A 286,466-nucleotide genomic window follows, 5' to 3' on the forward strand; every position below is an offset into this window, starting at 1 on the left:
GCATATTAGGCCACACCCCTAGCACCAAGCCAGCCAGAACTGTGTTCCTGCTCAAAAAAAGCCCTATTATGTATTTGTTGAAAATATCAATTCCTCCTCTCCTGGAGAAATTGGCTGCATGGCATTGCATTGTACTAGGCATAAACACCGGAAACAAGTTCCAGTTAGGGTTGCCAACCACCAGGTGAGGCCTGGGGATCTCCTGGAATTTACAGCTGGTCTCCAAAGTATATTGATCCGTTCCTTTGCAGGAAATGGCTGCTTCAGGAAAAGAAGACTGCAGATTTATACCCCGCCCTTGTCTCTGAATCAGAGACTCAGAGCGGCTTACAATCTCCTATGTCTTCTCCCCCCACAAGAGACACCCTGTGAGGTGGGTGGGGCTGAGAGGGCTCTCACAGCGGCTGCCCTTTCAAGGACAACTCCTGCCAGAGCTATGGCTGACCCAAGGGCATTCCAGCAGCTGCAAGTGGAGGAGTGGGGAATCAAACCCGATTCTCCCAGATAAGAGTCTGCACACTTAACCAGTACACCAAACAGAGGGGGGACCGCCTTCCCCTAACCAGACTCCTCTGGGCCCAGGCATCTTCTCCAAATCTCCAGTCACCACCTGCAGGTTGGCAACTCAACCAACAGAGGGAAAGCCGCTGTTTCTAATCTCAGCAGAGTCGCTTCCAACTGGTATTTGCTGTCCCACCCTCCCCCCCCCACCCCAACCACTTTGCTTTTCTCGGTCAGGTTTAACATCTTTATGACATTTCCTCCCGTCCAGTTAATCTGAGAGGGATCTGGTTACCAGCATTGTGTGTGTGAGTGTGTAGAGCCGAATATATCACTGGCCTTGTTGTGGTGCGGTCTGGCGTGCTGCGTTTTGTGGCGCACGAGAGGATTAGAGCAGGCACTCCGCCGACTGCCCGAGCTTGAAATCTGTTACTTTCAGGAATTATGAGCAGCGATTTTTATCGCTGCTGCAGGCGATGGGGGCGAGCGGTACATTTTTGACAATCAGAGAATACCTTGTTCTCTTCAAACACGCGCGCCCCCTCTGTCTTTTCCCGCCCGTCTTCTGATGTTTCAGCAAACAGGCCAGGCCTGAAAACTCTCCCTTTGAATTATCCCCAGTTGTGTCTTTTCCCTTCCGCAAGTGTTTTCTTTTTTCTCCAGGCTAAACTACCTGCCACTCTTCCCGCCAAAAACCAAGTAAGGGGAGTTGCAGCAGGTGAAAAGGCCTTCGGGTTTTTATGGAAAAGGCGGGAGGGGGGTGGGAAAGCAACTTTCTGCATGTCGATGTTTTCCAGACAAGGCTTGAATGCAGAATTTTCTTGTTAATGGCAAGGGTCATCTTTGCATTTCAGAACAGAGGGATGTCGTTTTATTTTTTGGATGTGTTTAACATGGAGATCTCTCAAGTCTTTCATGTTCAGCCTCAGATTGACTAACACCAGGGCTAACAACAGCAGGAACTCCTTTGCATATTAGGTCATACACCCCTGATGTAGCCAGTCCTCCTGGAGCTGACAGTAGGCCCTCTAATAAAAACCCTGTAAGCTCTTGGCGGATTGGCTATTTCAGGGGGGGGGCATCGTCTAATATGCAAAGGAGCTCCTGCTACAAAAAAAGCTCTGGCTAAGACTGCCAACCAGGGGGTGGAGACTGGAGACATGGGGGCGGGTGATAATTAGGATTGCCAAATCTGTGTTGGAAAATACCTGGAGAGTTTGAGGGTGGATCTGGGAGAGGGTGGGGTTTGAGGAGGGAGGGGCCTCAGCATGGTACAGTGCCCTAGAATCCACCCTCCAAAGTAGCCATTTTCTCCAGGGGAGCTGATCGCTGCCAGGTGTCAAAGTGGGTGGTCTCCAGGCCCCACCTGAAGGCTGGGTGATCTAGGTTGGGAAATACCTGGAGTTTTTGGGTGGGGAGGTAGAGCCTGTGGAAGTTGGGGTTTGGGGAAGGACCTCAGCAACATAGAATGGCACAGAGGCTACCTTCCAAGGCAGCTGTTTTCTTAGTCCAATTCAAGAAATATCTGGGGACTTTGGGGATGGAGTCAGGAGCAAGATTGTGAGAAGCATAACTGAACTCCAAAAGGAGTTCTGACCATCACATTTAAAGAGACCACACACTTTTAAAATGCCTTCCTGCCATTGGAAATAATGAAGGATAGGGGCACCTTCTTTTGGGGCTCATAGAACTGGACCCCCTGGTCCAATATTTTTGAAACACGGAAGGTATTTTCGGGAGAGGCACTGAATGCTATGCTGCAAATGTGGTGCCTCTATTTCAAAATATGGTGCCTCCCCAGAGCCCCAGATACCCACAGATTAGGGTTGCCAAATCCAATTCAAGAAATATCTGGGGACTTTGGGGGTAGAGCCAGAGCACGGGTGTGACAAGCATCATTGAACTCCAAGGGAGTTCTGGCCATCACGTTTAAAGGGACAGCACACCTTTTTAAATGTTTTCCTTCCATAGGAAATAATGAAGGATAGTGGCACTTTCTTTTGGGACTCATAGAATTGGACCCCCTGGTCCAATCTTTTTGAAACTTGGTGGGGTACTTTGGGGAGAGGCACTAGATACTATACTGAAATTTTGGTGTCTCCACCTCAGAAAACAGCTCACCCAGAGCCCCCGAAACCTCCAGATTAATTCCTCATTATACCCTATGAGAATTGATTTCCACATAAGTGCTCAGCAGACATTTCCCTCCCTCTCTCCCCCCCGCCCCATTTCTGGCGACTGAAGCGAGGGATTGGCCTCTCTACTCACGAGTTGCTGCCAACTTCTTCAAAGTAACACAGACACCCCATCCCAAGAGGAAGCCTTTCAATCGGAGACTGAAGCCTCCGGAGCTGGAAACGCCAATGGCGCTCTGGGGGCGGGAAGTAGCCTGGGAAAGCAGAAGAACCCCCGCTGGGACCTGGGGATTGGCAAGCTTACCACAGATCAATTCTCAATTATACCTGGGAAACGATCCCCATAGGGAATAATGGAGTCCCCAGCAGACATTCCCCCCCCCCCCCCCGCTTTCTGATAATCCTGAAGCAGAGGGGAGGGTCTCCAAACTGGGGAGTCCCCTGCCCCCACCTGGGGATTGGCAGCCCTATCTTTTCTCCCAGGAAAATGATCTCTGTGGTCTAGAGACCAGCTATAATTCTAGGAGATCTCCCTCCACAAAGTTGCCAACCTCCAGGCTGGCTGGCAAAACACAAAACTCCAGCGTAACGGCTGAGCAACCACAAAGTAACCCGCTGTAAGTACATGCTGAAATAAGCGTGTGTAACTGTATTTACACGCTCATGCACTCAATAATAATCACCTACACGTACCAAAGCCATACTATACACATTCAATTACATTCAACAATATTTCTGGTCGATTTCCAAAACTTAGATAGATTTGCAGCCATGTTCTTGCTTAAGCTTGACTTCAACAGGCAACGGCTCAGGAGGGGATGACACGCCTCTCGGACACTGACGTGTTTCAAGAGGCTCCCCCTTCTTCAAGTCACCCTCAATGACTTCAGACCCCCTGCTCAGAAGATCATTTCTCCAAGGCATTAGTCCACCCAGTAATACAGGCAGTGTAGCGTCTCTGGAAATTGACCAGAGTCTTGTATATGGACTTCTATATGGTGAAGGTAATTGTAAGTGTGTATTGTGGCTTTGTAAAGGAGCCCCGTGGCGCAGAGTGGAAAAGCTGCAGTACGGCAGTCCTAAGCTCTGCTCACGACCTGAGTTCGATCCCGGCAGAAGCTGGGTTCAGGTAGCCGGCTCAAGGTTGACGCAGCCTTCCATCCTTCCGAGGTCGGTCAAATGAGGACCCAGCTTGCTGGGGGGAAAGCGTAGATGACCGGGGAAGGCAATGGCAAACCACCCCATAAAAAGTCTGCCGTGAAAACGTTGGGAAAGCAACGTCACCCCAGAGTTGGAAACGACTGGTGCTTGCACAGGGGACTACTTTTACCTTTTGATTATAGCTTTGGTAAAGGCATGTGGTCATGACTGAGTGTATGAGCGTGTAAATACAGTCACACCTGCTTATTTAAGCAACTACTTACAGTGTGTGACTTTGTGGTTGCTCAAGCTCCAGGCTGCAGGGCCCTCAGCCAATGGAGCCAATGGAGAAAATAGAGGCTTTGCTCTGTATCTCCTGTGCAATTGAGCAAGCCTTACAAAACAAGCTGTTATGCAGAAGAGGAAGCAAGATATAGGGAGAAGGAAGCAGAGGACAGCCAGTTGCTTGGGGGCCTGATAGGAGCCCTCCGGGAACCTGATTCGGCTCCCAGGCCGCATGTTTGACACCTCTGTTTTAGAGGTTCTGGTAGGGCTGTAAAGCCCCTGGGCCAGGCGGGGGTTCTCCCGCCCTGGAGGTTCCCAGCCCGCCGGTTCACATTGGGCTGGCAGGGGGAACCTCCCCCAACGTTGCCGGCGCAATGACGTCACCTGGAAGTGACCTCATCACACCGGCCGTGGCGTGTGCCGGCCGCTCTAGCCGTTTCCGGGAAAACACTATGGTTTTTCCAGATGCTCTAGCAATTTGGGAGGGAAACTCTATGGTACAAAAAGTCCCCCACCGGAGACTTGGCAACCCTAGGTTCTGGTGCTCCACTCCTGTGAGCTCCTGCTCAAAATGAGGCTTGCTTGTACTCTGTTGTCCTCCTTAGGCATCGCTCTTATCTCCAAGAATTCCTTGCGGCTTTAATAGTAAGTCGATCCCCACGGCTGCAGCTAACTCCTTTTCATGACAATGCGTGATGCTGCACAGGGTGCCCCCAGCCCTGCAGCCAGAAATTTCTGGGGGGTGGGGGGAAGCCCAGGATATAAAATTTTGGGTGGGGGGCCATGGAGGCTTGGCTGCTTCTTCCAGCAGCCAGCCGCCAGGCCCCAGCTCTCTCTCTCACACACACGCTCTTGGGGGTGGGAAGAGCCTGGGGAGAGCAGCTGTGGCGAAAACGGGGCTGCAGGGAGAGCTTGGGAGGCAAGGAAGAGCCCAGGGAGAGCAGTGGCAGCGAAAGCAGGGCTGAGGGCAGTGCCGGGAGAGCCGGAGAGGCAGGGAAGAGCCCGGGGAGAGCGGCAATGGCGAAAACAGGGCTGTGGGGGAGGCAGGGGAGAGCCTGGGGAGAGCGGTGGCGGCGAAAGTGGGGCTGTGAGGGAAACAGGGGAGTAGGGTTGCCACATCCAATTCAAGAAATATCTGTGGACTTTGGGGGTGGAGCCAGGAGACTTTGGGGGTGGAGTCAGGAGACATTAGGGGTGGAGCAAAGATCAAGGCTGTGACAAGCATAACTGAACTCCAAAGGAAGTTCTGGCCATCACATTTAAAGGGACGGCGCACCTTTTCAATGCCTTCCTTCCATAGGAAATAATGAAGGATAGGGGCACCTTCTTTCGGGGCTCATAGAATTGGACTCCGTAGTCCAATCTTTTTGAAACTTGGGGGTTATTTTGGGGATAGGCACTAGATGCTATACTGAAAATGTGGTGCCTCTACCCAAAAAACAGCCCCCCTAGAGCCCCAGTTACCTGCGGATCAATTCTCCATGATTTTCTATGGGAATAAATCTCCATAGGGAATAATAGAGTTCCCAGCAGACATTTCCCTCCCCCCCCCCCCCGCTTTCTAATGACCCTGAAGTGGGGGGAGGGCCTCCAAGCCGGGGGATCCCCTGCCCCCACCTGGGGATTGGCAACCCTACCTCAGGGGAGAGCGGCGGCGGCAAAAACAGGGCTGTGGGGAAGGCAGGGAAGTGGCCGGGGAGAGTGGTGGCGGCGAAAGTGGGTGAGTCAGGGAAGAGCCCGGAGAGAGCGGTGGCGGTGAAAACAGGGCTGCAGGGAGACTGGGAGAGGCAGGAACAGGGTGGGAAGAGCCCAGGGAGAGTGGAGACAGTGGCGAAAATGGGGCCGCAGGGAGAGCAGCAGGGAAAGGAGGGGCCACACAGGTGGAGGGGGGTTGGGTGGAGGGGCCGTGCTCCCCCTGGGCCCCACCGTGGCGGCGGGCCTGCGTGCCCCCAATCAAGGGCTAATGGCACTGTGGGAAGTCTGAGGTCAGGAGGGCCGTGAGATTTGCTTCCTGCTGGGAGGGCGGCCTTATCCTGTCTCTCTGCTGCCTCGCAAGAGGCTGGCATTTCCCAGGTCAAGTTTGTCGCCTAGCTGTTCTCCCTGGGCCATTACAGATTCCCAGGCCCGACGGAGAACGGCCGCCTCTGGCGGGGAGATGCAAACTCCTTTCAGCTTTCCAGCGGAGTTCATCAAAGGCCCAGACAGCATTTCCCCAAACAGTAAAAGTGTCAGGCCGAGGGGCGTGTTGGGAAACGTTTCATGGCCGCCAAGCCCTTGATTAGAGTTAATGCGAAGTTTATGGCACCAGCCCATTTCCTCCTCTCCCCTCTTTTCTGGGAAGGGTGTGAAAATGGGGGCAGCCAGCTCTTCTGCAGGGTGACCCCCAGTGCCCTCTGGCTGAGGCTGAGCTATGGGGCGGAGCTGGGCTGGGATTGTTTCCCACTGGTTGCATGAAGCTGGAGCTGGGTTTCCAACCTCCTGGTGGGGCCTGGGGATCTCCTGGAATTACAGCTTAGGCTTGCCGATCCCGAGTTGGGGGCAAGAGATCCCCTGGTTTGGAGCTTCTCCCCTCACTTCAGAGTTATCAGAAGGGAGGGGTTGACTGTCCACTGGGAATTCCATGATACTCGATGGAGACTGGTCCCCATAGGGTATAATGGAGAATTGATCCATGGGTCTCTGTGGCTCAGTTGGAGATAGAGGCGCCAAATTTTCAGCAGAGCATCTGGTGCATCACCTCAACCCCTCCCCCCAAGTTTCAAAAAGATTGGACGTGGGGGGTCCAGCTCTATGGGCCCAAAAGAAGGTGCCCCCGTCCTTCATTATTTCCAATGGAGGAAGGCATTTAAAAGGAGCGTGGTCCCTTTAAATGTGATGGCCAGAACTTCCTTTGGAGTTTGATTATGCTTGTCACAATTTTGCTCCTGGCTCCACCCCCAAAATCCCCTGGCTCCACCCCCAAAGCCCCCAGATATTTCCAGGGTTGGACCTGGCAACCCTACAGCAGATCTCCGGACAACAGAGATCAGTTCCCCTGAAGAAAAAGGCTGGTTTGGAGGATGAACTCTATGGCATCCCCTCCCCTCCCCAAACCTGCCCTCCTCAGACTCCACTTACAAATCTCCAGGAATTCCCAAGACAGGAGCTGGCAACTTCTCCAAGACAGTACATAGCTCAAGGGGATTGAGAGCAGTCCGTAAGATGCATTGCTTCTCATTGTGGCCTACAGTCAAAGATTTTTCTGTAGGACTCCCAAACTCCAGAAGGGCAAGGGTTGCGGCTTGGTGGTAAAGCATCTGCTTGGCATGCAGAAGGTCCCAGGTTCAATCCCCAGCATCTCCAGTTCAAAGGACCGGGCAGCAGGTGATATGAAAGACTTCTAGTAGAGACCCTGGAGAGCCACTGCCGGTCAGAGTAGACAGGAGTGACTTCGATGGGCCAAGTTTCTGATTCAGTATGCTGGGCTTTTTTTTTTTTTTGTAGCAGGAACTCCTTTGCATATTAGGCCACACTCCCTGATGTAGCCAATCCTCCAAGAGCTGAGAGATCTCTTCTTACAGGGCCTACTGTAAGCTCCAGGAGGACTGGCTACATCAGGGGGTGTGGCCTAATATGCAAAGGAGTCCTTGCTACCAAAAAAAAAAAAAAGCCCTGGGTATAAGGCAGTTTTACACATTCTCAGGTGTGGTAGCTGGAATTCTCCTAGAGGTAGAACTGATCTCCAAAACACAGAGATCAATTCATCTGGAGAAAGCAGCTTTGAAGGGTGGACTTTGAAGGGTGATCTCCCTCCCATCCCTAAATTATGCCTTCCCAAGGTAAATCTCTTGGAATTTCCCAACCTGGAATTGGCAACCCTATTTTCAACTTTTTTGAAACAGGACCAAAAATAAATGTGACAAGCAATGTCCCCTCTAAGCTGTGGAGTCTCGTGAGCGAAAATTCTACTTTGTGAGCTACAGGTATTAAAGTTGTGAGCTCCTGGCATTAAAGTTGTGAACTACTGCATCAATTCGTTTTCTGTAGGGCCATTTTTCCTGAGCTGAGACAAAAATGTGTGAGCTGGAGGCTAGAAAATTGTGAGCTAGCTCACACCAAGTCAGCTTAGAGAGAACACCAGTGACAAACAATGTTCCCTCTAATCTGCAGAGTCTTGTGAGCAACAATTCGACGGTGAGCTACTGGCATTCAAGTGGTGAGCTACTGCATAAATTATTGTGCTCTGGGGCAATTTTTCCTGAGCTAAGACAAAAATGTGTGAGCTGGAGGCTAAAAATCTGTGAGCTAGCTCACACTAACTCAGCTTAGAGAGAACACTGGAGACAACTCATCAGTAGGGATCTATGTTTCACACGGCTTTCGACCCTGGGAAATTAACATCTTTCCTGTCAGATAGAAGGTGTTTTTTTTAAAAAAAATTAAAACAGTTTGAAAGATAGTGTATATCATGGTAAATAATTTTTGCTCTGTTTATGTGCACATGTACATGGAAGCATGTGTAATTAGTAGAGTTGCCCTTCTCCAGGTGGTAGCTGGAGATCTGGGATTACAACCCTCTAAACTGTGGAATCTTGGGAGCAAAAATTCTGCTTTGTGAACTACTGGCATTAAAGTTGTGTGAGCTACTGAATAAATTAGTTTGTTCCGGGGCCATCTTTCCTGAGCTAAGACAAAAATGTGTGAGCTGGAAGCTAAAAAACTGTGAGCTAGCTCACACTCACTCAGCTTAGAGGGAACACTGATTACAACTCCTGATCTTGTCCAGGTGGGATCTTCTGATGCTCTTACACGTTTGAAATCACATTAAATCCCACCCCCGACTTTCAGTAAAATTTCAGCTTCATCTTGAAACTTGCACAGTTTCTCAGCACACATCCATCTTGAGCAGTTAAACTGCTTGTGAACATTCCAAATGCAGCAGCCATCCAGCTGTTGTCTTGGGGGAGAGCTTGCAAGAAATGGGTGCTAGATCGGCGTCACCTATTGGACAGACAAGACGGGACTCAGGCTTCTGTTCAGTGAATCTGGCAGTGGGTTTTCTCTTTTTTGGCCTGAAAAACACAAACGAAACCAGTTCTGACCATCTTTTTTAGACCTGCAAGCGCAGAAAGCGGCCAGAAGTACGGCTTTCGTTGGAGGCTGGGCCAAAGCTGGTTTACTGCAGCCAGGGAATACCCAGGCAATTCCTGTTTGGACTGTAGACGTTTGCCCTCCCTCTGCTTCCAGGGGACACGGTGCCTGCTGAACAAGCGGTTCTCTCCCCACCTGGTTGCCTTGCTGTGCTAGGCCGGAGCTGGTCTCAGGTTTCCTACTCCATCGCGCTCCCCTGTCCCCGTCCCCTCCTCCACCAGCTCTGCCGGGCTAGAACCAGGAAACTATAAAACTTTACAGAGTGCGGCTGGAGAGAAACAGAAATCGCTGGGGCAGATGCCAGAGGGGGCCGAGGCTGAATTCACAAGTTTTCCCTTGGTTGGGGCTCGCCAGGAAGGGATTTATCCATCTTGGAGGAGCCATAAAAACTAAAATTAAATTCTTCATCTTGGAATAATAATAATATATATTTTGTAAAATGCCTACTTCATGCCAGGTCCCTACGCATGGGAGGGATCTAAGAGGAATACACCTGCTAAGGAACCTTAGGTGGGGGGGGGAGTGGCGAAGGGGAATCAACGCGCTACTGAAGGATCTTTGTGCTGGGGGGGGGGGGATGTTGCCAAAACAACATGTACAAAAAATCTGCGTAGTCAATCAAATCCCCAGTGGCCAATCAGAAAAAGGCCCATCTGGCTCCACCCACTATCTAAAAACATTCGGCAAGCATCAGGAAAGGTGTTAGTGGGTGCTACGCAAGGCTTTTGGCGGGAGAAAAAGCCCAGAATGAACTCGTTTGCATATTAGGCCACACCCCTGATGTCACAATTGTTCCGCACAGGGCTTTTTTGTATAAAAAGCCCAGGAAGAACTTATTTGCATATTAGGCCGCACCCCCTGACATCACCATTGTTTCACGCAAGGTTTATTTTGTAGGAAAAGTCCAGCGGGAACTCATATGCATATTAGGCCACACACCCCTGACATCACCATTGTGCCTCACAGGGTTTTTTGTTGAAAAAGCCAGCAGGAGCTCATTTGCCTATTAGGCCACACCCCTGACATCACCATTATTTTGCACAGGGCTTTTTTTGTATAAAAAGCCCAGGAGGAACTTATCTGCGTATTAGGCCACACACCCCTGATATCAAATTTTGTGCACAGGGTTTTTTTGTTGAAAAATCCAGCAGGAGCTCATTTGCATATTAGGCCACAACCCTGACATCACCATTATTCTGCACAGGGCTTTTTTGTATAAAAAGCCCAGGAGGAACTTATCTGCATATTAGGCCGCACCCCCTGACATCACCATTGTTCCACAAAGGGCTTTTTTTTTAGAAAAAGTCCAGCGGGAACTCATATGCATATTAGGCCACACCCCCTGACATCACCATTGTGCCCCACAGGGTTTTTTGTTGGAAAAGCCAGCAGAGCTCATTTGCCTATTAGGCCACACCCCTGACATCACCATTATTTCGCACAGGGCTTTTTTTGTATAAAAAGCCCAGGAGGAACTTATCTGCATATTAGGCCGCACCCCCTGACATTACCATTGTTCCACAAACGGCTTTTTTGTAGGAAAAAGTCCAGCGGGAACTCATTTGCATATTAGGCCACACCCCTGACTCCAAGCCAACCAGAACTGTGTCCTGTGTGTTTCTGTTAGGGGGGGGGGGGGAGCCCTGCTGCTATGGAACTCGAGGGCACCACGTTGGTGATCCCTGCCCAACCTGACTCTCCTCTTCCCAATTTGTCTTCCAACGACCCAGCAAGCCTGAGAGAGAGAGCGACTGGCCCAAAATCACCCAGCAAGCCTCATGTATGAACAAAGATTTGAACTCTGGTCTCCCAGGCCCAAGTCCAGCTCCCTAACCACTGCACCGCACTGGCGGTCGATGCCTGGCTGCGACAGCTTGCTTAAATTGCTTTTCTGAAAAGAAAAAAGAGGACAAGATAGATGAGAACAGGCCTATCGAAAGCTATTAGCCACAAAAGCAGAGCGGAACCTCCATGGACAGAGGCAGGATAGCTTTGGTAATTAGCGAGGTACCCAGGGCCAGCTCTGCCATGAGGCAAACCAGGCAATTGCCTAGGGCGCCAGCCTTCTGGGGCGCTGAATTGGGTACCCCCATGCGTCTTGGTGACATTATCAGAGCAGAGGGGGGTGCCAGAAGGCAGCCTTGCCTAGGGCTCCAGAAAGTCTACGGCCGGCCCTGGAGGCACCCAGAAGCGTCGTCAGCACTGATAGGTAGACCATGTTGGGGGCTGTGTGGACCTTTGGTTTGCTTCAGAAACCGAGTCCCTGTGCCAGCTTCGCTGCTCTTTTCTTGGTCTGTTTTCTGAAATAATATTTTCTTAAGGCAAGCGTTCCAATATCAGAGCTGGCGAGATCAAAACAAACCATTTGCAAGGCAGCTTCTCAGCCAGTGGCTTAAAATAAGCCCAGAGCAAGAGCTCAGTTCCTTTTGCAAAAGAAAGCTGAACTCTGTTCACCTTGAGGTACCAGAAAGCCTCGATGAAAGATCACCCTGGCTCTCCCAGCAATCTATGCAGCATGCCCGGACATCAATAACAACCCTGCCGCTTAGTCTTGGCGCACGAGAAACCACATTCTGACCTTCAGCAGGAATTTTAAAAACATGATTGGGTATCACGCCATCATTTCTAATGAGTTCCTTGGTTTCCACGGCTGTACCTTCCCTGGCAACCCAGTTAAGAACATAAGAGAAGCCATCTTGGATCAGGCCAATGGCCCAGCCAGTCCAACACTCTGTGTCACATAAGAACATAAGAGAAGCCATGTTGGATCAGGCCAGTGACCCATCCAGTCCAACACTCTGTGTCACATAAGAACATAAGAGAAGCCATCTTGGATCAGGCCAATGGCCCAGCCAGTCCAACACTCTGTGTAACATAAGAACATAAGAGAAGCCATCTTGGATCAGGCCAGTGGCCCAGCCAGTCCAACACTCTGTGTCACATAAGAACATAAGAGAAGCCATGTTGGATCAAGCCAGTGGCCCATCTAGTCCAACACTCTGTGTAACATAAGAACATAAGAGAAGCCATGTTGGATCAGGCCAGTGACCCATCCAGTCCAACACTCTGTGTCACATAAGAACATAAGAGAAGCCATGTTGGATCAGGCCAATGGCCCATCCAGTCCAACACTCTGTGTCACACAGTGGCCAAGCAAACAAGGTGCCATCAGAAGTTCCACTACTGGGGCCAGGACACTAGAAGCCCTCACACTATTGCTCCCCCCCCCAGCACCAAGAATACAGGACATCACTGCCCCACACAGAGAGCACCATCTGTACCTTGTGACTAATAGCCACTCATGGATCTGTGCTCCATATAAGAACATAAGAGAAGCCATCTTGGATAAGGCAATGGCCAATCCAGTCCAACACTCTGTCATACAGTGGCCAAAAAACCAAGGTGCCATCTGGAGGTCCACTACAGGGGCCAGGACACTAGAAGTCCTCCCACTGTTGCCCCCCCCCAGCACCAAGAATATCACTGCCCCAGACAGAGAGTTCCATCAATATGCTGCAGCTAATAGCAACTGATGGACCTCTGCAACAGATGTTGATCCAATCCCCTCTTGAAGCTATCTATCCTTGTAGCCGCCACCACCTCCTGTGGGAGTGAATTCCACATGTTAATCACCCTTTGGGTGAAGAAGGACTTCTTTTTATCCATTCCAACCCGACTACTCAGCAGTTTCATGGACTGTCCACGAGTTCTTGTATTGTGAGTTGTGATGAGCTTGCCAGTCTATGGATTCCAGCCCCCAGACGGGACCTGAGGATGCTCTGGAATTACAGCTCCTCTCTGGACCACTACAGAGATCAGTTCCCCTGGAGACAATGGCTGCTTTGGAGGGTAGAAGAAGATGAAGATATTGGATTTATATCCCGCCCTCCACTCCGAAGAGTCTCAAAGCGGCTCACAATCTCCTTTACCTTCCTCCGCCACAACAGACACCCTGTGAGGTGTGTGGGGCTGGAGAGGGCTCTCACAGCAGCTGCCCTTTCAAGGACAACCTCTGCCAGAGCTATGGCGGACCCAAAGCCATGCCAGCAGATGCAAGTGGAGGAGTGGGGAATCAAACCCGGTTCTCCCAGATAAGAGTCCGCACAGTTAACCACTACACCAAACTGGCTCTCCACTCTAGGGTGGACTCTAGGGCACTCTATCCCACTGAGGTCCCTGTCCTCCCCAGGCCCCATCCCCAAATCTTCAGGAGTTTCCAAAACTGGATCTGGCAACTCTACCCCCCACCCCCTCATCTCCCATCAGTGGCTAGAAGGGGCCTGCCAACCTCCAGGCCTTGAGCTGTTTCAGAGCAGATGCCTATTTAAAGTCTTGTGGAGACTATATGTCCCTGGATAAAATGTTGTGAAATTACTTTAGGGTGAGGTCAGACGTTCATTATATCCCATTAGGGGCCCATTGTGTGGAAGAGGATGCTGAGGTTGATTCATTTTGAAACTGTGTGAATGATGGTTCATTGATTCTCTTCTTTGAAGAAAAATGAAGTAGAGCTTTCCATTGCTTGAAGGTTCATCGAAACAGGAGCAACAAGTCAACTCCCTACGCTTTGGCGCGCTACGTTCTTCCATTTTACACTCCACTGAGAGTTATCTTTTCTATGTATCCAGCTTGCTGAACCGTGGTCTAAGCTTGGTCTTAGCAACATCGGTGGTTGCCAGCCTGCTTGGAACTGCAGTCTTCTTGTATGCTCAGTTTGGCCAAAATGCACCACAAACCTGTTTGGCAACCTGCATTTATGTACGGTTCCTCTCATAAGAACATAAGAGAAGCCATGTTGGATCAGGCCAATGGCACATCCAGTCCAACACTCTGTGTCACACAGTGGCAAAAAAACCCAAGTGCCATCAAGAGATCCACCAGTGGGGCTAGAAGCCTTTCCACTGTGCCCCCCTCTCAGCACAAGAATACAGAGCATCACTGCCCCAGACAGAGTTCCAACAATAAGCTGTGGCTAATAGCCACTGATAGACCTCTGTTCCATATGCTTATCCATTCCCCTCTTGAAGCTGTCTATGCTTGTAGCCGCCACCACCTCCTGTGGCAGTGAATTCCACATGTTAATCATCCTTTGGGTGAAGAAGGACTTCCTTTTATCAGTTCTAACCTGACTGCTCAGCAATTTCATTGAATGCCCACAAGTTCTTGTATTGTGAGAAAGGGAGAAAAGTACTTCTTTCTCTACCTTCTCTATCCCATGAATAATCTTGTAAACCTCTCCGAACATAACATAACGTAAGAGAAGCCATGTTGGATCAGACCAATGGCCCATCCAGTCCAACACTCTGTGTCACACAGTGGCCAAAAACCCTGGTGCCATCAGGAGGTCCATCAGTGGGGCCAGGACACTAGAAGCCCTCCCACTGTTGCCCCCCTCAAGCACCACGAATACAGAGCATCACTGCCCCAGACAGAGTTCCATCAATATGCTGTGGTTAAGAGCCACCGATGGACCTCTGCTCAGACAGGCCCCGTGATCAGCTCTTGTCTGGTCGCCACAAACCTAGAAAGTCGGAATCCTTGACGTCTCGTGAGCTGAATTTCTCTTTCACGGAGAATGAGGGAAGCAAATTGGACTTTGGCATCTTGCCCTCTGCCTGGGGTGGAAAGTGTTTATGGTGAGCTTTCCTGTCGCTCAAGGTCACGCTCCAATTGAGCAAGGGCAAGCCTGAGAATTAACCCATCCCAGGGCCTTCCCTTGTCTGGGTTTTTCTTCCAGCAACGAAGCTGTCGAGATTTCCTTTCGAAAAACTCCAACCGGTTCATCTCCTGGTTCCTTATTGATTTTGGTTCTCTCTCTGTGTGTCTGTCTCTGCGTGAACGTTGTGCTTGCCTGTGGTTATTGTGGAAGTGGGGAGAGGTGCAGGGAATAATGGCGACTGCAGGAATGGAGCCTGCGTTCGTTGGGGAAGGCCAGCGTTTCACCCATAAGCGCTTGAGGCTGTTTGCAAAATCACCTCCGGTGCTCTGGGCATCCTCCTCGTTTGTGATGGAGAGCTGGCCCTCACCCAGGTGCTAGGAACCCACATCCGAGGCTGCCCCGAGGAAGATGGCACACGGGGAGGTGTGGCTGGAATGCTCGGGTTCCAAGGATGGCACCTCATTAGAGCAGAAAACCACCATATTGCTATAGATCTGTTTCCTGTCTCTGTACTTGTTGTCGAGCTGTGATAGCTTCAGGGGGGAAAGAGGGCAGAGGAAGTCCCACCTCTACAAGACTTCCTCTTTCGCTTCTGTTTTCTGTTTTTTTTTTTTTTTTAAAGATTCTAGAATAGAGTTGCCAGATCCAGCTCAAGAAATATCTGGGCACTTGGGGGGCGGAGCCAGGAGCAAGGGTGTGACAAGCATGACTGAACTCCAAACGGAGTTCTGGCAGTCACATTTATAGGGATCACGTTCCTTTTAAATCCCTTCCCTCCATTTGGAATAATGAAGGATAGGGGCACCTTATTTGGGGGCTCATAGAATTGGACTCCCCAGGCCAATCTTTTTGAAACTTGGTGGTTTTTTTGAGGAGAGGCACCAGATGCTATGCTGCAAATTTGCTGCCTCTACCTCGAAAAACAGCCCCCCTAGAGCCCCAGATATCCATGGGTCGATTTTCCATTATACCCTATGGGAATTGGTCTCCATAAGGAATAATGGAGTGCCCAATAGACATTCCCCTCCCCCACTTTTTGATGATCCTGAAGAGGGGGAAGGGTCTCCAAACCTGGAGATCCCCTGCCCCTACCTGGGGATTGGCAGCCCTATTCTAGAAAGATAGATTTGACAACTGTGTGTTATAGGGTTGCCAATCCCCAGGTGGGGGCAGGGGATCCCCCGGTTTGGAGACCCTCCCCCAGCTTCAGGGTAAACAGAAAGAGGGCGGGGGGGGGAAGGGAAATGTCTGCTGGGAACTCATGATTCCCTATGGAGGCTTATTCCCATAGAAAATAATGGAGAATTGATCCGTGGGTATCTAGGGCTCTGGGGGCCCTATTTTTTTAGGTAGAGGCACCAGATTTCCAGTATAGCATCCAGTGGCCCTCCCCAATGTACTCCCTATGTTTCAAAAAGATTGGACCAGGGAGTCCAATTCTATGAGCCCCCAAAGAAGGTGCCCCTATCCATTATTTCCTATGGAAGGAAGGTATTTAAAAGGTGTGCGGTTCCTTGAAATGTGACAGCCAGGACTCCCTTTGGAGTTCAATTATGCTTGTCACACCCTTGCTCCTGGCTCCGCCCCCATGTCTCCTGGCTCCACCCCCAAAGTCCCCAGATATTTCATGAATTGGACTTGGCAACCCTAGTGTGTTAGGAAACTTGTAGATATTTGGAGGGTGGGGAAGGGGGTGGTTTGCAGAGGGAAAGGACCTCAATGGGGTACAATGCCACAAAGTCCACCGTCCAAAGGTGCCATTTCATCTATAGGAACAGATCTCTGCCATCTGGAGATGAGTTGTAATTCCAGGAGATCTCTAGGTTCCACCTGGAGGTTGGCAACCCAGTTCCAATCAGTGCAATAAGGCTGCAAACCTCCAGGTGGTACCTGGAGGTCTCCCAGGATCACAACTTGTCTCCATACTACAGAGATCTAGTCCTATAAAGGACTGACAGCTTTGGAGACCGGGCTCCATGCTATACCATAGAGACTAGGAGAAACAGAAATCATAGAGGGGCATAACATCCTTGAGGAGCTCCCCACACTCGCCCTCCCAGGCATCACCCCCAAATCTCCAGGAATTTTCCTCAAGCTGGAGTTGGCAACCTTAGGCTACACTTGTGGGTTAGGGCTATCAACTCCATTTTTTTTTAAATTATATTTCTCCTCCTTTGTGGACCTGGGTTGGAGGGGAGATCCAAAGCCAGAAAAAAGGAAGGCCCTGGTGAGCTTATTATGTACCCAGAGCCAGTTTGGTGTCGTGGTTAAGTGTGCGGACTCTTATCTGGAAGAACCAGGTTTGATTCCCCACTCCTCCACTTGCACCTGCTGGAATGGCCTTGGGTCAGCCATAGCTCTGGCAGAGCCAGTTTGGTATCGTGGTTAAGTGTGCGGACTCTTATCTGGAAGAACCGGGTTTGATTCCCCACTCCTCCACTTGCACCTGCTGGAATGGCCTTGGGTCAGCCATAGCTCTGGCAGAGCCAGTTTGGTGTCGTGGTTAAGTGCGCGGACTCTTATCTGGGAGAACCGGGTTTGATTCCCCACTCCTCCACTTGTACCTGCTAGCATGGCCTTGGGTCAGCCAGAGCTCTGGCAGAGGTTGTCCTTGAAAGGGCAGCTGCTGTGAGAGCCCTCTCCAGCCCCTCCCACCTCACAGGGTGTCTGTTGTGGGGGAGGAAGGTAAAGGAGATTGTGAGCCGCTTTGAGACACTGAGATTTGGAGTGGAGGGTGGGATATAAATCCAATATCATCATCATCACCCCCTGGAGAGCTTACGGTCCATGGATCAACATCTGTTACAGTTGCCAAGTAGGCTTCCCAACCCTCCCGCCCTGGCGGGGGACCCCAGGATTTCCACCCTCTTCCCCCGCTCCCCAAAAAAATGGAAGCGGGGGGAGGGGGAAACGGCGCCGGGGAGCATGGCGAGCCGCCCCATCCCGGAGCGGGTGAGGCCGCCGCGCCGCCCCCTCCCTGCCCACCGCAGCTGCTCCTCCGAGATGGGCCCAAGCTGAGCCCATCTCGGAGGAGCAGCCAAGAGGCGGCAGCAGTGCAGGCAAAACCAGGGGAAGGCGGAGGCAGGCCAAGAGCATGGCGAGCTGCGAATCCGGGCCCTTCTAGGACCCAGACTCGCGGCTCGCCACGCCCCCGGCCCGCCTCCACCCCCCCTCCGATTCCACCCCAGAGGCGGAGCGGGCAAGGCCGCCGCGCCGCTGCTGCCTCTTCTCCGCTTGCCGTGGCTGCTCCTCCGAGATGGGCTCAGGCTGAGCAGCCACGGTGAGCAGAGAAGAGGCGGCAGCTGCGCAGCGGCGTCGCCCGCTCCGAGACGGGGCGGCTGGCCATGCTCCCCGGCGCCGTTTCCCCCCTCCCCCCTAGCTCCACCCCAGTGTCTCCTGGCTCCACCCCCAAAGTCTCCTGGCTCCACCCCCAAAGTCCCCAGATATTTCTGGGGTTGGACTTGGCAACCCTATTGCCAAGTCTAACTCAAAACACGTCTGGAGACTTTTGGGGGTGGAGCCAGGAGACTTTCACATTCCCTAGAATAAAGAAATAAAAAATACAGCAGTGCTAGGGTTGCCAATTCCCAGGTGGGGGCAGGGGATCCCCCAGTTTGGAGGCCCTCCCCCGCTTCAGGGTCATCAGAAAGCGGGGGGAGGGGAGGGAAATGTCTGCTGGCTGCGAACTCTTATTATTCCCTATGGAGATTTATTCCCATAGAAAATCATGGAGAATTCATCTGCGGGTATCCGGGGCTCTGGGGGGGGCTGTTTTTTGGGGTAGAGGCACAAAATTTTCAGTACAGCATCTAGTGCCTCTCCCCAAAATACCCCCCAAGTTTAAAAAAGATTGAACCAGGGGGTCCAATTCTATGAGCCCCGAAAGAAGGTGCCCCTATCCTTCATGATTTCCTATGGAAGGAAGGCATTGAAAAGGTGTGCCGTCCCTTTAAATGTGATGGCCAGAACTCCTTTTGGAATTCAATTATGCTTGTCACAGCCTTGATCTTGGCTCCACCCCCAATGTCTCCTGGCTCCACCCCCAAAGTCTCCTGGTTCCTCCCCCAATGTCCCCAGATATTTCTTGAATTGGACTTGGCAACCCTAAGCAGTGCAGTTCCCCTGAATAGTCTTCATTCCCACATTTTCCAGCAGCTGCAGGTTCTAGTTTACTCTCTGTTTTACCATGCAAACAGCTTCTGAAAGAAATGTAACAAGCCCTCAGTTTGTTGTGCTGGTTTCCCTTCCTTTCTAGCAGTTCACTGGGAGCAGCCATGTTGTTCTGCTGGCTCACCCCAGCTCCATTCAGCCTGGCTCCTACAGATTTAAAGGCACACACACCTTCCAAAAAGCAAGCCATTCCCAAGCAGCCTCCGAAGCAGTCATTTTCTCCAGGGGAACCAATCTTTGCAGTCTGGAAATCAGTTGTAATTCTGGGCCAATACCAGGGCCCTGCCTGGAGGCTGGCAGCAATATGACTCCATCCCTGACTCTCCCAAACCCACCCCCTGTTTTCTTGCTCATCTGCTGGTTTTTAAAATCACATGTGAGGAAGCCTGTGGTTCCATATGTACATCCTTTTATGTTCATGATTAAAGGAGGAGTCCGAATAGATCCCTCCATGTCCGAATAGTTACCACAGTCCCTTTGTTTCCCGCACAGCAGTTTCAGGTTTGAAGATGCTCTTGGAGGGCAGAGAGTTAAGCTGGCTCAGATCGGCACGGACAATTTCCCCATAATGTGCATTGTGATTGTACGGATGGCAATTCGGAAACAGGCAAAGTCCATCAAATCAGGACCTGTTGGCAATCTGACATCAGGAGCCTAGGGGGAGGAGCTGTGGCTCAGTGGCAGAGCATGTGCGCTGCATGCCGAAAACCCCCAGTTCAATCCCTGGCATCTCCAGGGTTGTTGTTTTTTAAAAAATCAGGTATTAGGTTGCTGGAAAGTCTTTGACCTAAAATCACAGAGAACTATAAACCATACTGTAACCAAAACCAACTTTAGTAAGTAGCCGTGTTCAGGGCTTTTTTTGTAGAATAAGCCTGGCAGGAACTCATTGGCCTATTAGGCCGCACCCCCCGACATCACCATTGTTTCACACGGGGCTTTTTTTGTAGAAAAAGCCCAGCAGGAACTAATTTGCCTATTAGGCCACACCCCCTGACATCACCATTGTTTCACACGGAGCTTTTTTTGTAGAAAAAGCCCAGCAGGAAGTCATTTGCCTATTAGGCCACACCCCCTGACATCACCATTGTTTCACACAGGGCTTTTTGTAGAAAAAGTCCAGCAGGAACTCATTTGCCTATTAGGCCACACCCCCTGACATCACCATTATTTAACACGGGGCTTTTTTGTAGAAAAAGTCCAGTGGGAATCCATTTGCCTATTAGGCCACACCCCCTAACATCACCATTGTTTCACACAGGCTTTTTTGTAGAAAAAGCCCAGCAGGAACTCATTTGCCTTTTAGACCACATCCCCTGACAACATTGTTTTACACAGTTTTGTAGAAAAAGCCTAGCAGGAACTCATTTGCCTACTAGGCCGCACCCCCTGACACCAAGCCAGCTAGAACTGCGTTCCTGTGCAAAAACAACAACAAAAAGTCCTGGATGTGTTGCTCTGAAGCAGTGGAACAAAGTTCAAGACCGGCAATGTTTTATTCAAGGTGCGAGCTTTCATGCGTAGGCACACTTCCTCAGATACATCAAAATGGAAGTTGACAGTTCATATATAGAGACAGATGCCTCAACATAGATGAACAGCAAATTAGCATACAACTTAATGGAGATGTTTTGACACATGCAAAGGCTGAACCGCAATAACAAGCTAGGTTTATAAGGTCATGAGGTCACCATTTGTTTGGATTTAATTTGGGGGGGGGAGGAGTAGCAATAAATATGTCAAAGTGGAAGACAGGTGTATAAAGGTATCCACACAAAAGGTTGGTGACTGTACAAACCTAGCTTGCTATTGCTGTTTGGCCTTTGCATATGTCAAAACATCTTTAAGTCGTATGCTGATTTGCTGTTCATCTATGCAGAGGCATCTGTATATATGAACAGTTAACGTCCACTGCAAAGTATCTGAGGAAGTGTGTGTGTACACGAAAGCTCATATCTTGAATAAAACATTATTGGTCTTAAAGGTGCCCCTGGGCTCGAACTTTGCTCCAATGGTCTTAAAAGCAGCTTTGTGTGTTCATGTGACCTGCATAGTTGGGATAGCATGAGCCTACCTTACAGGTAGGACTGCCAAGCTCCCACCAGGGGCAGGGAATCCCCTGGCCTGGAAGACCCCAACCCGCTGGCAGGTAGCAGGCCACCGGGGGAATCACCCCTGAAGAGCCCCATGGCCACGTGCCATCCCCAGCATGATGACATCACCCGGAAGTGAAGTTGTCACACCAGGGATACTCTAGGAGTCATGGTGAAACTCTATGGTACCATAGAGTTTATTGCAAATCCTAGAGCAAATCCTCCAAATCTTGGAGATCCCATGCCCCCACCTGGGGATTGGCAACCCTATTTCCTGTTCAGGTTTTGTATCCTTCCATTTAACCTCTGCTGGGCATGACTGGTCACTCTCTGTGCAGAATCTGAGCCAAATTACTGTTCCGAGCTTGCTCAGGAGACCTGTTTAGAACAGTGACTCATGCAGAATCACAGAAAGTGGGCACACTCTAAAACTAAACTTTATGGGGAGTCATGTATGTCTCCCAGTTCCAGGCAGTGTCTCATCTAAACGGAGTTAGTGTGAGCTAGCTCACAGTTTCTTAGCCTCCGGCTCACACGTTTTTGTTTCAGCTGAAGAAAAATGGCCCCAGAGCAAACTAATTGATGCAGTAGCTCACAATTTTAATGCCAGTAGCTCATGAAGTAGAATTTTTGCTCCCCGGTCTCCACAGCTTAGCGGGAGTATTGGTTCCAGGTAAAAGCATACTTCGCCTACTTCAGAAGTAGGGAGAGAGTTAATGGAGGCGAAATACTTTGCCCACATAGAAAATGTACAGCACATAATGTATATTTTTACTAGGCCGCATTGGAAGACCGCGCCATGTTAACCCTTTCTGTAGCTTAAACAAATCGCTATCAGCTGATGTGTTAAGGCTGAGGAATCAATATGACACCCCGCCTCCAGCCAGGACAGGAAAAGGAAGTTATCTTGAAAGGGCCACAACTGAAGAGTTGAAAGGGGACTGGAAAGTCTTGTTTGTCAGGCAGAAGTGACAGGTGAACAACCGTGTCGGTGGCGTTTCCCAGGCACTCCTGGAGGCGTTGTCGGTGGTGCCTGTTGTGTTCCTCTGTTGGCCTGGCTTCATTTCAAGACGTGAGGAGACGTCTCTCGCTCCTTCCTCTCGCCGTGTGCGGCCTGGAGTCTCTCTCACGCTGCCCAGCCTCTGTCCCCTCAGCCAGCATGCCCCAGTCAGTCGCCATCGTTATCTCCTCAGAGTGGCACAGAATATCAAAGATGACAGGCGCCAACAGTGACAGGCTCAGAAGGGGGACAAGAACATCTGACAGAGGAGGGAAGTTGGTTTCCCAGCCCAGAAATGTGTGTGTGTGTGGCTTCTCAGATATTCACATTGCCCTCAAATGTCACAGAAACAATGAGCGGCCAGTAGTGCAGCTTTGCATGGAGGTCTTCCTTTCAACTTCTGATGTCTTCCACTAAGAAACAGAATCACAGAATTGGGAGGGACCATACAGGCCATCTAGTCCAACCTCCTGGTCAATGCAGGATCAACCTAGAGCAGGGGTGGCCAAATTGTGGCTCTTCTTACAGGGCCTACTGTAAGCTCTTGGAGGATTGGCTACATCAGGAGGGTGTGGCCTAATATGCAAAGAAGCTCCTGCTACAAAAAAAGCCCTGCAAGATCAAAATGGAGGAGAGAAACAATGACGCTGTTGTGGGCCTCCATTCAGGAGAAAGAAAGGTTCTTAATGAAGTAAATAGACGAATTCTAGGATAAGGTAGAAGGCCCAGTCCATCAGGTGCTGCCCCCAGTTCAGGATTTTAAGTCTTTGGGCCCAGACACAGGGTTGCCAGCTCTGGGACATGTTGGGGGTGGGGCCTGAGGAGGGCGGGGTTTGGTTGTGGTGCCAGGTCCTCCTTGGCCATTAGCAGGAGATGGGAGCACAGTTGCCAGATCCACAAGAACACATGAAGTTGCCTTATACCAAATCAGACTAGGGTTGCCAAGTCCTTTTCTAGTCCCGGAAGTGATGTCATCAAAATGGCAGCACACACACACACACACACACACATGAGCCGCTCTAGGCATTTCTGGGGAAACTCTATGGTTTCCCCCGGACATGCTAGCCATTTGGGAGGTTAAAACTCTATGCTATGTATTGTACCATAGAGTTTTACCTCCAAAATGGCTACAGCATCTGGGGAAAACATAGAGTTTGCCCAGAAATGCCTAGAGCAGCTCCATGTGTGCGCCGCCATTTTGATAATGTCACCCCCAGGTGTCATCATTGCGCCAGTGACGCACGGGGAGGTTCCCCCCTCCGGCCCAATGTGGACCCCCAGGTTGGGAACCTCCCAGGTGGGGGATTCCCTGCCTGAACCAGGGGCTTGGCAGCCCTAAATCAGACCTTTGGTCCATCAAGGAGAGTATCGTCTACTCAAATTGGTAGTATGTTGCATATGTGGACTCATGATATATTGTTATACTAGCGATCCTGCCTGGCTCATTGGAGCCTCTCGGACTGAGCTTGGGGACTCAGGAACAATGGATATCTATATCCAAATCCCTGCCGCCCTGGCCCAATCAGAGGCCCCCTGCTGGTTCAAGTGATCCAATAGTGCTCTGGCGCGGGAACCTTGAACTGTATATAGTTGGCTCCATTGGCCCTTGTCTTCAGTCTTCTAGTTTACCCGTTGCCGTGTTGTAACTACTAATAAAGACAGCTATGATCACTGCAACCACGTCTTCGCTCTGCATTTGAACCCACTATATTATACAGTGGCTCTCTGGAGTCTCAGGCAGAGGTCTCTCACATCGCTACTACCTGGTCCTTTCAACTGGAGATGCCGGGGATTGAACCTGGGACCTTCTGCGTGCCAAGCAGAGGCTTTTCCACTGAGCCACAGTCCCTTCCCAAATACATGACCTTGGTCCATCAAGGTCAGTATTATCTTCTCAGGCTGATGGCATCTCTCCAGGATCTCAGGCAGGAGTCTTTCACATCACTTACTACATGGTCCTTTTAACTGGAGATGCCGGGCATTGAACTTGGGACCTTCTGCATGCCAAGCAGGAGCTCAGCCAGAGTTACTACCCCTTCCCACTCGAAGATCGGGGGACGGAACCTCGAGAGGGACCACAGCAGGGTATAACGCCATAGATACCAACCTCTAAAGTATCCATTTTCTCCAGGGGAACGGATCTCAGTAGTCTGGAGGGGAGGAAGAGGAGAAGGAAATTGGGTTTGTACGCCACCCTACACTTGGAGAGTGGCTTACCATCTCCTTTCCCTTACCCTCCCCTCCCTATGAAGCAGCGGAGCTCAGGGAGCTCTTTCAAGGGCTGCTCTTGAGAGAGCAGCTATTTTCAAGAAGAAGAAAAAGAAGAAGAATTGCAGATTTATACCTTGCCCTTCTCTCTGAATCAGAGACTCAGAGCGGCTTACAATCTCCTATATCTTCTCCCCCCACAACAGACACCCTGTGAGGTGGGTTGGGCTGAGAGGGCTCTCACAGCAGCTGCCCTTTCAAGGACAACTCCTACCCAAGGCCGTTCCAGCAGCTACAAGTGGAGGGAGGAGTGGGGAATCAAATCCATTTTTCCCAGATAAGAGTCCACGCACTTAACCACCACACCAAACTGGCTGACACAGGTTCACACCAGCAGATACATGTGGAGGAGTGGGGAATCAAACCCGGTTCTCCCAGATTAGTCTCTGCACGTTTAAGCACTACATCAAACTGGCTCTGAAGGTTCCCAAGGCCCCACCTAGAGTCTGGCATTCCCTGGGGAGGGAAGGGAGCTAAGCAGGGGTGGAATTCTAGCAGGAGCTCATTTGCATATTAGGCCACACTCCCTGACGTAGCCAATCCTCCAAAAGCTTACAAGGCTCTATTTTGTAAACTCTTGGAGGACTGGTTACATCAGGGGGTGTGTGGCCTAATATGCAAATGAGCTCCTGCTAGAATTCCACCCCTGAACCTAAGGAAGGCATAATACCATACAGTCCACCCTCAAAAGCATCCATTTTAATAACATAAGAGAAGCCTTGTTGGATCAGGCCAATGGCCCATCCAGTCCAACACTCTGTGTCACAGAAGAACATAAGAGAAGCCCTGTTGGATCAGGCCAATGGCCCATCCAGTTCAACACTCTGTGTCACAGAAGAACATAAGAGAAGCCATGATGGATCAGGCCAATGGCCCATCCAGTCCAACACTCTGTGTCACAGAAGAACATAAGAGAAGCCATGTTGGATCAGGCCAGTGGCCCATCCAGTCCAACACTCTGTGTCACAGAAGAACATAAGAGAAGCCATGTTGGGTCAGGCCAATGGCTCATCCAGTCCAACACTCTGTGTCACATAAGAACATAAGAGAAGCCATGTTGGATCAGGCCAATGGCCCATCCAGTCCAACACTCTGTGTCACACAGTGGCCAAAAATTTATATATATGTGTGTGTGTGTGTGTGTGTGTGTAACCGATGTTGATCAACTGGTGGTCAACTGCAATAGTGGGAGAATGCAGTTCCAAAGCATGTGACATAAGGAGGGCACACACACAAACACACACACAAACACACAGAGCGCCACTCTCATGTCCTAAGCAATTCCTTCCCTTTCTGATTGAATAAAACCTGTGCAGGTTGTCAGACTGATGAAGGATCACTGAACTGAGCTGAATTCGCTCCCTTGACAGCTCCCCCCCTGCCGCCTTCCCACCCCCTCGGGGGCTTTCGCTTTGCTCTTTGAAAACTGATCCAGCCAGAAATAAATAAAAAATGTCACAACAGTGGGGCTGGCTACGAAAAGTTTTTTTGGAGGGGCTATGACAGGAGGAAAAAAAAACACTGAGCAAGTGGCGGGCATTTGATCCGCGTGTATTGACATATCGCACAGCCAAACGGCATTGCCTCGAGTATCAAATACATCTTTCAAGGTATTTGGAATGCCAAAGCCTCTGAAAATCAGAGGGGAAAGGCTGAAAGGACAGCTTTTAAAAACACACTTTAAAAAAATCTATTTATTTAACATGCTTCTTCATTTCATCCTCCCTCTAAGGAGCTCAGAGCCAGACACATGGTTCTCCCATCTTCTACCTAAGGGGTGTCAAATGTGTGGCCGAAAGGCCAGATCAGGCCACCGGATGACTCCTATTGGGCCCACGAGCAACTCATTGTCATCTGCTTCCTTCTCTCTCTCTTGGTTTTCTTCTGCATCACAGCTTGCTTTGCTAGACTTGCTCAACTTCACAGGAGCTACAGAGCAAATCCTCTTGTTTTCCCCATTGGCTGACCAGCACATGAAGCAACTTATGTACAAAAGCTTGCAATGCCCAGCCATTTCATATTTTCCCCAGGGTCTTAGGCTCAAAGCATTGACCGTGTCATGAGTGTCAATAAATCAAAAAGCAGGTTTGCAACTTACAGACCCATGCCTGAACAACGCCTGAACAGCCTACTCAAGATTGCTACAGCACAGACACTGTCTCCAGATTTTGATGCAATCATTCAGAGCAAGAGGCGTCAGTTATCAGACACAGTTAAAAAAAATATTGCAAGAGTGCTGTACTTTTAAGCATATTTTTAAGTACTTTGAAAAATCTTGAATTGTCTTTGTGCTCTATAAAGTTTATATCTCCACTACCTGGCATTACATTTTATGACACGCATGGCCCGGCCCGACAAGGTCTCCTTTATGTCAGATCCGGCCCTCACAACAAATGAGTTCGACACCCCTGTTCTACATGGTTCTCATCATAACATAGGGTTGCCAAGTCCAATTCAAGAAATATCTGGGGACTTTGGGGGTGGAGCCAGGAGACTTTGGGGGTGGAGCCAGGATACATTGGGGCGGAGCCAAGAGCAAGGGTGCGACAAGCATAATTGAACTCCAAGGGAGTTCTGGCCATCACATTTAAAGGGACTGCACATCTTTTTAAATGCCTTCATTCCATAGGAAATAATGAAGGATAGGGGCACCTTCTTTTGGGGCTCATAGAATTGGACCCCTGGTCCAATCTTTTTGAAACTTGGGAGGTATTTTGGGGAGAGGCACTAGATGCTATACTGAAAATTTTGTGCCTCTATCTCAAAAAACAGCCCCCCCCCAGAGCCCCCGATACCCGCGGTTCAATTCCCCATCATTCCCTATGGGAATCGTTCATGGTGGTGCATGATGGCTGTGGGGGTGGGGCTTCCCCCGCCGGCCAGCTGGCTGGGGGAGGGGGGAAGCCTGTAAAACCGGGGGATCCCCCGCTGGGACCTGGGGATTGGGAAGCCTATCATAACAGCCCTGTGAGGCAGGCTAAAACAGAGAAAGCAATGGGCCCCTAACAGTCTGTAGGGTTGCCAAATCAGGGCTGTGGAGAAATTCCTGGAGATTTGGGGGTGGTGCCTGGGGAGACAGGATTTGGGCAAGGGAGCAGGGTACATACAGCCCACCCTCCAAAGAGCCATTCCTCCCCCCACCCAGGAGAACTGCCCCCTGTCATCCGGAGATCAGTTGTAATTCCAGGTAATCTCCAGGACCCACCTGGAGGTTGGCAACCTTATCTCCGAGCTTCATAAGCAGCTGGAGGTTCGAGCCCAGGCCTCCTTGATTCTAGCCCAGCAGGCTAGCCACTGCGCCGTACTGGACATCAGTAAAACAAAGGGAAAGAAGAAAGCATCTTTTTAACCATGAAGTCTAAAAGCGTGAAACTGGACTTTCTTCCACAACAGCAGGGCTTTTTTTTTTGTAGCAATAACTCCTTTGCATATTAGGCCATGCCCCCTGATGTAGCCAATCCTCCTGGAGCTGACAGTAGGCCCTGTACTGAGAACCCTGGAAACTCTTGAAGGATTGGCTACATCAGGGAGGTGTGGCCTAATATGCAAAGGAGTTCCTGCTACAAAAAAAAAGCCCTGCACAAGAGGCATAGAGGAGCCCTGAGTTGGAGAGCCCATGCCAGCCTGATCTCGTCAGAACTCAGAAGCTAAGCAGGGTCAGCCCCAGTTGGTACTTGGATGGGAGACCACCGAGAAATACCAGGGTCGGGAGGCAGAGGCAGGCGATAGCAAAACCACCTCTGAATGTCTTTTGCCTTGAAAGCCCTGCTCTAAGTCTAAGGGGTTGGCATAAGTCAGCTGTGACCACACACTCACACACACAAAAGAAGGCGGAGGTGGAGGAATGGAGAAATGGTCCCACGTTTGTAGCTGCCGTTCTATTTCCCTTTTGCAAGATCTGTCTGTGCAGCAAGGAAGCAGGAAGTACTCCACCATTGTCTTCATTGCACTGATGGAAAAGGAGGAACGCAACCCAACCTTGCCATCGATTCAGACTGTGCTGAAACTCTGCGCTCACGCCCAGGGGTTGTTTTGTAGGAAAAGAGGTGCCGGAGCTCATTGGCACAACTCGTTTGCATACGCCACCCACCCCTGACATCATCGGAAGGTGGACTAAATCATATCTGCTCAGCATCCAGCTCCAAATGCTTCTTGAATTAGAATTGTCAGCACCGACAATATCACTGAACTAATATAATGGAGATCAGAAGCTGGCCATCTTGGATTTTTAATATGGATGGAAATGTTTTTTATATATATTTAATTTTAATATGTTTGTAAATTGCTAAGGCTTTAAACTGTTGTTAGCCGCCCTGAGCCTGTCGGGGGAGGGCAGGAGATAAACCTGATAAATAAATAAAATAAAATAATAAAACCTTACCCCATCAGACTGTTTAAATGACTTTCTTCTATGTGGCCACAGCGCTATGAGGAAGACCTAGGGATGCCAACCTCCGGGTAGGACCTGGACTTCCTCATGTAATCACAGCTCCTCTCCAGATTACAGAGATCAGCTTTGGAGCAGGGGTAGACAAACTGCAGCTTGTGAGCCACACGTGGCTCTTTCACACATATTGTGCGGCTCTCAAAGCCCCCACTGCCCTGTCAGCATTTCTCTCTCTGAATCACTTCTTCAAGGCAAGCCAGCCAGTGGTTTGGAGAGTGCATTTAAAGATAAAGTTGCTTCCTTTCCACCTCTCTCTTCTTCCTCCCCTCCAGCTATTTTCCTTCCTTCCTTCCTTCCTTCCTTCCTTCCTTCCTTCCTTCCTTCCTTCCTTCCTTCCTTCCTTCCTTCCTTCCTTCCTCCCTCCCTCCTTTCCTTTCCTTTCCTTCCTTTCCTCCCTCCTTTCCTTTCCTTCCTCCCTCCCTCCCTACTTTCCTTCCTTCCTTTCTCCCTCCCTCCATTCCTTCTTTTTCTTCCTCCCTCCCTCCTTCCCTCCCTCCTTTCCTTCCTGCCTCCCTTCCTTTCCTTTCCTTTCTCCCTCCCTCCTTCCTTCCTTCCTTCCTTCCTTCCTTCCTCCCTCCCTCCCTCCCTCCCTTCCTCCCTCCCTCCCTCCTTTCCTTCCTCCCTCCCTCCCTCCTTTCCTTCCTTCCTCCCTCCCTCCCTCCTTTCCTTCCTTTCTCCCTCCCTCTCTCAAGCATCTGACGTTCATGTCTTACGGCTCTCAAACATCTGACATTTATTGTGTTCCTCTTGCATTAAGCAAGTTTCCCGCCCCCCCCCTCTCTTTGGAGGGCAGACTCTGTGGCATTTTACCCCATGGAGGTCCCTTAGGGTTGCCAGGGCTGGCCTTAGAGTGTCTGGCACCCTAGGGAAGGCTAACTTCTGGCATGCACCTCCCCGCCCCGCAGGATAACATCATCAAGTCGCATGATAGGGTACCCAATTCGGCGCCCCCAGAAGGCCAGCACCCTAGGCAATCATCCAGTTTGCCTAAAGGCAGGGCCAGCCCTGCTGCTTGGAGATGCTGAACAGGCAGAAACGCAGACCAGCAAAGTCTGGCTCTCTGCAATTCAAGACTATAATATAGGGGGTTCAATGCATGGAAGAGGCGAGGGGGTAGTGAACGTCAGCTCTTTATTATGTACAGCATTAGGTAGGCTGCACTTCAAGACTGAGGAACTGGGCCAATGAGGCCAACTACGTATATACAACTCGAGGTTCCCACGCAAGCATATTATTGGATCATTCAAACCAGCAGGGGGCCCGTGATTGGTGCAGGGCGGCAAGGATTTGGATCCTGCTGCCCATTGTTCCCCAGTCCCCAAGCTCTGTTCATATGGCTCCAATGAGCCAGGCAGGAACACCTGGAGAGGCAGGAGAGAGCCAGTTTGGTGTAGTGGTGAAGTGTGCGGACTCTTATCCGGGAGAACCGGGTTTGATTCCCCACTCCTCCACTTGCACCTGCTGGAATGGCCTTGGGTCAGCCATAGCTCTGGCAGAGGTTGTCCTTGAAAGGGCAGCTGCTGGGAGAGCCCTCTCCAGCCCCACCCACCTCACAGGGTGTCTGTTGTGGGGGAGGAAGGGAAAGGAGATTGTGAGCCGCTCTGAGACTCTTTGGAGTGGAGGGCGGGATATAAATCCAATATCTTCATCTACCTCACAGGGTGTCTGTTGTGGGGGAGGAAGGTAAAGGAGATTGTGAGCCGCTCTGAGACTCTTCGGAGTGGAGGGCGGGATATAAATCCAATATCTTCATCTACCTCACAGGGTGTCTGTTGTGGGGGAGGAAGGTAAAGGAGATTGTGAGCCGCTCTGAGACTCTTCGGAGTGGAGGGCGGGATATAAATCCAATATCTTCATCTACCTCACAGGGTGTCTGTTGTGGGGGAGGAAGATAAAGGAGATTGTGAGCCGCTCTGAGACTCTTCGGAGTGGAGGGTGGGATATAAATCCACTATCTTCATCTACCTCACAGGGTGTCTGTTGTGGGGGAGGAAGGTAAAGGAGATTGTGAGCCGCTCTGAGACTCTTCAGAGTGGAGGGTGGGATATAAATCCAATATCTTCATCTACCTCACAGGGTGTCTGTTGTGGAGGAGGAAGGTAAAGGAGATTGTGAGCCACTCTGAGATTCGGAGTGGAGGGCGGGATATAAATCCAATGTCTTCTTCTTCTTCTACCTTCAGTTGAGTCCGCATACACAACAAAGACCATCCTGCACCTTCTATATGCCCAGCACTTTGCACACATGGAACCAGTTCTTCCCACAAGCATGCCGCGGGAGGCTGTATCAGGAAGCAGGAAGTCCTGGATTCAAATCTTATCTATTGACTCGTGAGGTGGCCTTGGATAAGCTACCTGACCTCACCTTTCCGCCCCTCCTGCCGTGATCGGTCTGTCGTTATACTGGCCCGCTCTACAGGATTGTTGTTAAGGGCTGCAACCAGAGATGAAGTAAATGAGAGAAAAAGTAGGCTTTGAAACTGGTAAACACACACAGGGCCTTTGGGGGGGAGGGGTAGAAAAAGCCCAGCAGGAGCTCATTTGCATATTAGGCCACACCCCCGGCCACCAAGCCAATTGGAGCTGCGTTCCTGCTCAAAAAAAGCCCTGGACATGCATAAAACCCATGTTCAATCACCTGTCTGTTTTTCAGGGAACACCCAGCCGCTTTGGACCAGGGACAGACATTTTTATGCCTTCACATCAAGCACATGAATCCCCAGTGAAAGCACTATCGCTCTGTGTTCACCATATGCATTAGCCTGACACAACAGTCCCTGGAATGAATTACCTTAAATCTGCCATTTCTCTCCTACTTCTTGATAGGGTTGTCAATCTCCAGGTGGGCCACAACGAAAAGAAAAAAGAAATAGAAAAAAAATCTCCAGGTGGGGACAGGGGATCCCTCGGTTTGGAGGCCCTCTCCCCGCTTCAGGGTCATCGGAAAGCGGGGGTGTGGGAGGAAATATCTGCTGGGCGCTCCATTATTCCCTTTGGAGACCGATTCCCATACGGAATAATGGAGAATTGATCTATGAGTCTCTGGAACTCTGGGGAGGGGCTGTTTTTTTGGGATAGAGGCAGCAAATTTTCAGCATAGCATCTGGAGCCTCTCCTCAAAACACCTCCCAAGTTTCAAAAAGATTGGACCAGGGGGTCCAATTCTGTGAGCCCCAAAAGAAGGTGTCCCTATCCTTCATTATTTCCAAATGGAGGGAAGGCATTTAAAAGGAGTGCGGTCCCTTGAAACGCGATGGCCAGAACTCCCTTTGGAGCTCAGTTACGCTTGTCACTCCCTTGCTCCTGGCTCCACCCCCAAGGTCTCCTGGCTCCACCCCCAAAGTCCCCAGATATTTCTTGAGTTGAACTCGGCAACTCTACTCCTTGACCGGTTCCAGTTTATTCTCCGTAGCTTCACTGCTGGCGGGACCATAACGAGCAGACGACATTCAAGGACACCATCTCCAGCAGAGAGCAAACTGGCCCTCGAGAAAGAGAAGCAGAGGAAAGGGCCTCTTACAAAGGCACTCCATCTGCCTCACCGTGCGGTACAGGCTCAACCCACACAGAAGACTATTAGAACGCCGCCCGGCTTTAAGAAAAGTCCTTGGTGTATTAAGGCTGCGAATGTACAGAATAAAGACGGCCACGTAGGAGGGGCAGAGGAGAGTTCTCCCCGAGGCTGAGTCCAACTTCCTCCCGCCTTCACAATGTAAATGACAGATATATTTAGTATTGTGACGAACGCATGTCCCCCACGCTGGAGAAGAAACTGCTGGTGTTGTTGCAAGGATACCTGCCAAACCCCAGAACTGTGGGCATTGGATTCAGGACAGACTGACAGATCCCGGACGGCTCGGGAAATACTTCTTTACACAGGGCATGATTAACATGTGGGATTCGCTGCCAGAGGATGTAGTGATGGCTACAGGCATAGACAGCTTGCAAAGGGGATTAGACAGACGGATGGAGGATAAGTCTATCAGCGGCTACTAGACACAGTGACTAAAAGGGACCTGCATAGTTCGGGGCAGTCAGCCACTGAGGGAGTCCTTCTCCCCTTCCTCAGACTGAACATTCCTGACTCCCTCAGGCTCTCCTTGCAGGGCTTGGTCTCCGGGCTCCTGATCATCCTTGCTCTCTTCTGAGCCCACTCCATTCTGTCCACATCAGGGCTTTTTTTGGTAGCAAAAGCCCAGCAGGAACTCATTTGCTTATTAGGCCACACCCCTGACATCACCATTGTTTCATGCAGGGCTTTTTTGTAGAAAAAGCCAAACAGGGACTCATTTGCCTATTAGGGCACACCCCTGACATCACCATTGTTTCATGCAGGGCCTTTTTGGTAGAAAAGGCTCAGCAGGAACTCATTTACATATCAGGCCACACTCCCTGACACCAAGTCAGCCAACTGCATTCCTGCTAAAAAAAAAAGCCCTAGTCAACATCCTTTTTGAGGTGAGGCTTTCATAAGGTTTCCAATCCCCAGGTGGGGGCAGGGGATCTCCTGGTTTGGAGGCCTTTCCCTGCTTCAGGGTCATCAGAAAGTGGGAGGGGGGGAGGGAAATGTCTGCTGGGCACCCTGCTATTCCCCATGGAGACCCATTTCCATAGGATATAATTGTGAACTGATCTGTGTATATCTGGGGCTCTGGGGGGCTGCTTTTTGAGGTAGAGGCACCAAATTTGCAGTATAGCATCTTGTATCTCTCCCCAAAATACCCTCCAAGTTTCAAAAGGATTGAACCAGGGGGTCCTATTCTATAAGCCCCCAAAGAAGGTGCCCCTATCCTTCACTTCCAGCAGAGGGAAGGCATTTAAAAGGTGCGCATCCGGAACTCCCTTTGGAGTTCAATCACGCTTGTCACAACCTTGCTCCTGGCTGCACCCCCAAGGTCTCCTGGCTCCACTGCAATGTCTCTTGGCTCCACCCCTCAAAGTCTCCTGGCTCCACTGCAATGTCTCCTGGCTCCATCCCCAAAGTCTCCTGGCTCCACTGCATGTCTCCTGGCTCCACCCCCAAAGTCTCCTGGCTCCATCCCCCAAAGTCCCCAGATATTTCTTGAATTGGACTTGGCAAGCCTAGTCTTTCAGGAACGCACACAATACTCCAGGTTAGGGTTCCGTCCCTGACTTTTCTTGGCATTGCCCAGTTCCTCACACTGCACTGAAGGCCGCCTCTAGCCAAGAACAGGATCGTGCCCTGGGATTGCACCAAATTTGGGCTGAATCATCTTCTAAAACTTGGATAGCTTTTTTTCCCCCCCAGACAGCTTTGCTGTCCGCCGCCTGCCCCCCCCCCCCCAAGTAAAGGTGGTGTTCTTTTTTTTTCAATTAAGGCAAGAATAGTAGGAACCGCCAGGATTTATTTCAGCTCGAAGGCTTCCCTGATTATGTTGCCACTTCTTAAATTGTATTGGATTTCTCCTGCAGTCACAAGAGTTTGCATTTGAATAGCTGGGGAGGGGCCCCTTTATCCTGGCTAATTGCAGATGGAAGCCGAGCTCCGGCTAGGCGCTCTGCATGAGACACCTCCTTCCAATGATACCCGGTTTTGTCCGCTTTACGTTCTTGCTGCTGCGAGAAGGGGTTTTTGCGTGGCATCAAAATTACCTTCCTCTCTCCTGCTTATTTTATTTCTGTCAGAATACGGGGGATGGCTGTCAAACAGGGAAGGACTGGCCCTTCAACTCCCCAGGAAAATCCGTGGTGTGGTGCTGTGAGTCCAGGGTCGGCCCTGCCTCTAGGTGATTGCCTAGGGCGCCGGCCTTCTAGGAGTGCCAAATAGGGCGCCCCCCCCCCATGTGATTCGGTAATGTTATCGGTGCAGAGATGTGTGTGCTAAAAGTTAGCCTTGCCTAGGGTGCCGGACAGTTTAGGGGCTGGCCTTGTGTGAGCCTATATACCTAGGGTTGCCAAGTCCAATTTAAGAAATATCTGGGGACTTTAGGGGTGGAGCCAGGAGGCATTGGGGGCGGAGCCAAGATCAAGGGTGTGACAAGCATAATTGAACTTCAAGGGAGTTCTGACCATCACATTTAAAGGGACTGCACAAATTTTTAAATACCTTCCATAGGAAATAATGAAGGATAGGTCTTTTGGGGCTCATAGAATTGGACCACCTGGTCCAATCGTTTTGAAATTTGGGAGGTATTTGGGGGAGAGGTACTAGATGCTATACTGAAAATTTGGTACCCTTATCTCAAAAAACAGCCCCCCCAGAGCCCCTGATACCCACGGATCAATTCCCCATCCTTCCCTATGGGAATTGTTCATGGAGGTGCATGATGGCTCTGGGGGCGGGGCTTCCCCCTCTGGCCAGCTGGCTGGGGGGGGGAGGAAGCCTGTAAAACCGGGGGATCCCCCTCTGGGACCTGGGGATTGGGAAGCCTATATATACCAGGGGTGGCCAACAGTAGCTCTCCAGATGTTTTTTGCCTACAACTCCCATTGGCCATGCTGGCTGGGGCTAATTGGAGTTGTAGGCAAAAAAAAAAAATCTGGAGAGCTACCGTTGGCCACCCCTGGTATATACAATACATCCAGGCAGTGGTCATTTTGTAGAAAAATAGGTGGTGGAGCTCATCCAGGGATTGTTATGCTGCTGCACATGCTATTCAATGTACAAGGAGTTGGAACTCTCAGAAGGAGGAGGCGGAACTCTAAGAAAGGTGCAGGAGCTGTGCTCCTGTGAGCTCCCACTGAATGTGAGGCCTGCATCCAGGGGTGGAATTCTAGCAGGAACTACTTTGCATATTAGGCCACACCTCATGATGTAGCCAATCCTCCAAGAGCTTACAAGGCTCTTTTTTTGTAAATGCTTGGAGGATTGGCTACATCAGGCAAAGGAGCTCCTGCAAGAATCCCAACCCTGAATACATCCATTGTCAAGTGGGCCCTGCAGTAGGGTTGCCAAACTCCAGGTGGGGTCTGGAGATATCTCAGAATTGCAAGTGGTCTCCAGACTACAGAGATCAGTTCCCCTGGAGGAAAAGGGCTGCTTTGGAGGGTGGACTCGATGGCATTAAACCCTTGCTAAACTCCCTCTCCTCTCCAAACCAACTTTCCCCAGGCTACGCCCCCAAATCTCCCAACCCAGAGTTGGCAACCTTGTGCCAGTCCTCCTTTGGCTCCGCTTCCTTCATGGCTCATTGAACGATATTAATATAATATTGATATTACAATTCTCCAGGTGGGGCTTGGAGAATTCCTGCTTTTGTGATTGACCTGCAGAGATCAGCTCCCCTGGAGAAAACGGCTGCTTTGGAGGGTGGGCTGCATGTCATTGGACCCTGAGACGGTCCATCCCCTCTACAAACCCTGCATTCTCCAGGCTCCATCCCCCCCAATCTCCAGGTATTTCCCCACCCAGAGCAAGTAACCCCACAACTCACCCTTGCTGGCAGAAAAGACAGAGATACGGGTTGCCACCCGTTGTGGCACCCATGAAGGAACCACCTCTTGTTGCAATCTGCTTTTATATAAACCGCAAACCCAGGGGCTTTTTTGAAGCAGGAACTCCTTTGCCTATTAGGCCACACACCCCTGATGTAGCCAATCCTCCCGGAGCTTACAGTAGGCCCTGGATGAATAGCCCTGTAAGCTCTTGGAGGATTGGCTACATTGGGGGGCGGGGTGGCCTAATAGGCAAAGGAGCTCCTGCTAGAATCCCCCCCCCCCCTGAATAAAGATATGGACAATATGATCTCTGTCCATAGAGATAAAAAGAAATCAACAAGGTGACTAGTTGGATTCAAATCCTGTAGCCCCTTAGAGATGAGCAAGATTCCAGGGCCCAGACTTTTGAGTGAAAGCTCCCTTCTTCAGACTTTTCCTTGGAAATGTTCCAGACAAGTTGTGACAGATATCAAGCTGATAGGATTTCATTTGGGGATATACTGATCCAGGGCTTTTTTCTAGCAGGAACTCCTTTGCCTATTAGGCCACACACCCCTGATGTAGCCAGTCCTCCCGGAGCTTACAGTAGGCCCTGTAAGCTCTTGGAGGATTGGCTACATCAGGGGTGTGTGGCCTAACATGCAAAGGAGTTCCTGCTACAAAAAAAGCCCTGAGCCAATCATTTTTTTTTCTTTAGCAGGTATCAACCCCTCCGTTCAATAGCTGGCACAACATTCTCCAAAACTACAAGCACTGAGTCTTCATGAAGGAAAATACTTGTATGATTTTTATATAAAGAGCACACCGTTCATTTTAAAGAAGGAAGAAAGCCTTTTCTTCTATTGCTGGCAAAACAACAACAACAACTCTGGGTGGTTCCTTTGTGAAGTCTCAGTGCTTGTTCCTTCAAAAAGTGTTCAGCCAGTTTGGTGTAGTGGTTAAGTGTGCGGACTCTTATCTGGAAGAACCGGGTTTGATTCCCCACTCCTCCACTTGCACCTGCTGGAATGGCCTTGGGTCAGCCATAGCTCTGGCAGAGGTTGTCCTTGAAAGGGCAGCTGCTGTGAGAGCCCTCTCCAGCCCCACCCACCTCACAGGGTGTCTGTTGTGGGGGAGAAAGGTAAAGGAGATTGTGAGCTGCTCTGAGACTCTTCGGAGTGGCGGGCGGCATATAAATCCAATATCTTCATCTACCTCACAGGATGGATGTCTGTTGTGGGGGAGGAAGATAAAGGAGATTGTGAGCCACTCTGAGACTCTTCGGAGTGGAGGGAGGGATATAAATGCAATATCATCATCATCATTATCAATGAAACAGAATCCTGTGGATTTAGGGGAAGGTATTTGTGAATGTCCTGCATTGTGCAGGGGGTTGGACTAGATGACCCTGGAAGTCCTTTCCAACTCTACAATTCTCTGATTCTAAGAAGGTTTGGTGCTTACTAATTAAAACATTCCGGCTTGCTCCTTATCACAGCCTAACAAGAGGCAGATGTGTAAGACTTCTGATGAAGTTGCAACACAAAACCAGTTTACAACACCTTACTTGTCCCGTGTGATAACACAAGAATGAGCTCTGTTGAAATCGGTTATATAACATCATTTTGATGCTTGCTATAGTTAGTTGAGAGAGCACAGAGTGGTACAGCTGGAGTACTGCAGTCTGAGCTCTTTGCTCACAACCTGAGTTCGATCCCGGCGGAAGCTGGGTTCAGATAGCGAGCTCCAGGTTGACTCAGCCTTCCATCCTTCCGAAGTTGGTAAAATGAGTCCCCAGCTTGCTGGGGGGGGGGGGAGTGTAAATGACTGGGGAAGGCAATGGCAAACCATCCCATTAAAAGTCTGCCATGAAAACGTGATGTGACGTCACCCCAGAGTTGGAGACTGGTGCTTGCACAAGGGATTGCCTTTACCATTTTTATTGTTAGTTCTCCATGCGAATGAGGTTTGTGAAAAGCACCTGGAGATTGGCAACCCGAACCGCGAACTCCTGCATTCGTTGTCTCCTCCTTTGGCTTGTCCCGAATTGAACACTGACGAAATTCATGGGCTGACTTCTCCTCCCAGGAGGAGAAGGCCGGCAGTTCATTGCATCATCCTCGACAAAGGAGCCTTTCAGCTCCGGTTTTCCTTCTAAGCGAAACAAACAAAACAAACACTTTAGATTTTTTTCTCGTAGCAACAGAGTTCTCACCACTTCTTCATTAAAAAATAATAATAATAATAATCCAGAGAGGGGATGTGTCACTGCCAGTTAAAATGGAGCCTCCATAGTCAAGGGCAGGAGGCGCAATCTGGGTTTGCCAGCCTCCAGTTTGAGAGAGCCAGTTTGGTGTAGTGGTTGAGCGTGCGGACTCTTATCTGGGAGAACCCGGTTTGATTCCCCACTCCTCCACTTGCACCTGCTGGAATGGCCTTGGGTCAGCAATAGCTCTAATAGAGAGCCAGTTGGGTGTAGTGGTTAAGTGCATGGACTCTTATCTGGGAGAACCGGGCTTGATTCCCCACTCCTCCATTTGCAGCTGCTGGAACGGCCTTGAGTTAGCCATAGTTATCGCAGGAGTTGTCCTTGAAAGGCAGCTGCTGTGAGAGCCCTCTCAGCCCCACCCACCTCACAGGGTGTCTGTTGCAGGGGAAGAAGATAAAGGAGATTGTAAGCCGCTCTGAGTCTGAATCAGGGACAAGGGTGGGGTATAAATCTGCAATTCTTCTTCTTCTTCCAGGCACATCCTGGGGATCTTCCACTATTACAGTTGAGCTCCGGACAACCTATATAGCAGGGGTGGCCAAACTGTGGCTTGGGAGCCACGTGTGGCTCTTTCACACATGTCGCGTGGCTCTCAAAGCCTCCACCACTCCATCAACCAGCTCGGAGAAGGCATTTCTCTCTTTAAATCACTTCTCCAAGCCAAGCCAGTCGGCAGCTTGGAGAAAGCATTTGAAGTTGAAGTTGCTTTCTTTCCACCACTCCTCTCTTTCTTGTGGGTCTTGTGTATCTGGAGTTCATGTCTTGTGGCTCTCAAACATCTGACATTTATTCTGTGTGGCTGTTACATTAAGCAAGTTTGGCCACCCCTGCTATATAGGTTCCCCCAGAGGGGGGGGGGGATGGCTGCTTTTGGAGGGTGGAGCCTATGGCATCATAGCCTGCTAGGTCCCTCCCCTTCTCAAGCCCTGCCCTCCCCAGGCTCCGCCCCCCCAAATCCAGTTATTTCCCAACCCGGAGCTGGTAGTTCTGACACAGCCCCAAAGTAGTTTGGTTGAAGGGGGTTCAATCTTTTCCTGCTCCTTCAGTGCTCTCCTCTCACCCTCCTCGGTCGCTTGTTGATTGGAAGGACAAAGGATAGGTGCCCACCTAGGGCTGCCAACATCTGGATGGGAAAAACAAAGAGGGGGAAAGACACGGAAGGTAGAAGACTAAGAGAAAACCGTGCCTATATCATTCCGGATATCACTAATTACTTGTGTTCAAATATTATTAAATATAGAATTGTAACGTAGACTCAAGCAATTTACTAATACTTCTTTATGGACATACATTAGATGACTAAACAAGTTATGCAGAAGTCATGTTTGGTGTAGTGGTTAAGTGTGCGGACTCTTATCTGGGAGAATCAGGTTTGATTCCCCACTCCTCCACTTGCAGCTGCTGGTATGGCCTTGGGTCAGCCATAGCACTGGCAGAGGTTGTCCTTGAAAGGGCAGCTGCTAGGAGAGCCCTCTCCAGCCCCACCCACCTCACAGGGTGTCTGTTGTGGGGGAGGAAGGTAAAGGAGATTGTGAGCCGCTCTGAGACTCTTCAGAGTGGAGGGCGGGATATAAATCCAGTATCATCATCATGTACATAACAACAAGAACCGATAGTGCCGTTTTTGAGTAACTGACTAGCAACGTGGTGTATAGTTTATGGAGCACTGGTTCCAGGTGTAATAATTATCAGACCGTGGCACATGGCCGCTTAAGGAAATATTTGTCTTGAAAATTGACAGGCGTATAGAACGAATTGAGTTGCGGTTCCAGAAAAATTAATTTTGTCGGACGAAGAATTGCCATCGAAACGCGCCTGTGACCGGAAGCGTGTCACAATGTGGCATTTTTCTGGATCAAATGAACTCTGGCACCTTTGAAAAAATTGGACTTTCGCCAATCTATGTGTCAGTGGACTTTTGAGTTGGCTATTGTACTTGTTATGTACATGACTTCTGAATAACTTGTTTAGTCATCTAATGTATGTTCATAAAGAAGTTCTAGTACGTTGCTTGAGTCTATGTTACAATTGTATATTTAATAATGGAGTTCCATTATTAAACACCATCGTCATCATCTAGATCTACTGCGGCTCTTTGAAGCATCATGCTAAAGAAGATCGTAAAGAGAGGAAAAGTCAGGGGAAAAGGGGAAAAGTCAGACTGCTCCAACTACCGGGGGATAACCCTGCTCTCCATCGCAGGCAAAATCCTTGCCAGAATACTCCTGAACAGACTGGTGCCCGCCATTACAGAAGAACTCCTCCCAGAGAGCCAGTGCGGCTTCAGAGCTAACAGGAGCACCACTGACATGGTATTTGTTCTCAGGCAGCTCCAAGAGAAATGCAGGGAACAGAACAAGGCTCTGTATGTGACTTTTGTCGACCTTACCAAAGCTTTCGATACCGTTAGCAGGAAAGGCCTGTGGCAAATCTTGGAACGTTTAGGATGTCCCCCAAGGTTCCTCAGCATGATCATCCAGCTACACGAAGACCAGCGAGGCCAAGTCAGACACTGCAATGACCTCTCGGAGACCTTCCCAATAGGCACAGGTGTAAAGCAAGGCTGCGTTCTCGCGCCAACTCTCTTTACGATCTTCTTTAGCATGATGCTTCAAAGAGCCGCAGTAGATCTAGATGATGACGATGGTGTCTACATCCGCTATCGCACCGATGGCAGCCTGTTCAACCTGAGGCGACTAAAGGCCCACTCCAAGACAATGGAAAAACTCATCCGAGAGCTACTGTTTGCTGATGATGCTGCACTCGTCTCCCACTCGGTATCAGCTCTGCAGCATATGACGTCCTGCTTTGCAGAGGCTGCCAAGCTATTCGGCCTAGAAGTTAGTCTGAAGAAGACAGAAGTTCTCCACCAGCCTGCACCCCAGGAAGATTATCACCCTCCCTGCATCACTGTGGGTGAATCAATTCTGAAGACAGTCCAGCAGTTCAGCTACCTGGGGTGCATCATCTCCTCAGATGCCAAGATCGACAAGGAGATTGACAACAGGCTGGCAAAGGCAAACCGTGCCTTTGGCCGACTGCACAAAAGAGTGTGGAGCAACAAGCATCTGAAAAAAGGCACAAAGATCAATGTTTACAAAGCGGTTGTGATGACAACCCTCATCTACGGCTCCGAATCGTGGGTTTTATACCGTCATCACCTGCGACTCCTTGAGCGCTTTCATCAGCGCTGCCTTCGCACCATCCTCAACATCCACTGGAGTGACTTTGTGACCAACACTGAAGTTCTCAAGCGGGCGGAGGTTACAAGCATCGAGGCACTGCTGTTGAAGACGCAGCTGCGCTGGGCAGGGCATATTTCTAGGATGGAAAACCACCGCCTTCCCAAGATTGCCCTGTATGGCGAACTCTCCACCGGCCATCGAAATAGAGGGGCACCAAAGAAGAGGTACAAGGACTCCTTGAAGAAATCCCTTGGCACCTGTCGCATCAACCATCACCAGTGGTCTGACCTAGCCTCAGATCGCAAAGCATGGAGGCACACCATCCACCAGGCTGTTTCTTCTTTTGAGAACACACACATAGCTGGTCTTGAGGACAAAAGGAGATTGAGGAAGAATCGCACTGCTACAGCATCAACCCTAAATCAGACTTTTCCCTGCAGCCACTGTGGCCGGACCTGCCTGTCCCGCATTGGTCTTGTCAGCCACCAGCGAGCCTGCAGCAGACGTGGACTATTGCACCCTTCTTAAATCTTTGTTCGCGAAGCCAAGCCGAGAGAGAGAGAGATATTTAATAATATTTGAACATAAGTAATTAGTGATATCTTGAATGATATAAGCATGGTTTTCTCTTAACATCTGGATGGGGGCTGGAAAACTTCAGGCATCACAGCTAAATCTCCAGATTACAGAGACCATTTCCACTGGAGAAAAAGGTTGCTTTCGAAGAAGGGCTCTATAGCATATTAGAGTTGCACGTTAGGTTTAGGGGGAGGCATTTGTGAATTTCCTGCATTGTGCAGGGGATTAGACTAGATGACCCTAGGGGGTCCCTTCCAACTCTATGATTCTATGAATCTATGCCTCTTCTCAAAATACCTCCAGGTTTCAAAAAGATTGGGCAAGGGGGTCCAATGCTTTGCACCCAAAAAGAAGGTGCCCCTTTCCTTCATTCTTTGCAATGGAGGGAAGGCATTTAAAAGGTGTGCGGTCCCTTTAAACGTGGTGGCCAGATGGCATTCAGTTATGCTTGTCACAGCCTTGCTCCTGGCTCCACCCCCAAAATCCCCAGATATTTCTTGAATTGGACTTGGCAACCTTAGAGCCAGTTTGGTGTAGTGGTTAAGTGTGTGGACTCTTATCTGGAAGAACCGGGTTTGATTCCCCACTCCTCCACTTGCACCTGCTAGCATGGCCTTGGGTCAGCCATAGCTCTGGCAGAGCCAGTCTGGTGTAGTGGTTAAGTGTGCGGACTCTTATCTGGGAGAACCGGGTTTGATTCCCCACTCCTCCACTTGCAGCTGCTGGAATGGCCTTGGGTCAGCCATAGCTCTGGAAGAGGTTCTCCTTGAAAGGGCAGCTGCTGTGGAAGCCCTCTCAGCCCCACCCACCCCGCAGGGTGTCTGTTGTGGGGGAAGAAGATAAAGGAGATTGTGAGCTGCTCTGAGTCTCTGATTCAGAGAGAAGGGCAGGGTATAAATCTGCAATTCTTCTTCTTCTTACCTGCTCACCGAAGTCCCTCCACAGCTTTCTCCTCTGCCGGGGGAGGGACATAATTAAAACCTTAAGCAGGGGGCCTCTCCTTCCGAAGGCCCTTGACACCTGTGAGCCGGAGGGGAAGGAAGTGTCAAGCGTTTCCTTCCAGGCTCCCTCGGCACCCGGCCCTCAAGCCTCATCTTGGGCACTGGGCAGATGGATGAGGGAGGCAGGAGCTGGTCGGGTTTCCTTTGCCCTTGACAAGGGAGAGCTCCCAGCTGCTTTCCAGTCTGCTGGCAGGGCCGAGCAGGGGGCAAGCCCTCCGAGAAGGACAGCCCGGGATCCCCTTTCCCTTGCGTCACGCCAGGCTCACAATGCCGCTTTCAGTGTTGGGGGCCACGTCTCGAGCAAGCCAGATATACTGGAGACTCTCTGTGCTTCATTTGTAGAAGAGCAGTGGAGAAGAAATGCATGCTTGTTGGGGGGAAACTAGGGCGATGGCCTTCCGCTCGATAAGAATTTGGGGTTGGTTGAGACTTGCGTTGATTTCCATTTGACTTGACATCATCGGACGGTGTGGCGAAGGCTTGCAAAAGGGAGAGGGGTTTTTTTGTTTGTCGCCTTAACAAACGTACATCAAACATTGCACTGTCCCGATTTCGTTTGTTTGTTTGTTTCTTAACGCTGGAAAGACGCTATTAGGAACGACCAAATTCAAAATAAGTCATGCCACAGTATTCCCTGTCGCTATGGATGGGTGTGATAGCTGGACAATGCAGAAAGCGGAGAGAAAGAAAGCGGATTCGTTTGAAATAGGCTGCTGGAGGAAAGTTTTACAGATGCTGTAGATCAGGGGTGGCCAACGGTAGCTCTCCAGATGTTTTTTGCCTACAACTCCCATCAGCCCCAGCCATTGGCCATGCTGGCTGGGACTGATGGGAGTTGTAGGCAAAAACATCTGGAGAGCTACCGTTGGCCACCCCTGATATAGATCAAGGCCTTTTTTGTAGAAAAATGCCAGCAGGAACTCATTTGCATATTAGGCCACACCCCTGGCATCACTATTGTTTCACACATGGCTTTTTTTGTAGGGAAAAAACCTGTAAGGTACACATTTGCATATTAGGCTACACCCCCTGGCATCACCACTGTTTTCCACACCGCTTTTTTGTAGGGAAAAAACAGCAGGAACTCATTTGCATATTAGGCCACACCCCTGACATCAGCATTGTTTTGCTCAGGGCTTTTTTTGGTAGGAAAAGGCCAGGAGATATTCATTTGCATATTAGATAGTGGCAGGCCTGTTTGTTTGTAGCACTAAATAAGAGCAAGAGTCCAGTATCATCTGAACAAATGGGTTGAAATTAAATCAAAAGAGTTTCCGACTCAACATTAGGAAGAACTTCCTGACCGTTAGAGCAGTTCCTCAGTGGAACAGGCTTCCTCGGGAGGTGGTGGGCTCTCCTTCCTTGGAGGTTTTTCAACAGAGGCTAGATGGCCATCTGACAGCAATGAAGGTCCTGTGAATTTAGGGGGAGGTGTTTGTGAGTTTCCTGCATTGTGCAGGGGGCTGGACTAGACGACCCTAGAGGTCCCTTCCAACTCTATGATTCTATGAAAGACTAACAAAATTGGTGGCATGGTAGGAACTTTTGTGAGTCAGCGATGACTCACGAAAGCTACTCCCCTGCCACAAATGTTGTTAGTCTTTCAGGTGATACTGGGGCTCTTGCCCCTTTCTACTGCTTCTGATGAAACATGACATGCTTTCCCCTGCATTCTGTTGATTGCCATCTCTGCATCCATAGTTCTCTTCTGGCTTCTATATTAATCTGTTTCCTGATCCAGGCCCAGCGCGTGAGGTTCTGTCATCCGAGGCAGAACCCCAACATGCACCTCTCCCCCAAGTAGATTTCTCTCTTGCACGGCATGATGACATCACCAAGATGTGACATCATCATACCAGGCGCTCAGCGAGTCCCCTCCGCAGTGCTTGGCAGGTGCTGGAGAGGCTCCTCCGACCCCTTAAAGCCAAGAAAAAAACCTGGTCAGTTTCCCCCCACAGCACTCCCCGAGTTCGGTGGGCACCGCAGAGGAAAAGCCCCATTTTTTCTTGGTTTTAAGGGGACCCCTTAAAGCCAAGTAAAAAACCTGGTCGGTTTCCCTCTGCAGCGTTTGCCAAGTTTGGCGGGGACTGCAGAGGCTCGGGGACTCGAGGACGGCGTGAGCGGGGAGGGGGTGCCCGCCCTTGCTGGGAGCTGACGCCCTAGGTATTTGCCTAGTTTGCCTACTGCCACTGTCCTGATCATTGGGGCTTCTAGATCCGCTGGTTCTAAGACATTAGAAGAATTGCAGCTTTATTCAGAGACTCAGAGCGGCTTACAATCTCCTATAATAAATAATAATAATAAATTTATTTTTATATCCCGCCCTCCCCGCCAAAGGCAGGCTCAGGGCGGTTATATCTTCTCCCCTCCACAACAGACACCCTGTGAGGGGGTGGGGCTCAGAGAGCTCTCCCAGAAGCTGCCCTTTCAAGGACAACTCCTGCAAGAGCTAAGGCTGACCCAAGGCCATTCCAGCAGCTGCAAGCGGAGGCGTGGGGAATCAAACCTCGTTCTCCCAGATAAGAGTCCGCACACTTAACCACTACACCAAACTGGCTTATTGTTGCTATGAGATCATATTCTTTCTCTGTCGCTGTTTTCCAGTTGTCCAAAAGCTGTTGCTCTTTCGTGTATTCCGCTGGTGGTTTTGACGCACAGTTTTCGGTGTTTGCTGCGGTTGGATTTCCCCCACCTGCAAATCACCCAGAGAACCAATTTGGTGGAGAGTTGCAGGATACAAATGCTTAAATTATCCTAAATACCTAAATAAATATTGGCTCCAGCTGCGCGGAGTTGTTTGACACATTCATCTATGTTCCGTTACAAACAATCTACAGGATTTACTTGCTTGCAAAAATAGGGTCATAATTGCTTGGTGGGGGGGAAAAAATCCCCTGTCCCTTTAACAGAGGCTTAATAGGATGTTATTTACCAGGTGGTGTTACTTTATCTCCATGCTGTGAAAAAACTTTACCTCCCCATTTTCACAGATTATTAAGCCTTTATTAAAAGGCAGGAATTTAAGAAGAGCCCTGCTGAAATCAGAACAGTCCCTCTAGTCCAGCATCCTGTCTCACACAGTGGTCAGCCTTCTGGATGGTCAACAACAAGGCATGGAGACCAAGACCTTCATAATCACCAGAAGAGCCCTGCTGGATCAGACCAGTGGTCCATCTAGTCCAGCATCTTATCTCACACAGTGGACAGCCAGTCCCTCTGAAGGGCCAATAACAGGGCAGAGAGGCTGAGGCCTTCATAAGAACATCAGAAGAGCCCTGCTGGACCAGGCCAGTGGTCAATCCAGTCCAGTGTCCTGTCTCACACAGTGGCCAACCAGTTCCTCTGGAGGGCCAACAACAGGGTATAGAGGACGAGGCCTTTATAAGCCCATCAGAAGAGCCCTGCTGGATCAGACCAATGGTCCATCTTGTCCAGAATCTCATCTCACACAGTGGCCAACCAGTTCCTCTGGAGGGCCAACAACAACTCATGGAGACTGAGACCTTCAGAGGATGAGTGCATTAAGTCTCATCATGTTGCTTCCTATGAATTAATGACCCCCCCTCTCCCCTTGAAGGTCCTCTCATTAACAGCCTTGTTCAGATCTTGCAAACTAATCGCTGTGGCTTCCTTGACTGAGTCTGTCCAGCCTATGTTGGGTCTTCCGCTTTCCCTGCTGCCTTCAACGTTTCCTAACACCATTATCTTTTTTGGTGACTTTTGTCTTCTCATCGTGTAACCAAAGTACGAGAGCCTCAGTTTAGTCCTTTTAGTTTCTAGGGAGAGTTCAGGCTCCATTAGATCTAGAACCCACCGGTTTGTCTTTTTGATGATCTAAAGGTAAAGGCAGTGCCCTGTGCAAGCACCAGTCATTTCCAACTCTGGGGTGACGTTGCATCATGACATTTTCTTGGCAGACTTTTTTACGGGGTGGTTTGCCATTGCCTTCCCCATTCATCTGCACTTCCCCCCCGGCAAGGTGGGTACTCATTTTACCGACCTTGGAAGGACGGAAGGCTGAGTCAACCTCAAACTGGCTACCTGAACCCAGCTTCCACCGGGATTGAACGCAAGTCGTGAGCAGAGAGCTCAGACTGCAGTACCACTCTGTGCCACGGGGCTACAGCAGGGGGGTTTTTTTGAGCAGGAACGCACTGGTTTGGTGCCAGGAGGTGTGGCCTAATATGCAAATGAGTTCCTGCTGGGCTTCTCCTGCAAACAATGGCCATGCCAGGGTGTGTGGCCTAATATGTAAATGATTCCTGCTGGGCTTTTTCTATGAAAACAGCCCTGCCCATATCATTTCCCCTGTCTCTGCCCATTCATGCAAGCTGTTTCTAAACTGTGACTCACCTGGGGCAATCACTTGGGGGTTTTTTGCACAAGCAACCACACATAGATGATGGCCACGCATGTACAAATTGGCCCCGGCTCACAGAAATACTTTGGTACAAAAGAGCCACAGGGAAATATCATGTACCTGCAGGCCTTTTTTTCACAGAATCATAGAGCTGGAAGGGACCTCCAGGGTCATCTAGTCCAACCCCCTGCACAATGCAGGAAACTCACAAACACCTCCCCCTTAATTCACAGGATCTTCATTGCTGTCAGATGGTCATCTAGCCTCTGTTTAAAAACCTCCAAGGAAGGAGAGTCCACCCCCGGTTCCACTGAGGAATCACTCTAATGGTCAGGAAGTTCTTCCTGATGTTGAGTCGGAATCTCTTTTGATTTAATTTCAACCCATTGGTTCTGGTCCTACCTTCCGGGGCCACAGAAAACAATTCCACACCATCCTCTATATGACAGCCCTTCAAGTACTTGAAGATGGTGATCATATCACCTCTCAGCCGCCTCCTCTCCAGGCTAAACATCCCCAGCTCCTTCAACCTTTCCTCATAGGACTTGGTCTCCAGACCCCTCACCATCTTTATCGTCCTCCTCTGAACCCTTCCAGCTTGTCTATATCCTTCTTAAAATGTCGTGGCCAAAACTGAACACAGTACTCCAGGTGAGGTCTTACCAGAGCAGAGTAAAGCGATACCATCACATCACGTGATCTGGACACTATACTTCTGTCGATACAGCCCAAAATTGCATTCGGCTTTTTAGCCACCGCATCACACTGTTGACTCATGTTCAGTATATGACTCATGTTCAGCGTATTTGGAGCAGGAATGCACAGGCGCATAGTTCCGGCTGGCTTGATGGCAGGGGATGTGGCCTAATATGCAAATGAGTGCCTGCTGGGCTTTTTCAACAAAGAAAGCCCTGTGTACCTGTATCCGTAGTCATCCTGTCAGGATAGAATGCTTCAGATCCAAGCAAGGATTCAGCACAAGCAGAATTCAGCCACGCAATCTGTAGCCAAAGCATCACTCCAAGAGCATCGAAAGAGAAGGTGTTAAAATGGGCGACTGGTGGACCTCCTGATGGCACCTGGTTTGTTTTGGCCACTGTGTGACGCAGTGTTGGACTGAATGGGCCATTGGCCTGAACCAACATAGCTTCTCTTATGTTCTTACGGCCCCACTGGTGAACCTCCTGATGGCACCTGGTTTTTGGCCACAGTATGACACAGTGTGTTGGATTGGATGGGCCATTGGCCTGATCCAACATGGCTTCTCTTATGTTCTTATGATCAAGCCAGGGGATTAACTCATGGTGGGACTGAGGCCTGGGAATGCAAGAATGACCGAGGAGATGCGTATATAGAATCCTAGAATTGGAAGGGACCACCAGGGTCATCTCATCCAACCCCCTGCACGAATTTCACAAATACCTTTCCCCCCTACACCCCTCAGAGACCTTTGCCCAGATGATGGCAAAAAGCTCGAGGATCCCTGGCCAAACTGCCCTGGAGAAAAACTGCTTCCTGACCCCAACGTGGTGTCAGCATTTCCCTCGGCAGGAAGGAAGAGGCCATAAAGAATCTCCATTTTAAAGTTCTATAACTATAAGGAAAAGATAAAAAAGAAGAGAAATAGTAAAAAATAAAAATAAAGGTAAAGGTAAAGTCTGTAAATCCATCTTTACCTTTTCTCCTTACACCTTTAGTTCTGAAAATTTCTTCTTTTTTTAAAAAAAAAAATTTAGGTCCATTATTCCATCACAGTTCAGATATTATAAAAAATCACTAAATGTCCCTTTACCTTTCAATGTTTTTCAACATATTTTTGGAATTTCTCCCATTCCTTTCTGAATTTCTCCATATCATAGTCTTTTAAAATTTTTGTAAGTTTATCCATTTCACTCCAAGAAATAGTTTTTAAAATCCAATCCCATTTTTCTGGTATTTTATCTTGCTTCCATAACCGCGCATATAATGTCCTTGCTGCTGAAAGCAGATACCACACCAACGTTCTATCTTATTTCGGAAAACTTTCCATTTGTAATCCCAACAAAAAAGAGTCTGGATACCTCTTAATATCATAGCCTAAAATTTTTGACATTTCTTGCTGGATCATTTGCCAAAATTGCTTCGCCTTTTCACAAGTCCACCACATATGGTAGAAAGATCCCTCATGTTTTTTACATTTCCAACACCTATCTGACACCTGATTGTTCATTTTTGCCAGTTTTTTAGGCGTCATATACCATCTATATAGCATTTTGAAACTTTTTTTTAATATTATAGCACGTCGATATTTTCATAGAGTTCTTCCACAAGTACTCCCATGATTCCATTTGTATTTCTTTGTTAAAGTTAATTGCCCATTTAATCATTTGAGATTTAACTACTTCATCTTCTGTAGACCACTTCAATAATAATTTATAAATTCTTGAAATCAATTTTTCATTATCTCCCAACAGCATTTTTTCCAATTCTGTTTGTTCTTGTTTAATATCTTCATTTTTAATGTCTTGTTCCACCAAACTCTTAATTTGTTGCAATTGAAACCAATTATATTTATACTGTAATTCTTCAATTGATTTGAGTTCCACCTTTCCTCCCTGTATCTTCAATAGTTGATTGTACGTTAACCACATCCTTGCATCAGTTTTTGAAGATAATTTTATTACTTCCGTTGGCACAATCCATAACTGCTTTCTCTCATCACCATACTTTTTATATTTTACCCAAATACTTAGCAAGTTTTTTCTTATATAATGATGTGAGAAAAAGCCATCCATCTTGTTTTTCCCATAAAACATATATGCATGCCAACCAAAAATATTTCCATGACCTTCTAAAACCAGCAGTTTCTTAAATAACGTCACCCAGTCTTTAATCCATACCAAACATACTGCATCATGATACAATTTTAAATCCGGCAATTGGAAACCTCTTTCTTTTGCATCGGTTAAAATTTTCATTTTAATTCTTGGTTTCTTTCCCGCACATACAAATTTTGAGACTTTTCTTTGCCATTTACTGAATTGTTTATTATCCTTCACAATTGGAATTGTTTGAAATAGAAACATAATTCTTGGTAGAACATTCATTTTAATTGCAGCAATTCTCCCCAGCATAGACAATTTCATTTATTCCATTTTATCAAATCTTCATCAATTTTCTGCCATTTCATAATTATTTTTATACAAATCTATGTTTTTCATAGTAATTTCCACATCTAAATATCTTACTTTTGAAGCAACTTCACACTCTGTTAGCCTTTGCAATTCTTCCTGTTGACTCTTTGTCATATTTTTACACAAAATTTTCGATTTTTCTTTATTTATATAAAAGCCTGCCAATTCTCCATACTCTTGAATTTTATGAAGCAGCAACGGTGTCACAAATAAGGGATTTTCATTGATAAACATTACATAAGCAGCAAACACTCTGTATTTGTAAAAAAAAACCTTTCAGTTTCAGCCCCTCTGTTTCTTTATCTTCTTGTATTTGCATAAGCAAATCTCTAGCGTCATTATGAATATCAATGAAGATATTGCTTGTTGCTCAGTATATATCGCCTTAACCATTCGTATAAAAGCTTCTCCAAGTCCTACCCATCACTGCAAACATAAAGTCCCAATTCACATTGCCAAAGGCCTTCTCTGCATCTGCAAAGAATAATGCCACCTCTTTTTCACGATGCTTCTCATAATATTCAACAATATCTATGACAGTTCTAATATTATCAATTTGCTTCCGATTTCTGATGACCCTATGAACTGATGTCCTCCAAAATGATCTGTCATTGACAGGCTTGCTCAGGTGTTGCAAATGGAGGAGGACCCTGGCTTCCTTTTTTGAGTCCTCCATCTCCTCTTGGGTATGGTGAGTGTGACCCATGAGAGGTCACCATAAATCAGCTGCAACTTCATGCAGGGCTTTTTTTGTAGCAGGGACTTCTTTGCCTATTAGGCCACACCCCTCTGATGTAGAAATCCTCCTGGAGCTGACAGTAGGCCCTGTACTGAGAGCCCTGGAAGCTCTTGGAGGACTGGGTGCATCAGGGGTGTGTGGCCTAATAGGCAAAGGCGTTCCTGCTACAAAAAAAGCCCTGATTTCATGATGCTTTCCACCCCACGTTCATGCTGCTTCCCAAATGAGTAGCCATGATGCCTCCCAGGTGGGAGGGAGGGAGGGAGGGAGGAAGGCAAGAAGGAAGGAAGGGAGGGAGGGAGGGAGGGAGGAAGGAAGGAAGGAAGGAAGGGAGGGAGGGAGGGAGGGAGGGAGGAAGGAAGGAAGGAAGGAAGGAAGGGAGGGAGGGAGGGAGGGAGGGAGGGAGGGAGGAAGGAAGGAAGGAAGGAAGGAAGGAAGGAAGGAAGGAAGGAAGGAAGGAAGGAAGGAAGGAAGGAAGGAAGGAAGGAAGGAAGGAAGGAAGGAAGGGAGGGAGGGAGGGAGGGAGGGAGGGAGTAGGGTTGCCAAGTCCAATTCAAGAAATATCTGGGGACTTTGGGGGTGGAGCCAGGAGACTTTGGGGGTGGAGCCAAGAGCAAGGGTGTGACAAGCATAATTGAACTCCAAGGGAGTTCTGGCCATCACATTTAAAGGGACTGCACATCTTTTTAAATGCCTTCCTTCCATAGGAAATACTGGATAGGGGCACCTTATTTTGGGGCTCATAGAATTGGAACCCCTGATCCAATCTTTTTGAAACTTGGGAGGTACTTTGGGGAGAGGCACTAGATGCTATAATGAAAATTTGGTGCCTCTATCTCAAAAAACAGCCCCCCCCAGAGCCCCCGAATCCCGCGGATCAATTCCCTATCATTCCCTATGGGAATCGTTCATGGAGGTGCATAATGGCTGTGGGGGCGGGGCTTCCCCCGCCGGCCAGCTGGCTGGGGGAGGGGGGAAGCCTGTAAAACCAGGGGATCCCCCTCTGGGACCTGGGGATTGGGAAGCCTAGGAGGGAGGGAGGGAGAAAGGAAGGGAGGATGGAAGGGAAGAAGAAAGGAAGGGAGGAAGGAAGGAAGGAAGGAAGGAAGGAAGGAAGGAAGGAAGGAAGGAAGGAAGTCAGGAAGTCAGGGAGGATGGGATGGAGGAAGGAAGAGAGGAAGGGAGGGAGGGAAAAAGAAAGGAAGGAAGTCAGGGAGGATGGGAGGGAGGAAGGAAGGGAGGGAGGAAGGAAGGGAGGGAGAGAGGAAGGAAGGAAGGAAGGAAGGAAGGAAGGAAGGAAGGAAGGAAGGAAGGAAGGAAGGAAAGGAAGGAAGGGAGGGAGGAAGGAAGGGAAGAAGAAAGAAAGGGAGGGAGGAAGGAAGGAAGGAAGGAAGGAAGGAAGGAAGGAAGGAAGGAAGGAAGGAAGGAAGGAAGGAAGGGAGGATGGGAGGGAGGAAGGAAGGAAGGAAGGGAGGGAGGAAGGAAGGGAAGAAGGAAGGGAGGGAGGAAGGGAGGGAGGAAGGAAGGGAAGAAGGAAGGGAGGAAGGAAGGAAGGGAGGGAGGGAGGAAGGAAGGAAGGAAGGAAGGAAGGGAAGAAGGAAGGGAGGGAGGAAGGAAGGGAAGAAGGAAGGAAGGAAGGAAGGGAGGGAGGAAGGAAGGAAGAGAAGAAGGAAGGGAGGGAGGGAGGGAAGAAGAAAGGAAGGAAGTCAGGGAGGATGGGAGGGAGGAAGGAAGGGAGAGAGGGAGGAAGGAAGGAAGGGAAGAAGGAAGGGAGGGAGGGAGGAAGGAAGGAAGGGAAGAAGAAAGGAAGGGAGGAAGGAAGGAAGTAAGTCAGGGAGGATGGGAGGGAGGAAGGAAGGGAGGGAGGAAGGAAGGGAGGGAGGGAAGAAGAAAGGAAGGGAGGAAGGAAGGAAGTCAGGGAGGATGGGAGGGAGGGAGGAAGGGAGGAAGGAAGGATGGGAGAGAGGAAGGAAGGGAGGGAGGAAGGAAGGGAAGAAGGAAGGGAGGGAGGAAGGCAGGGAGGGAGGAAGGAAGGAAGGGAGGATGGGAGGGAGGAAGGGAGGGAGGAAGGGAGGCAGGAAGGAAGGAAGGAAGGAAAGAAGGAAGGAAGGGAGGGAGGAAGGGAGGGAGGGAGGAAGGAAGGAAGGAAGGAAGGAAGGAAGGAAGGAAGGTAGGAAGGAAGGGAGGGAGGGAGGGAGGGAGGAAGGGAGGCAGGAAGGGAGGCAGGAAGGGAAGGAGAGAGGGAGGAAAATACATGAGGAGGGAAAAGGTGGAAAGAAAAAACTTTAAATTTAAATGCATTATCCAAGCTGCCAGCTGGCTTGACTTGGAGAAGTGATTTAAAGAGACAAATCCCTTCTCCAAGCCAGCTGACATAGCGGTGGGGGCTTGGAGAGCCACACAACATGAATGAGCCACATGTGGCTCCTGAACCACAGTTTGGCCACTCCTGGTATAGTGCCACACCCTCCACTCTCCAAAGCAGCCATTTTCTCCAGGGGAACTCATCCCGGTTGCCTAGAGATCAATTGTAACAGTGGGAGTCCTCCAGAAGTCACCTACAGGTTGGCAATCCTACTCCCAGGCTATACACCAGCCATCCTTTGTAGGGATGCTTTATGCTGCCAATGCAGCTGCTTGTCTTCCCGGGCAGAAGCGTGTGAAGCAACAGCAGTTACCAGTAGCAGGTGCTGTTCGCTTGCTTTCCTTCCCCGTCTGCATCGTGCTGGGAGGGGCCCCCTCAAGGAGCATCTTGACAAGGGCCTCCCAAACCCAGAAGCAGCCCAGATGAGTCACGGCCTGCCTTAGAACAATGGCTCTTGGATGCATCAAGCTGGTGTCCCTTGGAAACAGGCCAGCCTGGCTTAACTTAGTGTTTACATTTTGCTTGCTTTCCACATCAGAAACTCAAAATGGGTTGCAATAATAACAAATGAAACACAAATACCCGACACACATGCCCAGAGTCAGCAGACATGAGCCGCATCCAAGGAAGGCCGTCTTTGTTCTGGTTTTCTTTTAGGGTTTGGCGTTGGATGTTTAGAAACTGCTGACAAACAAAGGCACGGTTCTTCCCTCGAGCTAAAAATTAGGGGGCAAATGTATTCTTACATCCAACCCTCCCCCCACCCCCCTCCCAAAAAAAACTGAGTGAGAACTTCCAGAGGAGCGGACTCCTTGAGACTCTGCACGAGTCCCTGTTCTAAACAGGATCAAAAAGAGTTCACGACCTCGAGCGGTAATTCCAGCAGAGATGCAACAGGAACCCTCCCCCCCCCTCTTCTGCATCCTGATCATTCTGCTGGAATGGAGGTTATCGGATCAGCCAATCGCAGCTGAAACAGAGACACAACAGGATTACCCTTTTCCCCGCCAGGGACTGACAGAAGGAGGTGACGCCAGCGTGATGACGCGTGCCTAAGAGGGTGTGTGCCGCCCCACAGAGGGGAACGTTAGTAGTTGAGTTTCTTTCTTTCTCCGAACACACAAGATGGGGATTATAGGCCTATCGAGTTCTAAGCCTGCACCATGCCTGCGTGGGGTGGGACCCTTTTTACCGGCCACAAAAATCTCCATTTTTGTTTTTGACCAAGCCTCACCCCAGCTTTGCTCTTGACTTTCCCAAGCCGGTGGGTGGAGCTCTTCCCATGTGTTTGTAAACAGAAGAAACCCCAAAGAAGCCAGGAAGTTTCTGGGGGTGTCTTTCTCATCCCCTGTGATTCATGCAGGATTTGCAGCTGTTTTCAGGCGCCTGAGATGGAGGGGTGGTGGTGGGTGGAACAAGACTGGAAGCCACCTGACGCTCAGAAACCCAACAGCCTTGACTGAATCAGAGAGACGGAGCTGTTTATCTTGCTGAGGTGCAGAGAGTCGGCCTCCAAATCCAACGGGTTCACACCGGCGGGACGAGTTCCACAGGTATTGCCAAAGATGCCAGAGAGGAGCGGATCTTTCCAGTATCTGTCGAACTGGCAGGTGGAGCCAAAAAAGGGAGCCAGATTGCATCTGAGAACGGAGTTTCATTTCCTCTCTCCGCCACGCCGTAATCCTGGCCCAACGGCAGGTTGCATCCAGGCATGGTGGTGATCCCAGGGCTTCCCTCGCACCTGACTCCCTCCCTGTGGGGCTCCGATCGTTGGCAGTGTTAAGTCTCAGTCCCAAGATATGGGGAATACTAAAACCAGGTGCCTCTGAGCGTGCCCAGAGTGCCTTTCCTTCACCAGGGCAGAATGAGAGTCTAGTTTCATTTGGCCAAATCTGGATGGCCCAGGTTAGGCCAATCACACCAGGTCATGGAAATTACGCAGGTTGTCCTTGGATGGAGACCAGCAAGGCTTTTTTGCAGCAGGAACTCCTTTGCATATTAGGCCACCCCCCCTGATGTAGCCGATCCTCCAAGAGCTTCCAGGGCTCTCCTTACAGAACCCTGTAAGCTCCAGGAGGATCGGCTACATCAGGGGGGTGGCCTAATATGCAAAGGAGTCCCTGCTACAAAGAGAGCCTTGATGTAGCCAATCCTCCTAGAGCTTATGGGAGGCCCTGTACTAAGAGCCCTGGAAGCTCTTGGTGATTGGCCAAATCAGGGGGGAGCGGCCTAACATGCAAAGGAATTCCTGCTACAAAAAAAAAGCTCCGGTACCGGCTAAAGAAAAAAACAATTGGCTCGCTCCTTATATAAAAGCGGATTGCAACAAGGGGTGGTTGCCCTGGAAGCTCTTGGAGGATTGGCTGCATCGAGGGGTGTGTGGCCTAATATGCAAAGGAGTTCCTGCTACTGAAAAAGCCCTGGGGACCACCAGGGAAGTCCAAGGATGCTATGCAGAGACGGACAGCAGCAAACCACCTCTGTTTGTCTCTTGCCTTGAAAACCCGACTGGGGTGCTGTGACTTCGTGGCCCTTTCTGTCCATCCGTTGTGTGGGATTCAACAAGGTGAGGGGAGGAAATACGTCTGATCTCAAGTTTATAGAGATCAGTTTCCCTGGAGAAAAGGGCTGGTTCGGAAGGTGAGCCGTATGGCCTTATACCCTGCTGAGGTCCTCTTTTCCACAAGCCAAGCTCTCCCCAGATCCCTCCCCCTAAACCTCCAGGCGTTTCCCAACCCACAGCGGGCAACCTTAAATCTTCATCCTGCCGCAAGCGCTGGTGGCAGCGCTTCTGCGCAAGCCAGGTTGGTGGAGTGGTTAAGAGCGTGGACTCTAGTCTGGGAGAGCTGGGTTGGGTTCCCCACTCCTCCACATGCAATCCGCTGAGTGACCTTGGGTCAGGCACGAGTTCTGTCAGAGCTGTTCTTTCAAGAGCAGTTCTCTCACTCAGCCCCACCTGCCTCATAGGGGGGTCTGTTGTGGGGAGAGAGGGGAGGAGGTTGTAAGCCCCTCTGAGACTCCGAGTTAAGGGAGGAGTATAACTCTAATCTCCTCCTCCTCTTCTTCTTCTCCTCTTCCTCTTCCTCTTCTAGGACAACCTCTGCCAGAGCTATGGCTACCCAAGGCCATTCCAGCAGCTGCATGTGGAGGAGGGGGGGGGGGTCAAAGCCTGTTCTCCCAGGTAAGAGTCCGCACACTTAACCACTATGACAACCTCAAAATGTCAGAGGGGGGTGAGATTATGCCTGACTCTGATATCAGCTCCTCAGTGCTTCGGGCAAAAGTTCTCATTCATTGGATGAACATATTGCTTTAAAAACAATTTCATGCATACACAGTGGTTGCGCAGTGAAGATCCTCATGTTGTGGCGGCAGCAAGTTTTAAAAGGCCTACAGTGGACAATTGCCCAGCTGGGCAAATAGTCCCATCTTGCCTGCCCACTTTCTCAAAGCACGTGGTGGCAACGCTGGCCCTAGGCTGTCTGGCGCCACCCCCTCCACTGATAACATCACTGAGTCACATGCTGGGGTGCCCAGTTTGGCACCCCCCAGGAGGCCAGTGCCCTAGGCAGTTGCCTAGTTTGCCTATTGGCAGAGCCGGCCCTGCTTAGCAGGCACCAAGTAAGGTGTCCCAGAGGATCACAGTGCCTTCGAGCACCAGTTTGGGGACCCCTGAGCTAGATGGTACGCGAAGAACTGTCACATGCTAAGGGGTCTGATTTGGAAGCCACAGAGAATCCACCCAACTTCATGTCAGAAGGTATCATTTTTCCAGATAAGAGTTCTCCCAGATAAGAGTCTGCACACTTAACCACTACACCAAAGTGGCTCTCTATACCCCCACCAAACTTTCTTTCTTTCTTTCTTTCTTTCTTTCTTTCTTTCTTTCTTTCTTTCTTTCTTTCTTTCTTTCTTTCTTTCTTTCTTTCTTTCTTTCTTTCTTTCTTTCTTTCTTTCTTTCTTTCTTTCTTTCTTTCTTTCTTTCCCTCCCTCCCTCCCTCCCTCCCTCCCTCCCTCCCTGCCTATGTTCATGTATCACAGCTCTCTAATATCTGACATTTATTCTTATGTTATGCAAGTTCAGCCACCCATCCCAGAAAGTCTCATTTGGGCCAATTTTCACCTGCTGTGATTTCCTCTCTCCCCAAGAAAAGGGAACCTCCTGATTGATTTTTAATGCAGCTCGCGGGAAGTGACTTCCCTGGACTTCCTCATACTTGGGATGTTACGTCCCCCCCCCACACCGCAGTCTATTTCCCTGTCTCATTTGTCATGCATTTGTCAAGCTCTGATTTGTGGTCACCCCCTCGAAATCCAGGTGGGTGGAGCTTTTTTGAGGGTTCCCTTTGGTAATACGCTCATTCCTCTGGTCGGAATCATCGCCAGCACAGCCCAGGAGAAGTCAGAGTTTCAGGTGGAATGTGTGATTCCTCCATCCAGGTTGTGAAAACCCCTGGGGAGGTTTGGCCCTTCTTCAAGGCAGCCAAAAAGAGGGGGTGGGGGAAAAGCATGACACTCCCCCGCCCCCATTTTGAGCCAATTTGGTGTAGTGGTTAAGTGTGCAGACTCTTATCTGGGAGAACCGGGTTTGATTCCCCACTCCTCCACTTGCAGCTGCTGGAATGGCCTGGGGTCAGCCATAACTCTCTCAGAGGTTGTCCCTGAAAGGGCAGCTGCTGTGAGAGTCCTATCAGCCTCACAGGGTGTCTGTTGTGGGCAGGCCCTGCGCTAGGGGTTCAGGCGCCCCTAGCCCGAGGCCTGTTCCCCTGCCCCCCATCTGTCTTCTTGTGCGTGCTTTGCGTGTGTGGCTTGATGACGTCACCAGAAATGACGTCATCAGGCTGTGCACACTTTGCACGAGTGCTCTGTCCGGCCTTCCCAGCTGGTTCCCTTTGAAGCAGGGGAGGGCTGGGCTGAGCACTTGTGCAAAGCGCACGCAGCCTGATGACATCAGTTCCAGTGACGTCATCAAGCCAGCCTGAGCGCTTGGGGGAAGGCCAGCCTGAGCGCTAGCGGGAAGTGTCATTGGTCGCTTGTGCTTCGGGCATGGGGAGGCGGGTGCCGGGACTGGGAGACGGAGGGCAGCATGTGTGGGGAGATGGAGGGCAGCAGACGCGGGGGAGGGGGGGCTTCTCATGGCGCCCCTAGGCCAAGTGGCACTCGAGGTGGCAGCCAGCTTGGTCTACTCCCACACGCCAGCCCTGGTCGTGGGGGGAGAAGATAGAGGAGATTGTAAGCTGCTCGGAGTCTCTGATTCAGAGAGAAGGGCGGGATATAAATCTGCAGTCGTCTCCTTCATTTCAAACTGGTCATTGGCTTTATTTTTCAGTATTTAGGGAGATTCATCACCTGCCTTTCAAGAGAACCATTCTTGTGATGGGAAGCAATAATTAACATTCAAAACTGGTCAGCTGGGAGCAGTGTTCCCTCTAAGCCAGGGGTGGCCAACAGTGGCTCTCTAGATGTTTTTTTTTGCCTACAGCTCCCATCAGCCCCAGCTAGCATGGCCAATGGCTGGGGCTGATGGGAGTTGTAGGCAAAAAAAAAACATCTGGCGAGCCACTGTTCCCTACCCCTCCTCTAAGCTGAGTGTGAGCTACCTTGAAGTTTTTTAGCCTCCACCTCACACATTTTTTTTTCTCAGCTCAGGAAAGATGGCCCCAGAGCAGTGTTCCCTCTAAGCTGAGTTAGTGTGAACTGGCTCACAGTTTTTTAGCCTCTGGCTCACACATTTTTGTCTTAGCTCAGGAAAAATGGTCCCAGAGCAAACTAATTATGCAGTCGCTCAGAACTTGAGTGCCAGCAGCTCACAAAAGTCGAATTTTTGCTCCCAAGACTCGGCAGCTTAGAGGGAACATTGCCCCAGAGCAAGCTAATTTATGCAGGAGCCAAATTGCTCGCTAACAACTTTAATGCCAATAGGTCAGGGAGTAGAATCTTTGCTCACGAGACTCCACAGCTTAGAGGGAGCATTGGTTGGGATAGCATTTAGGACTAAGCGGACCCGGGTTCATATCTCCATTCTGGCATGAAGGACACTGGGTAATCCAGGCCTTGTCATTCGATCTCCGGCTATCCCGCTTCACAGGACTGTCGTGAGAATTACAACGGAGGAGGCGGGAACCGTCTAAGCCGCCGTGAGTGCTTCAAAGGAAGGGAGGGGAAAAAACATGGCCCACAAATAGCTGCGGCAAAACAAGGATGAGCAAAAGCTAACTGTGGCCCATCGCCGAAAGCCAGTGTGCTGCTGCGATTCAGAGTGCAGGACTACTATCGGGGAGAGCCGAGTTCAAATCCCCACTTATGCCATGGAAATCCAATTTGGCATTCCCAGAAGGCCGGTGCCCAAGGTGATCACCTAGTTTCCTAGTGGTAGAGCTGGCGCTGGCTGGACAGACGCCCCTCCCCACTCCTGAAGCGGCAAAGGTTGTTGGAATCTGGGGAGGGGGATTTGCCTGGTTGACACTTCGGCTTCTAGCCAGCTCCACAAGCTTGAGATAAAGATACCCGGGGGGGAAGCTGCCCCGAGACAGTTACGTGCAACAGTAGTAGTAATAATAATAATAATAATAATAATAATAATAAAATTTATTTATATCCCGCCCTCCCCGCCTAGGCAGGCTCAGGCCAGCTAACAACATACTCATACAATAGTTATACAAAAACTTTAAAACCAACATTCTCTTAAAACCATTCTAATTCACATTTAACGTAATTTAACATAATTTAACAGTGACAGTGGTATTCCTGGTGCTATTCTGTCAGCATAATGGCGAAGATCACTGAGGCAGAAGTCACTTAGGCGGATCCATCAGTTCAGCGATCCTTAATCAGCGGTCCGCAAAGGCCAACCTAAAAAGGATGGTCTTGCAGGCCCTGCGGAATTGGTCGAGACTTCGCAGGGCCCGCACCTCTTCCGGGAGCTGGTTCCATAGGCATGGAGCTGCAATGGAGAAGGCCCGTGTGTGGGTGCTCTGCAATTTCGCCTCCTTTGGCCCGGGGATAGTCAGCTTGTTCTTCCCTGCTGACCTCAGTGCTCTCTGGGGCTCGTATGGGGAAGGACGGTCCCTCAGGTAGGCAGGTCCTTGACCATATAGTTACATCTGCTCACAGATTGAGTGCAATTTATGACACACGGGCTGACCTCCACAGGAGGCTGAGAGAGGCCAGCTACCAGAGATATGATTGACACTTCAGGTGAGGTCAGTCCTTGCTTGCTGGTCAGAAGAGCACCTTCGATAGCGGGCGGAGGTTACCAGCATCGAGGCACTGCTGTTGAAGACGCAGCTGCGCTGGGCAGGACATATTTCTAGGATGGAAAACCACCGCCTTCCCAAGATTGCCCTGTATGGCGAACTCTCCACCGGCCATCGAAATAGAGGGGCACCAAAGAAGAGGTACAAGGACTCCTTGAAGAAATCCCTTGGCACCTGTCGCATCAACCATCACCAGTGGTCTGACCTAGCCTCAGATCGCAAAGCATGGAGGCACACCATCCACCAGGCTGTCTCTTCTTTTGAGAACGCACGCATAGCTGGTCTTGAGGACAAAAGGAGATTGAGGAAGAATCGCACTGCTACAGCACCAACCCTAAATCAGACTTTTCCCTGCAGCCACTGTGGCCGGACCTGCCTGTCCCGCATTGGTCTTGTCAGCCACCAGCGAGCCTGCAGCAGACGTGGACTATTGCACCCTTCTTAAATCTTCGTTCGCGAAGCCAAGCCGAGAGAGAGTTGGACACTCTTCACCACTACCCTGGAGATGCCAGGAATTGAACCTGGGACCTTCTGCATGCCAAGCAGATACTCTCTCACACTGAGCCACGGCCCTTTTCCTTGCTTAGATTCTTTGCTCGTCCGGACTTTGCTAGGGCTCGAAAGCACGCTGCTCCCTTGGTTCTAAAAGGGGCTCTTTGCTCTTCGGGGTGCTGGGTGAAATACCCCCCCCCCCAATGTTTCAGTGCACGCAGGGCTGGCCTGCCAATTAGAAAATTAGGCAAACTAGACAATTGTCTAGGGCGCCAGACTTCTGGGGGTGCCAAAATGGGTGACTCGGTGATGTTGTCAGTGGGAGGCAGGGCGCGGCACCAAAAGTTAGCCTTGCCTAGGGTGCCAGACGGTCTAGGACCGGCCCTGGGTGCGTGCAGCACTCGTGCACGCGCATTCCAGCTCTCCGAGCACCGTCCACATCACCCTGCAAGAGATGATCGTCGCGGGGAAGCGCTCGGGCTGCGAACACGCGAGCTTCCGTTCCTCCAGCTACGCGACCCCCTCCCCCCAAAAGGATGACCCACGACCAGACCCCTCCCCTCCGCCCCTTTTATGAATGAGGCCGAGAGGGTTGTAAACCCCCACCCCTTTAAAGGCGGGTAATTCCACTCACGGCCACTAGGTGGCGCGCTCTCCTTTCCGTCCTCCCGCTCAGCCAATGGGGGTGGGTGAGAACCGAGGAGCCGGCGACAGCACCTGGCGGGGGGGAGAGAATCGGCGCCCAGCCCCCGCCCCTTTTAATTCATCTTTCTCTTAAGCCCCTCCCCTTTCCCGGGAACTCCGCCCACCGCGGCCGAAGGGAACCCGCCACCCAATAGGCGGGAGGCTCGGCGTCGCTAGGGGCGTGCGCTCGGGCGGGCGGGGGCTGCGAGTGGGAGCCAGGTCGCCAGGGGCGGGCGTCGGAGGGTGATTGGCAGGCGGGCCCCGCCCCCCGGGTCTGAGCCGCGGCGCCCGAGCCGGAGCCCCCAGAGCTAGAGCGTGAGCGGCTGCGAGAGGAGTCCGGAGTCCGGGCTTGGGGCCGGCGAAGTCCGGGCTCGGAGGGAGGCAGGCAGGCAGGCAGGCAGGCGGCGACGGGCAGCCTCTTTGCACCGAGCTGCGAAGCGGGGAAGGGTACCCCCGATTGGAATAGCCCCCGGGGCCACCACGCACAAGGCTCCGCCAAGGATTCCCCCAAGGCAAGTGGCGGAGATCTGGCAGGGACCCAGCCCGGGGACCGCTCCGCCGAAGGCTCTCTGCAGGGACCCAGCCCGGGGCGCCGCCAAGTTCTCAGCTCTCCGGGGCTGAGCTGGAGATCAAGCCGCCGGGCCGGATCGGTGCCCGCTACTCAGCCTCGGACGGACCCCGGCATTGGAGAAGGACCGAGGAGCTCCGATCCTTGTAAAAGCCGCCCGGGAGGGCTGGGCGCCGTCGAGGGAGCGCTTGGCCGGGAGGAGAGAGACTCGGAGCCCGTCTGCGGGGCTCGCTCGTCCGGCCGCTTTGGAAGGGGAGGGCGGGGAGGGGGGGTGTTCTGATCTTTCCCCGGCTCCCTCCTGCCTTCGCCGGACGCCTCGCCTCCGATCTCCCCGGATCTAGAAGCAGAGGCGAGAGTCGAATCGGGGTTGTTTTGCCAGCCCGCCCGAGGGCCTCGATCCGTCCGCTCCGACCGCCGAGCCTGCCCGGGGATCGATCGCGGAGCCGCCCCGTCGGGCTCCGGGGGCCCCCCCCGCCATGGCCGCAGCCCGCCCGGGGGCGCTCCCGCTGCTGCTGCTGCTGTTTTTCGGGCTGCCGGGCGGCTGCCGCGCTTTGGAAGGTGAGACTGGCCGGCGGCCGCGGGGAAGGGAGAGAGGAGCCGCCCAGGACCCCGCGAGGGCGCCCGGGCTGGGTTGGGGAGGGAAGCCGGGGCGGTGGGGCGCCGCGCTCCGGAGAGGCGCAGGTACTTGCGGATTTCCTTTGGAAGTAAGTCCTTCTCCTGAGTAGACAGAGGCACCATCGGGGAGACTTACTTCCGAGTAAACAGAGGCACCGTCGGGGGACTTACTTCCGAGTAGACAGGCACCGTTGGGGGGGCTTACGTCCGAGTAGACAGAGGCACCGTCCGGGGGGGGGCTTACTTCCGAGTAGACAGGCACCGTCGGGGGGACTTACGTCCGAGTAGACAGAGGCACCACCAACTGTCGCTCCGCCCCCCCCCCCCATCTCTTCACCACCCCTAGATCTCTTTCTCTGTTTCTCTCCCATCACTATCCTGGGACTAAAGACCCCCTCCAAAGGTATCCCCCCCTCCGGGACCCGCATGCCTACCGTAGAAGCTCCCTACGACTTCCATTGTCTGGGAGAATCTGTTGTCCCCATCTTTTGGAGAGGGATGCCGTCCCCCTCCAGCCCCCACCCATCCATGCCTCCTATCGGAGCATTTCCCCCCCCCCCCTGCTCTTTTGAACTTGGGGGCCTGGTAACTTCAGGGCCAGCCTTAGGCTGTCTGGCACACCAGGCAAGGCTAACTTCTGCCCCCCCCCTGCACTGATAACATCACCAAGTCACACGGGGGGGGGCACCCAATTTGGTACCCCCTGAACGCTGCCACCCTAGTCAGTCACCTAGTTGACCTAGTGGCAAAACTGGCCCTGGGTAACTTACCTTGCCGCCCCCTTCCTAGGACTCTAGAGCTCCCAATCAAATGCCCCCCCCCCCCCTTGGCCTTTTGGCTTTCCCTGGGGAATTCCCACTGGTTGTTCCCGGGCTTCCCCATCCCTCCTCCTCTCTGCAGAATGACTTTTGTGTTGGGCTCTCAGCCCTAGATAATGTCCCCCTTGGGGGAAACTCCGGAATAATTTGGTCGGCTCGGGCAAGGGGACGGGGCGTTCCGTGTGGCAGGTGAAAGGTGCGGTCCCTGAGGCCCCTGTAAGTCACCTCTGGCAAAAGTGGAACTTGAGTTGAGACCTCTGTCGCGAGACGTGGGGCTGCTTGGTTTGTTAAGCAGCTAGTCGGCTTTGCAAAAAGGCACGGAGATTGAGGCCCTGTAACTCCGGTGTGCGTTAGCTAAGTCAGGTGGTGGTGAAATTGTAGCTTTTGGACTTCAAAATCAACTTTGTTAGGATGCGGAGCAGATGCTGTCTTGAAGGGTACGATGGGCACCGATGCTCCTGGGAAGATGATACAGGAGATTGGAGTGATCCTAAGAAAATCTATTCTTTGGTGGAGCTTACTTCCAGGAAAGAGTCTTTAGACTAGTGCTGGAAATCACCTTCTTCGTGAAGGGATGCTGGTCGGAGCATAGGGCACGACAAACCCTTTTGCACGGTGGAAGTTCAGGTTTTGTCAGTGCGGCGTGAGGACTGCCTGAGTGTTGTGGCTCAGCATCTTGTGCGCATCCAGGCACAAAACAATGCACCTCTGTTGAAGTCTCCCTTTCTCAGCCCCGGAAGGTGTAGCCGAATCTCTCTCGGTGCGGCCAGGCCTCAGTTTCTTTTCCCCGTCCTTAATTTTGAAAGCCAGCAATTATTTTCTCCCGTTTTCCCTGCAAATGTCAGTACAGTAGGCAGCAATCTGTTGTCAAGGTTTGGGTGGACAGCTCTGGGAACCTTCTGATTCACAGGCCGACAAGGACAGAGCTTGTAAGTAGCAGTGCTGCACGGAACGATTCCAGAAACAACAGGAGCGCAATACCTTTCTTTCGGGGCCAACCAAAATATCGCAGGCCTAAAGGAAAGAGTAACGGAGAGGGTGCGGGTCTATTTGAAATGTTGGGAGACGTTTTCCCTGCATGTTTCCCTCTTTCTCGGCTCGCAGAAACCTTGAAAGCGGGACTGAATATTCAGAAAAGAGATCCGTTTCGGCTTCCAGCAACTGGGCCTGTTTTGCAACCCGGATCTTAAAACCTTCAGACAAGGGAGAACAGAACTCAAAGGCATGTTTTCAAGGGGGTTGAGAAGTTGGAACGCTTGAGTGTATCTTCGGCGAAGGACATTTTGATGCATTTTAGGAAGTACTCTTTCTGCTGTTTTATTAAAGATATAACCTGGGCATTTTGGAACTGGCGGCGGGAGGCAGGGCTAGCAAATAGAAGAACAGAAAGGCAAAGGATCAGAGAATTCCCTAAAACGCGTCGCTGAAAATAGTGGTAACTGATGTTCCGTTCTAAGCTGCGGAGTCTTGTGAGCAAAAATTTGACTTTGTGAGCCGCTGGCGTTAAAGTTGCAACGAGCTGCTGCATAAATTAGTGTAGTCTGGGCTCATCGTTCCTGAGCTAAGACAAAAATGTGTGAGCCGGAGACTACAAATCTGTGAGCTAACTCAGCTTAAAGGGAACGCTGGTCGTAACGTCAGCCAACATCTACATCCTTGCTCTAAGGTCGGTTGAAACCATGCCTTTGGATTTTTCCCTCGTTTTTTGATGCTGGCTTTGAGATTTCCTTGTCACACTCAGTTTTTTTGTAGGGGTGGTGGAGGTGTTTGACTTTCAGGGTAAAGAGAGGAGGAGGAGGGAGGAGGAAACCCCAGGCTCACTTCCACGGAGTTGTTTTGTAAGTTTAACTCATGTTTCCAGGGAAAGGCCTCCTTCCAAATTACTTTGGCTCCCTTACCGAAGTTTTCCTTCCTTTGAAGGAAGCCATCCTTCTCTGCTGCGTTGTGCATTGGGGCTGACACCCCCTCCCCATTGAAAGTCTAGCCAGGAATCCCTCCCCCTCAAATATGTGGCGGCCTGGAGAACATTTCCACTCAAGGGCTTTCGAGTATCTGTCCTGCCGATTCCTGGCGAGGGACAATTGTTTTTCCTCCCCCTCCGTCGATACAGCTGCAGTCAATCCAGGTGCATGTGTGAGGAGAGCCGTTGTCCTGTCCTGGCGATAAAAGGAATCCAAAGCTGCCCGGGAACACGGAGGAGGGCCCAGAATTTGGCCAAACCCCCCAAAGTTTATTGATTCTCTCTGACCCAGAACTTGGCTAAGCTCACAAAAGTTTATTGATAACACAAGAGATCAAATGGGCCGCGCGTGCGGTTTTACGAGCTGCTTCTGCCGTCCTCTGGCTCTCATCGATGGCTTCCTTGATGTGCTTTGCGGGTCGTAAAATCACAGAGTTGGAAGGGAACCCCCAGGGTCATCTAGTCCAGCCCCCGTGTTCCGTAGCTTGAGGATTCCCCCCTTCCCCTTCATGTCCTGAGTTTCAGGAAATGGTAATTGTAAACCCTGGATGCTTACATCTGATCTTGCTGTTCTGTAACAGTGGTGACACATTGCCTGCGTGAGATCAATCGAGATGGGTAGTCCTGTTAGTCTGTCTGCAGCACTAGAAAAGAGCAAACGTCCAGGAGCACCTTAAAGACGGGCAAAATTTGTGGCTGGGCATGAGCGTTCGTGAGTCATTCCGCACTTCTTTGACTCCTCATTTCTTTGGATTCAGCTAGAACACGAGTCCATCTGTCGGTTTGTGAGTCCGTCACGAAAGCTCCTGCCCTGTCGCAAATGTTGTTAGTCTTTAAGGTGCCACTGGACTCTTGCTGCTTTCTCTGGTTAGGTTAGAGCAGGGGGGGCCAAACCGTGGCTCAGGAGCCACATGTGGCTCTTTCACATGCATTGTGTGGCTCTTGAAGCCACCACCGCCCCGTTGGCTGGCTTGAAGACAATTGTCTCTTTAAATCACTTCTCCAAACCAAGCCAACTGGCGGCTTGGAGAATGCATTGGAGGTTGCTTTCTTTCCACCTCTCCCTCCCTTTCTTTCCCCATCTTCCTTCTTTTCTTCCTTCCCTAACATCTGACGTCCATGTCTTGTGGCTCTCAAACACCTGATGTTTATTCTCTGTGGCTCTTACATTAAGCAAGTTTGACCACCCCTGGGTTAGAGACTTGTGAGATGTGGTTCTTAACCCAGGGGATCGAGGCCTAAAGAGCCTGTGGGACAATATGGGCAGGGTTTTTTTTTTACAGGAACGGAAACACTTGCTGTTTTCCCTGTGTATACAAGTGTGAGGACGAGGACGGGGTCAGGGAGCACACAGGCTCTGTAAGGAACAGGTCACATCTCAGTTGTAGATCACCTCTTCACCAGGGCTCCCACTGTGACGTGCAGGTTGGAGGTCTGGGACTCTGTGTGGAGGGCAGGAGATCCGGCAGCCAGGTCTGTTGTCTAGTTCCAGCTGGAATCCATGTACGTGGCTGGTAATGTCCGAGAAGCTGATTGATAGCGCACACTGCATATGCTGTGATTTGATGCTGTGAGTCTGGGTTCCTTCGACCCTCAATCAGCGGGAATTGGCTTCTCGGTGGAGTTTCTCCCCCCCCCCCTTCTTTTCTCAAAGAGAGATACGGACTTTATTATGATTTCTTCTCAAGCGACTTGCTTCCCGACGCAGGCGTGGAATGGAACCTTCGAGGAGTCCCTGTAAATCTGGCGTAGTGCTAATAATAAATCCGGAACGGCCATAAATCTGTGCCTGCGTGCTCTCTGGAAACCGCAGCTGCTCCTCACCAGGGACCCTGCCACCTCTTCCTGCCCCCGCCAGGTCAGAAGGCCTGAACTCTGTAACTCCCGGCGAGTTTTGTTACCTTCGTGCTCCAACCAGAGAGGTGGGGAGCTTGCAGGTCACTTGTGCATGAGCGTATAGCTTTGTCTGGCATCCTCTTTCTTAAAACTTGCAACAGGACTCCATTGTATAGTGCACCTTTCCCCCCTTGGTTTGACCCAAGAGGGAGTGTGGAGAGTCCAGTTTCTTTTCCGGGAGTTCAAGGCAGCGGGTGTGGGAAGGGGGAGATAGCAAGGGGCTGAGAGGAGAGCTGCATTCAGTAGAAACTCAGTAAGGGCTTTGTACGGCTGGGAAGAAAATGGTTTCTCTCCCCCCCCCCCCCGAAATCTGTGTAAGCGTGCTGGGCCTGTTTGAAGTTACAATGTGTTTTTCTTCTCCGGTCGAGCAGTGCCTTGGCCTGCCGGAGAAGGAATGCTCTGGCCCAGAAGCGACTTTGGTGGCTTTCTCTGGCAGAGGGTTTTGCGTAGGACGCGGGGTGGGGGGTGAGCTTGGCTGGGGAGTGGAGGGGCCCCCCGGGAATGCACTTCCCAGCTTGGCCCAAGAGCTCCGACTGAACGGGGGCTCGCTCTCGGTTTCCGTCTGGCCCAGACGCGAGCCTCTGTTTGTTTGCTGGCACAGTCTTTGGAAGGCAAAGCTTGAGAGAGAGAGGGGTAATGATACAGTATTCATTTGTAAACACATTTTTCTGTTGCTTTTTGGGTTCTTACGCAGCTTCCGCTTGCCCCTTTGTCTGGGGCTGAGGATTTGGGAAGGAATTAATGTTGAGGAGCAAAGGCACAGCTAACCCACTTGCGGCTCTGGGGAGAGGCCGTGGCTTAGCTGTGAGGCCTCCGCTTTGCACGAGGAAGGTCCAGGTTCAATCCCCGGCATCTGCAGTAATGGAGACCAGGTAGGGAGTGATGGGAAAGACCTCAGCCTGAGACCCAGGAGAGCTGCTGCCAGTCTGAGTAGACAATACTAACTTTTTGAGGGAACAAAGGTCTGATTCAGTAAAAGGCAGCTCCGGGTCTCCATAGGCTGAGTTTTGTGGTGCACAGGGGAATTGGGGTGCATGTCAAAAGATGCACAAGCTCTGGGAAGGAACAGGCAAGGAAGGTCCGTTTTTGCGTTTGATACCGGGAGGTGTATGTGTTCCTTTGTCCAAGTTCACCTGCTGGGCTGGGTCTCAGAGCTCTTGGGCCAGGTGAAACACTTCCGATAGCATTTAGCCCTCTTTTCTGAGCAGAGAGGTGTTCTCTGTTCCCACGGGCGAGTTAATCAATAACTTTCTTTGCTGGGTGTCGGGAGGAGGAGATTCAGAAAGCTTGGATGATAGGAGTTTTGGTCTGGGGCCCAACCTGGGAGGAGGCATGGGTGGGGAGGGCATGATATAAATCGAATAAAATGAAATGAAATTAAAGTGGCCACACAGAGCCTAAAACCCAGGGCTTTTTTTTTTTTTTGTAGCAGGAACTCCTTTGCATATTAGGCCATAACACCCCTGATGTAGCCAGTCTTCCTGGAGTTTACAGTAGGCCCTGTAAGAAGAGCTCTGTAAGCTCTTGGAGGACTGGCTACATCAGAGGTGTGTGGCCTAATGTGCAGAGGAGTTCCTGCTACAAAAAAAAAGCCCTGCTTAAACCCTCTTTAACGGAATTAAAGCAACACATTCACCGCTAAACCATGACGCTGTTTGATGACTGAATGTTCCTTTACGACCGTTCAGTTTTTGTGGGGCACAGGCCTTCTAAGGAAGATACTGAGGTTTATTTATCTGTGGGTTCCAGCTTCCAGGTGAAATTCTGTATTTAGCAGCCAAGAAAAGGGCTACTTTATTCATTAAAACTTTCATTAAAAAAAAAAAAGATTTGATCTTTCTGCTCTTCAGGAGCACACAGGAGGAAAAATTACCCAATACTCACAGCCAGTTTCGGTGACGTGTGATTAAATAGGTGAACCCACCCCTGGTTTCCAGATACATATTTGTGGGTGATAGAGGATTCTAATCTGTGAAGTTTTCCTGTCGGTACAGAACGGCGGTGAAAAGTGGGATTGTTCCGGATTAATCTAAAGTAACGTTGTGCGGGTTCGTGCTTCAGAGAGTCATTTTACCGCTCTCAAGTTCTGCTGGGACTTGAAAGAGGGGTGGGTACATGAAGGAAGCTGGGCGCTGTTCTAATGCTACATTTGAGCTCTCGGAAAGACGGGTGGAATTGTAGAACAGGTTAATATCTGTAATATTAAACTCCCTCAGTGTCCAGCTCGTGTCTCTCTCTCTCTCTGTGTTTGTATGGATATTTATAGCACATTTGATACTGTGTAATATACATGACATGGCTCGTCGGATATAGCCCTTCCTCTCCCCCACCCCGCATTTCATCTCTGCTGTCAGGTATTTTCCTGACAGAGAGATTTGCTTTCTTTTTAATTACAGTTCAGTGAACTGTCTCCTCTCTCCACGGGGATCTTCGGCCTGCTGTTCTGTTGATGCTTTAGGAGAAGGCCGAGAGAAATCTGGTCACAGAACTCTGGGAGCCATGGCCAGGCTCATTAAATCTCCCGTTCCTCGCAAGCCGGCTGATCCGTGCGGGCGAAAAAGGAAGGCTGCTCCTTTGTGCCCAGAAAAGCGGTTGGCTAATTGGCGGTGAGGGCAAAAACTTGGAAGTCGGCTTTGCATGAGCTTTGGAGATTCCTCCCCCCCCCCCTCCTTCCAGTGGTATCTCTGTATTTTCTCCCTCTCATCTTTTTTATTCCCCTCCAGTGCCTAACAGAGCTTTATCTTAAGTTAACACATGCAAACTCTGTGCTCTCGGGAACACTGGCTTGGATCCTTTTTTGTAGAGCCAACGCTTCCTCGTAGATCCTGTGTTTCTCCTTGTGCCTTGAAAGAAGGACTTTGGTTTGTTCTTCCTCGGCGGTTCTTGCCTGTTCTATTTCTCTTTTTCCCCATTGTTTTTTTGGGTTATAAACCAAAGTATGACACATTGGGTGAAATATTTGGGGCAACCAGTCGGCTGCATTTTTCTTTCCATGGGCCGGTTTTGGTTGTTGCCATTGCTGGCGGCTGGGTCCTCAGGAGTTTTTAATTAAACCTCCCGAGGAATCTGAATCACAGACTCTGGTGCTGTTTGGTGTGTGTTTTCTTTCCTTGCTACCCCCCCCCCCCGCCCCGCGCTTCTGAATTACGACTGTGCCTGTTATGCTGACTCAAACTGGTTGGTCTGGATTAAGTGTCTCCTCCTTTTGGTTCCAAGCATGTGAGGAGCGAGAAGCAGGTGTTTTATACGCATGTGCAGGCAGCCGGCCTCTCTGCTGTTGGGAGCATGGGGGATAGAATGTTCTAGAACCAGTTCACATCTCCCTCTTCGCTGTTCTGAGTTTGGGGCTCTCGTCAGCTTTGTCAAATAGGCCAGTAGTAGGCTCAACAGCACACGTTTTCACATGAAGGCTCTGAGCCAAGCTGTTCTTTCAACAAAATGGAGGTTGTGATTCTTAACCAGAACTCCTTGTGTTTTCCTTATGTGACGTTTGAATTCTCCAGACCATCTAGGTGAGTGAATGAGACTTCATCTCGGGTGGAAGTGGTCAGGGCTTTCTTTCTTTTTATAGTAGGAGTTCCTTTGCATGTTAGGCCAAACACCCCTGGTGTAGCCAATCCTCCTGGAGCTTACAGTAGGCCCTGTATGAAGAGCTCTGTCAGGAATTCTAGCAGGACCTCCTTTGCATATTAGGCCACACACCCCTGATGTAGCCAATCCTCCTGGAGCTTACAGTAGGCCCTGTATGAAGAGCCCTATAAGGAATTCTAGCAGGACCTCCTTTGCATATTAGGCCACACACCCCTGCTGTAGCCAATCCTCCTGGAGCTTACAGTAGGCCCTGTATGAAGAGCTCTGTCAGGAATTCTAGCAGGACCTCCTTTGCATATTAGGCCACACACCCCTGATGTAGCCAATCCTCCTGGAGCTTACAGTAGGCCCTGTATGAAGAGCCCTATAAGCTCTTAGAGGATTGGCTACATCAGGGGTGTGTGGTCTAATATGCAAAGGAGTTCTTGCTTTAAAAAAAAAGCCCTGGAAGTGGTTATCTCTCATTAGCACTTTGTGTTTAATGGTGAAGCTGTTGTGAGGAGAAGTAGCATTTGGGAGTTGTTTGCCCTTCCACAAGGGCTTTCTGAGCCTGGACCAGACATTGACTATCATTCTAACCTACCTCACAGTGTTGTTGTGAAACTGACATGAAGAATGGAGAACGGCATGCTTGAGTACCTTAGAGGAAGGGCAGGGCAAAAATGTACCAGATAGACGGATGTAATCTGTTTCCTCATTAAAGTTGCATCTTGGGAACAGCCACTGAGTCCATTTGGCATCTTTAGACACTGTAGATCAGGGGTCTCCAACCCCTGGACTGTGGACTGGTACCAGTCCGTGGCCTGTTAGCAACCGGGCCGTGAGTTGTATAATTATTTCATTATATATAACAACGTAGTAATAGTAATAATAATAAGAAGACGACAACGACATTGGATTTATATCCCGCTCTCCACTCCAAATTTCAGAGTCTCAGAGAGACTCACAATCTCCTTTGCCTTCCTCCCCCACAACAGAAACCCTGTAAGGCAGATGGGGCTTAGATAGCTCTCCCAAAAGCTGCCCTTTCAAGGACAACTCTGCGAGAGCTATGGCTAACCCAAGGCCATTCCAGCAGCTGCAAGTGGAGGAGTGGGGAATCAAACCCGGTTCTCCCAGATAAGAGTCCGCACACTTAACCACCACACCAAACTAATAGAAATAAAGTGTACAATTGTATCATCCTGAAACCATCGCCTTCTTCCCTCCCGGTCCGTGGAAAAATTGTCTTCCACGATACCAGTCCCTGGTGCGATAAAGGTTGATGACCACTGCTGTAGATGAATGGTGGCATTTCTGAGCATGTGCAGAACAGCCACAGTGTCTAAAACGGATCACTTAATTTGCAGCAGAAGGACCTTACAGAATTGTCGCACAAGAGTTCTGGAGTGCGGCCATGTTGACGGAACAAATGGAATTGTCTCCTGCTGAACGGCCTTCCCAGCGGTGGCCTGGTTAAGGTTGCAGGTCATTATTCACATGGAGAGTACTGATGACTGACTGCACATACTTCTCGGGGGACTTTGGCTCCAGTGTGTGTGTCCCCCAACTCCTATTGGACCACAGCCTCCTTTCTCTGAAATCTGTCAGCTGAAACAGTAACTATGGAATTGGGGCCGAACGGGCCCTGCTTGAAGTTTGTCTCTAGGTTCTGCTGGGGGGAAAAATAATTTTGGGAGTGCGAGGGTGTGTGTGTCTGTGTGTGCGTATCTGTCTGTCTGTAAAAGACGAGGGGATCTCCGTTTTTGTGCTGAGCTTAGATGACAAGCCAAATGCAAATCTGTTCAGCCTGCTTGAAAAAGACCTCTTTGAATAATGTTTTTGGAATGGGTCAGATTCCTGATGCGGACGTACTTGTACAACTTCCCTTACAGTTCTGCGGAGTTCTGGCCTCGTAACCGTTGCTGGCACCTCAGACCTTGGCTCGCTCCTTTGTTAACTGCTGAATGCAGTGCCTTTTCCCGCAGTGGAAAGAACAAGATTGTCCAGTAGCACCTTTAAAAGGAACAAAATTTGTGGCAGGGAAGGAGCATTTGTGAGTCACTGCAGTTTGTGAACTCATGATCCTGCCACAAATGTTGCTAGTCTTTTAAGTTGCTACTGGATTTGTGCTGTTTTTTTTATTGCTGGAGACAGACTAACATGGCGACCTATCTTCTTATCTTCTTCTTTTCCCACAGCAGATAGATGGAGTTCTGCTGTTGGCTGTTGATGGGGCATAATCTTACATGCTAATATGAAATGTGCGTATGGCTTTTTGGAGCAGGAATGCACAGGAACTCAGTTCCGGCTGGCTTGGTATGAGGGGGTGTGGCCTAATATGCAAACGAGTTTCTGCTGGGCATTTTCTACCAAAAAAGCCCTGTGTGAAACAATGGTGACGTCAGGGGGGGTGGCTTAATATGCAAATGAGTTCCTGCTGGATGTTTTCTACAGAAAAGCTCTGTGTGTGTATACATGCATGCATAGAGAGAGAGATATATCTCCGTTTGTATTTATCTTGCATTTCAGATACTTGCCTTTGGAAAAGGGAAGGGGAGGGAAAGATTTGAAGAACTGGAATAGAATTTTTCATCTAGGGGAAATGGTTGGTGGAGTTAATTGTCGTACTGGATTCTGTCACCTGAAAATACAGCTTGGGCTGCATCTTGTGTTTGGGGCCTTTCTGTGTGGGGGAGCCCTCTGTCTGCTATTTTTTCCTTTCCGTGTTTCTAGGAACTCGCATGTTCCTAAACACCTGTTTCCCCAGCCCCCAACTTGGAATGAGAAAAATCAGAAACACGTAAGAAGTTAGGCTTGGTTGGTAATCAACAGACGTGTCGGGGCGATGGTTTTCCGCCCCCCCCCCCCCTGAAAGAAATATGATTGACACCAAAGAGGCCTCACAGAGATGTTTACACCTCTAAGCGGCCCTTTCCATCCCGCTCGCTCTCTACAAAGATGGCTGACAAGGCCCTTCGGCCCTTAGTCTCTTCACGAAACTTTGTTCAGTGCGGTATGGGAGGCCAAGCAGCTGTTTTGGCATTTCCTCAGGCGGGTTTTGCGAGCGTAATTCATGCTAGTTTAAGGCTGGAGAGGCTTCCTCATGTCTCGGGCCCCTCTTCCATCATTGTCGCTTTCCTTTGCTTGTCCGGCTGCCGGAGAGAGAACCCATGTTGGGGATCCTTTGGCAGGCAGGACCGGAGGTGGTAGTGCTGGTGCCGTTCTGTTTTGCACACACCAGCGGCGTGGAATCTGTGCCCCCCGCCCTTCTCCCCCTATTAATGAGAAAAATGTGTAGAGTTTGACCAATTGCCAGGGATAGATTTATTCTAGTTCCCCAGAAATTAAACTGAAAACGAAGAATTGGTGGTGGGGGTGGGGAGAGAGACGGCCAGACCTGGCACTCTTTTCCCCCCCTTGCCCCCCAACTCTGTGCTTGTTTTAACTTCGGAAGAATCTGTGTTTGGGGTGGGGGAGGATATTTAGGTTTAAACAGTTCCAGATGGGTTTAGCGTTCGCACGTTGGGAGGAAGTGAACAGAGAGCCGCGCGCGGAGATTTGGGTAACTGCCCCAGGCATGAGACGGGAGGGGAGTTTTGGCAAAACGGTTTCCAGTTGGCATGCTTGCCAGTTCGTTGCTGACTCCCCAAATCTCTCTTTCTGCGGGGTGAGCATAAACAGTGCAGTCCTAAGAAGGAAGTTGCAAGAGGACATACGTCTTCCTAAGGAATTTGGCTGGGGTGTCTGAGAAGAGAGCTTTCGACAGCTCAGGCCCCAAAAACCTTGTTCGTCTCTGGACTCGAATCTGGGTCATTTGCTGAAGCCCAACATAGCTACCCTCTGAAACAGAGCCATTCAAAGAGCAAGTCCTGTTGAATAAACCAGTACAGAACTACTTAGGATTGTCTTCCAGGTTTCCTAGCACGGTTTTCTCTTGTCCTTTTGGTGCTTATTTCCCAAGGAGGCCTTTATCCAGCCAACACAGACCTAGAAGATGTCTTTGGCATGCGTTTTCTTTATTTTAGTTAGCTGTTTGTACAATTTTGGAGACAACTGTTTGCCAAGGTGTTATTCGCAACTTATGCCAGTAGGTCCTGGCATGTTGGCTGCTTGTTTGCTGTCAAATCTGTGCATCTCATTGTGAGTTGTTTTGTGGAAGTTCTGTTGGTACGTGTGATTTCTCTCCTCAGCGGCAGCCATCTTGCTGCTAGGGGAAAAGCCCTCTGAGCTTGTCTTGTTGTCAAGGGGTGCCAAATATGAAAGGACGTGGCTTTTACACTTGAACTGCTGAATTATTGCCAGAGTCACGTGTTCGTTCGGTCACAATGAAGGGGACTTCTGTTCTTAGAAAGCAGAACGAGGGAGAACTTAAGTATATGTTTTATACACCTCTCTGTGCTTGTGTGAATGATGGAGGTAGTTCACTTCCTCACAGGGCTTTTTTAATAGCAGGAACTCCTTTGCATATTAGGCCACACACCCCTGATGTAGCCAGTCCTCCCAAGAGCTTACAGTAGGCCTTGTAGGAAGAGCTCTGTAAGCTCTTGAAGGATTGGCTACATCAGGGGATGTGGCCTAATATGCAAAGGAGTTCCTGCTGTGAAAAAGCCCTGAATATATCTAATGAATTTCATCTAAGCTTCAAGCTGTAAATTAATTTATATGACCATTCTAAAACTACGCACTGTTACTTACGAAGGACGGCCCCAAGTTTTATTGTTAGGAGGGAGGGAGAGGAAGAAATTTTATATCCTTCCTTTGTACGGTTCAGAATTTTGTCAACCCTTTAGTCATGTCCCCCGTTCCTCCCTCATCTTTTGTCTTTTTTTCCCCCTGACGTGAAAAGCTTCGATGCACTTTAGTTTGCCTTGTCAGGAAGGGGTGCCAAGGCCTTGATTTATCGCTCATTTCTGCACCTATTCCAGGAATTTGAACTTGGCCGTTCTACTTCCAACCCCGGTTCTTCACTCTGCGCACTGGGTTTCGCACTGCACGTATTTCGAACCTTGTGTATTAGAGCTCAAGGCAATGTTCGTAGCATATGGAATGTGATTATCAGGGCTTTTTTGGTAGCAGGAACTCCTTTGCATATTAGGCCTCACCCCCATGATGTAGCCAGTCCTCCAAGAGCTTACGGGACTCTTCTTATAGGGCCTACTGTAAGCTCACAGGAAGAGCCTCTGTTTTGCAGGCTGAAACTCCCAGGTTCAATTCCTAGCATCTCTTTTTAAAAGGACCGGGCAGTAGGTGTTGTGAAAGACCTCTGCCTGAGACCCTGGAGAACTGCTGCTAGTCTGAGTAGATAATACTGACCTTGAGGGGCTGACTGTTTGATTCAGGTGTGTTCTGTCTGAGAACCTAAAGAGATGCTTCCAGTCAGACCTTCATAGACCAAGGACCCTGACCTGGATAGCCCAGGTTAGCTCAGCCTTGTCAGATCTCGGAAACTAAGCAGGGTCGGCCCTGTTTAATATTTGGATGGACAACCTCCAAAGAATGCCCGGAACGTGACGCAGAGGCTGGCAATGGCACACCTTCTCTGATAGGCCTCTTGCCTTAAAAACAAGGCTAGCTCGCCACCTAGTGGTGGATAATGCTAAAAGAGCTAGAGCTTCCGGCTGCTGGACAATCTTAGGTTCTCGTAGCTACCCTAAACACAATGCCATGCGATAATTAGGTAAAAGGCATCTAGCTGCGGGACTGTTCCTATCTCTGGTATGCAGCTCTTTGGGTGGTTTTGTGCTAGTCCTTCTCATTCAACCTGGCCTACCTCACAAGGTTGAAGTGAGGATAAAACGGAGGAGGGGAGGACAATGTGAGATTCTCTGAGCTCTTTGGAGGAACGGTGTGGGGGACACCACTGCACGTAACTATAAATGTCAGCTTGCATCTTGGTTGGCATGTCCAATTTCTTTTCATTTTAGGCTGGACTGAATGAACTCGCATTGCAGTCCTATGTAGAGTTCTGCCTTCCTAAACCCATTAAAATTCATGGGCTAAGAAGGGTCTAACTCTCATTAGGATTGCACTGTTAGGGGTACGGTACACCGAAAGTGGGCGTGCCACAGAGCTTTCTGGCTCATCTGGCCCCGTCTGCCTGTTCGATATGCATGCTTACAAATGCTTGCTTGTTGCAGACATGCTTTTGGTGTAGTGGTTAAGTGTGCGGACTCTTATCTGGGAGAACCGGATTTGATTCCCCACTCCTCCACTTATAGCTGCTGGAATGGCCTTGGGTCAGCCATAGCTCTCGCAGGATTTGTCCTTGAAAGGGCAGCTGCTGTGAGAGCCCTCTCAGTCCCACCCACCTCACAAGGTGTCTGTTGTGGGGGAAGAAGATACAGGAGATTGTAAGCTGCTCTGAGTCTCTGATTCAGAAAGAAGGGTGGGATATAAATCTGCAGTGGTCGTCTTTTTTTAAAATGTATGCCTTAAAAAACAACCATAATAAAATACTGTAATCACTGTTCTCTCTAAGCTGAGTTAGATGAAGAAGATGAAGATATTGGATTTCTATCCCGCCCTCCACTCTGAAGAGTCTCAGAACGGCTCACAATCTCCTTTACCTTCCTCCCCCTCAACAGACACCCTGTGAGGTGGGTGAAGCTGAGAGGGCTCTCACAGCAGCTGCCCTTTCAAGGACAACCTCTGCCAGAGCTATGGCTGACCCAAGGCCATTCCAGCAGGTGCAAGGGGAGGAGTGGGGAATCAAACCCGGTTCTCCCAGATAAGAGTCCGCACACTTAACCACTATGCCAAACTAGCTCATGTGTGAGCTAGCTCACAGTTTTTTAGCCTCTGGCTCACACATTTTTGTTTTAGCTTGCGAAAAATGGCCCCAAAGCCAACTAATTGATGCAGTAGCTCACAACTTTAATGCTAGTAGCTCACAAAGTAGAATTTCTGCTCACAAGACTCCACAGCTTAGAGGGAACATTGACTGTACTGTGCCCAAAGACACCGGCACGTCCTTCCTAAAGGAAGTTCTGTCCTGTAGAGAATGCTCAAGAATTGCTTGGAACTCAGTGCTGCCTTCATGCGCATGGAGGACTGTGTCTGTCTGGCTGTCCTTGGATATGAGTCCTGGATGAAGAGCCGCCCCTTCATCAGCATTACCAAGTTGTGTCCTGGCCCCTACGGAGATTTGCCTGATGGTCACGCTTCTCCAAACCAGTGAACTAGTATCCCTTCCAGCAGAGCTCCTGAATGATTGACCGCCGACCAGAAGTTAAAATGCAAAGGTTTATGGACTTCATTCCGGGAACAAAAATCGAATGTGGTTGTGTTGCCGAACAAGGGAGAAGAAGGTTTAGCTTTCTGAACTCTTTAGATGCAGGAAAGCCCTGGGAAGGTGGGGCTTCACATAGTTCAGGGGTGGGGAACCTGTGTCTCTCGAGGTCACTTGGTGTGGCACTCGAGGATTGCTGGGCCGAACTGAGCCATGTGGCAGCCTCTCTGTGGCCTGGCTGGCCAGCGAGGATCATGGGGCCCAGCTGCACTGTGCAGCAGCCTCCCCAGGGCCAGGCAGGGATCACAGGGCCCAGATGTACTGTGCGGCAGCCTCCCTGGGGCCTTGCTGGTCGGCCAGAATTGCTGCAGGGGCTGGAAAAGTTACTGTCGCAGTTCAGTTTGCACTTGATCATCCCAGATGGTGCGGCTTAATATGCTAATGAGTGTGACCTAATATGCTAATATTAGGGGATGTGGTCTAATATGCTAATGAGTTCCAGCTGCCCTAGGCATTTGCCTAGGGCAGTGGGCCGTGTGTGTGTGTGTGCCAGATTAGGTTCTCCCCACATGACTTCAAATAGCAAAACAATTATTTGTATTAATTTTGCTGGCCTGAATCGTTCTCCCTTGGTGGAGCACTGTTTTTTAAGTTGATAATTTTTTATGGCCCGCGAATGATGTTATAAATATCCATATGGCCCTTGGCAGAAAAAAGGTTCCCCACCCCTGGCATAGTTTTTTTATAAAGAAATGATAAGGGGAAACTTTTTTGCTTGATATCCAGAAGGGAACAAGCGCGGCAGGATCGGTAGCTTGCCTTCTTGCTTCTTGCTCTACCAGGAAGAGGCCGGGGACAAAAAAAAGATCGAGATCTCTGGATCTGAATTCCTCTTAGAGGCTTTGTTAATTTAATTCTGCTTGCTTATTAGATACGTAGTCCACCCTTTGGCCCCTAAGATGCCTGGCAGTAATTCCGACTTCCTTTTTTTAAAGTGCCGTTTAAAATAGATTTGGGGAATAGGAATAAATATTATATAATTAGCCTTCTGGAGTCTAAGGAAGTAAGTCAGGGTAGGCATGTTCTAAATAAATAATGCACATATTAACGGCAATGATCATTAGTAAGGATGGTCCTGTTTTGTACTGACTGGTTATCTGCAAAGATAGAAATAGATTAAAATGAGTCCCTCATGGCGTGCCCGCCGACACTTTTAATGGCATCCGTCGAGTGTTTTTAGGAAGTGTTTTCAGGGCCCGGTGGTGCTATTGGCCATTGGAGAGTTGATTGGCTGTGCAGATTTTTAAAAATGTTGCCGCCAAAGCAACAACATAAGGATATGCACAATATTAGTGAAGGTAAGCTGCGGCAGCCATTTTGTGGATGCCACCGTCTTGTGCAGCAGCCATTTTGTGTCTGCGCCCACCACACCCGTGCCACAATTCCGAAGGCACGCACAGGCTTGAAAAGATTGGGGATCCCTGGATTAAAAAAAAAAAAATTAAAATCCCGCTGCCTGAAATGTTTACTGAATTTTGACTGAGGTCTTGAAAAAAAGAGAGGCTCTTGTGGGTCTCCTAAAGAAATTACACAAGGGAGCCACCACACACAGACGTGCACACGCACGCACACAAAGCCCTGTTTTTGATTGCAGCTTGCTGAGGATGCTTCTACGTTTTGTCAGCTGTTGTGTTATTCTTCTGCGTGTTATTCTTGTGCAATAACAATAATTGGCAACTGGATTTTCTTGTGTGGACAAGATTTTCCAGTTGCAAATGATAGTTGTATCATAACAACAGTGCAATAGCCGATGATATGCGGAGGCAGCCAGAATCTCTGGAGAGAGGGAGTGGTTGGTGTGGCCCCCCCCTTCAAAAGTCTGACAACCTAATCTTTTCTCTGTTCTCTCATATTAGGGTATGGCCATCTACTCCCAGCCCCCCCCCCCCCGGTACTCTGTTTTGCTTCTACTATTGCATTAGAAAATATGAGAGGAAATAGTTCCTGGTACGTCTGGACAGGGATAGTTTCTGGCTACTGTTTCGCCAGATCTGTCTGTTTATCTATCATCTATCTACCTACCTGCCTACCAGTGTTCCCTCTAAGCTGTGGAGTCTTGTGAGCAAAAATGCTCACTTTGTGAACTGCTGGCATTAAAGTTGTGAGCTACTGGCATTGAAGTTGTGAACTACCGCATAAATCAGTCTGCTCTAGGACCATTTTTTCCCTGAGTTGAGCCAAAAATGTGTGAGACGAAGGCTAAAATATTGTGAGCCAGCTCACACTAACTCAGCTTAGAGGGAACACTGCTACCTACCTGCTGAACCAGCTGTTGCTCTGTGGATCATCTGTGCCCCCTTAAACCATTGACTGAGCTGTGGTGGTGTCATCGAGTATTCATAATCATTCTGGCTGCTCCGGGTCACAAATGAGGCAGTTTCTGCAAGGAAAGTGAAAGGCTGGTTTGGCTAGGATGTACCACACTGAAAGGCCTCGAGGCAGAGGCTCGCATTCAGACCACACAAACGGGATGAGAGTAGGCCTGGAAGTCCTTCGGCTGCCGCACTCCATCCCATCCGTGCTGTTGCTGAGAACAAAGACTTCAGAGTTAACCTCACCTTATTGCAAATGTCTGCTTCAGGTGCTTGAACAAATTGCTGTTTGCTTCTTGCCTGCAAAACCGGGTTCTGCCTCAGGATCTAGAATCCTGGTGTGTAGAAACAAACCGCACTACACTAGAGGACCTAGTCTGGATGTCGCCAAAGATTTTGCTAACTTGGTTCTAAACCTGAAAGTCTTTTCTCTCTGGCCCAGCGCAACATCTGTAGGCTTTCACAGGTTTATTTCGTCCACCCGTACCTCTTAGAAGGATTCGCTGCAACTGAAGGGAGCTGCCTGCAGTTGGCAAGAAGGGACTGAATTGAGAAGAGAGTTTTGGCTGTTTGGGTGCCGTGAATCCAGAAGCCAGGCTTCAGCAGCCATGTTGTTGGGGTGGGGTCGAATTCCACACGTTGCCTCGAATGAATGAGCCTCAGTTCCAGGTTCCTAATAGTTTGTTTGTTTTGCAGTAAAATGATGGAAGCGAAAAATAATAAAAAAAAGTGTGGCTTTAAAAAAAAAAATTCAGCTGAACTTCTGCAGCCACCCAAGCCGGGTGCTGATCTGACAGTTATTTCGGTGGCAGCGCCGGGTGTGTGTGTGAGGGGGGTAGGGTGGATGTTTCTAGCATGATGGCAACTGTCAATCGCTCCCTCTCTTCCTCAGCCGGGCCTGCTGGCCACCGCTGTTGGGAGAAAATGCAGGGAATGCAGTTGCCAAAAAAAAAAAACCCATGAGGGAACCAGGGAGCGAATATTCTGCTTTCCCTCCCTCCTTCCAAACAGAGGAAGGGAATCCTCTGTGATTGATGAGTTGGAGGTGGTGGGGAGGTCAAGATACGGGTCAATAAATGAGAGTAGCAGTAGGGAACTTCTGCTGGAAGCTGACTCTTCAAGCGTACAGACTGAAGAATGAGATTGGGCTTCGAAAGAAGCCCCCCTCAGGCCCGTTCCTTGCTGTGGCAGACCCTGTGAGGGAAACGGGCAGCCACGAAGACGCTGCAGCTGTTTACCTCACCAGTACCGAGGGAAGTGAGGGGAACCGTTCTGATGAAATTCCTCTGTGAACGTGAGGGTTCCACGCTCAGTTTGAGGCACTCTTGTGGCATCGAGTTGAGGCCCTTATCCTTTTGGCTACCCCGGTTGACTTTTAGGCGATTAACAAGAGTTTCAGGGTATGAGCTTTCGAGAGTCAGCTTTGACTCCTGAAAGCTGGTATGCTGAAACTCTTGTTGGTTTCTGAGGCGCTACTGGTCTCAGATTGCTTGCACACTTGCTAAATAACATCGCAATCCACTTCAGAGACTGAGCAGAATTTGCCATTTTGCTCCATACAATCCAGTTGCAAAGTGTATTTCAAGCAGATTGAAAGTATGTTATTTAGTGTGTGTGTGTGTGTGTGTGTGTGTGTGAGAGAGTGCCTATTCTACCTCAGAGCAAAAATTCAGATGCCTTCCAAAACTATCTTGCGAGCATTGCGGCTCTTGGGGCTAATCCAAAATGGCGGCCGCAGCACTTCTCTCAAGAAGCAGCTAATGGCGGCTGGAGAGTGCGGTGCCCTGTATGAGGCTGGGTGACGTGACACTGTGGGAATAAGCTTTGAGTCTACATGCTGGGGTCTTGGAAGCAGGAAACCGAATGCCTGAGGGTTTTTTAATCTGTGGTTTCCAAACTTACTGGTTAGACCTTTCAAACGGCGATCTCCTCTTCCCTGATGCTTGCCGTGCTGGAAGGTTTCCGACTCCTTTCCCCCCCCACCTTGGTATTATTGACACGTGAGTTCTTCAGATAGAAATTATTTTAAAATAAGATGAGCTCACAGTCGCGAATTTCAGCCCTTTTCCTTTGTGCTGGCTTGTGTCGGGCACTGCAGGGGGCTTCACCTCTGCTTTGAAAGGACTGCTGTCTAGCCTACCTAGTTTTTAATTCCTCTGTATTCTCTGATGAATTGTTCCCTTGTTGGTAGTAGAGCTGCCAAAGTGCGGGCTGCCTCCTGGAAGTGTCTCACGAGAAGATATCTACATAAATTTTATTTTTAAAAAATGTATGGTGAGGCCAGTTTTTTGCTGCTGGAGATCTGCCAGTTTGGGCTTCTTGGTCCGTGTTTTTGACGTTTTACTAAGAATTTGAAGGAGATATATAGTATTAAAGACCAGCGCTCAGAAACTTGGCAGACTATATCAAATGAATGTATAAAATCCTACTTCACTGGTCCCTTTGACTCCGGTGAAGGAACAGCCTTTGCTCCTATGTGAAAGTTTCTTGGTTGGTGTTTCACTCGCTCCTCTCTATCAGATGTCTTTGCTGTCTACATCTACCCCTCACTCTGATCTGTTTTTAGCTTGCCTCCTCTATATCCTCTACTCCAGGGGTCCCCAACCCCTGGGCTATGGACCGGTACCAGTCCGTGGCTTGTTAGCAACTGGGCCGTGAGCTATATAATTACCGTATTTCATTCTATATTTCAATGTAGCAGTAATAGTACTAATAAGAAGACGACATTGGATTTATATCCTGCCCTCCACTCCAAATTTCAGAGTCTCAGAGCGGCTCACAGTCTCCTTTTCCTTCCTCTCCCGCAGCAGACACCCTGTGAGGTGGATGGGGCTGAGAGAGCTCTCCCCAGAAGCTGCCCTTTCAAAGACAACTCTGCAAGAGCTGTGGCTGACCCAATGCCATTCCAGCAGCTGCAAGTGGAGGAGAGGGGAATCAAACCCAGTTCCCCCTAGATAAGAGTCTGCACACTTAACTACCACACCAAACAAATAGAAACAAAGTGCACAATTGTATCATCCCGAAATCATCGCCCCCAACCCCCCCGCTCCATGGAAAAATTGTCTTCCATAAAACTGGTCCCTAGTGCCAAAATGGTTGTGGACCGCTGCTCTACTCCTCTTTGCCCTACATTATTTGTTTCATGGACTACTTTCCTGCCAAACCTTTCAGCCCTCAGCCTCCTTGTTTCCTCCTCTCCTTCCATGAGTAATTTTTGCTTCCAGTCAGACTGACTCCCCCCCCCCCCCGCCCATAAGCACTAGCACTGTTTGCCAATGTTATGTGACTGGTCTTTCTCCCTCCGAAGTTGGAATGTTTATGAACATCCCGTGACAGCATAACCATCTCAAATATAACTGGCGGGGAACATTGGAAAGCTGGTTTTTTAACATATATAGAACACCCTCCCCCACTTTGGAGATGTTATGGACTAGTCACCAAGGTTTGTCTCAAGAATTGAGACCTTGTCGGGCTGGGCCATGTGTATCATAAAATGTAATGCCAGGTAGGAGAGATGTAAGCTTTACAAATGGCACAAACACAATTCAAGGTTTTTTTAAAGCGTATAATAAAACATATTTGAAACTTTCAACTTTTTAACTGTCTTATTGTTGGATTTTAACTGCCCTATTATGTTGTAATCTGCCCTGAGCCCATTATGAGAAAGGGCAGACTATAAATTTGCAAAAATAAAAAAATAAATAAAATAAATAAACATTAGCACTCTTGCAATATTTTATTTATTTAACAGTTTGATAATTGACAATTCTTGCTCTGAGGAGCCTCAGCTAATAGAAGAAAGAGAGGCTTGGCTCAGCAGCTCTGCTGCGCAATTGAGAGAGCCTGGCAAAGCAAGCCCTCCCTCCCCGCCTTCCTCTGCAAGGGAGAAGCTTCAGCCAATGGAGAAAACAGAGGCTTTGCTCCATAGCTCCTGTGCAATTGAGCAAGCCTGGCAAAGCAAGCTGTGATGCAGAAGGAAGCTAGAGAGAGGGAGAAAGAGGGGAGAAATGACAGCCAGCTGCTCAAGGGCCTGACCCTCAGGTCGCATGTTTGACAACCCTGTCCTACGGGGTCACCCTAATTCAGATGTGGCTTGACTGCAATTTTTTTTTTTTTAAGGTTTTCCTAAGTGCTCAAAGCCATCAGTGCAACATCCCTGAATGGTCGGCCACTTTTCGTCTCTGTAGTTAACGGGAGAGTAGCTTGCTTAATGTTTGGTTATGAGTCATAAGAGAATTTGTGTGAATCTTGAGCCAGAAGGAGGATATCTGGGCTGTTGGCTTGTTCTCTTCATGAGTTGCCCCCGAGAGTAACTGTGCAAGTTCCAGCTCTGAGAATTTGACCGCAGGCAATTACAGTAGAAAAGGAAGGGCCCAGCACTCATTCACCTTTACAGATGAAACTGAGGTGCCAGTGCCTGGATAAATGTGGAGACTGAGTCACAGGTTCATCTGCACTTGCTTTGAATGTAACGTGAGAATTACTCAGGACACTGATAAAGTACTGATAAATACACAGCGTATTGTTGGAACTCTCTGTCTGGAGGAGTGATGCTCTGTATTCTTGGTGCTTGGGGCAGGGCACAGTGGGAGGGCTTCTAGCCCCACTGGTGGCACTTGGGTTTTTTGGCCACTGTGTGACACCGAATGTTGGACTGGATGGGCCATTGTCCTGATCCAACATGGCTTCTCTTATGTTCTTCTGTGACACAGAGTGTTGGACTGGATGGGCCATTGGCCTGATCCAACAGGGCTTCTCTTATGTTCTTCTGTGATACAGAGTGCTGGACTGGAGGGGCCATTGGCCTGATCCAACAGGGCTTCTCTTATGTTCTTCTGTGACACAGAGTGTTGGACTGGATGGGCCATTGGCCTGATCCAACATGGCTTCTCTTATGTTCTTATGTGACACAGAGTGTTGGACTGGATGGGCCATTGGCCTGATCCAACATGGCTTCTCTTATGTTCTTCTGTGACACAGAGTGTTGGACTGGATGGGCCACTGGCCTGATCCAACAGGGCTTCTCTTATGTTCTTCTGTGACAGAGTGTTGGACTGGATGGGCCACTGGCCTGATCCAACAGGGCTTCTCTTATGTTCTTATGTGACACCAAATATTGGACTGGATGGGCCATTGGCCTGATCCAACATGGCTTCTCTTATGTTCTTATACACAGAAGTGTGTTTGCAAGTAACAGGTTAGGGGCACACACAATCCATGTACAGAATACACTCAGTTTTGTTTTGTTTTTTTTAATTCTCGTGTTATGTTCAACACATGTACAGCTGAATGTGTTGGTCAGGAAGGCTCTTGCTCTCCTGGCTTTCTGCAAATTATGCAAAACCAAATTATTCAAGGGGCTTTTCTTCGCAACTAATTCACAAATTTACTTGGATGAATTTTCTAGGAACTTTGGTCTCTGCTACTGCATCTAGCTTGCAGAATCTAGGATTCAACTCTGTGGTTTTTGCATCATTTGGCATGTTAACACTTACACTTTTGCTTCATTTCTGGCTAGTTCTGCAACCCAAATCCGATTGCATTGTTCATCTGAATGTCTCGTCCTGTACATTAATAAGTCAATAAATACATTTGGACAGGGCTTGGGGTTTTTTTTTACCAGGAATGCAATTCCGGCTGGCTTGATGTTAGGGGGCATGGCCTGATATGCAAATGAGTTCCTGCTGGGCTTTTTCTACCAAAAAAGCCCTGCATTTGGATAAATAATTTAATTGTATTGATTCGCTTTGTGTAAGCTGTCTCAAGTCCATTAATGATGTCCTGCATTCATCCAGGCGACAGGTACTAATTCCAGTTTCAATTTTAAAGTGAACCCAATTTGGTTCTTCCTATTAAACAGATGTATGCACATACATGCAGGGAGTACACACGTTCCCTGTAATGTGTGAATGAGGCAAGTGCATTAAGGGAATGGGAGTCTGACTAGCAGAAAGCCCACCGTGTCCTTTTACCACGGGGAATTCACTGTCACAGGAGGTGGCAGCAGCTGCAAGCATAGCCAGCTTCAAAAGGGGATTGGATAAACGTACGGAGCAGAGGTCCATGAGTGGCTATTAGCCACCGCGTATTGTTGGAATTCTCTGTCATGGGGAAGTGATGCTCTGTATTCTTGGTGCTTGGGAGGGGCAACAGTGGGAGGGCTTCTAGTGTCCTGTCCCCACTGACGGACCTCCTGATGGCACCTGGTTTTTTGGCCACTGTGTGACACGGAGTGTTGGACTGGATGGACCATTGGCCCGATCCAACATGGCTTCTCTTATGTTCTGTTATGTTCTCGAGCTGCTGCACTTTGCGTACAAGTACAGATCCCCAATTGCAAACCACCCCGTAAAAAGTCTGCCAAGAAAACGTCATGATGTGATGTCACCCCATGGGTCGGTAATGACTCAGCGCTTGCACAGGGGACTATCTTTACCTTTTCTTACAGATCCCAGGTTTCTCTCCCAGCATCTCCGCTTAAAGGTCGGCAAAGAATCTGGAGAGCTGCCATTGTTCAGAATGGAAACTGTGGCGCAAGACGGACCCATTGTTTGACGTTAGATAAGGCTGCCTGTATCTTGATGCAAGATGAGGACTGGGGGTGGGTTGCCCTTAAAAAAAAGAAAGTTTCTGGGACGGACACAGAAGTTTCTGAAGAACAATATCTTTGTGCTTCTACGTCTTTACCCAGCCTTGGGCAAATAACTTCTATCTTTTCTTTCTATATCTATTTTTTGTCCCTCAAACAAAGCAGCTGCGTAATCCACCTTCCCTTTCTTCCCTCTGCCCTTTATCCTGTAATTAAAAGAGCTGGACGCAGGGACCAGCACTTATTGTCTCCCTATAATGGAACTCCGCCGTGGGCCGGAGCCCTTTGGGCGCTGTTGTAATATGAGAGCCGGCTTTTAAAGCCTTTTCGCTGGGCTTGCAAACCTAAGTGGGGCAGCAGTTTCCCATGCCGCAGGTGGAACATTGGAACTGGATGTGGCGGAGGCCAGCCGAAGTCCACGGTGGGAAGGACCCTGCTGGCTTTGTTTAGCTGAGGCTGACTTGCAGGCATGGTGTTGTTGCAATAGGAAGGAACGTGGGCCATAAGAACATAAGAGAAGCCATGTTAGATCAGGCCAACGGCCCATCCAGTCCAACACTCTGTGTCACACAGTGGCCACAAAAATTTTATATATACACACACACTGTGGCTAATAGCCACTGATGGACCTCTGCTCCATATTTTTATCTAAACCCCTCTTGAAGGTGGCTATACTCGTGGCCGCCACCACCTCCTGTGGCAGTGAATTCCACATGTTAATCACCCTTTGGGTGAAGAAGTACTTCCTTTTATCCGTTTTAACCTGTCTGCTCAGCAATTTCATCGAATGCCCACGCGTTCTTGTATTGTGAGAAAGGGAGAAAAGTACTTCTTTCTCTACTTTCTCCATCTTGTAAACCTCTACCATGTCACCCCGCAGTCGACGTTTCTCCAAGCTAAAGAGTCCCAAGCGTTTCAACCTTTCTTCATAGGGAAAGTGTTCCAGCCCTTTAATCATTCTAGTTGCCCTTCTCTGGACTTTCTCCAATGCTATAATATCCTTTTTGAGGTGCGGCGACCAGAACTGCACACAGTACTCCAAATGAGACCACACCATCAATTTATACAGGGGCATTATGATACTGGCTGATTTGTTTTCAATTCCCTTCCTAATAATTCCCAGCATTGGCCAGGTTTGGTTTAAGCCAGAACTTAACTGCTACCAAGGCTTCGGTTCCCATTTCCAGTGGCCAGAAGCAGGGCAACCAACCCAGAGCTTTTGTCACGGGGATGCATAGAATCCTAGAATCATAGAGTTGGAAGGGGCCATAAAAAGGTCAAGGTAGTCCCCTGTGCAAGCAGCAGTCGTTTCCTACTCTGGGGTGATGTCGCATCACGACATTTTCATGTCATTTTGACAGGGTGTAGTTCAACCCTCTGCTCAAGGCAGGATCAGCCTGGAGCAGGGGTGGCCAAACTGCCAGCCACGTGTGGCTCTTTTCACACAAATTGTGCGGCTCTCAAAGCCTCCGCTGCCCCATTTGCTGGCTTGGAGAAGGCATTTGTCTCTGTAAATCTTTGTCTCTTTAAATCTCTTCTCCAAGCCAAACCAGCTGGTGACTTGGCGAATGCATTTAAAGTTTAAATTGCTTCCTTTCCACTTCTCTCTCCCTCCCCTCTCCCCATCTATTCCCTCCCTCCCTTCCGCTCCCAAGCATCTGATCATGTCGTGCAGCTCTCAAACATCTGACATTTATTCTGTGCGGCTCTTACATTAAGCACGTTCGGCCACCCCTGGCTTAGAACATCCCTTACAAGTCTTCGTCCAACCGTTGCTTAAAGATTGCCTGTGAGGGGGAGCTCACCACCTCCCTCGGTGGTCGATTCCACTGTTGAAGAATCTTACTGTAAAAAAGGTTTTCCTAATATCCAATTGATACCTTCCTACCCTTAACTGAAGCCCGTTATTATGAGTCCTCTTCTCTGTTGCCAACAGAAACAGCTCCCTGCCCTCCTCTAAGTGACAGCCTTTCAAATACTTATGCACACATGCTCTTCTGGTGTTTGAGAGCCAGTTTGGTGTAGTGGTTAAGTGTGTGGACTCCAACCTGGGAGAACTGGGTTTGATTCCCCACTCCTCCACCTGCACCTGGTGGAATGGCCTTGGGTCAGCCGTAGCTCTTGCAGAGCTGTCCTTGAAAGGGCAGCTGCTGTGAGAGCCCTCTCAGCCCCACCTACCTCACAGGATGTCTGTTGTGGGGAAAGAAGATAATGGCAATTGTGAGCCATTCTGAGATTCGGCGTGGAGGATGGGATATAAAACCAATATCACCATCATCATCTTCTTCTTCTTCTTCTTGGAGAGCCTGTTCGGTGTAGTGGTTAAGTGCGCGGACTCTTATCTGGGAGAACTGGGTTTGATTCCCCACTCCTCCACTTGCACCTGCTGGAATGGCCTTGGGTCAGCCATAGCTCTGGCAGCGGTTGTCCTTGAAAGGGCAGCTGCTGTGAGAGCCCTCTCAGCCCCACCCACCTCACAGGGTGTCTGTTGTGAGGGAGGAAGATAAAGGAGATTGTGAGCCACTCTGAGATTCTTTGGAGTGGAGGGCAGGATATAGATCCAATATCTTCATCTACCTCACAGGGTGTCTGTTGTGGGGGAGGAAGGGAAAGGAGATTGTGAGCCGCTCTGAGACTCTTCGGAGTGGAGGGCGGGATATTAATCCAATAACTTCATCTACCTCACAGGGTGTCTGTTGTGGGGGAGGAAGGGAAAGGAGATTGCGAGCCGCTCTGAGACTCTTCGGAGTGGAGGGCAGGATATAAATCCAATATCATCATCTTCTTCTTGTCTTTTCCTCACCCTTTTGTCAAGTTTGGAAATGCAAGCTCCTTGAGGCAGGGACCTGCCCACTGCCGAGTGTCATGCATGGTCATGAGGCACCATTTATCAGAATAAGATACACGTGCTATAGCATTTGCCTATAATAGCAAGAGTCTACTCCGGTAGGAGCTTGGAAGGCCAACCAAATTTCCAGGAGACAGATCAAGATGGGTGGCCGTGTTAGTCCGTCTGGAGCAGTAGCAATCCAGGAGCAGCTTAAAGACTAACAAAATTTGTGGCAGGGCAGGAGCTTTCGTGAGTCACGGCTCCCTTCTTCAGATATCCGAAGGCTCCCTTCATCGGATACTAAAGAGACCTTTGTCTCTCAAAAGTTTGTGCATGTGGGTCAAGTCGGAGCTATTTATGCTGACCCCGGAGGGTTTTCAGGGCAGGAGACTAACCGAAGTAGTTTGCCCTTTGCCTGCCTCTGCATAGCAACCCAGGACTCAATTGGTGATCTCCTGTCCAGGGCCGTCCTTGCTCAGCTTCCAAGTTCTGACGAGATTGGGCTAGGCCTGGAAGGTTCACACCCTGGAAATCTTGCTGGTCCTGAAGGTGCTGCTGGATTGAAGCTTGTTCTCCTGCTGCAGCTGCCTCCCTGAAACCGTCGCTGCTTTCACGCATACCGAATAATGCACTTTCAATCCACTTTCAATGCACTTTCGGTCCACTTTGCAACTGGAATTTATTGCACGAAACGGAAAAATCCACTTGCAAACAATTGCTAAAGTGTATTAAAAGCTCTTTGTTCGGTGTGTTTGAAAGTGTCTTATCTCAAATGGCACCGTTGCAGGCTGCCCCCGAATTGCTGTGGTTATACGGTGTTTGCTTGGAAAAATTATATATTGCCTGGATAAGGGACGGTGGAAGATGACAGCAAGCTCAGGGACCCTGCGTTTTGGCTGTCCTTGAAAGCCAGCCTGAATTTGCAGCTATCAGTCCTGCCCCTTTCCTGACTTAGGGGACAGATGGGGTTTGGTCACCCCCAATGTTGGCTTACTCTTGAGAGGTGTTGGAGAAGAAGATGACGATGATATTGGATTTATATCCCGCCCTATACTCTGAATCTCAGAGTCTCAGAGCGGCTCACAATCTCCTTTACCTTCCTCCCCCCCACAGCAGACACCCTGTGAGGTAGGTGGGGCTGAGAGAGCTCTCACAGCAGCTGCCCTTTCAAGGACAACTCCTGCAATAGTTACAGCTGACCCAAGGCTATTCCAGCAGATGCAAGTGGAGGAGTGGGGAATCAAACCCCAGATAAGAGTCCGCACACTTAACCACTACACCAAACAGGCGAAGGAGGAGGAGGAGAAGATGACAAGTTGGATTTATACCCCACCCTATACTCTGAATCTCAGAATCTATACTCTGAATCTCAGAATCTCAGAATCTCCTTTACTTCCCCCCTCCCCCCCCCACACAACAGACACCTTGTGAGGTAGGTGGGGCTAAGAGCTCTTACAGTAGCTGCCCTTTCAAGGACAACCTCTGCCAGAGCTATGGCTGACCCAAGGCCATGCTAGCAGGTGCAAGTGGAGGAGTGGGGAATCAAACCCGGTTCTCCCAGATAAGAGGCCACACACTTAACCCCTACACCAAACTGGCTCCACTACACCAAACTGGCTCTAAACTGGAGAGCAGAGAGGACTACTGGCTGCTTCTGTGTATCCCTGAAACCCAGCATGAGCTAAGACACAGGCTCTGAACTACTGCTCACTTTGAGCTGGAGAGGAATTCAACCCGCAGGATTCACTCGTCAGATAAAGAGATTTGTGAATCTCTGGGTGGTGCTTTTCCTCAAAGGGTTCCAACCCAGAGAAGGCGGATATTTCCTACTTCTAGTTAAGTGCAGCTGGTTGGGTGATGACGCATGCCCTTTGCCAGATTTGGTGGCCAGGAATTTGAAGCTCATGTCAGGTGATCAGGGCCGACCCTAGACGATCTGCCACCCTGGGCAGCAGCACCGTGGCTCCACCCCCAAGCCCAGCCAGTGAGCCAGGCTTTGGGGAAGCTGCGTGGCAGTGTGGTTCCACCCCCCCAAGCCCAGCTGGTGAGCTGGGTTCCGGGGAAGCTGCCACAGCAGCACAGCTTGGCCTCCCGAGCCCAACCAGAGAGCCAAGCTTCGGGGAAGCTGCCGTGGCAGCACAGCTCTACCCCTTGAGCCCACCTGGAGAGCCGGGCTCCGGAGAACCTGTACAGCAGTGTGGCTCCGCTCCTGAGTCCAGCCGGTGAACTGGCAGCTCTGCCCCCAAGCCTAGAGGCTGGGGCAGTGAGGAGTCCATGGCTGGTCACATGGGGGCACCCAGTTCGGTGCCCCCCATGGCTGGTGCCCTAGGCGAATGCCTAACTCGCCTAGTGGCAGGGCCGGCCCTGCCGCTGACTGTGGAAAGTGCTGTCAAGTCGCAAGCCAATTTATGGCCACCCTGTTATCGAGGCAACAGACGTTCAGAGGTGGTCTACTGTTGCCTGCCTTGGCGTAGCAACCCTGGGCTCCCTTCCCATCCAAATACTAACCGGGGCCAACCCTGCATAGCTTCTGAGATCTGGTGGGATAAGGTTAGCTTGGGTCAACCGCATCAGGGTTACTGTCAGGTGCTGGGTGCCTGATGCTGAGAAAGTTGAATCTCCCTCTTTCTCTTGTGTGGGTCTTTGTTCTCCGGCTCCTCCGCTTGCAGGAGTGTTTATCCTATAGCAGAGGTGGCCAACGGTAGCTCTCCAGATGTTTTTTTTTGCCTACAACTCCCATCAGCCCCAGCCATTGGCCATGCTGACTGGGGCTGATGGGAGTTGTAGGCAAAAAAACATCTGGAGAGCTACCCTTGGCCACCCCTGTCCTATAGACATGTGGCTGGTGGTGCTATGTTGATATGGCACAGCTGCTGTGTTGGTTGTCAGCTAGGGACATCCCTTAAAGTTGCTGGGTCCAATTTAAGAAATATCTGGGAACTTTGGGGGTGGAGCCAGGAGCAAAGGTGTGACAAGCATGTTTGAACTCTGAGGGGAATTCTGGCCATCATATTTATAAGGACCACATGCCTTTTACAATTTAAAATTTTTATTAACATTTTAAATAACATTTCAACAACTACAACACACCCCAACACGGGGTCCAAGACATAACCTTACATGAGCCGTCATGTTCGTTGTTGTTAAACAGCTTTTACAGCAAAGAGAAATCGCCTTTTAAATGCCTTCCCTCCATTGGAAATAATGAAGGATAGGGGCACCTTCTTTTGGGGTTCACAGAATTGGACCTCCTGATCCAATCTTTTTGAAACTTGTAGGGTATTTTGAAGAGAGGCACTGGCTGCTATGCTGAAAATTTAGTGCCTCTATCTCGAAAATCAGCCCCACGCCCAGCCCCAGATATCCATGGATCAGTTCTCCCGTTATACCCTATGGGAATCAGTCTCCATAGGGAATAATGGAGTGCCCAGCAGACATCCCCCCCCGCTTTCTGATTACCCTGAAGTGGGATGGGAGGGCCTCCAAACCGGGGGATCCCCTGCCCCCACCTGGGGATTGGCAACCCTAGTTCCCCCTCTCTGCTCTGAAGCGTACAGAGTCAGCTTTGGCAAGTAACGTCCTCGAGTTGTTGTTAGGAGAGTGGGTAATTTCACAAAAGTTGCCACGGTCTCCCTCGAAGGCAGGTGAGACGCACATGAAAGCCACCGCGGATGCTGAGTTCATAGCACACGAGATGCCAATCGGTGGAAACGGCATGGAGAGCTTTCTTTGCCGCCAGCATTTGTTTGACGCAGCCTGCTCTCTTCTGAAGTTTAATTCTGGGGATAAGCTTTCTTGTGCATGCACATTTCTTCTGATTTCTGTAGAAGCGTGCATGTCGCATGGGAGCTTCCACCCAGAATTGATCGTCGTTGGTCTTAAAGATGCCACTGGACTCAGAACTTTGTTCTGTAGCTTCAGACTAAAACAGCTACCCAGGTGAATCGCTGCTGCCCGTGTGAATCGAGCCAGTTCGGTGTGGTGGTGAAGGGTGCGGACTCTTATCTGGGAGAACCGGATTTGATTCGCCGCTCCTCCACTTGCAGTTGCTGGAACGGCCTTGGGTCAGCCATAGCTATCGCAGGAGTTGTCCTTGAAAGGGCAGCTGCTGTGAGAGCCCTCTCAGCCCCACCCACCTCACAGGGTGTCTGTTGTGGGGGGAGAAGATATAGGAGATTGTAAGCCGCTTTGAGTCTCCGATTCAGAGAGAAGGGCAGGGTATAAATATGCAGTCTTCTTCTTTCTTCTGGTTTCAGTATTAGTGTGTTTACCAATTTATTTTGTTAAAGACGGGTGGAGAAAGAAACAGCAGAAAGAGAGGCACCTTTAAAGACGTTTGAGCAGACTGGAGGTTTGCAGTGGGATTTGGCATTTTCAAACAGGGCGGGCCCTAGACTGACTGGCACCCTAGGCAAAGCTAACTTCTCCCCCACCCCCCGGACTGATAACATCACCCAACACGGGGGGCACCCAATTCTGTGCCCCCAGAAGGCTGGCACCCTACGCAGTCACCTAGTTGGCATCGTGGCAGGGCTGGCCTTGTTCGCCAAAACAGGAAGAGGAAACAACCTTTTCACATGAATCTTCATTAAGCAACTTATACATTCTCCATTAACAGAAATGGAATGGCTGTTTTCTCCCTCCGGCTCTGGGGCTTCCAGCAATAAAGCAGAAGCCAATAGCCATGTTGAGTGCTCGTTATCTTTTTCATTAAATGCTGGAGGTCTTCATGGATCTGAATGGACGCTCCAGATTCAATTGGGAAATCTGCGGGATTGTATAAAGCAAGGTGTTGAGGGGCTTTGCGGTTTTCCCAGGTTTGGGATGGCTCTGTCGTCATCGGTGTTGGTTTCAACGAAATACTTCTGTAATGTTTTAATTGGGGTTTCTTAAAAACGGTTTTGTCTTTTCTCGCCGGCCGCCTTGATCCAGTCTCTGGAGAGGCTGTGTGCAAATACCCTGAATAAATAAGCTGCCCTGACTCACTGGCTGAGAAGAAAATGCCATTGTTTTTTCCTGCGATTGCTCAGGTGAGCTGCAGCTGGGGGCAGAGACTTCCGGGCGGGGCTTTTTTTGTAGCAGGAGCTCCTTTGCGTATTAGGCCACACCCCCTTGATGTAGCCAATCTTCCAAGAGCTTACAGTAGGCCCTGTGAGAAGAGCCTTGTAAGCTCTTGGAGGATTGGCTATATCAAGGGGGTGTGGCCTAATACGCAAAGGAGCTCCTGCTTCAAAAAAAGCCCTGCATTCAGGGCATGTAAAGCATTGTGGATGTGGTGGTGGAAAGCACCACGGCAGCCAACGTATGGCAGCCGGTAGGGTTTTCAAGGCAAGAGGCATTCAGAGAGAGCTTGGCATTGCCTATTTTCCACGGGCAACCAGGGGCTTTCTCAGTGGTCTCCCGTCCAAATATTTGCCCGGGTTGATGCTACGTAGCTTCTGAGATCTGATGAGATCGGGCTAGCCTGGGCTGTCCCGGCAAGAATTGTGAACGGCTGGGAGCTTTTGCTTCTTTGCAACTTGAGCAAAGAAAGAGGCAGGAGAGATGCTTGTCCTAGATTTGGGAGCAGCTTAGTGGTAAACCTAAGTTCAGGTTGTCTGCCGAGACCACGGAGTTTGTCTGTGATAGGGTTGCCAAGTCCAATTCAAGAAATACCTGGGGACTTTGGGGGCGGAGCCAGGAGACATTGGGAGTGGAGCCAGGAGCAAGGGTGTGACAGGCATCATTGCACTCCAAAGGGAGTTCTGGCCGTCACATTTAAAGGGACCGCACAACTTTTCAGTGCCTTCCCTCCATTGGAAATAATGACGGATAGGGGCGCTTTCTTTGGAGGCTCACAGAATTGAACCTCCTGGTCCAATCCTTTTGAAACTTGGCGGGTATTTTGGAGAGAGGCACTGGATGCTATGCTGCAAATTCGGTGCCTCTACCTCAAAAAAGCAGCCCCCCCTCCCAGAGCTTCAGATAGCCACAGGTCAATTCTCCATTATACCCTATGAGAATCAGTCTCCGTAGGGAATAATGGAGTGCCCAGCAGACATTTCCCTCCCCCACCCCGCTTTCTGATGACCCTGAAACGGGGGGAGGGCCTCCAAACTGGGGAATCCCCTGTCCTTACCTGGGGATTGGCAACCTTAGTCTGTGTTCTACATCGAACAACACAAGCACTCCTTTCCTCCCTCATCGAGGAGTGGCTCTGGAGGCCCGGATTTGTTTATTTATTTATTTTCCTCTTTTGCAAAGTTGCTCCGGAGAAGAACAAGTTTCCCATCTGACAGGCGGGTATTGTTGGGAAGGGAGACGGGCCGCCACGCCCTCCCCGTTGAGTGATGCTTCTCTTCGTCTGGGTAAACACGTCCTGCCCCTGTGATTGCGGGCTGCGAGTGGGAGCGGGCAGGCCAGGGCCGACGTTGCGCCTGCCGGGGAGGCGGATCGGTATCGGGGATGGGGCTTGTGACCCGGTGGCTGTTCTCCGAGCCCGAGGAGGGGATGGCGGGGAAAGGGGAGAAGGCCTGCCCGAGTGAGCAGATAGGTTTTGTAGCAAGCCCGGTCTGGAAACAGCTTTATGAGAAGGTGTGGCACTACCTAATCAGGTTGAGAAACTGCGGAGAGGGCGGCGGTTGCTGGCGGGGATCGGCCTGTAAATTTTTCCTGGGTTGCTTAAAGAAATCCAGTGTGTTTTCCCCCCTCGCCCATTGGGATGATCTCAGATTTCAAATAGGCTGTTTGCGCCTGATCCTGAAATGCAACTAGGGTTGCCAAGTCCAATTCAAAAAATATCTGGGGACTTTGGGGGTGGAGCCGGGAGACTTTGGGGGTGGAGCCAGGAGACATGAGGGGTGGAGCCAGGATCAAGGCTGTGACAAGCATCATTGAACTCCAAAGGGAGTTCTGGCCATCACATTTAAAGGGACGGCACACCTTTTCATTGCCTTCCTTCCATAGGAAATAATGGAGAGGGGCACCTTCTTTTGGGGCTCATAGAATTGGACCCCCTGATCCAATCATTTTGAAACTTGGGGGATACAGAAAATTTGGTGCCTCTACCTCAACAAACAGCACCCCCCCCCCCAGAGCCCCAGATAACCTCAGATCAATTCTCCATTATTTTCTATGGGAATAAATCTCCATAGGGAATAATAGAGTTCCCAGCAGACGTTTCCTTCCCCTCCCCCCGCTTTCTGACGACCCTGAAGCGGGGGGAGGGCCTCCAAACCGGGGGATCCCCTGCCCCCACCTGGGGATTGGCAACCCTAAATGCAACGTCAAATCTGTGATTTCTCTCTGCATTCCTCCCCCCTCCCCGTTGCATGCATTTTCTCCCCCAGTGTTATCTATGCATCAGCAAATCGGCATTTCACATGTCTGTTGTGCAGGTACGCGCTGTATGTCATTTGCATAAATAATTTTATAGAAGGCCTGTACAACCAGCAGACGCGATACAAACGCAGCTATAAAACCCGAGGGTAAAAGCTAAAGAACCCAAACCACTGACCAATGCAATAAAAAGACAACCAGAAATTAAATGTCGATTGTTTTATTTATCTCTGCCGGTCTCTGGGTGGGCCTGGCCTTTGTTGTATTCGCTGGGATATTTGATGTGCGCACGTGTGTGTGTTGAATGCTGTCACATTGTCTCCTATGAAAATTAATGTCCCCTTGTGAACAGCCTCGTTCAGGGCCGGGGCTTCCTTGACTGAGTCCATCCATCTCATGTTGGCTCTTCCTCTTTTCCTGCCGCCGTCCACTTTTCCCAGCATGGTTGTCTTTTCGGTTGACTCTCGTCTTCTAACAAAGGAACCCAAGTGTACTGTGCAGGGGGCTGGACTAGATGACCCCTGGAGTTCCCTTCCGACTCTATGATTTTATGATTCTACACTAGCCTCAGCTTAGTCATTTTAGCTTTTAGGGAGAATTCACGCATGATTTGATGTCGAACAGGGGTGGCCAAACTGTGGCTCTTTCACACATATTGTGTAACTCTTGAAGTCCCCACCCCCCTGTTGGCTGGGGGCTTGGAGAATGCATTTAAAGTAAAAGTTGCTTTCTTTCCACCCTCCATCCTCATCTATTTGTCTTCCTCCCTCCCAGCTCTCAAACATCTGCTGCTCATGTCCTGGGGCTCTCAGACATCTGGCGTTTATTCTATGTGGCTCTTACGTTAAACAAGTTTGGCCACCCCTGATCTAGAAGATACTTGATTTTGTTCGGTAAGAAACTGAATGGCTCCGAAACGTTGGCCTTACTGTTTCAACCATCTCCGCCGCACCCAAGTCCTGTGGGTAGAAGCTCTGGCGTTCCTGTATTCTGTAGAGCTCCTGGAACACTCTTAGATGGCAGAGAAGTAGATTTTAGAGGGAGATAGCTGCCCTTTTGAAATCTCCTGACCTCGTTCCAACGCCGTTAGGAACATTCTGAAACCCAGAGAGCAATCCTTCGCAGGTCTACTTGGAGTCCTACTCCGGGTCAGTTCAGTGATTTACTCCCAGGGCTGGGGTTCTTCAGTTTGCACTGCTGGATTTTTAAGTTTTCTCCCCCAGAACATAAGAGAAGCCATGTTGGATCAGGCCAATGGCCCATCCAGTCCAACGCTCTGCATCGCACAGTGGCCAAAAAAGCCAGGTGCCATCAGGAGGTCCATCAGTGGAGCCAGGACACTAGAAGCCCTCCCACTGTTGCCCCCCCCAAGAATACAGAGCATCACTTGCCCCAGATGGAGAGTTCCAACAATATGCTGTGGCTAATAGCCACTGATGGACCTCTGCTCCAGATGTTTATCCAGTTCCCTCTTGAAGCTGGCTATGCTTGTAGCTGCCAACACCTCCTGTGGTGGCCATGTTGATCTGAAGTAATAGAACAAAGTTGGAGTCCAATAGCGCATAAGGAGGAGCCATGTTGGATCGGGCCAATGGCCCATCCAGTCCAACACTCTGTGTCACACAGTGGCCAAAACCCAGGTGCCCTCAGGAGGTCCATCAATGGGGCCAGGACACTAGAAGCCCTCCCACATTGCACCAAGAATACAGAGCATCACTTGCCTCAGACAGAGAGTTCAAAAAATACACTGTGGCTAATAGCCACTGATGGACCTCTGCTCCAGATGTTCATCCAGTCCCCTCTTGAAGCTGTCTATGCTTGTAGCCGCCACCACCTCCTGTGGCAGTGAATTCCACGTGTTAATCACCCTTTGGGTGAAGAAGGGACTTCCTTTTATCCACTCTAACCGGACTGCTCCGCAATTTCATTGAATGCCCACCAGTTCTCGTATTGTGAGAAAGGGAGAAAAGTTGCTTCTTTCTCTACCTTCTCCATCCCATGCATAATCTTGTAAACCTCTTTCATGCCACCCCGCAGTCGACATTTCTCCAAGCGAAAAGCCCCCAAGCGGTTTAACCTTTCTTTTTCTTTTTAAGCCACGGCAAGAAAAGAATAAGTTGCTTGAATGTCAGATCTCAGAAGCTAAGCTGGGTCAGCCCTGGCTAGCGTTTGAATGGGGGATCTTCAGGGAATACCAGGGGCGTGTCATAGAGGCAGGCAACGGCAAACCACCTCTGAACGTCTCTTGCCTGGATAACCCGATGGGGTCGCTCTAACTCAGCTGTAACTTGATGGTGCTTTTGACCCCCCAAAGATCCACATGTGAGGCCAACTCGGAACACTCCGGCCTATCTCAGAGTCGTGCATGCAGAAGTTGTTCTTAAAATGTTTGCGGAGCGCCTCTGGTTGACCAAAGCGCAGGAGTAAACATCTCCCCGCCGCATGAAGCGATAATTATATTGTTGCGCGTCAGCGGTACGATTCCCTACATTAACGCAACTCCGGCTTAGACAAGCTGTCAATCACGGCGTGATATAGGTCAGCTGCGACCTCTGGCGCTGCTCTGCGCCTTGTTAAGGGAGGCGTTGTAGACCACAGAGAGAGAGACGGGCAGAGAAGAAAACAGTCCTCCCGACAATGAACAGAATATGCGCTCCGATGAAAACACAAGGCGTCTTTCGTCGCTGCCGCATCGGGGACTTTTGCTTAGGTTTTGATGTTGGAAGCCGGCGGGTTTTCCTTAACCCCTTGTTTCTAACCCACTTTTCTCCTTGATGGATTTTTTATTGCTGTTTTTTGCGCACGGTGCGTGTGTGCAGGGGGGTGGCAATAGGACGTAGGAGCAGAGGGACAACGGTGGGGGAAAAAGGTCTCGCTTCTGGCTGGGATGCAGCGGCCCCGCGTCACCTGAAGGGGGAGCTGGCACACAGCCACTGCCTGCACATCAAAGGCTGTGGAGCCGGCAGGTTTCCCCCCACCCCACCCCAGCGCCCCTTTGCAAGGCTGTTCAGGGGTCACGGCCTTTCGTGGGCCTGGAATAGCTTTGCCCTGACAGCTCCGGTTCTCTGGGGAACGCCAGGCAGGAGCATAAAGCATACGGGTCCTGCACTCTTTCAGCCACACTCTGGTCTCTTTTTGTTCACTGTCCCCAAGATGGGGGCGCATGGCCTGTCGTGGTGCAGGGGCTGGGGTATAGGGGTTGTACTTAGGGTTGCCAGGTCCAACTCAGGAAATACCTGGGGACTTTGGGGATGAAGCCAGGAGCAAGGTTGTGACGAGTACGATTGCACTCTGAAGGGAATTCTGGCCTTCACATTTAAAGGGACCCTGCTGCTTTTAAATGCCTTCCCTCCTTTGCAAATAAGGGAGGATGGGCGCATCTTTTGTGGGGCTTGTAGAATTGGACCCCCTGTTCTGATCTTTTTGAAACTCGGGGGTTTGTTTGAGGAGAGGCAGCAGATTGTATGCTGAAAATTGGGTGCCTCTGCCTCAAAAATACAGGGCCCCCGATACCCACACATCTATTCTCCATTGTATCCTATGGGGACTGGTCTCCATAGGGTATAATGGAATGCGTAGCAGACATTCAACTCCCCCCCCCCCCCGCTGCTTTCTGATAATCCTTAATCAGGGGGAGAGCCTCTAAATCAGGTGCTCCCCTGCACCCAACTGGGATTAGGAAGCCTAGTTCCTCTTCCCAGCATGAATGTATTAGTTGGAGAAAACTGAATTTAGGAAAAGGGCAAAAGGGAGGATAGGAAGATGATGATGATATTGGATTTTTATCCCGCCCTCCACTTTGAATCTCAGAGTCGCAGAGTGGCTTACAATCTCCTTTCCCTTCCTCCCCCACAACAGACACCCTGTGAGGTGGGTGGGGCTGAGAGAGCTCTCCCAGAAGCTGCCCTTTCAAGGACAACCCTGCGAGAGCAATGGCTAACCCAAGAGCATTCCAGTAGCTGCAAGTGGAGGAGTTAGGGTTGCCAAGTCCAATTCAAGAAATATCTGGTGACTTTGGGGGTGGAGACATTGGGGGCGGAGTCAGGAGTAAGGGTGTGACAAGCGTAATTTAACTCCAAGGGAGTTCTGGCCATCACATTTAAAGGGACAGCACACCTTTTTAAATGCCTTTCTTCCATAGGAAATAATGGATAGGGGCACCTTCTTTTGGGGCTCATAGAATTGGACCCCCTGGTCCAATCATTTTGAAAGTTGGGGGGGTATTTTGGGGCGAGGCACTAGATGCTATATTGAAAATTTGGTGCTTCTATTTCAAAAATCAGAGCCCCCAATACCTCCAGATCAATTCCCCATTATACCCTATGAGAATCGATCTCCACGTAGGGAATAATGAAGTGCTCAGCAGACATTCCCCCCGCCCCCAATTTCTGGTGACTCTGAAGCGAGGGATTGGCCTCTCTACTCACAAGTAGCTGCCAACTTCTTAAAAGTAACACCCCATCCCAAAAGGAAGCCTTTCCAATCGGAGACTGAAGCTTTCGGAGGTTGAAAGTCACTTGGTGGCTGTGGAGGCGGAGCTTTCCCCCGCCGGCCAGCTGACTGGAGGAGGGAAGGAGCCTGGGAAAGCAGAAGAACCCCTGCTGGGACCTGGGGATTGGCAAGTCTAGGAGGAGCGGGGAATCAAACCCGGTTCTCCCATGCGGTTAATAACCACTACACCAAACTGGAAGGGATGAGACAGTGTCTGGTTTGCGGGGCCCTTTCTTACATCCACAGGGTTATGCCTAATGCCACTTTGGGGCCAGGAAGGAACTGAGATTTCCTCCTGGCCAGATTGGCCCAAGGATTGTGGAGGTCTTTTTGCCTTCCTCTGGGCATGGCTTGTCCACTGTGTGTTGCAGGGCAGGTTGCCAGCCTCCCCGTGAGACCTGGTGATCCGGAATGCCACCTGATCTCTGGGCTACAGAGGGCTGTCTGCTTTAGAGGGTCGCTGCTAGGGCATTATTCCCAACTGAGCTCCCCCCCCCTTCCCCCAAACCTTGCTTTCCCTCGGCTTCCCCTCCCTCCTTGCAAGTTTCCAGGACATCGGCAGCTTGTTTTTGAAGAGCGCTATCAAGCGTGGGGTGACCTAGCTTGGCTTTTTGTGAGCTTAGAGTTGGCAAACATAATAGGAGCTCTGGCCCTTTCTTCCTTTTTAATTAATAGCACCGGAGAGAATTTATGGAGGCCTTTTTGGCTTGGAGGAAGCACCTCTTAAGAGATTAGTCTTTAACCTGGGGGGGTGGGGGAGGAGATAGCAAAGGGCCACATGGACACCGTTTGCATTCTGTCTTGGGTGGGTGGGGGGATGAATGAAGGGTAATTGCACCAGGCCATCAATCCGTCCTTATGGAATTGGGAGGCGAAGGCTGTAGTTCTCGCCTCTGCTTAACAATGGAATGGGTATGAGAGCCAATGCAGCGTCATGGGTCAGAGAGGGGGAGTCTAATCCGGGGAACCAGGTCGGAGGCTCCCACTTTGCCTCCCCATGAAGCCTATAGGGTGACCTTGGGCCAGCCCCAGTGCTCTCAGAACTCTCTCAGCCCCACCTGCTTTGCAAGGTGCCTCTTGTGGGGAGAGGAAGGGAAGGAGATTGCAAGAACATAAGAACATAAGAGAAGCCATGTTAGATCAGGCCAATGGCCCATCCAGTCCAACACTCTGAGTCACATAAGAACATAAGAGAAGCCCTGTTGGATCAGGCCAATGGCCCCTCCAGTCCAACACTCTGCGTCACATAAGAACATAAGAGAAGCCCTGTTGGATCAGGCCAATGGCCCATCCAGTCCAACACTCTGTGTCACATAAGAACATAAGAGAAGCCCTGTTGGATCAGGCCAATGGCCCATCCAGTCCAACACTCTGTGTCACATAAGAACATAAGAGAAGCCCTGTTGGATCAGGCCAATGGCCCATCCAGTCCAACACTCTGAGTCACATAAGAACATAAGAGAAGCCCTGTTGGATCAGGCCAATGGCCCATCCAGTCCAACACTCTGTGTCACATAAGAACATAAGAGAAGCCATGTTGGATCAGGCCAGTGGCCCATCCAGTCCAACACTTTGTGTCACATAAGAACATAAGAGAAGCCATGTCGGATCAGGCCAATGGCCCATCCAGTCCAACACTCTGTGTCACATAAGAACATAAGAGAAGCCATGTTGGATCAGGCCAATGGCCCATCCAGTCCAACACTCTGTGTCACACAGTGGCAAAATTTTTTTATATATATACACACACCCACACACTGTGGCTAATAGCCACTGATGGACCTCTGCTCCATATTTTTATCTAAACCCCTCTTGAAGGTGGCTATGCTTGTGGCCGCCACCACCTCCTGTGGCAGGGAATTCCACATGTTAATCACCCTTTGAGACTCCTTCAGGAAGAGAAAGGAAAAGGAAAGGTCCCCTGTGCAAGCACCAGTCGTTTCCGACTCTGGGGTGACGTTGTTTTCACAGCAGACTTTTTACGGGGCAGTTTGCCATTGCCTTCCCCAGTCATCTACGCTCCCCCCCCCCCCCCCCCAGCAAGCTGGGGACTCGTTTTACTGGCCTCGGAAGGATGGAAGGCTGAGTCAACCTTGAGCTGGCTACCTGAAAACCCAGCTTCCACCGGGGATCGATCTCAGCTCGTGAGCAGAGCTTAGGACCGCAGTACTGCAGCTTTAACACTCTGCGCCACGGGGCTCTTTGAGGGAGAGAAAAGCGGGGTGCAAAAACCTGCTCATCGTCTTCTTTGGCCCTGGAGATGGGAAACACCTAGCCCTCAAATTAAAAAGGAAAACAAAAATGACTACGAGAAAAGCAGGTTTGCAAAACAGAAATGTATTGTTTGCCGAGGATAACTGTACCAGTGTTCATTAGTCCTTTTGGAAAGGTGGCTGAATGGACTGTAGTGGTGTTCGGGACGCCTTGGCCTTTAAAGTAGGATTTTATATATATATATATATATATATATATATATATATAGACAGGTGGAAGATGGAATTTTGTATAGCTGGATGCGGGCGATGATAGGGGCGCTGTCCAGTGGGCGCCTGCGATAACTCGCAGAGCTGCATTCCGCACAGAGCTCATGATAGCAGTGGGCGTGTGGAAGGAGAACGGCCTTATGCACGGTCGGTATACAGAGCGTGTGGCTTGCTTGCATGTGTGTTTCCTGCAATGGAACAACCGTGAACCAAATCTAAATATATATTTTTTTTAAAGAGAGATTGACAGAAGCAGCGCATTCATTGCCTGCAAAATACCCCAAATGCTGAGCGGACCGGTCTTTAATTGCAAACGTTTATAGCCAGAGAAAACGGCAGGCCGTCTTTGCCCCACAGCTGGGGAAATGAAGGATCCTTCCGAAAGACAAAGCAGCTGAGAATCTTGCAGGATAAATGTGGGCACTTTGGCTCTGGGGGCGGGGTGGGTGGAGGGCTGGCGGGAAGAGCTTCCCCCCCCCCCCCAGGGGGACTGACCCTGCTACACCGTAGCTCTGTGTGGCTGTGCTTTTGTGTTGGCAAAACGCATGTCAGCGGGAAAAGTGCAACCTCAGGTTCTCTTTCCGCGGGTGCCTTTTTGTCTCAGACAAAGGGCCTCGCGCTGAAGGCATTTGTGCCTCTGTTTCGAACGTTGCTGGGATTAATTGCGCCAATGGGTGCCTGCGGGCCCAGAGCATGAGGCCCCCTTGCTCCAGTCGTAATTATCTGAGCCAAGTAAGGAATCAGGAGAGCTTTTTTTGTAGCTATAACACCTTTGCCTATTAGGCCACGCCCCCTAATGTAGCCAATCCTCTTGGAGCTTACAGTAGGCCCTGTACGAAGAGCCCTGTAAGGAATTCTAGCAGGACCTCCTTCACATATTAGGCCACACCCCCTGATGTAGCCAATCCTCCTGCAGCTTACAGCAGGCCCTGTACGAAGAGCCCTGTAAGGAATTCTAGCAGGACCTCCGTTCCCTATTAGGCCACACACCCCTGATGTAGCCAATCCTCCTGGAGCTTCCAGTAGGCCCTGTACGAAGAGCCCTGTAAGATATTCTAGCAGGACCTCCTTTGCATATTAGGCCACACACCCCTGATGTAGCCAATCCTTCTGGAGCTTCCAGTAGGCCCTGTATGAAGAGCCCTGTAAGGAATTCTAGCAGGACCTCCTTTGCATATTAGGCCACACCCCCCTGATGTAGCCAATCCTTCTGGAGCTTCCAGTAGGCCCTGTACGAAGAGCCCTGTAAGGAATTCTAGCAGGACCTCCTTTGCATATTAGGCCACACACCCCTGATGTAGCCAATCCTTCTGGAGCTTCCAGTAGGCCCTGTACGAAGAGCCCTGTAAGGAATTCTAGCAGGACCTCCTTTGCATATTAGGCCACACACCCCTGATGTAGCCAATCCTCCTGGAGCTTCCAGTAGGCCCTGTACGAAGAGCCCTGTAAGGAATTCTAGCAGGACCTCATTTGCATATTAGGCCATACACCCCTGATGTAGCCAATCCTCCTGGAGCTTACAGCAGGCCCTGTACGAAGAGCCCTGTAAGCTCTTGGAGGATTGGCTACATCAGGGGTGTGTGGCCTAATATGCAAAGGAGTTCCTGCTACAAAAAAAGCCCTGGGAAACAGAACGTGGATTCGGGAGGTTCCTCCCTGTGCCGTGACGCTTCCACCACTTTGATATTGGGGTTGAGGCTTTTTTAGCTCGCATGTGGCTTCTCTTGTGTTTCCGAAACCTTTTCGGGCTCTCCCGCTTACTTAGGTTGACAAGATTACGCATGGGATAGAGAAGGTAGAGAAAGCAGTCCTTTTCTCCCTTTCTCACAGTACAAGAACTTGTGTGCACTCGATGAAATTGCTGAGCAGTTGGGTTAAAAGGGAAAAGAGGAAGTACTTCTTCACCCAAAGGGTGATTAACACGTGGAATTCACTGCCACAGGAGTTGGTGGCGGCTACAGGCATAGCCAGCTTCAAGAGGGGATTGGAGAAACATATGGAGCAGAAATCCATCAGTGACTATTAGTCACAAAGTATAGATGGAACTCTCTGTCTGGGGCAAGTGATGCTCTGTATTCTTGGTGCTTGGGAGGGGCAACAGTGGAAAGGCTTCTAGTGTCCTGGCCCCACTGGTGGACCTTCTGATGGCACTTGTTTTTTTTTTGGCCATTGTGTGACAGAGTGTTGGACTGAATGGGCCATTGGCCTGATCCAACATGGCTTCTCTTATGTGACACAGAGTGTTGGACTGGATAGGCCATTGTCCTGATCCAACAGGGCTTTTCTTATGTTCTTATGTGACACAGAGTGTTGGACTGGATGGGCCATTGGCCTGATCCAACATGGCTTCTCTTATGTTCTTCTGTGACACAGAGTGTTGGACTGGATAGGCCATTGGCCTGATCCAACAGGGCTTCTCTTATGTTCTTATGTGACACAGAGTGTTGGACTGAATGGGTCATTGGCCTGATCCAACATGGCTTCTTTTATGTTCTTATGATGATGCTTGTCTGCCTCAATCTGGGACACGGAGCATTTTGCAAACCTCAAATATTTTTAAAAAGCAGAATAAATGTCAGCTCACTGTGGCCAGTTGCGGGGTAGGGGGGCAGGGCTTTCCTTTCTTGAAAGGGAGTAAATAAGGCTTGGCTATGTACTCAATGTTTTTAATGTCTGGAATCGCAGGCCAGTATGGTGTCATGGTTAAGAGCAGCAGAGCCTACTCTGAATTGGGTTTGATTCCCAGCTGCTCCCCATGGAGCCTGCTTGGTGACCTTGGGACAGTCACAGTTCTTTCCAAACTCTCTCAGGCCCAGCCACCTCACAAAAGGTGCCTGTTGTGAGGAGAGGAAGGGAAGACAATTGGATGCTGCTTTGAGATCCCTTAGGGGCGAGAAAAGCGGGGTATAAAAATGACTTCTTCTCAATCAGCAAGGGAAAAGAGAAACATAAAGACTTTAATAAATCAAAAGTAAGTTTGCAACTTAATCGATACACACCTGAACACCCTACTCAGGCTTGCTACTGCACAGACATTGTCTCCAGATTTTGATGCAATAATTCAGAGCAAGAGGTGTCAGACCTCGCCTGGAGCATTGTGTTCAGTTTTGGGCATCACATTTTAAAAGTATATAGACAAGCTGGAATTAATCCAGAGGAGGGCGACGAAGATGGTGAGGGGTCTGGAGACCAAGTCGTATGAGGAAAGGTTGAAGGAGCTGGGGATGTTTAGCCTGAAGAGGAGGCATCTGAGAGTGATATGATCACCATCTTCAAGTACTTGAAGGGCTGTCATATAGAGGATGGTGTGGAATTGTTTTCTGTGGCCCCAGAAGGTAGGACCAGAACCAATGAGTTGAAATTAAATCAAAAGAGTTTCTGGCTCAACATCAGGAAGAACTTCCTGACTGTTAGAGCGATTCCTCAGTGGAACAGGCTTCCTCGGGAGGTGGTGGACTCTCCTTCCTTGGAGGTTTTGAAACAGAGGCCAGATAGCCATCTGACAGCAATGAAGATCCTGTGAATTTATGGGGAGGTGTTTGTGAGTTTCCTGCATTGTGCAGGGGGCTGGACTAGATGACCCCGGAGGTCCCTTCCAACTCTATGATAATATTTCCCCCCTCTCTGTCAGCGTGGCTTTGCAGATAGGAGCTCCAATTTGCTGCTTGAGATGGGAGGCTGGAGCAGCTGTCGATCAGCATCTAACCGCTCGCGAAGAGGCACCCCAGCCTCCCCGGCTCAGCTGCCAAGAACATGAGAGAGGTCCGCCTTCCTTCTGATGTCTGTCCAAACCATTACAAGGAACATTATGGGAAGCCTCTCTAATGAAGTTCTGACTTGTCCGTAGCGAAAACGTTTGAATCCGAGCTCTAATCAGGGGGCACCACCCGAGAGGAGGCGCACATTATATTCCTTGGTATGTCTTGGGACGTATCCCAGGAGAAGTGGTTGGCACCGCTGTTGCATGCCTTCCGCTGTGATTTGATCCGCGTTTTAACTCCTCCTTTCTTTTTCTTCCTCTCTTGGGCCTTGACGCTACTTGCTGTGATCAATCTTCCTCCTTTTCTTTCTTTCCCCTCCCCCCTTTCCATAGTTTCCTTTTATGCTTGGGTATTCTGCCAGTCTCCATGGAGGCTTCGTGACGACCTTGTGTGTAAAGTTCTGTCAGGTCACACTTGACTTATGGCAACCCTATAAGGCAGGGGTGTCAAATGTGGCCTGAGGGCCAAATCAAGTCCCCCGCAGAGCTCCTATCAGGCCTGCAAGCAACTCACTGTCATTTGCTTCCTTCTGCATCACAGCTTGCTTGGCCAGGCTTGCTCAATCGCACAGGAGCTACAGAGCAAAGCCTCTGTTTTCTCCATTGGCCGACTAGCGCACGAAGCAGCTTATGTACAAAAGGTTGCAATGCCCAGCCTTTTCATGTTTTCATCTGGGTCTTAGGCTCAGAGCATTGACCATGAGATTTCTGCAGTGAATGTCAATAAATCAAAAGTAGCATTGCAACTTAACAGACGCACACCTGAACACCCTACTCAGGATTGCTACTGCACAGACATTGTCTCCAGATTTTGATGCCATAATTCCGAGCAAGAGGTGTCAGTTATCAAATAAACAAAATACTGCAAGAATGCTAATCTTTAATAGTGTTTGTCTGTGTCCTGTATAAAGATTACATATCCGCTACCTGACATCACATTTCATGACACACACAGCCCGGCCTGACACGGTCTCATTTATGTCAGACCCAGCCCTCATAACAAATGAGTTTGACACCCCTGCGTAAGGTTTCCAATGCAAGAGAGGTTCAGAGGTGGTTTGCCCTTGTCTGCTTCTGTGCAGCAACCCTGGACTTCTTAGGTGGTCTTCCATCCAAGTTACTAACCAGGGCTGACTCTGCTTAGCTTCTGAGATTGGTCAAGACCAAAGCCTCCCAAACCTCACAATTCAGACAAAAGGAAATACCGTATTTTTCGCTCCATAAGACGCACCTGAGCATAGTTTTTAGAGCCGTTTGTGTGAATTTAGAGGCATTTGTGTGAATTTTTTGCAGTATTTGCTCCTTAAGACGCACACACTTTTCCCTCCACTTTTTTTTGGGGGGGGGGGGGGGAAAGTGAGTCTTATGGTGCAAAAAATACTGTACTTTTAGTCTGTGCTGGTATGCATAACTGAGTGACCTGGGCTTGCATGTGTAGTGCTGATAGCACGGCTGTACTAACTGGGGCTGTTAGCTTCTGAGATTGGTCAAGACCAGAGCCTCCCAAACCTCACAATTCAGACAAAAGGAAATACTTTTAGTCTGTGCTGGTATGCATAACTGAGTGACCTGGGCTAGCATGTGTAGTGCTGATAGCACGGCTGTACTAACTTGTGAAGAACCTAAGAGAGGCCCTGTTGGATCAGACCGATGATCCTAGAATCACAGAGCTGGAAGGGGCCATACAGACCATCTAGTCCAACCCCCTGCTCAATGCAGGATCAGCCTAGAGCATCCTCAACAAGTATTTGTCCAGCTGCGGCTTAAAGACTGCCGGTGAGGGGGAGCTCACCACTTCCCTAAGTAGCCGGTTCCACTGTTGAACTACTCTTAGCGTAAAATAGTTTTTTTCCTAATATCCAGCCGGTACCTTCCTTCTAGTCCAACAGACAACTAGTGGCTTTGGAGGGCCAACAAACAGGACACATAGACTAAGACCTTCTCCTGAAGTGACCTTCTAGGACTGACCTTCAGCTGTTCGCTGCCTGTGAACTTGGAGCTTCCCTTTGGTCACCATGGCTAATAGTCACTGATGAAGAAGACTGCAGATTTATATCCCGCCCTTCTCTCAGAACCAGAGAATCAGAGCGGCTTATAATCTCCTATATCTTCCTCCCCCACAACAGACACCCTGTGAGGTGGGTGGGGCTGGAGAGGGCTCTCACAGCAGCTGACCTTTCAAGGACAACCTCTGCCAGAGCTATGGCTGACCCAAGGCCATGCCAGCAGCTGCAAATGGAAGAGTGGGGAATCAAACCCGGTTCTCCCAGATAAGAGTCTGCACACTTAACCACTACACCAAACTGATGAACCTCCTGGTGAGAAATTTTCTCTTTCTCCAGGATACGTCCCCTCTTGAGAGCTATGACTCCCAGGTAAGGGTGTAGCAGATTCCACGAGCCCAAGACTTCCTTGACGAGATCCACCCATCCTGTTTATGGACTTGTCCCTTTATTACATTCCTGGTCTTCTGCAAAGGCTTTGTTTTGAATTATTTATTTGTAGATGGTTACACCTTGGAGGGTTTTTTTAACCTTAGGGAGGACCCAGAATTGCTTACAGTGTTCTTTCTCCTCTCCTCCACTGTATCATCACAACATAGTAGATTGTGAGGTAGGCTGTGCTGAGAAAAAGTAACTTTGCCCACCATTATCCAGCAGGCTTTCATGGCAAAGGTAGAATCAGTATCTGGGTTTCCCGGCTCCTACCGTAACCACTTTCCCCAGGGCTGGATTAACAATTTGGCCAAGTAGGCACTGGCCTATGGACTCCCACAGTCTTTAGGGGCCCTGGGCTGCCCCCCACATTCCCTCCCCTGCTTGCAGCTCTCCCAGCTTGCACACGCAGCCAGCAACTGAGCCGCTCTTTGCCTGATTTGCCTGGTGCGGCTGCTGCTGGCCTCATCACCAAGTTTGCCTCTCTCTGCCTCTCCCCCCACACCTTTGTTAAAGGGGCTTTTGAGAAGGGGCCTGCAGGCTGCAGCGGGGGCCATGGGCAGCGGAATCTCTGAGATAATTTGCGAGGAGCCCCCCCAAGATTTTGACTGCTGCCTAGAGGCCTTCCCGGGGTTTGATCCAGCACTGGCTTCCCCGTGCTGACTCCTGTACAAGGACTGAGAGGTCTGCCATTTCAGTGGTTCAGGCAGAGTTCTCTGTGCACTGCATCTGTCCCTTCTCTCTCAATTGTGTGAAAGTACTGCTATTTGCAGGCCTCATTTTGGGCAGGAGCTCACAGGAGCGGAACTCTGGAACCTCTAAGTTTTATTGTGCTCTTCCTTCCTTCCTTCCTCCCTCCTTCCTTCCCTCCCTCCCTCTTTCTTTCCTTCTTTCCTACCTTCCTTCCCTCCCTCCCTCCCTCCCTCCCTCCCTCCCTCCCTTCCTTCCTTCCTTCCTTCCTTCCTTCCTTCCTTCCTTCCTTCCTTCCTTCCTTCCTTCCTTCCTTTCTTTCTTTCTTTCTTTCTTTCTTTCTTTCTTTCTTTCTTTCTTTCTTTCTTTCTTTCTTTCTTTCTTTCTTTCTTTCTTTCTTTCTTTCTTTCTCCCTCTCCTTCTCCCTCTCCCTCTCCCTCTCCCTCTCCTCTTCTCTTCTCCAAAAAACAATACTTGCTTCTGGGCTCCATTGTGAGGACTTTGCTGAACTCTTAAGATTTGACAAACTTCCTAATATTTATCCCCACGAAAATGGGAAAATAACCAAAGCATAGAAATCAGACAGATGGAAATCTTCCTCCTGCCACTGTGGCCGCATAGTAGAAAGTAATGCAAAAAGTATGATGGGAGTAAGGCTTTATTATGACCGTTCTAATTCAAGAAGCATTTTAAGGTAGATGCTGAGCTGATATAATCTAGTATGCCTTCCGGTGATGTCAGGGTGTGTGGGATATGCAGATGAGTTGTGCTAATGAGCTCCAGCACCTCTTTTTCTACAAAAGGACCCCTGGCCGTTAGTATTCTTAATACTAGGAAAAATGAAGAAGGGAGGAGAAAGAAAGTAACCCAATGAGAAACATAGGATACCCTCACAAAGGACTCAGTATGGTGAAAAAGGAAACAGTTTGTGTGCTGACCCAATACAGATGGAATACTATTGCCGTTTAATGTTGGTTAGATCAGCGGTTTTCCAACGGCATTCTGGGTAATCCTGAGGATCCTTGCAATTGGGTCAGAGGTTCCTCTGTGAGAAGTCAGTAAGTAACATAAGACAAGCTTCCCCGAAAGGCAGCTTCCTTGCCCACTGTGGATTTTCTTCTGAATTCTGAAGAAATAGAACGTATTTGAGCAAAGTCCCTGAATGGCAGAGATGTTCTCTTCAAAGTCTAGATTCCATGACATGATAACGCCAGCCGGATTTATGTTTATGGTTCAGTTTGGTCCGCTGAGCTGATTTTAGGAATGCTGAGACATAAGATCATATAAAAGAAGCCATGTTGGATCAGACCAATGGCCCATCCAGTCCAACACTCTGGCCCTGGTTCACACAGTGTGTTGAGTCCGGGTTAAACTGACCCAGCTCTGTTCTGAATATCTTTGTTCCGGATATTATCGAACAGACTGCTATACTGCAATTCGAATCACTCCGCGGTGAAACCGTCTTCTGCTGTCCACACGAGGGCACCATGCAGTTCTTTTTTCCTCCGCTATTATCCGCATACGCGCACTATGTGCGTGCGCATAGGTTAAAACATGATGTGGTTATGCGCACATCGCTAAGTAGTAAAAAAAAAAAAAATGGCGACCGTAAACCGGATGTCTGAGGCTCCTTTTGTTCTGGGACAGCCTTCAGGCATCCGGAAGTTGGTTAATATCGCAGCAGAACTATCCAGATGGAGAAAACTGCGAGGTGAAACCGGAGAACTCACAAAACAGCAGGTAACAAAATAATCCGGTTCCGAGAAGGATTGGGGGGGGGGGGGGGGGCTACCATGAGTTAATACCAGGAGGCAGATGTTGCTGTCTGATCAGCCACTTTAAATCCGGAAGGAAACAACAGCGACATCTGAACAGGGCCTCTGTGTCACACAGTGGCCAAAAAACCCCAAGTGCCATCAGGAGGTCCACCAGTGGGGCCAGGACACTAGAAGCCCTCCCACTGTGCCCCTCCCCAACACCAAGAATACAGAGCATCACTGCCCCAGACAGTTTATCCAATGATAAGCTGTGCCTAATAGCCACTGATGGACCTCTGCTCCATATGCTCATCCAATCCCCTCTTGAAGCTGTCTATGCTTTTAAGAAACTATGCTTATAAGAGACCATGGGTGTGCTACATAGAGCCTGCCCAGTTTTACTAAGGGTTTGACGAGTCTCGTGGCGACACGCTGCAGCCACTTAATCACTTGCCACGTGGTGCCTGTAGTGACACGAGATGGGGTTGGAGGGTTTAAATCGCCGGCACCATTTAAAGAATTATTATCCATCTATTTTGTTAAGGGCTCTTGTGAGTGGCAGACCGTTCCCTTGGTAGGGCTCCGTTTGAAAATGCCTTCAAGAATTCTCCCAGCAAGCAAATCCCCGTACCTCTTGACAGGCCTGAACATGTTTTACAATTTTGCCAGTTTTACAATTGAGGCTACGACGTGAGGGTGCTGGAAGGTTTTATTGCCTTCTACCTCCACGGTGGTCTCTGTGTTTCAGGGGCTTGGGGAGGTGGGGGATCCTGGTTAGCCTGTGACTTTTCCTTTTGTTCCTTCTAAGGTCCAGCTTTTCCATTTCCTCCTCACGTGTTTTTGTTTCGTTTGTTGGCCTTCCCGTCCAGCGCCTTTTCGTTTATTGTTGTTTATTAAAATTTATTACGCCAGCCTTTCAATTAAAACACGGCCCAAGGTGCTATATAAAAGGTATATGGTGGTTTACAGTCGAACGACATAAACATCTCGCGACTGGAGGCTCTGGTGAAGGACCTCTTTAGAGCTCCCTTTGGATTAGGTGCCTGAGGAAAAGCCTGTCTTGGACATGGGGTGGAGTCTGCTTCTGATTATAAGGTGCGGGTCTGTAACAAAGCCGCCCTCTTCGTAAGAACGTAAGAACATAAAAGAAGCCATGTTGGCTCAGGCCAATGGCCCATCCCGTCCAACACTCTGTGTCACACAGTGGCCAAAAAACCCAGGTGCCATCAGGAGGTCCATCAGTGGGGCCAGGACACCAGAATCCCACCCACTGTGTCCCCCAAACACCAAGAATACAGAACATCACTGCCCCAGACAGAGAATTCCAACAATACACTGTAGAATACAGACAGAGTTCCATCTATACCCTGTGGCTAATAGCCACTGATGGACCTCTGCTCCATGTTTATCCAATCCCCTCTTGAAGCTGGCAATGCTTGTAGCCGCCACCACTTCCTGTGGCAGTGAATTCCACGTGTTAATCACCCTTTGGGTGAAGAAGGACTTCCTTTTATCCGTCCTAACCCGACTGCTCAGCGATTTCATTGCGTGCCCACGAGTTCTTGTGTTGTGAGAAAGGGAGAAAAGTAGAAGCAGTTTTGGAACTTGAGGGTGCTGCTGGATCCTGGGTGATAGTTGAAGAAGATCGCAGATTTGAACCCCGCCCTTCTCTCTGAATCAGAGTCTCAGAGTGGCTTATAATCTCCTTTATCTTCCCCCACAACAGACACCCTGTGAGAGAGCTGAGAAGGTAGATGCTGAGCTGAGCTGATAGAATTTAGTACACCTTCCGGTGATGTCAGGGGGTGTGTGGCATATGCAAATGAGTTGTGCTAATGAGCTCTGGCACATCCTTTTTTTTTCCAAAATGACCCCTTTTCTCCCCCCCTCCCTTTCCCCCTCTCAGCAAAGGGAGTGGTTGAAAGCTCCTACCCTGCTACAAATTCCATTAACCTTTAAGGTGCTACCGGACTCTTGGTCTTTTCTGCTGCTTACGGAATGGCGCTCATTCTTCACATTTTGAAGCCTTTGTTTGTCGGTCTCTCATCCCTCAGCAAGCAGAAGAAGCTGCGAGCTCCGTTTTGTGCTTGCCAACAATTGCCCCGCTTGACCCACCCGGCAGGGACCGGGAGCAGGCAGAGCCAAACCCTGACCTTCGAGAGTTAACAAAGCCAAGCAGCGGAAGCACGGAGCGGAAAGTTCCAGACCTCCTGTCAACCTTGCCTTCATGTACAGCGAACCTCTGGAGGGTGAAGCCAACCCACACGCACCGAGAGCATCGCCCCCTCAGGAAATGCCCTTCTCTCAGGTGGAGAATGCGTTGATCTGTGACAGACGCTCCACTCTGACAGGAGACGTGCTCCCTGAATCCTGATTTTTGTCAGGACCTGCTCACTTCACCTGAAAGACGGACGCAGAGCAGAAGGCTCAGAGCCTACCATGCGGGCGGATAATAATAATAATAATTAAAAACCCTTCCTGGGGGAGATATAATTAGAAATTATGGCAAGCGGGTCAGCCACAAGAAAAAAAAAAGGCTGAGAAGAAGGGAAAGGCCCTGAAAAGGATTCTTTTGTGAGTCACTGCTCACTTCTTTCACGGCAGGTGTGCACATTACAGAAGGCATGCCCATAAGTCTGATGGTGTTAAATAGCCCACAAAATCACCATCATTGTCATCATGGGGTTTTTTTTTAGCAGGAACGCACAGGTACGTAGTTCCGGCTGGCTTGGCGTCAGGGGGTGTGGCCTAATAAGCAAATGAGTTCTTGCCCAGCTTTTTCTACAAAAAGCCCCGTGTGGCACAATGGTGACATCAGCGGTGTGGCCTAATATGCAAATGAGTTCCTGCTGGGCTTTTTCTATGAAAGAAGCCGTCAGCATCATCTGCAAAAAGTTATCTTGCCCACATATACCTTTCTTCGTGATTTATGGCAGAATAAGGGACAGGAATAAGAGCCCCATGACACAGAGTGGGAAAGCTGCAGCACTGCAGTCCTAAACTCTGCTCACGACCTGAGTTTGATCCCGACGGAAGCTGGGTTCAGGTAGCCAGCTTGAGGTTGACTCAGCCTTCCATCCTTCCGAGGTTGGTAAAATTACCCAGCTTGCTGCGGGGGGGTGGGGTGGGGAGTGTAGATGACTGGGGAAGGCAGTGGCAAACCACCCCGTAAAAAGACTGATGTGAAAATGTTGTGTAAGTAATGTCACCCAGAGTAGGAAACGACCGGTGCTTGCACAGGGGACTACCTTTACCTTTTTAAGGGACAGGAGGTGGAGTGCTTTTCCAGCTGAGAGGGGCTACGGGTTCCTCGTTGCCTGTAGGTAGTTCTTACTTTTCTTAGGTGACCCAGATGACTGCACAGTTGCCGCTGTGGGCCTGGGATAAATGGGTTTCCCTGGGGACTTGATGTTGTCTCTGTTTGGGATTTAACAAAAATGATTAATGCATGAATACCTCACCTTTCTCCCCAGTGGAGACCCAAAGCAGCTTTTATTTCATTCTCCTCCTCTGTGTTTTTATCCTTACAAGGACGAAGACCCTGTGAGGTAGGTTAGGCTGAGAGCGTCTAACTGACCCAAGGTCACCCAGTGAGATTCCATGGTATCACTGGGAATTCGAACCTGGGTCTTCCAGATTTTAGTCCGATATTCTTAGCAACTGTGCCAACTCTGGCATCTGAGTCCTGGACTCTTTCAATGGTGGAAACTTAAAACGGTAATTAAAAAGGTAAAGATAACCCCCTGTGCAAGCACCAGTCGTTTCCGACTCTGGGGTGGTGTCGCATCACGACGTTTTCACGGCAGACTTTTTAAGGGGTGGTTTGCCTTTGCCTTCCCCAGTCATCTACACTTTCCCCCCAGCAAGCTGGGGACTCATTTTACCGACCTCGGAAGGATGGAAGGATGAGTCAACCTTGAGCTGGCTACTTGAACCAACTTCCACTGGGATCGAACTCAGGTCGTGAACAGAGAACTTGGACTGCAGTACTGCAGCTTTACCACTCTTCACCACAGGGCTCCTGCAAAATGGAAATAAAATGGCTTTTTTTGTAGCAGGAACTCCTTTGCACGTTAGGCCACACACCCTCGATGTAGCCAATCCTCCTGGAGCTTACAATAGGCCCTGTACTAAGATCCCTGTAAGCTCTTGGAGGATTGGCTACATCAGGGGTGTGTGGCCTGATATGCAAAGGACTTCCTGCTACAAAAAAAAGCCCTAGTAATTAGCATTTTGGGGTGTGGGAAGTTAAAGGATCATGGTCTTGTCTTAAAACCATTTAGGGGTGCCGGATGGCTGGCTCAGGGATTCCGGTGCTCCTGGGGAGGGGGAGGTATGGCGGTGGGAGCAGATATTATAAGGGAGGCGGACAGAGACAAGTCGGTGCTCGGCCCCCCTCCAGTCTGCGGCCCATCCCAAGGGTGACAGGTAGCAGGACCAGGAGCAACCCGCCTCCGTCATTGGTGTTATGCAACGCCAGGTCCATCAATAATAAGACCTCAACTCTCCGAGAGTTCATGCTTGAGCAGAATATGGACCTGGCTTGCGTGACCGAGACCTGGATCCGGGAGGGTGATACAGTGGCCCTCTCGCAAACAGCTCCCCCAGGTTACTCGGTCTTCCACCAATCGCGGACTAGCGGGCGGGGGGGAGGAGTGGCATTATTTGCACGGGAGGCTTACTCCTTTAGGGCGCTCCCGGCCCCAAAGATTGAGGGCATTGAATGTGCCGGGCTGGCGTGGGGGGATGAAGAGGGGTTGGCGATTTGGCTGGTGTACCGTACGCCTAACGCACCGGCCAACGCCTTACCGTCCCTGCTTGAGGCGGCGACAGGCTGGGCGCTGGAGCACCCAAGGCTGATAATCCTGGGTGACTTCAACGTCCATGCCGATGACCCGTCCTCCAGTCAGGCGACGGACCTAGTGTCTTCCATGGCGACACTGGGACTCTCTCAATTCGTTGTGACCCCCACCCACCAGGCCGGACACATGTTAGACCTGATCTTTGCGGCCGGGATTGTAGTGAGCGATATAACCACAGAGGTTGTGCCATGGTCGGATCACTTCGCCCTCAAGGCCCGTGTGAATATGCCCCCCCGAACCTGTTTAGGCGAGGAGCCGATTATGGCTCGCCCACGGAGTCAAATGGACCCGGAACGGTTCCAGATGGCTCTGCGGGACTCCTGGCCCTCTGGCGGCTCCCTTGATGGCCTGATTGAGACCTGGAATAGCCGGCTCTCTAGGGCCATCGAGGAGATCGCACCTCGGCGCCCTCTGCGACCTCGGATTAAGCTGGCTCCGTGGTATACCCCGGAATTACGCCAGCTGAAACAAGGCCTTAGACGGCTAGAGAGGCAATGGCGACGCACTCGTGACGAGGCGACTAGAACATCTTATAGGAAGTTTATGAAGTCCTATGAGATGGCAATCAAGGCCGCAAAGAAAACATACTTTGCGGCTAGGATTGCATCCGCAAATTCGCGCCCAGCCCAATTATTTAGAATAATTCGGAATCTGACTACATTGCCTCAGGGCAATTCTAAAGCTAAGGAATTGGAAATTGGCTGCGAGGCCTTCGCGAAATTCTTTGCGGATAAGGTCCAATCGCTCCGCCAGGACTGCCCCGCCAACTTGGAGGCAGTAAGTGGACTCGAAGCCCAATGCGTGTCTTCTGATTCAACTCTGGATTGCTTCGACCCGCTCAGCTTGGAGGAAGTCGACAGAATTCTTGCCACTGCACGTTCCACGACTTGCGATCTGGACCCCTGCCCCTCCTGGCTAATTAAGGCCTGCCAGGAGGAACTAAGATATCCTATACGGGATATTATAAATCGATCCCTTTCAGAAGGTGTTTTTCCAACACCTCTGAAAGAGGCACTGGTCCGCCCTCTCCTGAAAAAACCGTCATCAGATCCGGCCGAATTGGCACATTACCGGCCGGTCTCAAACTTGCCCTTTTTAGGCAAAATAATCGAGAGGGCCGTGGCGGTGCAGTTACAGGAATTCCTGGAGGACGCTTCCGTCCTAGACCCATGCCAGTCCGGCTTTCGCCCGGGCCATGGGACAGAAACAGTCCTGGTCGCCCTCATGGATGACCTCCGACGGCAACTGGATCGAGGCGGCTCGGCAGTATTGCTGCTGTTAGACCTATCGGCGGCGTTCGATATGGTTGATCATCGGCTGCTGACCCGCCGCCTCGCCGACGCAGGAATTCGGGGGCTAGCCTTACAGTGGCTCTCCTCCTTTCTTGAGGGTCGGGGACAAAGGGTGGCGATCGGGGGGGAACTGTCTCAGAAGTATCCACTCCATTGCGGAGTGCCTCAAGGGGCAGTCCTCTCCCCGATGCTGTTTAACATCTTTATGCGCCCCCTTGCCCAGATTGCACGGAGGTATGGGCTGGGTTGCCATCAATATGCAGATGACACCCAGCTCTATCTATTGATGGACGGCCGGGCTGGTGATGTCCCAGCAAATTTGGACCGGGCACTACAAGCCGTGGCTGACTGGCTCAGGCTGAGCGGGCTGAAGTTGAATCCGGCGAAGACTGAGGTCCTTTGCGTGGGCCGCGGCGGACCGGGAGGGGAGACTACTTTACCGGCCTTTGACGGTGTGCCACTGGTACCGGTGCGCAAAGTCAAGAGCCTGGGGGTGCTACTGGAGTCCTCCCTATCAATGGAGGCCCAAGTAGCTGCCACTGCTAGATCCGCCTTCTTCTATCTCAAGAGGGCGAGGCAGTTGGCCCCCTTCCTGGAACGCACCGACCTGGCAACTGTGATCCACGCAACGGTCACTTCGAGGTTAGACTACTGCAATGCCCTCTACATGGGGCTGCCCTTGTACCGAACACGGAGACTCCAGGTAGTCCAGAACGCGGCGGCCAGGCTGCTGGAGGGACTACCACGGTGGGAGCCTGCACGGCCTGGGCTGCGCAATCTGCACTGGCTGCCGGTTGTCTACCGTGTTCGCTATAAGGTGCTGGTTATTACCTTTAAAGCCCTATATGGCCGAGGACCTGCCTACCTAAAGGACCGCCTCTCCCCATATGTACCCCGGAGAGCACTGAGGTCTGGTTCTCAGAACTTATTAACAATCCCTGGGCCAAGAGAAGTTAGGTTGAAGGCCACTAGGGAGCAGGCCTTCTCGGTGATAGCCCCTCGCTGGTGGAACGACCTCCCAGAGATGGTGCGAGCCCTGCGGGACCTGAACCAATTCCGCAGGGCTTGCAAAACATTTCTTTTTCGGTTAGCATTTGAGTCACCATGTGGCAACTAAGACGGAACCTGATTAATGAATGAATAGACACTTAGCCATCTTAAATACATCATTTTAGCACCTATTTTTATATCTTATATGTTTATATGTTTTTATGTATTTTAAATAATTTATTGTAATTAATGTTTAAGTTGTTATGTTTTATGAATCACGGGACTCCCATGTCTATTATTGTTTAATGTGAATCATGAGACTCCCGTGTCTGTTAGCCGCCCTGAGCCCGCCTAGCGGGGAGGGCGGGATATAAAAATAAAATATTATTATTATTATTATTAAACGCAGAAGCTGATGTGACCCAGCTTCTTGTAATGTGCCTTGAGAACTGTCCGCATCGTGATTGGAAACGGGGTCTCGAAAGCGCTCAAGTTTAAATGGCAAAATACATCATGCGTCTCCCCGGGAACAGCAAATGCATTTAATCAGTTGTAGGGGGTTTCTCATGAATGTGGAATAGAAAGGCCTGGGCCTTTCCCAATCCCCCCTCCAGTGTTTAATGCAGTGGAAGCCAGGCGTTGAAACGCATGCGGAATGTTTACCGCGGACATCCCCGCCTGCATATTTTGGCCTCACCGCATAAGGAACGCTGCGTTCCTGAATTTAAACTGCAAAGCACAGATCGGTTCTGAAGCCCTCCCCTGTCTAGACTGACGGCAGATTGCACGAAGCTGATGGACAGGACAAACAAAAAGAAATATTTCTTTGCACGGTGAAGGATTAAAATGTGGAGTTTGCTGTCAGAGGAAGTAGCGACGGCCATAGGCATAGACAGCTTTTAAAGGGCATTAGACAGATTCATGAAGGATAGGTCGATCAGCGGCTATTAAAGAGAACTCCACGTTCAGCGGCTGTCAGCCTCTGAATCCTGGTTCCAGGAGGCAACATAAGGGAAGGCCTCAGCCTCTGTGCCCTGTTGTTGGCCCTTCAGTTTGGTGTAGTGGTTAAGTGTGCGGACTCTTATTTGGGAGCACTGGGTTTGATTCCCCACTCCTCCACTTGCAGCTGCTGGAATGGCCTTGGGTTAGCCATCGCTCTGGCAGAGGTTGTCCTTGAAAGGGCAGCTGCTGTGAGAGCCCACCCACCTTACAGGGTGTCTGTTGTGGGGGAGGAAGATAAAGGAGATTGTGAGCCATTCTGAGATTCAGAGTGGAGGATGGAATATAAATCCAATATCATCATCATCTCCTCTTCCTCCTCCTCCTTCTTGCCAGTTAGTAGCCGTGTGAGACAGAATGCTGGACTGCATGGACTCACTGGTCCAATCCAGCAGGGCATCTTATGTTCTTGTGCATAGTGAAACTGTTCCTGGAGTTAGATCAAGTTGGGTAGTCATTGGCAGGTTTTTTTTCTAGCAGGAACTCCTTTGCATATTAGGCCACACACCCCTGATGTAGCCAATCCTCCTGGAGCTTACAGGGCTCTTCGTACAGGGCCTTCTGTAAGCTTCAGGAGGATTGGCTACATCAGGGGTGTGTGGCCTAATATGCAAAGGAGTTCCTGCTACAGAAAAAGTCCTGATAATCAGGGATCATTTTGTAGGAAAAGAGGTGCCGGAGCTTATTTGCATAACTCATTTGCATATGCCACCCACCCCTGACATCACCGGAAGGTGTACTAAATTATATCAGCTCGGCTTCTACCTTAAAATGCTTATTGAATTATAATTGTCATAATAAAACCTTACTCCCATCATACTTTTTAAATGACTTTCTCCTATGTGGCCACAGTGGCGGAAAGATTTCCATCTGTCTGCTTTATATGTTTTTGTTACTTCCCCACTTTTTTGGTGGGGAAAAATATTAGAAAGTTTGTCAAATCAGCAAAAATTCTCATAGGGGGTTTGAAGAATGGAGCCCGGAAGCAATTATTGGGGGAAAGAAAGAAAGAACACAATAAAATTTAGAGGTTCCAGAGCTCCGCTCCTGTGAGCTCCTGCCCAAAATGAGGCCTAGTGGTCATTTTAGTCTGTCTGTAGTAGAAGAAAAGAGCAAGAGTTTTGCAGCAACTTAAAGACTAACACAGTTTCTGGCAGGGGATGAGCTTTTATTTATCCCCCCCAACCCCCAAGAACAAGGTTTTTGTTGAATATAAAGACAGGATACAATGTAGAATCCTAAATCCTAGATATAACACAAGCCACATTAAAATGGGAAAAAAAAACTATTAATACATCCATCAGAATTCTCTCCAAACTTAAAAGTAAACAATTAAATACCTTTAGAAAGCATAATATATAAAGTACAATCACAACGTTAGCGCAGATCACTGTTAGCATTAGGTAAATAATCAAAAACAAAGAACAAAGGTAATCAAAAAGGATAGTAATCAGAAATATAACAATCTTTTATAGATATAGTTATTTGGAATAACCTCATTTTCAGTAAGGTAATTAATAATGGGATACCAAATTGCAATCAATTTATCTTCTTGAGGGACAGACACAGCAGTTTCCACATACAACAAGATTTTATACATAATGAAATAGTCTCATAGTTTGCTTTGCCAAGATCTAATAGAAGGACTAATCTCAGAGATCCAGAGTGAAGCTATCATTGATCGTGCAACAGACAATAACAAGTGAACAATCTCAATCACCAGTAGTATCAGACCATTTGCCATTAATAGTATTTCAGGTACCATAGGAAGTGTAATTGATAACTGCTCCGTATAATTGATAACTGCGCCGGCTCTGGCTGCACCGCCACTGAGGATGTTCTCCGCAGCCGAGAACGAAACGTCTGGAAGAAAAACTTTCTCCATTAGAACACGGCACTTGAGCCCGAAAGATTCTACAAACCCTAATAATTGATAACTATTTGGGACCAAAAGAGATTAACATGTTTGCATAACCACCCTGGTGGGATGAATTTTTATGAGTCAACTCCCTGCGACTGGATTCTTGCTCTTTTCTACTGTTCCCGGCATTACCACTTCAGAAGGTAGATCTGGATTGCATGTGGGAACGTTTCCCCACATGGCACAATGAGGAGAAAGCTCAACAGCAACCTTTCTCTGACATCTAGCTTCCTATATTTCAGGATTTTTTAAATATAAGGGGGACAGTTCAGTCATGCATTCCCCCACCCCTGCAGTCTGAAGTGGTACTCTCCAGGAATAGTTTTGCCATGTGCCCGGCCTGAGTGCCACTGGCAGGAGTTTTGACACTTCCCTCCCACACCATGGACCCTTGAGCTTTCATCAGTCCCCTCTCAGTCTTTCCCTTTCCGAGCAGCTGTTCCCTTCCTTATCCCCCGGAATGGAGAGGGGACCTACTTTCAGAGTCTTATCCTGGGAGCATAATGAATTTTGAAGCCAGGATTGCCAACTGGTTTCGTCCTGCCTTAATTTGTAGGGAAACGTATTGAGCCAAGGCAATCCACAGCGTGCTCTCCCTGCGTTATTGGAATGCCCAGAGGATTTGCGTTCAGCGTGGGACTCCAGAATGTCGCTTGGTGGCATCTGGGTGTCCTGAACAAGTTGCCACTGGTTGCTCCAGAAGTAGTTTGGGACACTTTGAACTTTGTTGTCGAAGGCTTTCACAGCCAGAGTCCATTGGTTGTTGTAGATTTTCTGGGCTGTGTGGCCGTGGTCTTGGCATTGTGAGACCTGACGTTTCACCAGTAACTGTGAGTGGCATCCTCAGAGGTATAACCCAGAAAATTGCCGTTCTCTCTGGGTCAAATTGAGAAGAAGTTGGTAGGCAGGTAATATATCTACTCAGGCAGTTGGGGTAGGGCTGAGTCATTATCTTGTAGGAGCTGAAAAACGCAAAATGCTTTACAGCTTATAACAGCACAACAGATAAGATTGGAATTTCAATAGCCAGTCCATATACAAAAGAACCCCCTCGGGTAAGCTCCTCCATTAGCATGTCACAGCCCAGGAAGCTCCTACAAGATAGTGACCCAGCCCTACCCCACCTTCCTGATTAGATATATTACCTGCCTACCAGCTTCTTCTCAGTTTGACCCAGAGAGAACTCCAGTTTTCTGGGTTATACCTCTGAGGATGCCACTCAGTTACTAGTGAAACGTCAGGTCTCACAATGCCAAGACCATGGCCACACAGCCCGGAAAATCTACAACAACGAATTTTGAAGTTTGTTCGTGCTTGTTATTACAGCCCCATCCGTTGTTTGGCGGTCTCATCAATATCCTCCTTGCCTTGACCTCGGTAGCCCAGGCCAGTCGAATCTCGTCAGAGTTCTGAACCTAAGCAACGTTGGTCTTGGTTAGCATTTGGATGGGAGACCACTGTGACGGGGAGGCAGGCAATGGCAAACCACATCGGAATGTCTCCTGCATGAAAACCCTCAGCAGGGGGCGTCAGACTCATTTGTTCAGTTCAGTAAAATGTATTGGTGTGAAACCATCGGCCATTACAATTACAGCAACTTACAAGTTAAAAGCAGTCAGGGACTTTAAAATTAACACATTCAAATTTAGATTATTCACAATCTTCGTTACATACAGCATCTTCATGAACCCATAATCAGGCTCTAATTGTCCAGTTAACAACAGTCGTTTTACTGTCTACTGGATACTGCCTTTGCCCTGATTTTGCTAGCAGCCAAAGCAAAAAGTGCTACCTTGTAAGAAACCATAGAGTCAATATCTGATACCAGAAATATTAGCTTATCCATATCAGAAGCCATATACAATTGATTTGTTATTTCAGTCAGAAACTTTTTACGAGGGCCAGATCTGTAATAAATGTCAGTCAGTCACATTTTATTTGTATCCCGCCCTCCCCGACCAATGCGGCTCAGGGCGGCTAACAGCAAAAACTCAAAATGGGACTTTGTCGCACCGTGAAGACCACTTGTGCTGTGTTGGCAGCTGCTGCCAAAGCAAAGTTGTTAGAAATCTGCCCAGCCCATCGGATCCCCAGTGGCCAATCAGAAGCCTTAATGAGCAAAAGCCGCACCCCTTTTCTAAAAAACACTTGATGGACATCACATTGGGGACCTCTGTTTTAATGGATGGATTTTTTTTGGGAGGCACACCAAAGCTGTGAAGCCTTGCCTTTCAGTGGGTGATAGCCTGATTGACAACCTGGTTGAAAACTCACATGTCCCTCATGCAATGTTCCCTCTAAGCTGCAGAGTCTTGTGAGGAAAAAATCTACTTTGTGAGCTACTGGCATTAAAGTTGTGAGCTCCTGCATAAATTATTGTGGGGTCCTCCTTCCTGAGCTAAGATAAAAATCTGTGAGCTAGCTCACGCTAACTTAGCTTAGAGGGCACACTGCCCTCATGGAGTTGTTGTGTTTTTTTTGCTGTTGTTTCTTTTCATGATGCACTTTTGGGGACAGGGTTATTCTGGGATATTCTTGCTGAGGCAAAAGAGGGAAGATTCGTGTACACCAGGATGTGCGAGGTTTACTTATTTGGAATTGGAAGGCTATTATCGTGGCTGCGCAAAAGCTTGCATGGTTGCTGCCCGTTCTTCCGAATCCCCACAGACAGTACGAGCGTGTGATACCACAAGACGTGTCCGAATGCTCGCAGCTCGTCCCTTCTGAAGGACAGTTGTGTCAGTTCCCTGCATATCTGTGGTCCAGCTGCGTCTTCTCTGATGCTTCTTCAATACTAAGCAGTGCTGTCTACGAGCATAAAATGTCACGGGGACGGCTGTGTGACTGAGAAGCTGCCTTTGGCTTGGCTTTTTCAGTTTTTTGGAGTGTTAGGGAAGCCTTTTTTTTTTTTTTTAGTACAGCCTGCTCTGTTCAGAGAGGCCCATCAAGAATATACTCCTTCAACCTGTAACTGTTCTGTACCCAGGTTAGCCGTTGTGCTGCTTCTACAAGCTTCCCCTTCAAAAAAATGGGCAGGGAGAGAAGATTAATGCCACCCTGTCACTGCGACTGGGCTATCCATATATCAGGGACTGGCATACACGTGGCTGTATTCATGTTCGTCCTCTCTCCTTGCTCTTTGAGCTGTTTATACAGGAACCACAAGGGTCCACTGTGAGGCAAGAAGTCCCTAGTTGAAATCTTGCCTCCAGCTTGGGGATTACAAACACTGGATTACCATAAGAAGAAGGACTACCAGTGGTCCGTCTATCTAGTCCAGCATCCTGTCTCACACAGGGGCTGACCAGTTCCTCTGAGTGGCCAACAATAGGACAGAGAGGCCGAGGCCTTCTCCTGAGGTTGCCTCCTGGCTCTGGGATTCAGAAGTTTAGCGCCTCTGAAAGCGGAGGTTCCCCTCAGCCACCATGGCTAGTAGCCGTTGATCGACTTCTCCTCCATGAATCTATCGAATCCCCTTTGAAAGCTGTTTATTTCTGTGGCCCTCGCTGCATCCTCATTTTAATCACACCCTCTGTGTAAAGTAGCGTTTCCTTTTGTTCATACTGAACCTACTGCCCATCACTTCCAGTGGATGCTCTCCAGTTCCATAGATTGGGAGAGGGAGGGAAATTTCTCTTTGCCAGTTCTCTCTCTGGGAGCCAGTTTGGTGTGGAGAGCCTGTTTGGTGTAGTGGTTAAGTGTGCGGACTCTTATCTGGGAGAACCGGGTTTGATTCCCCACTCCTCCACTTGCACCTGCTGGAATGGCCTTGGGTCAGCCATAGCTCTGGCAGAGGTTGTCCTTGAAAGGGCAGCTGCTGTGAGAGTCCTCTCCAGCCCCACCCACCTCACAGGGTGTCTGTTGTGGAGGAGGAAGGTAAAGGAGATTGTGAGCTGCTCTGAGACTCTTCGGAGTGGAGGGCGGGATATAAATCCAACATCTTCATCTACCTCACAGGGTGTTTGTTGTGGGGGGAGGGAGGTAAAGGAGATTGTGAGCCGCTCTGAGACTCTTCGGAGTGGAGGGCGGGATATAAGTCCAATATCTTCATCTACCTCACAGAGTGTCTGTTGTGGGGGAGGAAGGTGAAGGAGATTGTCAGCCGCTCTGAGACTCTTCAGAGTGGAGGGCGGGATATAAATCCAATATCTTCATCTACCTCACAGGGTGTCTGTTGTGGGGGAGGAAGGTAAAGGAGATTGTGAGCCGCTCTGAGACTCTTCGGAGTGGAGGGCGGGATATAAATCCAATATCTTCATCTACCTCACAGGGTGTCTGTTGTGGGGGAGGAAGGTAAAGGAGATTGTGAGCCGCTCTGAGCCTCTTCGGAGTGGAGGGCGGGATATAAATCCAATATCTTCATCTACCTCACAGGGTGTCTGATGTGGGGGAGGAAAGTGAAGGAGATTGTGAGTCGCTCTGAGACTCTTTGGAGTGGAGGGCGGGATAGAAATCCAATATCTTCATCTACCTCACAGGGTGTCTGTTGTGGGGGAGGAGGGTAAAGGAGATTGTGAGCCGCTCTGAGACTCTTCGGAGTGGAGAGCGGGATATAAATCCAATATCTTCTTCTTCTCTACCCCATGGATACTTTTATCATTCTCTATCATGTCTCCCCTTAGTTATCTGTGTTCTAAACTGAGAAGTCCCAGAATTCTCCAGCCTTTTCTTATAGGGATGGTTTGCTAATCCCCTTGTTGCCCTCCTCTGTACTTCTTCCAGCTTGGCAGTGTCTTTTTTGAGATACGGCGACCAGAACGGTGCACGTCTCCCTATTGGCAGCCTTGTGAAAGAATATAATGCTGTGCAGAACGTGCTTACCGCTGAATTGGGGCCAGTTTGAGGCCCGACCCTGCCGTGCCGTGGCAAATCCGGTTGCCCTGTGAACTTTTGCAACCCCGCAACCATTTTGCCACAAGTCAAGCCCTGGTACGGACGTTGTCCAGCTGTTTTCTCACCTCCTCCAGTGTTTTGTTCTATGGGAACCAGCCCTCAGTCCCAATTTGGTGGCAGGTCCCACCCTGACATAGAGTGACTCATAGGGTTGCCAATCCCCAGGTGGGAGCAGGGGATCCCCTGGTTTGGGGGCCCTCCCCCCTGCTTCAGGGTCATCAGAAAGTGGGGTGGGGGAAGGCAAATGTCTGCTGAGCACTCCATTATTTCCTATGGAGACCGATTCCAATAGGGTAAGGGTGGCCAACAGTAGCTCTCCAGATGTTTTTGTCTACAACTCCCAGCATGGCCAATGGCTGGGTCTGATGGGAGTTGTAGGCAAAAAACATCTGGAGAGCTACCGTTGGTCACCCCTGCGATAGGGTATAATGGAGTATTGATCTGTGGGCATCTGGGGTGTTTGAGGGCTGTTTTCTGAGGTAGAGGCCCCAGATTTTCGGCATAGTCTCTGGTGCCTCTCCTCAAAACACCCCCGCACCAAAGTTTCAAAAAGATTGAACCATGGGGTCCAATTCTATGAGTCCCAAAAGAAGGTGCCCCATCCTTCATTATTCCAAATGGAGGGAAAGCATTTAAGGCATATGGTCCCTTTCAGTGTGCCGGCCAAAACTCCCTTTGGAGTTCAATCATGCTCGTCACACCTTTGCTTCTGGCTCCACCCCCAAAGTCTCCTGGCTCCAACCCCCAAAGTCCCCAGCTATTTTTGGGTCGGACCTGGCAGCCCTAGGGACCCATTACAGTTTGGGGGGAGGGGTTGGCCTGATCTGCTTATGCTCCCAGTTGCTCCCGGTCGCACAGTCGAGTCTGACTCGTTGCGACCCCATGGACCAAGTCACGCCAGGCCCTCCTGTCTTCCACCATCCTCCGAAGTCTGCTCAAATTCTGTGTTTGTTACATCAGTGAGGCTGTCCAGCCATCTCATCTTTCGCTGTCCCCTTCTTCTTTTGCCTTCTGTCTTTCCCAGCATCAGGGTCTTCTGCAGGGAGTGCTCTTTTCTCATTGGGTGACCAAAGTATTTGAGCTTCAGCTTCAGCATCTGCCCTTCAGGGGAACAGTCTGGGTTGGTTTCCCTTAGGACTGACTGAACGGAACTTCTTGCATTCCAAGGGATTCTCAAGAGTCTTCTCCAGCACCACAGACTCTTCCCCAAAGAGGCTGTTGTTCTCATGTGCCGAAATTGGTCCTCCCTCACCCTCTCCCTTGAGGCTGGGGCTGGGACTTGGGGGGCGGGAGATGCTGACAGAGATGTTTGGCTGCTTAATCCTCCGCTGGAGGAATGTCAGCCAGACGGTCAAATTCTTCTCCCCTCTTTATATGTATCTTTTAAAAAACAAAAAAAAACAAAAACCCTTTGCAATGTGGGGAGGGCAGAAAGAAACAACCCTCCCGTTCTTCTCCGGCTGGATAAACCTGCTTCCCTCTTCACCGCCCTCCTCATGGGAAAACGGGGCCTTTTTCAACCTGAGCCTTGGTAAATATGCACCGGCTCTGCCAAAGCGAGGGAGGAGGGAGTGGAGGAGGGTGTCTTGGCTGTCTCTGCCCTGACCGCAATAGTGGTAGGGGGAGAGGCCGAGGTGTGTGTATGGGTGGGGGAGCAGGGGGCTGAGGGGGCCGGATCGAGTTCATCCCTGTGGGAATGGCACAGCCGTTGAAAGGAAAATGGCCGTGTGTTCTTCCAGACTGAAGCTGAGGCCTTTGTTGTCTTGCAGTCATCTCTACCGCTGCGCCTCACCTTTCTTCGGCTGTATTTGGTGCTTCATTTGTACCCTGCCTTTCTCCCCGGTGGGCTTCTGTGACACAAGTGGGGATTTGAACCCGAGTCTCCCAAATACTAATTCCGACACTCTTAACCACAACACTATGTCGTTTGTTCTTAGTTTTTTTTGTTTTGTTTTACGGAGGCCCTTTTAGGGAAAGTTTTCCCTGGCCTTTTTTGTGTGTGAAAGTTTTGATGCTGTTTGGGGATACCAGAGGTATCAGCAAAGCAATCCAGAGCGAACGCAGAAAGGCCCATCCCCTGATGAGCATTAGGGTTGTCAACTCCAGGTTGGGAAATTCCTGAAGATTTGGGGGTGAAGTCTGAGGAGGGTGAGGTTTGGGGAGGGAAGGAAGTTTGGTGGGGTATAAGGCCATAGAGTCTGACCATCAGAGCAGCCATTTTCTTAGCCCTGACCTGGATAGCCCAGGTAAGCCCGATCTGGCAGGTCTCAGAATCTAAGAAGGGCTGACCCTGTCAAGTTACTTGGATGGGAGACCTCCTTGGAATACCAGCAGTCAGGAGGTGAGAGCAGGCTTTATTCAGCCCCCTCTCTGGATATCCTCCAGGCCCCCGGTAGGGATTGGTCTCCAGAAGTTGCCATGACTTCCAGATGCAGGCAGACACACATGCAAATACCAAAGAAAAGCAGCCATTTTCTCCAAGGGAAGCGGTCTCTGTCATCTGGAGATCAGTCGTAATTCTGAGAGATATCTAAGCCCCCTCGGAGGCTGGCAGCCCTTTTGACCGTTGATTGGTACAGACATTGGGATAGGGTGGCCAGCCTCCATGTGGTGACTGAGATGGCCACATGTTAGGAGGGACGGTGGCTCAGTGGTAGAGCATCTGCTTGGCAAGCAGAAGGTCCCAGGTTCGATCCCCGGCATCTCCAACTCAAAAAGGACCAGGCAAATAGGTGTGAAAAACCTCCGCTGGAGACCCTGGAGAGCCGCTGCCAGTCTGAGTAGGCAATACTGACTTTGATGGACCGAGGGGTCTGATTCAGTAGAAGGCAGCTTCGAACGTTTAATCACCTGGGATCTCCCCAAACTTTGCCCTCTCCAAACCCTGTCCTGGGATCTCCCCAAACCCCACCCTCTTCAGGCTCCACCCCCAAAATCTCCAGGTATTTCCCAACCCAGAGTTGGCAACCCCAGATTGGGAGGAAGCCATACCTGATTTCCCTCTCTGCGGAGGTTTGTGGGTTATGCTATTCTTTCTCCTCCCCAGGGATGAATGTCTAATGAAGTGAGGAGAGGCCATGTCAGGGCTTTTTTTGTAGCAGGAATTCCTTTGCATATTAGACCACACCCTCTGATGTGGCCAATCCTCCAAGAGCTTACAGGGCTCTTCGTACAGGGCCTACTGTAAGCTGCAGGAAGATTGGCTACATCAGGGAGTATGGCCTAATATGTAAATGAGTTCCTGCTACAAAAAAAAGCCCTGGGCCATGTCCTCAAGGTGGGGGGTTGTGGCTTCTGCCCCCCCACTCCTGCACCCCCCCACTCCACCACCTCCTTGCCCTTCCCTGGCTGGACAGTCCTTCTCACTCTTTCAGACATTATTGTTGTTGTTGTTGCATTGTATGTGTGTGGGTTTGTGCCTCCATGCCCTGGAAGTCATGGTGACCTCTGGTGACGCCTGCTAGAGCATGGAGACTGTTCAGAGAAGTGGCTGGATAGCCTACCCCTGCCTCCCGGCCCTGGTGTTCCTTGGAGGTCTCCCATCCAAGTACTTGCCAGGGTCGGCCCTGCTTAGCTTCCAAGATCTGACGAGATTGGGCTTGCTTAGGCTATCCAGGTCAGGGCTCCCTCGGACTTCTTTAAACACAGTGAAGCAAGCCACACGAGCCCAGAAGGGCTCCCCAGAACTGCACAAATTCGGGAGGTGGGCATGCACAGTTTGTCACACTGTGGCTGTGATCACACACACTAAATAATGCACTTTCGGTCCACTTTCCAACTGGGTTTTACAGTGTGAACTGGCAACATCCTGTCGGAAAGTGTTTAACAGAACAGTGTTTAACAGGGAAGAAGCAATTACTGTTTTGGGAAGAGGCAGTGGGATGTGGCAGGAGACCTCAGTTGTTCAGGTTCCCCCATGCCATTCCTGTCCTCCCTCCCTCCCTCCCTCCCTCCCTTCCTTCCTTCCTTCCTTCCTTCCTTCCTTCCTTCCTTCCTTCCTTCCTTCCTTCCTTCCTTCCCTCCCTCCCTCCCTTCCTTCCTTCCTTCCTTCCTTCCTTCCTTCCCTCCCTCCTTCCCTCCCTCCCTCCTTCCCTTCCTTCCTTCCTTCCTTCCTTCCTTCCTTCCCTCCCTCCCTCCTTCCTTCCTTTTTCCTCCCTTCCTCCCTCCCTTCCTCCTTCCTTCCTTCCTTCCTTTTTTCCTTCCTTCCTTCCTTCCTTCCTTCCTTCCTTCCTTCCTTCCTTCCTTCCTTCCTTCCTTCCTTCCTTCCTTCCTTCCTGTCTCTCTTCCTGTCTCTTTTTCTGTCTCTGTCTCTCTCTCCGTGTCTCTCTCTGATGGTTTCCAGGGGTGAGTTCAAGCTTCTGTCTCTCAAGTCCAGACAACCCCCCCCCCCCCCAACAAATTGTTAGGTTTTCCAGTTTATTATATGCAAAAATGACCTTGTCTTGAAACTGTACTTTTTAAATTCTCCTAGAAACCCTGATGGATACAAAGTGGGTAACGTCTGAATTGGCATGGACGGCTCATCCAGAGACTGGGGTAAGTTTTTAAACTGGGGGGAAGGTTGGGGTGGTTTAAGGCTTCAAACTGTGAGAGTTCTGACCCCCTCCACCCTACGTATCTCTTTAAGTTCCTTGTCTTCTGTTGTCCAGACATCTGGAGCAATACTCCTTCTAAGCGCTGGAGTCTTGTGAGCTACTGGCATTGAAGCTGGATAGAAATAGACTGCGATCACACACACTAAATAATGCACTTTCAGTCCACTTTCCAACTGGATTTTACTGTGTGAGCTGGCAGAATCCAATTGAAAAGTGCATTGGAAGTGGATTGAAGGTGCATGATTTAGTGTGTGTGATGGCAGACATAGTCTCATCATGTCACAAGAGGACTAGTGTCATATTTAGATAGTGAGTTCCTAGCATTACACAGTTTTATTTCTCCTTCTTTCTGTGCTTTGGTCCAAAACACTTCCAGCTTTTTCTCTACCACCCTTGAGGGCTGGAAAGTTGATCCTTTTCTTCACTTTCCAAAGCTCTGCATGCTGCCTGCAGTCTGTTCTCTATATGAAACAACAAAACCGTGACCTGGCAGGCTTTTATAACATCTTCCACTGCCACATCATCCCAAACCGTACCATCACTGCAGCCATCTGTGCCGAGTTCTTTGAAATCCACCAAAGTCCAAAAATGAGAATAATTTCTCAGGTTTCCTTGTAACTTTCAATTACAATTCAGAGAGCCAGTTTGATGTGGTGGTTAAGTGTGCGGACTCTTATCTGGCAGAACTGGGTTTGATTCCCCACTCCTCCACTTACAGCTGCTGGAATGGCCCTGGGTTAGCCATAGCTCTTGCAGAGCTGTCCTTGAAAGATCAGCTGCTGTCAGAGGTCTCTCAGCCCCACCTACCTCACAGGGTGTCTGTTGTCGGGGGGGAGAAGATATAGGAGATTGTAAGCCACTCTGAGTCTCTGATTCAGAGAGAAGGGAGGGGTATAAATCTGCTTCTTCTTTCATTGGGGGCTTTGTTTTCATTATCTTGAAGATCTCTTTTGGACCTCTGCAGATTTTGTTTTTTAATTTCTCTCTGATCAGTCCGTTTGGGTTGTATGCTCTTGTCTTCGCAACTAATCTCACCTGTCTCATGGCTATTAGCACCGGTTTAGTGGGAGTCTCGCTAAACAAAGAAAGGCAAGCAAACAAACAAACAAAATGGTCAAGGGGTTGGAACATCTTTCTTAGGCGAAAGGCCAAAAGAGTCTGTGGCTTTTCGGTTTAGAAAAATGACGGCTGGAGGGCGCACACAGTCGGGGTCTGTAGAATGACGCAGGATGCGGAGAAAGCGTGGAGAGCATCCCCTCCCCACCTTTCATACTAGAATTCTGGGGCAGCCATTGAAACCGATGGGCAATAGATTCAGGACGGACAAAGGAAATCCTTCTGTGCAAAGGCGTAACTAACTTGGTGCCGCAAAGATGTAGGGGATGGCTGCTCACCGCAACGGCTTTAAAAGGCAATCACATATTCATGGAGGGGGAGGTCTGGCAATAGCCATTTGGGGCCACTCTGTTCAAAGGCACTATATGCCTGAGTGGCAGTTGCGGTGGCTAACATTGTGGGGAGCGGGGCTTTTTTTGTAGCAAGAACCTCTTTGCATATTAGGCCACACACCCCTGATGTAGCCAATCCTCCAAGAGCTTACAGGGTTCTTTGTACAGGGCCTCCTGTAAGCTCCAGGGGGATTGGCTACATCAGGGGGTGTGGCCTAATATGCAAAGGAAGTCCTGCCACAAAAAAAAAAAAGCCCTGGAGGGGAGGCTTTGACTTCTCTGCTGCCCTGGCTGCTGCAGATTTTCCTGAAGGAATCTGGCCAGAGGTTGTGGTCTAGTTGAGCATGGCTGGTCTAAGAGTAAAGGCCTGTGCCCTGCTTGAATGCAGAAGGTAGTATGAATACCTGGAGCATTGTGTTCAGTTTTGGGCACCATATTTTAAGAAGGATCTAGACAAGCTGGAACAGGTCCGGAGGAGGGCGACGAAGATGGTGTGGGGTCTGGAGACCAAGTCCAATGAGGAAAGGTTGAAGGGGCTGGGCATGTTTAGCCTGGAGAGGAGGCGACTGAGAGGTGATACAATCACCATCTTCAAGTCCTTGAAGGGCTGTCATCTAGAGGATGGTGTGGAATTGTTTTCTGTGTCCCCAGAAGGTAGGACCAGAACCAGTGGATTGAAATTAAATCAAAAGAGTTTCCAGCTCAACATTAGGAAGAACTTCCTGACCATTAGAGCAGTTCCTCAGTGGAACAGGCTTCCTCAGGAGGTGGTGGGCTCTCCTACCTTGGAGGTTTTTCAACAGAGGCTAGATGGCCCTCTGACAGCAATGAAGATCCTGTGAATTTAGGGGGAGGTGCTTGTGAGTTTCCTGCAGGGGGTTGGGCTAGATGACCCTGGAGGTCCCTTCCAACTCTATGATTCCATAATGGGCTTAAATTATGGGTGGAAATATACTGGTTGGATATTAGAGGGGAAAATTTATAGTGAGAGTAGTTCAGTGGTGGAATCTGCTGCCTAGGGAGGTGGTGAGCTCTCCCTCAATGGCAGTCTTCAAGTAACAGCTGGAAAAATACGTGTCAGGGATGCTGTAGGTCAGAGGTGGCCAAACTTGCTTAATCTAAGAGCCACATAGAATAAAATCAGATGTTTAAGAGCTGTAAGACATGAACATTGGAAGGAAGGAAGGTAGACGGGGAGGGAGAGGTAGAAAGCAAGCAACTTTAAATGCATTCTCCAAGCTGCTGCTGGTTTAGCTGGGAGAAGTCATGTAAAGAGAGAAATGCCTTCTCCAAGCCAGCTGATGGGGTCGTGGGGGCTTCAAGAACCCCACACTATATGTGAAAGAGCCACATATGGCTCCCGAGCCGCCGTTTGGCCACCCCTGCTTTAGGCTGATCCTGCGTTGATCAGAACATTGGACTAGATGCCCCTTATGGCCCCTTCCAGCTCTCATGATTCTGTTGGGCTAGCATTCCAGTCTGCGGCCTGAACCGTTGCAAAGATCTGGTGGAATATGTGTGGGCAGTGCATTCCGAAATCTAGGAAACCAGCATCAGGGGAACAGAGCGTCGACGCTCTGCCCTCTCCCCGGGCAAAGCAAGCCCAAGACGAATTGTGCAAAACAAGGAAAACCAATTGCCAAATAAATTATGCAAAGGAAGAGGAATTATGCAAATCGGTTCTCTGTGCATAACTGATTCCCCAGTCTCAGAATTTAGCTTTATCTGCCGCAAAATTGGGATTGCCTTTTGGCAGGATTTGTAGAGCTGAATAGACCCACTCTGGTGTAAGGGGCCGCCCCTTGCATCTTTGTCTCCTGGATTTCTAACAGGAAACCACTTACCTTTGGGAGAATTCCAGCGCTGCTCAGGGTAAGGATTGCAGGCTCTAGGTGGGGATCCCCTGGAATTACAGCTCATCTCCAGATTACGGAGCACAGCTTCCCTGGAGAAAAGGGATGCTTTCGAGGGTGGGCTGTATGGCAATTGTGCCCCTTAGAGTCTCTGTCCCCTTAGAGTCTCTGTCTGCAGGCTCCATCCCCATATCTCTAGGCATTCCCCAAACAAGATCTGGAAACCCCATTCCCCTCCATCCCCAGCTGGTGGCCAGGGAGGACATAGCTGTTATGTTTTTGGCAACTTCCACTTCCTGTAAAAAAGGTAAAACACCTGTGCAAGCACCAGTCATTTCCGACTCTGGGGTGACGTTGCTTTCATAACATTTTCATGGCAGACTTTTTTTACGGGGTGGTTTGCCATTGCCTTCCCCAGTCATCTACACTTTTCCCCGAGCAAGCTGGGTGCTCATTTGACTGACCTCAGAAGGATGGAAGGCTGAGTCGACCTGGAACCGGCTACCTGAATCCAGCTTCTGCTGGAATAGAAGAACTCAGGTCGTGAGCGGAGCTTAGGACTGCAGTACTGCAGCTTTAACACTCTGCACCATGGGGCTCTTGTAAGGAAAGGTCCCCTGTGCAAGCACCAGTCATTTCCGACTCTGGGGTGACGTTGCTTTCATAACGTTTTCACGGCAGTCTTTTTTTACGGGGTGGTTTGCCATTGCCTTCCCCAGTCCTCTACACTTTCCCCCCAGCAAGCTGGGTGCTCATTTGACCGACCTCGGAAGGATGGAGTGGCTACCTGAGTGGCTACCTGAGTCAACCTGAGTGGCTACCTGAACCAGGTTCCGCTGGGATCGAACTCAGGTCGTGAGCAGAGGGCTCCGACTGCAGTACTGCAGCTTTACCACTCTGCGCCGCGGGGCTTTTCCTGTAGTCATGAGTTAATTAATTGTTTGTTTATGCATTCTGATACTTAGGTAGTCAGTACTTGAACCAACGAGTGAGCCTGCACGGATCTCCCGCCGGAAGCGAGGTGTCAATATGCATATTAACCTGTTAGGAAAAGCCCTAATTGGGTAATTAGTAGATTTGGGGATGATCTGGGAAGAAAGCATTAGGTTACAGTTTATGACCCTTTGTTTCAAGCCCTCAGATCTCCATGCAGTTGCTGTTTAGACCTGAGAGAGTCAACATGTAAGTTAGAAGAGTCAGAGAGGATGTTAAATCCTCTTCTTGTTTTGTAGAACTCCCAAGTTACCCTTTCCCTCACTGGACAAGTAAAGATTACTTTGTGAAAGCTAAAATGCATGTGCCTGGCTGTTTTGTCATTTACTCTACGCTACGCAGAGTGGTAAAGCTGCAGTACTGCAGTCGGAGCCCTCTGCTCACGACCTGAGTTCGATCCCAGCAGAAGCTGGGTTCGGGTAGCCGGCTCCAGGTTAACTCAGCCTTCCATCCTTTCTAGGTGGGTAAAATGAGTACCCAGCTTGCTGGGAGGAAAGTGTAGATGACTGGGGAAGGCAATGTCAAACCACCCTGTAAAAAAAGTCTGCCATGAAAACGTGAAAGCAACGTCACCCCAGAGTCGGAAACGACTGGTGCTTGCACAGGGGACTACCTTTACCTTTTACTCTGCTAAACAATATATCCTAACAATAGCAACCTTAGCTCTGGATGAGCCTGCCTCCGTTCTTCCCCCAGCTATCTCCATTTTTTGCCCCCTATTCAGGGCTTTTTCTGCAGAAAAAAAGCCCAGCAGGAACTCATTTGCATATTCAGACACACCTCCTGACACCAAGCGAGCCGGAACTGCGTTCCTGTGCATTCCTGCTCAAAAAGAAAATCCTTGCCCATATTTATTTTTTTGCCCCCATATTTATTTTTTAGCCATGTAGAGGTTTAATTTTCTGGATTGTCTCCCACCATTCTTTAAGCAGTTGATTGTGCTCCAATGTAGGAAAGTTTTTTATGCTTGTTAGGTTGAATTAGGTTGGGGAGGAACAGTGGCTCAGTGGTAGAGTGTCGGCTTGGTAAGCAGAAGGTCCCAGGTTCAATCTCCAGCATCTCCAACTGAAAAGGGTCCAGGCAAATAGGCGTGAAAAACCTCAGCTTGAGACCCTGGAGAGCTGCTGCCAGTTTGAGTAGACAATTCTGACTTTGATAGACCGGGGTGTCTGATTCAGTATAAGGCAGCTTCATATATGTTCGTTCTATACTATCTCATGCAAGGCTCTCTCTAAGCTGCAGAGTCTTGTGAACAAGAATTCTACTTTGTGAGCTACTAGCATTAAAGTGGTGAGTGAGTGCTTTGGCTACTGCATCAGTTAGTTTGCTCTGGGGCCCTCCTTCTTGAGCTAAGACAAAAAACATGTGAGCCAGAGGCTAAAAAACTGTGAGCTGACTCACTCCAACTCAACTTAGAGGGAACACTGACTTGAGTAATGAATGGTCGATAGAAGAAAGTGCCCTATTCAGAGAGTCTTTGCCTGTATCCTACTGGGGAATTGACGTGCTGGGTTTCGTTTTGTGCAGTGGGAAGAAGTCAGCGGCTACGATGAGGCCATGAACCCAATCCGGACCTACCAGGTGTGCAACGTGCGGGAGGGCAGCCAGAACAACTGGCTGCGCACCCAGTTCATCCAGCGCCACGACATCCAGCGCGTTTACGTGGAGCTCAAGTTCACCGTGCGGGACTGCAACAGTATCCCCAACATCCCGGGCTCCTGCAAAGAGACCTTCAACCTCTTCTATTACGAGTCAGATACAGACTCCGCCTCCGCCTCCAGCCCTTTCTGGATGGAAAACCCGTACATCAAAGTGGATACAATTGCCCCCGACGAGAGTTTCTCCAAGCTGGAATCTGGCCGGATGAACACCAAGGTGCGCAGCTTTGGACCTCTGTCCAAAAACGGCTTCTACTTGGCCTTCCAGGACCTGGGCGCGTGCATGTCCCTCATCTCGGTCCGGGCCTTCTACAAGAAGTGCTCCAGCACCACCGCCGGCTTTGCCATTTTCCCCGAGACCCTGACCGGGGCGGAGCCCACCTCCCTGGTGATTGCGCCGGGGACCTGCATCCCCAACGCCGTGGAAGTATCGGTACCCCTAAAGCTCTACTGTAATGGCGATGGAGAATGGATGGTCCCGGTGGGAGCTTGCACGTGCGCCGCGGGATACGAGCCGGCCATGAAGGAGACTCAGTGCCAAGGTAAGCAGCCGTCTGGGGAGGGGGCTATGACTCTGTGGTAGAACATTTGCCTGGCATGCAGAAGGTCCCAGGTTCAATCCCCAGCATCTCCAATTAAAAGGACCGGGCAGAAAATGATGCGAAGAATCTCTGTCTGAGACCCTGGAGAGCTGCTAAGTAGACAGTACTGATTTTAATAGACCCAGGGTCTGATTCAGTGTAAGGTGACTTCACGTGTGTTTGGGGAGTGGCCATGGGTCAATGGTGGAGCACCTGCTTGGCATGCAGAAGGTCCCAGGTTCAATCCCTGGCATCTCCAGTTAAAAGGACCAGGCAGGAAGGGATGTGGCAGACCTCAGCCTGAGACCCTGGAGAGCCATGAGAAGAGCCTGTGGCTCAGTGGTAGAGCTCCTGCTTGGCATGCAGAAGGTCCCAGGTTCTATCCCTGGCATCTCCAGTTAAAAGGACCAGGCAGGAGGGAATGTGACAGACCTCAGCCTGAGACCCTGGAGAGCCATGAGAAGAGCCTGTGGCTTAGTGGTAGAGCTCCTGCTTTGCACACAGAAGGTCCCAGGTTCAATCCCTGGCATCTCCAGTTCAAAGGACCAGTCAGGAGGTTATGTGACAGACCTCAGCATGAGACCCTGGAGAGCTGCTGCTGGTCTGAGAGTAGACAATACTGACTTGGATGTACCGCAGGTCTGCTTCTGTGTATTGCAGCTTTATGTTTTGTTGAGGGGCTGTGGCTTAGTGGTAAGAGCATCTGCTCGGCTTGCAGAAGGTCCCAGGTTCAATCTCCGGCAGCTCCAGTCGAAAGGACCCAGGCAGTAAGCAGGTCCATATCTAGGGGTGCGGGGTTTTTTGAAAGGGGGCGCTGGAGGATGCTAATTGAATTAACAAAGTGTAAGCAAGAGGAGAGGGGTGTCGGGGGACCAGGAGAGGCTGTGTCTGGCAAATTCAGGAGGGGGTACTGCCCCCATCGCCTTCACCTAGTTATGGCCCTGGCAGTAGGTGATGTGAAAGAGCTCTTTGCCTGAGACCCTGGAGAGTGGCTGCCAGTTTGAGTAGACAATACTGACCTTGATGGACCAGTGGTCTGATTCGGTAGAAGGCAGCTTCATGGGTGGGATTTGGGGATGCCGAAGACCACAGAGGAGCAGAGCTGTGGCTAATTGTAGCAAGCTTCAGCCTAAATATCTTAGAAGAGCATCTCTCCTGCCGGGGGTGGAATTCTAGCAGGAGCTCCTTTGCATATTAGGCCACACACCCCTGATGTAGCCAATCCTCCAAGAGCTTACAAAAAAGAACCTTGTAAGCTCTTTGAGGACTGGCTACATCAGGGGGTGTGACCTAATATGCAAAGGAGCTCCTGCTAGAATTCCACCCCTGTCTCCCACCCACACAGTAACAAGTAACTGATGGAGAGACACTCTCAGGGCTGTTTTTTGTAGCAGGAACTCCTTTGCATATTAGGCTACACCTCCCTGATGTAGCCAGTCCTCCTGGAGCTTACAGTAGGCCCTGTACTAAGAGACCTGTAAGCTCTAGGAGGATTGGCTCCATCAGGGAGGAGTGGCCTAATATGCAAAGGAGTTCCTGCTACAAAAAAAAAAGCCCTGGCTACTCTACAGAGTGTGTGCATGAAACTAGTTTTGAAGTATCGGTGGAGCTGGCCCTTTTCAAGAGTGGCCACAGCTCAGTGGTAGAGTGCAGTCTTGGCATGCAGAGCGTCCCCGGTTTGATCCTCAGCCTCTCCGGTTAAAAGCTTTCAAGCAGCAGCTTGGATAAAAACTTACATTGGCCTGTAGACTTGGGAGAAGCCTTTCTCTTCCTGTGACTAATATTGAGCTAGATATAGGACTACTTGATATGGAACACTTCCTGTGTTGACTCCAGCAACATGGAATTAAAATACCACCAAAAATGTTGTTGGTTGTTAGTCTTTTACTTATGTATTTTGTTTACATGATTAAACAGAACTGAAGCAAAGCATAAGTGTTTGCATGACACATTGAATGATGCATGATTACACAGTAGAAACCAACTTAGAGCAAACTATACACAATTGTAGGAACCACGGTCCTTAATAATTCATCCAAGTGACTTTGTGACTCATTTTGTCCAGTGCTACCCTATCGCCTATCTTTTAAAAAAAAAAAACCATTGTGTTGATTTGGAAGTTGTTGTTTCACCCAGAGAGTCATTAACATGTGGAATTCACTACTGCAGGAAGTGGTGGGAGCTACAAGCATAGACAGCTTCAAGAGGGGACTGGATAAACTTAAGGAGCAGAAGTCCGTCAGTGGCTGTTAGCCACAAGGTATCGATAGAACTATTTGAGGCAGTGGTGCTCTGTAGTCTTGGTGCCTGAGGGGCAACAGTGGGAGGGCTTCTAGTGTCCTGGCCCTGCTGGTAGACCTGCTGATGGCACCTGGGTTTTGGCTCCTACACAGAGTGTTGGACTAGATGGGCCATTGTCCTGATCCAACATAGCTTCTCTTATGTCTGGAACAGTGATGCTCTGTATTCTTGGTGCTTGGAGGGCAACAGTGGGAGAGCTTCTGGAGTTCTGGCCCTGCTGCTGGACCTCCTGATGGCACCTGGGGGTTTTTTGGCCACTGTGTGACACAGAGTGTTGGACAGGATGGGCCATTGGCCTGATCCAACATGACTTCTCTTATGTTCTTATGTCTGGAACAGTGATGCTCTGTATTCTTGGTGCTTGGGGGGCAACAGTGGAAGGGCTTCTGGAGTTCTGGCCCTGCTGCTGGACCTCCTGATGGCACCTGGGGTTTTTTGCCCATTGTGTGACACAAAGTGTTGGACTGGATGGGCCATTGGCCTGATCCAACATGGCTTCTCTTATGTTCTTATGACTATAACAGTGATGCTCTGTATTCTTGGTGGGCAACAGTGGGAGGGCTTCTGGAGTTCTGGCCCTACTGGTGGATTTCCTGATGACCCCTGGGTTTTGGCCACTATATGACACAGTGTTGGACTAGATGGGCCATTGGCCTGATCCAACATGGCTTCTCTTATGTTCTTGTGAGGTTGTATCTTTCTGTTTTTCTTCGTTTGTAGTTGGTACTGGACAAGTCAGTTTTTAGGAGGTTTGAGGTTTAGGTTGCCTAAATGGGCAGAAAGCGGGATATAATTTATTTAATTAAATCTATTGGGGGAGGGCAATCCCTTATAAATGGAGGGCTATCAAGATGCCATCTGCAAAGGACCCAAGCTACAATGGCCCTGTCCACGTCCTAAAAATGCTTGGCGGGCCCTGGGAAAGATGTCGGGAAGCATCATGATGCCACAGGCAGGGGTGGAATAATAGCAGGAGCTCCTTTGCATATTAGGCCACGCCCCCTGATGAAGCCAATCCTCAAAGAGTTTACAAGGCTCTTTTTTGTAAGCTCTTGGAGGATTGGCTGCATCAGGGGTGTGTGGCTTAATATGCAAAGGAGCTCCTGCTAGAATTCCACCCCTGCCTACAGGCACCATGTCGAGGACTCCTGCTGTAATATAAGCGGCTTGTTTTGAGCAGGAACGCAGTTCTGGCTGGCTTGGCGTCAAGGGGTGTGGTCTAATATACAAATGAGTTCCTGCCAAAAGCCCTGTGTGAAATGCTGACGACACCAGGGGGGTATGGCCTAAAATGCAAATGAGTTCCTGCTTGGCTTTTTCTACCAAAAAAGCCCTGAATAGAAGGTACAAAGGATGAAAGGAAAGGCACTCTGGGCATGTTCTCCAGCCAGTGTCAGTCTTAAATATCATGGTGGAATGTCACCTGAGGTTTTTTTTAAGGCATCTGCAGGCAGAGCTTTTGCGGGCTCTGGAGATTAAAAGAAGCATCTCAAACTGTACTTTGCAAGCATGTCCCAGATTCAGCTGGAGGCCTCTTCTTTTCCTTTATTCCCCCCCCCCCTCCCAGTATGGAAACGATACACGCTCTCTCCAGCCTCCCTTCGAAGCAGACCTCCTGACCCCAGAGTGTTAAAACTAAAAATAAAGAAATCCCTGTGTTTTCTAGCTTCTGTGCTTGAGAGCCGTTACAGCCTCCCTGACCGCTTGCCCCGATCTTGTCTGGCTCTCATATTCTTCTGTGATTGAATGTGTGACGGGCGGTTGAAAGTCCGCCGAGGTCCCTTTCAAAGCGGCTTCCGTGTCGTCCTTCTCTCCCCCTCTCCGGAAGGTCATCTCCTGAAGTGGAAACCCGATTGATTCTGAATCGAAAGAGGCATCGGCTGGGGTGGAGGAGTAGCGATCCGTAGACGGCGAAGGGGCAGGCGGAGCAGAAAGCCGCCCGCGGCTACATCTGGCCTCAATCCTAGGAACCTGTTATTTTTATATATGTGTTTAATATCAGTAGCAGCGGCCCCGTGGCGCAGAGTGGTAAAGCAGCAGTGCTGCGGTCTGAACTCTCTGCTCACGATCTGAGTTCGATTCTGGCGGAAGCTGGATTCAGGCAGCTGGCCCGAGGTTGACTCAGCCTTCCATCCTTCCGAGGTCGGTCAAATGAGTGGGAAAGTGTTGGGGGGGGGGGAAGTGTAAAAGACTGGGGAAGGCAATGGCAAACTACCCCGTAAAAAAAAGTGCCGTGAAAACGTTGTGAAAGTGATGTCACCCCAGAGTCGGAAACGACTGGTGCTTGCACAGGGGACCTTTTCTTTCCTTAATATCACTGTGGCACCTGCATCACTGCGTTTGCCCACACTGGTCAGCAGACACTGCTTAAAGCTGCCTGCGGCAGGAATGCTGAGGAGAACTTTCAAGCCTGGGACAGTTCCTATCCCCTTGGCATCCTGTCTAGGATTCTGCGCCCCCCATTTTTGCTTGGCTTGGAAACCAGCCGTAATAACATGTTGCCACCGGTCCCAAGTCTCCCCGCTTTTGCAAGCCAGAGAACTTGAGAGAGGGGTTATCCTGCTTATTTTCTTCATTTGTACCCCCACCTTTCTCCCAGGGCTGGATTAAACCCTGTGGAGGCACCTAGGCCAGGGGTGTCAAACATGCAGTCTGGGGGCCGAATCAGGCCTCAGAGGGCTCCTATCAGGCCCTCGAGCAACTAGCTGTCATCTGCTTCCTTCTCCCTCTCTCTTGCTTCCTTCTGCATCACAGCTTGCTTTGCCAGGCTTGCTCAATCACACAGCAGAGCTGCAGAGCAAAGACTGTTTTCTCCATTGACTGAGGCTCCTCCCTTGGGGAGGAAGGGGTGAGGGAGAACTTGCTTTGCCAGGCTCTCAATTGCACAGAGAGCTACTGTGCCAAGCCTCTCTTCTTTCTTTTGGCTGAGGCTCCCCTCCCCTCAAGTCCTCTGGGAAGGAAGGAAAGAGCCAGAGCTTCCTTTGCCCAGTTCCTTGGATCCCATGGGAGAGATACAAAGAAAGCACCTTTAAGACCAACGAGTGCTAAGGTTTTAAGCCTGTTTTATTTTAAGTTTCTTTTTTAAAAACAAAAACAAAAAAACCTTTAATTGCATTTGTCTGTGTCCTTTATAAAGTTCATATCTCTGCTTCTTAATATTAAATAGGTACACATACGGCCCAGCCCAACATGGCCCGGCCCAACAAGGTCTCATTTATGTCAGATCCGGCCTTCATAACAAATGAGTCCGGCACCCCTGCCCTAGGCAGCCAAAATCTCAGGGGGCCCCTCGCAAATTATCTCAGAGTTGGAGTGGTCGCCTTCTCAAAAGCCCCTTTTACTAAGCTTCAGGGGAGAGGCAGAGAGAGGCAAACTTGGCAATGACACCAGCATCAGCTGCAACAGGCGAGTTGGGCAAAGTTGCTGGCTGCACGTGGAGGCTGGGAAGGCTGCAGGCAGGGGGGGAAACGGGGGAGGGGAGCCAGCCCAGGGCCCCTAAAGGCATGGGGCCCATAGGCCTGTGCCTCCTTGGCCTAATTGTTAATCCAGCCCTTCTTTCTCCCCAGTAGGAACCCAAAGCACATTGCAGCATCCTCCTTTTCTCCGTTTCAGCCTTCTCATATCTGTCTTCGTGTGCTAGTTACGCTTCCCTGGTTGTCCCTTTCTGTTTGAATCCCGGCTCGTCGTTTCCCATCTGGCGTCCTTCAGCGCCTAGTCTTTGAAACACTGCGATTCTACATTTCCTCACGGGAAATGGAGGCGAAGTCCATCTTGCCTAAGCCGAGAGAACCCGTCGCTCTTTGGAGCTTTGCGAACAAGGCAAGCCATGCCACGGGATACTTGACTGCAGCCGGCTTGATCTTCCTCCAGAGAGAAGTCAACGGCAGGGCTTTGTCTCCCAATCACAAGGTGTTTCAGATCTGCTGGAAACTTGTTGTGACTCTTTGCCAAGCTTTTGGGTGCAAACTGGCTTGGAATCTCAAATAAATCCATCTCAAAGGCCTGCGTTGGCAGGGAGAGAGATGCAAGGAAGCCTCCAGGGTGCACAGCGAGCGACAAGAATTAGAGAGCGCTCGGCGACTGCCAAAGTTCGAGCCTGCAGAGTTTGAGCACTTTGACAGGGAGCTTCTAAGAACCTTCGAAGAACACTCCGCAGGGAGCGTTCCCCACCAAGGCTGTGCCACCTGCACACCATGATCATCCAGGCAGCGTCGTTTTTCATCTCCAGACAGCTGTTGCCATTTAGATCTGGGGAGTTCAAAATGCAAAAATATTTGAGTGAGAGAAGAGCCGCTGGCTGGAGGAGGGGCCATGGCTCATGGCCTCGTTGAGGGGACGGAAGCAGATAAAAAGCAGTGCCATGTGACCGAAGGGGGCAGGAATGCCAAAAATGGGGGTGAAGGTTGTATGTTGGATCAGGCCAGTGGCCCATCCAGTCCAACACTGCATGTCCCATAGTGGCCAAAAAACCAGGTGCCATCAGGAGGTCCACCAGTGGGGCCAGAACTCCATAAGACCTCCCACTGTTGCTCCCCCCATGCACCAAAAATACGGATCATCACTGCCCCAGACAGAGAGTTCTATCTATACTCTGTGGCTCTTCCACACATATTGTGTGGCTCTTGAAACCTCCGCTGGCTGGCTTGGAGAAGGCATTTAAAGTTGGTTTTTTTCCCATCCCTTTCTCCCTCTTCCCTTCCCCATCTATTTCCTAGAGCCAGTTCGATGTAGTGGTTAAGTGCATGGATTGTTATCTGGGAGAACCGGGTTGGATTCCCCACTCCTCCACTTGCAGCTGCTGGAATGGCCTCGGGTCAGCCAGTAGCTATCACAGAGCTTGTCCTTGAAAGGGCAGCTTTTGAGAGAGCTCTCTCAGCCCCAGCTATCTTACAGGGTGTTTGTTGTCGGGGAGGAAGATAAAGGAGATTGTGAGTCGCTCTGAAACTCTGAGTGGAGGGTGAAATATAAATCCAATGTCTCCTTCCTTCCTTCCTTCCTTCCTTCCTTCCTTCCTTCCTTCCTTCCTTCCTTCCTTCCTTCCTTCCTTCCTTCCTTCCTTCCTTCCTTCCTTCCTTCCTTCCTTCCTCTGATGTTCATGTCTTCCAGCTCTCAAACATCTGACATTTATTTTATGTTGCTCTTAAGTTAAGCAGGTTTGGCCACCTTTTTCTAGGCTTGATTCTCTAAGCTGAGACCGTATAGAACTCCGCTGTTGCAAGTCTATGGACAGATAATAGTTGAGTAGACCCTGTAATCTGGAGCGAGACTTTGTAATGCAGCTTTACCTACAAGAAATGAGATAAAAGCCATCTGGGATGGCCATTCTTGCCACCATTTTGATTGTAATGGTTTGTGAATGAACCTTGTGTTTAACACCCTTTTCTGCAGGCGTGCCATGTTGCCTGCCGGCTGCCTCTGTTTCTTAGCTCAGTGGTGTGTAATGTCACGTGACGCATCCGACATCACCCAATCGGGATTCACGGAACTCTTTGCAGTCTGCCATCTTGCCTAGCTGCGTTTGGCCATTTTGTAGCGCAGAGATTTTGTAGCTGCTCCCACACAGTTTGAGCGCTCACTAAAATTTTGAAAGTTTAAAAAAAAAAAAAAAACTTGGACAAGGAGCTCGAGTTCTTCATCCAGGCAAGTTTTTGGCAGAGAGCCGACAGAAATCTTCATTTGCTACTTTTGTGCGTTGAGTAAAATATATATATCTGCATCTAGGTGAACGTCCATGTGTCTCTCTTTCTGCTTTTTGACTTGGATATCTTCCATGGGAAGGCTTCATGTCTGTAAATGGAAACAGATTTTTAAGGATTTACAGGGCCTTGAAGTTAGCCAGATTTCCTGTTAAGTCGTGAGGGGACTTTGAAAATGTTCATAGACTTGTTTGGTATTTGGAATGGATCTGTCTCTTGCCTCTCCCTCCTGTTCATCTCTCTGAAAAGATCTGGGGCTCTGTCTTTTGGGTAATGTGTTTTTTTCAATATAAAAAAGCACTCCCATAAAAAGTGGCAAATGAAGTCCGCAGAAGTGGCAAATGAAGTCCGCAGAAGTGGCAAATGAAGTCCGCAGAAGTGGCAAATGAAGTCTGCTTGCCTTGCAAACACTTCTTACTAGCCCACCTGCCTACAGATAACTGCATCATCTGCAGCTCTCTAACACCTTTAAAAATTAAAAAAAAAAGTGGTGTAGAAAAGTTCAGGAATGGGCAACTAGAATGATTAAAGGGGTTGGAAAACTTTCCCTCTGGAGAAAGGTTAAAGAGCTTGGGGCTCTTTAGCTTGGAGAAACGTCGACTCAGGGGTCACAGGATAGAGGTTTACAGGATTATGCTTGGGATCAAGAAGGTAGAGAAAGAAGTACTTTTCTCTCTTTCCCACAATACAAGAACTCCTGGGCACTCAATTAAATTGCTGAACAGTCGGGTTAGAATCGATAAAAGGTAGTACTTCTTCACCCAAAGAGTGATTAACACATGGAATTCACTGCCACAGGAGGTGGTGGCAGCTACAAGCATAGACGGCTTCAAGAGGGGATTGGATAAGCATATGGAGCAGAAGTCCATCAGTGGTTATTAGCCAGCAGGTATAGATGAAACTCTCACTTGTCTCGGGCAAGTGATGCTCTGTATTCTTGGTGCTGGGGTGGGGGGCAACAGTGGGAGGGCTTCTAGTGTCCTGGCCCCACTGGTGGACCTCCTGATGGCACCTGCTTTTTTGACCAGAGTGTTGGACTGGATGGGCCATTGGCCTGTTCCAACATGGCTTCTCTTATGTTGTTACGAGAACAACTGACTGTTGTCCAGTTGACATAGCGTGCACTCCATATTAGCCAGCCAAATGACCATTCATAAGGCTGCTCTAATAATATCGGAGCCCTGAAGTTAGTCCTGAAGAGAGCCAGTTTGGTGTAGTGGTTAAGTGTGTAGACTCTTAGCTGGGAGAACTGACTTTGATTCCCCACTCCTCCACTTGCAGCTGCTGGAATGGCCTTGGGTCAGCCATAGCTTATCACAGGAGTTGTCCTTGAAAGGGCAGCTGCTGTGAGAGCCTTCTCAGCCCCATCTACCTCACAATGTGTCTGTTGTGGGGGGGAGAAGATACAGGAGATTGTAAGCTGCTCTGAGTCCCTGATTCAGAGAGAGGGCAGGGTATAAATCTTCAATTCTTCTTCTTTGTGATAGATCCACAACAGTCCTGAGTGAGGAAGAAAGTAGCCCAGGCTATGATACTGCAGAGCAGGGCTTTTTTTAGCAGGAATGAACAGGAACACAGTTCCGGCTGGCTTGGCATCAGGGGGTGTGGCCTAATATGCAAATGAGTTCCTGGTGGGCTTTGTCTACCAAAAAGCCCTGTGTGAAACAATGGTGGCATCAGGGGGTGTGACCTGATATGCAAATGAGTTCCGGCTGGGCCTTTTCTACCCAAAAAGCCCTGCTGCAGAGGAAAAGGGGCATGGTGTAGCTCAGTCCCGTCAGATCTCGGAAGCTAAGCAGGATTGGTATTTGAACGAGAGACCATGAAGGCAGACTCTGCAGAGGAAGGCATTGGCCTCTGCTTCTTACTTGCCTCAAAAACCCCTTGCTGGAGTCGCCATACACTTTACAGTGACGTCACAACACTTTACACATACGATACTCTGGAGGGAGTCGACTACTGGCTTCAGCTGAGTTTGATATTCCTCCAGAAGTCAGCAGCTCTTGCCCACATAAAAGCTGCCAGCAATAGAATACTAACAAATACCACAGCTTCTGTTAACTTGGTCCCCCACTAGACACATAGTCTACGACTACTGTGATTTGTTTGCTGGAGAGTCAGTTTGGTGTAGTGGTTAAGTGTGCGGACTCTTATCTGGGGGAACCGGGTTTGATTCCCCACTCCTCCACTTGCAACTGCTGGCATGGCCTTGGGTCAGCCATAGCTCTCATAGGAGTTGTCCTTGAAAGGGCAGCTGCTGTAAGAGCTCTCTCAGTCCCACCTACCTCACAGGGTGTCTGTTGTGGGCTGGGGGGGGGGGTGCGGAGAGAAAGGAGATTGTGACTGCTCTGAGTCTCTGAGATTCAGAGTATAGGGCGGGATATAAATCCAATAACTTCTGTCGTCTTTGTTTTTTTACAGACTATATGGAGAATGAAGTAGTCTACCCCTTAGTTTCCAGTGTTTCCTGAATTGTTTTTCTGCCCTTTTCAGGCCTGACCTGTGCCAATTTTTAAGTCAAACTGTACTGTGTAGACCAGGGGTGGGGAACGTTGGCTCTTCAGATGTTTTTTGCCTGCAACTCCCATCAGCCCAAGCCATCATGGGAGTTGTAGGCAAAAAACATCTGGAGAGCCAATGTTCCCTACCCCTGGTGTAGATAGTCAAATCACAATTGGGGCTTCCCACAACTACGGTCCCTTTAAATTTCAGGCCAGACTCTTCTTTCCAGCATAATTGACTACTTCCTGTTCTTTGTTGGTCGCCCCCTGGTTCCACTCCACATTCATGAATCAATTCTAAAATTATAAGCTGTTATTCCCTTGGGGTGTGGGAGGATTAAGTACACTTGGTAATTTCCCAGTGCTCTTTTAAACTAAATAGAGTGGCTGGTAATTTTTTTTTTTTTAATTGTGCAATCATGATAATAAGCAATAACACTTTAAAAAAAAATTGTGATCAGTGTCTCTGGCCGGCTACAAAGTAAACACAGAGTAGTTCAGTCTTCCCACCCACCCCCACCCACCCCGAGAATCAAAATGACAATTAACAATTGATTCATAAGTGCAAGGAGAGAACCAGACACCTCCAGGAAACAGGAAGTAGTTAATTAGCCCGAAAACAAAGAGCTAAAGAGACATTGCCAGGAGAAACGGGACCTTATACTGTAGGTTTTATTGGCTTTTGTGCAAACATCTAGGAGGATATTTCCCAAGGGAATGGATGTTGATGGAGGATACTGCACTCAGTGACGTCCCCCCCCCCGTTAGGGCCGCCAAAGCCCTGGTCCCAGTGGGGGTTCCTGACATGTACACATGTACCATAGAGTTTTCCCCTCCCAAATGGCTAGAGCGTCCGGGAAAACCATAGATTTTTCCCATAAATGCCTAGAGCGACCACGAGCGACATCGCCAGTGCGATGACATCCGGGAAACCCGCCAGGCAATGCTGGGGACTTGGCAATTCTGCCCCAGTTCACTTTGTAGCCAAATGCAGAAAAGGGACAACCAAGCAGGGCAAAACGTATTTATAGCACTGAACTACCTAGGGTTACCAGACGCTCCTCCCCCCCCCCAGTGGAAGCGGGTCTCCGACCACTAGGCCCTGCCCCCCAGCTGTTAACTGGCTGGCGGTGGGACTTGCCAAGAGAAAGGGGAAGGCCTGGGCCACAGAGCTGGCGTCGCTCAGGAAGTGACATAATTGTACCAGCAGTGCCCAGGCAACGCTCTGGTATTTGAGTAAAAAGACCAGCTGGTTTTACCGTAGAATTTTTGCCCAAATATCAGTGTCACAGCAACGTTGTGGCGTAATGACATCACTTCCTGTGCAACACAGGCAACATGACCTGGGCCTTCCTTTTTTTCTTGGTAAATTGCGATCCTAGAACCACCTTTAAAACCCTTAAGAAGTCAAGTTTAGCTTTGGAAACTTTCAAACAGAGTCTGGGGGGGAAAGGGGGGTGAATAGTGGGAACAACTCAACATTAAGATTTCTTCCATGTTTATTTTAAGCAACTCTTACCCCCTTACAAGTGTCACCACCTGGGCTGCATTATCAAGAAGAGGAACAGCATAGGGGGAGAGGGAAACCTTAACCTGTTCCCCCCTGCACTTTTCTCTCTGGGGAAACCCAGTCCCAGACGCTTTTACTCCTTCTAGGGAAAACTTACAGGTACTCATATTTTTCCCTTCTCAGGGTGGCAAAAAGTAGCTTGGGACACAGTGGCTGTTACTACTGATTGGAATGGCCGGGGAGGAAAGGATTAAAACTCCTCCTTCCTGCTTCAGGGAAGAACAAATAAAAGGAAGTCCTTCTTCACCCAAAGGGTGATTAACACATGGAATTCACTGCCACAGGAGGTGGTGGCAACTACAAGCATAGATGGCTTCAAGAGGGGAGTGGATAAACATCTGGAGTAGAGGTCCATCAGTGACTATTAGCCACAGGGTATAGCAGGAGCTCTCTGTCTGGGGCAGTGATGCTCTGTATTCTTGGTGCTTGGGCCCCAGCAGCTATCATTTCTGAGTCAAATATTGGAAAATACTGAGTTCCAGTGTCTGTTCAGCCTCTCTGAGAGAGCCAGTTTGGTGTAGTGGTTAAGTTTGATTCCCCACTCCTCCATTTGCAGCTGCAGGAATGGCCTTGGGTCAGCCATAGCTCTGGCAGAGGTTGTCCTTGAAAGAGCAGCTGCTGTGAGAGCCCTCTCAGCCCCACCCACCTCACAGGGTGTCTGTTGTGGGGGAAGAAGATAAAGGAGATTGTAAGGCACTCTGAGTCTCTGATTCAGAGAGAAGGGCGGGGTATAAATCTGCAGTCTTCTTCTGTCCTGGCTCATTTGTAGCATGGGAACTTCTTCTGTGCAGATGGAAAACCTAAAGATTCCATTGGAGACATGAGCTGTGTTTAAAGTAGTGTAGAAATCGGGCTCCATTTCTCAGCCATATAACTGATGAAGAATTGTTTTGAAAGGTATACCTGGGAAGGATGTATGGTTGTAGAAACCTCTCTGGGACATCCTCTGCCTTCTCTTTGGACTTTTGGAGGTCTTTTGGACATTTATACGAAGGAGCAGAGGAGTCTCTGCTTTGATTCGTGTTTACTATTGAAGAATGTGTCTTGAATGGCGATCCTTATTTCCTATTACTTGTAACTGAATTGTGGTCACCAATTCTATTTCATGATCTGTACCTGTTTAAGATAAGTGCAGAGTCTTAAATCTGAGCCACAAAATACGAAGTACAAATACCGAATGGGGGATGCACTTTTGGGAAGTAGTGTGCGCAAAGGAGACCTTGGAGTACTAGTGGACTCAAACTAAAGATGAGCAATCAGTGTGGGAGATGGGGAGAGAGAGGTGGGAAGAAAGCAATTTTAAATGTGTTCTTCCCCCCCCCCCCCGTCAGCTGGCTTGGAAAGGAGAAGGGATTTAAAGAGAAATATGCCTTCTCAAAGCTGGCCAGTGGGGTGATGAGGACTCCGATAGACATACAATATGTTTGAAAGAGCTACTGGTGGCTCCCAAGCCACAGTTTGTCTACTACACAGTTACTCTACTATTCAAAGTGGCCATTTTTATCCAAGAACCGATCTCTGTCACCTGAAGTTGTAACTCCGGGAGATCTCCTGGTGGCTGGAGGTAGTGACCCTAGCCGGGGCCCTTCAGCTCTCTCTCCAGGCAGAGAAAGGAACAGGGCTGTGCTATTCCAGCTCTTTGTAGCTGCCTGGTAGCACAGAGAGCCCCTGTTATCAGCCAGGCTCGGGATAAATATTTGGAGCCAGGCGTCTGGCTGCCTTTGCCCGGTCAACAGACCAGCCCCTTTTCTCTTCCAGCCCCCCACCCCTCCTCCCCAGCTGAGGTGTCAAGAATTGGATCCAAGCATGGCCACCCATAACCTGAGATCGAGCAAGTTTGCAAACACACGTTTGTCTCAGAAAGTGTGGGCAAAGCCACCTAAAAGAAGAAGAAAGAAAGCGGTAATGTCTGAACTGGCCCTTCTCCAAACTGGCCCTTCTCCAAACCCCCAAACGGGGAACCGAGGTCCAGCCGTCTGTTTCCTTCCAGCCTTGAGGCGTTTGCCTTTTTAACACCACTCGCCACTCCATCCCTTTCTCCCCTCCCCGACAATTCTGCAAACAGCTTAGCGGTAAATAGCCATAAAACCAAATTGCGGCTCAAATGAATTTACAGCCGAGTCCTCCTTCCCCCTCTGTTCCAAACTTCCTGGCTTTTTGAAGATCTCCCGCTTCTCTTTCATCTCCTGAAGGCAAGATGCCCTGGTCGGTCCGACCACAGGAGGCTGGGAATTCCACTGGGGGCGGGGCTTCTCCAGTAATAGAGTGCTGGAAGGATCAGGGCTCTAGAACTTAGATTTTTTAACACCCTGCCCAGAAGGGCTTATTAGAGCTCATTTAATTAGCAAGCAGCCCTCCTTGGGAGATTGGCGCTGCTCTTTTCTAGCGCAGAAGGGCAGTCTGTAGAAGAAGGAGCAGGCGAGCAGTTAGTCACAAGAGCTCTTTTAAAATGCCAGACACCGAAAGCTTGTACCCTGAAAATCTTCTTGTCCTCTAAAGGGCCACCAGACTTGAATCTAGCTCAGGGGTGTCAAACATGCAGTTGGGGGGGAGGAATCAGGCTCCCCGAGGGCTCCTATCAGGCCCCTGATCAACTGACCATCATCTGCTTCCTTCTCCATATATTTTGCTTCCTTCTGCACAACACCTTGCTTTGCAAGGCTTGCTCAATTGTACGAGCAGAGAAAACAATGGCAACACATCCAGATTTCATTCCAAAACCATAAATCATATACGTTTTTGCACAATATAACATATAGAATTTTGTAAATTTTGCCAAATTGTATTCTTGACACAATTGCTTTTAGATTTCTTTTTGCTCAATTGTACAGCAGCTAAAGAGCAAAACCTCTATTTTCTCCATTGGCTGAGGTTCCTCCCTTGGGGAGGAAGGGGGGAGGGGGAGCTTGCTTTGCCAGGCTGTCTCAGTTGCACAGTGGAGCTACTGAGCCAAGCTTCTGTTCCTTCTATTGGCTGAGGCTCCTCCCCCTCCTGGCCCCCTGGGGAAGGAAAGAGCCAGAGCTTCCTTTGCCCAGTTCCCTGAATCCCATCGGAGAAATACAAAGAAAGCATCTTTAAGACCAATGAGTGCTAATGTTTTAAGCATGTTTTAAGTTTTTAAAATATATATATATTTGTCTTTGTGTTCTTTATAAAATTTGTATTTCTGCTACCTAATCTTAAATAGGTACACACATGGCCTGGCCCGACATGGCTCGACCCAACAAGATCTCATTTATGTCAGATTCGGCCCTCATAACAAATGAGTTCGACACCCCAGATCTAGCTCTTCTATTGCAGACCAATATGACTATCCTCTGAAACTATCTCTGTGAGGTTTTCGAGGAGCTGCACCCAGGAGAGGCCTGGCATAACAAACCAACAACACACGCAAACTCTCTCTGTGTAGCAAGGCAAAAAGCTCATACCATGAATAAAACTTCGTTGGCCTTAAAAGTGCTCTGTATTTGTGCCTCCAATCAAAGGAATTGGGCAAAGAAAGCTCTGGCTCTTTCCCTCCCACCCCAGGGAACGAAGATGTGGAGGAGCCTCAGTCATAGAAGGAAGAGAGGCTTGGCTCAGTAGCTCTGCTGTGAGACTGAGAGAGCCTGGCAAGGCAGGCTCCTTCTCCTGCCCCCTCCCATCCTCCCGAAGGGAGGAGCCTCATCCACAATGGAGAAAATAGAGGCTTTGCTCTGTAGCTCCTGTGTGATTGAGCAAGCCTGGCAAAGCAAGCTGAGACGCAGAAGGAAGCAAGAGAGAGAGAAGGAAGCAGATGACAGTGAGTTGCTCGTAGGCCTGATAGGAGCCCTCCGGGGGCCTGATCCAGTCCACAGGCCACACATTTGACATCCCTGCTTTAAGTTAAAATACATCGGAAGGGTTTGTTCCCTCTCTGCACCTTGAAGATTTGCTGACATCTGGAGGTATCATTTTGGATGTTGGCACGTTGCCGGTGTCTAATCATCTTCTGCAATCAAGGCACCTTTTATAATCCAAGAGCCAAACTTCACTGAAACGCAGAGCAAGAGAAGAAGAAAGAGTTGATATAAGAAAGCCTGTTGGCATATACGGAAAATTCACTTGGTCAGCATTACTGATAATTGACACGTGGATTTACCATCCATGTTTCCATGGCCCCAAATCGTGCAGAGTCCTTTATTAGGACTGGGCACATATAAATTCTCACAATAAATAGACACATGAACAGGGGTGAAATTCTAGCAGGAGCTCCTTTGCATATTAGGCCACGCCCTCCTGATGTAGCCAATCCTCCAAGAGCTTACAAAAAGGAGCCTTGTAAGCTCTTGAAGGATTGACTACATCAGGGGGTGTGGCCTAATATGCAAAGGAGCTCCTGCTAGAATCCCACCCCTGCACATGAGCTTCCTACACAACTGCTGCAGCACTCTGGCATGTATTTGCACGTGACTCGCACTTGGATTCCTAACAATTGTTCACCTCTGTCATTTCCCTTTCTGTAAAGCATCCCTCTTTAGTTCCATAAAAGTCTTTGCCTGCCTTTCCTTTCACCTTTCCCGCTATCCCACCTTCTTATCCAGTGTGCCTTGACTTAAAAGATTTTATTTTTCTTTTTTGAAGAAGCCATCTTTGGTTCCTTCTGTCAAGTCACTGTTGAGTTATAGTGACCTTGTGGTGTTTTCAAGGCAAAACACCTTCAGAGGCAGTTTTCCATTGCCTGCCTCTGTGTCATAAGAGAAGCCATGTGGGATCAGGCCAATGGCCCATCAACACTCTGTGTCACACAGTGGCCAAAACCCCCAGGTGCCATCAGGAGGTCCATCAATGGGGCCAGGACACTAGAAGTCTTCACCCTGTTGCCCCTCCCAAGCACCAAGAATACAGAGCATCACTGCCCCAGGCAGGGAGTTCCAACAATACCCTGTGGCTAATAGCTGCTGATGGACCTCTGCTCCAGATGTTTATCCAATCCTTGAGCAGCAGCCAGCTCTTCACGTCCTTGCTCATTCTCCCCTGCAGCCAGGCGACCACATGTGCTGCTGCTGCTGCTGGCTCTAAGAACATAAGAGAAGCCATGTTGGATCAGACCATCAGGAGGCCCATCAGTGGGGCCAGGACACTAGAAGCCCTCTCACTGTTGCCCTCCCCCCCAGCACCAAGAATACAGAGCATCACTTGCCTTAGACAAGTGAGAGTTCCATCTATGCCAGTTTGGTGTACTGGTTAAGTGCGTGGACTCTTATCTGGGAGAACCAGGTTTGATTCCCCACTCCTCCACTTGCAGCTGCTGGAATGGCCTTGGGTCAGCCATAGCTCTGGCAGAGGTTGTCCTTGAAAGGGCAGCTGCTGTGAGAGCCCTCTCCAGCCCCACCCACCTCACAGCGTGTCTGTTGTGGGGGAGGAAGGGAAAGGAGACTGTGAGCCGCTCTGAGACTCTTCGGAGTGGAGGGCGGGATATAAATCCAATATCGTCTTCATCTTCATCTACTGTAAGCTCTTGGAGGATTGTCTACATCGGGGGGGGGGGTGTGGCCTAATATGCAAAGGAATTCCTGCTTCAAAAAAAAGCCCTGGTGCAGGGAATGGTTGAGTGGCCCCCAACGCATCCAATGTAGACAGAGAGCAACATTATTCCCTCTTGGCCGTGGCTGAACAGAGGCAAGATCAGAACAATGAATCATGCACACAACATGGGATGGGATGCCTTATCTGTGGTTGAGTACACAAACGAGTAGTAAGCTTGTAGGAAAGAGTGCAGCTCAGAGGAAGGGTGGGCATTTTGTGTGAACTAGATCTCCTGGTCAGTCCCCACCATCTCTGGACAAAGGTCTCCAGGCAGCTGGCTTTGGGGAAAGAACTTTCTGTACCCGGGGCATGCTAGGAAGATACCGCTAATCTGCGCAGATAAAAGGAGGGCAGGAGGGACCAAGAAGAAGACTGCAGATTTATACCCCGCCCTTCTCTCTGAATCAGAGACTCAGAGCAGCTTACAATCTCCTCTATCTTCTCCCCCCACAACAGACACCCTGTGAGATGGTTGGGACTGAGAGGGCTCTCCCAGCAGCTGCCCTTTCAAGGACAACTCCTGCGAGATCAATAGCTGACCCAAGGCCATTCCAGCAGGTGCAAGTGGAGGAGTGGGGAATCAAACCCGGTTCTCCCAGATAAGAGTCCGCACACTTAACCACTACACCAAACTGGCTCTCCAACAGGAGTGACTCAGCAAGAAGGCAGCTTCAGGAAGTTCATTCGCCTTCTCGTACATCTTCAGCAATGTGATTAATTTCTTTCTCGCATTAGCACTTCTAATTCTCTCCTGGCACATGTTGTTGGAGGGCTTTCTCCACTCTGGTGACGCTCTTTTTTCCAAGGGCTGGTGCAACCCCAATATGGCTGCCATATGGATCCCGTTTTAAGTCGGGTCATGTGGAGGCTGCTTGCATGGGACGTGTTTTCCTTTTTTTCTGCCTGGAAGCTCATCTTGAGGACTGGGTAATGTTCTCTCCCACGTATTCGTGCGCACAAAACTCCCTTCCCGTTTAGCAGTTGGGAGGGGGAGCGGAGAGGGGAACCCTACCCATTCCAAATAGTCAGGGGGGGTCTTAGAACGTGATTTGAGAAGGCATTGTGAACGGGGGTGAGAGCCAGTTTGGTGTAGTGGTTAAGAGCACGGATTCTTATCTGGGAGGACCAGGTTTGATTCCCCGCTCCTCCACTCGCACCTGCTGATGTGACCTTGGGTCAGCCCCAAGTTCTCTCAAGGCTGTTCTGCTCAAGAGCAGTTTCTGTCAGAGCTCTCTCAGCCCCACCTACCTCACAGGGTGTCTGTTGTGGGGAGGGGAAGGGAAAGGAGATTGTAAGTCACTCAAATAGTGAAGGTGGGGTATAATTCCAGTCTCCTGCTCCTCCTCTTCTTATCGAACATGAATTCTGGCTCTGTGATAGGAATCAAAGTGGAGAGGAGAACGTGGACCACTTTAAGAAGACTTCCTGTCCCTATGGAACTTGGTAGGACAAGGTCCTCTCCTCCATCTTTTCCCCAGCATGTCTCTTATTCTTATTCGAGAGAACCAGGTTTGATTCCCCACTCCTCCACATACCCCTGCTGATGTGACCTTGGGGCAGCCACAAGTTCTCTCAGAGCTGTTCTGCTCAAGAGCAGTTTCTATCAGAGCTCTCTCAGCCCCACTTCTCTCAGAGCTCTCTCAGCCCCACCGACCTTTACTTTATTTGGGGAAGGGCTGTGGCTCTCTGGTAAAGTGTCTGATTTGCATGCCGAAGGTCCCTGGTTCAATCCCCAGCATCTCCAGTTTTAAAAAGTCAGGTGGGAGGTGATGAGAAATACTTTTTTTCCACGAAACCCTGGAGAGCTGCTGCCAGTCTGAACAGACAACACTGACTTTGAACTGATGGTTTGATTCAGTATAAGGCAGTTTTGTATGTTCTTATGATTGCAGCATTGGGAAACTATGCATGTTACAGAATAAAAGGGGGTGGGGGGACCCAAGGCAGTTATGCAGTTTGAGACATCCGATCCCTTAAGGGCAGGATTACAAAATAAGAAGACAGTGCAAAAGATGTGCTATAAACAACGAACAGAGAGGCGTTACGGGGGCTAGAAAAGCAAGATGTTCCCTGGAATCATCGTAGAAGTGGACCGCAGTCCCATGTAGACGTGCCAGTCCCCAGGTGGGGGCAGGGGATCCCCCAGTTTGGAGGCCCTCCCTCCCCTCGCTCCAGGGTCATCAGAAAGTGGTGGTGGTGGGGGGAAATGTCTGCTGGACACTCCATTATTCCCTATGGAGACCGATTCTCATAGAGTATAATGAATTGATCCGTGGGTATCTGGGGCTGTGGGGGGATTGTTTTTTGAGGTGGGAGCACCAGAGTTTCAGCATAGCATCCAGTGCCTCTCCCCAAAACACCCTCAAAGTTTCAAAAGGATTGGAACAGCGGGTCTAATTCTATGAGCCCGAAAAAAAAACCTGCTCCTATCCTTCATTATTTCCAATGGAGGGAAGGTATTTAAAAGGCATGTAGTCCCTTTAAATGTGATGGCCAGAACTCCCTATGGAAAGTAGAAAGTGGGGAAACTTTATTGTATGTGGCTATTGGCCGTCACAATATAAGATTAAACACGATATCATATCTGTGCTGGCGAACAGCCAGATAGCAGAGCACTGGAGAGACAAGCTGGTGGGCAGCTGTGACTGATGGGGTAGCCAAGGTTCCCCCCACACACACTGTCCTTCCTGCCTCTCCCCAGATGTTCCAGCATCCTTTCGTTTCCGGACCACTTGTTGCACATTCGTCACTGGTGGGTCGCCCACGACCGTGTTTGTAGCCTTCGTGTCCCATACAGAAGCACGCTGCCTCCGTCTAACCCAGTTTGCCTCTGCACGCCGTGGGCTTTGCACATAGCAGAGCTGTTAAAACGGAATGCGCTTTTCAGAGCTTTCTTTGCCTCCTTTCCTCTGAAATCGTTAACTGGTGCAATAAGACTTTATTGTCAAAGTGTGTAGGGTTTTGCTCTTTCTTTGCAGAGCAGGGAGGCGGTGGCGGGCGAGAACCTTGATGCCATGTAAATGTTAAATAAATCATATCAGTGCCAAAGAAGATAACACATCAAATGTGCCGGCTTCGTGTTTGTACTTCCTGGCTTTGGCCGCCGACGGGGCTTTCATCGCAATCGAAAGCAGAAGTGGTTCGTCGAGGAATGCGTTTGCAGCTCCATAAAGGCTGGTTCGCCGGATCCGTTTGTGCAAACCTTTCTAACCACAGGGTAGAGACAGCAATCTGTGTGATGCTCAGAGGTGGATAATTCGTCTAAATCGCAAAGCCTGCAAAGAATAATGTTTTGGAGCTTGCTGCTGCCTGGGAAGAATAATGTTTTGGGGTGGGAAATGCAGTAACTAAAATAGCAAAGGCACAATATATTCTTCCCCCTATTCTAAAATTGGAAGCAGATTTTACCCTTCTGCCTGAAAAGGTTTCCTCTTCTCAAGTACGGACGAGGGAGAATTGTGATTATTACTGGAGCCCATCCTGTGTCTCTTTGCTTCAGTCACTGTTCTTACAGATTGTAAAGAAGCAAGCATAGAGCAGCGAATCATGCAGAGACTCAGTAGCTGTCCTCTTTTGAGGGCATGTGATTCTGATAGGTATTGGTGTCTGGAGCAACCAGATGCCGAAAGCACAGTTGAGACACATGTGGGTAATTTTAGAAGGAGGTAAGGCTAGAACAGTGACTCATAGTGGGGTGCAGCAGTCTCCCTCTTCTGTAGGCGGGTCCTTTGAACTCACAAGAACCCTATAATTATTTATGCTAGAGACCTCCTGGCACACTAACAGTTATCTCTTTGTGCATAACAAAGCAGCTAGGGAATTATCAGGTGAAATGAAAGGAGATTGTGACCACTCTGAGATTCAGAGTATAGGGCAGGATATAAATCCAACATCACCTTCTTCTCCTCCTCTTCTCCTAGTGAAAATGGCAGCTTTAGAGGGTGGACTGTATAGCATTATACACTGGTTGAGGTTCTTCATCTCCCCAGACCCTGCCCGTCCAAGGATTTCCCAACCCTCCTTTGGCCATCCTAGTGTAGAGATCCAAGCTCCAACTGTATTTGAGGTCAGGTGTGAACAGGCGAGATCGATTACCTTTCGGAATACCCTGCGTTCCCTCATCCATCTGAATCTGGCTTTATCGACTTTTTAAGGGAACTCTGCAAAACTTTTTAAAATCCGGCTTCGGCTAAAGTGGAAAGTGTTTGATCTCTGCAGCTCCCCGCCCCCCCCCCCTTTCCCTCCCATATGAATCTCTCTGCCCTTTTGTGAGTTAATTATTCATTCTGCATTGTTTTATCAGGCATACACCCCCACAGGCCACTGGGTGTTGGTGGCATATTCTAAGAAGAGAATAAGCTCTCGGAAAATCCCAGTGTCTCCTCCTGACCCTCATGCTGACTATCTAATGAGCGTTCCAAACTGGCGGACAGCATCACCACCAAGCCAGTGGGGCCATCTCGTCTGGGGTTTTTTTGCCAGGGGGTAGATGCTGCCAATGACAGAGAAATGGAGTAATTTATTCCCCATTGCCCACTCTACAGCTTCTGTTGGTAGAGGTTTTGTGGCTTTTTTTTTTTTTTGCAAAGAGAGAACACAGATCCTGGCCACCTGTCTTCCTTACCTGTTACATCCAATCCCAAACAAATTCTTAGAGTCTTCCCAGCACTTAAAACCAGTTTTGTTAATGTTAAGCCTGCTTTAAGTGCACGCATAATGCAGCCTCTGTTTATAGGATTTGCGGCCTTCATTCAGTATACAAGATCCGCAGAGCGGAGGGAAGGGTCGGTGATGATGGGGCAAGGTTCTGTGTAGGCACAGAATGTGCATAGAATCAGAGACTTGGAAGGGACCTCCAGGGTCATCTATTCCAACCCCCTGCACAATGCAGGCAGTTCATGCTGGAAATTATTAGGAAGGGGATTGAAAACAAATCAGCCAGTATCATAATGCTCCTGTATAAATCGATGGTGTGGTCTCATTTGGAGTACTGTGTGCAGTTCTGGTCGCCGCACCTCAAAAAGGATATTATAGCATTGGAGAAAGTCCAGAGAAGGGCAACTAGAATGATTAAAGGGCTGGAGCACTTTCCCTATGAAGGTTGAAACGCTTGGGGCTCTTTAGCTTGGAGAAACGTCGACTGCGGGGTGACATGATAGAGGTTTACAAGATCATGCATGGGATGGAGAAAGTAGAGAAAGAAGTACTTTTCTCCCTTTCTCACAATACAAGAACTCGTGGGCATTCGATGAAATTGCTGAGCAGACAGGTTAAAACGGATAAAAGGAAGTACTTCTTCACCCAAAGGGTGATTAACATGTGGAATTCACTGCCACAGGAGGTGGTGGCGGCCACAAGTATGGCCACCTTCAAGAGGGGTTTAGATAGAAATATGGAGCACAGGTCCATCGGTGGCTATTAGCCACAGTGTATGTGTGTATATAAAATTTTTTGCCACTGTGTGACACAGAGTGTTGGACTGGATGGGCCGTTGGCCTGATCCAACATGGCTTCTCTTATGTTCTTATGTTCACAAATACCTTCCCCTATGCACACACACCCAGTGACCCCTGTTCTATGCTCATGCAGTGATGAGAACCCGCTTGGTGTAACGATAAGCCAGTATGGTGTTGTGAGGTCTAATCTGCAAGAACCAGGTTTCATTCCCCACTCCTCAACATGCACCTGCTGGGTGACCTTGGGCCAGTCACAGTTCTCAAAAGACTCCCCATTTCCTCTCCAGGAGTTGCCAGCTGGAGCAAATGAGTAGTTTTATGTTCAGGCTTGCTGTACTAATTATATACAAAGGGTACTGATCCAGATAGGGTTGCCAAGTCCTCTTTAAGTCTCGGCGGGACGTCATCAAAATGGTGGCACGTACACGGGGGCGTTCTAGGCATTTCCAGTAAAACTCTCTGGTTTTCCCAGACGCTGTAGCCATTTGGGAGGTTAAAACTCTATGGTACCTGTTGTGCCATAGAGTTTTACCTCCCAAATGGCTAGAGCGTCCGGGAAAACCATAGATTTTTCCCAGAACCTCCTAGAGCAGCCCCGCGTGTGCTCCACCATTTTGATGATGTCACTTCCGGGTGACGTCATTGCACCAGCGACGCAGGGTAAGGTTCCCCATGCCGGCCCAATGTGGGCCAGAATAGAATACAGTCTGAGAGAGGTCACTATAATGGATAACACAACAAAAAATGCAAGCTATTGGACCAATTTACTAAGAAGTATATAGAAATGAGTCCAAATGTCCAAAACATGTATATTCAAGTCCCAAAGTCGTGTGGCGACAAGCCAATCAATTAAGTACTTGTTTCTTTCCAGTCTTCATCAGACCAGGGACCACTAACAAAAGAAAATATTATACAAAAATATCAGAAGGACATTCAGACACCACCAACCCTCTTCCAGTGAAAAAATATATCATGCTTACATAATGATTCAATTATATAGATTCTTTACACAATTTTCAAAAAAGAGGGATGCAGAGCGTCTCCAGCAGCAATTTCACCTCGGCTACAGCTCAGTATGTGGCTTCTTGTGCACCCTAATGATGCAACTGACACGTTTAAAAAGGCAAACATCTCATTTACAGCTGCCATTACACAAACCCCTTAAAGGTAAAGTAACACATTTCTAATGCAACATGCTGAAAGACACAAACGCCACAACCTATATCACAGCAGATACAGCGTACAAAATATTCCCTAAAAAGAATGTCAAATCCCATAATTGATACAAAAACACGTTATCACACAGGCAAATTATGCGCAGCACTCATAATATTATAAAGAAGGCCATTCATAAGAAGCATGTCAAATCATTGGTCATATTCAGTCCATATGGAGAAATGCAATTCAACTGGTGTATCCAGCATGCCTCTTTTTGCAGCAGGATCTGTTCATATTTGTATAAGGTGAAAAAAACAAAAATCTTCACAGTCATGATTCTCTTGCATAAAACGGCTGACCATAGGAGCTTCAATCACATGGCTCCCAAGTCTGCTCCTGTGTTCCAGAATACGTACTCTAAGGGCTCGAGTGGTGCTGCCAACATACCTTAGGCCACACCCAATGTGGGCTGGCAGGTTGGGAACCTCCTGGCTGGGGGAATCCCCTCCTGGACCGGGGGCTTGTCAGCCCTAGATCCAGATTTGCTGAATAACTGAAATGGGCGGCTCCTGTTTGTTAAATCTGTTCCCCTCGTCCCCCCAAAATACTCCATGCTTCAGTTGAAAAAGAAGACGACGACATTGGATTTATATTCCGCCCTCCGCTCAAGAGTCTCAAAGCGGCTCACAGTCTCCTTTATCTCCCTCCCCCACAACAGACACCCTGTGAGGTGGGTGGGGCTGAGAGGGCTCTCCCAGCAGCTGCCCTTTCAAGGACAGCTCTGTGAGACCTCCGGCTGACCCAAAGCCATTCCAGCAGGTGCAAGTGAGGGAATCAAACCCGGTTCTCCCAGATAAGAGTCCGCACACTTAACCACTACACCGAACTGGCTCTCTTCAAGGAATAATCCTTGAAGTCCAGTGGCAACGTTAAGACCAACAAAGTGTGACTTGGGCTATAAGCGTTCATGTGCATGCACACTTCTTCAGTGGAAAAAGTGCACATGCCCACGAAAGCGTATACCCACACTATTACACTTTGTTGGTCTTAAAGGTGCCACTGGACTCAGACTTCAGTGCTGTTGCTTCAGACCAGCGCGGCTGCCCGCTAGAATAATGTGTGTTTTGCTATTCTTGTATAATTCTTGTGTATTTTACTTCCATTCTGGATTTGTAGCAGTCAGCCTGCCTGATACAACATTCACTGCAACAAAAAAAGGCTTGAATCTGCAAAAAAAAAACATGCAGAATTATTCCAATGCATGTTTTTTTAGGCGCCGTTGGGTTCCTGTTCTCGTTGCCACAAACTTAACGCGGCTGTCCCACTGGAACCCATTAGCTTAGGCCCCGTTTGCTTACATTACAGCTGAATCAAATGGTGTTTTTTATTATTATTATTACTATGCAGAGTAGTCAAAGTGCAGGATGCTTTGCAGAGCACAGAAGGCAAAGTGTGTACCACAAGGCACTTACAGTCTGAAAGAGAAGGGAGAGAACATAGAGGGGGGGAGGGGAGGGAACTGGAGAAGAATGTGTGTTCATTCCATGAACAGGTATGGGCTTTGTTCCTATGGAGGTGGGGAACTGAGAGGTTGTACAAAAGCTTTCCCAAGATTTCCCTGGGCTGTGCCTCTTTAGGAAGACATTCTCACCTGCACAAAACATTTTGCGCTCCGTTTGAAGGAAGATGAGGAAGAAGCAACGGAGCACTTTATTCAGGAAGGCATTTACAGTTACCCTTGGGGCAAGTACAGTAAAGGCCCTGCTCTTCACAACTACCTGATGTTCTTAACTCTTAGAGTAGGGTCTCATATGCTGGCTTTATGGTTGCTAGCTGGTGGTGCAAGACCTGCATGACCTAGGCTAGCCTGACTTGGTCAGATCTCAGAAGCTAATAAGGGTCAGCCCTGGTTGGGGTTGCCAAATCCAATTCAAGAAATATCTGGGGACTTTTGAGTGAACATGTGAACATATGAAGCTGCCTTATACTGAATCAGACCCTCGGTCCATCAAAGTCAGTATTGTCTTCTCAGACTGGCAGCGGCTCTCCAGGGTCTCAAGCTGAGGTTTTTCACACCTATTTGCCTGGACCCTTTTTTGGAGATGCCAGGGATTGAACCTGGGACCTTCTGCTTCCCAAGCAGATGCTCTACCACTGAGCCACCGTCCATTGAGTGGAGCCAGGAGACTTTGTGGGTGGAGCCAGGAGACTTTGTGGGTGGAGCCTGGAGCAAGCACAATTGTACTCCAGAGCCCCAGATATCCGCAGATCAATTCTCTATTATTTCCTATGGGAATAAGTCTCCATAGGGAATAATGAGAGTTCCCAGCAGACATTTCCCTCCCCTCCTCCCGCTTTCTGATAATCCTGAAGTGGGGGGAGGGCCTCCAAACCCCGCCCCCTCCTGAGGATTGGCACCCCTAGCCTTGGTTAGTCCTTGGAAGGAGACCACCATAGACGTCCACATTTGCTAGACAGAGACAGGCCATGGCCAAGGACCTCTGTTTGTCTCCTGTCTTGAAAACCCTGTGAAGTCACCGTAAGTCTGCTGCCACCGCATGGCATAAAAACAAAATTGGTGTGGAGAAAAGTACCTTGTCCCTTTAACATAGGCTTAAGGAGCGGAAATGGACTGTTTGAAGCTGTTTCTGGTGTGAAAGTAAATAACATTATTTGATAAATAATCCAGTCAACGTCTATTAAAGAGACAGGAAATTTCCCCCCAGGACAGTTGGCAACCCCATTTATATTAGAAGCCAGGATTTATTTTTTTTTGAGCAGGAACGCAGTTCTGGCTAGCTCAGCATCAGGGGGTGTGGCCTAATATGCAAATGAGTTCATGCTGGGCTTTTTTCCTACCAAAAAAGCCCTGTGTGAACCAATAGTGCCATTGGGGTGTGGCCTGATATTCAAATGAGTTCCTGCTGGGCATTTCCTACCCAAAAAAGCCCTGTTAGAAGCACTATTAAACTTGTTCATTATGAAAGGAGGGGGAGTATTTGATATGGAGGAGTACGGGCGCCTTAATTTTCAGGCTGGTTCCTAGGTCCAAAGAGGGTTGAGCAAGGCCTGCTCTAGATCTCTATCTCATTTTGTATAGCGGGCTGCATAGCTGCCTTCTTCCTGGGGGAATTCCTAAATGAAATACGTAAAATGATGATACGGTTGAAAAGAAGCAAAGCAAGAGTCCGATAATGCAATCAATGTGGAGCAAAGCTGTAGAGGCCAGGCAGGAAAGATAAAAATGAAGCAAGCATGAAGGCTGTTTGAAAGTTGGGAGGGTAAGGTTACAGTGAAGTTTTAGAACTTCAGAGAGCAAAGCCTGATCCAGTGGTGTGCTCTTATCTATCCTTTTTTATACATTGTTTTATTGGCCAGACACAGCTGTCCTGTCCTTGGAAGACATGACAGATTTTTCCTGCTCCTCCGGTTATCGATCTTCCTTCCTTCCTTCCTTCCTTCCTTCCTTCCTTCCTTCCTTCCTTCCTTCCTTCCTTCCTTCCTTCCTTCCTTCCTTCCTTCCTTCCTTCCTTCCTTCCTTCCTTCCTTCCTTCCTTCCTTCCTTCCTCCCTCCCTCCCTCCCTCCCTTCCTTCCTTCCTTCCTCTTTCTCTCTGTCTCTCTTTCTTTCTTTCTGGAGAGGGAATCGCTATGACCTGTATTTTTTCAACAGAAAGTCCTTCTCTTCCAATAACAAAACACGTTCGATTGGCCATTCTGTCTCTCCATTCAGAGGTGTGTTCAAGGTTATCGTTTCATAAGAGTGACTAGCAGTTTCTTCAGCATTATGTATAATCAAGATGTGCCATCTGTGGCTCGTTACAGTCGACGGCTGTGTGCATTGACTGATCATGCAATGAGAGGAAATAATTAATTATCATATGGCTTTGTGTGCAGTATAGCTGGGAGATCCTAAAATTGTCTGGTCGCCAAAAGTTCTAACTCTCTCAGCGTTATGGACTAGTAGCTGGCGAGCTAGACTTGTTTTTAAGGCAAGGGACATTCCGATGTGGTTTGCCATTGCCTGCCTCTGCATCCCACCCCTGGTATTCCTTGGAGGTCTCCCATCTCAATACTAGCAAGGGCCAACCCTGCTTAGCGTCTGAGATCTGATGAGATCAGGCTAGCCTGGGCTAACCTTGTCAGGGCAATGAGAGGGAGTAGACTCAAGGCAGCGTTGCCAGCACTCGCACTCCCATCTGTGGTGTTTCAGCTGGTGTTTCCCATCATCTCTGTAAGCTGTAGAAGGAGAAAAATAAATTAAAAAAAAAAAACAATTGACAACATGATGTCACTCTGAGGGAAGCAGGAACTTTTTCAGGCATCATTTCCAGGAACTTTCTCTCAGAAATTACGTCCGTCCTCTCTAGGAATCACCAAAAGCTTCATGGGTTTACCACAGAGTTTCAGCCTATTCCTAGAGAACCATGACATCAGTTCTAGACTTTCCCAGAAGTGACATGAATACAGCTCACAGTCACTCTGCCCATACCCCCAGTTTTCTGCTGGTTGCTGGGCAAACCTAACATTATGAGAACTCACACACACACACACACACACCAGCACAGTCACCTAGTTGTCTCCAGAGGCGACTGCACAGAGGACATGGAATACACATGTGATCAGTAATGTTGCTTTCCAAATGTTTCTGGTCATGAGGAGGAGGGGTTGCGCTGTCCTTTTTTTGTGTAGTCATCACCCTCTAAGCTGCAGAGTCTTGTGAGCAAAAATTCCACTTTGTGAGTTACTGGCATTAAAGTTGTGAGCCGCTGCATGAATTGTTGTGCTCTGGGGCCATCTTTCCTGAGCTGAGACAAAAATGTATGCGCTGGAAGCTAAAAATCTGTGAGCTAGCTCACGTTAACTCATCTTAGAGGGAACGCTGGTAGTCATACTCATCAGATGACTAGATGGTAGGGTTGCCAGCTCTGGGTTGGGAAATTCCTGGAGATTGGCAGCTGAAGCCTTAAGGAGGTTGGGTTTGGGGAGGAGAGGGACTTCAGAAAGGTGTAATAACATCGTATCTAGTCCACCCTCCAAAGCAGCCATTTTCTCCGGAGGAAATTGATGCCTGTCATCTGGAAACCAGCTGTAATTCCAGGAGATCTCTAGGCCCTGTCTGGAAGATGACAATCCAACCAAATGATGGAGGCCGAAGACTGTGGTGTGCACTTATCTTCTGTCTTTTCTTTAAGCAGACTGTTAACATTCTCATTTTCGCTTATGCTTCGCTATCTCGTCTGCTCCTGAGATCACCAGGTGTATGGTTAGGTTTCTTTTGCTTACAAGCAGGAGTGGAATTCTAGCAGAAGCTCCTTTGCATATTAGGCCGCACCCCCTGATATAGCCAATCCTCCAAGAGCTTACAAAAAAGGAGCTCTTGGAGGATTGGCTACAGCAGGGGTGTGTGGCCTAATATGCAAAGGAGCTCCTGCTAGAATTCTACTCCTGCTTACAAGAGATTGTGTCCATCATAGATTCAGGCGGGCAGCCATGTTGGTCTGAATCATCGGAATAAAGTTTAAGTCCAGTGACCCCTTTAAGACCAACACAGTTTTATTCTGCATATAAGCTTTCGTAGAGGTTGACAGTGAGCAGCAAATTGGCGTACAGCATCTGTTAAACACCTGTATGCTAATTTACCTATATGTATGGACTGCCAACTTCCATTCCAGTGTATCTGAAGAAATGTGCATGCACGTGAAAACTTATACCTTAACTAAAACTTTGTTGGTCTTAAAGGCGCCACTGGGCCCGAAACTTTGTTCTGCTGCTTCGAACCAACACAGCTACCCAACCCACCTGAATCTATTTCTAAAAAAACGTGAGCTAGCTCACAGTAGCTCAGCTTAGCGGGAACGCTGCCACCCACCTGAATTTATTTCTGTTTCAGTGTCTCTGCAGAAGTGTGCATGCACACGAAAACGTCAACCTCGACTAAAACTGGGTTGGTCTTAAAGGTGACGCTGGGCTCAAACTTTGTTCCGTCCAACATAGTTTGGCCCGTGGCAGGCTAAATTCAAAGTTCTTCAGAGTAATCAGATCGGACGCCTCCGCGGTTCGTCTAAGGACTTGCGGCCCATCTGTGCAAGCTGCAAATGTGCTTTTTTATTATTTAGCTGAGATTTATATCTCGCCGTGAATCGCCCTCAGGGTGACTTGACACACATCATCGAAAACGGAAAGGCGACTATAAAAGAGCAATAAAAATGTACCCTGAAGGGAAATTCATTAAAACAGGATCCTCAAGTGGTGTAAAACAACTTTAAAAAAAATATGCCTATGAATTTGCAGGACTCCTTTCCAAGACTTTCCAAGAGCCTCGTGGTGCAGGAAGGTAGAATCAGCTGGCCATTTTTGTGTGAAGCAATTGAGCCCCGTGGTGCAGAGTGGTAAAGCTGAAGTATTGCAGTCCAAGCTCTGCTCACGACCTGAGTTCGATCCCTGCAGAAGTTGGGTTCAGGTAGCTGGCTCGAGGTTGACTCAGCCTTCCATCCTTCCGAGGTTGGTAAAATGAGTACCCAGCTTGAGGGGGTCAAAGTGTAGATGACTGGGGAAGGCAGTGGCAATCTACCCCTTTAAAAAGTCTGCCATTAAGATGTTATGATACAACATCACACCAGAAACAACTGGTGCTTGCACAGGGGACTACCTTTACCTTTACCTTTTTTCCCAAGGGAAGCCATATTTTCTAAGGGGATAGAAATCCCAAGAAGGCCCTGGCACGTCTAAAACGCCTTCTGTGGCTTGCGGAAAGGTGTTTCCTGGAATCTAGATTCTTCTCCCTTGTCCTCTGTCTGCTGGCTGCCCCACAGGGGTGTTGCGCTGGCTCTGAGGCACCTGAGGCCCTGACCGTAGTCTTTCACTTGACCAAAAAGAAAGGTTCTCTGGGTCTCCTTTGGCTTTTCTTTTAAAATTTAAATTTTATTAAAATTTTTATATGCAAAACCAGAACAAACGACAAAAAGAAAACAAGAGAAAAGAGAGCGATTATTCAAACACATCACCATGCCAAATGCAAAATAGTTCACAACCCTTTGGCTTTTCTGTGCTGTGGCAAGTTGGGAGGCCAAGTCATGACCGGGTCCTGACCAAATGCGCTTTGCCAAATGACAACTGTCCTTTCCACACGCTTTTTGTCCAAAGGAACATTTCCCCATAGCACACAGGATTTACTTGCTGGGGAAGCTGGGTTATTTTTGGGAACGGCGTGTGTCTCAGCATCTGTTTGGCACGCAGAAGGTCCCAGGTTCAATCCCTGGCATCTCCAGTCAAAAGGATCAGGCAGGAGGTGTCATGAAAGACCACAGACCTTGGAGGGCCGCTTTCAGTCTGAGTAGACAATACTGGCCTTGAGGTTAAAAACATAAGAACATAAGAGAAGCCCTGTTGGATCAGGCCAGTGGCCCATACAGTCCAACACTCTGTCACAGAAGAACATAAGAGAAGCCCTGTTGGATCAGGCCAATGGCCCATCCAGTCCAACACTCTGTGTCACATAAGAACATAGAGAAGCCATGTTGGATCAGGCCAGTGGCCCCTCCAGTCCAACACTCTGTGTCACATAAGAACATAAGAGAAGCCCTGTTGGATCAGGCCAGTGGCCCATCCAGTCCAACACGCTGTGTCACATAAGAACATAAGAGAAGCCATGTTGGATCAGGCCAGTGGCCCATCCAGTCCAACACTCTGTGTCACATAAGAACATAAGAGAAGCCATGTTGGATCAGGCCAGTGGCCCATCCAGTTCAAGACTGTGTCACATAAGAACATAAGAGAAGCCATGTTGGATCAGGCCAATGGCCCCTCCAGTCCAACACACAAAAGAGAATACAATGTATAAGGCCCCACATTATTGTATTTTTTTTTTGCCTGGTCTTTTAAACCTCTTATTTCAGTGTTCATCCTGCCATTCGTCTTGTGTTTTCGACTAATGCGTATGACCGTCTGGTTCCCCTCCTTCATTTTTCTTCTTCATGGTTTACAGTTCAAAACATTCTTTCTTTATTTAAATGGCTGCACTCTCCCCCCTCCCCGCCCCCCCCCCCTCGGCCTCTGTTCTTCATCTTTTGATTTCCTTGCGGTTAAATCCTGTGTTTTGCTTGGTTTTTAAACTGAGCTCATCTTTATCCCTTTTTCTTTTCCGTTCTGTCAGAATACATCGCTGGCTGATAACTTTAATTTTGCCTCGTCGGAGGCAGCATTTCCTGGCACTGAACTCAGTCCCTGAGGCCTGGATCGAATTAGGCCCTTCTGGATGATATGCAGGCCAAGGATGCTTTTATGAGGAAATGATACTAAGCAGGTTGATTCAGAATCCTACTCAGGTCTACTCAATAGGGCTTACTCTCAGGAAAGTGTTATTGGGATTGTACTGTCAGGCAGGCCTCTAGAAATAGCAGGCAGTTGGGTACAATCACCAATGGAAACACCACATGAGGTAAAAACAAGGCCACCTGTGATTCGGGCCTGCCTTAGCTGCAAGTGAATTCAGAGTGAAATTTCTTGGATTGGATTTTAGTCAAATAATAGGCACCAGCCAGGTAATGTGGCCATTGACCTCTTTCTCAACCTGAATTCTGCTTTCTGGTCTCCGTCACCGCTTCTCCAGTTTTTCCTATCTCGCTTTTTCCCCCTTAGCAGCCACCTAAAAAAAAAAAAAAAAAAATCGCCGTGGGATTGCATTAGACTCTTCAGCCTAAGGGATAATGCCTCCATAAATCAAAAGCGCCTTTGGAGGAAAAAAAACCCCAGCTGCTTAAAAATGAGAGGTGCCACCTCATCCGAAGTTCAGGCGCTTGTAGTTTTCGCTCCCATCTGTAAGCACTTAAAGAAGAAGGATGGTAGTGGGCCGCCGAGGTTCCAAAAAGCACAGCGTTTGCCCGGCAAACCTGATTGCTGCCTCAAACGAAATTGCAGGGTTGCTGGACAAAAGGATGTGATAGCTTCAGTTTATCTCCAGGGTTAGCCGTCTCTGCCACTCTTTCTCTCTCGCTCTTTCTCTTGTTCTCTGGCCAAGAAAAACCTGGAGAATTTGAAAAAAGGTACTGCTTTGGTTTAAAATTGCTGATGCATTGGCTGGAAAGTTGGCAGGGACCCCCCGTGCAGGAAGAATACCCAGATATTGTTTGCGTCTCATCTGGAACCCGAACCTAAAAAAAAGAAACGATCTTCGTAGCTGACTGGAGAAGAAAGCCCCAGTTTTCCAAACAAGTGTGGTTAAAGAAATACCCCGAATTCTGGCTCCTCTCCTTTATTGAGGAAGGGGACCCCAACGTGTTAGCCCAACATGCGTTGCAGGGTTTGCTCTGGGTTTTTGCCTAACTATACGTGTGCCCTTGCCAAGTGTCTTGTGGGGTAACAAGGGACTCGGGCGAGTCGCTTGTGTGCAGTTTTTCTGGGCTGAATTATTTCAGTTTCGTTTTGTTTTTCGAGCTCCCACCCTTGGCCGGCGTTCAAGTAGGCAAGGCCTTGGTTTTGCAAGAGGAGCCCTTGCAACAGACCACCGTTCGCAGTGGGTGCAGACCGGGTTTTAGCCAGTCTGGGTTGGGTCGACGCTTGGCAGGGAGAAGAAACTCAGGGAAAGCCCAGCTCACCGCAACATGTGGCCTTTTTTGTTTTGTTTTGTTTCCATGTTGTTTTTCCTTCTGAGATGACACCGCTCAAAGATGAGCCCTTTCTGCATTGATGCAATAGGTGTTGTGATTCAGAGGTCTTAAGGTAAGGCTCCTTAGACTGATGTGAACCCCTGAAATCCAAGGCACGGTTTCTTCTGAATTAAAAACAGAGGCATGGGGTTACTTACCGAGCACCTTGGGAAGGAAAGGTCCCCTGTGCAAGCACCAGTTGTTTCCAACACTGGGCTGACGTTGCTTTGACAACATTTTCACGGAAGACTTTTTATAGGATGGTTTGCCCTTGCCTTCCCCAGTCTTTTACACTTCCCCCCGCCCCCAGCAAACTGGGTGCTCATTTGACCGACCTCGGAAGGATGGAAGGCTGAGTCAACCTTGAGCCGGCTACCTGAAAACCCAGCTTCCGCCGGGGATCGAACTCAGGTCGTGAGCAGAGCTTAGGACTGCAGTACTGCAGCTTTAACACTCTGCGCCGCGGGGCTCTTTCCAAGCACCTAAGTAGGAGCTAATTACCCAGAAAAGACCACATACTCCTTACGTCGCTGCCCTGTTGCATCTGGGTCTCAGGAATGCAATACAAGATCACAACAGCATTATCCACTCCCAGGCAACTACCATATGGAAGGAGGAGCTCACAGAGCAAGGTATCATACAGAGGTGCAGTGTGCAGACTCCTCTGCAGCTGGTTATGTTGGACTCAGAAGAGTCTCTGTTCAAATTATTTTTCTACCCGGAATGTGCAGAGGTTGTTTTCGAAAGCCTGCCTCTTTCTTGAGCAGGGGGGGCCAAACTGGGGCTGGGGAGCCATACCTATTGTGTGGTTCGTGGCCAGCTTGGAGAAGGCATTTGTCTCTTTAAATCATTTCTCCAAGGCAAGCCAGATGACTGCTTAGAGAATGCGTTTAAAGTTGCTTTCCACCTCTTCCTCTCCATCTATTTTCCTTTTTTCCTTCCTTCCTTCCCTCCCTCCCTCCAACATCTGACATCCATGTCTTGCAGCTCTCAAACACCTGACATTTATTCTATATGGCTCTTACGTTAAGCAAGTTTGGCCACCCCTGTTCTTACCTTTAACTTCTATTGGCAAAGGCTGTGTATGTCTGAACGCTGCTTGCTCGGAGTTCGTGCTGGGAGAAAATCCACCCTTTGTTCAGTGTCTGTTGTTTCCTTGAAAACAGCTGGTTAACCACTGTAGAAAACAAAATACTGAACTGGATGGGTACAAAAGGTCAAAGTTTGCCTGGGGCGCCCAAAAACCTTGGGACCAGGCCTGGATAGGTTGTACGAAAAGGTTGGGAACCAGTGGGCTACAGCCATTGCTGGTGGCACTCTGGCCTTTCTTTGGTCAGCCTCTTTAAGCCCCCCTGACAGCTAATTGCTCAGGTTGGAATGTTTACATGCCTTGGGATAGGTGCAACAAGGCACCCTCTGGCTTTCCACCTGCTTCAGAAATATGCAGAGAGGAACAGATGTAGCCAGGTTGCTGTCAACCTGGAGGTACGACAATGTCTTCCTGTATTTGTATGTGTGTGAACATCTCTGCCTGAGGGGTGCAGAGGAGGGGCCAGCTGCCAGAAGTTGCTGGAGCGGGTTCAAGTCCCGCGTAGCCCTTCCCCGCTGTCGGACCCGCCTGTTCTCTGTGAATCGTGGCGGTGATGGGGTTTCATCACATCCTTGAGGGGTTGTGCTCGCACAAAAGGGGTGCAGCTCAGCAATATCACCGGGAGAGCCTTTCGTCCTCCCCCCCCCCCCCCCCTACGCATTGTGTCACACAAAAACTCTCGCAGGCTGCAGAGTTAGCGGAATCGTAGGCAATCCGGCACCGCACAAATGCTGGCAAAGGCTTTCTGCGTTCCTTTTAAGCGTTGCAGCCGAAAGATAAGAAGTCATCCTGAATGAACATGCCAAGTGGCCGTAGGCTCTGAGGGTTCAGGGTACGGTTTCAATGTATTTACACCTCGCCTTTCACCATCATGGGGACCCGGAGGGGCATACGTCTTTCTCCCCTCCTGTGTTTTAGCCTAACAACAACCCTTGTGAGGTAGGTTAGGCTGCGAATACGTGGCAAGCCCCAGGTCACTTGGCAAGCTTCCATGACAGAATAGAGATTCGAACCTGGATCTTCCAGATTCTCATCCGATACTGTAACTAGTAGAGCCGGGTTTTTGTTTTGTTTTTTTGCAGGAACTCCTTTGCATATTAGACCACACACCCCCTGATGTAGCCAATCCTCCTGGAGCTTACAGTAGGCCCTGTACTGAGAGCCCTGGAAGCTCCAGGAGGATTGGCTTCTTCACCCAAAGGGTGATTAACACATGGAATTCACTGCCACAGGAGGTGGTGGCAGCTACAAGCATAGACAGCTTCAAGAGGGGATTGGATAAAAAAATGGAGCAGATGTCCATCAGTGGCTATTAGCAACAGTATATATGTGTGTGTGTGTGTGTGCGTGTATATGTATGTGTGTATGTGTGTGTACACACATATACTGGCCACTGTGTGACACAGAGTATTGGACTGGATGGGCCATTGACCTGATCCAGCATGGCTTCTCTTATGTTCTTATGTGACACAGAGTGTTGGACTGGATGGGCCATTGGCCTGATCCAACATGGCTTCTCTTATTTTCTTATGTGACACAGAGTGTTGGACTGGAGGGGCCATTGGCCTGATCCAGCAGGGCTTCTCTTATGTGACACACAGTGTTGGACTGGATGGGCCATTGGCCTGATCCAACAGGGCTTCTCTTATGTTCTTATGTGACACAGAGTGTTGGACTGGATGGGCCATTGGCCTGATCCAACATGGCTTCTCTTATGTTCTTATGTGACACATAGTGTTGGACTGGATGGGCCATTGGCCTGATCCAACAGGGCTTCTCTTATGTTCTTATGTGACACAGAGTGTTGGACTGGATGGGCCATTGGCCTGATCCAACAGGGCTTCTCTTATGTTCTTATGTGACACAGAATGTTGAACTGGAGGGGCCATTGGCCTGATCCAACAGGGCTTCTCTTATGTTCTTATGTGACACAGAGTGTTGGACTGGATGGGCCACTGGCCTGATCCAACAGGGCTTCTCTTATGTTCTTATGTGACACAGAATGTTGGACTGGAGGGGCCATTGGTCTGATCCAACAGGGCTTCTCTTATGTTCTTATGTGACACAGAGTGTTGGACTGGATGGGCCATTGGTCTGATCCAACATGGCTTCTCTTATATTCTTATTGGCTACATCAGGGGAGTGTGGCCTAATATGCAAAGGAGTTCCTGCTACAAAAAAAGCCCTGACTAGAGCTGGTAGGTCCTTTAGCCCACACCTTCTGCTCGACTGGCACCGGCTGAGCAAATTTTTGAGCAAAGGATTCCCCCCCCCCCGGCCCTATTTCTTGACTTTATTTTTAAAATTGGGGACCCTGAGAATGGAAACCACAACATTGTCTCTGCAAAAAGAATCTTCTGCCAGTGAGCTGAGCACTGGAGAAAATGTGCCAGTCTGGAGATGCTTCCCTTTGCAAGTAAGACGTAAGAACATAAGAGAAGCCATGTTGGATCAGTCCAGTGACCCACCCAGTCCAACATTCTGTCACACAGTGGCCAAAAATCCAGGTGCATCAGGAGGTCCACCAGTGGGGCAGATGTCCTTAACCAAGAGGGACATATGAACTTAGGAAACTGCCCTACACTGACCCTTGGTCCTTCAGGGTCAGTATCATCTACTCAGACTGGCAGCATCTCCCTGGGGTCTCTGGCAGAGGTCTTTCACCTATCACTTGACACTTCTAGTTGGAGATGCTGGGGACTGAACCTGGGATCTTTTGCGCTCCAAGCGGAAGTTCTGCCACTGAGCCACAGGGGAGGCCTGTGCTGTGACATCATGCGCCCCTTTCCTGTTTGCATGGGAGCTCCCCCACAAAATATCTAGTTAAAAGTGAAGGCTGCACCAATTCTCACCATGTCTTATAGGGCTTTTTCAGTGGTGGCACTCTGTCCTTGGAAGACCTTTCCCCCTTAAGGCCCAACAGATCCCTCCCCAGATTAGCGTTTGGTCTCCCAGCTAAACCATTTCTGTTTATCCAGATTTTCATGGGAGTTTCCTCCTGGCTTTTGATTTATGACTTTTTATGGTCTTCTACCTGTATCCGTGCCTGCCTGATGTATTTACGGCCAGCCTTTTTTGCTTCTATGACTGTTTTCGGATGTTTGAGACACTGTGGATTTTATTGGCCGTTTGGTTTACGACTGTGTACACTGGGATAGTTTTATTGCCAGGGCGTTTAGCTTTATTGAACTGTTTTATGACTTATTGTTTCGATCTGCATTTTTAATTGTTTTCATTTAATTGTCCATTGCCCTGAGCCAGTCTCTGGGGAGTGGCATAAACAGGTTCTAAATAAAGAAATGCCTTGTGCTGCAGCAGGGTTCCCTCTTAACCAGGGGCTTGCAAACTGACTTCCACCCCTGTTTTCAACTCCTTGCTGAGGATAACCTAGAATGAGAGTCCCGTGTGGTTTCCATGGGCACCCACCAACATCTTTTCTGGCGCCTGCCCGGTGTTTTTAGGAATGGGCAGCGCCAGGTATGGCTTTTGCCCAGTAAAGTTTCTGATTGGCTATTGGAGATTTGATTGACTGTGCAGATTTTTTTAAAAAATAAATGGTGCTTTGCCAGCAGCTGCCACCACAGGACAGGGATCTGTACCGTGTGACTGAACTTAAGCTGTGGCAATCATTTTGTGTCTGGCTCCACCTCCTTTGGCCGCCATTTTGTTGCTGACGCCACCGTGACAGAATTCGAGATGTGCCCCCAGGCTCAAAAGAGTTGGGAACCCCAGGCTGAAATAACCACAGTCAAGACTATGAAAGGAAAGGCAGCGGGAGTTCAGATTGCCGAGAGAAGATACGTTGCCATCGTCAGCTTTAGAAATTCCTGGAGATGTGAGAGAGGACCCTGGGGAGGGTCGAATTTGAGGAGAGAGCTGAGAAGAAGCCCCCAACCTTTTTTGAGTTTGCAAGCACTTTTGGAATTCTGACACGGGGTGGTGGGCACAGTTACAAAATGGCTGCCACAGGAGGTGGAGCCAACCACAAAAAGTCAGGGATCAAGGTTATACGTAACTCTAATAGTACCTCCTCAGCATTTCAGGGAGCAATTCTGTTGAGCAGGATGCTTTTTAATCTGTACAACCAGTCAGAAGCTTTGCTAGCCAAAAGCCCCACCTAGAAGAAGAAGATAGAAGATACTGGATTTATATCCCACTCTCCGCTCCCAATCTCAGAGCGACTCACAAGCTCCTTTACCTTCCTCCTCCACAGCAGACACCATACCCCCAAAGCAAATCTCTTACTGACTTCTTGAAGCATCTCCGTTTGACTCAGGGCTTTGAGTGCAGGCTACTTATATTCAAGTTTTACATTTTAAACAAAAAAAAGTTGTCCTCGTCGTTTCAACGACAGCTCTGTGAGAGCTAGGGCTAACCCAAGGCCATTCCAGCAGGTGCAAGCGGAGAAGTGGGAAATCAGGCCTGGTTCTCCCAGATAAGAGTCCGCACACTTCACTAATACACCAGCCTAGTCCTGCCCACTTTCTAGAAGCACTTGGTGGGCACCAGGTGTAAGGCACCATGGCACCCAGGGCACCATGTTGGACACCCCTGCCATAAAGTCTGCCTTCCAAACCTGTCATTTTCTCCAGAGGAGACCTCTGTAGCAGGCAATTAGCTGTAATTCCGGGAGAGCTCCAGTCTCCACTACCCCTCATCCAGTCCCCAACCCTGGTTAGAGGTTAGGAGCATCATGCCCATACCACATCATTATAAACCAGGTAAGAAGTTACCTGGTAGACAATAAGAAAAAAATGCGCTGGAGCAGTGTTTCCTCTAAGCTGAGTTAGTGTGAGCTAGCTCATCGTTTTTTCTCCTCGGCTCACACGTTTCCGCCTTAGCTCAGGAATAATGGCCCCAGAGCAAACTAATCCACGCCGTAGCTCCCAATTTTAACGCCAGCAACTCATGAAGTGGAACTTTTGCTTGCAAGACTCCACAGCGTAGAGGAAGTATTGCACAGGAGATCGCTAACAAAAGTTCAACGACGATGGCAAAGGTGTGACTACTGTTGGGGCTGTTTGGTTTGCTTGTGTGTGTTTCTCTGACAGCTTGTGCTTGCCTGAATGTTTGTGTCTAAAAGGGTGTCCGCTCCTTGGATGGGTCTCAACCCATAAATATGCCCGAGGCTGTTTGTGGGTTTCGAGGGGAGGGCCCCGAGGTCAGGCTATTTCGGTTCAAAGTGAAGCAGGGCAGGTGTCACGCCCCAGCGGGGGAGTCTGGCTGCCAAAAAAGTCTTGGAGCCCGTTCTAGCCACCAGATGGACGGACTCTCCATCTCAGCCTCGCCGTGCAGAGAGCATCAACACAACTGCTTTGGGATAAGACGTGTCGAGCGCGAGACATTCCTTTCCCCTCCCTGGCCAATCCTTGACTTACGCTTCTTGGAAAGCCCCGATCAGCTGCGCAGGGCTGACTTTCTCCTGTTCTTGATGGGAAGGGGAGGGGGGGGGAGCAACAGCTGGAGGAAATAAGAATCTTCCACATCAGCATTCCAATCTATGGCCTCCATCTTGGCCCAAATAGCATCTCTGGTCTCCTCTTGGTGTAGTGGTTGAGTGTGCGGACTCTTATCTGGGAAAACCGGGTTTGATTCCCCACTCCTCCACTTGCACCTGCTGGAATGGCCTTGGGTCAGCCATAGCTATCGCAAGAGTTGTCCTTGAAAAGGCAGCTGCTGTGAGAGCCCTCTCCAGCCCCATCCACCTCACAGGGTGTCTGTTGTGGGGGGAGAAGACATAGGAGATTGTAAGCCGCTCTGAGTCTCTGATTCAGGGAGAAGGGGGGGGGTATAAATCTGCAATTCTTCTTCTTCTTCTCTGATGAACTTGGGGTAGGGTTGCCAGGTCCAATTCAAGAAATATCTGGGGACTTTGAGGTGGAGCCAGGAGACTTTGGTAATGGAGCCAGCAGCAAGGTTGTGACAAGGTTGGGGTAGGGATGGTGGCTCAGTGGTAGAGCATCTGCTTGGTAAGCAGAACGTCCCAGGTTCTATCCCCGGCATCTTCAACTAAAAAGGGTCCAGGCAAATAGGCATGAAAAACCTCAGCTTGAGACCCTGGAGAGAGCCGCTGCCAGACTGAGTAGACAGTACTGACTTTGATGGACTGAGGGGGGTCTGATTTAGTATAAGGCAGCTTCACATGTTCATATGTTCACAAGTACAATTGCTTCATAAGCCATCACATGTAAAGGTACTACACACACATTTTAAATGCCTTCCTTCCATTGGAAATGATGAAGGATGGGGCACCTTCTTTGGGGGCTCATAGTATAGTACCCCCTGGTCCAATCTTTTTGAAACTTGGGGAATAATGTGGGGAGAGGCACGGGATGCTATGCTGCAAATGTGGTGCCTCTATCTAAAAAAAAAAAAACAGCCCCCCCCCCTAGCCTCAGATACCCACGGATCAATTCTCCATTATACCCTATAGCAGGGTTTCCCAAACTTTTCTTTCCTGTGGCCTGGTTATTTTTACACTTCTCCTTCGTGGCCCACTAAAATTGGGGGGTTGGATGGAGCTGGGAGATAGGAATTATGACATTTCCTGTGGTGTCACTTCCAGGTCAAGGGCCAAGTGATGTCACTTCCAGGGCACACTGAACCAAAACTCCACCAAAACCAAAACTCCACCTTTTCCTGTGATGTCACTTTCAGGGCACTCCCCCCAACCTGCCTCTTCTTCTGAAGTAACTTCGTTTTCAGAAAAGTCTCTCTGAAACTCATGCTGAGCCAAAATGGGAGTGGAAAGTGGGTGGTCTGCAACTTTTTCATGTATTTCCAGGGTCCTCTCTTTCCACCCCCACACCTGCATGCACCTATCTGTTTGTGTGTTCTTCTCCAGCTTGCAAGCACTCCTAATGCCCATGTTCAATTGCCTGCACCATTTACACACCCCTTCCTCAACAGCACTGGCCAGTGTATGCAGTTGGAAGTGCTGTTGCCATCGCCGTCAGGAATGCCAGTGCTGTGTACCACCCACACTGGGCCCTGGCAGCTGTTGTACCTCAAAATATGCTGACACATTTAGTAGGCCCTTCCTTCAGCTGCTGCTACTGGAACCCTTCCTTAAGCTACAACCAAGCTTGCTTGGTTTCAATAAAATCTTTTGACAGCTATTTTTCATACTTTTCCTTGACTGAAACACTGGGGAATTGCTGTGAGAGGTAACAGAGAATTGTACGGCAATCAGTGAATTAATTTCAAGTTATACAAAGTTCATACAAGCTTTTCTGCAGTTATCCCGAAAAGAATATTTATAAGGGGCTTGCAGCTTTTTACTGGCTGTGTTTCCCATGCCTTTAAAAGCAACCTGTTGTGCAGATATTTAGCCAGTGAACTTCTTTCATCCTCTTTAATATCTACAGGAGGAATTTAATTTTGGTGTCAGACAGCTGTTAAAAGCAGGACCAGTAAAATGGTGCCAAGTTCATAGTACCATCACTTCCAGGGCTGTTGAGGTATACAGCAGTAGTCTCCAAAAATCTCTTTCTGCCCCACACCTCTCACTCACACAGAAATCTCATAGAAAGACCAGCTGGCTACAACTGGGGGTGCCAATTTTTCATTGACAGAGCTCCTATGTCTGCAACAACATTATGATGAACAGAAAAGTTTCATCCAGTAAAAATGGAAGGAAAGAAAGAAAGGGAAAGAATGAAATGGAAGGAAAGGAAAAGAAAAGAAAAGAAAAGAAAAGAAAAGAAAGACATGGAAAGAAAGAACATAAGAGAAGCCATGTTGGATCAGGCCAGTGGACCATCCAGTCCAAAATTCTCTCATACAATGCCCCAAAAGCACCAGAATGTCCACCTGTGGGGCCAGGGCACTAGAATCCCTCCCAATGTTGCTTCCCTCCACCCTCAGCACCAAGAATAGAGACAGAGCATCCCTTGCAGAGGGAAAAAGAAAGAAGGGGGGGACAAAGGGGAAACCTTACTCACCATCAGATTACCCCAGCCAACAACAATTCTGCCCAGGGGTTGTTTGGTAAAAAAAATAGCTGCTGAAATGCCCACTCCCCGCCCCTCCTGGCTGAAAAAAACACACACCCCTTCTTTGCTGCCCAGGCCTCCCAGGGAAATCTCCCCAAAAGAACATACTGCAAGGCACATGAAATCTCATACCTTGAAGAACACTTCATGGATCTTAAGTGCTAGTGGACAGCAGCTATTCTCTCAAACACTGGGAGATGGGGGAAGGAAGGAAGCCAAACAGAGCTCAGGCTTTGCAGCCTGTGTCAGTCTTCAAGGCTAGCTTTTCTCTGCACAACAGAGAGACGGTGGAAGGAAGGAAGTAGAGCGGAAGTCATGCTTTGCTGGGGGCGGGGCTAGCTTTGGCTTTTCTTGTGACCCGGTAGTGAGGCTTCCATGGCCCTGTACTGGGTCCTACCCCTGCAAATGGGAAACAGTGCCCTATAGGAATCGGTCTCCATATGGAATAATGGAGTGCCCAGCAGACTTTCTGATGACCCTGAAGTGGGGGGAGAGCCTCCAAACCGAGAGAATCCCCTGCCCCTACCTGAGATTGGCAACCCTAACTTGGGGCAACGTCAGCCAGAACTTTTGTCTGCCTATGGTACATTGAAATGGGCTCTTGAGCATGCATATTGCTGGCGTTTTGGCTGGGCATCTAAGCCTGGCAGCCAAGCAAGCGCTTTTTGTCCTCCAGTGGACTTCCTTTTGGTTCTTGTTCTGACACTACCGCCTCAAAAGGTGCTTGCATGCTGGTATATTCCTGGGCCAAGAAGAGCATGCTGGGATATAGAATTTCCAAAGCTTCTTTGCATCTTAACAAGCGGTCTCTAGTCCACGGAAAACTTTTGCCGGGGTCAAATTTTGTGAGTCCTTGAGGTGTTGCAAAAACTCCCATAGAATTCTTTCAGCTACGCTTGGGTTCCTTCTGGGTGTTAAGCTGCAAGCTTGTGGGTTCATCCTTGTCTGTGGAGAGATTGGAGGAGCTGTGGCCCAGTGGCAGAGCTGTGACTCAGTGGCATGCAGAAGGTCCCAAGTTCAATCCCCAGCATCTCCGGTTAAAAGGGACCACATGGTAGGCGATGTGAAAGATCTCCGCCTGAGACCCTGGAGAGCTGCTGCCAGTCTGAGCAGACAATACCGCCCTTGATGAACTGAGGGTCTGATTCAGTATAAGGCTGCCATGTGCTTCAGTCTCTGGGCCTCACTCTGGTGATCCAGGATTTGTTGAAGGTGGGCTCTTTGGTGAAGATAACTTCTTGATTTCACGTCCTGGCCTTGGTTGGGGAATTTTCACCTAACTTGAGTGTCAGCAGAACTGTATCTTGCAAGGTGAAAGCCCTTTGGAAGGGGCAGTGTCTCAGTGGTAGAGCATCCATTTGGCATGCAGAAGGTCCCAAGCTCAATCCCTTGGCATCTCCAGTTCAAAGGACCAGGCAGTAGGGGATGGGAAAGACCTTAGTTTGAAACCCTGAGACCAGCTGCCAGTCTGAGTAGACAGCACTGAGTTTGATGGGTTACTGGTTAATTTCAGAATAACGCAACTGCAGGTGTACAGGCTTTTTTTCCCTTGTTGTAGAAACTCCTTTGCATACGCCTGATGTAGCCAATTCTCCAAGAGCTTACAGGGCTCTTCTTACAGGGCCTACTGTAAGCTCCAGGAGGACTGGCTGCATCCGGGGTGTGTGGCTTAATTTGCAAAGGAGTTCCTGCTAGAAAAAAAAGCCCAGTACATGTAGATAGTTTCAAAAGGTATCTGTGTTGGTCTGCAGTAGAAGAGTTAGATGCAAGCCCAATCGTGCCTTCCAGGCCAGCAAGAGTTTCCAGGTTTAATCTTCCAAGAATCAAAGCTTCCTTCATCGGACGCGTCTGTTTTCTCAAGTATATCACATCAGACTGCAGAAAGGGCATTCGCATGACAGAATATTCCTTCGTAACAAAACATTTCCTTGCATGCAGAAATCTAGCACTTGGGGAAATGGTTGCCGCTTTGCCTTCTCCCTGACATGCTCATTTTTTGTTTCATGCAGGGATTTTTTTTTTTTTAGCATTGGTCAATGCAGCACCAGTGCTAGGCTGCCAGCACAAGGCTGGTGCCCCAGTCACTCCTCCCCAGTGAGGGTAAGCTTGGCCAGCAGCTGCACGGTTCACACAGTGGTCCCTGCCACCAGCTGCTGTAGTTCCGCCTCCCGCATTGCTCCTGTGCTTCCAGAAGCGCAGACTCAGTGCAGGAGGTGGAGCTACAGCCGCCGGGTGGCAGCGCGCACTGTGCAAACTGGGCAGCCGCCACCAAGCTCATATATTTCCCTCACCAGGGATGAGGGTGAGAGGGAGGGCTGAAACCGGCACCTTCCCCCCACCCTGGGCTGTGTTCCAGGCAGCTGCCTAAGGTTGCCTAATGGTCGCGCCGGCCATGGGTCAATGTGAGGGCTCTGACATACAAACTGCAACATAGAATCGTAGAAATGGAAGGGATCTCCAGGGTCATCTAGTCCAACCCCCTGCACAATGCAGAAAACTCACAAATACCTCGCCCTAAATTCACAGGATCTTCATTGCTGTCAGATGGCCATCTGTAAATTGTTTTAACCATGATTTTATAAGTATATTTTATAAGTATATAAAGTATAAGTATTTTTATAAGTATAACTTGATGTATAATGTATTTTTATGCTGTGAGCCGCCCTGAGCCTGCCTTGGCGGGGAGGGCAGGATAGAAATATAAAGTTGTTGTTGTTATTATTATTATTATTATTATTATTATTATTATTATTATTATTATTATTATTATTATTATTATTATTATCTGGCCTCTGTTTCAAAACCTCCAAGGAAGGAGAGCCCACCACCTCCCGAGGAAGCCTGTTCCACTGAGGAACCACTCTAACTCTCAGGAAGTTTTTCCTCACGTTGAGCCAGAAACTCTTGATTTAATTTCAACCCACTGGTTCTGGTCCTACCTTCCGGGGTCACAGAAAATAATTCCACCCCATCCTGTATATCAGGGGTGGCCAACGGTAGTTCTCCAGATGTTTTTTTTTGCCTACAACTCCCATCAGCCCCAGCCATTGGCCATGATGGCTGGGGCTGATGGGAGTAGTAGGCAAAAAAAAAAATCTGGAAAGCTACCGTTGACCACTCCTGCTCTGTATGACAGCCCTTCAAGTACTTGAAGATGGTGATCATATCACTTCTCAGCCACCTCCTCTGCAGGCTAAACATGCCCAGCTCCATCAAAAGAGCCCAAGTACAGTTTTGGCAAGTCAGTGAGAGTCAGGCTTTAGCTTCCGAGGAGGACGTTCAAGGGCCTTGCCTCAGGATCAGGGCCTCTCACCCCAGCACCCCTTTGATCAAGGAAGCCGAAGGCTGAAGCAATTTTAAGGAGTGGCGTTCTCAGGCAAACTGGTTGTGCAAGCCAGCCGAGGAGTGCGGGTGTCTCTGCCTTGAGAAGATTGCGACAGCGAGTGAAACAACCTGAGATATGGGTTTGTTTTCTCAGCGCTCGGTTCTTGTGCTCTTGGCTGAACCCTCCCGGTTGTCAAAGGCCAGGTCCCACTGGCCAGAAACTGAGGAGAAATGCCAAAGCGCTTTGAAGGCCTCATGACTCAAACTTCGTCCCGGGTTCCAGATTTCTTACTCAGCCGGGGCCTCTGAGACGGGAGGGAGGGAGGATTTTGGTATCAACTTAGGAACGCAGCTTGTAAAAACCCATCGGGGGGGATTGTTCCAGAGCAAGCGGATCTGAGAAGTGCAACTTTGGAAAAGCGTCTTCGTGGATTAGCTCACTTTTTCTTGGCAAGCACCGTTGCAGTTGGCATGGCCGAGAAGCTCCATGAGGCCCTTTGCGCGCTCACTTGGGAGCTGTTTTTGTCTCTGCCGTGCTTCTGAGGCACCGTGACAGGTCAAAGGTCACAAGGGCTTTTTTTTTTAAAGAAAAAGCCCACCAGGAACTCAAATCGCATATTAGGCCACACACCCCAATGTCACCATTGTTTTGCACAGGGCTTTTTTGGTAGGAAAAGCCTAGCAGGAACTCATTGGCATATTAGGCCACACCCCCTGATACCAAGCCAGCCAGAACAGCGTTCCTGTGGATTCTTGCTCAAAAAAAGCCCTGAATGTCACCATCGTGTTTCGATCGTAGAGGGTCCAAAAGGACGATTGTGGAGGAATCCCAGGTCAAATCCTTTTTCTGTGTTTCAGAGATCAGGAGCAAGCCAGCTCCTGTCTTTGCTTTGAGGCAGGAACTCCTTTGCATATTAGGCCACACCCCCTGATGTAGCCAATCCTCCTGGACATAAGAACATAAGAGAAGCCATGTTGGATCAGGCCAATGGCCCATCCAGTCCAATACTCTGTCACACAGTGGCCAATATATGTGTGTGTGTGTATATACACACACATACATACACACACATATATGTACTGTGGCTAATAGCCACTGATGGACCTCTGCTCCATATTTTTATCCAATCCCCTCTTAAAACTGGCTATGCTTGTAGCCGCCACCACTTCCTGGGGCAGTAGGCCCTGTACTAAGAGCCCTGTAAGCTCTTGGAGGATTGGCTGCATCAGGTGTGTGTGGCCTAGTAATGCAAAGGAGTTCCTGCTACAAAAAAAGAAAGCCCAGCTTTGAGGCAAATTCTTTCTTTTCTTAACCCCAGTTAAATGTTCCACAGGCCCTTTTAGGCACTGATATTCAACTCTTTTTTTTTAAGGCTCGGGAGCTTTGACTCTCTGAAGCTGCAGCAGCCACTTTCTGGCTGGCTCCATCCTCTGCAGAAACCGTTTTGCGGCTGCGCCCTCCGCTTTGTGTCAGAATTCCAAATGGGCCTGCAGGTTGACAAAGGTTGGAGACCCTGGGAGACCCAGGTTCGAATCCCCACACTGTTAGGGAAGTTTGGCTGGATGAACTTGGGCCTGTCACCTCCACCCTCAGCCTGACCTGCCTTACATGGTTGTTTTTGTGAGGATACAATAGAGGAGGAGAGAACAACATAAAACCCGATTGGGCAAAGAGGTACGCATTCTTTTCTGAGCCTCAAATCAAGAAATAACCACATTTCAACTGCTAATTCAGCTGGTCTTCAACAAGCAACTGTTTTCTGAAATGAGAGCCAGTGTGCTGTGTTGGTTAGCGCATACGTCCTTCCACCCCCACCCCCCCAAAAAACAACCTGTGGGCACTTTTTGAATGTTGAAAACAGGCAGTAGGCAGCACAACAAAATGGTTGCCTGTAAAAGGGAGGGCAGAGTTCAGCTTCCCTCCTCTGCTTTTCTCTTTAAAAATTAAGCCCTCGTTCTACATCCCTGAGACAATTGCATGAAGAAACTTCATCCTCCCAAAATTGTGTCAAGTTTGGCCCTTAAGCTGGGCGAGTGCTATTAAAACTGGAGCTGAGAGAAAATGATTGTCCTAATTTTATACGGTGTCTTCAGTATCCATGGGAATAAAACGGGAGGCAAGCGTCCGGATCAGGAGCCCGCAGTGAGATCTCAGATTTCTATTTCAGTACCCCAAAACGACCCTGACCTAGACGGCCTGGGCTAGCCCCATCTTGTCAGATTTCAGAACTCAAGCAGGGTCAACCCTGGTTAGTATTTGGATGGGAGACCACCAAAGAGATCCAGGGTTGCTATGCAGAAGCAGGCAAGGGCAAACCACCTCTGTTTCTGTCGCGCCTTGAAACTTTTTGAGCTTGTGGGCACCTTTGGAAGTCTGCTGCAGTGTGAGGGAGGGGCACAACCACAAAATGGCCGCCACAGCTAACCTTCCGTCACAGTGTCAAGATCCTTCTGTGGTGGTGGTAGTTGCTGCCAAAGCAATCATAGAATTATAGACTCGTAGAGTTGGAAGGGACCTCCAGGATCGTCTAGTCCCAACCCCCTGCACAATGCAGGAAACTCACAAATACCTCCCCCTAAATTCACAGGATCTTCATTGCTGTCAGATGGCCATCTAGCCTCTGTTTAAAAACCTCCAAGGAAGGAGAGCCCACCTCCTCCTGAGGAAGCCTGTTCCACTGAGGAACCACTCTAACTCTCAGGAAGTTCTTTCTGATGTTGAGCCGGAAACTCTTTTGATTTAATTTCAACCCATTGGTTCTGGTCCTACCGTCTGTGGCCACATAAAACAATCCCACACCATCCTCTAGTCTGTATGACAGCCCTTCAAGATTGTGATCATATCACCTCTCAGCTGCCTCCTCTCCAGGCTAAACATCCCCAGCTCCTTCAACCTTTCTTCATAGGACTTGGTCTCCAGACCCCTTCTCGGGGTGCCAAATTGGGCAGGGCCCCCCATGTGACTCAGTGGCATTATCAGTGCGGGGGGGGGGGGAGAAGTTAGCCTTGCTTAGGGTGCCAGACAGTCTAGGGCCAACCCTGCCTCTATGGCTTCACCGCTTCTCTCTGATTGCAGCTCCTCCTGCATTTATTGTCCTGAGTGTGTGTTGCGTGCCACCAAGTTGCTTCTGACTTACAGCTGGTGGTGGAATTCTAGCAGGAGCTCCTTCTCACATTAGGCCACACACCCCTGATGTAGCCAATCCTCCAAGAGCTTACAAGGCTCTTTTTTTGTAAGCTCTTGGAGGATTGGCTACATCAGGGGTGTGTGGCCTAATATTGAAGGAGCTCCTGCTAGAATTCCACCCCTGCTTACAGCGACCCCGTGACTTCCTGTTGTTCACAACCACGTTCAGGTCTCGCCAACTGAGGGCCGCAGCCTCCTTGATCGAGTCATCTCCTGTTGGTTCTTCCCCCTTTCCTGCTGCCATCAACTTTTCCTAGCACTATGGCCTTTTCCAGGGAGTCTTGCCTTCTCAGGTGCAGTAGGTTCTTGGTTCAAGAGCATGCCGTCCTTTAGCCTAGTTTTGGAAGTTTTGCCATCGCGAAGTGCAAATGGAGTGAGCCAACATCCTCACACTTGGGGTGAAGCAAAGCCATGGATACTCTTCCTCTGATTTAGCTGGTGTGAACACAAATGGAACTGTTTTGTACTGAGCCAGGGGTGGCCAAACTTGCTTAACGTAAGAGCCACATAGGATAAACGGCAGATGTTTGAGAGAGAGAAAGGAAGGAAGGAATGGAATGGAATGGAATCATAGAATTGGAAGGGACCTCTAGGGTCATCTAGTCCAATCCCCTGCACAATTCTGGAAACTCAGAAATACCTCCCCTTAAATTCACAGGATCCTCATTGCTGTCAGATGGCCATCTAGCCTCTGTTTAAAAACCTCCAAGGAAGGAGAGCCCACCTTGAAGGAAGGAAGGAATGGAATGGAATCATAGAATTGGAAGGGACCTCCAGGGTCATCTAGTCCAACCCCCTGCACAATGCAGGAAACTCACAAATACCTCCCCCTAAATTCACAGGATCCTCATTGCTGTCATATGGCCATCTAGCCTCTGTTTAGAAACATCCAAGGAAGGAGAGCCCACCTTTATTTATTTATTTTATCTGGGATTTATATCCCGCCCTTCCCACCTAGTGGCTCAGGGCGGCTTACAACATATATAAACTAACATAAAAATATAAAATTACACTTTAAAATTAACATTTCATAATATATAATTAAAATCAAACATTTGTTATAACTATACATCATTAAAACAGACAGCGGTCTTCCTTCCTTGAAGGAAGGAAGGAGGGAAAGGTGGAAAGAAAGCAGCTTTAACTTCGAATGCATTGGCTTGGAGCAGTAATTTGAAGAGACAAATGTCTTCTCCAAGCCCGCCAACAGGACACTGGGGGCTTTCACAATATGTGAGCTGCAGTTTGGCCACCCCTGACATAGAGGCTGCCATGAATTAGGAAGTAGCACGGGGAAAGGATACAGAGGGAAGCGAGGCATCCCCCTGCGTAAGCCCTTGAAGATTTCCAACCTCTAAGGAAGGAGAGCCCACCTGGAAGGAAGGAAGGAAGGAAGGAAGGAAGGAAGGAAGGAAGGAAGGAAGGAAGGAAGGAAGGAAGGAATGGAATGGAATCATAGAATTGGAAGGGACCTCCAGGGTCATCTAGTCCAATCCCCTGCACCATGCAGGAAAAATGAGATACCCCCTGCAAGTCCTTGCAGATTTCCGTTTGTGTGTGTGTGTGTGTGTGTGAGAGAGAGAGAGAGAGAAAGAGGGGGTGGGATCCAAGTGGGCAGCCATGTTGGTGTGAAGCAGTAGAACAAAGTAGGAGTCCAGTTGCACCTTTAAGACCAACAAAGTTTTATTCAGAAGGTAAGCTTTCCTTCGTCTGACGAAGTATGCATCCATGCGAAAGCTCGCATTCTGAATAAAACTGTGCGTGTGGGCATGTGTGTTGACAAATTTTTTATCGAGTCTGTTCAGTATTTTTGTCGAAGCCATCTGCCAACCCCATTTTCGACTTGGAGCCCAGACGAAGGAGGAAGCAATGAAGGAGAAATATTTCTAATTGCTTCCCCCACCCACCGAAGGACTGGAAAGGAAATTTGGGGGGAATCAACAAGGATCTCTATGGCAATGTGGCTCAGGAAGGGGGAGGGCGAGGAGGTTTGTGGGGTTTGGGTTTGTCTGATCCGAGCTTAGCACTGCTGTCTCTCGGGTCTTCCTTCTCTGGTTTCGGTACAGTCCTTGGCAACTTTCTGCCGCGCTCCAAATTCCTGTGGCGCTGATTGTGGTTAACCCTAATGATGAGAGCACTGCCTGGGCCCAGGCATTTGTCATTGGCGGGGTTAGCAGATTCGGGCTGGGCCCCGACGTAGACAGGCAGCACGCGGAGAGGCCTTTTCTTGGAACGCCTCCTGTTTATTCCTCCGTAGTCTCATCCGGCAACGGGCGAGAGTGGGATGCATGTGTTTTGCTGGAAGACGGGAGTCTGGGAATCTGCGTGGCTGGAGCAGGTTTCGAAATCGGAACTCGCAGCGCAGGATGTGCTGCACCTTTCCAGAAACCGAAATGTTTACCCAAAAGGGAGCAAGTTTCTGGTCCTCAGGGGAACAGAGAAAGGCACTGAAGGCAGCGCGAGCCCTCCTTTAAAAGAAGTCTCGGGCTTTTTTGTACCAGAAAGTCCTTTGCATATTAGGCCACACCCCTGGTATGCAGCCAGACATGTAAGAACTTACAGGGCTCGTTACAGGGCCTACTGTCAGCTCCTGGAGAATTGGCTACAGAAGAAGAAGAAGATATTGGATTTATATCCCGCCCTCCACTCCGAAGAGTCTCAGAGCGGCTCACAATCTCCTTTACCTTCCTCCCCCACAACAGACACCCTGTGAGGTGGGTGGGGCTGGAGAGGGCTCTCACAGCAGCTGCCCTTTCAAGGACAACTCCTGCATGAGCTATGACTGACCCAAGGCCATTCCAGCAGGTGCAAGTGAAGGAGTGGGGAATCAAACCCCGTTCTCCCAGATAAGAGTCCACACACTTAACCACTACACCAAACTGGCTCTCCAGGGGAATGGCCTAGTATTAGGGTTGCCAATCCCCAGGTGGGGGCAGGGGATCCCCCTGATTGGAGGCCCTCCCCCTGCTTCAGAGTCATCAGAAGGTGGGGGGAGGGGAGGGAAATGTCTGCTGGGAAATCTATTATTCCCTATGGAGACTTATTTCCATAGGAAATAATGGAGAATTGATCTGCAGGTTTCTGGAGCTGGGGGGGCGCTATTTTTTGAGGTAGAGGTACCAAAGCTTCAGCAAAGCGTCCAGTGCCTCTCCCCAAAATACCTCCCACGTTTCAAAAAGATTGGAGCAGGGGGTCCAATTCTATGAGCCCCCAAAGAAGGTGCCCCTATCCTTCATTATTTCCAATGGAGGGAAGGCGTGTAAAAGGTGAGTGGTCCCTTTAAATGTGGTGGCCAGAACTCCCTTTGGAGTTCAATTCTGCTTTTCACACCCTTGCTCCTGGCTCCGCCCCCAATGTCTCCTGGCTCCACCCCCAAAGCCCCCAGATATTTCTTGAATTTGACCTGGCAACCCTACCTAATATGCAAAGGAGTTCCTGCTACAAAACAAAAGCTCTCAGCAGGAGGCTCCCTCTTTTCGGCTCTTTGTCTGCCCGTTTGAGATCCCCACCCAACCCCAATACCCTCCCCCCCCCCCCTTTTGCAGCTGATGCCTGAGCTTCTTTCCTCCGCCTCTTCCCATTAGCTGGCCCTGTTATCCACCAGGCTTCAGGGCGCTTTGAAATAAATCAGGGGATTATGCAACCGATTAAAGTATGCAGATGAAGCGCGTTTATGCTGATTGGCGCTATTTCTCACAGTTTCAGGATTCGCCTACATGGTTTTGTTTCCTGCTTGGGAACGCCGGCCGGGTTGCCTGACTCTCTGGGCCCTACATCCATAGGGGGAAGAGATTGGGGTTGCCAGTCCCCAGGTGGGGGTAGGGGTCCCCCCAGTTTGGAGGCCCTCCCCCCACTTCAGGGTCATCAGAAAGAGGGAGGGGGGGCAGGGAAATGTCTGCTGGGAACTCCGTTATTCTGTATGGAGACTGATTCCCATAGGGTATGATTTAGAATTGAACCATGGGTATCTGGGGCTCTGTGGAGTCTATTTTTTTTTAGTTAGATGCACCAGATTTGCAGCAAAGCATCCAATCCCTCCTTTCCTTCATTATTTTCAATGGTGGGAAAACATTTAAAATGGGTTTCAAACTCATTTGTTATAAGGGCCAGATCTGACAGAAATGAGACCTTGTCAGGCCGGGCCATGTGTGTTTCTATTTTAGATTAGGTAGCAGAGATATAAACAGACACATATAAATTCAAAGATTTCTTTAAAAAAAAAACTTAAAGCATGTTTAAAACGTTAGCACTCATTGGTCTTAAAGGTGCTTTCTTTGTATTTCTCCCATGGGATCCAGGGAACTGAACAAAGGAAGCTCTGGCTCTTTCCTCCCTTCCCCAGGGGACCAGGAGGGGGAGGAGCCTCAGCCAATAGAAGGAAGAGAGGCTTGGCTCAGTAGCTCTGCTGTGTGATTGAGAGAACCTGGCAAAGCAAGCTCTGCCTTCCCCCTTTCCTCCCCAAGGGAGGAGCCTCAGCCAATGGAGAAGATAGAAGCTTTGCTCAGTAGCTCCTGTGCGATTGAGCAAACCTTGCAAAGCAAGCTGTGATGCAGAAGGAAGCGAGAGAGAGGGAGAAGGAAGCCAGTGACAGCCAATTGCTAAGGAGGCTGGTAAGAGCCCTCTAGGGGCCTGATTCGGCCCCCAGGCTGCATGCTTGACACCCCTGATTTAAAAGGTGTGCGGTCCCTTTAAATGTGATGGCCAGAAGTCCTTTCGGAGTTCAGTTGTGCTTGTAACCTTGCTCCTGGCTCCACCCCCAAAGTCCCCAGATATTTCTTGAATTGGACTTGGCAATCCTCGAAGAGACACTCCCTCAGGATCACAGGTCCGGGAAACATAACAGGCTCCAGTGGCTGTCCACAGTATTATTAAAGACCTGTTTGGTAGCAGAGCCCATCAGTTAAACTCACCTGGTGTACGAAGGATGATGAATCTTGAACATAATGAAGCTGCCTTCTACTGAATCAGACCCTTGGGCCCCTCAAGATCCGTATTATCTGCTCAGGCTAGCAGCAGCTCTCCAAGGTCCCAGACTGAGGTCTTCCACATCACCTGTTGCTTGGTCCTTTTCACTGGAAGATGCTGAGGATTAAACCTGGGACTTTCCGCATGTAAAGTAGAGGCTTTTCCCCTGAAAGAACCTGCTTTATCCTGATTGGTTCATCAAGATCAGTATTGTCTGCTCAGACTGGCAGCAGCTCTCCAGGGCCCTGTGCTGAGGTCTTTCATATCACCTACTGTCTTGTGGTTTTAACTGAAGATGCCGGGGATAAGAACATAAGAAAAGCCATGTTGGATCAGGCCAATGGCCCATCCAGTCCAACACACCGTGGCGCACAGTGGTAAAAAAAACCAGGCACCATAAGGATGTCCACCAGTGGGGCCAGGACACTAGAAGCCCTCCCACTGTGCCCCCCACAAGCATCGAGAATACAGAGCATCACTGCCCCAGACAGAGAGTTCCAACAATATGCTGTGGCTAATAGCCACTGATGGACCTCTGCTCCAGATGTTTATCCAATCCCCTCTTGAAGCTGTCTATGCTTGTAGCCGTCACCACCTCCTGTGGCAGTGAATGCCATGTGTTGATCACCCTTTGGGTGAAGAAGGACTTCCTTTTATCCGTTCTAACCCGACTGCTCAGCAATTTCATTGAATGTGCACAAGTTCTCTTATTGTGAGAAAGGGAGAAAAGTTACTTCTTTCTCTACCTTCCTCAATCCCAGGCATAATCTTGTAAACCTCTATCATGTCACCCCTCAGTCGACATTTCTCCAAGCTAAAGAGCCGCAAGCTTTCATTGGGAAAGTGTTCCAACCCTTTCATCGTTCTAGTTGCCCTTTTCTGGATTTTTTCCAATGCCGTAATATCTTTTTTGGGGGTGCAGTGACCAGAATTGCACACAGTATTCCAAATGAGACCACACCATCGATTTATACAGGGGCATTATGATACTGGCTGATTTGTTTTCAATTCCCTTCCTAGTAATTCCCAGCATGGCATTGGCCTTTTTTACTGCAGTCGCACTGTCTCGACATTTTCAGTGAGTTATCTACCACAACCCCAAGATCTCTGTCTTGGTCATTCTCTGCCAGTTCACACCCCATCAACTTATATTTATAGTTAGGATTGAACCTGAGAGCTTCTGCTTTAAAAGCAGAAGCTCTGCCACTCAGCCACAGCCCCTCCCTCCCTTCCTTTGCCTGGTCTTGCAGTAGTTTGGAGGGGACCCTGAATGTTGCTAACCTTGAGCTGCCAACAGATGACTTTTATCACCTGACTTTTTATCAATTGATGGATTAAATTTAAATGGGTCTGGATACAGTTTCCTGCCCTTTCCCTAACCTTTCAGGATCGATGTCTTTGACATGCCATCCAGCAGTATGGAAATCTGTGCTCAGGTCTCACATTGTTGGTTTTCAGATAGCTTTGCAGGGTGGCAAAGGAAAGAAAGATACCTTGTATTACGGGACGGGGGGGGGACTATTTTAATGGGGGGGTTTTCAAAGTCACTTCTGAAAGATAGGGTGGCTAGACTGCGGCTTGGGAACCATATGTGGTTTTTTCCCACACACACACACACACCCCATCAGCCAGCTTGGAGAAGGCATTTCTCTCTTTAAATCACTTCTCCAAGCCAAGCCAGCTGGCAGCTTGAAGAATCATTTAAAGTTAAAGTTGATTTCTTTCCACCTCTCTGCCCTCTACCCCATCTATTTGTCTTCCTTCCTTCCTTCCTTCCTTCCTTCCTTCCTTCCTTCCTTCCTTCCTTCCTTCCTTCCTTCCTTCCTTCCTTCCTTCCTTCCTTCCTTCCTTCCTTCCTTCCGACATTTATTCTACATGGCTATTATGTTAACCAAGTTTGGCCACTCCTGGTGTATAGAATATTCCCTATTGCTATAACATTCCAAAATAGCTTCCAAAAATGAGCAAGTTTAAACTCTCATGAATTAAACTCTCAAAGAAATACTAGAAGGCCTCTTGCTGAAATGCAAACTATTTGCTAGGTTTGGTTACAGAGTGGAGTGGGGGGATCTAGCAGAGTCAGTGTGCAAATTATGCTGAACGAGGCAGTGGAATTTGTTGAGAAACCATTTCAGACGGCAGGTTGAGGAGTCATCTTTTTTTAATATTCTCTCACCATTTTTAAATCTTCTTCCATGTGATCAGCTAACATACAAGGGAGAGTTCCATGTGCCCTTATTCCCCTGGGGGTTTTATCACATAAAGAAATATTTTTTAAAAAAGTGGCCACACACCCCTGATGTAGCCAGTCATCTTGGAGCTTTCAGTAGGCCCTGTATGAAGAGCCCTGTAAGCTCCAGGAGGATTGGCTACATCCGGGGTGTGTGGCCTAATATGCAAAAGCAGGGGTGGAATTCTAGCAGGAGCTCCTTTGCATATTAGGCCACACACCCCTGATGTAGCCAATCGTCTTGGAGTTTACAGTGGGCCCTGTATGAAGAGCTGTGTCAGTTCTTGGAGGATTGGCTACATCAGGTGTGCATGGCCTAATATGCAAAGGAGTTCCAGCTACAAAAAAAAACCCTGGTGGACTGTACAGCATTGGAGGTTGCCAGGTTCCCCCCCTGGCCACTGGTGGGGGATGGAGGGTCCCTGTCTTCCTCAGGCTCTACCTCCAAATCTCCAAGAGTTTCCCAGCCCATATCGGGCAACCTTAAACGTGGTGGAGCCGGAGCGTTTGTCTCCAAGGCAGCTGTCTCTTTTCAGTCTCCGTCCCGCCGGAGCCCTGGGGCCAAACTCTTAATCCGCAGTAAATGCATTTGTTGCTTCATCGAGCGATACGAATCAATCAGAAGATGGCAGCGACCGAGAGATTCAGATGGATCTGAGTGGCTTTCCATTGGTTTTTTGCATCTGCCTCTTGTGTTCATTTGAAAAGGATTTCAGCGCATATGGAATCGGTGGAGGTGACGAGAAGGGGGGAAATAAAAGGGGCTGTAGGAATCCCTCCCTCCCAGCGAGCGCCCCTTTGCTCCAGGCCCCAGGGGAGTGGAGGGTGAACAGGGAACCCAAGCGGCTTCCCCGGCCCAGCTGTTCGGCATCTGTCAGTCTGGCCCTCAGAGACCAGCAGGGATCTCAGCGCAGGCTGCTGCTTTTCCTTGCCGGGATTCCTGCGGGCGATAGGACAGACGTCGCAGAAATGCCAGCAGGCCGGAGACGGGCACCGCGGCTTCTGGGGTTCTGGAAATAAAAAGTTCCCACGTGACTGGGCGTGTGTGTGTTTGTGTGTGTGTGTATTTAAAGCCCTCAAATGTCGTCACCGGCAGATTCCTCAGTAATGCGCACAGAAAGCAGAAGTTGGAACGAAAGATGCATTGTGGGGATGGCCTGGAAGTATGCCTTTTTAAATTTAGTGGGGGGAGGGGGGTTGTAAAGGCTGCCTGCACATCTCTCTGCAGTGCTAGGGATGCCAGCCTCCAGGTGGGACCTGGGGATCCCCGGAATAACAGCTCATCTCCAAATTACAGAGATCAGTTCCCCTGGAGAAAATTGGAGGGGGAGATTGGATTCTGTGGCATTGTGCCTCACTGAGGTCCTTGTCTTCCCCAGGCTCCACCCCCAAATTTTAAGGAGCTTCCCAATCTGAATCTGATTGGCAACCTAATCCCCCACCAGTGGCCGGGGAGGGGGGGAACCTGGCAACTTTAAACCCCACACCGGCAGACAGTAGCTTTTAATTTGCAATCTCCTCTCTTTTGCCCTCACGACAAGCCTGCAAGGTAGGCCTCATCTCATGTCTGATTTTCACAAAATGAGACGCTGGAGGCTGAGCGGTTGGCTTGGAGCTGTGAGTGCTCCAGGAATCCATCGCCAAGATGGGTTGGCTAAAAGCATAGATAAAACTGCTCTGCGTCTGGCAGCTTGCTGCAGGGGCTACCTCTGTGAGGTACTGCTGAGGATATCGCTTCAGGTGACAAGTGGGGGGGGGGGGTACTGCTTTTGAGTGGTTCCTTGTGCAAGAAACCTTCCCTGCAGGTGGAACTTGAGCCCCTCAGGCCACACCCCAACCCTTTGAGTACCACACTGGCTTTCTGCTTGTGGGATTGTTGGGGAGGGGGGTCAGCAGAAAGGAGCATCCAGTGCCCCTTGTCTCTTGTCTAAAGTGGGACAATCCACTCTGCTGCCATGTTTTGTGGCTTGGGTAGGTGGGGCCTGGAGAACATGTGGAATTACAGCTCATCTCCAGATTACAGAGGTCAGTTCCCTTGGCGAAAATGGATGCTTTGGAGGATGGACTCTGTGGCATTGTACCCCGCTGAGGTCTCTGTCCTCCCCAGGCTCCACCCCCAAAATCCCCGGGAGTTCCTTAACCTGAAGTTGGCAACCGCAGCCCCTAAGCCTGGCAACCCGAGCTCAGGATGAGTTGGCCTCCATTCTTCCTCCAGCTGTTTCCATTGTTGCCCCAAAGGGAGCTGGCAACCAGTGCTCCTTCTAAGCTCCGCCAGGCTTTTAGTTGAGGCTGCGGGCGTCTATTCTTGATCCGGTTGGCCTCCCCTATCGGCACTGTCACCTGTGCTACAAAATGGATTGTCATCTGCGTTATCTGAGATGTCATGATGTGAGACTTGCCAGACTGGGCAATATGTGAAACGGTAAACGTCTCTGAGTGCTGTCGAGCTGTCTGTTTTTTAAAATGTTTTGATGGTATTTTATTGTTTTATCATATGCTGTACTCTGCCCTGAGCCCTACGGGGAATGGGCGGAATAGAAAGGTACTAAAATAAATAAAATAAATAATAAGTCTTGGAGTCTTGTGAGCAGAAATTCTACTTGTGAGCTACTGGCATTTACATTGTAAGTTACTCCATAAATCAGCTCGCTCTGGGGCCATATCTCCTGAGCTAAGACAAAAATGTGCAAGCTGAAGGCTAAAAAAACTGAGTTAGCTCATGCTAACTCAGCAAAGAGGGAACCCTGCTGGCAACCCTACCCTCCCCCCCCAAGCTCCCTTCTGGGGTCAAGGAGGGCCTTGCAACCCTCGGTAATCTAGACCCAACTGTTTGAGCTGACTCCTTAAAAAACGCTCTGTCCGGACAATGTTTGCACAAACAGGTCAGCATGGCAGTCGTTGGCTGGCAGTGAGGATTTGTAAGCTGCTTGTGATTTCCAGAATTCTCGAGAGCCGGTTTGGTGTCGTGGTGAAGTGTGCGGACTCTTATCTGGGAGAACCGGGTTTGATTCCCCACTTCTCCACTTGCACCTGCTAGCATGGCCTTGGGTCAGCCATAGCTCTGGCAGAGCTGTCCTTGAAAGGGCAGCTGCTGTGAGAGCCCTCTCAGCCCCGCCCACCTCACAGGGTGTCTGTTGCGGGGGAGGGGGGTAAAGGAGATTGTGAGCCGCTCTGAGACTCTGATTCAGAGACAAGGCGGGGTATAAATCTACAGTCTTCTTCTTCTTCGTCCTGCGCTGGTAACTGAACTCTCTTCTCTTTTTGTTTTCCAGCCTGTGGTCCAGGTTCCTTCAAGTCCAAGCAAGGGGAAAGTCTGTGCTCTCCCTGTCCCCCCAACAGCCGGACGACCTCTGGAGCGGCTACTCTCTGCACGTGCCGGAACAACTTTTTCCGAGCAGACACCGATCCCCCTGACAGCGCCTGCACCAGTAAGCCTACCCTTTGTTTCTCTGTTAAGAATAGTATTGATTTGGGGTGTCTTAAGGGTTCAAGGAGATGAAGCACACGTCTTCGTCCACCTATGAAATGTAAGTCACAGATTGGCGCATCCTCAGTTTGCCTTAGGCCACGAAAGGGAGGGAGGAGGGGTTTAACCCTTCTTCCCTCGACTCTGTTTCACTGCTGGAATCGAGGCTCTTCTGTTTTCAGCGTTTTGAAAGTGTTTCAGTGTCGGGCACCACATTTTAGGAAGGATATAGACAAGTTGGACTGGGTCCAGAGGATGGTGAGGGGTCTGGAGACCAAGTCCTATGAGGAAAGGTTGAAGGAGCTGAGGATGTTTAGCCTGGAGAGGAGGTGGTTGAGAGGTGATATGATCACCATCTTCAAGTACTTGAAGAGCTGTCATCTAGAGGAGAGTGTGGAATTGTTTTCTGTGGCCCAAGAAGGTCGGACCAGAACCAATGGGTTGAAATTAAATCAAAAGAGTTTCCGGCTCAACGTTAGGAAGAACTTCCTGACCATTAGAGCGATTCCTCAGTGGAACAGTCTTCCTCGGGAGGTGGTGGGCTCTCCTTCCTTGGAGGTTTTTAAACAGAGGCTAGATGGCCCTCTGACAGCAATGAAGATCCTGTGAATTTAGGGGGAGGTGTTTGTGAGTTTCCTGCGTTGTGCAGGGGGTTGGACTAGATGACCCTATAATAATAATAATACCTTTTATTTATATCCCGCCCTCCCCGCCGAAGCAGGCTCAGGGCGGCTAACAACAGAGTTCAGTATACATAATACAAAAGAACATTTTGAACCCTAGAGGTCTCTTCCAACTCTGTGATTCTGTGAAATCAGTCACAGCCTTTAAAAATGCTAAATGTCACCAAGCTTCTGCTCACAACTTTAGAAATATGCTACAATCATTTGTTGTATTTAAAAACATCAGAAGAGAAGAAGAAGATGATATTGGATTTATATCCCGCCCTCCACTCCGAAGAGTCTCAGAGCGGCTCACAATCTCCTTTACCTTCCTCCCCCACAACAAACACCCTGTGAGGTAGATGAAGATATTGGATTTATATCCCACCCTCCACTCCGAAGAGTCTCAGAGCGGCTCACAATCTCCTTTACCTTCCTCCCCCACAACAAACACCCTGTGAGGTAGATGAAGATATTGGATTTATATCCCACCCTCCACTCCGAAGAGTCTCAGAGCGGCTCACAATCTCCTTTACCTTCCTCCCCCACAACAAACACCCTGTGAGGTAGATGAAGATATTGGATTTATATCCCACCCTCCACTCCGAAGAGTCTCAGAGCGGCTCACAATCTCCTTTATCTCCCTCCCCCACAACAGACACCCTGTGAAGTGGGTGGGGCTGGAGAGGGCTCTCCCAGCAGTTGCCCTTTCAAGGACAACCTCTGCCAGAGCTATGGCTGACCCAAGGCCATGCTAGCAGGTGCAAGTGGAGGAGTGGGGAATCAAACCCGGTTCTCCCAGATAAGAGTCCGCACACTTAACCACTACACCAAACTGGCTCTCCTTAGCTCTGATGGATCAGAGCAATGGTCTATCTAGTCCAGCATCCTGTCTCACACAGGGGCCAACCAGTTCCTCTGGGGAGCCAACAACAGGGCATTGAGGCCGAGGCCTCCATAAGAATATAAGGAGAGCCCTGATGGATCAGACCACAGCAGTTCCTCTGGACGACCAACAACAGGCAGAGAGGCTGAGGTTTCCCCCTGACGTGCCTCCTGGCTCTGGGATTCAGAGGTTTAGTGCCTCTGAATGGGAAGGTTCCCCTCTGTCCCCATGGCTGCTAGCCTTGCCCAGGGGTGGAATTCTAGCAGGAGCTCCTTTGCATATTAGGCCGCACCCCCCTGATGTAGCCAATCCTTCAAGAGCTTACAAAAAAGAGCCTTGTAAGCTCTTGGAGGATTGGGTACATCAGGGGGTGTGGCCTAATACGCAAAGGAGCTCCCGCTAGAATTCTACCCCTGGCCTTGCCGAGGTTGCCAAATAGTCCACGGCCAGCCCTGAGGCAGTCAGTGGCATAGGACTGATGCTTTGAGGCCACCTGATTCCCAGGGAAGGAAGTGTTCTGGACTGTGATGACACTGTCCCATTTTGAAACGCCCACAGTTTCCTCCTCCCCGGAAGTGGGGAACTGCTCGCCCACAGAGCCCCAACAAAGAGAGTCTACAGAGAAAAACGCCCTTGTCTGCTTAGTACTTCACTGCAGGTCTCCCGTCTTGCAACGTGTTAATTGCAAATGACTGAGGAGGCAGAAAATGGCAATACCTGTTCTGGCAAAACTAGAGCTGGCCGTGCATCAAAACACAGCTCCGGGCTAAATTCACCTCTAGTCCATCTCAAACATAACCTGAATGGGGCATATGAATTAGTATTCGATTCAGCCTCTAAGAAGCTGACCTGTGAAGAAGCAAACATTTTTAAAAATCTGTATGCAAAACTACTTCAGGGATTGGTGTTGATGTGTGTTGTTGATGGCACAGGCACTGGCCAATTAGTATCCTCCGCAGCCAACTCTTCTGTCATCCAAACTTACGTTGCAAACTTGGAGAACCAGTTTTGCAGAGCTCATGCCAGGACAAACAAAAGGTACATTTTGTACAGAAAGGCTACTTCCATTTCAATCCTGTTACTCTAAATACGTTACCCCTTTCTTGACCCTTGCAAAGTATTTATAAGAACTTCCATGACAAATGCATGTGAAACGCTCTGAATATACCTTGGAACATTGAGGTATTGTGGGGGGGAGAGAAGTATCTTCCAAGCAACCGAGGTTCTTGTGGGCGTCAGTGTTGCTCCAAAGCAGCCTAACAAAGTTTGTGGCCAGTGACATCTTTAAATCCAACAAATTTTTGTTCAAAGTGTAGGCTGGGGTGGCCAAACTTTCTTAATGTAAGAGCCACATAGAATAAATGTCAGATGTTTGAGCACCACGAGACATGAATGTCAGATGTTTGAGAGCCACACGACAGGAAGGCACGCTGGCAATAGGTGAGGGAGGAGGGAGGGAGAGGTGAAAGAAGAAGAAGATATTGGATTTATATCCCGCCCTCCATTCCGAAGAGTCTCAGAGCGGCTCACAATCTCCTTTACCTTCCTCCCCCACAACAGACACCCTGTGAAGTGGGTGGGGTTGAGAGGACTTTCCCTGCAGCTGCCCTTTCAAGGACAATCTTTGCCAGAGCTGTGGCTGACCCAAGGCCATTCCAACAGGTGTAAGTGGAGGAGCAGGGAATCAAACCCGGTTCCCCCAGATAAGAGTTCGCACACTTAACCACCACACCAAGAAAGCAACTTTAAATGCATCCTCCAAGCCGCCAACTGGCTTGGATTGGAGAAGTGATTTAAAGATAGAAATGGCCAGCAGGGCAGTGGGGGCTTCGAGAGCCACGCAATAAGTGTGAGTCACATGTGGCTTCCGAGCCACAGTTTGCCCACTCCTGGTGTAGGCTTTTGTATGGGTGCACGCTTCTTCAGGTACAAGCAACTTAGATTGGTTAAGGAAAAAATGAGAGAGAGAGAATTTAGGCATACTGCTTTGGTTAGTAAGGAATTAAAAGTTGAGAAGCGTATCAGATTCTGCTATTGTGTTTGGCTGAAAGGATGGTTCAGAAGTAAAAAAGTTCAGACGTGTTCTGTTGGCCTGTTCTGAATTATATTTTGCAATGCGAGTAGCTCCTTATTTTGTGGTGATAGTTACATATAAGCCCTGACCTGGACGGCTCGGACTAGCCTGCTCTTGTCAGATCTCGGAAGCTAAGCAGGGTCAGCCCCAGTCAGTACTTGAATGGGAGACCACCAAGGAAGCCCAGGGTAGCAGTGAAGAACATAAGAGAAGCCATGTTGGATCAGGCCAATGACCCATCCAGTCCAACACTCTGTGTCACACAGTGGCCAAAACACCAGGTGCCATCAGGAGGTCCCATCAGTGGGGCCAGGACAGTAGAAGCCCTCCCACTGTGCCCCCCCAAGCACCAAGAATACAGAGCATCACTGCCTCAGACATAAGAACATAAGAGAAGCCATGCTGGATCAGGCCAGTGGCCCATCCAGTCCAACACTCTGTGTCACACAGTGGCCAAAACACCAGGTGCCATCAGGAGGTCCCATCAGTGGGGCCAGGACCGTAGAAGCCCTCCCACTGTGCCCCCCCAAGCACCAAGAATACAGAGCATCACTGCCTCAGACATAAGAACATAAGAGAAGCCATGCTGGATCAGGCCAGTGGCCCATCCAGTCCAACACTCTGTGTCACACAGTGGCCAAAACACCAGGTGCCATCAAGAGGTCCATCAGTGGGGCCAGGACACTAGAAGCCCTCCCACTGTGCCCCCCCCAAGCACCAAGAACACAGAGCATCACTGCTCCAGACAGAGAGTTCAGCAATACGCTGTGGCTAATAGCCACTGATGGACCTCTGCTCCAGATGTTTATGCAGGCCCCTCTTTAAGCTGTCCATGCTTGCAGCTGCCACCACCACTTGTGGAATTCCACGTGTTAATCACCCTTTGGTCGAAGAAGGACTTCCTTTTATCCATTTTACGCCGACTGCTCAGCAATGTCATGGAGTGCCCACGAGTTCTCGTATTGTGGGAAAGGGAGAAAAGTATTTCTTTCTCTACCTTCTCTATCCCAGGCATAATCTTGGAAACCTTGTAAACTTACATAATCTTGTAAACCGAGGCAGGCAATAGCAAACCACCTCTGTGTGCCTCTGGCTTTGAAAACCCTACAGGGTCTCCGTAAGTCAGCTGCGACCTGATAGCGCCTTTCCTCCCATTATGTATAAAATGACTTTCTTTAGAAAGTTAGGTGGAACATTTATTTTGTTGTATTGCATTTACATCCCGCCCTCCCCAAACGGGCTCGGGGCGGCTAACAACAGTTAAAATAGCAGAGTGTTAAAATCAGAGCTCAATAAAATCGTTAAAACGGTTCAACAGTCCATACAATTTAAAAGATGCGCACCGTTCCAAGTTCGCTCGCCAGGATCCAGATGGCGGGTTTTAACTCTTATTGAGCGCCGCGTGTGATGATGCTATAAGATGTTATTTGGCACTCTGGGTTTGTACCGGGGTGGTTCAGGGGTCAATGCTGTGGGATGGTGGAATACTGGTCGCCTCCCCGTTATTTGTTAATCGCCAGTTTAAGGAAGAAGAAGACTGCAGATTTATACCCTGCCCTTCTCTCTGAATCAGAGACTCAGAGCGGCTTACAATCTCCTATATCTTCTCCCCCCACAACAGACACCCTATGAGGCGGGTGGGGCTGAGAGAGCTCTCACAGCAGCTGCCCTTTCAAGGACAACCTCTGCCACAGCTATGGCTTACCCAAGGCCATTCCAGCAGCCGCAAGTGGAGGAGTGGGGAATCAAACCCGGTTCTCCCAGATAAGGATCCACACACTTAACCACTACAGAGAGCCAGTTTGGTGTAGTGGTTAAGTGTGCGGACTCTTATCTGGGAGAACCGGGTTTGATTCCCCACTCCTCCACTTACAGCTGCTGGAATGGTCGTGGGTCAGCCATAGCTCTTGTAGGACTTGTCCTTGAAAGGGCAGCTGCTGTGAGAGCCCTCTCAGCCCCACCTGCCTCACAGGGTGACTGTTGTAGGGGGAGAAGATATAGGGGGTTGTAAGCCGCTCTGAGTCTCTGATTCAGAGAGAAGGGTGGGGTATAAATCTGCAATTCTTCTTCTTCTTCTACACCAAACCGGCTCTCAACAATTCTGTCTTACATGCATGATCTTGTCAACAGAGGCGGGCAATGGCGAGTCGTCTCTGTGTGTCTCTGACTTTGAAAACATGGGTAAAAAATGGCTCTACTGCATTGCTGTGATCTATTTTGATGGGCGTATCCCATTGCAGGTGTCCCGACAGCCCCGCGCAGCGTCATTTCCAACGTGAACGAGACCTCTCTGGTGCTGGAGTGGGGCGAGCCGCGGGACTCGGGCGGCCGGGACGACCTGCTTTACAACGTCATCTGCAAGAAATGCAGCGTGGAGCGCCGGCTGTGCATGCGCTGCGACGACAACGTGGAGTTCGTCCCCCGCCAGCTGGGCCTGACCGAGAGGCAGATCTACATCAGCAACCTCATGGCCCACACCCAGTACACCTTTGAGATCCAGGCCGTGAACGGCGTCTCCAGCAAGAACCCCCAAAACCCTCATTTTGCATCGGTAAACATCACGACCAACCAGGCAGGTGAGTGTGCCGTCGAAAGGATGCTGCTTACCTCTCTGCCAAAGGGGCGCCGAAGCTTGGTCTTCTGGAAGCTTCCCTTAGATCAGCGTTTCCCATTTGCAGGGTCATGACCCGGTACCAGGTCACAAATAAGGGCTGCCCTTGCTGGTCTCTCTGCAAGGCGGGGAGACGGCAAAGGCAGCTCCTGGGCTTCCCTCTCCATTTAGAAGAAGAAGAAGAATTGCGGATTTATACCCCGCCCTTCTCCCTGAATCAGAGACTCAGAGCGGCTTACAATCTCTTATGTCTTCTCCCCCCCACAACAGACACCCTGTGAGGTGGGTGGGGCTGAAAGAGCTCTTACAGCAGCTGCTCTTTCAAGGACAACTCCTGCGAGAGCTATGACTGACCCAAGGCCATTCCAGCAGGTGCAAGTGGAAGAGTGGGGAATCAAACCTGGATCTCCCAGATAAGAGTCCACACACTTAACCACTACACCAAACTGGCTGGGGTTCTTAAATGTGTGTGGGGGGGGGGGGAATCAGATCGCCTGCCTTTGCCCTCTCCCTGCAAGGCGGGCTTCCCTCCCCTCTTAAACACCCCAGTGGGGTGTTTAAATGGGGGGGAGGAGGCAGATCTCTTGCCTTTGCAGTCTCCCCGCAAGGTGGGGAGACATCATTTCCTGTCTCCCGGGTCCACCCCCAAAGTCTCCTGGCTTCATCTCCAAATTTTAGTGGGCCACTAAGGAGAAGTGTAAAAATAACCGGGCCACGGGGTGGGGTGGGGGACTTTGGGATACCCTGCCTTAGATTGACAACGAGCCAAGAATCTCAGACATTCTGAGCCTTCACCCACCAGAATGGAGCCTTCTCTATGTGGTCTTGTAATTGTCACATGATCCTCAAAAAAAGAGAGAATCTAGTCTTGTATTTGACACAAAAGCTGCCTTCACAGACGCTGGACGGTGCATTTTTTTTTTAACTAAATAAACAGCTTTATTTAAGAAAAATAGTACATTGGTTACAGTCTATAAAAACTTGTACATAATAATTATTTTAATGTACGATAATACATAAGAGCCCCATTGCGCAGAGTGGTAAAGCTGCAGTACTGCAGTCATAGCCCTCTGCTCGTGACCTGAGTTCGATCCCAGCGGAAGCTGGGTTCAGGTAGCCGGCTCGAGGTTGGCTCAGCCTTCCCTCCTTCCGAGGTCGGTAAAATGAGCACCCGGCTTGCTGGGGGGAAAGTGTGTAGATGACGGGGGAAGGCAATGGCAAACCACTGCATTAAAAGTCTGCCGTGAAAACGTCGTGATGCAACGTCACCCCAGAGTTGGAAACGACTGGTGCTTGCAAAGGGGACCATCTTTACCTTTTTTTTTTACAGTAATACATAATACATTGTATTAATCAGAATGATTAATACAAAAGTCATAATTAACATACGAACAACAATAAAAGGACTTCCAATGTACTTTAGCAACCGTTTGCAGCTGGGTTTTCTTGTGCAAAACAGGAAAATCCACTGGCAAACAATTTCTGAGGTGCATTGAAAGGGCATTATCCAATGTGCTTGAAAGCAAAGATTCTAGTCCTCGTCGTTGCAGAGAATATACAGATCTTCCTTGCTTAAAGTAGTCAGAGATACAAAGAAAACGTACAGCTTTGATGGAACAGATCTCCCAACTGGGATCTCCTTTCCATTGCTTTTGTTTAAAAGAAACTGGCTGATTCCACAGAGCATTTTTTTTTTTTCTCGCACGTCCAGAGGGAGCACGGGTTGGATGTCAGCTTTTCGAAGTCGTTGTCTTAAGTTCTTCAGCACGTGCCCGGGCGGAACGGTTACTAGATGCGTGGCTTTTATTCTCGCTGAAGTGTGTCGAGAAGCTGACACGTTTTCCCCCTTCTTTTTTCCCCTGATTGGCAGCTCCCTCGGCGGTTCCCACAATGCACCTGCACGGCAGCACGGGGAGCAGCATGACTCTGTCCTGGGAGCCCCCAAAACAGCCCAACGGGATCATCCTGGACTATGAGATAAAGTACTTTGAGAAGGTAAAGGCCACCAACCATTGCAAGGTAGAATTACAGAACCATAGAGTTGGAAGGGACCGCCAGGGTAATCTAGTCCAGGGGTGTCAAACATGTGGCCCGGGGGCCAAATCAGGCCTGTAAGCAAGTCTTTCTTCTCTCTCTCTCTCTCTCTCTCTTGCTTCCTTCTGTGTCACACCAGACTTGCTCAGTCATTCAGGAGCTACAGAGCAAACCCTCTATTTTCTCCATTGGCTGAGGCTCCTCCCTTGGGGAGGAAGGGGGTGGGGAGGGGAAGCTTGCTTTGTCAGACTCTCTCAATCGCACAGCAGAGCTACTGAGCCAAGCCTCTTTTCCTTCTATTGGCTGAGCCTCCGCCCCCTCCTCATCCCTTGGGGGGAAGGAGGGAAAGAGCCAGAGCTTCCTTTGCCCAGTTCCCTCAACCGCATGGGAGAGATCTATAATTGTGTTTGTGTCCTTCATAAAGTTCATATTTCTGCTGCGTGGCATTGCATTTCATGACATACACGGCCTGGCCTGACAGGGTCTCGTTTATGTCAGATCTGGCCTTCATAACAAACGAGTTCGACACCCCTGCTGGGCACTCCACTATTCCCTATGGAGACCAAGTCCCATATAGAGTATGCACAATGCAGGGTAGCTGTTACGGAGTACCTTTCCGGCATCAGCTCTGTTTAACAGGGTGCCTTTCCAATCCCCGTTCTACCCGGAAGCTCATAGCGTGCCGTTGAGACCTCCTGGCATTTTCAGCCTAGCCTAATTCACGGGGCTGTTACAAGAATAGAATGGGAGGAAAACCGCATTACAGTGTCCTGAAGGAAGGACAGGGTACATCGATGGGAGCAGTGTTCCCTTTAAGCTGAGTTAGTGTGAGCTAGCTCACAGATTTTTAAACCCAGCTCCCCCATTTTTGTCTTAGCTCGGGAAGGGTGGCCCCAGAGCACACGAATTGATGCAGTAGCTCACAGTTTCAATGCCAGTAGCTCACAGCGTTAATACCAAAATACCCCCCAAGTCTCAAAAAGATTGGAGCAGGGGGTCCAATTCTATGAGCCCCCAAAGAAGGTGCCCCTATCCTTCATTATTTCCTATGGAAGGAAGGCATTTAAAAAGGTGTGCGGTCCCTTTAAATGTGATGGCCAGAACTCCCTTTGGAGTTCAGTTATGCTTGTCACACCCTTGTTCCTGGCTCCACCCCCAATGTTTCCTGGCTCCACCCCCCAAAGCCCTCAGAATTTTTGCTCACAAGACTCTGCAGCTTAGAGGGAACATTGGATGGGAGCCCTCTGGGGTTTGACACCCGTGATCTAAAGCCGTTCTCCTGGATGAGGCTGAGCGCTAGTCTCTCAAAAACGGGAGGGGAAGGCTGGATTCCCCCCCCTGAGACCACCCCCTTTTCCTTTCTTCCCGCAGCAGGGCCAGAGTGACGGCATCGCCAACACCGTCACGAGCCAGAAGAACCTGGTGCGGTTGGAAGGCCTGAAGCCAAATGCTGCTTATGTGGTGCAGGCGCGGGCGCGCACGGTGGCCGGCTACGGCCAGTACAGCCACCCGATGGAGTTTAGGACCCCGGTGGAGAACGGTAGGGATTGCCTGCCCTCTCCTTTCTGCAGACTCTGCCCCTGGCCTTCCCTCCCCACCTTTCTCTCTGTTCTCCACACCTCCCAACGCTCTCTCTGTTCCTTCTCACTCTCCCAACAGGGTCCAGCAGCAAGAGCTTCCAAGAGCTGCCTCTCATTGTAGGGTCGGCCACCGCCGGTCTCGTCTTTGTGATTGCTGTAGTGGTGATCGCCATTGTCTGTTTCAGGTACTGTCTCTGGGGGGGACGGGCTCTAGGACCCTGAGCTGCCTTCAGGGAGGGGGTTGGTTTCAAAAGATGCACTGCGCTTAGGACCGGCTCTCCCTGCTAATCCCCAGGTGGGGCAGGGAACCAAGTCAGGAAAACCTTTCGCGAAAACCCGCCTCCAAAGGCAATAATACGCACGAGATATTTGAATAGATATCAAAAAAAGTTTGTTGCAATACAACAAACTTTGCATTGCAACAAACTTTTCTGATATCTATTCAAATATTTTGTGCATATTATTGCCTTTGGAGGCTGGTTTTCGCGGAGGTTTTCCTGGCCTGTTTCCCTGCCCCATTATCCACATAGCTCTCTGTTGGTTACACAATCCCCAGGTGGGGGCAGGGGTTTGGAGACCCTCGCCCCGCATTAGGGTCATCAGAAAGTGGAGGGAGGGGAGGGAAATGTCTTCTGGGCACTCCATTATTCCCTATGGAGACCAAGTCCCATAGAGTATAATGAAGAATTGATCCGCAGGTATCTGAGGCTGGGGGGGGGCTGTTGTTTGAGGTAGAGGCACGAAATTTTCAGCACAGCATCCAGTGCCTCTCCCCAAAATACCCCCCATGTTTCAAAAAGATTGGAGCAGGGGGTCCAATTCTATGAGCCCCCAAAGAAGGTGCCCCTATCCTTCATTATTTCCTATGGAAATAATGGAAGGAAGGCATTTTAAAAGGTGCGCGGTCCCTTTCAGTGTGATGGCCAGAACTCCCTTTGGAGTTCAATGATGCTTGTCACACCCTTGCTCCTGGCTCCGCCCCCAAAGTCCTGGCTCCACCCCCAAAGCGCCCAGATATTTCTTGAATTGGACTCGGCAACCCAAGCCCCAGCTCTGCAAGGTGGGATTGCCCCGGATCAGTCTTGCAACCTCCAGCAATGACCCATGCCTGCCCGATGGATGTGCTTGGGTAACAGCCAGGTTTGAGGGGTGTGTGGAGTCACGTCAGGGCTGTAGCCACTGGAGGGGGGCTGTGGGGGCATGACCTCCTGACTGCCGGGGGGGGGGCCCTCTGGGGCACAGCCTGCTTTTGTCTTTTTTTGCCATGGCTGAGCTGGCAAAGCGTCATCAGCGGCAGCTGGAGCTGGGAGAGCTGAGCAAGGCACAGGGCACTGCAGCAGCAAAAGTAGCAGGCGGGGAGGAGGGAGGCGGAGGAGCGGGAGGCAGAGGAAGCCGCATGGAATGGGCTGGGGAGGGGGGGACAGATGGACCTGCTGGCTGCAAAGCACCTGGGTGGGGGAGAGGGAGGTGGAAGGAACCCCCCCCGCCTCTGCTTGCATGCAAGATGCAGTCCCTTCTTGACTCCAAAGTTTTAGGGTCGGCTACCTCGACTTGGCCACATTCAGAGCCTCGAGCTTTTCCCCCTGCCCCAGAAAGCTTCGGAGAAGCGGCAAGCCCTTCAGTGGATGGGAAAGGGTGCCCCCTTTTTTCTCTCTTTTTCTCTTTCTCGGCTTCTTTAAAAAAGCACCCCCCCCCCCAACTTTTAAAATCCTGGCTATGGCCCTGGGTCACGTGGGGCGGAATGGAGCGGGAGAAACACAGGGAACCCGTGGGAGGAAACCGAGCCTTTTGGAATTTGAATTGTACTTGTTAAAATAAATGTTTGGAGGGGGGGGGGGGTTCAGAGGATAATTTGTAGGGCAGAGGTGCCCAGCAGAGTGAACATATGAAGCTGCCTTATACTGAATCAGACCCTTGGTCCATCAAAGTCAGTATCGTCTTCTCAGACTGGCAGCGGCTCTCCAGGGTCTCAAGCTGAGGTTTTTCACACCTATTTGCCTGGACCCTGTTTTGGAGATGCCGGGGATTGAACCTGGGACCTTCTGCTTCCCAAGCAGATGCTCTACTACTGAGCCACTGTCCCTCCCATGGGTGCCATGGCGGGTGCCCGTGGTTGCCATGGTGGCTGCCGACTCCTTTCCTGGTGCCCACAAAGTGTCTTTTAGGTGGGGGGGTCTTTTGTCCAGCAAGGCTTTTGATGGCTGGGCAGAGTTTAAATTAAGAACCCAGAAGGTTAAATGAATCCAAATTAACAGGCCCAGCGTTAAAGGAAATGAATAGAAGATGTTTAGAACAGTTGTAAAAAAAAACACACCACTATTTATTTACAAAATATTTTTTAAAAACAATTAGAGGCCTTAATATAGCCAACTTAGATTAAAAACATACAGTATACTCAAACAAAGACCTTATGCGACCCTGACCAGACATGTTTCAGCCATATGGCCTTCGGTGGTCAAGCATAACAATTACGCAGTGGTTCCAGACATCGCAAAAACATTACGACCAAGTTGGAATTGTGTATTAATCAATAGCTGTGGTTTAAGGCATAAGAACATAAGAGAAGCCATGTTGGATCAGGGCAATGACCCATCCAGTCCAACACTCTGTGTCACACAGTGGCCAAAAAACCCAGGCACCATCAGGAGGTCCATCCGTGGGGCCAGGACACTACAAACCCTCCCGCTGTGCCCCCACCCAAGTACCAAGAATACAGAGCATCAATGTCCCAGACAGAGAATTCCAACAATATGCAGTAGCTAATAGCCACTGATTAACCCTTCCAGTTCTGGCTCTTTCATAGAATCATAGAGTTGGAAGGGACCTCTAGGGTCCAACCCCCTGCACAATGCAAGAAACTCACAAACACCTTCCCCCTAAATTCACAGGATCTTCATTGCTGTCAGATGGCCATCCAGCCTCTGTTTAAAAACCTCCAAGGAAAGAGAGCCCACTCCCTCCCGAGGAAGCCTGTTCCACTGAGGAATTGCTCTAACAGTCAGGAAGTCCTTCCTGATGTTGAGTCAGAAACTCTTTTGATTTAATTTCAACCCATTGGTTCTGGTCCTACCTTCTGGGGCCACAGAAAATAATTCCACACCATCCTCTATATGACAGCCCTTCAAGTACTTGAAGATGGTGATCCTATCACCTCTCAGCCGTCTCCTCTCCAGGCTTTATCGATGTTATGTTTGGGAGGCCTCAATTGACTTCATCTTCTGCCCAAGTCAAGTACATGCTTCCTGAATGGCAGTTCAAATGTGTACCTTCCTGATTTTGTTCTAATGAAATCAATCCAAAGTGTAGTATGAAACCAATGTTGCAATGTATAATGTATAGTGCCAGAGTTTAAAAACATTGCTTTGGCAGTAGCTGCCCCCACAGCGCATGGATCATCACTGTGTGACAAAAGCAAAGGGCAGCTGCCATTTTGTGGCTGGCTCCGCCTCTTGTGGCAGCCATTTTGTGGCCACACCCACCGTGCTGAATCAGAATTCCAATGCTGCCCACAGGCTTGAAAAGATCAGGGAACCCTTTTACAAAACATTTCAGCGCTCAGGTCTTGGAGACAAGATGACTGGCGGGTGGAGCAGGGTGGGGGAGAATAATATTGTGCTTTGTATAATCTTTTTTCCCCCTTCGCTATTGTGCAGGAAACAGCAAAACAACGCAGACTCGGAGTACACGGAGAAGCTGCAGCAGTATAGTGAGTATATGTCTTGGTGTCTCATGTATTTCTTTATCTTTATATATATATATATATATATATATATATATATATATATATACATATACATATATATTATTTCCACCTAACTTAAGGGTCTCCAAGGCAGCAAGCTATGAGAACCATTCCAGCAAGCATTCAAAACCCCATATCATGAAATAATTAGCAACTAGGCTTTTGTAGAAAAAGCTCAGCAGGAACTCGTTTGCATATTAGGCCACACCCTCTGACATCATCGTTGCTTCACACAGGGCTTTTTTGTAGAAAAAGCACAACAGGAACTCATTAGCATATTAGGCCACACCCCGGGTGCCAAGCCAGCCGTCTCCTCCCATATAAGCCCGGGAGGTCATTACGTTCAGCCTCTCAACATCTGCCGGCCGTCCCCACCCAAGAGACGCCCACTTTGCCTCAACTAGGGCCAGGGCTTTTTCAGTCCTGGCCCCGACCTGGTGGAATCAGCTCCCTATCAAGAACCGGGCCCTACCTGGTCTATTAGCCTTCCGTATGGCTTGTAAAGCGGAGCTGTTCCGCCGGGCTTTTAGTTGAGGCTGCGGGCGTCTATTCTTGACCTGATTCGCCTCCCCTGCCGGCACTGTCATCTGTTCTATAAAATGAAATAATATTTGCCATCTTTATGGGATAACATCTCACCACGATGTGAGACGGCCAGGTTGGGCAATATGGTGATGCTATGGACAATTTTCTGAGTGCTGTTGAGTTGTTCGTTTATAAAATGTTTTTGTTGTATTCTGTTGTTTTATTATATGTTGTCCTATGCCCTGAGCTCTACAGGGAACGGGCAGAATAGAAATATACTAAATAAATACAATAAACTGTGTTCTTGTGAGTTCTAGCTAAAAACAAAAGCCCCGATTAACAATAACAATTGAACAAAACGTAAAAACAAACCTACATATAACCAGTTGAACAAAACACAAATACGGGCAGGAAGAAATGCCAAAGGAAACAGACGAGTCTTGGTAGTGGAAGACAGTGTGGCAGATAAGCGAATCCACTTGACTTGACTAGTCATCTGCTAATTAAAGAGTTACAGTTAAGTCAGTTGGCACACATTTTGCCGTGAGGCTTTTCGGAGAACCGACAACAGCTGAACCCTAAACACGCTTTCCTGTACTGGGTACTTAATCGACCCTCTGCCCTCGCAGTCACCCCTGGGATGAAGGTCTACATCGACCCTTTCACTTACGAGGACCCCAACGAAGCTGTCCGGGAGTTCGCCAAGGAAATCGACATTTCTTGCGTGAAGATCGAGGAGGTGATTGGAGCAGGCAAGTCACATGGTTTCATGTTCATAAACTGGGGGGGCACACTGTTTTTTAGCACCTGCCAAGTGCTTTTAGGAAGTGGGAGGGGCCAAGTTGGGATTTTGCCTAGAAAGCCTTCTGATTGGCCACTCAAGACTAAATTGACTCTGCAGGTTTTTTTTTAAAATGTTGCTTTGGAGGCAGCTGCCACTGCAGCACAGGGGTCTTCTCTGTCTGATTGAAGACAAGCAGTCCTTTTATGGCTGTGCCCTCACACTGCGTCAGAATTCAAAATTCCAGTTTGGTGTAGGGGTTAAGTGTGCAGATTCTTACCTGGGAGAACCGGCTTTGATTCCCCACGCCTCCACTTGCAGCTGCTGGAATGGCCTTGGGTCAGCCATTGCTCTCGCAGAGCTGTCCTTGAAAAGGCAGCTTTTGTCAGAGCTCTCTCAGCCCCTCCCACCTCACAGAGTGTCTGTTGTGGGGGGGAGAAGATAAAGGAGATTGTGAGCCACTCTGAGACTGATTCAGAGAGAAGGGCGGGGTGTAAATCTACGGTCTTCTTCTTCAAATGTGCCCCTAGGTGCAACAAAATTGGGGACCCCTTGTCATAATAATAACAATATTTAATTTATATCCTGCCCTCCCCGCCGAAGCAAGCGCAGGGCGGCTTACACAGCATAATATAAAATGCAGACATTACAATAATAAAAGTACACTGGTTACAAAACAATCTATATTACAATTCAATTATATGTATTATTACATTAAAACCATCTAATTAAAGCCATCAAATTTCAAAGCCGACAAATTAGTTTGGGCGGAAGCGCAAGAGGGTGGCGGGCAGCTCCTAGCCTAGGGGTGTATCATCTTGCTGTCCTCTTCCCTGCAGGAGAATTCGGGGAAGTCTGCCGGGGCCGTCTGAAGCTGCCAGGACGCCGGGAGATTTTTGTGGCCATCAAGACGCTGAAAGTGGGCTACACCGACCGGCAGAGGCGAGACTTCCTGAGTGAGGCCAGCATCATGGGGCAGTTCGATCACCCCAACATCATCCACCTGGAGGGCGTCGTCACCAAGAGCCGGCCGGTCATGATCATCACAGAGTTCATGGAGAACTGCGCCCTCGACTCGTTCTTGCGGGTGAGCTCACCAGCCTGCCGGAGAGTGGCTTCGGCTCTTTCCGAGGGCGTGGGAGCGCATGGTGCGTTCTCCGGAGCAGCTGACTTTGCATTTATTTGCATTTCCCTTGAGACTGGCTGCAGGTTCAGTACCCAAGTAAAGCTGCGTCCGTTTGTAATTCTTTTTCAAAAAAATCGGAATCCCACATCCGCCCAAATCACTTATGCAGGCTAAGAAAAGAATCGCTTGTTTTGCATAAATGATTTTGCGTTGGGCTAATCAAAGGGATGCCGCGGCTCCCCTTTCTCGGAAAATCCTGATTGCCGTGTGGTTTCTCAGATTTCACCGGGCATTATAAAAACGTAAGAAGAGCCCTGCTGGATCAGACCAATAGCCCATCTAGTCCAGCATCTTGTCTTACACAGTGGCCAGTCAATTCCTCTGGATAGCCAACAACAGGGCATAGAAGTCAAGACCCTCATGAGACCCTCCACTTGTACCTGCTAGCATGGCCTTGGATCAGCCATAGCTCTGGCAGAGCCAGCTTGGTGTTGTGGTTAAGTGCGCGGACTCTTATCTGGGAGAGCTGGGTTTGATTCCCCACTCCTGCACTTGTACCTGCTGCAATGGCCTTGGGTCAGCCAGAGCTCTGGCAGAGATTGTCCTTGAAAGGGCAGCTGCTGTGAGAACCCTCTCCAGCCCCACCCACCTCACAGGGTGTCTGTTGTGGGGGAGGAAGGTAAAGGAGATTGTGAGCCGCTCTGAGACTCTTCGGAGTGGAGGGCGGGATATAAATCCAATATCTTCATCTTCTTCTTCCACCTCTGAGATGAAAGAGAATTTTTAAAAAGACTTTATTTTCTTTTTTCCTTCACCCGGCAGCTCAACGATGGGCAGTTCACGGTGATTCAGCTGGTGGGGATGCTGCGGGGCATCGCAGCCGGCATGAAGTATCTCTCGGAGATGAACTACGTGCACCGAGACCTGGCTGCCCGCAACATCCTGGTCAACAGCAACCTGGTGTGCAAAGTGTCTGACTTCGGGCTCTCGCGCTTCTTGGAGGACGACCCCTCAGATCCCACCTACACCAGTTCACTGGTATGCAACACACCGCCACCGCAAACCCCTTCCTTTCCCTCAGGAGGTCTGTGGGTGGGCCCAGACTGACTTTTCCAGAGGGATGGTGGCTCAGTGGTAGAGCATCTGCTTGGGAAGCAGAAGGTCCCAGGTTCAATCCCTGGCATCTCCAAAAAAGGGTCCAGGCAAATAGGTGTGAAAAACCTCAGCTGGAGAGCCGCTGCCAGTCTGAGCAGACAATATTAACTTTGATGGACCAAGGGGGGGGGGGGTCTGATTCAGTCGAAGGCAGCTTCATATGTTCTTATGGGAAGGACGGTGGCTCGGTGGTAGAACATCTGCTTGGTAAGCAGAAGGTCCCAGGTTCAATCCCCAGCATCTCCACTAAAAAAGGGTCCAGGCAAATAGGTGTGAAAAACCTCAGCTTGAGACCCTGGAGAGCAGCTGCCAGTCTGAGTAGACAATACTGACTTTGATGGACCGAGGGTCTGATTCAGTATAAAGCAGCTTCATATGTTCCGCGAGCAGAAGGGGTAGTCAAGACAAAAGCCCCAAAAAGCATTGTTGATGGTCTACCCATGCGTTTTTTGCTTTTGACTGTAACCACACCGGACGTCCCTTTTCTATTAGCACAGGGGATGGGGCAGTTTGCACCAATTCCTTCTTCCTGCCACAGAACCCGCCATTTTCATCTTTTGCACAATGCCATAGAGTCTATCTAAGGTTGCCATGTCCCCTTGTCTCACAGTGGGGTGATTTGGGGGGCCTTTTGGAATATCCCCCAATGCAATGACATCGCACAGAAATGACATCATCATGTTGGGGACATCACGCGGTGACACTTTGCTTTCTGGGCAAAACTCTATGATAAAACTGGCTTTAAACCATAGAGTTTTGCCCTCAAACAAGAGCAACAGGGTCCCTGGCCAAACTGGCCTGGAGAAAAAGTACTTCCTGACCCCAGAGTGCCAATCAGTGGCTATTAGCCACAGTGTGTGTGTATATATAAATTTTTTTGCCACTGTGTGACACAGAGTGTTGGACTTGATGGGCCGTTGGCCTGATCCAACATGGCTTCTCTTATGTTCTTCTGTGACACAGAGTGTTGGACTGGATGGGCCACTGGCCTGATCCAACATGGCTTCTCTTATGTTCTTATGTGACACAGAGTGTTGGACTGGATGGGCCACTGGCCTGATCCAACATGGCTTCTCTTATGTTCTTATGTGACACAGAGTGTTGGACTGGATGGGCCACTGGCCTGATCCAACATGGCTTCTCTTATGTTCTTATGTGACACAGAGAGTTGGACTGGATGGGCCATTGGCCTGATCCAACATGGCTTCTCTTATGTTCTTAATCAGCATTTCCCTGGGCATGTAAGGGCCATGTGAACTAAGCACTGATGCAACCCTTCCTGCCCTCCTTCTTATGATGTGCCTAAGTTCACAGAATCAGCATTGCTGTCAGATGGCTCTGTGCATAGAACATAAGAGAAGCTGCGTTGGATCAGGCCAGTGGCCCGTCCAATCCAACACTCTGTGTCACACAGGGGCCAAAAAAACCCAGGTGCCATCAGGAAGTCCATCAGTGGGGCCAGGACACTAGAAGTTCTCCCACTGTTGCCCCGCCTGAGCACCAAGAATAAAGAGCATCATGTGCCCCAGACAGAGAGTTCCATAAAGACATAAGAGAAGCCGCGTTGGATCAGGCCAGTGGCCCATCCAGTCCAACACTCTGTGTCACACAGTGGCCCAAAAAAACCAGGTGGCATCAGGAGGTCCACCAGTGGGGCCAGGACACTAGAAGCCCTCCTACTGTTGCCCCTCCCAAGCACCAAGAATACAGAACATCACTTGCTCCAGACAGAGAGTTCCATAAAGACATAAGAGAAGCCGCGTTGGATCAGGCCAGTGGCCCGTCCAATCCAACACTCTGTGTCACACAGGGGCCAAAAAAACCCAGGTGCCATCAGGAAGTCCATCAGTGGGGCCAGGGCACTAGAAGTTCTCCCACTGTTGCCCCGCCTGAGCACCAAGAATAAAGAGCATCATTTGCCCCAGACAGAGAGTTCCATAAAGACATAAGAGAAGCCATGTTGGATCACGCCAGTGGCCCATCCAGTCCAACACTCTGTGTCACACAGTGGCCAAAAAAAAACCAGGTGGCATCAGGAGGTCCACCAGTGGGGCCAAGACACTAGAAGCCCTCCTACTGTTGCCCCTCCCAAGCACCAACATTACAGAACATCACTTGCTCCAGACAGAGAGTTCCATAAAGACATAAGAGAAGCCGCGTTGGATCAGGCCAGTGGCCCATCCAATCCAACACTGTGTGTCACACAGTGGCCAAAAAAAACCAGGTGGCATCAGGAGGTCCACCAGTGGGGCCAGGACACTAGAAGCTCTCCCACTGTTGCCCCTCCCAAGCACCAAGAATACAGAGCATCACTACCCCAGATAGAGTTCCATCGATACCCTACCCACTTCCATGGCCTCTCAATCGCACATCTCTGGGGGAGCAGAGGGGTAGACCCTAATTAACTAGGTCAAGTGTCTCTCCCCGCAGGGCGGCAAGATCCCAATCCGGTGGACAGCACCGGAAGCCATCGCCTACCGCAAGTTCACTTCCGCCAGCGACGTGTGGAGCTACGGGATCGTCATGTGGGAGGTGATGTCGTACGGCGAGAGGCCGTACTGGGACATGTCCAACCAAGACGTGAGTAGGCCCCTCCAAGCCAGGAGGAATGGGGAAAGGAGACCAGGAGAAATTTGAACGACTGAGATCACACACACACTTTTGTGCTTCCTCCGCAGGTGATCAACGCCGTGGAACAGGATTACCGCCTCCCTCCCCCCATGGACTGCCCCACGGCGCTGCACCAGCTCATGCTGGACTGCTGGGTGCGCGACCGCAACCTCCGGCCCAAGTTTGCACAGATCGTCAACACGCTCGACAAGCTCATCCGCAACGCCGCCAGCCTGAAAGTCATCGCCAGCGTGCAGTCCGGGTCAGTGTCGCTCGCCCCCAGCACGGGCCAGCTGCTGTGTCTGGAGTAATCGGTGCCAGGTTTCTAGCTCTCATGATTTATGGGGGGCGGGAAAACCCCAGCAACTTGGGGCTAGAGGCGGACGGCAACCAGGGCAATGAGCAAAGAGGGGCAGGCTAGATGGCCCTCGGACAGCAATGAAGATCCTGCGAATTTAGGGGGAGGTATAGATGGCCCTCTGGCAGCAATGAAGATCCTGCGAATTTAGGGGGAGGTAGAGATGGCCCTCTGGCAGCAATGAAGATCCTGTGAATTTAGGGGGAGGTGTTTGCGAGTTTCCTGCATGGTGCAGGCGGTTGGACTAGATGACCCTGGGGGGTCCCTCCCAACTCTAGGATTCTATGATTCTAGGGAAGGGGATGGGCTTTAGCCTTCCATATGCCGCGGGACTGACAGACCCTGCCCCCCCACAGCCCCCCCCTCCCCGAGCCTTGCCTGACCTCTGGGCTCTCTCGATCTTCGCAGCGTGTCTCAGCCTCTCCTGGACCGCACCGTGCCGGATTACACGACCTTCACCACTGTGGGAGACTGGCTGGATGCCATCAAAATGGGACGGTACAAGGAGAATTTTGTCAACGCCGGCTTCGCCTCCTTCGACCTGGTGGCCCAAATGACAGCTGAGTAAGCAGAGAGGGATAGCAGGATGTGGGGGGGGGCCTTTTTTTTTATCAGGAACTCTTTTGCATATTAGGCCACGCCACCCCCTGAGGTAGCCAATCCTCCTGGAGCTTACAGTAGGCCCGGTACGAAGCACCCTGGAAGCTCTTGGAGGATTGGCTACATCAGAGGGGAATGGCCTAATACACAGTGGAGTTCCTGCTGCAGAAAAAGCCCGCGGGGGGCAGCTTACAAATTGCCTCACTGTGCGGGTTGTGGAGCCGTGCTGGGTTAAAGGTAAACATGACCAGGGCTCATTTTGTAGTAGGAGCTCCTTTGCATATTAGGCCACACCCCCTGATGTAGCCAATTCTCCAAGAGTTGACAGTGGGCCCCGTAAGAAGAGCCCTCTTAGCTCTTGGAGGATTGGCTACATCAGAGGGGTGTGGCCCAATATGCAAAGGAGCTCCTGCTACAAAACGAGCCCCGAACATGACAGAATTCCAGGAAGATGTAATTAGCAGTCGTGGGCTTTGTTTGAACTGATTCTGCTAAACTTAGGCAGATCATGAGAGGGAAGGCAGGAAGGATTGCACCAGTGCTTAGTTCTCGTGGCTCTTTCTTACACGGCCAGAAAAATGCTGTTCGCTGCTTTGGGATCAGGAAGGAATTTTTCTCCTTGCCAGTTTGGGCAAGGGACCTGGAGGGTTTTTTTGTTTCTTGCTGTCTTCTGGGTGTGGAGCGGAGGTCACTGGAGTTCTGGGAGTTATTTGTGAATTTCCTGCACTGTTCAGGGGGTTGGACTAGACGACCTTGGAGATACTTTCCAACTTTATGATTCTAACTGAAACACCTCCAGAACAAAGTTTGAGCCGCCTTTAAGACCGACAAACTTTAATTCTGGGTCGAAGCTTTCGTGTGCGTGCACACTTCACGTGCAATGTGTGAAGAAGAAGATGATATTGGATTTATATCCCGCCCTCCATTCCGAAGAGTCTCAGAGCGGCTCACAATCTCCTTTCCCTTCCTCCCTCCCCCCACAACAGACACCCTGTGAGGTAGATGAAGATATTGGATTTATATCCCGCTCTCCACTCTGAAGAGTCTCAGAGCGGCTCACAATCTCCTTTCCCTTCCTCCCTCCCCCCACAACAGACACCCTGTGAGGTAGATGAAGATATTGGATTTATATCCCGCTCTCCACTCTGAAGAGTCTCAGAGCGGCTCACAATCTCCTTTCCCTTCCTCCCTCCCCCCACAACAGACACCCTGTGAGGTAGATGAAGATATTGGATTTATATCCCGCTCTCCACTCTGAAGAGTCTCAGAGTGGCTCACAATCTCCTTTACCTTCCTCCCCCACAACAGACACCCTGTGAGGTGGGTGGGGCTGGAGAGGGCTCTCACAGCAGCTGCCCTTTCAAGGACAACCTCTGCCAGAGCTATGGCTGACCCAAGGCCATTCCAGCAGGTGCAAATGGAGGAGTGGGGAATCAAACCCGGTTCTCCCAGATAAGAGTCCGTGCACTTCACCACTACACCAAACTGGCTCTCCACACCTAAAACTGCTTTATAGTGAATCAAACCATTGGTCCATCAAGTATTGTCCTCTCAGACTGGCAGCAGCTCTCCAGGGTCTCAGGCAGAGGTCTTTCACATTAGTTACTGCCTGGTCCTTTTTATTTTGGAGAAGCTGCAGATTGAACCTGGGACCTTCTGCATACCAAGCCGAGGTTCTGCCATTGATTAACAGCCCTGTCTCCCCAAATACAAATGAAGCTGCCTTCTACTGAACCGGAGCCTCAGTGCCAAAAGTATTATCTACTCAGACTGGCAGCTGTTCTGCAGGGTCTCAGGCTGGGGTCTTTCACCTCACCTACTGCCTGGTCCTTTGAACTGGAGATGCTGGGGATTGAACCTGGGACCTTTTGCATGCCAAGCAGAGGCTTTTCCACTGAGTCACAGCCCCTCCTATAGTTACCTCGAGGTTCACAAATCGATTGAGATTTAGGCTCGTTCAGACAACTCTTGGCCTTTTTTTTATTGTTACTAGCCCCCACAGATACACAAATTATCCCCAGTGTGAGACTGAAAGAGGACTTCAGTCTTGCATTTGTTGGAGAAAAGCAACACTCCCTTAAGCAGTGTTTCCTCTAAGCTGAGTTTGTGTGAGCTAGCTCAGTTTTTTAGCTTCTAGCTCACACATTGTTGTTTTAGCTCATGACAAATGGCCCCAGAGCAAAGTGATTTATGCAGTGGCTTACAACTTTGATGGTGGTAGCTCACAACTTGAATGCCAGTAGCTCACAAAGTAGAATTTCAGCTCCCAAGACTCCACAGCTAAGCAAGGCTTCTCAGGATCCTACTCCGGTCTGTTCAGTGGGCGTTCCTCCCAGAAAAATAGAATTTAGGGTTGCAATACCGGACGATCCTAGGTCTGATATAGCAGGTCTACTTTTAGGCTCTTGCGCCGTAGTTCAGAATAAAACTGGAGGTCCTCTGCCTGCTGAATGGCTGTCGTCTCCAGGGCAAATTTTGACGCTCATAGGTTTTGTTTGCAAAACACGCTCATACCATCCCACCCCCCTCCCCAAATGACCCCTCTCCGGGTCCATCAAGGTCACGCCCTGCCACTTCCCGGCATCCCCGACCTTTCAAAGACCTTTTTCAGCATGGGGCAAGTCGTGACTCCGGCCGTGCGTGCGTTGGCAGCGTTCGTCGGAGACGCATTCCATCGGAGAAGTCAACTCGTGCTGACTTCAGCACTAAAAAGAGAGAGACAGAGAGAGAAAAAAAATTTCAATTGGCTCTTTGTGAAGCCGAGCACCGAGAATCACCCTCGTGCCCTGAGTCAAGAATTGTCCCTTTCAGGATAGGGCAATGCCCTCAGTGTGTGGAGCAGACACACAAAACCAAAGAAAAACTAACTCTCCCAGAATGGAATTTTTGTATTTTACAAGATCCATAGGTAATCACATTTCCTGCCAATTAGGAGCGGGAGGAGAAGGAGGCAGAGAGGGACATCTTCTAAAAGGCTCATCAGCAATGGAGGAACTCGAAGGAGCTGTGGCTCAGAGGCAGAGTGTCTGCTTTGTGTGCGGAAGGTCCCAAGTTCAATCCTCAGTATCTCTAGTTAAAAAGGACCAGGCAGGAGGTGATGGGAAAGACCCCTGGAGAGTTGCTGCCAGTCTTTCTTGATCATGATGGACCAAGGATAGGGTCGTTTCTTGTGTGTTGCAGAGGGGCTTTAGACTTCTGGTTTTATACTTCTTCACCCAAAGAGTAATTAACACATGGAATTCACTGCCGCAGGAGGTGGTGGCAGCTACAAGTATAGACAGCTTCAAGAGGGGACTGGATAAACATCTGGAGCAGAGGTCCATCAGTGGCTATTAGCTACAGCGTATTGTTGGAACACTGTCTGGGGCAGTGATGCTCTGTATTCTTGGTGATTTGGGGGGGCAATGGTGGGAGGGCTTTTAGTGTCCTGGCCCCACTGGTGGACCTCCTGATGGCACCTGGGTTTTTTGGCCACTGTGTGACACGGTGTTGGACTGGATGGGCCATTGGCCTGATCCAAACTGAGCCAGTTTGGTGAAGTGGCAAAGTGCGCGGACTCTTATCTGGGAGAACCAGGTTTGATTCCGCACTCCTCCACTTGCAGCTGCTGGAATGGCCTTGGGTCAGCCACAGCTCTCGTAGAGGTTGACCTTGAAAGGGCAGCTGCTGTGAGAGCCCTTTCAGCCCCACCCACCTCACAGGGTGTCTGTTGTGGGGGAAGAAAACAAAGGAGATTGTGAGCCACTAAGACTCTGATTCAGAGAGAAGGGTGGGGTATAAATCTGCAGTCTTACTATTATTATTATTATTATTATTATTATTATTATTATTATTATTATGGGTTGTGGCTTAGTGGTGGAACAGCCTCTGCTTGGCATGCAGAAGGTCCCAGCGTGACGTGGTCAGGGTCTTGGCCTAGTTTCTGGGAGAACTGTGTTCAAATCCTAAAGATCACTGGCTGACCTTGGGCCAGTCACACGCTCGCAACCTGACCTGCCTCGCAGGATCGTTGTGAGCGAAGCTGATCGAATCACACCCATCTAAGCCCATCATCCTAGTGATGTCATGGCCGAGTTGAACTTTGAACCATGCCAACGCGCTGAGCCACTGTTTCTCATCCATAAGTCTGCTGGCCCAGGTCTGAAAACGCCCCCCGCGCATTCTGTTTGATGTAGTGGCTAAGCGTGTGGACTCTTATCTGGGAGAGCCCAGTTTGATTCCCTACTCCTCCACTTGCAGCTGCTGGAACAGCTTCGGGTCAGCCATAGCTCTCGTAGGAGTTGTGCTCGAAAGGGCAGCTTCCAGGAGAGCTCTCTCAGCCCCACCCTCCTCATAGGGAAAGGAGACAAAGGGGATTGTGAGCTGCTCTGAGATTCAGAGAGACGGGCGGGATATAAATCCACGGTCGTCGTCTTCATCGTCCTTGATAGCTTGCTTCCCTGCGGTCTGTTGCTAACCTCTTTTTGTTTTGTCGTTCCCCCCCCCCCCCAGGGACTTGCTCAGGATAGGCGTGACGCTAGCGGGACACCAGAAGAAGATTCTTAGCAGCATACAGGACATGAGGTTACAAATGAACCAAACGCTGCCCGTTCAGGTTTGACCGCCGAGGACTCTGGGTTTTTGGAATGGACCTGCTGAGGGGAAACCTCTCCCTAGGATTCTAGTTTGCAGTGCCGCCCGGCTGCCCAAGTTGGCAGGAAGGGGGAGTCCGTCCCTCCTCCCTCCCTGCCACTCCCTTATGTTCGCGTGGAGCTCTTTGTCGTGTCGAGAGACCTGTGGTGGAACGGACTAGGAGGAAGCCTAGCTGGATTCAAGGCACTCAGGGCGTGGAGGGGCAAGAAGGTGCCCTGCCCTTCTGTTTTGTGACGGCATCCTCCAGACGATGCGCCGGCGATGCAGAATCTTCATATTGAAGATGGATTAACGGGCGGGGGAGGCTTGGACTCCCTCCCAGCCTCCTCCCCCTTTCTCCCAGCTCTGCCGTTCACCTTCTGCATCGGCCTCCAGCGGTGCCACTCATTTGGGCTTCCTTAACTCGGCACCGATGCCAGATCTCGGGCTGCCTCCCGCCTCCTCGTTGCGGGGGCTGCCGCACTGCGGCACTTCCGGCGGAAAACGAAGGATCCCCCGGCGAATGAATGAAGGATCCAGCCCACCTGTTCAAGCTGCCTCGCCCGGGGAAACAGAGGGGTGCCCTTAGACAATCGTAGGGTCAGCCCAGCCCTACCCTGGAACTGCACAGAAGAGGAAACGTCTGCAGGGAGATGGGGAGCGGTCCTCTCAGGCCCAGCGAGCCAGAACTGCAAAGCCAGGGATGGTATCCGCGTGGGGAAGCGGGGCTTAGGAGCCCTTCAGCGCGAGTTTGCACAGGATATCTAAGGCAGCCCGCCTGGCTGGCAGGATTCAAACGGGGAGGGGGGGTTCGAGCGAAGCAAAGGGGCCCTCCGTCCCTTCCCTCCGCCCCCCCACCTCATCTTTTATGCAGGAGCGGGTTCCGTCAACCGCGCACCCCTCTTCGTGGATCCTTTTCCTGAAACACGCTGTGATTGCTGCCAAAAAAAGAAGAACTGGGACACTTCTCTTTCTCTCCCTTTTTTGTTTTGTTGGGGGGGGGGGGTTGTTTCGGTTTGGGGGACGGTTGGTTTTTTTTTTCCCCTTGGCTTTCTTCCGAAAGCGTCTGCAGCCCTGAGCCAGCGGCCAAGAGGGGCCTATTCAGGGCTGGCGAGCTTGCATGTGTACAAGTGCGTGTTCTGGGCCGCCAGCGAGAGACAGCGCGGGCAGAATAAAGGCAATAACGATTTTAACAGTGCGTTTCCTTTCATCGATCGCTCCCTCTTTATCTCTTGCTCTCCCCCCCCCCCCTCGTTGTGCGGGGCACGCTACACACAAAATGTCAAAGCCCTGCTTTTGTACAGGTTTTCTCTCCTGGCCTGCGGGAGCAGTGATGTCTGATCTTCCAGGGCTCTCGGTACGAAAGTTTGGAGAGGAAACTCTTTTTTTAACAGGGAGAAGGGAGGGCAACACCAGAGTGCAGCCCTCCTTCCTGGAGCATTACCTTCCTCCTTTCCCCAAAGGATGCCTTGTTAGTAAAACGGGGTTGTGATTTGGATTTTATTTCTTATTTTTTTAAATCCAGCCCTGGGCGGCGTTTCCTACCCACAGTCCCCCTCTACTTCTTGAGTTGTTTTTCCCCAGCTATCCCAGTCGGTGACTCATTTTGGACTTGGAAGCGTTGGGAACAATGAACGATGGCTCCGTGACTCTGGATCGCGAGAATCAAAAGGAGAGTTGGGTGGAAACAGGATCTGGCTTGGTCAGGACCAGGGGTGGAATTCTAGCTGGAGTCCCTTTGCATATTAGGCCACACCCCTTGACGTAGCCAATCCTCCAAGAGCTTACAAAAAAGAGCCTTGTAAGCTCTTGGAGGATTGGCTACATCAGGGTGTGTGGCCTAATATGCAAAGGACTCCTGCTAGAACTCCACCCCTGGTTGGAGCTAGACCCCAAACAGCTCAGTCAGAGAGCCAGTTTGGTGTAGTGGTTAAGTGTGCAGACTCTTATCTGGGAGAACCGGGTTTGATTCCCCACTCCTTCACTTGCAGCTGCTGGAATGGCCTTGGGTCAGCCATAGCTCTGGCAGAGGCTGTCCTTGAAAGGGCAGCTGCTGTGAGAGTCCTCTCAGCCCCACCCACCTCACAGGGTGTCTGTTGTGGGGGAGGAAGGTAAAGGAGATTGTGAGCCGCTCTGAGATTCGGAGTGGAGGGCGGGATATAAATCCAATATCATCTTCTTCATCTTCAGTCGCTATTTTGTTCTGCCAAGCGAAGGCAAGGACAAACACAGAAGCTGAGGGGTTGTGGCTCGGTGGTAGAGCATCCATTTGGCATACAGAAGGTCCCAGATTCAATCTCTGGTACCTCCAGTTAAAAGATCTGGCAGAAGGTGATGTAAAGGACCTCTGCCTGAAACCTTGGGAGAGCAGCTGCCAGTCTGAGTAGACAATACTGACTTTGATGGACCAATTGTCTGATTCAGTATTAGGCAGATCTGTGTGTTTGTGAACCCACACAGAGAACCGAGTGTTCAGGGCTGGGCAGGGGTGGAATTCTAGCAGGAGTTCCTTTGCATACTAGGCCACACACCCCCTGCTGTAGCCAATCCTCCAAGAGCTTGCAAGGCTCATTTTTGTCAGCTCTTGGAAGATTGGCTACATCAGGGGTGTGTGGCCTAATATGCAAAGGAGCTCCTGCTAGAATTCTACCCCTGGAGCTGCGTTTCCCCAGGGCAGGCATTCACAGCCAAACCTGCCTCACTGTCGACTCCTTGCTACAAGCCACGTCAAGGTACAGACAAAGATCTGGGCGCATGCTTGTTTGCCTCCTCAAATCAGCTGGGTGCTCACTTCCAACCCCGCTAATGCAGGGTTGCAGCCTCCTGGCTCAAAAAGTCGGGGTGCCAGGAAACCACACTGCTTGTAATTTATTGTGTCTGTGGAGAAAGGACTGAAGAATAGGGGGGGGAGGGGGCTCTTGCTCCTGGCTGCTTCCCCCCCCAAGCTCATCGTCCAAGGCTCTCCAGCCTTTCTGAGCTTATGGGCACAATTGGAATTCTGAAACGGCAGGGTGGGTGGGGCAACAATATGGCCGCCACAAGAGGCAGAGCCAGCCACAAAATGGCCGCCACAACTGAGCTTCAGTCACACAGTGCAGACCCTTGTGCTGGGGTGGCAGCTGCTGGCAGAGCAACATTTTTTTAAAAAAAAAAATCTGTACAGCCGATCAAATCTCCGATAGTTGATTAGAAACCTCACTGGGCAGAACCCTTACTCGGTCCCACCCGCTTCCTAAATATACTTGGTGGCTGCCAGAAAAGGTGTTGGCAGGTCATGATACGCCCACAGACGCCACGTTGGAGACCCCACCGTAGTCTGGGCTTTTTTGGTAGCAGGAGCTCCTTTGCATATTAGGCCACACACCCCTGATGTAGCCAATCCTCCAAGAGCTTTCAGGGCTCTTAATCTCAGGAAGATTGGCTACATCAGGGGTGTGTGGCCTAATACGAAAAGGAGTTCCTGCTACAAAAAAAAGCGCTGCTCATAGTGACCCTTTGCCCAGGAAACTGCCAACAATCTAGTCCACGGCTCAAGAGAAACTGTTTTGGTGAGGTTTATGCACTCTGCTTCCAGCTGTCCTGGCAGTTCCTCCACCCAAGCATAACATTCAGGGAGACCAGCTGGGGAAAGGGGGGCGGGTTGTGAACCCACAAAGGGATATTTCTCCTCCCCAGGGCTTTTTCTGAGCAGGAATGCAATTCCGGCTGGCTTGACATCAGGGGCTGTGGCCTTATATGCAAATGAGTTCCCGCTGGGCTTTTTCCTACAAGAAAGCCCTGTGTGAGACAATAGTGATTTCAAGAGGTGTGGCCTGATATGCAAAGGAGTTCCTGCTGGGCGTTTTCTACCAAAAAAGCCCCCCTCGTCTCCATCCCCACCCTTGAAACAGAGTGCTTACTTTCTGATCCAGAAGGAAGCTAAAGCCCTTTCTCTACCTGTAGCTATAGAGAGCTCAGAGAAGGCAATAAGTACACTAGCTGTTCTGACAGACAAGGTTCACGGTACATATATATGGTTAAGTACCATTTTGTGATCCTTTTGGGAACCTCAATAGCCTACTGCAGGGGTGGCCGACGGTAGCTCTCCAGATGTTTTTTGCCTACAACTCCCATCAGTCCCAGCCAGCATGGCCAATGGCTGGGGCTGATGGGAGTTGTAGGCAAAAAAACATCTGGAGAGCTACCGTTGGCCACCCCTGGTACAGGAGGGGATCTGGCCACAACTGGGTTGCAGCAGCAATGTTTTTTAACACTGACTGAGTTCGCACTAGGCTTGTTCCGGGTGGGGAGCCCTTTTGCTCCCGGGGCTTCTCTCCAGTTTTACACAAGTTGCCCCGGAGCTGCAAATTGGCACGCCGTTATTCTGCAGTAAGGGTGATTAACATGTGGAATCCACTGCCACTGCCACAGGAGGTGGTGGCGGCTACAAGGATAGCCACCTTCAAGAGGGCGTTAGATAAAAATATGGAGCAGAGGTCCATCAGTGGCTATTAGCCACAGCGTGTGTGTGTGTGTGTGTGTATATTTGGCCACTGTGTGACACAGAGTGTTGGACTGGATGGGCCATTGGCCTGATCCAACATGGCTTCTCTTATGTTCTTATGTGACACAGAGTGTTGGACTGGAGGGGCCACTGGCCTGATCCAACAGGGCTTCTCTTATGTTCTTATGTGACACAGAGTGTTGGACTGGATGGGCCATTGGCCTGATCCAACATGGCTTCTCTTATGTTCTTATGTGACACAGAATGTTGGACTGGATGGGCCATTGGCCTGATCCAACAGGGCTTCTCTTATGTTCTTATGTGACACAGAGTGTTGGACTGGATGGGCCATTGGCCTGATCCAACATGGCTTCTCTTATGTTCTTAAGCGAGGGACTCTGACAAGTGGTTTCTGCTTGCTGCGAAAAAAGTGGCGCGCCAGCTCGCAGCTCCGAGGCAACTTGTACGAAAACGGAGAGAAGCCCCGGGAGCAAAAGGGCTCTCTACCCGGAACGAGCCTTACTGCGAAATCGGTCAATCTGTCAAAACAATCAAATCTCCAGTGGCCAATCAGAAGCCCTGCTGGGAAAAGTCCTAACTGGCCCTGCCCACTTTCTAAAACCGCTTGGTGGCCGCCATGTTGGAGCCCTCTGAGGTAGACTTAAACTCGTGAAGACAAAGGCCCCAAAAGTATCCCTCGCTACAAATCTAGGTGTCTTAGAAAACTTCGTTTAGGCAGAGTTCAGATTCAGGATGCCAGGAACATTTCTGCCTTAACCCCTCCAGCACACCCTGGCCATACGATCCTTTGAAATCCAGTACGCTGGGCAAGACCAAAACTTTGGCGCAGCTCAGCAAGGGAACGATGAAATAGTTCGCACGTTATCCGCCTTTTTCAAGCATTCGGCACTCCAGCCTTCTTGCTGTTCTTTTGGCCGTTATAAATCCCTTCCTAGAGAGAAGGAAGAGAACCCATTTTCATAAGGGCACCCTGGAAACTCTACATAGGAATGGTGATTTGAGTTAGATATTATTATTTTATTTTATTTTATTTTAGTAGATTTATAATCCTCCCAGTTTGGGAGCCAGTTTGGTGTAGGAGAGAGCCAGTTTGGTGTAGTGGCTAAGTGCGTGGACTCTTTATCTGGGAGAACTGAGTTTGATTCCCCACTCCTCCAGTCACAGCTGCTGGAATGGCCTTGGGTCAGCCATAGTTATCGCAGGAGTTGTCCTTGAAAGGGCAGCTGCTGTGAGAGCCCTCTCGGCTCCGCCTACCTCGCAGGGTGTCTGTTGTGGGGGAAGAAGATATATAGGAGATTGTAAGTCGCTCTGATTCAAAGAGAAGGGCAGGGTATAAATCTGCAATTCTTCTTACAGGGCCTGTAAGACATACCTCTTCAGAATAGCCTTCGCCCATGCTGCGCTAAGATAACGTCGCTGTGTATGTTTCTTCTTTTCTACTGAATTTAAGATCTATTTAGCACCTTAATGTTAATTTTAAATGTAACTGTACACTGATTAAGATAATTTTATTGTTTTATATTATTTTATTGTATTGTATTGCACCTACATGTTGTGAGCCGCCCTGAGCCTGCTTGTGCGGGGAGGGCGGGATACAAATAAAAAGTTATTATTATATTATTATTATTCTTCCCCGTACTGGGTTCAGGGCGGATCACAAGCATGATAAAACAGTAAAAATCCCAACAATAAAACCATAAAACAATCAACAGACTGTCAAGATATGCAGCATGGATGGTACAGCGTGTTTTATAAATTAAGATATAAATGTCATAGGTTTCATAGATGCCATAGGTGTGGGCCCGATATCTAGCAGTCCGGTCAGCACAGGGAGGTCTGTTAGATGATATGAGCAGTAAGGTAAGGGTGCCCGCTTGCCTCAACCAAAAGCCTGGCGGAATAGCTCCATTTTGCAGGCCCTACGGAAGGGTAGGGCCCAAATTTCCGTAAGGAGCTGATTCCACCAGGTCGGGGACAGGGTCGAAAAGGCCCTGTCCCCGGTCAAGGCAAGCTGGACATCCTTTGGGGCAGGGATGGTCAACAGATGTTGATTTGCTGATTGTAGCAGTCTCCGTGGCTCATATGGGGAGAGGCGATCCCACAGGTATGTTGGTCTCAGACCATGCAAGGCTTAAAATGTCAATACGAGTACCTTGAAATGGCTCCGGTACTCGATCGGTAGCCAGTGCAAATTGTACAGCATCAGCCGACTGCCTGCATTGTGTAGTTTGGTGAGTTTATTTAAAACCTTTGCCCATCTGAATGTCCAGTTTTAGATTCAAGACCGTGGCTTAGACCAGTATATCCCAGTTAGTGGGTTGGGACCCCAAAGTGGGTCACAGAACCTCTGAAAGTGGGTCCTACACCAGCCCTCCCTAGTGGCCACCCCTGCCCTCCCTGTGGCTCGTTTTTCTATTTTGGAAACCAAGATCTGCCCCGGGAAACCGTATCTTCTATGCCAGGGTGGCCAAACTTGTTTACCGTGAGAGCCACATAGAATAAACGCCAGATGTCTGAAAGCTGCGAGACATGAATGTCAAACGCTTGAGAGAAGCAAGGCGGAAGGCAGGCAGGCAAGCAAATAGATGGGAAGGAGGGAGGGGGATAAAGAAAGCAACTTTAACTTTAAATGCATTCTCCAAGCTACCAGCTGGCTTGGAGAAGCGATTTCAAGAGAGAAATGCCTTCTCCGAGCCGGCTGGCAAGGCAGTGGGGGCTTCAAGAGCCACACGATACATGTGAAACAGCCACATGTGGCTCCCAAGCCGCAGTTTGGCCACCCCTGTTCTAGACATTAGTTGGTACGTTTATTTTTCTGCATTGCATATGCAGTATGCATAAGTTGATCAAGTAAAATGTGTCCTGACGGTTACTCAAGTGAGTTTCTTAGAATCGTAGAGGGAATTTGATGGTGTAATGAAGAAGAAGATGATATTGGATGTATATCCCGCCCTCCACTCCAAAGAGTCTCAGAGCGGCTCACAATTTCCTTTACCTTCCTCCCCCACAACAGACACCCTGTGAGGTAGATGAAGATATTGGATTTATATCCCGCCCTCCATTCTAAAGAGTCTCAGAGCGGCTCACAATCTTCTTTATCTTCCTCCCTCACAACAGACACCCTTTGAGGTAATGAACATATTGGATTTATATCCCGCCTTCCACTCTGAAGAGTCTCAGAGCGGCTCACAATCTCCTTTACCTCCCCCCCCCCCCACAACAGACACCCTGTGATGTAGATGAAGATATTGGATTTATATCCCGCCCTCCATTCTAAAGAGTCTCAGAGCGGCTCACAATCTCCTTTACCTTCCTCCCCCACAACAGACACCCTGTGAGGTAGATGAAGATATTGGATTTATATCCCGCCCTCCATTCTAAAGAGTCTCAGAGCGGCTCACAATCTCCTTTACCTTCCTCCCCCACAACAGACACCCTGTGAGGTAGATTAAGATATTGGATTTATATCCCGCCCTCCATTCTAAAGAGTCTCAGAGCGGCTCACAATCTTCTTTATATCCCGCCTTCCACTCCGAAGAGTCTCAGAGCGGCTCACAATCTCCTTTACCTCCCCCCCCCCCCACAACAGACACCCTGTGAGGTAGATGAAGATATTGGATTTATATCCCGCCCTCCATTCTAAAGAGTCTCAGAGCGGCTCACAATCCCCTTTACCTTCCTCCCTCACAACAGACACCCTGTGAGGTAGAAGAAGATATTGGATTTATATCCCGCCCTTCACTCCGAAGAGTCTCAGAGTGGCTCACCATCTCCTTTACCTTCCTCCCCCACAACAGACACCCTGTGAGGTAGATGAAGATGTTGGATTTATATCCCGCCCTTCACTCCGAAGAGTCTCAGAGTGGCTCACAATCTCCTTTACCTTCCTCCCCCACAACAGACACCCTGTGAGGTGGGTGGGACTGAGAGGGCTCTCCCAGCAGTTGCCCTTTCAAGGACAACCTCTGCCAGAGCTATGGCTGACCCAAGGCCATTCCAGCAGGTGCGAGTGGAGGAGTGGGGAATCAAACCCGGTTCTCCCAGATAAGAGTCCGCACACTTAACCACTACACCAAACTGGTTCTCTAATGGAGATAGAGAGGGTAGTCAAGGGCCGGACTACAACCTCCATACTCAAAGGCTGTATATGTCGGATTGCCATTTGCTTGGGCTTCATTGTGGGAACAGCTGAATCCTTCATGTGACGTTTGTTGGTCTCTCCAAAATTATCTGGCTAGCTGCCATAGAAAGCGGAATGTCGGAGGAGATAGGTGCCAAGCTCAGTTTGGAGTTGCAGGTCACCAGGTCGAAAAGGTTGGGAACTACTCACTTAGTTCCCTTCTTGCATGGCGCCTAATAAACCTGCCCAGTAGCTCCCATATTAGAATAGTATCTTTGTAGGCGTCAAGATACCCAGGAACTCCTTTGCATATTAGGCCGTACCCACCCCCCAGAATCATGGAAGGGATCCCCAGGGTCATCTAGTCCAACCCCCTGCACAATGCAGGAAACTCACCAACACCTCCCCCTAAATTCACAGGATCTTCATTGCTGTCAGATGGCCATCTAGCCTCTGTTTAAAAACCTCCAAGGAAGGAGAGCCCACCTCCTCCCGAGGAAACCTGTTCCATTGAGGAACTGCTCTAATCCTGCTGGAGTTTACAGTAGGCCACGTAAGCTCCAGGAGGATTGGCTACATCAGGGGTGTGTGGCCTAATATGCAAAGGAGTTCGTGCTACAAAAAAGGCCCTGAAGATACCTGACTTGAAGACTTGCCTGTGCCATCCTAGGGCTTAATTATTTTTTGCTTTGCGTACAGAGAACATCTGTTCTCTGTTCCCAAAGCTGCTCGAGGAAGAACCATTCAATTATAACTGGAAATCTGCATTCGCTCCGGTCTTAACCTAGCTGACAAACTGTGAGCTGCCTGCTGCTGTTGGCTTAACTTTCCCAGAACTGCAGTGTTATGGCTGGAGATCCTTACAATCGCCCTGCCCCTTGCAGTAACATGCAAAACGCTATGTGTACAATTTCAGTCTTGTCGCTATTTAACCATTGTTGGACAAAGTTCCCTCTAAAATGTGGAGTCTTGTGAGCAAAAATTCTACTTTGTAAGCTGCTGCATCCATTAGTTTGCTCTGCGGCCATTTTTCCTGAGCTGAAACAAAAAATGTGTGAGTCGGAGGCTTAAAAAACTCAAATTTAGAGGGAACACCGCTGGTGCACCTCCTGATGGCACCTGGGTTTTGGCCACTGTATGACACAGAGTGTTGGACTGGAATCCTCGGGAAAGAGATTAACTGGATTAGGATGAGAAAGCCCAAAACCCCGCTCAGATACAAAACTCACTGGGTGGCTTAGCCCAGACACTCTGTCTTAGCCTAACTTACCTTGAAGGGTTATTGTCAGGACAAAATGGAGGAGAGGTGCAGAGATTGAATTCTTGCAGGAGCTCCTTTGCGTATTAGGCCACACCTCCCTGATGTAGCCAATCCTCCAAGAGTTTACAGGACTCTTCGTACAGGGCCTACTGGAAGCTCTTGGAGGGTTGGCTACATCACGGGGTGTGACCTAATATGCAAAGGAGCTCCTACTAGAATTCCACCCCTGAAGAGGTGTATGGCACCCTGAAGTCCTCAGAGGAAGGATGGGATAAAAATGTAAGATGCAAGAGAGGGGATTTAGCCAGTGCCCTTGCCTACTTGAGAAGGATCACCATGTTAGTCTATGGGAGCAAACTCACACTGGCTTAAACTCTTGTGGGCATCACTGGATGCTTTAAGGTGTTGTTCTTCCCTTGCCACAGTTCTCAACAGTAAGGCCAAAACCTGCAAAGTAGAACATACCCCACATTTCCATGTGGAGCAGAAAGGGACACAAGATGAGCCCTTTGCCATAGGAGTTTCAACTAATAGTTCTATCTTTCTTGCTCTGCAAAGGCAGCAGAGATAATGACTGGATAGTGGGAAAGACAGCCTATATCTAGGTTGAGTCCAGATTCAGTAACCCATTCTATCACAGTAAGGCTGTTTTCGCACTGACCTTAATCAGCAGCGACGCCCCTCTTCACCGCGCAGGATCGGCGCGGATTTCGCACTAATTGCCGCGGAGCACCCGGAAGAGCCGGAAAGTCCCGCGGCTTTTGCAGCGCAAACGGAAACCGCCAAAAACCAGTTTCCATTTGCGCCGCAAAAGCCGCGGGACTTTCCGGCTCTTCCGGGTGCTCCGCGGCAATCAGTGCGAAATCCTGCGCGGTGAAGAGGGGCGTCGCTGCTGATTAAGGTCAGTGCGAAAACGCCCTAAGAGAACATCTGGGTGGCAGATCACAAGCGGCTTGTTCATAATCATATACTGGAATTTGTAGGGGGGCTGAATTTGATTACTTTAGAAGAAAAATAAATATAATTTAAAAAAAATCCTTAAGGTAATAGAGGCATGCTGAAACCTCTTCCAGCGTGGATGCTTTTTCAGAATCAGGGAGGGGGATTGCTAAAGATGTTGCTTCCGCATTGGAAAGCAGCGGTTTCGTTTTTATGCTATTCCCCTGGAGACTTCGGGTTGCAAAAAACCTCTTTCCCTCAAACTCTTCTGTACGGTGCTGTCCCCAAAAGGAATTCGGTAACCTCCAGGTTTGCAACAACAGCAGGATCACAAGACTGCTGGCCCAGGAGAGTTATTTTAGAAAGCTTTTTGAATTGAACGTTGTCACCTCGGTAGCCTTCTCTGGGCTCCTGCAACTTTTTCTGTCCCTGCCTCTTTGCTTGACCTTTGTGCCTTTGGGTTTCTTGGTGCTTCAACCACTGGTGCTCTGGGGCCTGGCCCCGATCCGTAGGCTCCCTCGATCCCTAGAGCAGAGCCTTGTTTGGGCGGCAGCAGGAGAGCGAGAGATTGGACTGATAGCTGATCTTTCTTTCCAAAGGAAACCAGACTGTCTGCCCTTTCTTGTCAGTTCTGAGACCAACGCCCTCTTGTTGCAAGCCTGCTGGTGCTTTTGGTCTTGATTGTGGGCCAGAGCAGGTGCTAGTGTTTAACTCAATCCCATTCCCCATTGGCAGGTCTTTTTTCTAGCAGGAACTCCTTTGCAAATCAGGCTACACCCCCCCTGAGGTAGCCAATCCTCCAAGAGCTTACAGTAGGCCCTGTACGAAGAGCCCTGTGAGCTCCAGGAGAATTGGCTACACCAGGAGTGTGTAGCCTAATATGCAAAGGAGTACCTGCTGCAAAAAAAAAAAAAAACCCTGCCTTTTGGATATATAATCCAGGGCTCTCCAGTGCTGTGCCCTTGGGTGCCATGGTGCCGGCGTGCCAACCCCTTTCCTGGTGCCCACCAAATGCTTTACAAAAGGTGAGCAAGGACTCAGTGTGGCTCTTTCCCATCAGGGCTTCTGGTTGGCTCTCTCTGCCGATAAAAAGGCATCCTGTTAAACAGAGCTTCCATCTGAAACTTTGAAGAGTTACTGTTAGACTTGTATATAACCTGACAGTTTGCACTTGGCTCTGTCTCCCCGCAGTGCCCGTGTTTGTTATTGTGTCAGAATCCCAAAGGTGTCACAGGCTTAAAAAGCCAGTTTGGTATAGTGGTTAAGTGCGTGGACACTTACCTGGGAGAACTGGGTTTGATTCCCCACTCCTCCACTTGCAGCTGCTGGAATGGCCTCGGGTCAGCCAGAGCTCTCGCAGAGCTGTCCTTGAAAGGGCAGTTTCTGGGAGCGCTCTCTCAGCCCCACCCACCTCACAGGGTGTCTGTTGTGGGGGAGGAAGAGAAAGGAGATTGTGAGCCGCTCTGAGACTTTGAAATTCAGAGTGGAGGGCGGGATATAAATCCAATATCTTCATCATCAAGGTATGGGACCCCTGTTTTAAATCTGTTGACGCTGGAGCTCTTTAAAACTTTTACAGCAGTCTGCCTGCCTGCCAAACTACCTCTTTTCTGTCCTGTCGTTAAGAACATAAGAGAAGCCATGTTGGATCAGGCCAACGGCCCATCAAGTCCAACACTCTGTGTCACACAGTGGCAAAAAATTTTATATACACACATACACTGTGGCTAATAGCCACTGATGGACCTCTGCTCCATATTTTTATCTAAACCCCTCTTGAAGGTGGCTATGCTTGTGGCCGCCACCACCTCCTGTGGCAGTGAATTCCACATGTTAATCACCCTTTGGGTGAAGAAGTACTTCCTTTTATCTGTTTTAACCTGTCTGCTCAGCAATTTCATCGAATGCCCACGAGTTCTTGTATTGTGAGAAAGGGAGAAAAGTACTTCTTTCTCTACTTTCTCCATCCCATGCATTATCTTGTAAACCTCTATCATGTCACCCCGCTGTCGACGTTTCTCCAAGCTAAAGAGTCCCAAGCGTTTCAACCTTTCTTCATAGGGAAAGTGCTCCAGCCCTTTAATCATTCTAGTTGCCCTTCTCTGGACTTTCTCCAATGCTATAATATCCTTTTTGAGGTGCGTCGTTCAGTAATCTCTTGGGCACCAGCCGCTCTTGCTCTGGGCAGCTTTTCCCCTCATAGCTCCTCTTGCCTTTTCTGGCCGGGAGACTCCATTTTGTTGGGGATTGTCCAGGGGGACGCCATTTTGTTTGGTTCCTCCCGTTTCACCTGCTGTCGGGCCCGTGGCACAATTCCCACAGGCTCCCTGCCTTCCGAGCCAGGGGAACCAAGGACAGTTCTGCTTCCAAGATGAGCTTGGAGTGCTTCTTACCTCAGGATATACTTCAAAATCAAATAGCTTACTGGCCCATCAATAGCCTGGGTTGAGGAGGAAGAAATGGGTCAGGTCGCATCTCAGTGGCTCATGATGAGTTGCTGCCCAGGAGGCAGAAAGTCAAAGGGCTTCGACAGGTACCCTGAAAACACAAGAAATCCACTTGGTGTAGGACAGACGTTTGATTGGTGACTTTTTAATGTTTACAGTTGAATGCTTCCATTTTGCCGCCTCTTTTCCTGTAGGCCAGAAGTGCAACCCAGTACCAGGTTCAACCCACTCCTCTTTCCCTGCCAGGGATTCAGCACCAGAAGAAGACAGAAATCTCTGGATCAAGGCTTGGAAATGCCTCCCTTCCCCTCACCCTGATTTTAAGGATTAGGCTGTTAAGTTCTGGGGAGGGGCTGTGGCTCAGTGGTAGAGCACCTGCTTGGTAAGCAGAAGGTCCCAGGTTCAATCCCTGGAATCTCCAATTAAAAAGGGTTCAGGCAAAAAGGCGTGAAAAACCTCAGCTGGAGAGCTACTGCCAGTCTTGAGTAGACAATACTGACTTTGATGGACCGAGGGGGGTCTGATTCAGTAGAAGGCAGCTTCATATGTTCTTATGGGAGGGACGATGGCTCAGTGGTAGAGCACCTGCTTGATGAGCAGAAGGTCCCAGGTTCAATCCCCGGCATCTCCCAACTAAAAAGGGTCCAGGCAAATAGGTATGAAAAACCTCAGCTGGAGACCCTGGAGAGCTACTGCCAGTCTGAGTAGACAATACTTTGATGGACCGAGGGGGGTCTGATTCAGTCGAAGGCAGCTTCATATGTTCTTATGGGAGGGACAGTGACTCGGTAGAGCATCTGCTTGGTAAGCAGAAGGTCCCAGGTTCAATCCCCGGCATCTCCCAACTAAAAAGGGTCCAGGCAAATAGGTGTGAAAAACCTCAGCTGGAGACCCTGGAGAGCTGCTGCCAGTCTTGAGTAGACAATACTGACTTTGATGGACTGAGGGTCAGATTCAGTAGAAGGCAGCTTCATATGTTAATACGTTAACTAAGAAGCATGCCAGCTAGGGCTTGAATTCAGCAGGAGCTCACAGGAGCACAGCTCCTGAACCTCCAGCCAGGGTCTGCATGCAGTGGGGAGTTCTCTTCTCTTCCCGCTGCGCACAGATCCTGGGACACATGCAAATGAAGGATGCTACTGAGCTCCTGCACCTTTTTTTCTACAAAATGACCCCTGATGCCAGCTGTCTTGAGTTATTTCGGTTGGCGCTAATAAACAGCATTACATGGTGTTTGAGGATTCCGGGGTGGGGAGCGGTTATCTGTTGGAGAAAAACCTTTGGTGAGTCGGGATGCCAGCCTCCAGGTGGGACCTGCGGATCGCTGGAATTATAGCTCATCTCCAAACCACAGAGCTCCGTTCCCCTGAAGGACATGCTTGGTGCTTGGGAGGGGCAACAGTGGGAGGAGTTCTAGTGTCCTGGCCCCACTGATAGACCTCCTGATGGCATCTGGGTTTTTTTAGCCACTGTGTAACACAGAGTGTTGGACTGGATGGGCCACTGGCCTGATCCAACGTGGCTTCTCTTATGTTCTTATGTCTGGGGCAGTGATGCTTTGTATTCTTGGTGCTCGGGAGGGGCAACAGTGGGAGGGCTTCTAGTGTCCTGGCCCCACTGATGGACCTCCTGATGGCACCTGGGTTTTTTGGCCACTGTGTGACACATGTTGGACTGGATGGGCCATTGGCCTGATCCAACATGGCTTCTCTTATGTTCTTATGTGACACAGAGTGTTGGACTGGATGGGCCATTGGCCTGATCCAACATGGCTTCTCTTATGTTCTTCTGTGACACAGAGTGTTGGACTGGATGGCCATTGGCCTGATCCAACATGGCTTCTCTTATGTTCTTATGTGACACAGAGTGTTGGACTGGATGGGCCATTGGCCTGATCCAACATGGGTTCTCTTATGTTCTTATGGATGCTTCGGAGGGTGGATTCTCTGATGTGTCCCTGTCCTCCCCAGGCTCCATCTCCAAATCTCCAGGAATTTCCCAACCTGGATCTGGCAACCCTATCCCCCCACTCCCCTTCAGTGGCTGGGGGGTGGGGATTGGCAACCCAAGCAGAAAGAGCCTTCAAAGGTACACTATTGTGTTTAAAAGGCTCACGAATGGGGCGGGGGAGAGAGATCAGTCAGGACAGGTACTTAGAAATCAGGGCCGAGACTTATTTCACAAAGACACAATTTCTCACCTGCCAGCCCTTGCGGGGTGATTATTACCAGGGCTTTTTTTTGTAGCAGGAACTCCTTTGCCTATAAGGCCACACACCTCTGATGAAGCCAGTCCTCCTAGGGCTTACAGTAGGCCCTGTACAAAGACCCCTGTAAGCTCTTGGAGGCTTGGCCACATCAAGGATGTGTGGCCTAATAGGCAAAGGAGTTCCTGCTACATAAAAAGCCCATATTATTACGCTTGCCCCTCTTTCCCAATGTTTCCCCAAATCCCAATTCGCTTCCTTATTCCAGTGGTCAGGGTTTTGGTTCTGTCTGAAAAAGTGATCTAGCGAAGGGCTCTCCGCTTGCCTCGCTGGGTGAATTGGATTTGGATGTTAGTAGGGGTGGAATTCTAGCAGGAGCTCCTTTGCATATTAGGTCACGCACCCCTGCCATAGCCAATCCTCCAAGAGCTTTTTGTTGTTGTTCAGTCACACAGTCGAATCTGACTCTTTGCGACCCCACGGACTAAGTCACACCAGGCCCTCCTGTCTTCCACCATCCTCCGAAGTCCGCTCAAATTTGTGTTTGTTACATCAGTAACGCTGTCTGGCCATCTCATCTTTTGCCGTCCCCTTCTTCTTTTGCCTTCGGTCTTTCCCAGCATCGGGGTCTTCTCCAGGGAGTGCTCTCTTCTCATTTGGTGGCCAAAATATTTGAGCTTCAGCTTCAGCATCTGAAGAGCCCAGTGGCGCAGAGTGGTAAAGCTGCAGCACTGCAGTCAAACTCTGTGCTCACAACCTGAGTTGGATCCCAGCGGACGCCGGGTTCAGGTAGCTGGCTCAAGGTTGACTCAGCCTTCCATCCTTCCAAGGTCGGTAAAATGAGTACCCAGCTTGCTGGGCGGGGGGGGGGGGGAGTGTAGTTGATTGGGGAAGGCAATGGCAAACCACCCCATAAAAAGTCTGCCAAAAAAATTTAATGCAACGTCACCCCAGAGTTGGAAACAACTGGTGCTTGCTCAGGAGACTACCTTTACCTTTACCTTTCTTCAGCATCTGACCTTCCAGGGAACAGTCGGGGTTGATTTCCCTTAGGACTGACTGATTTGATCTGCTTGCTTACAAGGTTCTTTTTTGTAAGCTCTCGGAGGACTGGCTACCTTAAGGGGGTGTGGCCTAATATGCAAAGGAGCTCCTGCTAGAATTTGAAGAAGGCGGGTAATTTCCAGGCCCTTCCTTCCCAGCTTCAGTTGCTTGTTAGCGCCTCTCCCGGATTTTAGGACTTTTCCTAAACTTACGGATGGGCCAGCCACTGGATTCTAGCCAGGAGATGCTAGTGAGAACAGTTGCAAAGTAGAAGACCCTTCTCATAGGTCACATCTCTTCCCATGGCCTGTGGGGCTCCAAAGGGGCAAAGAATATTTGTAGCTGCCCTACTGCCAAAAGAGGGCAGTGGGGAGGGGCTTCACATGCCCTTTGTGCATCACTCTTCTCTGCCCTCCTCTCCCCATCCCCAGCTGGATGGGTTCCCCCCACCCCTTACTCCTTGGTTTGCATGGGCTTTGGCTTCAGTGGGCCTTTTAGAAGGTTGGCCGCCCAGAGGCATTTGCACCCCACAGCGGTTCTTGTGTACTGTATCTGCAACTTTTCTATATATAAATATATATTTAAACATTAAATATATATATATATATATTGAGATGCATTTAATGGTGAAGAAAAAAGAAAGAAAAACGCGACTGCATTTGTAGAAATATTTTTTAAAGAAATACTTTTTTTTCCAATTAAATTATTTAAGAAATCTACGGCATTCCAGAGCCCCTGTGTGTTTATTAACTTGGCGGGGTTACGCAGAGGGTGTGAAGAAGGGGACCTTTAGCTAGGGATTGTGGTCAGGAATTGTATCCTTAAAAGCCCAGCTCTGTGACCCAGGGTTCCTGGTTTCTGGTGAACACGTTGTCGTGTCATGGAATGTCCACCAAATTCTAATTTTTGATTGGGGTGGGTCGTGTGAAAAGCATTGGTGCTCCCAGGGGCGGCGGGGCAGGGAGTGTTGATTTGTTGGTGTGAGCGTGCTGCTCAGGGGTGGAATTCTAGCAGGAGCTCCTTTGCATATTAGGCCACACCCCCTGATGTAGCCAATCCTCCAAGAGCTTACAGAAAAGAGCCTTGTAAGCTCTCGGGGGGTTGGCTACATCAGGGATGTGTGGCCTAATATGCAAAGGAGTTCCTGCTAGAATTCCACCCCTGGTGCTGCTAAAGAATGAACTGATCCTACACTGGACTTTTCAGAGGATTCTATCTATCCAGTTATTTTTTTTAAAAAAAAAATTATTGAAAGAATTTTTGCACTCCAGATACAAAGGAGAAGGAACATAATCCAAAAGCTAAAAAGAAAATCTACAAACGGTAAAATTTTATTACAAACATAGAACCACATGACCTAACAACGAATATATTCAGTTATTCATTGAGGGATGTCATTTCTCACTCTCCTGACCGTACAGTACTATAATTACACTGCATCTATCTATCCTTGGACGTTGTGCTAGTGTGGTAGCCGGTACAATCGCAACGGGGCGGTCATGTCCACACAGGCAAATCCAGTTGGGTTTCACTTTATCGCAACAACAGCGTGATAGCCAAAGGAAATACTGCTTTTCCACAGAGAGCGATTAAAATGTGGGATTTGCTACCAGAGGATGTGGTGACGGTCACAGGAATAAACAGCTTTCAAAGGGGATTAGATAGATTCATTGAGGATAGGTCTACCAGTGGCTACTAGCCATGGGGACTCAGGGGAACCTCCACAACTGAGCATAGAGGATGAGCCCCGCCCCCCAATGTTGCCTCCTGGCTCTGGGATTCAGAGGATTAATGAATCCCAGAGCCAGGAGGCAACATGGGGGGAGGCTCATCCTCTATGCCCAGTTGTTGGACTACTGAGAGGATATTGGACTAGGCAGAGGTCTGATCTAGCAGGGCTCTTCTGATGTTCTTATGAAGGCCTCAGCCTTTATGCCCTGCTGTCAGTCATCTGGATGAACTGGTTGGCCACTGTGTGAAACAGGATGCTGGACTGGAAGGTCCACTGGTCTGATCCAGCAGGGCTCTTCTGATGGGCTTATAAAGGCCTCGTCCTCTATTCCCTGTTGTTGGCCCTCCAGAGGAACTGGCCAGCCACTGTGTGAAACAGGATGCTGAACTGGAAGGACCACTGGTCTGATCCAGCAGGGCTCTTCTGATGGGCTTATAAAGGCCTCGTCCTCTATTCCCTGTTGTTGGCCCTCCTGAGGAACTGGTTGGCCACTGTGTGACACGGGATGCTGGACTGGATGGACCACTGGTCTGATCCAGCAGGGCTCTTCTGATGTTCTTATGGAGGCCTTCTCCCCCCACAACAGACACCCTGTTCGGTGGGGGGGGGGGGCTGAAGAGGGCTCCCCCGGTAGCTGCCCTTTCAAGGACAACCTCTGCCAGAGCTATGGCTGACCCAAGGCCATTCCAGCAGGTAAGTGGAGGAGTGGGGAATCAAACCCGGTTCTCCCAGATAAGAGTCCGCACACTTAACCACTACACCAAACTGGCTTTCCAGAGAACATAAGGGAAGCCATGTTGGATCAGGCCAACGGCCCATCCAGTCCAACACTCTGTGTCACACAGTGGCCAGTGGAGAGCCAGTTTGGTGTAGTGGTTAAGTGTGCGGACTCTTATCTGGGAGAACCGGGTTTGATTCCCCACTCCTCCACTTGCACCTGCTAGAATGGCCTTGGGTCAGCCATAGCTCTCGTAAGAGTTGTCCTTGAAAGGGCAGCTGCTGTGAGAGCCCTCTCCAGCCCCACCCACCTCACAGGGTGTCTGTTGTGGGGGAGGAAGGTAAAGGAGATTGTGAGCCGCTCTGAGACTCTTCGGAGTGGAGGGCGGGATATAAATCCAATATCTTCATCTTCTTCTTCTTCAAAAAACCAGGTAACATCAGGAGGTCCATCAGTGGGGCCAGGGCACTAGAAACCCTTCCACTGTTGCCCCCCCTCAAGCACCAAACTTAGGCACACACTGCCTGGCCCCTTAGGCAAGGCTAATTTCTGCTGCCCCCACCAACACTAATAACATCACTGAGTCACAGGAGGGCCCCAATTTGGTGACCCCAGAAGGCCAGCGCTCTAGGCAATTGCCTAGTTTGCCTAGTGGCAGGGCCAGCCCTGCGTCTGTCTGAAGCGTGAGAGCGTACAGCAAAACTGTAAACCGATATAAGCATCCTTTTTGAGTGCTGACTGATTACCTGTTCGGCAAGAATTTGTGCCTCCTACCACCAGCTCGACACCCTGGAGTGCAATGAGAATTCAAGTTCTTCTCAATTTTTTTTTTTTTTTAAGAAGACGCCTTCTGATTCAGACCTCCCAGAAGCCCTGCTCGTGAGGACGTGAAGCACGAGGAAGCTTGCTGGGTGACCTTGGACCAGTCACATACTCTCAGCTTAACCCACCTCACAGGATTATTGTGACGATAAAATGGAGGTGTGACCAACAAAGACCACAGCAATCAGCCTCTGTACCCTGAGAACAGAAGAAGCTGCCTTGGTCCATCAAACTCAGTGTAATTTATCCAGTCAGTATAATTTATTCAGACCGGCAGTGGGCAGGGCTTTTTTTTGTAGCAGGAACTCCTTCGCCTGTTAGACCACACTCCCCTGATGTAGCCAATCCTCCGTGAGCTTACAGTAGGCCCTGTAAGAAGAGTCCTGTAAACTCTTGGAGGATTGGCTACATCAGGGGTGTGTGGTGGCCTAATATGCAAAGGAGTTCCTGCTACAAAAAAAGCTCTCATTCTCTGTTTCTCTGCTCAACCCTGGCACCAACTCAGTGGTAGAGCATCTGCTTGGGGCTGTGGATCAGCGGAAGAGCATCTGCTTGACAAACAAAAGGACCCAGGTTCAGTCCCCAGCGTCTCCAGTTAAAGGGATGAGGCAGGAGGTGATGGGAAGAGACCTCCACCTGAGATCTTGGAGAGCAGCAGCTGCCAGTCGGAGTAGACAATACTCACCTTGATGGGCCAATGCTCTGATTCGTGAGCCAGGCAGGGGTGCCAGTATGCCATTCTACTGCACATCACCAGTTCTAATCTGGATGCACAACTCAGCATCCAGAACTGAGCCCTGCAGAACTGGAAGGATGAGTAGATCCCCAGATCCAGGGCTCCTGGTGACTTGTAGAGAGCCAGTTTGGTCTAGTGGTGAAGTGTGCGGACTCTTATCTGAGAGAACCGGGTTTGATACCACACTCCTCCACTTGCAGCTGCTGGAATGGCCTTGGGCCAGCTATAGATCTCGCAGCGCTGTCTTTGAAAGAGCAGCTTCTGGGAGAGCTCTCTCAGCCCCACCCACATCACAGGGTGTCTGTTGTGGGGGAGGAAGGCAAAGGAGATTGTAAGACGCTCTGAGACTCTGATTCAGAGAGAAGGGCAGGTTTTAAATCTGCGGTCTTCTTCTTCTGGAATGCTGCTGGGTGTGAGCCAGCGATGGGGCTGAACTCCTGTGGGCCTTGTTGATGTGTCCTTTTCAACACCTCCTGCTTTAGAGAAGCATCCCACTCAGTTTCGAGATCCAAACCAAACAATCTGGAACTGAGGCTTCAAAATAATCGTCTTTGGAAAGATGCCAGAGCCAGTGTGGTATAGTGGTTAGAATGTCAGAGCAGGATCTTGGGAGGTCTTGAAGGAGCTGGACGTTGAAGGTCTCGAAGGATCTTGAAGGAGCTGAGCATGTTTAGCCTGGAGAGGAGGCAGCTGAGAGGTGGTAGGATCACCATCTTCAAGTACTTGAAGGGCTGTCATCTAGAGCAGGGGTGGCCAACGGTATGGGACTGGCCAATGCCTGGGACTGATGGGAGCTGTAGGCAAAAAACATCTGGAGAGCTACCGTTTGCCACCCTTGAATATAGAGGATGGTGCAGAATTGTTCTCTGTGGCCCCAGAAGGTAGGAACAGAACCAGTGGGCTGAAATTCAATCATAAGAGTTTCTGGCTCAACTTTAGGAAGAACTTCCTGACCATTAGAGCGGTTCCTCAGTGCAACAGGCTTCCTCAGGAGGTGGTGGGGTCTCCTTCTTTGGAGGTTTTTAAACAGAGGTTAGATGGTCATCTAACAGCAATGAAGATCCTGTGAATTTAGGGGGAGGGGTTTGTGAGTTTCCTGCATTGTGCAGGGGACTGGACTAGATGACCTGGAGGTCCCTTCCAACTCTATAATTCTAGCTCCAGAGTCCTCTCAGCCCCACCCACCTCACAGGGTGTCTGTTGTGGTGGGGGGGAGATAAAGGAGATTGTGAGCCGCTCTGAGATTCAGAGTGGAGGGCGGGATATAAATCCAATATCTTCATCACCATCATCTTCAAATCCTTATTCTGTCATGGAAGATTGCTGGTGTAGGCTGACCTTGGGTCAGTCACACACTCTCAGCCTTGCCTACTTCACAGGGCTGCTGTCAAGATAAGAACATCAGAATATAAGAGAAGCCATGTTGGATCAGGCCAATGGTTGTTGCCCCTCCCAAGCACCAAGAATTCAGAGCATCACTGCCCCAGACAGTACGCTGTGGCTAATAGCCACTGACGGACCTCTGCTCCATATGTTTATCCAATCTCCTCTTGAAGCTGTCTATGCTTGTAGCCGCCGCCACCTCCTGTGGCAGTGAATTCCACACGTTAATCACCCTTTGGGTGAAGAAGTACTTCCTTTTATCTGTTCTAACCTGACTCCTCAGCAATTTCATTGAGTGCCCACGAGTTCTCATATTGTGAGAAAGGGAGAAAAGTACTTCTTTCTCTACCTTCTCTATCCCGTGCATAATCTTGTAAACCTCTATCATGTCCCTCCGCAGTCGACATTTCTCCAAGCTGAAGAGCCCCAAGGGAAAGTGTTCCAACCCTTTAATCATTCTAGTTGCCCTTTTCTGCACTTTTTCCAATGCTATGATGTCTTTTATGATAAAATGGAGAAGGGGCGATGCAAGGCTTTGGCACCCCATTGGGAAGCAAAATAAATGAAATCCATTTTCTTTTTTTATTTTGTGCTAGTTTGCATGCAAAAGGAGCAAGGAGGCAAGCTAAGAGGAGCATTCATACAGATAGGAAAGTCACTCCACAGCACCGAGGATGCCTCCATTTTTAATGGAAGTCATTTATGGATTTATTCCATTCCTTACGGGGGTCGTTTTGAAGACAAAGAGGTGCCGGAGTTCATTAGCATATGGACATATGAAGCTGCGTTATACTGAATCAGACCCTTGGTCCATCAAAGTATTGTCTTCTCAGGCTGGCAGCGGCTCTCCAGGGTTTCAAGCTGAGGATTTTCACACCTATTTGCCTGGACCCTTTTTTGGAGATGCCAGGGATTGAACCTGGGACCTTCTGCTTCCCAAGCAGATGCTCTACCACTGAGCCACCGTCCCTCCCGAGCCTCCCTCACAACTCCTTTGCAAACTTTCTTGCATATGCCACCCACCCCTGACATCACCGGAAGGTGGACTAAATTATATCAGCTCAGCATCTCCCTTCAAATGCTTCTTGAATTAGAATTGTCATCATAAAGCTTTACTCCCATCATACTTTTTCAATGACTTTCTCCTATGTGGCCACAGTGGCCTGATGAAGATTCCCATCCGTCTGCTTTGATACGTTTTGGTTCTTTTCCCATTTTCGGGGAGGAAAAATATTAGAGAGTTTGTCCAATCTTAAGAGTTCAGCAAAATTCTCCCAGGGGGTTTGAACAACGGAGCCCAGAAGCCAGTATTTGGGGCGAAGGGTGGGAAAGAAAGAAAGGAAAGGAAAGGAAAGGTCCCCCATGCAAGCACCAGTCGTTTCCGACTCTGGGGTGGCGTTGCTTTCATAACGTTTTCACAGCAGACTTTTGATGGGGTGGTTTGCCATTGCCTTCCCCAGTCTTCTACACTCTCCCCCCACAGCAAGCTGGGTACTCATTTTACCGACCTCGGAAGGATGGAAGGCTGAGTCAACCTCAAGCTGGCTACCTGAAAACCCAGCTTCTGCCGGGGATTGAACTCAGGTCGTGAGCAGAGCTTAGGACTGCAGTCTCTCTCTCTCTCTCTCTCGGCTTGGCTTCGCTACTGCAGCACAATAAAACTTCGAGGTTCTGGAGCTCTGCTCCTGTGAACCCCTGCCCAAAATGAGGCCTGATTAGATGAATAAGGGACTGGACTTCAGAAAGTACAATGCAGGGGAGAATCTAACCGTTTCCATATTCCTGTGGAGGTGGGTGGGTGTTCTGTCCCTGTCTCCTGCCCACATCTCCAAGGGAGACATGTCTCTTCAATGTGTATGCAGAGGGGCGGTGCTGTTCTCTTGGGAAGAGCTGTGTGCTTTTCCCTCCCCCCCCCCCTTTGGCTTCCCCTTCCCCACCCAGCAATCTGAAAAGGACTTCTTAGCACCACCGTTTTCCCTCTTAATCTCCCGTTTAAGACTTAAGAAGAGGAAACAAAGGAAGGGATTGTTTGAGTTTCTGGAAAGCCCTTGGGAGCCGCTGGATAGTTCTTGGAAGGGGGGTGGAGAGAGATTCCCCAAAGAGACCCCCAAAAGTGGGGGCAGGATCTCCGCTCTCATTCTCCACCCCCCCCCCCCCATATGATGCGGCCTTCCAAAAAAAGCACAGGGAAAAGCAGTGGGTGGGCGCTCTTTGCAGGCCAAGGGATAGACTCATGGATTCAAATTGCATCTCGGGGATGAGGGTTACTGGGTGGACTTGGTGGGAAGGGAGGCAAGGTCGGTCTGTCTCCATAAGCAACGGAAGCCGCCTGGGGGAAGGAGCCATAGTTGATGGGTGTCAATCAACCAATGAGCTCTTTGAAAGGCATCCTCTGGACTCCCTGACAGTAGTGGATAGTACATGGTCTAAAGGTAAAAAGGTAAAGGTCATCCCCTGTGTAAGCACCAGTCATTTCCGACTCTGGGGTGACGCCGCTTTCACGGCAGACTTTTTACAGGGTGGTTTGCCACTGCCTTCCTCAGTCATCTACCCTTCCCCCCCAGCAAGCTGGGTACTCATTTGACCGACCTCGGAAGGATGTAAGGCTGAGTCAACCTGGAGCCAGCTACCTGAAACCAGCTTCCACCGGGATCAAAATCAGGTCGCGAACAGAGAGTTTGACTGCAGTACTGCAGCTTTACCACTCTGCGCCACGGGGCTCTCTAGTACATGGTCTACCCCTGCATATCATACCTAATCCAAGCGGTAGAACAAAGCTGGAGTCCAGTAGCATCTCTAAGACCAGGGCTGCCCAAACTTCCTTGACATAAGAGCCACGTAGAATAAATGTGTTAAATACTGGGTTCGATGCATCAGAGTGGAACAGGCAGTGGTGGAATTCTAGCAGGAGCTCATTTGCATATTAGGCCACACCCTTCCGATGCAGCCAATCCTCCAAGCGCTTACAAGGCTCTTTTTTGTAAGCTCTTGGAGGACTGGCTACACCAGGGGTGTGTGGCCTAATATGCAAAGGAGCTCCTGCTAGAATTCCACCCCTGGAAACAGGAATCATGCTTTATAGATTACTGCATACTAAGACAACATGGCGGGGCCGTGACCCTGCTTATATGCATGCCCAAGAATCACCCCCCAGATCCCCATACCAAATCACGGCAGTCAAGCTTCACGCGAGAAATGCTCATTGGCTTCCTATTAAAGTCCAGACTCGCAATGTACCCCAGAGCACTTAGAGTTCCTGCAGTAGCCCAGGTGCATACGGAAGCCACCTGCCAAACATAAATTCTGGCACATAACAAAATGTCAGATGTCTGAGACCCTCAAGACAGGAACATCGAATGCTTGAGAGTCACAAGCTGGCAGGAAGGGAGGGAGGGAGGGAGGGAGGGAGGGAGGGAGGGAGGAAGGAAGGAAGGAAGGAAGGAAGGAAGGAAGGAAGGAAGGAAGGAAGGAAGGAAGGAAGGAAGGAAGGAAGGAAGGAAGGAAGGAAGGAAGGAAGGAAGGAAGGAAGGAAGGTGGGGAGAAGAGAAGGGAGAGAGGTGGAAAGAAAACAACTTTAACTTCAAATGCTTTCTCCAAGTTGCCTGTTATCTTGGGTTGGAGAAGTGATTTAAAGAGAGAAATGCCTTCTCCAAGTCCACCAACAGGGCAGTGGGGGCTTCGAGAGCCACACGATATGTGTGAAAGGGCCACGTGTGGCTCCCGAGTCGCATTTTGTCCACCCCTGTCTAAGACTGACAGCGTTTTATTGAGAATGTAAGTTTTTGTGTGCTAAAAGCACACTTCATCAGACAACAAAATGGGGGTACAGTTAGCAGCTCTATGCAGGGCTTTCTTTGTAGAAAAAGCCCAGCAGGGACTCATTTGCATATTAGGCCACACCCCTTGGCATCACCATTGTTTCACATAGGGATTTTTGTAGAAAAAGCTCAGCAGGACCTCATCTAAATATTAAGCCACACCCCCTGGCACCAACTGCGTTCCTGCTCAGAAAAAAGCCCCAGCACTATGTATAGCTGATGAGCAGTAGTTAAGCATGCAAAGTAGTACAAAGTTAGAATTCAGTGCCAAAATCGTGAAATTAACAAATTGAAAGAATAAGTTTGGTCTGGATAGTATAAATGGCGTGGGAAAACAGCAAAAGGCAATAAACGTGTCAGAATTGGAGAATGATGGTGAGAATTCAGCATCACAAGGCAGTAAACGTGGAGTCTTTTAATTCCTCTATTTCTTCTCAAGCATGGGTTAAACCAAGAACATCCTTTTCTCAGAGGCGTTTCTGCCCAGCCAATTTACTTTACTTTTTAACACATAGTAGAGCATTATAAATACCCTTCCAGTTGGCCAATACAAAAAAAGAATACATTAGAATATGGCGGAAGGTGGGTTTAGCATATGTCATGAGATAAACAACCAATATCCCTTATTCCTGTTTGTCAATGCAAAAAATACATTATTCTGATTCCTTTGTCGAGTCTTTGTGACCCCATGGACCAATTCACACCTGGCCCTCTTGTCTTCCACCATCCTCCAAAGTCCACTAAACTTCATGTTAGTTACATCAGTAGCGATGTCCAGTCATCTCATCTTTTGCCGTCCCCTTCTTCTTTTGCCCTCTGTCTTTCCCATCATCAGGGTCTTCTCCAGTGAGTGCTCCCTTCTCATTTGGTGGCCGAAGTATTTGAGCTTCAGCTTCAGCATCTGACATTCCAGGGAACATAGCTTCTTTTATGTTCTTGTAGCCCTGCTGGTGGGCCTCCTAATAGCACCTAGTTTTTGGCCACTGTGTGACACAGAGTATTGGATTGGATGGGCCATTGGCCTGATCCAACATAGCTTCTCTTATGTTCTTAGGGCCCCGCTGGTGAACCTCCTGATGGCACCTGATTTTTGGCCACTGTATGACACAGAGTGTTGGATTGGATGGGCCATTGGCCTGATCCAACATAGCTTCTCTTATGTTCTTATGGCCCTGCTGGTGGACCACCTGATGGCATCTAGTTTTTGGCCACTGTGTGACACAGAGTGATGGATTGGATGGGCCATTGGCCTGATCCAACACAGCTTCTCTTATGTTCTTATGGCCCCACTGGTGAACCTCCTGATGGCACCTGGGTTTTTTGGTTACTGTGTGACACAGAGTGTTGGACAGGATGGGCCATTGGCCTGATCCAACATGGCTTCTCTTATGTTCTTATGTGACACAGAACGTTGGACAGGATGGGCCATTGGCCTGATCCAACATGGCTTCTCTTATGGTCTTAACTATTCCCAAGGTGGAGAAATGAGACCAAATTGCATGACTTGCCTAAGGCCACAGCTCAGGGGCGCAGCAGAAGCAGGAATTAAGTTTCCCCTCCATAAGGGAGCAAGTTAATCTATCACTGGAACATTTCCAATCACTGCAAGCTGCCTAGCCTGCAACCCCAATTTTCAACAGGCGAGGGAGGGGTTAACAGTATTATTAACGTCCCATATTCCAGTAATTAGCCTACTATTTCACCATCCCCTGTATTATGTCATATTATTAAATCCAATAGCCTGTAATTGGGAACGCTACAGGGGGGGGAAACCTGAATTAGGGCACTATAAATTTGTATAGATGCAGGTTGGAAGAAAGTTTCGAAATGCCCCACCGCCCACCACCAGTCAGGGTTAACTGGTGTTGTTAGTCCAGTTCCCACGAGTTAGCAGAGTGCTTCAATAAAACTACAACAATGCAGGAGCATCACTTTACTAGGTTACTCAGCTTACAAAGCTACACAGAGCCACGCTGCAAGTTTAAAAGAGAAATACTTCTCTTTTTATTTGAGAATGTATTTATTTATTTATTTATTTAATTCGATTTATATCCCGCCCTACCCCACCGAGGTGGGCTCAGGGCAGCTTACAACAGTAAAAGCTAACAGAAATCGGTTTAAATATGATTAAAATTATACAATAAAAACATAAAAACCTAAAAATACAAAAACTCACATCGGTATACACTATGCTACATTTTCCTTAAATCAGTCCTTCAATTTCCAATATTCAGTAATCTGATGTTTGAGAAGTACACTTTCGGATAGAAAAAAAGTACAGACAGGATAGAAGAATCTCAGAGTCTCGGAGCGGTCACAAGGGTAGCTTTATTGAAGCACTCTGCTAACTCGTGGGCACAAGGGACCTTTCCTTTCCCTTCACTACCTGAAGGAGTCTCAGAGCTGTTTACAATCTCCTTCCCCTCCCCACAACAGACACCCTGTGATGGAGGTGGGGCTAAAAGACCTCTGAAAGAACTGTTCTTGAAATAAGAAGATGATATTGGATTTATATCCCACCCTCCACTCCGAATCTCAGAGTCTCAGAATGGCTCACAATCTCCTTTATCTTCCTCCCCCACAACAGACACCCTGCGAGGTAGGTGGGGCTGAAAGAGCTCTCCCAGAAGCTGCCCTTTCGAGGACAACTCTGCGAGAGCTATAGATGACCCAAGGTCACCCAGCAGTTGCATGTGGAAGAGTGGGGAATCCAACCTGGTTCTCCCAGATAAGAGTCCGCGCACCTAACCACTACACCAAACTGCCTCTCTAGCTATCTCCTCTCTCTTGCCACAAAGTCTGGCGGCTGAGTAGGGTTGCCAAGTCCAATTCAAGAAATATCTGGGGACTTTGGGGATGGAGCCAGGAGCAAGGTTGTGACAAGCATGACTGAACTCCAAAGGGAGTTCTGGCTATCACATTTAAAGGGGCCTTTAAATGCCTTCCCTCTATTGGAAACAATGAAGGATAGGGGCACTTCCTTTGGGGGCTCTTAGAATTGCACCCCCTGGTCCAATCTTTTTGAAACTTGAAGGGTATTTTAAGGAGAGGCACTGGATACTATGCTGCAAATATGGTGCCTCTATCTCAGAAAACAGCCCCCCCAGAGCCCCAGATAACCACGGATTCTCCATTATACCCTATGGGAACTAGTCTCCATAGGGATTAATGGAGTGCCAGCAGGCACTTCCCTCCCTCCCCCACTTTCTAATGACCTTGAAGAGGGGAAAGGGCCTCCAAACAGGTGGACCTCCAGCCCCCACCTGGGGATTGGCAACCCTACTTCCAGAATCCCTGCCCAAACTGGCCTGGAGAAAAATTGCTGCCTGACCCCAAAGGCTATGGTAGATAACTCACTGAAAATGTCAAGACAGTGTGCGATTGCAAGAAAAAAGGCCAACGCCATGCTGGGAATTATTAGGAAGGGAATTGAAAACAAATCAGCCAGTATCATAATGCCCCTGTATAAATCGATGGTGCGGTCTGCGGGGTAACATGATAGAGGTTTACAAGATTATGCATGGGATGGAGAGGGTAGAGAAAGAAGTGCTTTTCTCCCTTTCTCACAATACAAGAACTCGTGGGCATTCAATGAAATTGCTGAGCAGTCGGGTTAGAACGGATAAAAGGAGGTACTTCTTCACCCAAAGGGTGATTAACATGTGGAATTCACTGCCACAGGAGGTGGCGGCAGCTACAAGCATAGCCAGCTTTAAGAGGGGATTGGATAAAAATATGGAGCAGAGGTTCATCAATGGCTATTAGTCACAGTATATGTGTGTGTGTGTGTGTGTGTGTGTGTACACATATATTGGCCACTGTGTGACACAGAGTGTTGGACTGGATGGGCCATTGGCCTGATCCAACATGGCTTCTCCTACGTTCGTATGTTCTAAAGTGGCAAACAGCATTTCCCTGTGGGTGTAAGAAAGGGTCACAAGAACTAAGCACTGATGCAGCCCTTTCTGCCCTCCCTCTCACCTGCCTAAGTTCACAGAATAGGCATTTGCTATCAGATGGCCATCTAGCCACTGTTTAAAAACCCCCTAAAGGAAGAGAGCCCACCACCTCCGGAGGAAAGCCTTCGGATCCTCAACACAGCCCGCAACGGCTGGTTTTTGCCTCTGGGCATCTGAACATTGGATGGTTAAACAGAGCTCGGAGAGACAGAGGCACTCAAGGGGTTTGCCGGAACATGTTTCAGGAAGTCTTCAAGCAACTCCAGCGGAGTCTGTTTTTACTCTCTCTCTCTTTTCCCCTTATTATTGTTTCACTTTGTTCATCTTAAGCTCTGGTTGTTGTACTTGAGAGAGAACATTTTGCTCGGGGATAGCTTCTACCTTCGGATAAAGTGTGGGAGCTGCCTGAAGCTGCCGCCGCCCCCCTTTCTGAGTCACATCGTTTCCAGTGCCTCGAACAGGGCTAGAAGGTTTCGCCGGCTGGCTACAACCTCCTTGGCAGCGTCAAGTCGTCCAGAATTGGGGAGCCATAGCCGCTGCCGGCGAGCAAGGCTGGCCATAGACTGCCTGGCACCCTAGGTAAGGCTAACCTCTGGCGCCCCTCCCTGCACTGAGTCACAGGGGGGCACCCGATTCGGTGCCCCCAGAAGGGCCAGCGCCCTAGGCGATCACCTAGTTTGCCCAGTGGCAGGGCCGGTCCTGCTGGCGAGCAGTTCAGCACCGGCTCTGCTTCCCCGGCCTGGTTTCCTTTTGCTGCGCGCCACGGCAACCCCAAACTGGGTCACGGCGAACCGGTTCGTCCAGTCTCTCTTCCCTCCCCGACGGCGGGAGATAAAGATTCCTGCAGCCTTTTGCTTGTTGCAGAAGATGCATATAATTAGGGCGAATCGAGTGCCCTCGGAATAGTGCTGTCCGCAGCAGTTCTGCTGCAGCTGTTCGGCATGCGTCGAGCTGCGTCAGCAACATGCAAGGCCGGGTACAAACAACGGCAGCCACCCACAGTCTGGGAAGGGTTTCCACTCTAGGGCTTCTTTGCAAATGACTCGCTGGCCCACACATCACTGGTCAGTGGCCATCTCACCACTGTCCATGTGAGGATGGCGTAGGATGCCACGTTCCTTCCAGCGAATGCTGGAGTGCCTCCTAAGGTGGCCAACATTTTCGAGCCAGATGTGCTCCTGCGCCGTTCATAGCAACCTACTGTGCAGTGGTGTCACGATGGTTGCCAATCCCCAGGTGGGGGCAGAGTATCCCCCGGTTTGGAGGCCCTCCCCCCCACTTCAGGGTCAACAGAAAGCTGGGCGGGGGGAGGGAAATTGCTGCTGGGCACTCCATTATACCCTATGGAGATCGATTCCCATAGGGTATAATGGAGAATTGATCCATGAGTATCTGGGGCTCCAGAGGGGCTGTTTTTTTGAGGCATAGGCACCAAAATTTCAGCATGGCATCCAGTTCCTCTTGTCAAAAAACTTCCCAAGTTTCAAAAAGATTGGACCAGGGGGGTCCAATTTTATGAGCTCCCAAAGAAGATAACCCCATCTTTATTATTTACAATGGAAGGAAGGCATTTAAAAGTCCCTTTAAACGTGATGGCCAGAACTCCTCTTGGAGTTCAATCGTGCTTGCCACACCCTTGGTCCTGGCTCCACCCTCAAAGTTTCCTGACTCCACCCCCAAAGTCCCTAGCTATTTCTGGAGTCGGACTTGGCAAACCTATGTGCGGGGCGGGGGGGGGTTGTTGCAGGAACTCCTTTGCATATCAGGCCACCCCCCCCCCCCAATGTAGCCAGTCCTCCAAGAGCTTACAGGGCTCTTCATACAGGGCCTACTTTCAGCTCCAGGAGGATAGGCTACGTCAGGGGTGTGTGGCCTAACATGCAGAGGAGCTCCTGCTACAACAAAAAGCCCTGGATATTTCTTTTGCATATTAGGCCGCACCCCTCTGATGTAGCCAATCCTCCACAAGCTTACAGGGCTCTCAGTACAGGGCCTCCTGTAAGCTCCAGGAGGATTGGCTACAACAGGGGGCGTGGCCTAATATGCAGAGGAGTTCCTGCTACAACAAAAAGCCCTGGATATTTCTTTTGCATATTAGGCTGCACACACACACACACACCCCCGATGTAGCCAATCCTTCACAAGCTTACAGGGCTCTCCCTACAGGGCCTCCTGTAAGCTCCACGAGGATTGGCTACAACAGGGGGGCGTGGCCTAATATGCAGAGGAGCTCCCGCTACAACAAAAAGCCCTGGATATTTCTTTTGCATATTAGGCCTCACCCCCCCACGTAGCCAATCCCCCGCAAGCTTACAAGGCTCTCCGTACAGGGCCTCCTGTAAGCTCCAGGAGGATTGGCTAAATCAGGGGGCATGGCCTAATATGCAAAGGAGCCCCTGCTACCAATTTTTTTTTTTTTTAAAGCCCTGCCTAGTGCAAGCAATGAACGGGAAGAGCGCAGGCGCGGCAGAACGCTGAATGGGCTGGGCTGCTGGGGTCTGCTCCAGCTTCTGAGCCCCTCTCTCCTCCCAGCCTTCGCAACGCAGGTGTCCCTATCGCGGATGATAAACTTCCCAGCTCGCCTTGACCCCAAGCCCTCTTTCCACTCCCTCGTATCTGGGAAGAGCCCTTCCCAGTCCCCCCACCACGTGCTTCTTGGCCGCTGGGCCTTCCCCGGAGAGAAGGCCGGAGCTGGGAACGCCGCTGCCTCCCACCCTCCCGGCTAGGCCTCTCCCTTGATAAGAGGAGGGGAGACGGGCGGATGAATTGGTGGCGGGTTTTGGCTCTCCCCGGCGCTCTCGCTGCTAACTCCTGGCTGACATTCCCCTCCCCAGTCTTGGCAGGGGGAGACGCAGGAACTGTGTCAGCCGCCTGGGCCCGGCACAGCTGGAAAGAATCAGGACTTGGCTTTTGCAAAAGTCCCAGCCCGGGAGAGGAGAGGAGGGAAGGGGGGGAGAGAGCCAGACCCTCCCGGCGCACAGGGAAGGGGAGGCGGCCAGCGGCTGCAGGCCAAGAGATGCGAGACCCCGGAGCTGGTTTGCAACAGCCCGGCAGTGGCTTTCTCCAAGGAACGGCTTCCCGGGTGAAGTAGGGTTGCCAATCCCCAGGTGGGAGCTGGGGATGTTTAGCCTGGAGAGGAGGCGGCTGAGAGGTGATAGGATCACCATCTTCAAATCCTTGAAGGGCTGTCATCGAGAGGATGGGGTGGGATTGTTTTCTGAGGACCAGAACCAATGGGTTTGAAATTAAATCCAAAGAGTTTCTGGCTCAACATGAGGAAGAACTTCCTGACCGTTAGAGCGATTCCTCAGTGGAACAGGCTTCCTCGGGAGGTGGTGGGGCTCGCCTTCCTTGGAGGTTTTTAAACGGAGGCTAGATGACCCTCTGACTGCAATGAAGGTCCTGTGAATTTAGGGGGAGGTGTTTGTGAGTTTCCTGCATTGTGCAGGGGGTTGGACTAGATGACCCTAGAGGTCCCTTCCAACTCTATGGGCGTTTTCGCACTGACCTTACTCGGGATCGGCGTCCCTCTTCACCACGCAGCGTCTGTGCGGATTTCGCACTAATTGCTCCGCAGAACTGGGTTCTCGCAAATGTAAACTGGGTTTTGGCCAGTTTACATTTGCGACGCAAAAGCCGCGGGACTTTGCGGCTCTTCCGGGTTCTGCGGAGCAATTAGTGCAAAATCCGTGCAGACGCTGCGCGGTGAAGAGGGACGTCGCTCCCGAGTAAAGTCAGTGCGAAAACGCCCTATGATTCTGTGATCCCCCGGTTTGGAGGCCCTCCCCCCGCTTCAGGGTCATCAGAAAGTGGGGAGGGGGGAATGTCTGCTGGGTACTCCGTTATTCCCTATGGATATCTGGGGGACTTTGGGGGTGGAGCCAGGAGACATTGGGGTGGAGCCAGGAGCAAGGTTGTGACAAGCCTAATTGAGCTCCAAAAGGAGTGCTGGCCATCATTTAAAGGGACCGCAAGCCTTTTAAATGCCTTCCCTCCATTGGAAATAATGGATAGGGGCACCTTGTTTGGGGGCTCATAGAATTGGACCCCCTGGTCCAATCCTTTTGAAACTTGGAGGGTGTTTTGAGGATTGGCGTTGGATACTATGCTGCAAATTTGGTGCCTCTACCTCAAAAACAGCCCCCCCCCCAGATACCCAAGGATCCTGTGAATTTAGGGGAGAGGTGTTTGTGAGTTTCCTGTGTTGTGCAGGGGGTTGGACTAGATGACCTTGGAGGTCCCTTCCAACTTTATGATTCTAAGGATCAATTCTCCATTATCAAAGATTTCAGGTTTTCACGGCTGGTAACATCATTAGGGTTTGTAGAATCTTTCGGGCTCAAGTGCCGTGTTCTACTGGAGAAAGTTTTCCTTCCAGACGTTTCGTTCTCAGCTGCGGAGAAGATCGTCAGTGGCGTTGCAGCCGGAGCAGGCGCTCTGCCCTTCTTGGCTGCTGTGCGTTGAGTGGGGCCAGGGCTGCTGGAGAGCTGCTATTTCTAGGCTGGAGGGGGTGTGGTGAAAGGGCAATTGGTTTGCGGATGTGCCCATTGTTTGGTGGGGCTTCCTGGAAGGGCAGTGATGCCCAGCAGCCACCACTCAATGCACAGCAGCCAAGAAGGTCAGAGCGCCTGCTCCGGCTGCAACGCCACTGACGATCTTCTCCGCAGCTGAGAACGAAACGTCTGGAAGGAAAACTTTCTCCAGTAGAACACGGCACTTGAGCCCGAAAGATTCATCAAGGACAGAATGAGTAGGCACATTGATGAACACGGGTTATTGAGGAAGACTCAGCATGGGTTCTGCAAGGGAAGATCTTGCCTCACTAACCTGTTACATTTCTTTGAGGGGGTGAACAAACGTGTGGCAAAGGAGACCCGATAGATGTTGTTTACCTTGACTTCCAGAAAGCTTTTGATAAAGTTCCTCATCAAAGGCTCCTTAGAAAACTTGAGAGTCATGGAGTAAAAGGACAGGTCCTCTTGTGGATCAAAAACTGGCTTAGTAATAGGAAGCAGAGAGTCAGTATAAATGGGCAGTCTTCGCAGTGGAGGACGGTAAGCAGTGGGGTGCCGCAGGGCTCGGTACTGGGTCCCATGCTCTTTAACTTGTTCATAAATGATTTAGAGTTGGGAGTGAGCAGTGAAGTGGCCAAGTTTGCGGATGACACTAAATTGTTCAGGGTGGTGAGAACCAGAGAGGATTGTGAGGAACTCCAAAGGGATCTGTTGAGGCTGGGTGAGTGGGCGTCAACGTGGCAGATGCGGTTCAATGTGGCCAAGTGCAAAGTAATGCACATTGGGGCCAAGAATCCCAGCTACAAATACAAGTTGATGGGGTGTGAACTGGCAGAGAGTGACCAAGAGAGAGATCTTGGGGTCGTGGTAGATAACTCACTGAAAATGTCAAGACAGTGTGCGTCTGCAATAAAAAAGGCCAACGCCATGCTGGGAATTATTAGGAAGGGGATTAAAAACAAATCAGCCAGTATCATAATGCCCCTGTATAAATCGATGGTGCGGTCTCATTTGGAGTACTGTGTGCAGTTCTGGTCGCCGCACCTCAAAAAGGATATTATAGCATTGGAGAAAGTCCAGAAAAGGGCAACTAGAATGATTAAAGGGCTGGAGCACTTTCCCTATGAAGAAAGGTTGAAACGCTTGGGACTCTTTAGCTTGGAGAAACGTCGACTGCGGGGTGACATGATAGAGGTTTACAAGATAATGCATGGGATGGAGAAAGCAGAGAAAGAAGTACTTTTCTCCCTTTCTCACAATACAAGAACTCGTGGGCATTCGATGAAATTGCTGAGCAGAAAGGTTAAAACGGATAAAAGGAAGTACTTCTTCACCCAAAGGGTGATTAACATGTGGAATTCACTGCCACAGGAGGTGGTGACGGCCACAAGTATAGCCACCTTCAAGAGGGGTTTAGATAAAAATATGGAGCACAGGTCCATCAGTGGCTACTAGCCACAGTGTATGTGTGTATATAAAAATTTTTTTGCCACTGTGTGACACAGAGTGTTGGACTTGATGGGCCGTTGGCCTGATCCAACATGGCTTCTCTTATGTTCTTATTCTACAAACCCTAATTCTCTATTATCCCCTATGGGAATCGGTCTCCACAGGGAATAATGGAGTGCCCAGCAGACATTTCCCTCCCCCGCCCTGCTTTCTGATGGCCCTGAAACAGGGAGAGGGCCTCCAAACCCTGTCCCCAGCTGGAGATTGGGAACCCTACATCCATTGTAGGCTCTAGGCTCAATAGCAGCTGGGCTGTTTAGTGACTCAGTCCTGACGTTGCCTTTCAGTGTGTTTTCCATCCATGCTCTTAAGTCTCTGAACGACTGCCCTGTTTGAGGTAGGGAAATATATCCGGACTGCTGACCCAGGCATGTTTTTCGGCTTCCCCTGAGGCCAGACGGCCTGCTGAGCTAGATAAATTGACAGCTTTTTTTACGGCCAGGACATTTCTTGTAATAGCTGCTTTACAGAGAGGTGAAACTTCCTTCACTGCGTCGGGCAACGTTCCACCACTCCATTTCAGTCCAGGGCCTTTGTTCATTAAAAAGGTCTCACTGCTTTGAGGATGTCGGTACTCTTCCGCTTGTTCTACTGAGGAGTCTGTCTGTCTCCTGCAGGTAACCTCTGGCTAAGTGCATTCTGTTTGCTTCTGCTCTCTGACTATGGCACACGTGGTTCCCAAAGGCGAAAAGCACCGGTGTCAGGGTTCCCTCTAGGCTCAAAAAGCACCGGGGTCAGGGTTCCCTCTAAGCTGAGTTAGCATGAGCTAGCTCACAGATTTTTAGCCTCCAGCTCACACGTTTTTGTCTTAGCTCAGGAAGGAGGACCCCGGGGCACACTCATAGATGCAATAGATCTCCACTTTAATGCCAGCAGCTCACAAAGTAGAATTTTTGCTCGCCAGACCCTGCAGCTTAGAGGAAACATTGCTGGGAATCTTGCACTGTTCAATTGATCTCCAGATGACCCCAGATCAGTTCCCCTGGAGCAAACAGTTGCTTTGGCGGGTGGGGTCTATGGCATTATACCTGCCTGAGGTCCCTCCCCTCCCCAAATCCTGCCTTCCTTGAGGCTCCACTTCCAAATCGCCAGGAATTTTCTCACCTGGAGCTGGCAACCCTATAATCAGAGGTGGGATTCTAGCAGGCACTCCTTTGCATATTAGGCCACACACCCCTGATGCAGCCAATTATCCAAAAGCTTACAAGGCTCTTTTTTGTAAGCTCTTGGAGGATTGGCTGCCTCAGGGGTGTGTGGCCTAATATGCAAAGCAGCTCCTGTTAGAATTCCACCCCTGCCTATAATCAAACTCTTAAGGGAACAGGAGCCTTTGCCAAAAAATATGTCACAATATACCTGGTTGCAGTTAGTTCCAGTTCAGCAGCACCTCAAAAGGTTTGGGAACCCCTGCTCCATGTTATCAGCTAGGGGTTGCAGGTAGATGTCATCCCATCCAGGAAGTGGTCCTTAAATCCCATGGTTCAAGACTGCACCCTTCTTTATTCTAGCCATCAGCGGGTGATATAATGCATCAGGAACTCATTTGCATATGAGGCCACACACCCTGATATCACCATTGTTTCATGCAGGGCCTTTTTTGTCGAAAAAGCCCAGCAGGAATTCATTTGAATATGAGGCCACACCCCCTGATGTCACCATTGTTTCATGCGGGGCCTTTTTGTAGAAAAAGCCCAGCAGGAACTCATTTGCGTATGAGGCCACACCCCCTGATGTCACCATTGTTTCATGCGGGGCCTTTTTTATAGAAAAAGCCCAGCAGGAACTCATTTGCGTACGAGGCCACACCCCCTGATGCCGAGCCAGCCGGAACTGTGTCCCTGTGCGTTCCTGCTCAGAAAAAGCCCCTCGCATGGAAAATCGGCCTGTGTCAAGGTAGAGGCCTCGCCTCCTCACCAACTCATGGTCACCAGCATGAGAGGATCCCATCCATGCATTTAGAAAGTGTACATATGTTGCCTCCATACACATTACTTTTTTTCCTGGATGTTGGGATTGCCAGCTCTTGGCTGGGAAATTCCTGGAAATTTGGAGGGGGGGATTTAGAACCTGAGGGCAGGATTTAGGGAAGGGAGGGTCCTCAGTGGGATACAATGCCAGAGTTCGCCTTCCAAAGCCGCCATTTCCTCCATGGGAACTGATCTCTGCAGGGCTTTTCTTGGTAGAAAAAGCCCAGCAGGAACTCATTTGCAGATTAGGCCACACCCCCTGTCACCATTGTTTCCTTCCTTCCTGCTCTCAAACATCTGATGTTCATGTCTTGCGGCTCTCAAACATCTGATGTTTATTCTGTGCCGCTCGTATGTTAAGCATGTTTGGCCATCCTGGATCTAAGGCTATCATGGCCACTTTCCACTAAGCAACCCGAATCCTGGCCTACACGCTCCAAACAGCCCGCTCCATCAGAGATTCACAGAAGAGAGGCCCGACTTCCATGGTTTAAGCTTGCCGACTTCCAGGTGGGATGAGGAGGTCTCCCAGAATCACCATTGTTTCTAGCCAAGAGAGAACAGCTCCCCTGAAGAAACTAGCTCCTTTGGAGGGTGGCATTGTCCCCCACTGAGCTCTCTTTCCTCCCCAAACTCTGCTGTCCTCAGGCTCTACCCCTGAAGACAGCCAGTTTGGTGTACTGGTTAAGTGTGCGGACTCTTATCTGGGAGAACCGGGTTTGATTCCCCACTCCTCCACTTGCAGCTGCTGGAATGGCCTTGGGTCAGCCATTGTTCTCGCAGAGCTGTCCTTGAAAGGGCAGGTTCTGTCAGAGCTCTCTCAGCCCCTCCCATCTCACAGGGTGTCTGATGTGGGGGAGGAAGATAAAGGAGATGGTGAGTCGCTCTGAGATTTGGAGTGGAGGGTGGGATATAAATTCAGTTTCTTCTTCTTGTCAGATCTGGCCTTCATAACAAATGTGTTTGACACCTCCTGCACTACTACTACTACTAAGAACATAAGAGAAGCCATGTTGGATCAGGCCAATGGCCCATCCGGTCCAACACTCTGTGTCACATAAGAACATAAGAGAAGCCATGCTGGATCAGGCCAGTGGCCCATCCAGTCCAACACTCTGTGTCACAGAAGAACATAAGAGAAGCCATGTTGGATCAGGCCAATGGCCCATCCGGTCCAACACTCTGTGTCACATAAGAACATAAGAGAAGCCATGTTGGATCAGGCCAGTGGCCCATTCAGTCCAACATTCTGTGTCACAGAAGAACATAAGAGAAGCCATGTTGGATCAGGCCAATGGCCCTTCCAGTCCAACATTCTGTATCACACAGTGGCCAAAAATTTATATATATACACGCCCTCACACACACTGTGGCTAATAGCCGCTGATGGACCTCTGCTCCATATTTTTATCCAACCCCCTACTGAAGCTTGCTATGCTTGTAGCTGCCACCACCTCTTGTGGCAGTGAATTACACATGGGTGAAGAAGTGTGTGTGAAGTGAAGAAGTACCTCCTTTTGGGTGAAGAAGTACCTCCTTTTATCCGTTCTAACCCGACTGCTCAGCAATTTCATTGAATGCCCACGAGTTCTTGTATTGTGAGAAAGGGAGAAAAGTATCTTTCTCTACCTTCTCCATCCCATGCATAATCTTGTAAACCTCTATCATGTCACCCAGCAGTCGACATTTCTCCAAGCTAAAGAGCCCCAAGCGTTTTAACCTTTCTTTACTTTACTTTACTTTACTTTATTCGATTTATATCCCGCCCTACCCCACCGAGGTGGGCTCAGGGCGGCTTACAACAATAAAAGCTAACAAAGGTCGATTTAAATACAATTAAAATTATACAATAAAATACATAAAAGCCTAAAAATACATAAAACTCACATCGATATACACTATGCTACTATTACTTAAATCAGTCCTTCAAATTTCCAATATTCAGTAGTCTGATGTTTAAGATTTAATATTCAGGCATTCTGCTCACAGTTAATTATATGCCAACCGGAAGAGGGTTGTTTTACAGGCCCTGCGGAACTGTTCAAGGTTCCGCAGGGCCCTCACCTCCTCCCGGAGCTGATTCCACCAACAGGGAGCTGCAATCGAGAAGGCCCTGTCCCTGGTCGCTTTCAGACGGGCCTCCTTTGGCCCAGGGATTATAAGGAGGTTCTGAGACCCCGACCTCAGCACTCTCTGGGGGACATGTGGGGAGAGACGGTCCCTAAGGTAGGCAGGTCCCAGACCATAAAGGGCTTTAAAGGTCATAACCAGCACCTTGTACCAAACTCGGTATGTTATCGGCAGCCAGTGCAGTCCTCGAAGCCCCGGCTGGATGTGCTCCCGTCTAGGGAGCCCTAACAACAGCCGGGCAGCGGCATTCTGCACTAGCTGCAACTTCCGGGTTCGGCACAAGGGCAGCCCCATGTAGAGGGCATTGCAGTAATCCAGCCTCGAGGTGACCGTTTTCATAGGGAAAGTGTTACAAACCTGTAATCATTCTAGCCGCTCTTTTTAGCACTTTTTCCAATGCTATAATATCCTTTTTGAGGTGCAGAGACCAGAATTGCACACAGTACTCCAAATGAGACCGCACCATCGATTTATACAGGGGCATTATGATACTGGCTGATTTGTTTTCAATTCCCTTCCTAATAATACCCAGCATGGCGTTGGCCTTTTTTATTGCAATCGCACACTGTTTTGACATTTTCAGTGAGTTATCTACCACGACCCCCAGATCTCTCTCTTGGTCTGTCTCTGCCAGTTCACACCCCATCAACTTGTATTTGCAGATGGGATTCTTGGCCCCAATATGCATGACTTTGCACTTGGCCACATTGAACCTCACCTGCCACGTTGACGCCCACTCATCCAGCCTCAACAGATCCCTTTGGAGTTCCTCACAATCCTCTCTGGCTCTCACCACCCTGAACAATTTAGTGTTATCTGCAAACCTGGCCACTTCACTGCTTACTCTTAACTCCAGATCATTACTACTACTACTTCTAAAATCTCCAGGAATTTCCCCTCCAGGAGCTGGCAACCTTATATGGTGGTTCTCCCCACGACTTCTTTACGAGAGCCTCACGCCAGTTTCCAGTGAATCAAACGGCGCCCGAGAGAGCCCTTCCAGTCTCTCCCCTCTCCCCTTATTGCTTTCACAGAATTCATCTTGGCAACAGATGGGGCGGCCCCGGCCTTAACGGTGCTTTCTTTATCGCTCGCTTTGTGGCTTTAAAGGTTTTCCGAAAGCCTAAAATAGGAATTAACAGGATGTCAGCCAGGACGGAGATGCGCCCAATTAAATTTCCCTTTGGGAAGACTCCCCCTCCCAGTCTGGCGGATCATAACATTTTGGGGCTGGAAAGGAATTCTCCCACCCCTCCGGAATGTGCTAAGGTAACCCCGTGCTGCGGGTGCTGTTTAATTGTAACCAGGGGTGCCATTTCAGGAAGACCGGGAGGGAGGGGTGGGACCCTTCCTCGCCTCACCCTGGCTTTCAGTCCTTTCCTCAGGATCTCGCTTCTGCTGTGCACAGAATAATTGCTCTAAAGGGGTGATTCTCCAAGAGGGCCTAATTGCAGCCATTTCTACAGGGACGGCTCCGCCAGTAGGGAAACTAGGTGATCACCTAGGGCGCTGTCCTGCGATTGCCAAATTGGGCCCCCGTGACATATTTGGGAGGGCTCCAGAAGTCAGCCTTGCCCAGGGTGCCAGGCAATCTAGGGTCGGCCAGTGTACTAGTCTCTGTAGTCTGGAGGTCATTTGGAAGTCCAGGAATCTCCAGGTCCTGCCTGGAGGCTGGCAACCATAGGAAATATGAAGGCTTGCTAGAAAAATCCTATCTAAATCCAGTGGATTGTTGGGTTCCATGCGTTACTTCAAAGTATACCTCAAAGTGGGCTTTTAAACCTTGCTGGGAATCTTGCTTCGCCCTGCCTCGCTTAGAAAACAACAATCGGTATCTTTTTGCTTCTCTGCTGGGTTTTTCCTATCTCTTTCATCTAGACAGGCTTGCCAACTTCCAGCCAGGCCCTGGAGTTCTTCTGGAATTATAACTGATATCTAGACTACAGAGGTCAGGGCTGCCTGGGAAAAGGGTGACTTCAGAGAGTGGCCTGACATCCCTGCCAAGGTCTCTCATGGACCCAAAGTCTAACACAGGGGTGTCAAACATGCGGCCCGGAGGGCTCCTATCAGTCCCCCAAACAACTGGCTATTGTCTGCTTCCTTCTCTCTCTCTCTCTCTTCCTTCTGCGTAACAGCATGCTTTGCAAGGCTTGCTCAATTGCATAAGAGCAACAAAGCAAAAACCTCTATTTCCTCCATTGGCTGAGCCTCCTCCCTTGAGGAGGAAGGTGGGAAGGCAGAGCTTGTTTTTCCAGGCTCTCTCAATTGCACAGCAGAGCAACTGAGCCAAGCCTCTCTTCCTTCTATTGGCTGAGGATCCTTCCCCTCCTGGCCTCCGGGGAAGGAAGGAAAGAGCCACAGCTTCCTTTGCCCTGTCCCCCTGGATCCCATGGGAGATATACAAAGAAAGCACCTTTAAGAGCAATGAGCACTAACGTTTTAAGCATGGTGTAGGGTTTTTTTTGTAAAAAAGATATTTAATTGTGTTTGTCTGTGTCCCTTATAAAGTTTATATCTCTGCCAAAAGGTAAAGGTGCAAGCACCAGTCATTTCCGACTCTGAGGTGACGTTGCTTTCACAACATTTTCACGGCAGACTTTTTTACAGGGTGGTTTGCCATTGCCTTCCCCAGTCATCTACACTTCCCCCACAGCAAGCTGGGTACTCATTTTACTGACCTCGGAGGGATGGAAGGCTGAGTTAACCTGGAGCCAGCTACCTGAATCAGCTTCCGCTGGAATCGCACTCAGGTCATGAGCAGAGGGCTCCGACTGCAGTACTGCAGCTTTAACGCTCTGCGTCACGGGGCTTTTATATCTCTGCTTTGTTGTTCAGTCGCACAGTTGAGTCCAACTCTTTGCGACCCCATGGACAAAGTCACGCCAGGCCCTCCTGTCTTCCACCATCCTCCGAAGTCTGCTCAAATTCATATTTGTTACATCAGTAACGCTGTCCAACCGTCTCATCTTTTGCTGTCCCCTTCTTTTGCCTTCTGTCTTTCCCAACATCAGGATCTTCTCCAGTGAGTGCTCCCTTCTCATTGGGTGGCCGAAGTATTTGAGCTTCAGCATCTGACCTTCCAGTGAACAGTCTGGGTTGATTTCCCTTAGGACTGACTGATTGGATCTTCTTGCTACCTAGTCTTAAATAGGTACACACATGGCCAGGCCCGACATGGCCCGGCCCAACCTGACACGGCCCAGCCCAGCATGGTCTCATTTATGTCAGATCCAGCCCTCATAACAAAAGAGTTCGACACCCCTGGTCTAAGGTTACCGGATCTCCCCTGGCCACAGGGAAGGGATGGTGGAGTAGGGCTACCAGATCCGGACTGCGGAACTCCTAGAGATTCGGGATGGAGCCTGGGGAGGACAGGGACTTCAGTGGGGGACAATGCCGTCAAATCCACCCTCCAAGCAGCCATGTTCTGCAGAAGCAGCCCCAGCACTAGGGGTTCGGCTGCCCCATGCTGCCGCCCCACCCCGGAAGTGACATCATCATGACATCACGCTTTTCATGTGTCCTTTCTTGGCTTCGGGAAAGAACACTCAATGTGCCCCCTGCCCAGCCCTCCCCGGCTTTGGAGGGAGCTGGGCAGGGGACACCTCGTTTTTTCTCGGCTCCGAGTGGTCAGAGATGAGAAAGAATCCCGTGGAGTATCAGGGTCAGCATGAGCAGGGAGGGGGCACCCGCCCCCTGACCCTACGGTGAGGTGGTGTCCTAGGTGGCTCCTACCTCACCCCACACGCCGGCCCTGTGCAGAAGAACTGATCTCTCTAGTCTGGAGTTGAGCTGTAATTCTAGGGGCTCCCTAGGTCCCAACTCAAGGCTGGCACTCATACCAAAGTCCACCCTTCCCAGCCTCCACCCCGAAATCTCCAGGAATTTCCTAACTTGGAGTTGGCAAACCAATGGCTGAGTGAGGGGGGGGCGGGATAACAGTGAACGGCACTCTAGCAGGAGACCTCCTGGCAACCATGTTTGTTGTCCACCAGCACCTGAAGCACTGATTGGGGAATCACACCAGTGTGCTGACATCACTTCCTGTGAAAACTGGAAGTGATGTCATGGGCACTCAGATTTGTCGCTTTGCTATAGAGGGTTGGGGGGGCGGTTTGTGTGCAGATCCTAGAGCTTCCATGACATCACTTCCAGGTTTTGTTGGAAGTGACATCAGGAAGCCAACCTGATGCTGGCAGGCTAGTCCCTGCCCTTGATTGCTCCTAGAGGTTGCTAGCCGTGCAAAAGGGGTCAACAGAAAAGAATGCTTTGTGTTCTGGATGTGGGGGAAATGAGCCGGTAGACTTTGGCAGAGCAATTGAAGGAGGTTTCGCATACCCCCCCCCCGAAATGACTGCTGTGATCCAACCCTGGGGGGGGGGGGAAGGAAATTGAAATCACAGTGTTTAAGTGCCAGGAAGCAGCTCCGTAAAAGGCTGCCTTCTTGCAAGCTTGTCCTCACAAGTTCTTAGAAAACAGAGGGCTCAGTAGCAATACAAACACACACCCCTTTCTTCTAATCTGAATTTCTGAATGTATCCATTTGGCAAAGAGTGCAGGCTTTGAAGAGCTCTGAGCCTCTGCGTCATCCATTCAAAACCTGGCAAGCCATTCTTTATTGATGCCAGGGCTTTTTTTTTTTGTAGCAGGAACTCCTTTGCATATTAGGCCACACACCCCCGATGTAGCCAATCCTGGAGCTTACCGTAGGCCCTGCACGAAGAGCCCTGCAAGCTCCAAGAGGATTGGCTACATCAGGGGGTGTGGCCTAATATGCAAATGAGCTGGGGTTGCCGAGTCCAATTCAAGAAATATCTGGGGACTTTGGGGGTGGAGCCAGGATCAAGGGTGTGACAAGCATAATTGAACTACAGAGGGAGTTCTGGCCATCACATTTAAAGGAACTGCACATCTTTAAAGTGCCTTCTGTCCCGAGGAAATAATGAAGGATGGGGGTACCTTCTTTGAGGGCTCATAGAACTGAGCCCCCTAGTCCAATTGTCTTGAAACTTGGGAGGTATTTTGAGGAGAGGCACTGGATGCTATACTGAAAATTTGGTGCCTCTACCTCAAAAAAAACAGCCCCCCCCAAGAGCCCCAATTACCCACAGATCAATTCTCCATTATTTCCTATGGGAATAAGTATCCATAGGGAAGAATAGAGATCCCAGCAGACATTTCCCTTCCCCCCTCGCTTTCTGATGACCCTGAAGTGGGGGGAGGGCCTCCAAACCGGGGGATCTTCTGCACCCACCTGGGGAACCTGGAAATCTTACAGACATGTTCTGAACCTTGTTGGTGTCCTGTGAAAGTAAAGATTTTGTAAAGATTGGGTTCCACTGATAAATAAGCCTCCAAACTGAAGAAAGACGGATGAAACGTCTTGATATCTAGAACAGGCGTCTTTGGAAGGGCTTTTTTTAGTTCCATGAATTAAATACTGGGATATTGTCCCTCCTTTGTGATAAGAAAGACTGCTTTTGAACTGTCTTCTGTTAATGTTTTTTTGCCACATGCTCCTTTCTATTTGAAGTTCCATGCGCAAGCTTTGTCAGAACACCACTGACCTTTACTTTACACTGTCTTGTTTAAAATTTATGGTGTCTCTTCGTGGTTTTTTTATTTACCCAACTGGGGGTTGGCAACTCCAAAAGCTCCAGGAGGACTGGCCAGTTTGGTGTAGTGGTGAAGTGCGTGGACTCTTATCTGGGAGAACCGGGTTTGATTCCCCACTCCTCCACTTGCAGCTGCTGGAATGGCCTTGGGTCAGCCATAGCTCTGGCAGGAGTTGTCCTTGAAAGGGCAGCTGCTGTGAGAGCCCTCTCAGCCCTACCCACCTCACAGGATGTCTGTTGTGGGGGGAGAAGATATAGGAGATTGGAAGCCTCTCTGAGTCTCTGATTCAGGGAGAAGGGTGGAGTATAAATCTGCAGTTCTTCTTCTACATCAGGCGGTGGGTGGCCTAATATGCAAAGGAGTTCCTGCTGCAAAGAAAGCCCTGCCTAGCAGCAGTCTCTTCTAGGGTCATCCTTTATCTAAGATCCTTCTCCACTGAACCCAGGACCAGACTGCATGCCTGGAAACTATGCGCTCTGGCGACGAGCAGCCATCCCTCCTTGGCGCGGGGCACTTCTCTCCGCAAAGCGTGCCTCCGAGCTCTTCCCTGGCAGCCCTCGGCGAGGGCAAAAAGGTTTGCTGCAAATGTATCGGTATTGAGTCATCCGTCCCAGCATCCGTCTGAGTAGTTACGGAAACGATCTGCAGGAGGGCACGAGGCCGAGAGAGAGAGAAACCGAGTTCTTGGGATTGTCAAACAAAACATGAGTAATCCTCGACCGGAGCGTCTTAATCCGCCTCTTCGCCGCACCAAGCAGATGACAAACCACTTCAGAGAAGGGTTGGTTGCGTCTTCGAAGCCGGGCGGGCAGAGCCCCCCTCGCCTGGCGTCACCCTCCGTGCAAACCTGAGAGCCACAGTGGCATTCCTTGGCCATTATGAGGGGTTATTCCCACCGTGTCAGTGACCGGGTTTCCTTTCGGCTGGCCTTTTATGGAGCTGCAAGCCCCAAGTAGCACTCCCACTATTACAACTCATCTGCGGGCAAAAGAGACCAGTTCCTCTGGAGAAAATGGCTGCTTTGGAGGGCGGACTCTATGGCATTGTACCCAGCTGAGGTCCCTCCCCTCCTCAAACCCCACCCTCCCAAGGCTCCACCCCCCAAATCTCCAAGTATTTCCCAACCCAGAGCTGGCAACCCTGTCCCATCAACAGCTTTCTTTGTCCACCAGATCTGACGTTCTTCCTGGTCCCTCATAGCTACCAACACTTGCAGGTACAAAATGGGGACATTCATGGCTTTATCCAGGGGTGGCCAATGGTAGCTCTCCAGTTTGTTTTTTGCCTACAACTCCCATCAGCCCCAGCCAGCATGGCCAATGGCTGGGGCTGATGGGAGTTGTAAGCAAAAAAACATCCGGAGAGCTACTGTTGGCCACCCCTGAACTATCCATAGCATCATGTACAGCCACAGCACTTTCCACCACACAATACTACACAGGGCTTTTTTTGAGCAGGAACACAGTTTCGGCTGGCTTGGTGTCAGGGGGTGTGGCCTAATGTACAAATGAGTTCCTGCTGGGCTTTTTCTACAAAAAAAGCCCCATGTGAAACAATGGTGATGTCAGGGGGTGTGGCCTAATGTGCAAATGAGTTCAAGCTGGGCTTTTTCTACCAAAAGAAGCCCAGATACTACACGTCATACTGAAAGCACTTGTGCCACGGAAGCTCCCTGGGTGACCTTGGGCCAGGCACGTTGTCAGCATAACCCACCTCACAGGGTTGTTGTGAAGATAAAATGGAGGAGAGGGGAATGATGTAAGCCACTTTGGATCCTCACCGGGGAGAACGGTGAGGTGCAAAGGCATTAAATAAATTAGCAAATGCTCATCCGCATGAACCATCAAGTCGCAACTGACGTAATGGCAACCCCAGCAAGGGGCTGTCAAGGCCAGTGAGAAGCAGAGGGGGTTGGCCATGGCCTTCTTCTGCAGAGCCTTCCTTGGTGGTCTCCCTTCCAAGCACCAACCCTGCTTAGCTTCTGACGTCTGAGGAAATTGGGCTATACCCTGCTGCCTTCCCTCCAAAGCAAGCTTGATTCCCCAAATTGTCCTTTAAAGTCTCCTCTTCAAATTTTATTTGGTTGCTACCATAGTGAAGAATGGAGCAGAGGTCCATCAGTGGCTATGAGACACAACATCAAGGGGGAACTCTCTGTCTGGGGCAGTGATGCTCTGTATTCTTGATGCTGGAGTTCTGGCCCTGCTGGTGGACCTCCTGAGGGCACCTGGGTTTTGGCCACTGTGTGACAGAGTGTTGGACAGGTTGGGCCATTGGCCTGATCCAACATGGCTTCTCTTTTGGTCTTCTAGTGAACACATGAATACATGCCAAGCTGCCTTTTACTCAATCAGACCACAGAGTCCATCTTCCAAAGTGGCCATTTTCTCTGATGAACCAAGCTCTGTCAGCTGGAGATCAGCTATAATCCCAGGAGAGGCAATGAAGATGGTGAGGGGTCTGGAGATCAAGTCCTATGAGGAAAGGCCGAAGGAGCTGGGCATGTTTAGCCTGGAGAGGAAACAACTGAGAGGTGATATGATCACCATCTTCAAGTACTTGAAGGGCTGTCATCTGTTATGGATGGTGCAGAATTGCTTTCTGTTACTCCAGAAGGTCCAGTCAGACTAGAATCAAAAGAGTTTCCGGCTAAATTAAATCAAAAGAGTTTCCGGCTAAACATGAGGAAGAACTTCCTGACAGAGCAGTTCCTCAGTGGAACAGGCTTCCTCGGAAGGTGGTGGGCTCTCCTTCCTTGGAGGTTTTTAAACAGAGGCTAGATGACCACTTGATTCTGCGAATTAGGCGGATCATGAGAAGGAAGGCAGGATTGCTGATTGGGCTGGAAGTATTGATATTGTTGGTCTCTCTAAGTGCTACTATACAGCCCCGTGGCGCAAAGTGTTAAAGCTGCAGTACTGCAGTCCTAAGCTCTGCTCACGACCGGAGTTCGATCCCCGGCGGAAGCTGGGTTTTCAGGTAGCCGGCTCGAGGTTGTCTCAGCCTTCCATCCTTCCCAGGTCAGTCATATGAGTACCCAGTTTGCTGGGGACCGGGAAGTGCAGATGACTGGGGAAGGCAATGGCAAACCACCCTGTCTTGCACAGGGGACCTTTCCTTTCCCTGAAGTGCTATTGTACTGGAATCTAAATATCTGACCGTTGACACCTCATGCCCAGATCAAAAAGGATCCTCCCTCTCAAACACTCCCAACCCAACACACATCAGCTGGGTTTGTCTCGCAGGGGTAGGGAACGTTGGCTCTCTGGAAGTTTTTTGCTTACAACTCCCATCAGCCCCAGCCAGCATGGCCAAAAACATCTGGAGAGCCAACGTTCCCTACCCCTGTCTAGGATCTTCCTTTCAAGCTTCGGTGGGGCGGAGGATAGAGATGGGTGGAAGACGAAGGAGGGAGCGTCAGACTTGCTTATTAGTTTGTCTGCATTTCAAATGCTTTCGGGGCTGGGCTGCAGCTCTTTATCTCTCCCTTCCAAGGCTTCCTGTTTTGACACCTCCACCAAGGACAATTCCTTCCATCTTAATTACCTGACAAGAGGCCACCGCATCGCCTGCCGAGAAGAAAGAAGAAAGAAAGGGAGCTCTTTAGATTCTTCCACTGTAATTTGTTTTCTTTACACTCCCTGATCACCTGACAGACACCCAGGCAATCATCTGGAGAACTTCCCGTTTCTCACAGGCCTGAGGAATCTCTGCCCATTCTTACCTCTCAGATATATGGGGAAGACATCCCTCTTTCAAGATGTAGTTGTTTGCTCTCCCCACCACCACCCACCTGTTCTTCTGGCACCTGGAATTTTGCACAAAGTGCTCCGAGCAAACTGTTAATTTTTTTTTTCTGTGCGTGCTCAGAAAAGCTTCTACCCAGAATTAAACTTTGTTAGTCTGTGGTGCTGGAGAAGATTCTCAAGAGTCCCTTGGATGGCAAGGGGATCGAATCAGTCAATCCAAAAGTAAATCAACCCTGGCTGTTCCTTGGAAGGTCAGATAATGAAGCTGAAGCTCTAATACTTTGGCCACCAAATGAGAAGGGAGCACTCCCTGGAGAAGACCCTGGTGCTAGGAAAGAGTGGAAGAAGAAGAAGAAGAAGAAGAAGAAGAAGAAGAAGAAGAGATTGGATTTATATCCCACCCTATACCCTGAATCTCAGAGTGGCCACAATGTCCTTTACTCCCCACCCCCAAACAGACACCCTGTGAAGTAGGTGGGGCTGAGAGAGCTCTTACAGCAGCTGCCCTTTCAAGGACAAATTCCTACAAGAGCTATGGCTGACCCAAGGCTATTCCAGCAGCTGCAAGTAGAGGAGTGGGAAATCAAACCCGGTTCTCCCAGATAAGAGTCCACGCACTTAACCACTACACCAAAGAAGGGGACGGCAAAGGATGAGATGGTTAGACAATATTACCAGTGCAATGAACATGAATTTGAGTGAACTTAGGAGGGTGGTGGAAGAGAGACGGGCGTAGCATGATGTGGTCTATGGGGTTGCAAAGAGACTGATTCGACTGTGCAGCTGAACAACGACAAGAATTCAAGGTGCCACTGACTGGACTCAAACTTCGTCCTGTTGCTTCACACCAAAATGGCCACCCGGCGGAATCTGTCTTCCTTGCGAGTGGTTGTGAACTTTTCCAAGCTCTCTGGAGAGCCCTTTTGGGCTCCTCGTGCAAATAAGGGGATTACAGACTTCATTTCCACGACAGAACATGAGAATTGAAAAAGCTTCGGCTTGAGCAATTCCTGGAGATTTTTTTTTGGGGGGGGGGAGCAGACCTAACAGAGGGGAGGGACCTCAGCTGGGTTCCAGGCCATATAGTCTATCCCCCTCCCAAACATCCATTTCCTCCAGGGGAACTGATCTCTGGAGTCTGGAGATCAGCTGCTATTCAGGGTGATTGCCAGGTTCCACCTGGCAGTTCGGTGTAGTGGTGAAGTGTGCAGACTCTTATCTGGGAGAACCGGGTTTGATTCTCCACTCCTCCACTTGCAGCTGCTGGAATGGCCTTGGGTCAGTCATAGCTCTGGCAGAGGTTGTCCTTGAAAGAGCAGCTGCTGTGAGAGCCCTGTCAGCCCCACCCACCTCACAGGGGGGGGGTCTGTTGTGGGGGAAGAAGATAAAGAAGATTGTAAGCCGCTCTGAGACTCTGATTCAGAGAGAAAGGCGGGGTATAAATCGGCAGTCGTCTTCTTCTGGTGGTTGGCAACCCTGCCCGGGTGGGACTAATGGTCTAACCCACTCCAGCATTCTGTTTCCCGGAATGGCCAATCAGACGCTGCAGGGGGGCCCACAAGTTCTCAGACAGCATCCCTTGCTTAGAATCATAGAGTTGGAAGGGACCTCCGGAGTCATCTGATCCAACCCCCTGCACAATGCAGGGAACTCACAAATACCTCCCCCTAAACTCACAGGATCAGCATTGCTTGTGGATGACTCTCCAGTCCAGCAATCAAAAGCATTCTGCTTGTGTCCTTGGAGATCCCATTCAGCCAGTTTGGTGTAGTGGTTAAGTGTGCAGACTCTTACCTTGGAGAACCGGGTTTGATTCCCCGCTCCTCCACTTGCACCTGCTGGAATGGCCTTGGGTCAGCCATAGCTCTCTTCTCTGGGAGAACCGGGTTTGATTCCCCACTCCTCCACTTGCAGCTGCTGGAATGGCCTTGGGTCAGCCATAGCTATCAAGGAGCTGGCTTTGAAAGGGCAGCTGCTGGGAGAAGAAGAAGAAGAAGAAGAAGAAGAAGAAGAAGAAGAAGAAGAAGAAGAAGAAGAAGAAGAAGAAGAAGATATTGGATTTATATCCCACCCTCCACTCCGAAGAGTCTCAGAGCGGCTCACAATCTCCTTTACCTTCCTCCCCCACAACAGACATCCTGTGAGGTGGGTGGGGCTGAGAGGGCTCTCACAGCAGCTGCCCTTTCAAGGACAACCTCTGCCAGAGCTATGGCTGACCCAAGGCCATGCTAGCAGGTGCAAGTGGAGGAGTGGGGAATCAAACCCGGTTCTCCCAGATAAGAGTCCGCACACTTAACCACTACACCAAACTGACTCTCCTGTGAGTTTAGGGGGAGAGCCCTCTCAGCCTCACCCGCCTTACAGGGTGTCTGTTGTTGGGGGAGAAGATATAGGAGATTGTAAGCCGCTCTTAGACTGATTTAGAGAGAAGGGCGGGGTATAAATCTGCAGTCTTCTATTTTTGCTGTGGGCCTTGAACTGGTGAGCCCAATTTCATCAGCTCTGGGAAGCTAAAAAAGGCCGGCTCTAGTGACTGCTTAGGGTGGCTATGCAGAAGAAGAAGAGTTGGCTTTATGCCCCGTGGCGCAGAGTGGTAAAGCGGCAATACTACAGTCGGAGCCCTCTGCTCACGACCTGAGTTCGAATCCAGAGGAAGCTGGTTCAGGTAGCCAGCTCAGGGTTGACTCAGCCTTCCATCCTTCCGAGGTCGGTCAAACGAGTACCCAGCTTGCTGGGGGGAAAGCGTAGATGACTGGGGAAGGCAATGGCAAACCACCCCGTCAAAAGTCCGCCGTGAAAACGTTGTGAAAGCAACGTCCCCCCAGAGTTGGAAACGACTGGTGCTTGCACAGGGGACCTTTCCTTTCCTTTTCAGTACCCCAAAGAATCTCAGAGCAGCTGACAGTTCCCTTCCCTTGCTTTCCCCACAGCAGATATCCCGTGACTCTAGCCGGGGCAGAGAAAGCGGCTCATGAGGGAAGAGCTCGGAGAGAACAGAGACTGGGCTGAGGTCAGCCAGCTGGCTGCGTGCAGAGGAGCGAATTGAACCCGGCTCTCCCAGGTTAGAGTTTGCCGCTTTGAACCACTACCCCAAAGTGGCAAACCGACCTCTGTTCGTCTCTTGCCTTGAAAGCCCTATGGGGTTACCGTAAGTCAGCTGATACTTGGTGGCATTTCCCACCCCTGCTCTTCGCAAATAGTCAGTGATAAACCTGTCCTGCCATCGGGGCTCACTTTGCAGCAGGAGCTGCTTTGCATATTAGGCCACACCTCCCTGATGTAGCCAATCCACCAAGAAATTACAGGGCTCTTCGTACAGGGCCTACTGTAAGCTCTTGAAGGATTGGCTACATTGGGGGGGGGGGTCTAATTTGCAAAGGAGTTCCTGCTACAAATTGAGCCCTGCCTACCATGGATCTATCACCATGCATCTTGTGGCCGTGAGTTCCGCAAGTCAAGCTACCCATCCTGCGAAGCCATTTTACTTCTTTTTGTCTGTCGTCCAACTTATTGTCTTCCAGCAACTTATTATCTTCCAACTTATGGTAACCCTACAAAACATCTCATCAGGCCTCATTTTGGGCAGGAATTCACAGGAGCGGAACTCCTGAACCTCTAAATTTTATTGGGCTCCTTCTTTCTTAACTCCCCTCCAACAAAAACACAAAACACCTTGCTTCTGAGCTTCCTTGTTCAAACCCCCTGTGAGAATTTTGTTGAACTCTAAATTGGACAGACTTTCTAAAATTCCCCTCTCACCCCAATTAAGGGGAAATAATCAAAACCTATAAAGCTGAGAGATGGAAGTCTTCCTCATGCCACTGTGGTCACACAGGAGCAAGTAATGTAAAAAGGATATGATGGGAGTAAGGTTTTTATTATGATAATTCTAATTCCAGACGCATTTGAAGGTAGACGTTGAGCTGCTATAATTTAGTCCACCTTCCGGTGATGTCAGGGGGTGGGTGGCATATGCAAATGAGTTGTGCTAATGAGCTCCAGCACCTCTTTTTCTATTAAACGATCCCTGCATCCTCTCATTGGGGAGGGATGGTGGCTCAATGGTAGAGCATCTGCTTGGGAAGCAGAAGGTCCCAGGTTCAATCCCTGACATCTCCAACTAAAAGGGTCCAGGCAAATAGGTGTGAAAAACCTCAGCTTGGGACCCTGGAGAGCCGCTGCCAGTCTGAGAAGACAATACTAACTTTGGTGGACCAAAGGTCTGATTCAGTATAAGGCAGCTTCATATGTTCATTAACAGCCTTGCTCAGGTCTTGCAAACGGAGGGCCCTGGCTTCCTTGATTGAGTCCATCCGTCTCCTTTTGGGTCTTCCGCTTTTCCTGCTGCCTTCCGCTTTTTCCTCGCCTTACTGGCTTCTCCAGTGAATCTTGCCTTCTGACAGTATGACCAAAGGACAATGACCTCAGTTGAGTCATTTTAATTTTTAGGAAGAGTTCAGGCTTTAAAGCATTGGAGGAAGGACCGCGGCTCAGTAGTAAAGTGTCCTCTTGGCACGCAGAAGGTCCCAGGTTCAATCCTCGGCATCTCCAGTTCTAAGGATCGGGCAGAAGGTGATGTGAAAGACCCCCGTCTGAGATCCTGGAGAGTCACTGCCAGTCAATCTTGACCACGATGGACCAAGGACAGGGCAGCTTCAAAGTCCCAGGCAGTAGATGATGTGAAGGACCTCAGCCTGAGACCCCGGAGAGCCATGAGAAGAGCCTGTGACTCAGCGGTAGAGCCTCTGCTTGGCATGCAGAAGGTCCCAGGTTCAATCCTCGGCATCTCCAGTTCAAAGGATCGGGCAGAAGGTGACGTGAAAGACCCCTGTCTGAGATCCTAGAGAGTCACTGCCAGTCATTCTTGACCACGATGGACCAAGGACAAGGCAGCTTCAAAGTTCCAGGCAGTAGATGACGTGAAGGACCTCAGCCCGAGACCCCAGAGAGCCATGAGAAGAGCCTGTGACTCAGCGGTAGAGCCTCTGCTTGGCATGAAGAAGGTCCCAGGTTCAGTCCTCGGCATCTCCAGTTCAAAGGATCGGGCAGTAGTTGATGGGGAAGACCTCTGCCCGAGGACCCTGCAGAGCCACAGCTGGACTGAGTAGGCACTACTGACCCCAGTGGTCTGATTCAGTATAAGGCTGCTTCATATCTGTCACTTCACTACGTTGTCCTGCTGCAATGGTTCGATGCTGTCCAGATTGATGTGAATCAAAACAAGGACTCTCTTGAGTCCTTACAAACCCCCTTCTCACGCCAAGGATGTCTGTCCAGCCTTTTACACCTTGTTGGAGAAGATGAAATTTTGAGTCCAGTGGAACCTTTAAGCCCAACAAAGTTTTATCCAAGGTATAAGCTTTCATGTGCATGCACACTCCTTCAGAGAAGAAATAATCTGAAGAAGCGTGCATGCGCACGAAATCTTCTACCCAGAATGAAACTTCGTTGGTCTTTAAAGGTGCCGCTGGACTCTTTGTTCTGCAGCTTCAGACCAGAAGAAGATGATGATGATATTGGATGTATATCCTGCCCTCCACTCCGAAGAGTCTCAGAGCGGCTCACAATCTCCTTTACCTTCCTCCGCCACAACAGACACCCTGTGAGGTAGATGAAGATATTGGATTTATATCCCGCCCTCCACTCCGAAGAGTCTCAGAGCGGCTCACAATCTCCTTTATCTTCCTCCCCCACAACAGACACCCTGTGAGGTAGATGAAGATACTGGATTTATATCCCGCCCTCCACTCCGAAGAGTCTCAGAGCGGCTCACAATCTCCTTTACCTTCCTCCGCCACAACAGACACCCTGTGAGGTAGATGAAGATATTGGATTTATATCCCGCCCTCCACTCCGAAGAGTCTCAGAGCGGCTCACAATCTCCTTTCCCTTCCTCCCCCACAACAGACACCCTCTGAGGTAGATGAAGATATTGGATTTATATCCCACCCTCCACTCCGAAGAGTCTCAGAGCGGCTCACAATCTCCTTTACCTTCCTCCGCCACAACAGACACCCTGTGAGGTAGATGAAGATATTGGATTTATATCCCGCCCTCCACTCCGAAGAGTCTCAGAGCGGCTCACAATCTCCTTTCCCTTCCTCCCCCACAACAGACACCCTCTGAGGTAGATGAAGATATTGGATTTATATCCCACCCTCCACTCCGAAGAGTCTCAGAGCGGCTCACAATCTCCTTTACCTTCCTCCCCCACAACAGACACCCTGTGAGGTGGGTGGGGCTGGAGAGGGCTCTCACAGCAGCTGCCCTTTCAAGGACAACCTCTGCCAGAGCTATGGCTGACCCAAGGCCATCCCAGCAGGTGCAAGTGGAGGAGTGGGGAATCAAACCCGGTTCTCCCAGATAAGAGTCCGCACACTTAACCACGACACCAAACCAGCAAGGCTATCCCCTTGAATCTTGCTGAAGGCTGTTTTTTGTCTCCTGCGTGTAGAACTGGCCAGGACAGTTCCCTTGATTGTATTCTTATTATCGTCATAGAACAAAGCTGGAGACCAGTAGCACCTTGAAGACCCACAAAGCTTTATTGCGAATGGAAGCTCTCGTGCTAAAAGCACACTTCATCAGACAAAAGCTTCCATTCTCAATAAAACTTTGTGGGTCTTAAAGGTGCTACCGGACTCCAGTTTCGTTCTATTGCTTTGGACCACCATGACTGCCTGCCTGGATTTATTATCGTCATGCTATTGGAGTGCATTAACAGTAGAAGAAAAGCAACTCAAAAACGTTTCCCGTCTGGATAGACCGGGGGGGGGGGCAAACTACGGCTCTGGAGCCACATGTGGCTCTTTCACGCATATTGTGTGGCTCTTGAAGCCTTCGCCACCCCACTGGCCAGCTCGGAGAAGCCATTTCTCTCTTTAAATCACATCTCCAAGCCAAGCCAGCCGGTGGCTTGGAGAAACCATTTTAAAGTTGCTTTCTTCCCACCTTTCCTCCTCCTCCCATTTGTTTACCTGCCTGCCTTCCTGTTGTGCAGCTCTCAAACATCTGATGTTCGTGTCTTGTGGCTCTCAAACATCTGGCATTTATTCTATGTGGCTCTTCCATGAAACAAGTTTGCCACCCCTGGGAGAGATAGTTGAGCGGGGTCAGGAAAGAAAGCAGCGCTGGTAGCTCACCATATTTGTGTGCGTGCAATCACCATGTGCAGCGGTGTCAAGGCGCGTCTCCCCCCACCCCCCCCCGGCATGATATTTGATGAAAGACTGGTGAATGGGGCTGAAGAATTCTAATGCACTTGAGCAAGCATGAAAGGCTTTGAAAATAATTTCATGAAAGGCAGGAAACGGGTGAAGTGACGGAGCTTTTTTGTAGCAGGAGCTCCTTTGCATATTAGGCTACACCTCCCAATGTAGCCAATCCTCCAAGAGCTTGCAAGGCTCTTCGTACAGGGCCTACTGGAGGATTGGCTACATAAGAGGGGTGTGGCCTAATATGCAAAGGAGCTCCTGCTGCAAAAAAATGCCCTGGTGAAATGTATTACCCGGGGAAACGTTGGAGAGGAGAGGTTCTGTGGCTCAGTGGAAGAGCCTCCGCTTTGCATGCAGAAGTTCCCAGGTTCAATCCCCGGCATCTCCGGTTAAAAGGACCAGGCAGGAGGTGATGTGAAAAACCTCATCCTGAGACCCTGGAGAGCCGCTTCCAGTCTGATTAGACAATGCTGATCTTGATGGACCCCTCAGGATCAAGCGGCTTCTTTTGGGGACGGGCCATGGCTTCGTGGAAGAGCCTCCGCTTGGCATGCAGAAGGTCCCAGGTTCAATCCCAGCATCTCTCATCTAAAAAGAGCTGATAATGGGTCATTTGAAAGGCATCTGCCCTGAGACCTTGGAGAGCCACTACCAGTCTGAGGAGACAATATTGACCTTGATAGACCGAGACTCTGATTCTGTATAAGGCAACTTTATGTGTGCTTTCTGTACCAGGAAATAGCAAGATAATAAGCTAAGTTGAGGCCCCAGGAGTTTTTCTATGCTCTACTCAGGCCTAGTTTTGGGCAGGAGCTCACAGGAGCGGAGCTCTGGAACCTCTAAATTTTATTGCGGGAAACTATTATAAAGTTTGACAAATCTTGGAGTTCAGCAAAATTCTCACGGGGGGTTTGAACAATGGAGCCCAGAAGCGAATATTTTTTTTGGGGGGGGGGGGTTAAGAAAGAGCACAATAAAATTTAGAGGTTCCAGAGCTCCGCTCCTGTGAGCTCCTGCCCAAAACTAGGCCTGAGTAGAGCATAGCCCAGAAGCAGGAAGGAAGCCAGTGTGGTGATACCTAGAAGAAAAACTTCCTGAGACCCTCAATTTAGCTTAATTTGCTTCTGGGCTCCATTGTTCAAACCCGCTGTGAGAATTTTGCTGAACTCCAAGATTTGTCAAACTTTATAATATTTCCCCCCAGCAAAAATGGGGGGAAATAGCCAAAGCATATCAAGCAGACAGAGGGGAATCTTTGTCCTGCCGCTGGGGCCACATAGGAGAAAGTCGCTTAAAAAGTACGATGGGAGTCAAGTTTTATGGTAACAATTATCATTCAAGAAGCATTTCTAAGGTAATGCTGAGCTGATCTAATTTAGTGCACCTTCTGGTGATGTCAGGGGTATGTGTGGCACATGCAAATGAGCTATGCAAATGATTTGTCCTAATGAGCTCCAGCACCTCTTTCCGGCTCTGTTTATCTTTCCCAGGGTTTTTGGCTTTGTTCTGGCCCGGTATCTGGTCTGTTCTCTAGCCTCCCTCTTGGCCACACCCTTGCCGGTATCGGTGGCCTTCCCCTTAACGGGAGCCTTAACGTGCCAGCATACGGGGGCTGTGGCTCAGCGGCAGAGCATCCGCTCGACATGCAGAAGGTTCCAGGTTCAATCCACGATATCTCCATTTAAGCTGCCAGTCGTTTTAACACAGCTTCCTTGCCACGGCCAGGGAGTCCCACCACCAAGCAGCCACTGATGGTCTTCCCACAATGCCCTTGTGAGGACTGTAGGGATGGAGGGTTGCCAACCTCCAGGTGGGGTCTGGAGAGCTCCAAACTATATACATCCGTTTCCACTGAGCAAATGGCAGCATTGGAGGGTAGATTGTCCGGCAGCCCACCCTCCAAAGCTCTCTCCCGTCCCAAAACCCTGCCCTTCCCAAACTGGAGTTGACAACTGTATCCATCAGTATGTCCAGTTCCTGTTATATCCTAAACAGGGAGGCATGCACTGTGTTTTATTGTACTTTGTCCTTGACTAGTTAAGTCCCCTGATTATCCCTCTTTTCCTGAACCACCTTCATTTGATCTCTCGTTATCAGCCACGCAAGGTGGATTTCCGCTGGCAAATACCCGCTTGGCTCAGATGTCCCTTTTGGCTGCCTGCTTCCAAACCTGGCACGGTTTTGCATTTTATTTTATTTTCCTCTGGCCTTCGCAGCCTTCTCTGACAGCCCGTCCGTCATTCTGGGAACCTCCTTTATCTCCTGGCATTGTTCTCCTGCAGCTCTTGCACTCCAGCGAGTTGGCAAAGTTTCTTCTCTGTTGTTCTTTCTCCCTCACTTTTCGATAACTTCCTCCTTTCCTTTCCCTTTTTGGAAAATCCCCCGTTTGTCTAGCTGAGTGGCACCTGTTAGTTTCTGGGACAACGAATCCACCCCTTGAGAGCCTTAATCTTAATTATTACTCTGTGGTCTTCTGAGATTGAGTGGCTTATCTCTAGTTCCGGCTTGAATTCATGGCTGGTTGTTTCCTAAATCCCAGCTGCCTGAAGACTCGTCCCCTGGAACTGGCGGTTCAGAGGAGGAGGACATTGAGAAATTTGTTTTCTCCTGAGCCGACTGTCAAAGAGGTGCCATTTCATCAGTTTTACAAGAGGCAGGAAGCGGAAGCTGCCCATTATTACTTTTATTTTTATTGGACTCGGTGTCCTCTTTGATGCTTGGTGAAGTGGAACACCGGAAGGCCAATCTTCAGAAGAAGCAGTCAGCACCAAATGACCCACCCAAGAAAGAGCAGGTGTGCTTATTCCAAGACCTCCGAAGGAGATGATGGCAGAGAGAGACTGGCCACTCAAGTCTCCGTCTATTGATGACACCTTTTGTTGTGTATCGGGAGTTTGAAGCTCCTGGGCAAGGTCAAGTAGTGGCTTCAGACACTAGAGTGATTTCCGCTCTGGTCTCGAGGCTGCAGGCCCAAGCAATAATCCCATCCTCGTCCCCAGTGTATAGTGGGTTCAGATGCGAGAGCAGGAATTGCCAAACTTGCTTAACATAGGGCCGCGTAGAATAAATGTCAGATGTTTGAGAGCTGTAAGATAGGAGTGTCAGACGGGCTTTGAATTCAGCAGGAGCTCACAGGAGCACAGCTGCTGAACCTTTCTGAGGGTTCCCCCTCCTCCTCCCCACCTACCTTGTCTATTGAATAGGAGGTGCAGCTGCATAACAATCCCTGGATTAGGAGAGCGGGCAGCCACCAACTTGGGCCTTTGCCACACCCCCAGCAGCCCTCATTACCTTCTGGAGAAGCCTGCACCACCCTTTCTCCACTTCTTCTGTGATTTTGGGAGGTGGCTGGCTTGCTGGCCTTTTGACTAGGGAGTGGGGCAGCTGAGGAGAGCCCCAGGTGAGCGAGGCCTGCTTGAGCTGGCTGGATCATACAGGGGTGGTCATACTGTGGCTCGGGAGCCACATGTGGCTCTTTCACACATATTGTGTGGCTCTCAAAGCCCCCATCACTTTGGAGAAGGCATTTGTCTCTTTAAATCACTTCTCCAAGGCAAGCCAGCCAACAGCTTGGAGAATGCATTTAAAGTTGTTCTCTTTTCACCTCTCCCTCATCTATTTTCCTTCCTTCCCTTCTTCCTTCCTTCCTTCCTGTATGGTGGTTCTCAAACATCTGACACCAGGGATCGTTTTGTAGAAAAATAGGTGGTGGAGCTCATTAGCATACGCTGCACCCCCACCAACCAAAAGCAACCCAATGCAAGAAAGGAGAGCCCTGGGCATGTGAGGCCTGCTCGGGCTGGCTGGATCTCTAGAGTTGTGTTGTGGATGAAGATACGCCATCGAAACACGCCCGTTACTGGAAGCGTGTCCAACTTCAACTCGTTTTCTTCCTGGAGCATCCTATTTTGTTACCTTGCCTAATACTTACTTGTGTAAACATTGTTGACTTTGTCGCTTATGCGAATGCATTGTGGACTTACCAGGTCACAACTAAGTATATGTATTGCATATTTTGTTATGCTTATGTATGTTCATAAAGAAGTATTAAGCAGCTCGTTGGTATTGCGTGTATAATGTATATTGTATGAAGTATCGCATTTAGACTGGTGCATTTTGAATGACACAAGCACGGTTTCCCCTTAGTCCTTCCTTCTCTGTGCTTTTCCCTTTGTTTTTTGATTAATCCCCAGGTGGGGGGCGGGGGATCTCCCGGTTTGGAGGCCCTCCCCCTGCTTCAGGGTCATCAGAAAGCAGGTGAGGGGAGGGGAATGTCTGCTGGATGCTCCGTTATTCCCTATGGAGACTGATTCCCAAAGGATATAATGGAGAATTGATCTGCAGGTATCCGGGGCTCTGAGGGGGCTGTTTTTTGAGGTAGAGGCAACAAATTTTCCGTATAACATCCAGTGCCTCTCCCCAAAATACCCTCCACGTTTCAAAAAGATTGGACCAAAGGGTCCAATTCTGTGAGCCCCCAAAGAAGGCGCCCCTATCCTTCATAATTTCCAAAGGAGGGAAGGCATTTAAAAGGTGTGCGGTCCCTTTCATTGTGATGGTCAGAACTCCCTTTGGCGTTCAATGATGTTTGTCACAACCTTGCTCCTGGCTCCACCCCCAATGTCCCCAGATATTTCTTGAATTGGACTTGGCTACCCTATCCTTTCTCCTTCACTCCTTTTTTCCTCTCCTCTCCCTGGCCCTGCCGGTCTCTGCTCGGCTTCCCAGATTTCACCGGTCTTGCAGCCGTAGGACTGCCAAATCTCCTGGGGCTCCAACCTTGAGATCCAACGGGTGGAGCTAGAGAGAACTGGAGGGT

At 49.6% G+C, this 286,466-nt stretch overlaps 1 protein-coding gene across 1 annotated transcript; it reads left to right on the top strand.

The window, feature by feature from the left end:
* The first annotated feature begins 61,056 nt into the window (after window positions 1–61,056).
* EPHB3 (EPH receptor B3) lies at window positions 61,057–225,720 on the top strand. Its single transcript, XM_060242718.1, has 18 exons — window positions 61,057–61,072; window positions 62,587–63,092; window positions 63,217–63,433; window positions 133,118–133,182; window positions 139,063–139,735; window positions 199,711–199,866; window positions 205,767–206,102; window positions 208,008–208,132; window positions 209,543–209,711; window positions 209,831–209,936; window positions 213,405–213,457; window positions 214,648–214,770; window positions 215,639–215,886; window positions 216,748–216,963; window positions 219,511–219,660; window positions 219,759–219,952; window positions 220,457–220,612; window positions 225,140–225,720. The coding sequence occupies exons 1-18, from the start codon at window positions 61,057–61,059 to the stop codon at window positions 225,246–225,248; spliced, it is 3,618 nt and encodes a 1,205-aa protein (XP_060098701.1). The 3' UTR covers window positions 225,249–225,720.
* Window positions 225,721–286,466: the final 60,746 nt, after the last annotated feature.

Source organism: Heteronotia binoei, chromosome 6 (assembly GCF_032191835.1).
Source record: "Heteronotia binoei isolate CCM8104 ecotype False Entrance Well chromosome 6, APGP_CSIRO_Hbin_v1, whole genome shotgun sequence".
NCBI lineage: Eukaryota > Metazoa > Chordata > Lepidosauria > Squamata > Gekkonidae > Heteronotia > Heteronotia binoei.

Excerpts from the sequence above, each read along its gene's own strand:
- EPHB3 (XM_060242718.1), top strand. Across the intron at positions 63,093-63,216 it reads AGGAGAGAGACTCGGAGCCC|AAGCAGAGGCGAGAGTCGAA; the intron begins GTCTGCGGGGCT and ends CCCCGGATCTAG. Across the intron at positions 139,736-199,710 it reads GAAGGAGACTCAGTGCCAAG|CCTGTGGTCCAGGTTCCTTC; the intron begins GTAAGCAGCCGT and ends TTTGTTTTCCAG.